This window comes from Morchella importuna (genome assembly GCF_003444635.1).
Source record: "Morchella importuna strain M04M26 chromosome Unknown Morimp01GS025, whole genome shotgun sequence".
Classification (NCBI taxonomy): domain Eukaryota; kingdom Fungi; phylum Ascomycota; class Pezizomycetes; order Pezizales; family Morchellaceae; genus Morchella; species Morchella importuna.
The window spans coordinates 226,685-506,462 of record NW_025763422.1 but is presented as its reverse complement, the minus strand read 5'-3'; the positions used below and the strand labels follow the sequence as shown (position 1 = coordinate 506,462).

Below are 279,778 nucleotides of genomic sequence, written 5' to 3'. Positions count from 1 at the left end.
AGTAGGGTAGCCTGGGAGTCTGCTTGTCTGGCAACAGGCTGTCGAGGATGGTAAGCGTAAGCCGCACCCTGTTGGTGGTCTTTACAGTGGTGACCTTCGAACTCGATTTCCGTAGTATATAGGGTGGTCGCAATCGTAAGTGCCGACCGTTTCTTGATGGGCTGGCCTCGGTTGTAGTGCCGGGCCGATAAAGTTGGGTGAGCGGGGAAGACGACTCGGTTAAAATTGGTTTCCTGGCTAGGGCCGTGAGGCGGGGTAAAGCCCAACGAAGGGACCTCGCGTAAGGTAAGGAATGAATGCTTCGCGACCGTAAAGTGGCTAACATCGTGGGCTATCGTAGGCTTTGTCAATGAGTCTGCGCTGACCTCCAGACTATTGACAGAGTGTCAATACGATGTAGAGAGTGGTAGCCTCCAGGCGCTGGTTGTTTTGGTGTCACGATCGGGGGCGTCCACGGGGTTGAGGAGTTGGTGAGAAGAACGACGCGTCCTCGTAAGAGCCTTCAACTCGGTAGATAGGGGGGGCATCTCGCTCAGAGCCTGAAGCAATTCGAGAATCAGGATGTCGAAACGCGAGAAGGTCCCCCAATACCCTCGAGCAGTGGGGCTCGGTAAGATACAGGATAGATAGATAGATAGATAATTTATATTGCTTTGAATTAAAAGACTTATCCCATGCAGTCACGCTCGGCCAACAAAACAAAAAAACAAAAAAACAAAGGAAAAAGAAAAAGACGAAAGAAAACAAGAGTCGAGCAAGAAAATAGTGAAGGACAAGTACAGAAAAAGAGAAAGAAGAAGAAAAACCTTAATCCTCTGGATCCTCCTTGTCCATCTCATACCAGTCGAGTAGGTTGGTTTTTGCTGCAAATTGTAGAACCAGGTCTGTGTTTAGGTTCGTGAAGAGCCAGTTTTCCCAAGTGGGTGGCCCTGGGATCTTATCCATCAATGGCCTTCGGATTTGTGTCCATCGAGGGCATTCCATCATGGTGTGTTTGGAAGATTGTTCTGAGCCGCACTGACAGGGCTCGGGGTCTGTATATACTGCGTGTCTGTGTAGTCTAGTGACCTGACATCGTATGTGGTGTATCAGTTTTGCCTTGGAGATTGGGAGTTTTACTCGTTTGGGGTTGACTTTGAGGGTTCCTGGTTCGTGATAGTTGGTGATCGGGGTGGAGCTCCATTCCTCCAGCATGCCTTTGGTAATGAGATCGTTTTGTATCCATCTTTCTCTACGGTTTCCTGATTCCTGAAAGGGAAGCATGAGTGTTGCGACTCGGTGGAGTCCTGTACCTTTGGTGTTCTTTGTTTTGCTGGGGAGGAGTTGGGTGAGTTCTTCGTTGAGGGGATGGTCCGCCGGATAACAAAGGATCCGTGTACCGTATTATCGTGTTTTATGGGTGAGGAGGTGTTCCATCGGGGGGAGTGCTGCCTGTTTTAGTAGCTTCACGGTTTTTGTCCAATGGGGCAGGCCAGTTATAACCCTGGCTGCTTCATTGTAGACAGGGTGGAGTGATCTGAGAGCGTGGTCTGCTCCTGTCCACCATTCTTCCGATCCACATAGGATTGTGGGGAGAAGGCCTTGGATGACAAGATAGTGTATGGATTTAACTGTTGATTCAGGGAGGTATGCTATGTTTCTAATTTGCCCTAGTATACGGAGGCCTTTGGCGATGGTTTCTTCGATGTGTGGTCGGAAGGAGAGGTTTGAGTCAAGCCAAATTCCTACGTATTTGAGTCTGTCTTTGGGGTAGATTTCCTCATTTGCGATTGTGACTGGGTGTCTCGGTGTGGGGGTGTTCGATGTTGTAGGTTTGAAGAAAATAAGGTAAGACTTTTGTGGTTCATATTTGATGTTGAGGGGTGTTGCCTTTTTTACCCTTTCAGCCATTCTTTCGTTTAGCCTTTTGGTGGCGAAAGGGGTATTTTTGCAATCTGGACGAGTGCGTCGTCATCAATGTAAGTGGTGTTGAGTTCTTTGTTGGAGTTACTGGGGTCTGTTATGACTCCTGCGTATATCATGAATAGAACTGGGGATAGGGGAGATCCTTGAGGTAGTCCCGAGTCCTATGGTTGTGGAGTTTCTACTTCGTAGTTGAACTGGAATTGGAGTCTTCGGTTGTTGTTGAATTCCTTACACCAGTTAGTTAGGTAAGTCGGGAATTTTTGTTGGATCATGATTTCTGCTAGTACGAGGTGGTCAACGCAGTTGAAGGCTCCTTGTATGTCATTTGTGAGGAGGGCTGATCTGTCTGGGGTGAATCCTGTGGTTCGTTTGATTAGGAGATTCTGTTAGATGGGCGTGATAGTGCGGAGTATAGCATCGATTGCTGAGATTGTTAATCTGCCTCCAAATTAGTCTTTGGTATATGTCTCCAGCATGGATCTGGCTGTGCATAGTCTTGTTGCCACTATTTTTTCCAATACTTTACTGAAGCATCGCAATAGGGAGATTGGTCGGTAGGCTTTGGCCGATGAATAGTCGGATATTCCTGGTTTTGGGATTGGTACACATCTTGACACTTTCCATCGGTCTGGTTGGACTTCATGGCGGAGCATGGCTGAGAACATATCTTGAGATAGTTGGGTGTTTGCTTTGATCGTGGCCTGGATGAATGGGTATGGGATGCCGTCAGGGCTGGTGGCCGAGTGTGTTGGGCATGATTTGATTGCGGATATGATTTCTTCTGGTGTTACTTCCTGGAAAGTTTCGCTAAAGTCAAAGGATGGGGGTCTGATTTGGAGTGGGGGGTTGTTGGGGGACGTCCAATTTGTGGAGAAGAGTTGGGATCTTAGAGCTTGGCACTTCGCCGCAAACGTTTCTTCACCTTGTATGGTTGGGATCGTAACGTCCCTTCTTCTTCCTGTATTGACCAGTTTCCACATGGCGCTTCCTTTGGCCTCCGTGAGTTCTTTCTCCCTTTGCTCCGCTTTGGCTTCGCGGATCAGTGATGTCCATTTCCTGCCCGTTTTCCTGAATGCTTCTCTGTCCTCGTTTTTTTGGGTGTTTCTGGCTTTCCTTTCCATTGTGTTGAGGGTTGTTTTAAGTCTTTTCAGCTCCGGGGTCCACCATTTCTTGGATTTGATGTGTCCTTGGCTCCATGGGGTGACTTCATCTATTAGGTTGTCTATGTATTCGAGTATGAAGTCGACTGATTGCTTTGTATGCTTCTGGCATTCCTACACCTCAGAGGGAAACTGGAGGCCTGAGATGTTTTCTTCCAGTTTTTCCCAGTTCGTTCGGTGCCATAGTCTTCTGGGTATGTGGGGGGGTTTTTCTATCCGTAGTTGTACTATGGCTTTCCCATGTTTGGAGCCTCCGCCATGGCGGTCGATATTTCAGCGTACGTCATGGTACAGGGTTGGTCCTTTGATCAGTGTTAGGTCGATAATGGTTGGTCTATTGCTGTTTCTAGAGAAGTGAGTAAATTCACCCGGTTCGTTGAGCAGGGATAGCTTTTGTCGATCAATCCATCTTTTGAGCTCTTTGGATCCAGATTTGTCTGCTCTGATCATATTGGTGTAGTCGTGGGATCTGTGTCTATAACATAGTTGGTGGTGGCTATTGAAGTCTCCCATGACGAGGCAGTTTTGGATGGTGGTTATCTGGCGGGAGATTTCTGCAAAGGGTCCACTTTGCCTTGGTAAGTATATATTGAGAATTTGTGTTTTTTTGTTCTGGATTTCCACCGTGACGGAGACGATGAAGTTGTTGTATGTGTAATGGTGTTTCGGTTTTAGGTTGGCGTGCTTTCTGATATATGTGGCGGCTTTGGTGCACTTGTTGCTGGCTGTAAATAGATAGAAGAGGGGGGATTCCGGTGGGTGGCCGTGCTTATTATTCCTTGGTTCTTGTAACAAAAGAAAAAGTATGTTGTGGTCCTGTTCTGCTTCCTCCACTACTGACTTTGTTGTGAGCTCGTTTTTCGCACAGTTCAGTTGCTGTACGATAGCCATGGTTCTTTTGATGTGACTCATTGGGTGTTATCCATGACTGCATCTTCTTGTGGGGGGTTTTGGGCCGGGATGACAATGTGTATTGGTAGTGGACTTGGGTTTGTGTCTGATCCGAGTCTGTTTGTGATTCGGACTTTGGTTCGTTCTGGGCAGTTGTTATCTGTTGCTTTGTGGGGGGCCTTGCAGTGATAGCATCGAATTGGTGTATGGATGCATCTGTTGCCTCCTGAGCATTCCGAGCATGTGTGTTCCTTTGTTTGGTGGTCCTTTGCGCAGTGTCCGCATCTCCCGGTTTGGTGGGAGCAACTTTCATGTCGGTGGCCGTATTCCAAGCATTTAGAGCATTGGGTTTCTGGGCTAACTGGGAGGTAGTTGTCAAATTTGCATTGTCGGTCGAATAAGGTGAGATATTTTAGTCCGAGGTTATCCTTTGTGTATTGTCCTGGGAGTGCGATGATCATTGACGAGTGTGTTTTCCCTACTCTGGCCTCGGATCTGCTGAGCCATCTGGGGATTTGTGCCATTTCGAATGTGGTTCCGTAGTTGCTTCTGACTTCTGAGGCCATGACTTGTCCTGCTTCACAGCCGTCTCCGATTGTTGCAGGGATACCGTGTACGATAAATTTAGACCATTTGGAGTTGACCCTAATGTCAACAAAGGGGACGTTGAGCTCTTTCAGGGCTGCTTCTATTTCTTGTTTATATTCGAAGACTTTCGAGGCGGGGGTAGCGAATTTGGTTTCCAGCACGATGTTGTTCTTTGAGGTTTTCCTGGCGGCGATCAGTTGGCAGTCTGGGTTTTCGATCTTTGAGTTGATTCTTGTCCTGATGTCGGAGGGGGTGACCGGTGATTCCTTGTTTGTTTCAATGAAAATCTCCCTGTTGATTTTGGTGACTTCTGGTTTGAATAGTGGATCCGCTTTGGGTTTGGGTTTCCTTCTGTTCGTAACCATGGTGTATTCGGCGTTAACATTTCCTGCTGCAATGGATACATAGGATTTTGGAGCTGGTTGGATTGGTGCCTCTTTACCTTTTCCTTTTGCTTGTTGGGCATGGTTTGGGTTATTGGCGGGTGCGGAGGGTGGGCGGTGGTGGAGGTGGTGGTGGCGGCGGCAACGGCGGCGGCGTCGGCAGCTCTCCCTTCGGTAGCTGTTTGGTTGCTGTGTCTGTTGATGGTGAGGTTGGTGAGCTGGTGTTGGAGGCGATGGAGTTTTTTCAGATGTTTTGTCTTGATTCTTTGTCATTTCAAACATTTGTTTGGCCAAAGTGTCGACGGTGTGTTTCAGGGATTGGTTTTTGAACGGATAGGACTTCGATGGTGGATTTCAGGTGCTTGTTGGTTTGTTCGGTTGTCTGTTTGAGGGGTTCAAGCGCCACGGTGAGGGCATTTCTAATTACCCATGAGATATAATTGAGGTCCATCCTGGCGTGAGTTTCTTCAGGGACGATGCTAGGGTGGATGTAGTCGTATTTTGGTGCGTGGGGTTCGTTGTATTGGGTGTATTCGGCGAAGATAGAAAAGGGTTCGCCGCTGAGTTGGGTTTGTTCAATCGTGGTGGACTGTGTTTGTTGGGTTGATTGGGTGTCAGGGAAGCGAGGGGGTGCTGATGTTCCTGGTGGGGGGGCTCCTGCGAACCAGGAGCTCAAAGAGGCTTGTTGGGACATCACTGATGTTCCGGATCGGATTGGATTGGGAAAGACTTCTGATAGAGTTCTCTTCCTGCCCGCGGTGTTTGATGGGTTGGGTGGATTTGGTAGGGCCAGGTTGGTTGTTGTTTTCCCGCTACGGTCGCGAGACTTAAGCGAGGGTTGAGTGGTGGGGGATTCACAACTCATGGATTAGGGCGTGGATAACTTCGCGTACGAACAGATTTGTGATAAGATACCAATAGATTACGGAGTCTATTGACATACAGGATCGTGTTCGTGTGAAAGTTTTATCGAGAATGCAGGCCAAAAGTTATTATCGTTCGAAAGTTTTGGTGTTGCGAGGGTAGATACAGGATTTGGATTTGGATTTTTATATTGCTTAGAAGCACAAGGCTTATCGCACGCGTACACTACCGCCAAAGACAAAGGAAAAGTACGTACAAACATCGCGCGACATGGTGTAGCTGAACAGAAACTAAGCGACGAACAAAGTAACAACACTACAGTAGAAATGAAATCCCAAGAGCTTCTCCGTCAAACAACATAAAGTCAATCGTCTATATACCCGTTCACCATAAATCAGGATCATTACCAAAGCCATATAGGAAGTACTGCACGAAGGCGAGGCGAAAGGCCGCCGAAGCATCAGGTGCGAAAGCATAGGGAGGGGGGTGTCGATACGGTCCCTGGGAGTCTGCTCGTCAGCAGGGAGTTAAGGTAGGAATGGCACGGAGGCCAAGTATAGATGGGGTGAGCGTGAGCCACTACCTGTTGGTGGTCTTTACAGTGGTGACCTTCGAACTCGATTTCCGTAGTATATAGGGTGGCCGCAATCGTGGGTGCCGACCGTATCTTGATGAAGTGGCCTCAGTTGTAGTACCGGGCCGGTAGGGCTGGGTGAGCGGGGTAGCCGACTCGGTTAAATGAGTTCCCTGCCTCGGGCCGTAAAGCGGGGTAAGGCCCAACGAAGGGACCTCGCGTAAGGTAAGGAACGAATGTTTTGCGACCGTAAGGTCGCTAGCACCGTGGGTTATCGTAGGCTTTGGCAATGAGTCTGCGTTGACCTCCAGACTATTGACAGAGTGCCGATACGACATAGGGAGGGGTAGCCTTGAAGGGCTGGTCGTTTGGGTGTCGCGATCGGGGGCGCCGACGGATTTTGAGGAGGGGTGAGAAGAAGGACGGCTCCTAATGAAAGGCTTCAACTCGGGAGATAGGGGGGACGTTTCGCTCAGGGCCTGAAGCAATTCGAGAGTCAGGATGTCGAAACGGGAGGGGGTCCTGTCACCCGCGCGGTCGGGCGGGAGTAGATACAGGATTGGATTGGATTTTTATATTGCTTTGAAGTACAGGACTTATCGCACGCCGGACCCTCCGCCAAACATAAGAGAGAAACAAAGGAAACGATGAAAGAAATTTAGGAGAAGGTACAGAAAAGAAAGGAGAAAAAACCAAAGAAACCGATCATCATTCCTCCGGGTCCTCCTCGTCCATTTCGTACCAGTCGAGTAGGTTGGTTTTTGTTGCAAACTGTAGAATTAGGTCTACGTTGAGGTTGGTGAATAGCCAGTTTTCCCAAGTGGGCGGCCCCGGGATTTTGTCCATAAGTGGCCTTCGTAGTTGTGTCCATCGTGGGCAGTCGATCATGGTGTGTTTGGAGGATTGTTCCGAGCCGCATTGGCAGGGTTCAGGTTCCGTAAATGCTGCATATCTGTCTATCCTAGTGACTTGACATCGTATGCGGTGGATGAGTTTTGCTTTGGATCGGAGGAGTTTTGCTCGCTTTGGTGGGATTTTTAGGGTTCCTGGTTCGTGGTAGTTGATGAGTGGGATGGAGTTCCATTCTTCTATCATGCGTTTGGTGAGGGTATCGTTTTGTATCCATCTTTCTCTGTGGTTACCTGGTTCCTGAAAGGGTAGCATGAGTGATGCAATCCGATGTAGGCCTGTGCCTTTAATGTTTTTTATTCTGGTGGGGAGGAGTTGGATGAGTCCTTCGTTGAGTGGGTGGTCCGCAGGGTGGCAGAGGATGCGCGTCCCGTATTTCCGCGATTTGTGGTTGAGGAGGTGTTCGAGTGGGGGAAGTGCTGCCTCTTTCAGTAGTTTTTCGGTTTTGGTCCAGCGGGGTAGGCCTGTTATAATCCTGGCGGCTTCGTTGTAGAGGGGGGATAATGATCGGAGGATGTGGTCGGCTCCTGTCCACCATGCCTCCGATCCCCATAGGATGGTGGGGAGGAAGCCTTGAACGATGAGGTGGTGGATGGATTTTGTTGTTGATCCTGGGAGGTAGGCGATGTTTCTGATTCTGCCTAGGGCTATGAGGCCTTTGGCGATGGTTTCTTCGATGTGTGGTCGGAAGGAGAGCGTTGAGTCCAGCCAGACTCCTACGTATTTGAGTCTATCTTTGGGGTGGATTTCTTCTTTTGCGATTTTTACCGAGTTCTTAGGGTCCGGGGTGCTTGATGTTGTTGGTTTGAAGAAGACGAGGTCGGATTTTTGGAGTTCATATTTGATGTTAAGGGGTTCTGCTTTCTTAATTCTTTCTTCCATCCTTTCGTTGAGTCTTTTGGTGATGAAGAGAGGGGACTTCGCGAGTTGGATGAGTGCGTCGTCGTCGATGTAGGTGGTGTTGATTTCTTTGGGAGAGTTGGTGGGGTCTGTTATTACCCCGGCGTATATCATAAATAATACTGGGGATAGGGGGGATCCTTGGGGTAGTCCTGAGGAATATGGTCGTGGTGGTTCCAGTTCGTGGTTGAATTGGAATTGAAGTGTTCGATTGGTGTTGAATTCCTTGCACCAGGTCGTCAGGTATGTTGGAAATCTTTGTTGGGTCATGATCTCGGCGAGTAGGAGGTGGTCGACACAGTTGAAGGCTCCTTGTATGTCGTTTGTGAGGAGTGCTGGTCTGTCTGGGGTAGTTCCTGTAGTTCGCTTGATCAGGAGGTTTTGTTGGATGGGCGTGAGCGTGCGGAGTAAGGCATCGATCGCTGAGATAGTTGGTCTGCCTCCGAATTGGTCTTTACTAAGGGTTTCCAGGATGGTTCCGGCAGTGCATAATCTTGTTGCCACTATCTTTTCCAGTACTTTGCTAAAGCATTGTAGTAGGGAGATGGGTCGGTAGGCTTTGGCCGATGAGTAGTCGGATTTTCCTGGTTTCGGGATTGGTATGCATTTTGCCACTTTCCATCGGTCCGGTTGGACTCCATGTCGGAGCATGGCTGAGAACATGTCCTGGAAGAGTTGGGTGTTTGACTTAATTGTTGCCTGTATGAAAGGATATGGTATGTTGTCAGGGCCAGTGGCCGAATGTGCTGGGCATGATTTGATTGCGGACGTGATTTCTTCTGTTGTTACTTCCTGGAAATCGTCACTAAGGTCAAAGGATGGGGGTCTGATTTGGAGTGGGGGGTTGTTGGGGGACGTCCAATTTGTGGGGAAGAGTTGGGCTCTTAGAGCTTGGCACTTCCCCGCAAACGTTTCTTCACCTTGTATAGTTGGGATTGTAATGTCCCTTCTTTTCCCCGTGTTGATTAGTTTCCAGATGGCACTTCCCTTGGCCTCTGTGAGTTCTTTTTCCCTTTGTTCCGCTTTGGCTTTTCGGATTGCTGCCGTCCATCTTCTACTGGTTTTCCTGAAAGATTCCCTATCTTCGTCCTTTTGGGTGTTTCTGGCTTTCCTTTCTAGTGTGTTGAGGGTTGATTTGATTTCTTTCAGCTCTGGGGTCCACCATTTCTTAGATTTGATGTGTCCTTGGCTCCATGGGGTCACCTGATCTATCAGGTTATCTATATGTTCGAGTATGAAGTCGACCGATTGCTTTGTGTGGTTCTGGCATTCCCATGCTTCGGGGGGGAACTGGAGGCCTGAGATGTTCTCTTCCAGTTTTCCCCAATTCGTTCGGTGCCATAGTCTCCTGGGGGTGTGGGGGGCTTCTCTATTTGTAGTTGTAGGATGGTTTTCCCATGGTCGGATCCGGCTCCATGTCGGTCGATGTTCCACCGGACGTCATGGTCCAGTACTGGTCCTTTGACTAAAGTCAAGTCAATGATGGTCGGTCTGTTGTTGTTTCTGGGGAAATGTGTGAATTCGCCTGGTTCGTTAAGTAGGGATAGCCTTTGTCGATCGATCCATCTCTTTATTTTCCTGGATCCGGGTTTGTCCGTTCTGATTGTGTTGGTGTAGTCGTGGGATCTGTGCCCATACCAGAGTTGGTGGTGGCTGTTGAAGTCTCCCATGACGAGGCAGTTTTGGATGGTGGTTATCTGTCTGGAGATTTCTGCGAAGGGTCCGCTTCGTCCTGGTGAGTATATGTTGAGGATCTGTGTTTTCTGATTCTGGATTTCCACCGTGACGGAGACGATGAAATTACTGTGGGTGTAGTGGTGTTTTGGTTTCAGGTTGGCGTGTTTCCTGATGTATGTGGCGGCTTTAGTGCCCTTGTTGCTGGCTGTGAATAGGTAAAAGAGAGAGGATTCCGGTGGGTGGCCGTCTTTGTTGTTCCATGGTTCTTGTAACAAAAGGAAAAGTATATTGTGGTCCTGTTCTGCTTCCTCCACTACTGACTTTGTTGTAAGCTCGTTTTTCGCACAGTTCAGTTGCTGTGCGATGGCCGTTGTTCTTTTGATGTGACTCATTGGGTGTTATCCATGGCTGCATCTTCTTGGGGGGGGTCTTGGGCCGGGATGACGATGGGTATTGGTAGTGGGCTTGGGTTTGTGTCTGGTCCAAGTTTCTTTATGATGCGGGCTTTGGTACGTTCTGGGCAGTTGGCGTCTGTTGCTTTGTGTGGGGCCTTGCAGTGGTAGCATCGGATGGGTGTATGGATGCATCTGGTACCTCCTGGGCATTCTGAGCATGGGTGTTCCTTTGTTTGGTGGTCCTCTGCACAGTGTCCGCATCTCCCGGTTTGGTGGGAGCATCTTTCGTATCGGTGGCCATATTCTAAGCATTTGGAGCATTGGGTTTCTGGGTTGGCTGGGAGGTAGTTGTCGATTTTGCATTGCCGGTCGAATAGGGTAAGATATCTCAGTCCGAGGTTGTCTTTTGTATATTGTCCTGGGAGTGCGATGATCATTGACGAGTGCGTTTTCCCTGCTCTAGCCTCAGGTCTGCTTAGCCATCTGGGGATTTGTGCCATTTCGAAGGTGGTTCCGTAGTTGCTTCTGACTTCTGTGGCCATGACCTGTCCTGCTTCATAGCCGTCTCCGATTGTTGTTGGGATTCCGTGTACGATAAATTTGGACCATCTGGAGTTGACCCTTATGTCAACGAAGGGGACCTTGAGTTCTCTTAGGGCTGATTCAATTTCTTGTTTGTATTCGAAGACTTTTGAGGCGGGGGTAGCAAATTTGGTTTCTAGCACGATGTTGTTCTTTGAGGTTTTCCTGGCGGCGATAAGCTGGCAGTCTGGGTTTTCGATTTTTGAGTTGATTCTTGTTCTGATGTCGGAGGGGTTGACTGGTGATTCTTTATTTGTTTCGATGACTATTTCCCTGTTGATTTTGGTGACTTCTGGTTTAAATAGTGGGTCCACCTTAGGTTTGGGCTTCCTCCTGTTTGTGACCATGGTGTATTCGGGGTTGGCGTTTCCTGCTGCGATGGATGCGTAGGATTTTGGTGCTTGTGGGATTGGTGTTTCTTTTCCTTTTCCTTTTGGTTGTTGTTGAGCATGGTTCGAGTTATTGATGGGTGCGGGGGGAGGGGCGGGGATGGTGGCAGCGGTGACGGCGGCGGTGGTTGTGGCAGTTCTTCCTTCGGCGGCCATTTGGTTGTTGTGCCTGTTGATGGAGAGATTGGTGAGTTGGTGTTGTAGGCGGTGGAGTTTCTCGATGTTTTGTCCTGGTTCTTTGTCATTTCGAACATTTGTTTGGCCAGGGTGTCGACGGTGTGCTTGAGGGATTCATTTTGGACGGATAGGACTTCGATGGTGGCTTTCAGATTCTTGTTGGTTTGTTCGGTTGCCTTGTTGAGGGGTTCGAGCGCCACGGTGAGGGCATTTCTAATTACCCACGAGATGTAATTGAGATCCATTCTGGCATGGGTTTCTTGGGGGACGATGCTAGGGTGGATGTAGTCATACTTTGGTGCGTATGGTTCATTGTATTGGGTGTATTCGGCGAAGATAGAGAAGGGTTCGCCGCTGGGTTGGGTTTGCTCGATCGTGGTGGACTGTGTTTGTTGGGTGGATTGACTGGATTGGGTGTCGGCAAAGCGTGGGGGGGGCTGGGGTTCCTGGGGGGGGGCTCCTGCAAACCAGGAGCTCAGAGAGGCTTGTTGGACATGATTGATGTTCCGGTTCGAGTTGGGTTTGGGAAGACTTCTGATAGAGTTCTTTTCCTGCCCACGGTGTTTGGTGGGTTGGGTGGTGAGGCCAGGTTGTTGGTTGGTTTCGCTGCGGTCGCGAGACTTAGGCGAGGGCTTGAGGGGTAGAAAGTTCACAACTCAGGGACTAGAGCGTGGATGACTTCGCGTACGAACAGATGTGCGATAAGATACCAATAGATTACGGAGTCTATTGACATACAGGATCGTGTTCGAGTAAAAGTTTTATCGAGAGTGCAGGCCAAAAGTTTTATCGTTTCGAAAGTTTTGGTGTTGCGAGGGTAGATACAGGAATTGGAATTGGATTTTATATTGCTTAGAAGCCAAAGGCTTATCGCACGCCTACACTACCGCCAAAGACAAAGGAAAAGTACGTACAAACATCGCGCGACATGGTGTAGCTGAACAGAAACTAAGCGACGAACAAAGTAACAACGCTACAGTAGAAATAAAATCCCAAGAGCTTCTCCGTCAAACAACATAAAGTCAATCGTCTATATACCCGTTCACCATAAACCAGGATCATTACCGAAGCCATATAGGAAGTACTGCACGAAGGCGAGGCGAGAGACCGCCGAAGCATCAGGTGCGAAAGCATAGGGAGGGGGTGTCGATGGGGTCCCTGGGAGTCTGCTCGTCAGGCAGCAGGGAGTTAAGGTGGGAGGAATGGCACAGAGGCCAAGTGTAGATGGGGTAAGCGTAAGCCGCTACCTGTTGGTGGTCTTTACAGTGGTGACCTTCGAACTCGATTTCCATAGTATATAGGGTGGTCGCAGTCGTGGGTGCCGACCGTGTCTTAATGGGGTGGCCTCGGTTGTGGTACCGGGCCGATGGGGTTGGGTGAGCGGGGAAGCCGACTCGGTTGAATGGGTTGCCTGGCTAGGGCCGTAAAGCGGGGTAAGGCCCAACGAAGGGACCTCGCGTAAGGTAAGGAACGAATGTTTCGCGACCGTAAGGTCGCTAGCACCGTGGGTTATCGTAGGCTTTGGCAATGGGTCTGCGCTGACCTCCAGACTATTGACAGAGTGCCAATACGACGTAGAGAGGGGTAGCCTCGAGGGGCTGGTCGTTTGGGTGTCGCGATCGGGGGCGCCGACGTGTTTGAGGAGGGGTGAAAAGAAGGACGGTTCCTAGTAAAAGGCTTCAACTCGGTAGATAGGGGGACGTCTCGCTCAGGGTCTGAAGCAATTCGAGAATCAGAATGTCGAAACGGGAGGGGGTCCTGTCACCGCGCGGTCGGGCGCGAGTAGATACAGGAGGTTCGTGAAGGAAGAGGAAAGGAAGGAAAACATGAAAAGGCATGAGACAACACCCCTTTATATATCCAGCTCCAGTCGTTGATGTCTCATACTGCGTAATGGAAACCAAAAGAACATAACAGAAACCCCATTACAAATCCTAATTCACTGCACATACCTTCCCTTCACGATCCAATCATCATTCTAACAATAATATTGCCGTTACAGATTACGCCCCCCTCCAAGGCCTACCTCCTGGTAGGCTTAGGTTTTCGTGGATAACGTTCATGGAATTGTCGAACGATGTCGGGTGAATGCTTAAGGTCCGATAACGGTACCAGAGGCGTCGTCATATCCTACATACCGTACCAGATACTCAAACCTTCCATTGCGTTTCCTGGAATCCAAAATGTCCTCGACTTCCCATTCTTCCTCCCCTTCGATCTCACTGGGGTGGTGGTGATAGTTGTTGTCCGGTAATGGATTGCCTGCTTCAGGTGACAATAATGAAACATGGAATACTGGATGGATCTTCATGGAACGGGGAAGTTCGAGCTCATAAGCATAGGGGTTGACGATTCGTTTGATACTGTAAGGACCAATCCGTTTCCAATCGAACTTCTTGTAGGGTCGCTTTGTTAGAAATTGCGTGTCGATAAGAAAACTTTATCTCCTGTACAATAGCGAGGAGCAGGAGAACGATTGAGATTCGCTGATTCCTCTTGTATCCTTTGTGACCGAAACATTTCGCTCTTCAGAAATTCCACCATATCCTTCATTTCTTTTGCTATGCTATTGGCCTGATCTTCCGCTGTCGTTTTGCCATGTTCCAAGGGGCCAAAAGTCATCCGTGGATTTCTTCCCGAATTGGCATAGAAAGGAGAAATCCTGGTTGTTTCCGACACATGATTGTTTGCTGCAAACTCAGCCATTGCCAATAATCGGGTCCAGTCATCTTGTTGATAAGAGACATAACTTCGAAGATACTGTTCCATTACGGCATTGATGCTTTCAGTTTGTCCATCAGTCTGAGGATGGAAGGCGGTGGAGAATCGTGGGGATATTTCCAGGCGTTTGCAAAGTGATTTCCAAAATTCCGCAACGAATTGTGTTCCTCTATCGGACACGACAGTATCAGGTAGTCCATGTAGCTTCCACACATTATCGATATACAACATCGCTACCTTTTGCGAGTCCACCTCTTTAGTCGTTGGTATCAGATGTCGCATTTTGGTTAATCTATCAACAACAACTAGCATCGCATTATATCCCTCACTCTCAGGGAGGTCAGTGACAAAATCCATCGAACATCCATCCATGGTCCATCGGGTATTGGCATTGGGCGAAGTACTCCATAAGGTGAATTGCGTGGTGCCTTGCTACGGACACACACATTGCAATTCCTAACATACTGATCGACATACTTCCGCATTTGTGGCCAATAATATTCCCGGCTTAGGAGTTCCAAAGTCTCGCTCTACCCAGATGACCTGCCGATACTTTATCATGATGTTCTTGTAAGAGCCTCAGCCGGAGGTCATTATCATTTGGTACATAGAGTGCGCCTCGATAAAGTAGCCGACCATTATTGTCTTCCGTAGATTCGGCGAGTGAAATTTTATTGGAGTGACGAACGTCACTCCGAAGCATAGCGAGGATTTCGTTTGGGAAACTATCAACTTGGTAAGCTTTTGAAAATAATGTTGGAATTTACGGTGAACTTTGTTTCTTTCATTTATTTCGTTAATATCTGTCTATCTCCATACATCTCATTACGAGTCATTTGATAAGGAATACAGGGTTTATACCGTTAACTATTTTCTTTTGGGTTTCTATTACGTTTCTACTTTACATATGGGTTGTCATCTCGGGTATTACTTTCCTATGTTGGAACATTGAGTCATATACTTACGTACGTGATCGGATGCTTACGCAACCGACACTTTTCTATCTGTTTCCATACTTCTTGGCAGTTTCTCAGGGTCAAATGGCTTTCCCACCTGTTTAGTTCTCTTTTCTTTCTCGGCCGGAAGGGACACGGTTCTTGTATAAATATCGGGCTGTTCTTCTCTTTCTTCTGACTTTGTCAATCAAGCGATACATATAATATAGACATTAGAACCTAGCTTTCCCGCTTTCGTCTCTCGTCTAAATTCTTTGAATTCTCTCCGACTCGAAATCAGGTTGACGACTTGATAGTTTAACCGCTATTGTGTCCTTCCGCACAACCCCGAGTTGTCTATTTCTTGCAAATAACTCCTCCACAGTGGACATTCCTTCAGCGGATTCATTTGATAAAGAACCCGCGAACAAACTTAGCTTTGCATCCAAATTTTTCCTCTTCAGAACCACTTGGCTCTGATGCATCAACCGTTCATCCCCCTCTTTAGGTAGGTCACCTGACCTTCTAGTTAATGCATCCGGTTTTGCTCCTTGTTTTCCCGGTCGAAATTGTATAACCAAATCGAAACTTGAAAGAAATTCAGACCAACGAGCTTGTCGACGATTTAACAATTTTGTCGTCATGAAATATTCCAGATTTCGGTGATCGCTGAGGACTTCAATAGGGAATTGTGCTCCTTCTAGATGATGTCGCCACTCTTCGAAACATCGTACGATTGCTAGAAGTTCTTTATCGTAGATTTCATAGTTACATTCCGCAGGGGAATGTTTCTTGGAAAAAAAAGCTACCGGATGTAAAACTCCCTCATCATCACGTTGTGATAGAATCCCTGCCGAAACATAGTCGGAAGCATCGGTTTCCACTCCAATCTTTCGAATCGGATCGAAATGAACTAGTATAGGTGCCGTTGTAAACATCTCCTTCAAGGTTTGAAATGCTTTCTCCCTTTCATCCGTCCATTCGAATTTAACATCTTTCTTCGTTAGAGCTGTAAGCGGGGCGACAATCTTTGAATATCCTAAAATAAACCGTCGATAGAAATTTGCAAATCCCAAAAATACTTGAACATCATGAAGATTTGTCGGTGTAGACCATTCTAGAACATCAATGACTTACTTTGGATCCATTCTGTTGCCATTTGGGGTGAGGATTAGGCCGAGATATTTCGTTTCTTGAACCATAAATTCACATTTTTCGGGTTTGAGATGGACATGATTCTCATCAAGTACCTTTACAACCTTTTGAATATGGTCCTTGTGCTCTGCAAGGGATTCGGAATAGATGAGAATGTCGTCTAAATAGGCTGTTACAACTTGATCGAGATAGGGGCGTAGGATGTCATTGATCCAATGTTGAAATGTAGCCGGAGCATTCGCTAATCCAAAAGGCATTACCGTATATTCAATGTGTCCATATCGAGTCCGGAATGCCGTTTTCCATTCGTCCCCTTCCGCTATCCTGATATGATTATATCCCCAACGTAAATACAATTTAGTATAATACTTTGCTTTCGACAATTTGGTCAAGGTTTCCTTCAATAATGGTAAGGGGTATCGGTTCTTAATCGTAATTGCATTGAGGCCCCGATAGTCGACACATAAACGAAGAGTTCCATCAGCTTTCTTGACAAATAGTATAGGTGCTCCCGCTGGTGATTCACTATGGCGGATAATTCCCTTAGGTAGGTTCTCTTGAAGGTAGTCCCAAAGTGCCTTCAACTTGGTTTGGGATAAAGCATATATTGGTCCCCATGGTGGTTGTTTGCCTTCTTCTAATACTATCTTCATATCATGGAACGGTCGATGTGGCGGAAGCGCTGAAGCGTCATATTCTTCAAACATGTGGATATAGCGGTGGAACTCCTTCGGTATTAGCTGTTTAATATCGATAGTAGGTTTTTCGGTCGCTGAGACGGTAACGGTATGAGTTTCAGGTAGGGGAATTGATATACCATGAACCGTAATTGCAGTTCCACTAAGCGAACAATATTGACAGCAGCTTTGAGAGTCAAAGATAAGTAAATTTTCCTTTGGTCGAATCGTAACGTCATGGCGTCGCATCCAAGGTATCCCCATCACAATCGGATAGTGTCCCAACCTTGTCACAAAACATGATGCAGTCTCTCGATGGCCATGAATGTCTAGCGAGACATCAACAATATGAGTAATCTTTCCTGACTTGATGGGTCTGCCGTCTATAACATCTACATGGCGTGGTATTTTGAGTGTGGTCATGGTGAGATTGTTGTGGCGTGCAAAAGATTCATCGATGAAAGCATATCCTGAGGCTCCGGTATCAATAAGGGCGTAGGTGGGTACGAAAGTATTTTTATTCTGTGAAATTGAACAAGTTACTACAAATTGGTTCCCATCCATTTCCTCCTCAGATACCGAAAACCCAGAAATATGCATCCTAGAAAAATCCTTAAATGGTCCCTGGGCTAAGCCACTTAGTGCAGGGACAAATCTTTTGCCGACTAGTTATCGCTTCCGTCAATTTCCTCCACCCTCAACGCCGCTCCCCTCATCACTGGTCTCCTTGGTTGATTTCCAGTTGCCCTTGCTTGAGGACAATCCCTAACCATATGTCCGACTCCTCCACAATAGAAACATCGGCCCTCAGCTAAGCGGGCATTTCTTTCGGTGGGGGTGGGGCGACGACGTCCCCCGGACAGATCCATCGGTACATCACCTCCCGAGCGGAATGAGGGGTGGTTCTCAGGGGCAGGTGCATTGACAGCTGTGGCGGCAGCGCGAGGAATAGGGGCAGGATTCCCTGGTGGGGGGCGAGGGGTCGGAGCAGCAGTAGCATTCCAAGGCTTTTTATTTCCTCGCTTAGCTTCTGCCGCTCGTCGTCGATTATCTAACCGTTGCAAAAGTGTCGCGCAGGCATCTACTGTTGCAGGAGTTTCATGTTGTATCATCGATTCATCGAGTTCCGCATTAATACCCTCCATCAAAGCCTCATGTTGGAATTTACGGTGAACTTTGTTTCTTTCATTTACTTCGTTAATATCTGTCTATCTCCATACATTTCATTACGAGTCATTTGATAAGGAATACAGGGTTTATACCGTTAACTATTTTCTTTTGGGTTCCTATTACGTTTCTACTTTACATATGGGTTGTCATCTCGGGTATTACTTTCCTATGTTGGAACATTGAGTCATATACTTATATACGTGATCGGACGCTTACGGAACCGACACTTTTCTATCTGTTTCCATACTTCTTGGCAGTTTCTCAGGGTCAAATGGCTTTCCCACCTGTTTAGTTCTCTTTTCTTTCTTGGTCGGAAGGAACACGGTTCTTGTATAAATATCGGGCTGTTCTTCTCTTTCTTCTGACTTGGTCAATCAAGCGATACATATAATATAGACATTGGAACCTAGCTTTCCCGCTCTCGTCTCTCGTCTAAATTCTTTGAATTCTCCCCGACTCGAAATTAGGGTGACGACTTAATAGTTTAACCACTATTGTGTCCTTCCGCACAACCCCCGCGTTGTCCATTTCTTGCACCTCAATCCTAGAGACTTCATCCATTCCTGACTCGGCAGCATGCCGTTGGAATTCGGCGAAATAGTCAGCAAAGGTTCGATTTCGCTGGCGGATATTCCTAAGGTTCCTCCTAGCCGTACGCATTCGATCTGGGTCCCCGAAAGCAGTATCCAAGATTTCATAAAACCGTAACATAGAAGGCAAAGCGATGCCTTCTTCTCCGACATATTGTAAGAACTGATTGGCGGCAACGCACTCCAGTCGACTGAACGCATAAGATAACTTGGACTGTAGTGTGGGGAAGCGGTCGGCATTTCCCAATAGCTTGATCCTCATCTGTTGCTTGAATAAGTGTAGTCTTTCTCGATCGCGATCTCCCCTGAACACTTCAGGGTCTGGGAGTTTTTCCGACCGTTGGGTAACCACTGGGACAGGTGGGACCGGAGGTACCGGTGGGGCATTATCATCTCCGATTGATTCTTCATCAGGGGTAACCACTTCGACCGCAACTCGGTGGCCCCTGGCAGCGGCTAGATCTCGCTCAAACATTTCCCTCGCAATTCCAGCCTCCCTCTCCACCTCCTGTAAGTCCGTTGCATACTGAGCAAGGCCATGTTGTGCCCATTGAAGAAGTGCATGGGCTTCTATTCCAACATTGCCATCCACCTCTGGATGTTCTTGAAAGAAGGTCTGAAGGGCATCGCTTAGCTGTTGATAATCAATAGGGAGATGTGCCGCCATGGTTGTAACGGCAATATTGTATCTCGACTAAGACGATAGATTGGGTCGTGGGGAGTGGTTGCGTAATTGAACGAGGATTTGTAATGAGGTTTCTGTTATATTCTTTCGGTTTCCGTTATGCGAAGTATTAGTCATCAACGGACTAGGAGTTGGATATATAAAGGGGCGTTGTCTCGTGTCCTTTCCTGTTTCTCTTCCTTTCCTTTTCTCTTCATGGAACCTTTGTATTTACTCCACGAATACTACGTTTGTCCTACGCCTCCTCATAGGGTTCGACTGGTTTGTCATACCAGGTAGAACCATCCCATAGTCCATAGCCAAGAATACCTATTGCTACGTCTTCGCCTCGGTTGTATTCCTTGGCACTATAGTCCCTACGCCCATAGGCCCCCGTTACAATAAGGTTCCGTCCTCTATTGCCAACCAATACAACACCATAGTCTACAATGTCGGAACACGTCCCTGTTGATTATCAGCAACTAAGCGATGCCCTTCAAACCTTTTTCCAAGAGCACCCCCAGGTCGATAATAATGTCGGAATAGAAGCTTACGCACTTCTTCAACGTGCCCAACACGGCCTTGCTCAATATGCAACGGATTTACAGGAAGTGGAGAGAGAGGCTGGAAATGCAAGGGAGATGTTCGAACGAGACCTCGCTGCTGCTCGAACTCGACGGGTCGCTGTTGAGGTAGTTGCCCCTGATGAAGAACCGATTGGTGGTGATGATGCCCCACCTGCGCCTCCAGTACCACCCGTTGTGGCTACTACCCAACGGTCGGAGAAGCTCCCAGATCCTGAGGTGTTTAGGGGAGATCGCGATCGAGATAGATTACACCTATTCAAACAACAGATGAGGATTAAGTTACTGGGAAATGCCGACCGCTTTCCCACACTACAGTCTAAGCTATCTTATGCATTTAGTCGACTGGAAGGAGTCGCTGCCAACCAGTTTTTACAATACGTCGGCGAAGAAGGCATCGCTTTGCCTTCCATGTTACGGTTTTATGAGATCTTGGATACTGCTTTTGGGGACCCTGATCGAATGCGCACAGCCAGGAGGAATCTTAGGAACATCCGTCAACGAAACCGAACCTTTGCTGATTACTTCGCCGAATTTCAAAGGTATGCTGCCGAATCAGGGATGGATGAAGTCTCTCGGATTGAGGCTCTGATGGAAGGTATTAATGCGGAACTCGATGAATCAATGATACACCATGAAACTCCTGCGACAGTAGATGCATGTGCGACGCTCTTGCAACGATTGGATAACCGCCGTCGGGCGGCAGAAGCTAAGCGAGGAAGTAAAAAGCCTTGGAATACTACTGCAGCTCCGACCCCACGTCCCCCACCAGCGAACCCTGCCCCTACCCCTCGTGCCGTTGCCCCGGTTGTCAATGTACCTAATACTGAGAATCATCCCTCATTTCGCCCGGGAGGTGATGTACCAATGGATCTGTCTGGGGGACGTCGTCGCCCCACCCCCACCGAAAGAAACGCCCGCTTAGCTGAGGGCCGATGTTTCTACTGTGGAGGAGTTGGACACATGGTTAGAGATTGCCCTCAAGCAAGGGCAACTGGAAATCAGCCAAGGAAACCGGTGATGAGGGGAGCGGCATTGAGAGTGGAGGAAAACGATGGGAGTGATAATGAGTCGGCAAAAGATTTGTCCCTGCACTAAGTGGCTTAGCCCAGGGACCATTTAAAGATTTTCCTAGAATGTGTATTTCTGGCTTTTCGGTATCAGAGGAGGAAATGGATGGGAACCAATTTGCAGTAACTTGTTCGATTTCACAGAATAAAAATTCTTTTATACCCACCTACGCCCTTATTGATACCGGAGCATCAGGATATGCTTTTATTGATGAATCTTTTGCACGCCACAATAATCTTACCATGACCCCCCTCAAAATACCTCGCCATGTGTACGTTATAGACGGCAGACCTATCAAGTCAGGGAAGATTACTCACATTGTTGATGTCTCGCTAGACATTCATGGCTATCGAGAGACTGCGTCATGTTTGTGACAAAGTTGGGACACTATCCGATCGTGATGGGGATACCTTGGATGCGACGCCATGATGTTACGATTCGACCGAAGGAAAATTTGCTTATCTTCGACTCTCAAAGCTGCTGTCAACATTGCTCGCTTAGTGGAACTGCAATTACGGTTCATGGTATATCAATTCCCCTACCTGAAACCCATACCGTTACCGTCTCAGCGACCGAGAAACCTACTATCGATATTAAACAACTAATACCGAGGGAGTTCCACCGCTATATCCACATGTTTGAGGAATATGATGCTTCAGCGCTTCCGCCACATCGACCGTTCCATGATATGAAGATAGTATTAGAAGAAGGCAAACAACCACCATGGGGACCAATATATGCTTTATCTCAAACAGAGTTGAAGGCACTTTGGGACTACCTTCAAGAGAACCTACCCAAGGGAATTATCCGCCATAGTGAATCACCAGCGGGAGCACCTATACTATTTGTCAAGAAAGCTGATGGAACTCTTCGTTTATGTGTCGACTATCGGGGCCTCAATGCAATTACGATTAAGAACCGATACCCCTTACCATTATTGAAGGAAACCTTGACCAAATTGTCGAAAGCAAAGTATTATACAAAATTGGATTTACGTTGGGGATACAATCAAATTAGGATAGCGCAGGGAGACGAATGGAAAACGGCATTTCGGACTCGATATGGACACTTTGAATATACGGTAATGCCTTTTGGATTAGCGAATGCTCCGGCTACGTTTCAACACTGGATCAATGACATCCTGCGCCCCTATCTCGATCAATTTGTGACGGCCTATTTAGACGACATTCTTATCTATTCCGAATCCCTTGCAGAACATAAGGACCGTATTCAAAAGGTTTTAAGGGTACTTGATGAGAATCATGTCCACCTCAAACCCGAAAAATGTGAATTTATGGTTCAAGAAACGAAATATCTCGGCTTAATCCTCACCCCAGATGGCAATAGAATGGATCCAAAGAAGGTTATCGATGTTCTAGAATGGTCTACACCGATGAACCTCCATGATGTTCAAGTATTTTTGGGATTCGCAAATTTTTATCGATGGTTTATTCTAGGATATTCAAAAATTGTTGCCCCGCTTACAGCTCTAACAAAGAAAAATGTAAAATTCGAATGGACAGATGAAAGGGAAGAAGCATTTCAGATTTTGAAAAAGATGTTCACAACCACGCCCATACTGGTTCATTTCGATCCGGATCGAAAGATTGTGGTGGAAACCGATGCATCCGACTATGTTTCAGCAGGAATTCTATCACAACGAGATGATGAGGGAGTTTTACATCCGGTGGCTTTCTTTTCCAAGAAACATTCCCCTGCGGAATGTAACTACGAAATCTACGATAAAGAACTTCTAGCAATTGTGCGATGTTTCGAAGAGTGGCGACATCATCTAGAAGGAGCACAATTCCCTATTGAAGTTCTCAGCGATCACTGAAACCTGGAATATTTCATGACGACAAAATTGTTAAATCGTCGGCAAGCTCGTTGGTCTGAATTTCTTTCACGTTTCGATTTCGTCATACAATTTCGACCGGGAAAACAAGGAGCAAAACCAGATGCATTGACTAGAAGGTCAGGTGACCTACCTAAAGAGGGGGATGAACGGTTGACGCATCAGAGCCAAGTGGTTCTGAAGAGAAAAAATTTGGATTGAAAGCTAAGTTTGTTCGCGGGTTCTTTATCAAATGAATCCGCTGAAGGAATGTCCACTGTGGAGGAGTTATTTTCAAAAGCTTACCAAGTTGATAGTTTCCCAAACGAAATCCTCGTGATGCTTCGGAGTGACGTTCGCCGTTCTAATAAAATTTCACTTGCCGAATGTACGGAAGACAATAATGGTCGGCTACTTTATCGAGGCGCACTCTATGTACCAAATGATAATGACCTCCGGCTGAGGCTCCTACAAGAATATCATGATAAACCATCAGCAGGCCATCCGGGTAGAGCAAAGACATTGGAACTCTTAAGTCGAGAGTATTATTGGCCACAAATGCGGAAGTATGTCGATTTATACGTTCGGAATTGCAATCTGTGTACCCGTAGCAAGGCACCACGCAATGCGCCTTATGGAGTACTTCGCCCAATGCCAATACCTGATGGGCCATGGACGGATGTTTCGATGGATTTTGTTACTGACCTCCCTGAGAGTGATGGATATACTGCGATCCTAGTTGTTGTTGATAGACTAACTAAAATGCGACATTTGATACCAACGACTAAAGAGGTGGATTCGAAAGCAGTAGCGAGGCTGTATATCGATAATGTTTGGAAGCTACATGGACTACCTGATACTGTCGTGTCCGATAGAGGAACACAATTTGTTGCAGAATTTTGGAAGTCGCTTTGCAAACGCCTGGAAATATCCCCACGATTCTCCACCGCCTTCCACTCTCAAACTGATGGACAAACTGAAAGGATCAATGCCGTAATGGAACAGTATCTTCGAAGTTATGTTTCTTATCAACAAGATGATTGGGTCCGACTATTGGCAATGACTGAGTTTGCAGCAAATAATCATGTGTCGGAAACACCAAAGGTCTCTCCTTTCTATGCCAATTTGGGAAGAAATCCACGGATGACTTTTGGCCCCTTGGAACATGGCAAAACGACAGCGGAAGATCAGGCCAATAGCATTGCAAAAGAAATGAAGGATATGGTAGAATTCCTGAAGAGCGAAATGTTTCGGTCACAAAAGGTACAAGAGGAATCAGCCAATCTAAACCGTTCTCCCGCCCCTCGTTATCGCATCGGAGATAAAGTTTTCCTATCGACGCGCCATGTTTTGACAAAACGACCCTCCAAGAAACTCGACTGGAAACGGATTCGCCCTTACAGTATCAAACGAATCGTCAATCCCTATGCTTATGAGCTAGAGCTTCCCCGCTCTATGAATATCCATCCAGTATTCCATGTTTCGCTATTGTCACCTGAAGCAGGTAACCCGTTACCTGGACAGAAACAATCACCATCACCTCCGGTTGAGATCGAAGGAGAAGAAGAATGGGAAGTCGAGGATATTTTGGATTCTAGGAAGCGAAGAGGGAAATTTCAGTACTTGGTACAATACAAAGGATACGACGATGCCTCCTGGCAACCGCCATCGGACCTCGAGCATTCACCTGATATTGTTCAACGATTCCATGAACGTTATCCACGAAAGCCTAAGCCTACCAGGAGGTACGCCTTAGAGGGGGGCGTGGTCTGTAAAGGCAATATTGTATCTCGACTAAGACGATAGATTGGGTCGTGTGGAGTGGTTGCGTAATTGAACGAGGATTTGTAATGAGGTTTCTGTTATATTCTTTCGGTTTCCGTTATGCGAAGTATTAGTCATCAACGGACTAGGAGTTGGATATATAAAGGGGCGTTGTCTCGTGTCTTTTCCTGTTTCTCTTCCTTTCCTTTTCTCTTCACGGAACCTTTGTATTTACTCCACGAATACTACGTTTGTCCTACACCTCCTCATAGGGTTCGACTGGTTTGTCATACCAGGTAGAACCATCCCATAGTCCATAGCCAAGAATACCTATTGCTACGTCTTCGCCTCGGTTGTATTCCTTGGCACTATAGTCCCTACGCCCATAGGCCCCCGTTACAATGGTAGACTATGGTGTTGTATTGGTTGGCAATAGAGGACGCAACTTGGTGTAACGGGGTCTATGGACGTAGGGACTATGATGCCAAGGAATACAACCGAGGCGAAGATGTAGCAGTAGGTATTCGAGACTATGGACTATTGAGTGGCTGTGCCTAGTACAACTAACTAGTTGAGCCCTATGAAGAGACGTAGAACAAAGTAGTATTCGTGGAGTAAATACAAGATAGATAGATAGATAGTTTTTTATATTGCTTTGAAGTACAGGACTTATCGCACGCCGGATCCACCGCCATAAACATAGGAAAAACAAAGGAAACAGAAAGAAAGAAAAGAAGACGGAAAGCAACGAAAAATCATAGGAAGGTACAGAAAAGAAAAGAGAAAACAAGGAAATCCTTCATCATTCCTCCGGGTCCTCCTCGTCCATTTCGTACCAGTCGAGTAGGTTGGTTTTTGATGCGAATTGTAGAATCAGGTCTACGTTGAGGTTGGTGAATAACCAATTTTCCCAGGTGTGCGGTCCTGGGATTTTATCCATAAGTGGCCTTCGTATTTGTGCCCATCGCGGGCAGTTGATCATGGTATGTTTGGAGGATTGTTCCGAGCCACATTGGCAGGGTTCGGGTTCCGTGAATGCTGCGTGGCTGTCTATTCTGGTAACTTGGCATCGTATGCGATGTATGAGTTTCGCTTTGGATCGGGGGAGTTTTGCTCGTTTGGGGTGAATCTTAAGGGTTCCTGGCTCGTGGTAATTGGTGCATGGGATGGAGTTCCATTCTTCCAGCATGCGTTTGGTGAGGGTGTCGTTTTGGATCCATCGCTCTCTGCGGTTGCCTGGTTCTTGGAAGGGTAGCATGAGTGATGCGATCCGGTGTAGGCCTGTGCCTTTTATGTTTTTTATTCTGGTGGGGAGGAGCTGTATAAGTCCTTCGTTGAGTGGGTGGTCGGCAGGGTGGCAAAGGATGCGCGTCCCGTATTTTCGTGATTTGTGGTTGAGGAGTTGTTCGAGTGGGGGGAGTGCTGCCTCTTTCAGCAGTCTTTCAGTTTTTGTCCAACGGGGTAGGCCTGTTACTATCCTGGCAGGTTCGTTATAGAGTGGGGATAGTGATCGGAGGATGTGGTCGGCTCCCGTCCACCATGCCTCAGATCCCCATAGGATAGTGGGGAGGAAGCCTTGGACGATGAGGTGGTGGATGGATTTTATTGTTGTTCCGGGGAGGTATGCGATGTTTCTGATTCTGCTTAGGGCTTTAAGGCCTTTGGCGATGGTTTCTTCGATGTGGGGTCGGAAGGAGAGGTTTGAGTCCAACCAGACTCCAACGTATTTGAGTCTATCTTTAGGTTGGATTTCTTCTTTTGCGATTGTTACCGAGTTTCTGGGAGTTGGGGTGCTCGACTTTGTTGGTTTGAAGAAGACCAGGTCGGATATCTGAGGTTCGTATTTGATATTGAGGGGTGCTGCTTTCTTGACCCTTTCCGCCATTCTTTCGTTGAGTCTTTTGGTGATGTAGAGGGGGGACTTTGCGAGTTGTACGAGTGCATCATCGTCGATATAGGTGGTGTTGGTTTCTTTGGGGGAGTTGGTGGGATCTGTTATCACCCCAGCGTATATCATAAATAATACTGGGGATAGGGGGGAGCCTTGGGGTAGTCCTGAGGCATATGGTTGTGGTGGTTCCAGTTCGTGGTTAAATTGGAATTGGAGTGTTCGGTTGGTGTTGAATTCCTTGCACCAGCTGGTTAGGTATATTGGGAATTTTTGTTGGGTCATGATTTCTGCGAGTAGAAGGTGGTTGACGCAGTTGAAGGCTCCCTGTATATCATTTGTAAGGAGGGCTGGTCTGTCTGGGGTGGTTCCTGTGGTTCGTTTGATTAGGAGGTTTTGTTGTATGGGCGTAAGAGTCCGTAGTAGGGCATCGATCGCTGAGATTGTTGGTCTTCCACCAAACTGGTCTTTGCTGAGGGTCTCCAGGATGGATCCGGCGGTGCATAGTCTTGTTGCCACTATCTTTTCCAGTACTTTGCTGAAGCATTGTAATAGGGAGATGGGTCGGTAGGCCTTAGCTGACGAATAGTCGGATTTTCCTGGTTTCAGGATTGGTATGCATTTTGCCGCTTTCCATCGATCCGGCTGGACTCCATGTCGGAGCATGGCCGAGAACATGTCTTGGAAGAGTTGGGTGTTTGCCTTGATTGTTGCCTGTATAAATGGGTATGGGATGTTATCGGGTCCGGTGGCCGAGTGTGTTGGGCATGATCTGTGTAACGGAGCCATTTCAACTGTCTGGTGTATGAGTACACACAGGGCCCGGTTACATGCTGAGAGTTATTGTTAGAAGCCAGTTGCACAGTGACATGCAAGTACCGGCAGTGTGGTTAGCTACCAACTGTCAGAGTAACTACATTCTGAGCGCTAGGAAGAGGATCTACTCATGGGAGCAATGACTGACGAGTCTGTGCCTCGCCAATGATTAGAAGGCTAGCCAGAGTGAAGCTCTGAGTGCTCAGCGATCCTCCACATCCTCTGAGCATTGGAAGTCCGCCAGTGGAAGAGACTATGCCTGGGAAGTCTACAATAAGCGGAAGCTCTACAGCAATGATTAAGCTTACACCTGAGCGGCAGCTCATTCATGCAGGCCCCTAGTTGTGTGGCAACAAAGGCTGCAGGTGTTACAAAGGCTTTGACTAAGGGTGGTTGCCTTCGGAATCGGAAGCACTCGCTGACGCTTAGAGAGAAGCGGGGTAGCGATGGTATTGCTTCCCTTCCACTAGGAGGCAGCACCGGAACTTAGTAAGGAAGTAGGAGCAGAGAATAGAATCCTTTGGAGTATAAGTACTCAGGATCATTCCCGCCCAACTGACCTGATCCTCATCTTCGAGCAGACCATTATCGGTAGCAGAGCCCTTAAAGATTATTGAGTTCTAGCGATAGTATCTTTGAATAAATCTGCACCTGATTTCTATCTTGCACGGCCGCATCTATTCTATTGGATTCTAGCGATACATAGATAGGCTGCCCCCGTTACAATCTGATTGCGGATGTAATTTCTTCTGTTGTTACTTCCTGAAAATCGTCACTAAGGTCAAAAGAGGGGGGTCTGATTTGGAGTGGGGGGTTGTCGGGGAACGTACAATTTGTGGGGAAGAGTTGGGCTCTTAGAGCTTGGCACTTCCCCGCAAACGTTTCTTCACCTTGTATAGTTGGGATTGTCGTGTCCCTTCTTTTCCCCGTGTTGATTAGTTTCCAGATGGCGCTTCCCTTGGCTTCCATAAGTTCTTTTTCCCTTTGTTCCGCCTTGGTTTTCCGGATTGCTGCCGTCCATTTCCTGCTGGTCTTCCTGAAAGATTCCCTGTCTTCGTCCTTTTCGGTGTTTCTGGCTTTCCTTTCTAGTGTGTTGAGGGTTGATTTGAGTTTCTTCAGTTCTGGGGTCCACCATTTCTTAGATTTGAGATGTCCTTGGCTCCACGGGGTGACTTGGTCTATTAGGTTATCTATGTGTTCGAGTATGAAGTCGACCGATTGCTTTGTGTGATTCTGGCTTTCCCATGGTTCGGGGGAAAGTGGAGGCCTGAGATGTTTTCTTCCAATTTGTTCCAATTTGTTCGGTGCCATAGTCTCCTGGGGATGTGGGGGGGCTTCTCTACTCGTAGTTGTAGGATGATCTTCCCGTGGTCGGATCCTGCTCCATGTCGGTCGATGTTCCAGCGGACGTCATTGTCCAGGATTGGTCCTTTGACTAGTGTTAGATCGATGATGGTCGGTCTATTATTATTTCTGGGGAAGTGTGTGAATTCGCCTGGTTCGTTGAGTAGGGATAGCCTTTGTCGATCGATCCATCTTTTTAGTTTCTTGGATCCGGGTTTGTCTGTTCTGATTGTGTTGGTGTAGTCATGGGATCTATGTCCATACCATAGTTGGTGGTGGCTGTTGAAGTCTCCCATGACGAGGCAATTTTGGATGGTGGTTATTTGTCGGGAGACTTCTGCGAAGGGTCCACTCTGCCCTGTTGAGTATATGTTGAGGATTTGTGTTTTTTGGTTTTGGATTTCCACCGTGACGGAGACGATGAAGTGGTTATGGGTGTAATGGTGTTTTGGTTTTAGGTTGGCGTGTTTCCTGATGTATGTAGCGGCTTTAGTGCCTTTATTGCTGGCTGTGAATAGATAAAAGAGAGGGGATTCCGGTGGGTGGCCGTCTTTATTGTTCCATGGTTCTTGTAACAAAAGAAAAAGTATGTTGTGGTCCTGTTCTGCTTCCTCCACTACTGACTTTGTTGTGAGCTCGTTTTTCGCGCAGTTCAGTTGCTGTGCGATAGCCGTTGTCCTTTTGGTGTGACTCATTGGGTGTTATCCATGGCTGCGTCTTCTTGGGGGGGTCTTGGGCCGGGATGACGATGGGTATTGGTAGTGGGCTTGGGTTTGTATCTGGTCCAAGTTTGTTTGTGATTCGGACTTTGGTGCGTTCCGGGCAGTTGGCGTCTGTTGCTTTGTGAGGGGCATTGCAGTGATAGCACCGGATGGGTGTATGGATACATCTAGTACCTCCTGAGCATTCTGAGCATGGGTGTTCTTTTGTTTGGTGGTCCTCTGCACAGTGTCCGCATCTCCCGGTTTGGTGGGAGCATCTTTCGTGTCGGTGGCCGTATTCTAAGCATTTGGAGCATTGGGTTTCTGGGTTGGCTGGGAGGTAGTTGTCGATTTTGCATTGTCGGTCGAATAGGGTGAGGTATCTTAGTCTGAGGTTATTCTTTGTGTATTGTCCTGGGAGTGCGATAATCATTGACGAGTGTGTTTTCCCTGTTCTGGCTTCGGGTCTACTGAGCCATCTGGGGATTTGTGCCATTTCGAATGTGGTTCTATAGTTGCTTCTGACTTCTGAGGCCATGACTTGTCCTGCTTCATAGCCGTCTCCAATTGTTGTTCGGATTCCGTGTACGATAAATTTGGACCATTTGGAGTTGACCCTGATGTCCACAAAGGGGACCTTGAGTTCTCTTAGGGCTGCTTCTATTTCCTGTTTATATTCGAAGACTTTCGAGGCGGGGGTAGCAAATTTGGTCTCCAGCACAATGTTGTTCTTCGAGTTTTTCCTGGCGGCGATCAGCTGGCAGTCTGGGTTTTCGATTTTTGTGTTGATTCTTGTTCTAATGTCGGAGGGGGTGACTGGTGATTCCTTGTTTGTTTCGATGACTATTTCCCTGTTGATTTTGGTAATTTCTGGTTTGAATAGTGGATCCGCTTTGGGCTTGGGCTTCCTCCTGTTCGTGACCATGGTGTATTCGGGGTTGGCGTTTCCTGCTGCGATGGATGCGTAGGATTTTGGTGCTGGTGGGATTGGTGTTTCTCTTCCTTTTCCTTCTGGTTGTTGGGCATGGTTCACATTATTGATGGGTGCGGGGGGAGGGGCGGGGATGGTGGCAGCGGCGACGGCGGCAATTGCGGAAGCTCTTCCTTCGTTGACTGCTTGGTTGCTAGGTCTGTTAACGGAGAGGTTGGTGAGCTGTTGTTGGAGGCGGTGGAGTTTTTCGGAGGTTTTGTCTTGGTTCTTTGTCATTTCAAACATTTGTTTGGCCAGGACGTCGACGGTGTGCTTAAGGGTTTCGTTTTGGGTGGATAGGACTTCGATGGTAGCTTTTAGGTCCTTATTGATCTGCTCGGTTGTTTGGTTGAGGGGTTGGGGCGCCACGGTGAGGGCATTTCTAATAACCCATGAGATATAATTGAGGTCCATTCTGGCATGGGTTTCTTGGGGGACGATGCTAGGGTGGATGTAGTCATATTTTGGTGCGTATGGTTCATTGTATTGGTGTATTCAGCGAAGATAGAGAAGGGTTCGCCGCTGAGTTGAGTTTGTTCGATTGTGGTAGACTGTGTTTGTTGGGTGGGTTGAGTGGATTGGGTGTCGGGGAAGCGTGGGGGGGCTGGAGTTCCTGGGGGGGGGGGCTCCTGCGAACCAGGAGCTCAAGGAGGCTTGTTGGGACATCACTGACGTTCCGGTTCTGGTTGGGTTGGGAAAGACTTCTGATAAAGTTCTCTTTCTTCCCGCGAAGTTTGGTGGGTTTGGTGGGGTTGGTAAGGCCAGGTTGTTGATTTCGCTACGGTCGCGAGGCTTAAGCGAGGGCTGAGGGGTAACAGGTTCACAGCTCAGGGACTAGAGCGTGAATAACTTCTCGTACGAACAGATGTGCGATAAGATACCAATAGATTACGGAGTCTATTGACATACAGGATCGTGTTCGAGTAAAAGTTTTATCGAGAATGCAGGCCAAAAGTTATTCTTGTTCGAAAGTTTTGGTGTTGCGAGGGTAAATACAAGAAGTTGCGTGAAGGGAAGAGGAAAGGAAAGAAAACATGAAAAGGCATGAGACAACACCCCTTTATATATCCAGCCTCCAGTCCGTTGATGACTCATACCTCGCGTAATGGAAACCAAAAGAACATAACAGAAACCCCATTACAAATCCTAATTCACTGCACAATACCTTCCCTTCACGATCCAATCAATCATTCTAACCAACCGGTAATATTGCCGTTACACCTCCTCAGAGGTAAAGGACTGGCTCTCAATGGAGAAGATATTCTCACATTGCCGGATGAAGGTTTCCACATTGTCTGCTTTGCCATTGAACTTGGCCGGAGGGAGTGCCTTGGGTTCTCGGGCCCTGGAGGCAGCGGAGGGGTGTGAGGGGGCCGGAGGTTCATGAATTGTGCCATGGAGGCCAGGAGTTCTTTCTGTTGATTCTCCAACTTCTCCCTGAGGTATCTCCGCCATCCTCTTCTGTCTCCATCCTCTGGCTCCGAGTCTGAACTGTCTGAGTCCCCTCCTGGGTTGGGAGCGCCACTAACCGGGGGGACAATTCCATCTCCTCCACCATTACCCGCTGGTTCTGGGTTCTGGTTTTCTCCACCAGGGTTTCCTTCTGGCTGGAGGTTTCTCCCAGGCGACTCCGGGGGTGGTGAGCCTCTGTGGGATTCTGGGGATAACCCCTGGCGAACCCAGGCTGGAGGAAGCCCAGAGGGACCACTCCTGACCGGTGTCTGGGAGTAGTAGTCATCGTCTCCTATTGGCTGTCGGGGGGGCCTGGCTAGGCCACCTGCCAAAGGGCTTGCTGGGGCTCTTTGAGGAGGGAGAGGTGGGTCTCCAATGGCCGATGGCATCATCAGGGGAAGAGTTCTCTGCCTGCTAGACCTGACCGGAAACGCTGCAAAGGGGTTCACCCTTTGGTGGAAGATTCTCAGGGCTGCTCTGGATGAGGCCCTGGAGTTCTTTGGAGGTGCGGGGTTGGGGACAGGTGCTGGTGTGGGCATTCTGGCGATGGAGAGCCTTCCTTCATTGATGGCTCTCTGAATGTCCTCCAGGAAATTTGGGGGCATCGCCGGGTTTGTCCATTCAATGTCCTCCATCTCTTCCGCTCCTAAGTCATCTCTCTGAGCATAACTCTGGAGTTGTGCCTGAACTGAGGAGACTTGTTGCTGCATGTAGCCAAAGGCATCCCTGAGCAGGACTGCCTCAGCTTCTTGTCTTTCTTGCACCAAGGCTAGCGCATTGCCCGCCTTAATGACTTCCTGTTGCAGGCTGTGCTTAAGATAGCGCTGCAACTCCGCAAAGGAGTCCTGTAAGGTGACTTTATCGGTATCTTGCCAGGTGGGTTCACATCCGGGGATGTAGGACTGGTGCACCGTGCTGGGCTTGTGGATCAACTGTGTCTGACCCTCTTGAAACTCTAAGGCTGCCGGTTGCCCTTCAATTTGAAGAGGCACTTGGGGAGCCGGGAGGGCGGACATGTTGTAAGAGGAAAGAATAATCTGAAGGTGATTTGAGCCTTAAAGATTATCTGTAATGGGGGCAGCCTATCTATGTATCGCTAGAATCCAATAGAATAGATGCGGCCGTGCAAGATAGAAATCAGGTACAGATTTATTCAAAGATACTATCGCTAGAACGCAATAATCTTTAAGGGCTCTGCTACCGATAATAGGAGATGATTCCAATTGTGAAGATGAGGATCCGGACAGTTGGACGGAGGATGATCCTGAGTACTTATACTCCAGAGGGTTCTATCCTCTGCTCCTACTCCCTTACTAAGTTCCGGCGCTGCCTTCTAGCAGAAGGAAACAAATACCATCGCTACCCCGCTTCTCTTTAAGCGTCAGCGAGTGCTTCCAGTTCCGAAGGCAACCACCCTTAGTCAAAGCCTTTGTAACACCTGCAGTCTTGGTTGTCGCACAACCGGGACCTGCATGAATGAGCTACCGCTCAGGCGTAAACTTAATCATTGCTGTAGAGCTCTTCACTTATTGTAGACTTTCCCAGGCATAGTCCCTGCCACTACGGGCGGACTTATCATGCTCGGAGGATGTAGAGGATCGCCAGGCACTCAGTGCTTCACTCTGGTTGGCCTTCTAATTATTGTCGAGGCACAGACTAGTCAGTCATTCCTCCCATGAGTAGATCCTCTTCCTAGCGCTCAGAATGTAGTTACTCTGACAGCTGGTAGCTAACCACACTGCCGGTACTTACATGTCACTGTGCAAACTGGCTTCTAACAATAACTCTCAGCATGTAACCGGGCCCTGTGTGTACTCATACACCAGACAGTTGAAATGGCTCCGTTACACTAACCTAAAACCAAAACACCATTACACACAAAACAAGTTCATCGGCACCATCACGGTGGAAATCCAGAGCCAAAAAAGACTAATCCTCAACATATACTCACCAGGGCGAAGCGGACCCTTCGCAGAAATCTCTCGCCAAATAACCACCATCCAAAACTGCCTTGTCATGGGAGACTTCAATAGCCATCATCAACTATGGTATGGACACATATCCCACGACTACACCAATACAATCAGATCAGACAAATCCGGATCCAAAAAGCTCATAAGATGGATTGACCGACAAAAGCTATCCCTGCTCAAAGAACCGGGCGAATTCATAAACTTCCCCAGAAACAACAACAGACCAACCATCATCGACCTGACACTGATCAAAGGACCAACCCTGGACCATGATGTACGCTGGAACATCGGCCGCCATGGTGCAGGCTCCGATCACGGGAAAGCCTTAGTACAATTACGGATAGAAAAACCCCCCCACATACCCAGAAGACCATGGCACCGAACGAACTGGGAGAAATTGGAAGAGAACATCTCAGGCCTCCACTTTCCCCCTGAGGCGTGGGAATGCCAGAACCATACAAAGCAATCAGTCGACTTCATACTTGAACATATAGACAATCTAATAGATGAAGTCACCCCATGGAGCAAAGGATACATCAAATCTAAGAAATGGTGGACCCCGGAGCTGAAAAAGCTGAAAACAACCCTCAACACAGTGGAAAGGAAAGCCAGAAACACCCAAAAAGACGAGGACAGAGAGGCACTTAGGAAAATGAGCAGGAAAAGGACATCACTGATCCGCAAAGGCAAGGCAGAACAGAGGGAGAAAGAACTCACGGAGGCTAAAGGAAGCGCCATCTGGAAACTGGTCAATGCAGGAAGAAAAAGGGACGTTACGATCCCGACCATACAAGGTGAAGAAACGTTTGCGGGGAAGTGCCAAGCTCTAAGAGCCCAACTCCTCCCCACAAATTGGACGTCCCCCAACAACCCCCCACTCCAAATCAGACCCCCATCCTTTGACCTTAGTGACACTTTCCAGGAAGTAACATCAGAAGAAATCACATCCGCAATCAAGTCATGCCCAACACATTCGGCCACCGGCCCTGACGGCATGCCATACCCATTTATCCAGACCACGATCAAAGCAAACACCCAACTATTTCAAGACATGTTCTCGGCCATGCTCCGACAAGGAGTCCAACCGGATCGATGGAAAGTGGCAAAATGCATACCAATCCCGAAACCAGGAAAATCCGACTATTCATCTGCCAAAGCCTACCGACCCATCTCCCTGTTACAATGCTTTAGCAAAATACTCGAAAAGATAGTGGCAACAAGACTGTGCACAGCCGGATCCATCCTGGAGACACTCACCAAAGACCAATTCGGAGGCAGATCAACAATCTCAGCGATCGATGCCCTACTCCGCACCCTCACTCCTATCCAACAGAACTTCCTGATCAAACGAACCACAGGAACCACCCCAGACAGACCAGCCCTCCTCACAAACGATGTACAAGGAGGCTTCAACTGCGTGGACCACCTCCTACTCGCAGAAATCATGACCCAACAAAAATTCCCGGCCTACCTCACCAACTGGTGCAAGGAATTCAACACCAACCGAACACTCCAATTCCAGTTCAACCACGAACGAGAAACCCACCAACCATACAACTCAGGACTACCACAAGGATCCCCCTTATCTCCAGTCCTATTTATGATATACGCAGGAGTCATAACAGACTCCAGCAACTCCAACAAAGAACTCAACACTACCTATATTGATGACGACGCGCTCGTCCAAATCGCAAATATACCCCTCTACGCCACCAAAAGGCTAAACGAAAGAATGGCTGAAAGGGTAAAGAAGGCAACACCCCTCAACATCAAATATGAACCACAGAAGTCCGATCTCATCTTCTTCAAACCCACAACATCAAACACCTCCACACCAAGACACCCAATCATAATCGCAAATAAGGAAATCTACCCCAAAGACAGACTCAAATACGTCGGAATTTGGCTAGACTCAAACCTTTCCTTCCGACCACACATAGAAGAAACCATCGCCAAAGGCCTCCGGGTGCTAGGGCAAATCAGGAACATAGCATACCTCCCTGAAGCAACAGTTAAATCCATACACCATCTTGTCGTACAAGGCCTTCTCCCCACAATTCTATGGGGATCAGAAGCATGGTGGACAGGAGCAGACCACGCTCTAAGATCACTCCACCCGGTATACAACCAAGCAGCCTGGGTTATAACCGGCCTGCCCCGTTGGACAAAAACCGAGAAGCTGCTAAAAGAGGCAGCACTCCCCCCACTGGAACATCTCCTCACCCATAAAAGACGAAAATACGGTACACGGATCCTTTGCTACCCGGCCGACCATCCCCTCAATGAAGAACTCATCCAACTCCTCCCCAGCAAAAAAAAATCACCAAAGGCACAGGACTCCACCGAGTCGCATCACTCATGCTTCCGTTCCAGGAACCAGGAAACCGTAGAGAACGATGGATACAAACTGACCTCATCACCAAATGCATGCTGGAGGAATGGAACTCCACTCCGATCACCAACTACCACGAACCAGGAACCCTCAAAATCAACCCTAAACGAGCAAAACTCCCAATCTCCAAGGCAAAACTGATAAACTGCATACGATGTCAAGTTACCAGGCTAGACAGACACGCAATATATACGGACCCCGATCCCTGTCAATGTGGCTCAGAACAATCCTCCAAACATACCATGATCGAATGCCCCCGATGGACACAAATCCGAAGGGCACTGATAGACAATATCCCAGGGCCACCGACCTGGGAAAACTGGCTCTTCACGAATCTCAATGTAGATCTTATATTACAATTCGCAGCCAAAACAAACCTACTTGACTGGTACGAGATGGACGAGGAGGATCCGGAGTATTAAGGCTTTTCTTGTTCTCTTTCTATATTCTCGTTTTTCCGTATCACTTTGCTCGACTTTCTTTCCTTCGTCCTTTTCTTTTCTTTTCTTTCCTTTGTTTGTTTTTTTGTTTTTTTGTTTGTTTGCTGGCGGAGCTTGATGGCGTGTGATAAGTCTTGTACTTCAAAGCAATATAAATTGGCTATCTATCTATCCATCTTGTATTTACTCCACGACTACTACTTTTGTTCTACGTCTCGTCATAGGGTTCAACTGGTTGGTCATACCAGGTAGAGCCGCCCCATAGTCCATAGTCTTGAATACCTATTGCTACGTCCTTGCCTCGGTTGTATTCCTTAGCACTATAGTTCTTACGCCCATAGTGTAACGGCATTATTGCATTTCGGCTAAGGTGATAGATTGGATTGGGAAGAGGAGGTATTGCGCGGTTGAACTATGATTTGTAATGGGGTTTCTGTTATATTCTTTCGGTTTCCATTACGCGGGGCATTAGTCATCAATGGACTATGAGTTGGATATATAAGGGGGCGTTGTCTCGTGCCTTTTGATGTTTTCCTTCCTTTCCTCTTCTTCTCACGGAACCTCTTGTACTCACTCCACGAATACTACTTTGTTCTACGCCTCGTCATAGGGCTCAACTAGTTAGTCATACTAGGCAGAGCCACTCCATAGTCCACAGTCTCGAATACCTATTGCTACGTCTTCGCCTCGGTTGTATTCCTTGGCATCATAGTCCCTACGCCCATAGACCCCCGTTACACATAGACCCCCGTTACACTTGGGGAGCCGGGAGGGCAAACATGTTGTAAGAGGAAAGAATAATCTGAAGGTGATTTGAGCACTAAAGATTATCTGTAAAGGAGACAGTCTTTCCACATATTGTTAGAATCCGATAGAAAGAGGTGACCGTGCAAGATAGAAATCAGGTTTAGATTATTCCCAAAGATTGATCGCTAAAACTCAATAATCTTTAAGGGCTCTGCTACTGAGTAGAAACTACTTAATAGCACTGATAAAGAGTGGAGAAATCAGGTAGTTGGGCGGAAAGGATCCTGAGTACTTATACTCCAAAGGATTCCGTTCCCTTCTCCTACCCCCTTACTAAGTTCTGCTGATGCCTTCCAGTGGAAGGGAAGCAATACCACCGCTACCCTGCTTCTTTATAAGCGTTAGCGGGTGCTTCTGGATCCGAAGGCAACCACCTTTAATTAAAGCCTTGGTAACACTTGGAGCCTTGCCTGTCGCACAACCGGGGGCCTGAATGAATGAGCTGTCGCTCAGGTGTAAGCTTAATTGTTGCTGTAGAGCTCTTCGCTTATCGTAGACTTTCCCAGGCATAGTCCCTGCCGAGGCCGGCGGGCTCCTAATGCTCAGAGAATATAGAGGATCGCTGAGCACTCAGAGCTTCACTCTGGCTGGCCTTCTCATCATCAGCGAGACGTAGACTCATCAGTCATTACTCCCGTGAATAGATCCTCTTCCTAGCACTCAGAATGTAGTTACTCTGACAGCTGGTAGCCAACCGCACTGCTGGTACTTGCGTGTTACTGTGCAACTGACTCCTAACAATAACTCTCAGCATGTAACCGAGCCCTATGTGTACTAATACGCCAGATAGTTAAAATGGCTCCGTTACAGGATTTGGGTGTTTGTCAAGCAATGGTTTTGCTCTAGTACCTTGAGTAGCACTCTTACTCCCCAAAGATATACTCGGCTGAAACTGGAGGATTCCGGTGGTTTGGCGCTCCGGGGGTTATTTAGGTGGTCCAAAACGTGTTTTTATAATTAGACCTCTTATTACGACTGGAGCACCACCAGGATTATTTCTCTTACAATAAAGCATATTATCCGTGCATCGGTTGCGGAGCTATCGCACCTCAAAGATTATGTAACGGTGGTGCTATGATGGGGCACGAGCGTGATTTCGATCAGGTAGAAATGGTAAAAAAGGAACGAACATGTTATGATGGGGCTCATTCGATAGAAAGATAGAGTTTGTTTGTTTGATCGTTATATGTAGTCTAGAAACTTAATTACTTTAAGGGTTCTTCTCGCTAGTAAAGATCCGATAATTATGAGAGGCCAACCTAGGGCATTGCGGAGTTCTTTATGGAAGTTCAGTGCCCTTGTTCAGGTTCTTTGTTCTGACGGCAGTCTGCCTGTCAATCTTCGGTGGCACAGCGACTATTTCCTATGAGGGGCGAGAGGAGTTGCTACCACACCTGGGACGAATTTCCACCCGAGTCAAATTGCGCAATCTCTGCCAAGAGCTGCTCAGGGTCCTAAGAGCTAGCGGAAACAACCGATCAGACAGAGATTACTTATTCAAATTATTTAGAATGGATTTGGGTGTTTGTAAAGCGGGGGTTTGCTTCAGTAGCTTGGGTAGTACTCCTACTCCCCAAAGATCCACCGGGCTGAAACAGGAGGGTTCCGGCGGTTCGACGCTCCGGGGGTTATTTTTGGGGGTCTAAAACGTGTTTATTTTGCAGTGTTTCCTCAACTCCGCAATCCGTTCATTCAACCACCCCAAATGGACCGGAGCATCGTCAGGATCCTTTCTGACGTGTTAAAGCATATTTTCCGAGCATCGGTTGCTAAGTTATTGCGCCTCAAAGGTTGATTTCCAAGGTAGGGTAACTTATGTTTGGGGTTACCCTTCCTTATTTGGCATGCTCGTCCTTCTGCTCTAGTTTTGGTCCAGTCGCCTAGCTTGACTTTTAAGACTTCTTGCTCGCCAGGATCACTACCCTTCATACTAATAGTGGTAGGGGTCATCTGCCCTTATCTTCACCTATCGATGAAGAACAAGCGGTGATTACCCTAGGGTCGTATGGCTTGACTGGTAGAACAGGTACTTTTGTAACAGCCCTACTGTGGCTCTGTTACACCTCTCCGCTATAGGGAATGGGCTGATGTATTCAGTCAAGAGAAGATACAGGAGTTGCCTCCGCACTCCCGGAATGATTTGAAGATCAATCTCTTGCCTGGTACCGCTCCTCCATTTGGTCCGCTTTACCCATGTTCCGCTCCAGAGTTGAAGGCCCTAGGGGAGTACCTAGACAAAGAGTTGTCTTTAGGAAAGATCTCCACATCCAGCAGCCCAGCAGCGGTGCCAATATTGTTCACACCTAAGAAGGATGGGACATGGCGGATTTGTGTTGACTACAGAGGTTTGAACAAGGTCACTGTCAAGGACAAGTATCCGCTGCCTATCATGAGCGAGCTCAGGGATAGGTTGTTCAAGGCCAAGATCTTCACAAAGATAGACCTGAAGAATGGCTTCAATTTGATCAGGATAGCAGAAGGTCATGAGTGGAAAACCGCCTTCAGAACCCGCTATGGACTGTATCAATATAATGTGATGCCATTTGGTCTATGCAACGCCCCTTCCGCCTTCCAGGCAATGATCAATGATGTGCTAAAGGAACTACTGGATGAAGGAGTGGTTGTTTACATTGATGACATCCTCATCTACTCAGAGACCGAGGAAGAGCATGAAAGGCTGGTTGAGAAGGTCCTACAGAAGCTCAGAGAAGCAAAACTGTGTGCCTCCATCAGCAAGACATCCTTACATGTCCGAGAAGTAGAATACCTTGGCTATCACATCTCGGAAAAGGGAGTATCTATGTCAGAGGACAAGGTGGAGGCGGTTCAGGAACGGCCAATACCCCGAAATATTAAGGGAGTACAAGGTTTCCTAGGATTTGCAAACTTCTATCGCTGCTTCATTGAAGGCTTCAGTAAAGTTTGCAAACCATTGACCGACCTCTTGCAAAATGACAAGAAATGGTATTGGACCGCAACCTGTGAACAAGCATTTGAGGAACTCAAGAGGCTATTCACAAGCGCTCCAATCCTTCTCCATTTTGACCCTAGCAGAAGAACTGTGGTTGAAACTGATGCCAGTGACTTTGCCAAAGGAGCGGTGCTCTCTCAGTATGGGGAAGATGGGAAACTACACCTGGTAGCTTTCTATTCTAAGAAATTCTCCCCGGCTGAGATCAACTATGACATTCATGATAAGGAAATGGGAGCTATTGTAGTTTCTTTCCGGGAATGGGAGCATATGCTCAAGAGTTGTGAGCATGAGATCACGGTTTTCACAGACCACAAGAACTTAGAGTACTTCAACTCTACCAAAGTTCTCACTAGGCGGCAAGCTAGATGGTCTGAGGACCTAGCAGGCTACAATTTCAAAGTTGTCTACAGACCAGGAGAAAAGAATGGCAAACCTGATGTGCTATCAAGGCGTTGGGACCACCGCCCTGAAGAGGGGAGTGAAACCTTGCGGCCGGAGCCACAGATGTTTTTCAGGCCAGGTAAATTGGTTTTGGATCCTGTTAAGCTAGTGGCTGTCAGGGTGAATCAATTGCAGAATACATTCTTAGAGCGCCTATTTGCGGCAGCTAAAAAGGATGGAATCTGGCAGGAACTGCACCGCTCCCTGGTTGAAAGGAAACCAAACTTGGACCAGAACTTGTCTGTCAAGGACGGCCTCATCTTCTACAAGAATCGATGGTATATCCCCAAGGACAAGAAGCTCCAGACGGATATCCTGACCGATACCCATGACTCTAAAGTGGCAGGCCATTTTGGCCAGTTCAAGACATTAGAGCGGGTAAAAAACAATTTCTTTTGGCCCAACATGAATAAGGATGTTGAGGAATATGTCCGGAGCTGTGACAGCTGCCAGAGGAATAAGACCTCAAGACACAAGAAGTTTGGTATGCTCCAACCACTGGAGATACCTTATCGGCCATGGACCTCCATTTCTATGGACTTCATTGTCGGATTACCAGAGTCAAATGGGTTTACAAAGATCTGGGTAATAGTGGACCGCTTCTCAAAAATGGCACATTACATCCCACTTCCTACACTCAACAAGACGGAAGATTTGGCTAAGTTGTTCTTAAAGGAAGTCTGGAGACTCCATGGATTACCTGATGACATAGTCTCGGACAGAGATAGCAGGTTCATCTCTCACTTTTGGCAATCTCTCATGAGCCTCCTCAATGTGAAGCTGAAGATGTCCACTTCTTTCCACCCCCAAACGGACGGCCAGACAGAAAGAGTTAACCAGACCCTGGAACATTACTTGCGGAGTTATTGTTCCTATCAACAGGATGACTGGGCGGACCTCTTGCCTTTGGCAGAGTATGCATACAACTCGGCGGTCTCTGAGTCTACCAAAGTATTGGCTTTCTATGCCAACTATGGATATGAACCCAGGACCAACTGGCCGGCCCCAAAGGAAGGTGTTGAATGGAACAATCCAGCAAGCCAGGTCATGGCATCTCAATGGGAATCTATCTGGCAGATTATGAATACAAGCTTGGGAAAGGCTAGATTAAGGATGGCCCGGTAGTATGACGCACATGCCCTGGCACCACCTGAAATCAAGCCTGGACATGAAGTCATGCTAGACCGGCGCAATGTGCAAACAAAGCGGCCATTGGGAAAATTGGATCAGAAGAAGATGGGACCCTTCAAGGTCTTAGAAGCTATTTGTACCCATGCCTACAAGCTCTCCCTTCCCCCGCAAATGGGAATCCATCCTGTCTTCCATGTCTCTCTCCTAGAATCCTATAGAGCACCAGTAGACCCTGAGAGAAGAGTTCCCCCACCGGAACGTGAGGTAATTGCAGGAGAACAGAACTGGATCATCCGGGAAGTAGCTGATAGCCGAGTCAATAAGAAGAGGAGAAGGGTGGAATACCTGGTGCTATGGGAAGGTTATGAGAATGAGGACACTACATGGGAACCCTGGGAACATCTCAGAAAGAGTGCTGAAGAAGCCCTCCGGGATTTCCATATGAGGTATCCTAAGAAGCCCAGAGACAAGAGGGCTCAAGGCCAGTAGCATTTCCTTTAGATTCTCGCCCCCCTTCCACACCAAAGGAGTTTCTTTGTCACATAGTACAGTAATAGATACGGATTATAGACCTCGGAGACCAAGATCCTGAAAGAGGAGAGTAGTGTAACGGAGCCATTTCAACTGTCTGGTGTATGAGTACATACAGGGCCCGGTTACATGCTGAGAGTTATTGTTAGAAGCCAGTTTGCACAGTGACATGTAAGTACCGGCAGTGTGGTTAGCTACCAGCTGTCAGAGTAACTATATTCTGAGCGCTAGGAAGAGGATCTACTCATGGGAGCAATGACTGACGAGTCTGTGCCTCGCCAATGATTAGAAGGCCAGCCAGAGTGAAGCACTGAGTGCCCGGCGATCCTCTATATCCTCTGAGCATTGGAAGCCCGCCGGTAATGGAAGGGACTATGCCTTGGAAGTCTACAATAAGCGAAAGCTCTACAGCAATGATTGAGCTTACACCTGAGCGGCAGCTCATTCATGCAGGCCCCCGTTGTGTGGCAACAGAGGCTGCAGGTGTTACAAAGGCTTTGACCAAGGGTGGTTGCCTTCGGATCCGGAAACACTCGCTGACGCTTAGAGAGAAGCGGGGTAGCGATGGTATTGTTTTCCTTCCGCTAGGAGGCAACACCGGAACTTAGTAAGGAAGTAGGAGCAGAGGATAGAACCCTTTGGAGTATAAGTACTCAGGATCATCCTCCGCCCAACTGTCCGGATCCTCATCTTCACAATTGGAATCATCTCCTATTATCGGTAGCAGAGCCCTTAAAGATTATTGCGTTCTAGCGATAGTATCTTTGAATAGATCTGTACCTGATTTCTATCTTGCACGGCCGCATCTATTCTATTGGATTCTAGCGATACATAGATAGGCTGCCCCCGTTACAGAAATGACTTTCCGGTACCAGCAGATCCCGTTATGAAATATTTGAGGGAATATCCACCAGCTTGGTACGTGTCAAATGATTGCACAATCTGATTATATGCTCTATATTGATCGCCATTTAATCGAAATACTAAATCTGATCCTGAAATTGAAGGTGCTAAATTTTGCATCTCACAGAGTCGATTTCGAACAATTTCCCTGATCGAACATTCAGCAATATTTGTGACTGCTTGAACCAGTTCCTCATATATATTTGAAAAGTATAAATGAGAATCCCGCGATGCTTGCATATATGATAACTGTAGCTGACGATATATATCCGGATATATCGTGAGTACATGATTTCGCTATGTTGAGAAACCACTCAAAACCTCCTCGTCAGATCTCCAATGCTGTATTTCAAGCAATTTATTGAAGAAAAAGCTTTCGCCATCTGATAATCTTCGAAAACACGCCAACTGTAACGGGGGCAGCCTTTCTATGTATCGCTAGAATCCAATAGAATAGATGCGGCCGTGCAAGATAGAAATCAGGTGCAGATTTATTCAAAGATACTATCGCTAGAACTCAATAATCTTTAAGGGCTCTGCTACTGGTAATTCAAGGTAAAGTTGAAGATGAGGATCCGGACAGTTGGGCGGGAATGATCCTGAGTACTTATACTCCAAAGGGTTCTATCCTCTGCTCATACTCCCTTACTAAGTTCCGGCGCTGCCTTCTAGCGGAAGAAAACAATACCATCGCTACCCCGCTTCTCTTGAAGCGTCAGCGAGTGCTTCCAGTTCCGAAGGCAACCACCCTTAGTCAAAGCCTTTGTAACATCTGCAGTCTTGGTTGTCGCACAACCGGGACCTGCATGAATGAGCTACCGCTCAGGCGTAAGCTTAATCATTGCTGTAGAGCTCTTCACTTATTGTAGACTTTTCCAGGCATAGTCCCTGCCACTATTGGTGGACTTATCATGCTCGGAGGATGTAGAAGATCGCCGGGCACTCAGTGCTTCACTCTGGCTGGCCTTCTAATCATTGTCGAGGCGCAGACTCGTCAGTCATTGCTCCCATGAGTAAATCCTCTTCCTAGCGCTCAGAATGTAGTTACTCTGACAGCTGGTAGCTAACCATACTGCCGGTACTTGCATGTCACTGTGCAAACTGGCTTCTAACAATAACTCTCAGCATGTAACCGGGCCCTGTATGTACTCATACACCAGACAGTTGAAATGGCTCCGTTACAACATGTCTGTATCAAAACAGCCTATAAAGGAGATAAGATGTTAACTGAGAAAATATTTCGAATAGAGTTTAATAAAAACGGACCTTCTTCCTTTCATATACGTAATTGCCGTATCCATCAAAATTACAATGAGAGGAGTTCGAACGATTACGACATTGAATCTTATATAATGAATGGTATTTGAAATAAGTGAGATATTCAAATTCTTCAGATTGAGGGCGTTTATAATATTTTTCAATCGCATCGGCATAGAATATATCCTCCGAATCTGGATTCGATACCAATAACCAAGATGGCTTTATCACCGCTGCTCTATCGGATGGAATTGAAGTTGGTAGGTATAAAGTTGAACTTGACACCTGAAAAATTGGAAAACTTAATAACAACACCATGTTTTCCATCGAACCCATTCTACAAGCTAGTATATGATCACTGATTTTCTTTGTACTGTTCGGAGTAACAATTGATTTAGGTTCCGATTTCGTAACATATTTGGTGATATATTTTGCTAGCCCGCCGTTGGTGCAATATTGTACATTGCAATGTGCTTTGCATAATAATAACAAACGTGGATTATATGGAACAACACATCGATCAGCCTCTTTTAATCGTCGATACGTGTATCGAATTTCATTTGGCTTCTGAAAAGTATACATCGATATATCGGCTGGAAAACCCTTTCGACAAATTTCATTCATATTGGAATCTCCTTTACCACAGAGGTTGACTGAACAACGATGAATCTGATTCTCTGTAACCAATCGATAAAGCTCCGGTTCTTTCTCTGGATCTGGAATATCCGCTCCTATGAAGTTGTCCTCAATCAATTGTTCTTGATTCTTTTCACACCATAAAAGTGAATGAGTATGTATTGCCCCTCTCAATTGAAATTCATGTCTCTCAACAATTTCCTTTAATTGTCCGAATCCTGAAACTGACACACTGTTGAAATAGGAAGATTTTAGCCAATGCCACCGTTCGTAATAATACTGAACTGCATCCTATGGTCGATTCGATGGAAGTATATCCTGGTTACCCGTTCTCGATAGAATTTTGATATATTCAGGCCAACGTTCAGAAAATGTCGTTGTTACAAAAATAGTTGGAATCCCAAATGTTTGTAGCATACAACGGACATTGCTTTCTGCATTTAAAAAAAATGTATCGCCTGTTCGAATAAATCGTGGAATTGAAGTTGTGAGTTGTTCATTAATAATCATCCATGGTCCATACTGACTTTGTTGAAGTATCTCTGCCGCGGTTTGACGATGATTTCGGTACGTTTCTTTTGATTCTTCATTATTCGGCAATTATTTTGAAAAATACGTATTGCTTCAATTTCCATATAAATCCATGAACTCCAATAATGGTCATCTCTATAATATGGAACCACCAAATTCAATTTGATTTTGGCATCTACAAGCATCGTTTGTTTGAATGGCGCATTGTAGTTTGATTGACGTACGTATTGACCCCTTCCCCATGGATAAAGAACTGGAAAGAGCAACGGTTCAATTATTGGATCTGATCGATTAATTTGAAGTCTTTCATTGCCGATCGCTGTTTCGGTGGGAACTGAACCAACTGGTAAACCAAAATACCTATAATCCTCATTCGTAGTGCTAACTGGATAATCATAAGGATTTAAAACAATATCAGGTCGATTCCACGGCATTTGCTGTTGAGTACTAAAAACATCTCCAGAAAAAACGGTAACTGTTGGAAACACATCGAGTCCTAATTTTCTTCTGACATCATATCTTTGAAATAAAGGATTATGTTCCAACAACCATCGCTTTGCTCGATTTAGTAATTCCATATTATGACCTTCATCAAAACGATTTTTTGAACTCTCGAGATAAGCTCCAATACATCCAGTATATAACGCGATTGCTCTCCGGTTTCGAGTCAAATTCATTTTGCCGGTAAGTGTACGATATGTTGAATACGGATTATGACTTTGATTGTAACTTTGAGTTCGTCCAAGGTTTGTCTGCAAATTGACTGTTGATAAAAATATACGAGATCGTTGTGGTAGTTCAATTAATTCCGCGGCCATTATCCCGAATTAGGTGGAGAACGGGGTTTAACATTACAGGAGTAACATACTGCGATGAACTCGATGCCGTTTCTCTCCTTTACGATAACTTTGTATCCAAAATTGGAAGTTAATGGATACTCCGTACCAACTGATCGTTTAATCCATTTGATACTTCTTTGAAGTAATAGAACCCCACAATACGAACACGGAGTTTCGGGAAATGATTTATCGTATTTCGAACGAAATCGCTCCATCAAATTGCTAAAAAGACGATCAGGAACAAATATTGGGGCGATGATTTCTGAAGATATCGCTTTCGATAAAACAGGTATAGGTTTTTCGTTTGTTCCAAAATTATCTGATTTGAAATTGAACGATTAATTTGGTTTTGATTTCGTATATAAGGATATGTTGAAAAGAGTCCTCGATTCAACTCTAGAAGCTCGTCTGATGGAACAAATAATCCATTTCCATTATTTGAATTGGAAGTTTTATCCTCCGATGTTGGAATTTGAGGAATGTATGTACGAAAACGAATCATCGGTTGGAAACAAGTATCAGGTACAGGAGTCACTGATGATATAAAAATGTCAGTATTTCTGGGCAGTAGTACTTGTTGAGGATTATTCCTAATACTATAAAGAACATAATAGATAAAATAAATCAAATCAACAAATTAAGAAAAAATAAGAAATTGGCAAAATGAAAAAATCGAGATCAGCCACATAAATCAGTCATAAAAATAATTAAAAAAAAAATTAATTTCCGGCTTTTCCTTTCCCTTTACTGCGACTAGGTATTCTTCCCGAGCTTCTATAACGTCCAACAGCTTTTTCCATAGCAACAGGCTGAACAAACTCGGTTCTCTGTTCCTGAAATATTCATCGGGTATTTCAGAAAGTGGAGATACACTTCGAGATTTGATCTTATCAATAATTTGAAATTGATCCCGGTCATTGTCTGTTGGAGACTCAAACGAAGGAGTCTCATCTGGAAGAGATGAAAGATCGATCGTTTCGATATTGCGAGGATTGATTTGAGTACCTAAAGGAGATTCATTGATGAATGAACTTTTTGAAATTGGTTTTCTGAATTTGCTGGAACTTGGAGTATTTGGAGATGTTTCTGCTGGTATTGATGAAAACATTATCAAACAATTGTGTAGGATTTGAATCTACATCGATTGATCGACTTGGATTTGGAATCGAATACCCTTTTGAATTGGAGGAGTAGACGGATCAAACAATTTAGTGTTTTCAGTTCCGGAACAACTCGGTAGAGGTGGTGGGGTTTCCTTTTCAATTTTAATACGAGGCTGCTTCGCTGGACTCTGTGAGGCTGATGAATTGATTGGACCTAAAATTGGTTTCCGTTTTGATTTCGGCGTTTGGAATAGACTCGCTTTCTCATCTTTGGGTATGAGATTATGAACAAAATTGATGAGCAATACATGTCCGTATGCTGATATAAGTTAGAAAATAATCGTGTATAAAACAACAGATAAAGTTTACAAACCTCGATCACCTTCACATTCATATTGATATTTGAATACTATGTCTAAAACCTTACCAGAGTTTAAGTAAGGTGAAAGCTTCGAAAACAATGGTGATTTTGTATCGATTAAAAATGTCAAAAGACACTATATATTGGTTTATATTTTTTGATTAATTTAGAATCCCAAACAAAAACCAAAACCAAAATTGGATTCAATGCTTACAGGTATATCGGTACGTGTTTCAACATCATATTGGTACATCTGTCCATCAAAGTATTTTAATCCATTCGAATCATTGATATGAGTTAGATCTGTCATCATTGTAACAGTTGAAGTCAAATATGGATCATTCGGAATTGTATCATCATTCGATATAGTTTTGAAGAGTTCCAAATTCCGTATCAACGTATACTAAAAAACAAAATTGTCAGATATATGTTTTAATAACATTACACATACCAGAAATTCATTAACTTATGGAATTAATTTGATTGAAAAACCTACCTTCGGTGTTTTCCCAATAGCCAATATAACTGTTCCGTTGAATAGGTAGAATCGATCAGGATATAGGGAGGATTCAAGTGATTGAAAGAACTTGATATCGATATGTCTTCGAGTCCCATCCATATCCTCATGGGAAACAGTTGCACATTTATAACCTCCAACTCCACTTACAGCAATAACGAGGCCAACAAATGTAAAGTATATAGGCATGATTCTTTCAAGATCAATTTAAAAAGAAACAAATTAGATAAACGTTGAAATTCATTGACTTACTGTAATGGCAATACCATATTCCGGCTAAGGTGATAGATTGGGTTGTGAAGAGAAGGAATCGCGCAGTTGGACTATGATTTGTAATGGGTTTTCTGTTATGTTCTTTCGGTTTCCGTTACGCGGGGTATTAGTCATCAACGGACTAGTAGTTGGATATATAATGGGGCGTTGCCTCGTGCCTTTTCATGTTTCCTTTCCTTTCCTTTTCTCTTCACGGAACCTTTGTATTTACTCCACGAATACTACGTTTGTCCTACGTCTCATTATAGGGTTCAACTGGTTTGTCATACCAGGTAGAACAATCCCATAGTCCATAGCCACGAATACCTATTGCTACGTCTTCGCCTCGGTTGTATTCCCTGGCACTATAGTCCCTACGCCCATAGACCCCCGTTACACTAAGGTTCCGTCCTCTATCGCCAACTAATACAACACTATAGTCTACAATGTCGGAACACGTTCCTGTCGATTATCAGCAACTAAGCGACGCCCTTCAAACCTTCTTTCAAGAACACCCACAGGTTGATAACAATGTCGGAATAGAAGCGTATGCCCTTCTCCAACGAGCCCAACATGGTCTGGCTCAGTATGCTACGGATTTACAAGAGGTAGAAAGGGAGGCTGGGAATGCAAGAGAGATGTTTGAGCGAGACCTTGCTGCTGCTCGAACTCAACGGGTCGCTGTGGAAGTGGTTGCCCCTGATGAAGAACCAATTGGTGGTGATGATGCCCCACCTGTGCCTCCAGTACCACTTGTCACAGCTACTACCCAACGGTCGGAAAAGCTCCCAGATCCTGAATTGTTTAGGGGAGATCGCGATCGAGAAAGACTACACCTATTCAAGCAACAGATGAGGATTAAACTGTTGGGAAATGCCGACCGCTTCCCCATACTACAGTCTAAGCTATCCTATGCATTCAGTCGACTGGAGGGTGTCGCCGCCAATCAGTTTTTATAATACGTCGGGGAAGAGGGCATTGCTTTGCCTTCCATGCCACAATTCTATGAAATTCTAGATACTGCATTCGGGGACCCTGATCGAATGCGTACGGCTAGGAGGAATCTTAGGAACATCCGTCAACGAAATCGAACCTTTGCTGATTATTTCGCCGAATTTCAACGGTATGCTGCCGAGTCAGGGATGGATGAAGTTTCTCGGATTGAGGCTTTGAAGGAAGTTATTAATGCGGAACTCGATGAATCAATGATACACCATGAAACTCCTGCGACAGTAGATGCCTGTGCGACACTTTTGCAACGACTGGATAATCGCCGACGAGCGGCAGAAGCTAAGCGAGGAAGTAAAAAACCTTGGAATGCTACTGCTGCTCTGAACCCTCGTCCCCCATCAGTGAATCCTGCTCCTGCTCCCCGTGCTGCTGCCCCAGCTGTCAATGCATCTACCCCTGAGAATCATTCCTCGTTCCGCCCGGGAGGTGATGTACCGATGGATTTGTCTGGGGGTCGTCGTCGCCCCACCTCTACTGAAAGAAACGCCCGCTTAGCTGAGGGCCGATGTTTCTATTGTGGAGGTATTGGACATATGGTTAGGGACTGCCCCCAAGCAAGGGCAATGGGGAATCAGCCAAGGAGACCGATGATGAGAGGAGCAGCATTGAGAGTGGAAGAAAATGATGGAAGCGATAACGAGTCGGCAAAAGATTTGTCCCTGCACTAAGTGGCTTAGCCCAGGGACCATTTAAGAATTTTTCATAAATGCATATTTCTGGTTTTTCGGTATCAGAGGAGGAATTGGATGGGAACCAATTTGTAGTAACTTGTTCAATTTCACAGAATAAAAATACTTTCGTACCCACCTACGCCCTTATTGATACCGGAGCATCAGGATATGCTTTCATCGATGAATCTTTCGTACGCCACAACAATCTCACCACGACCCCACTTAAAATACCGCGCCACGAAGATGTTATAGACGGCAGACCTATCAAGTCAGGAAAGATTACCCATATTGTTGATGTCTCGCTAGACATTCATGGCCATAGAGAGACTGCGTCATGTTTTGTGACAAAGTTGGGACATTATCCGATTGTAATGGGGATACCTTGGATGCGACATCATGACGTTACGATTCGACCAAAGGAAAATTTGCTCATTTTTGACTCTCGAAGCTGTTGTCAACATTGTTCGCTTAGTGGAACTGCCATTACGGTTCATGGTATATCGATTCCCCTACCAGAAACTCATACCGTTACCGTTTCGGCAACTCAAAAACCTACCATCGATATTGAACAACTGATACCGAAAGAGTTCCATCGCTATATCCATATGTTTGAAGAATATGATGCTTCAATCCTCCCACCACATCGACCCTTCCATGATATGAAAATAGTATTAGAAGAAGGCAAACAACCACCATGGGGACCAATATATGCTCTATCCCAAATTGAGTTGAAGTCACTATGGGATTACCTTCAGGAAAATCTACCCAAAGGTATTATCCGCCATAGTGAATCACCAGCGGGAGCGCCTATACTGTTTGTTAAAAAAGCCGATGGAACTCTTCGTTTATGTGTCGACTATAGAGGTCTTAATGCAATCACGATTAAGAATCGTTACCCATTACCATTATTAAAGGAAACTTTGGCCAAATTGTCAAGAGCAAAATACTATACCAAGTTGGATTTACGTTGGGGATATAACCAGATCAGGATAACGGAAGGAGACGAATGGAAAACGGCATTGCGGACTCGATATGGACATTTTGAATATACGGTAATGCCTTTTGGATTAGCAAACGCTCCTGCTACGTTCCAACATTGGATCAATGACATCCTACGTCCCTATCTCGATCAATTCGTAACAGCTTATTTGGACGACATCCTTATCTATTCCGAGTCCCTTACAGAACACAAGGATCATATTCGAAAAGTTCTAAAAGTACTTGATGAGAACCATGTTCATCTCAAACCCGAAAAATGCGAATTTATGGTTCAAGAAACAAAATACCTTGGCCTAATCCTTACCCCGGATGGCAACAGGATGGATCCGAAGAAGGTTATTGATGTTCTAGAATGGTCCACACCGATGAATCTCCATGATGTTCAGGTATTTTTGGGATTTGCAAACTTTTATCGACGATTCATCCTAGGATATTCAAAGATTGTTGCCCCGCTTACAGCCTTAACAAAGAAAAATGTTAAATTCGAATGGACAAATGAAAGGGAGGAAGCATTTCAAACTTTAAAAAAAATGTTTACAACAGCACCTATACTAGTTCATTTTGACCCGGATCGAAAAATTGTGCTGGAAACCGATGCATCCAATTATGTGTCAGCAGGAATTCTCTCACAACGTGATGATGAAGGAATTTTACATCCGGTCGCTTTCTTTTCCAAGAAGCATTCCCCTGCAGAATGTAACTATGAAATTTACGATAAGGAACTTCTAGCAATTGTGCGATGTTTTGAAGAGTGGCGACATCATCTGGAAGGAGCACAATTCCCTATTGAAGTCTTCAGCGATCACCGGAATCTAGAATATTTCATGACGACAAAACTGTTAAACCGCCGACAAGCTCGTTGGTCTGAATTCCTTTCACGTTTCGATTTTATTATACAATTTCGACCGGGAAAACAAGGAGCAAAACCAGATGCATTGACTAGAAGGTCAGGTGACCTACCTAAAGAGGGGGATGAACGGTTGACGCATCAGAGCCAAGTGGTCCTGAAGCGGAAAAATTTGGATACAAAGCTAAGTTTGTTCACGGGTTCTTTATCAAATGAATCCGCTGAAGGAATGTCCACTGTAGAGGAGTTATTTTCAAAAGCTTACTCGGTTGATAGTTTTCCAAATGAAATCCTTGCTATGCTTCGGGGTGACGTTCGCCATTCGAATAAAATTTCACTTGCCGAATGTTCGGAAGACAACAATGGTCGACTACTTTATCGAGGTGCACTCTATGTACTAAATGATAATGACCTCCGGCTGAGGCTCCTAAAAGAATATCATGATAAACCATCGGCAGGCCATCCGGGGAGAGCAAAGACATTGGAACTCTTAAGTCAGGAATATTATTGGCCACAAATGCGAAAGTATGTCAATCGATATGTTAGGAATTGCAATGTGTGTGTCCATAGCAAGGCAACACGTAATGCGCCTTACGGAGTACTTCGTCCAATGCAAATACCCGATGGACCATGGACGGATGTCTCAATGGATTTTGTTACTGACCTTCCTGAGAGTGATGGATATAATGCGATCCTAGTTGTGGTTGATAGATTAACCAAAATGCGACATCTAATACCAACGACTAAAGAGGTAGATTCGAAGGAAGTAGCGAGGCTATATATTGATAATGTTTGGAAGCTACATGGACTACCCGATACCGTCGTATCCGATCGAGGAACACAATTTGTCGCGGAATTTTGGAAGTCGCTCTGTAAATGCCTGGAAATATCTCCACGATTTTCCACTGCATTCCATCCCCAAACTGATGGACAAACCGAAAGGATCAATGCCGTAATGGAACAGTATCTTCGAAGTTACGTCTCTTATCAACAAGATGATTGGGCCCGACTATTGGCAATGGCCGAGTTCGCAACAAATAATCATGCTTCGGAAACAACAAAGGCCTCCCCTTTCTATGCCAACTCGGGAAGAAACCCAAGAATGAGTTTTGGCCCCTTGGAACATGGTAGAACGACGGCGGAAGACCAGGCCAACAGGGTAGCAAGGGAAATGAAGGATATAGTGGAATTTTTGAAGAGCGAAATGTTCCGAGCGCAAAGGATACGGGAGGAATCGGCCAACCTGAATTGTTCTCCCGCCCCTTGTTATAAGATAAGAGATAAAGTTTTCTTATCAACACGCCATATTCTGACAAAGCGATCCTCCAAGAAATTTGATTGGAAACGTATTGGACCTTACAGTATTAAACGAATCATTAACCCCTATGCTTATGAATTAGAACTTCCCCGTTCAATGAAGATCCATCCAGTATTCCACGTTTCGTTATTATCGCCGGAAGCAGGAAATCCGTTACCGGGACAACAGCAGTCACCACCACCTCCGGTTGAGATCGAAGGAGAGGAAGAGTGGGAAGTTGAAGATATTTTGGATTCTAGGAAACGAAGGGGAAGATTTGAGTATCTGGTACGATATGCAGGATATGATGAAGCCTCTTGGCAACCCCTATCGGACCTCGAGCATTCGCCTGATATTGTTCAACGATTCCATGAACGTTATCCACGGAAACCTAAGCCTACCAGGAGGTAGGCCTTAGAGGGGGGCGTAGTCTGTAATGGCAATACCATATTCCGGCTAAGGCGATAGATTGGATCGTGAAGAGGAGGTATTGCGTAGTTGAATTAGGATTTATAATGAGGGTTCTGTTATGTTCTTTCGGTTTCCGTTACGCGGGGTATTAGTCATCAACGGACTAGGAGTTGGATATATAATGGGGCGTTGCCTCGTGCCTTTTCATGTTTCCTTTCCTTTCCTTTTCTCTTCACGGAACCTTTGTATTTACTACACGAATACTACGTTTGTCCTACGTCTCATTATAGGGTTCAACTGGTTTGTCATACCAGGTAGAACCATCCCATAGTCCATAGCCACGAATACCTATTGCTACGTCTTCGCCTCGGTTGTATTCCTTGGCACTATAGTCCCTACGCCCATAGACCCCCGTTACACTTACCTTAACAGTTCGAATAATCGTAGTGAGCAGGCTGACTAGGGGATAGGTACTGTTTTAAACCTTTGAAACTTGAATATAAATAGTTAGGCGACTAACCCACCTTGTACTAAAAATGGTAATACTTTCGATCGTGAGAGTTGCTTCTATGACGTATATCACTGTTGTCAACAGGGTTGTAGATATTTTCAGCTGCTAAGATTCATATTCCAAAATTTCTGGTTTTTGTTTCTATGACGTATATCGCTGTCATCAACAGGGTTGTAGATATTTCAGCTGCTAAATTCATCTCGCAAAATTTCTTGTTTCTTATTTCCTCGTTAAAATATTCCTAAAACTACTATATAATTAATAAAATATCATAACAAACTATTTCAATTCGTTCATTTTAACTGTAAACATCAACTTGCCTGCCTGCCTGTTTGCCTGCCTGCCTGCCCGCTTGCCTGACTGCACGAATGCTTGCCCAAATGCCCAACTGCCTGCCTCCACACCTGCCTAGCTCCACGTCTGGCTGTCTGCCCGTCTGACTACCTGCCCGGCCCGCTGGCTGCCTACCTACCTACCTTCGATCAATTTAGTCGTTGATTTGGTGTCCAATTTGGGCGTCAATTTAGACGTCAATTGGGCGTCGATTTGGGCATCGATTTGGGCATCGATTTGGGCTTCAATTGGGCGTCGATTTGGGCATCGATTTGGGCATCGATTTGGGCGTCAATTGGGTGTCGATTGGGTGTCAATACGGGCGTCAAACTACAAATGTAGGTATATACGTATCCAGGCGACAAGGTAGGTAAAAGGTAAGCGCCGAGGCAGGTAGAAGGTAGGTATCAAGGTAAAAGGTGAAGTAGAAGGTGAGGTAAGCATCGAGGTAGGAGCTGGGGTGTGTGTATGAAGGTGTGGATCCTCAAAATGTGATCCGTCAAATTTGACGTCATTTGCCACTGCCTTACCTAATCGGGAGTAGGTACAAGACATATCCCATTTCAGACCAAATAGATCAGCAAAAAATGACTGGTAATTTCTGATACGATGAAAACACGGGTAGACGAAGTGATACGGAGCGCAGCGAGGCCGAATTAGTGAAATTAGCAACCAGTAACAGCTAATTACATATCAGCGCCTGATTTTTCGCTGATATATTTGTTCTCAAATGATTGAAATCAGTTTTCTTTTAACATTAATAATTCATAATAAAAATGAATAATGTGAATAATTTACGTCATTACAAAAACTCCATGAAACTTATTTCCAAACGGTTGACAAAACATATAGGATTCAGCGAAACTCATTTTAAAAACTCACTATTTGAAAATTTTTGAAGATTTCGATTATAGATTTCCGAATTGTTTTTCCAAGATCTATTTTTCCGACGTTAAAAACAATTAGGTAAGAATCTTAATATAAAAAAATCAGTGCAATCTGATAATTTTAAATTCAAATCCTATTGAATCGTATATGAATATAAATACAAAATATATATAAAAATAATATTATAAATAAAGATCTAAATTAAATATATTTTTAAATAACATTTTTAAATAAGATATTTAAAAAATATATAATAAAAAATAAAAAATAAAAAAAATAGAAAAAACTGTGTAGAATTGCTTTAGGAAATTCTTTCCAAATCAGGTTTAGTGTTGTTACACTTCCACATTTTTTTTCCGGTGCATACATTTATCAGTGTTAATATGTAAAATTTCAAATCAGTGGTTGGCCGTTATTGCAGGGTGCTTAAGCAAACCAGAGCCAATTACAGCCATTTCCCAAAAGACTTGGCACCTCGCCAAAACCTAGCATCACAACCCTCGTTCACTTGCAACTATGGCTCCACCACATATGCTCTCGCCGCGATCAAATGGTAATAGTAAGTCAAGTGTATACATTTATATTTCGACTTTAGTTTTTCTATTATATTTGTTGCCGTTTTGTAATCTGTATCTTGCTATAGGCCGTGAGGGAGTTCGAGGTGCCGGGTCTTTTGGGAAATGGCTGTACATAATGTCAGTGGCGGTGCCTTGAGCATGTGTGGCTTTATGTTATCGTGCAGTTGCAATGCCAGTACTAGGCCACCCCCGCTTTAGCCTACATGTTACCATAAACTACCGCAACACCTAGCTAGGCTACTATTTGCAACATATTATACCCAGCAGTACAGCTATCATCATGTCGTTTGGTGTCGGTATCGGCGATATACTTTTAGTCACCAAAATTGGGTTCACCTTATGGGTAAACCTTAAAGGAGCCCAAGAAGAACGCGAGGACCTAACAGCGAAACTAATGCAATGGAAAGATAAGTTGGAAATCATTGAGCCTATGCTTGCTGACGCGGTGAAGCTAGAACCGCGCACTGTTAAACTTGCCAGGGAACAACTTACAGAGGCTTTAGGAATTCTAGAGAATCTCGAGCACCTAAACCGAAAGCTTGTGAAGGGAAAGATATTACGACAAGCGGCGTGGGAAGTACGGGGAAGGGCAACGTTTCTGGAATATCAAACAAAGCTCGAAAAAAAGCTCGAAATGCTAGATATGCTCTTCCTTAGTGGCTCGATGTATGTAAACCTGAACATAGCTCAATTCCCGGTTATATTCTTACAGCGCTGGTTTCCAGGAAAATGGTCATAGACGGAGTCCAAGAAACCAATATCGTCTTGAAACGAGTCGAAAACGGGATGAGATATCTCGGCTTCTCGACCCCAGATAATGCGCCAATTATATTTATTGACGCGTTAGGCTACGAACGTCCGTTACCATACGACTTGTGCCTAAAATATGAGGTATAAAACTGGTTTTTCCATCAACATTATGCGCATCGTGATATTGCTGATGCCATATTTAAAGGATTTCCGGACTATAGTCTCGATGTGTTTCAAAGAATCTGCGGGAAAGTCCTTTGTTGAACGGGGGGAATACGACATCACCAATGAAGAGAGCGGCGCGCTCCTGAGACCAGAAGATTGGACCGTCATGGCCGGCATGAAGCTTTCAATGGCGATAATCATACGCAAGAATGTAAAGAAAGGAGAAAGAGATCACAGGTGCCCGGCTTGCGGTACACAATACACCGGGCCTGTTGGTACTGGCTACCACCTAGAGCGCGTGAACTGGTAATTTATCGACTGCTAGCCCTGGGACGAGAAAGTTGTGGCTGAATTATACGTCTAAAAGCAAGTATTGTAAACGGTGGTTCCAAATAACCTCACAAATCAAAGTTGTGGAAATTGATACTGTCGATGACACCGAGGAACAAAACGATTTGGGTTCGGATAGTGGCAAGCCTTCAAAGGATGACGACCTGATGCATATACAACGGTTCCATATCCGTGTAAACGAGATTAACAGGTGAAGTGGAGTCGATATTTCTAATTACTTACGGAAACGTTGTAGCACTCTGGCTAAGGCTTAATCAGGCCCAGATCGTGTGTTGACCCCCGTTTACCATTTCAATGATATATGTACTCACCATACGTGCACAGGTTGTGAGTAGACCCCATACCGCTGGGGGGTTCGATGATGTGCTGACCGTATGCAGGGAGTAAGTAGACTCCACACCGCTGAGGACTTCGATGATGTGCTGACCGTATGCAGGGAGTGAGTAGACCACATCACCGCTGAGGACCTTGATAATGTGCTGACAGTATACAGCGAGTAAGTAGACCCCACACCGCTAAGAGCTTCGATGATGGGCTGACAGTATACAGAGAGTGAGTAGACTCCACACATCCCTCAGGACTTTGATGATGTGCTGACAGTATGCAGAGACCAAGAAGTCGGGAATGGTCGGGGTGCTCCGCAAGGTACACCACAGAGTGCCGGTTCTGCATCCCAGGCACATCAGTTGCTCATGGCAAATGGGATTGACCCAAACCGATTGACTCCTCAGCAATTTCAAGCCTTCCAAGGCCAGAACCCAATCACCCAACAAAGATCAATCCAGCTATATGCCCAGAATTTGGCTGCACATGCGGGTAGAGCTGTGACGGCTCTTCGAGTAGACCACATCACCGCTGAGGGCTTCGATGATGTGTTGACCGTACGCAACAGGTGAGTAGACTCCACACTGCCGAAGACTTCGATGATGCGCTGACCGCATCAGCGAGTGAGTAGACCACACGCTGCTGGGGATCTCGACTATGTCCTGACTGTATACAGGGGGTGAGTATCTGAGGTAGGTAATACCCTTCCATCCCTTATACTAAATTGCTAAATGTCACATGACAGGACTAAGCACAACGGTGTGACTAATAATGGTGGATCAAATTGGACTAGTAAGAATTATTTCTTCTGAATTGTCCTCGCCACTGCCGGGTCTTTAACATAATCTGTTCCCAGAATTGGTAGGCTGCATATCGCGCGGTGATGGTTTTGGTATGCGAGGGAGGGTTTGTGGTAGTGAGGATCGGCAGTGCTCTGTTCTTTTTTTCCTATTTCTTATTTTTCTTGTTTATGACTCTCTTTTTGGGAGATGGAATGATCAGTTAGCTGTTATGTTGTGGGATGATGGTACAAATGGATAGGTTGTGTTGTGGGATCGATGCTGGCACGATCGGATGGTGGGATGGTGGGACGGTGGGACGGTGGTACAAACGGATACGGTGTCTTTCAATCAAACTTTCTCTAAGCTCTACACTTGTTTCGTGTCCATGGTATGGACAAACGACGAGGTCTGGAATCGGCCAGCTCGTCGTGATATATCTATCTTTATCACGAGTATACTGTAACGAGTGATACCTTGTGATCCATAGGAACAAAACTGACTTTTCCTAACATGTCCAAACAAGCCTTGGTGTCGTAATGAAGCGAGCCTGTAGGAACTTGGAGTACCAGACTGGAGGAGTAGAGTAGATCTAGAGTACACCGTCACTCTATCCTAGCGTCGAGTGTCCTCGGCTCCATCATCAAGGGTCCACCGGTCTCACGAGACCTGCATTAGCGGATCGACCTTGCATTCGGTAACGTGCAGCCGGGACGGAAAAACCATGGATGTAGGTACAGCGACCGGAATGATCTATGGAAAAACAGGGGGGTGAAATTGTATGGCGAAATATCTGTGCACCATATAACTGTTTTTTCCATAGATCATTCCCATCGCTGTCCCCCCCCCCCCCCCCCCGGTCGGGTCCAAAAAACAGGGATCGAAGTACATGTTCTCTATGTGTATCTTTTATTGTTTGGATTACATGTAGTATATACGTATGTATGCGTTGGTGAGAGGCGCTTGCAAAGAACAGGATTCGAAGTCTACGTGAAATATACCCCCAAGGCCCTCTTCCGGATCTTCCACCCTAGCTACTCGGGCGTAATCTGCTCAACCCCCCTGTTCGCTTGAAGTGTAAGTGGTTTTTAGGTGGTGAATTTGCATTATGAACTTCACTTTCTAGAAGCTATCGAATTCTGTATAATATCGGGAACGAGAGTACGTGTATCTGCATCCAGCGAGGTTTTCATGTGGCGGTCTTGATATGCGCCGTGCATGTCAGTAGCACTCACAAACTCAATGGGCGGTTAAGGGACTGCATATTTGAAGCTCGATATTATATTGAAAGGTATGTACATGATAGTAGTATACCAGGTCTATATAACCTCTTCTTGATCTCGTGTCAGCTCAGTTGAGCTAGATTATCCAGCTGGTATCTAATCCACCTCCCTCCCTGTTAATGCAGGCTAGGTGTTCTTTTAGGGTACGTGCGGTGACTTACGTATACGTCATCTTTGACCTCACCTTATCACGAACAGCCAGCTATATATATGTAGCTACACGTATATACATATTATCTTCATCATCAACCCACGTCCACACCGACGATAGCTCGTGGCGAGATCGCGCCAAACAACTGATATTTCGCTGCACTAGCCGTCACATTCCCGCCTTGGCGGTCTGCTAAACTGAAAACACCAACTTAAATCTTAGAATCTAGATGATTCACTCCTCCCAAACTGCATTCCAGGAATGGTTTCTCTACCTCCAACCTCTTTCAGTCATACAAAACCCAACATAAGAGATTACCTCAGACCAAACCGACTCCCCGGTCAGCTCCCCTCAAGGCGTTCAGCTTCGACATCACACTGGGATACGAACTCGCCTTACGTACTCAGCTCAAAACGCTTCGCCCATGAATAAATTTGGATAGTGGCTCATCATACCGCCGCTCCCGAAAGGATTGAGGATGGTGGAATTTCTGAACCCCGTTAATCAAGGAGCCGAAGCTCATACCGAGAACCTGCCTCCGCGCTGTTGGCTTGGATTGAAGAGGTACTGGCGATGTTCGCAACCACTATCGGAGGGCGGGGTGTAAGTTCGATCACGTACGCTGCACGAAAACCCCTTTTAGAAAACGCTAGATATATATGGGGACATTCTTATATCTTGGACCGATCACTTCATGACCAGTATCTCAAGTCCTTCTCCACCACCAACCACAAACGCTTGAAGTAACTTGCGCAACCGGTCAGACCAACTCCCGGCGTAACTTGACAAAATTGGAGCGGCGGAGAGTAAAGATTCAACTTGTGAATCCGACATCCTACAGTACTTGCTGTTAGCTATCGGTACTTTACAATTTCTCCTCTATTTCCAATGGCCACCATTGCCTAGGCAACAGCAGAGCAAGTGACCAGAAGAACAAATATCGGGAACTCAAGTTAATTCATTTATTCGAAGTTGAAGTTTTGCAGCGGAGATTTGGTTCTCCCTGGTATCATGGACCATTCTTGGGCCTAAAATATCTCACGCCCTCTAGGTGTCCCCCCGGGCAGTACCTAGGCTTAACCCCAGTGTCTACATATTACCCAGATGCGTAACCAATTCTTCTATTTACAGTATACACATGTTCGGTAAGCGTGTTTTTTACCTGTCTGAGGAAACAGTCATCAGCAGCTAATCAATTGGAAATGTCGATCTCCACTGATGTCTACATATATACCTCTGACATGGCATATCTGAACTTTTATAGCGATTGCGAAGGAACCCAAGAGTGTGGTGCACAAGTGAGATTAATTGGTTATAAAAAAGCACGCCAGCGCCGCTTTCAATTGAATCTAGATCTAGACACTTGCCTAACGTGATCTCCTCAATATCTGTCACACCCAAGACAAGCGCCGCCTAAGGCAACCACCGAGATTCCTCGTATCACCCAAGGCAACATCTCACGCCCGGGCGCTGTTCTAATAAGGTGCAGAATCCATTTTGCATACTGCCAGAATGGCAATATGGCGCATCTATCGGGGCCCATCTTTCAACCCTCCACGACACACCTGCTGGGGGGTGCACCGCCACAACCGGACCTCCAAAGCTACGAAAACATATGTCACGATCCCCACCTCATAGCAGTACTATACGCATGAACATGAATGACCTCTACCCAACCAATTCTTGAGCCCATCCTTCTCAAACAGGAATCTACGCCTCAGTCAGAATACACACCGACTACCAAGATCTGGCCTAGCAGATTTGCAAGGTCCACAATTCATTGAAGCACAGTCTCGATGTGCGTCCAGTACGATACTATTAGCATTTTTGTACCCAATACCCGTATTTTTACATATAGATCTAACAGCCAATAATCTATTCCACACGATACGTTGCGGTTCGGCTAGCTACACTATATGCGCTGACGAGTGATATTCTATGATTCAATCTTGATCAGGCAGCCGTTGAAGCAGACCGAGAGCACTCAATAGGCCAGCGCTGAACGGGTGGGATCCGAGTCAAGCACATGAGACAAATTAATCTTTCTTCGATATTTGTACTTATAGGCGGGTTAACCGAGCTTACTGGCTAGCCTTCGATACTCCCCCAATCAAACACAGATAAGCAATCTATATCCCAAATCCACGATAACGGGAGTAAACATTCTAAGAGAAGCAAAATAGCGCTATTCGCTCACTGCTTTCCAGAAATCCCTGTTTCATTCCCAGACGCACTCGGCAGCGCAATCACGTTACGAGGAAAAGATTATCTTTGGAAAAAGAAAACCTTTAAAACGAATTCCGTTGCGGGGAATTGAACCCCGATCTAGTCGGTGAGAGCGACTGATGCTAACCATTACACCACAACGGATTGGTAGAGAATTACTATTTGGCATATATGAATGGATTACTATCCTTGCAAGGATCAAGCTTGGCACCAACCTCAAATCTGAGAATCGAAATGATACACCTGTAATTTAAAAACTTCAGAATACGTGGTCTGTTGGATTTCTATTAGTATATTCTACTTATTCAAATTTATATAGAACAGTGGTGCTCTAAGCCCAGGGGTCTTAGCAGCCTTACCGACATCCCCTAACCCTATATGTATGTTTCATTACAGCAGCTGCAGTACATCTCCATCAAACCCAAAATTCAGTATCACATCACGGGTACTTCACTTAAGTTCAAAATGAATTTATATTAAACATTCTTCCTGAAATTTACAGCTCCCTGTGTCTCAAGAAAGTGTAGTTAAATAAAAGACACCTATTAAGTTCATGATCATCGTGAACAAATATCATCTCTCTCATTCCCCTAAGTGCAACATTCACAATTCTATATCAAGAACTCAGCCTTATCGCTCCTCGCTACCACCTACCCAACCAACCCACCAACCCACCAATCCATCAATCCATCAACCTCTCGCGCATGCACCTCTCCTTATAAAGAACAAAAGGGCAAAGCTCATCCGCACGGAAAGTCCCGCCTGTTACACGCATCTCCGCCCGCAAGCAACCCCGCCTCTACCCACTAGTCCAGCCCGTTGATTCTGCACTTTCGGCAATGGCAGCTGTCGGGATGAGTAATACATGCAGCGGCACGTTCAAATGGGAGTCTATTCCGGAATCATGATCATTGGAGTGTAGCAGTGCTACATGGCCCATATTATGTACATGCACTCAACATACTTGACAGCGCTGGATAGCGAGACCGAGATCTATATGTATAAAGTTATTGCTTCAATCCATGGGGTACGTGGTTGCGACGAGATTGTCCCATCTTGGCCTAGGGCGCCTCACAGGCTTTAGAATGGAAATGATACATATAACCACTTTCTAACACATCACCAAACCCATGGCCAATACAGCCCATGACTCCCCCCGCGCACAGAATAAGGCTACATACACGAGCATCATGTCAGCCCTACCGCCATCCTGCCGCCCCATAGATGATCCTCGGTACGTCTCCGCTCCGCGGACCCATACAACGATTGAGGCCTCCAGTCTCGCAATCTGCACTTTGGAAGACATGTATATGTCAAAGCGGGCTTCTACCTGAGCGCTCAGCTCCTGGCCCTTTTCGGGAAGCTTGTGCCATATGGTATCTCGACGCTTGCTGCTGGCGCCCTCGTGAAGTCTAGATCGGTAAACAAATCACGGGTTCGAAATAATCGCGGATATGGAGCTCCTTCAGTTGTCATACTCGCTGCCGATACGACCTGCCAGCCGCCACCAATAATCTTACGTGTTGTTTCGTTATGTTTTAACTAGGGCGAGAAAGAGATGAATTGGGACACCGCCGTGAAGGGCGGGGGGTGCCTATGGCTTGTATTTTCAAAACGAAATAAAAGCTATTTCTCAGTGCATCAAGTGGCGATATCCGCGATTCACAGCTATGTACTCAGCCATCTTTGTTTGCCACACTTTGTTTGAACGTCTCTGCTCTCCCAGCTCGCAGCTATTTAGGTTGATTCTGATTGGCGCTCCTCACGCCCACACTCGCATTGCTTTTTACGGTGCACTCCCCAATCAACCTCTTGATTGGGCTCGGTAGCGCTAGCGTAACACCCCCGTGCAGCAATAAGATCCCGCCATGCAGCAGATTGGTTCAGGACCCAGCCCCAGGAAACCACTTTTGACAGATGGCTCCATGGCACTTGCTTTACATCAACGTCAAATCAACGGTATCTAAGGGTGATGATCCCTTTTCCGTGATGGGTAATGACATCAATGTTTACATTGATTTCCATCAAGCCCATCTCGTATCTGGTAGATCCTGCGATGCCCCTATCAGACTGGGTATCTGGCCTTCGTTCAGCACATATCGTAGTTAAGTCGACCCTGTTAATTCAACTGAAGTTGACCTGTCAGGTTTCTACACGTGACGCGTGATGTGAGCAGTGTGTGCATCAAGTAGAAACTGCACATCTCGTTACGATTACTGTATCTCACTGGCTCGTGAACATTGCAGGCCGAAGAGCTTTCTTTCGTTCTCAAGGTTCTTGAGGGGCAAAGCGTCGGTACTCATACTCATATATGAGTGTCATGACGAAGTCCGCGCCTCACAATACTTCATTGGTTGCTTGATCCGTTTCTACTAGTGTTCGATACTGCTTTGTAGTGGATCTTTGTCAGTAGTGGTATGGTTTCTTTGGCACTGACGTTGATACAAAGGTTCAAGTACACACTAGCATTATGATGGCTGGGATGATTAGGCATTATACGTTAACACCTTGTCCTTCTAAAAATCAAAGTACCTATCCCAGTATGCCACGATATCAAGTTCTGTGTGCGCCATAGATACGACATAGTGCCGGATTTCTGCCTGTCGAAGTAGGGATGTAGTGCCGTATAATTGTATATTCTTGATACTTGCCCAAAAGAGTGTGGAGATGCTCTTTAGCTAAAGCTCTGATATGAGGAATAACAACCTTTCAGGACGATCTTAGCCTTTGATATGAGCGATATATTCAGTCAATCTGCATTTAGCAGTTCTATGACATCACGAGTTGTTAGATTCATGAAGCTTGCTACGAATGTCTCTGTCTAAATGATGTATGCTTGCTCTCAGCCCTTGATCGACGGAACAGACCTTCCCCCGGCTCCAGATGTCACAACTGGTTCGGGGCACATTATTGACAAGGCTGTCCAAAGTACACTTCTAGCTTTGGGGCTGAGAAGAAGGCATCTGATAGCCTTCAGAGTAGGAGGATTCATCATTGTGGGGAGAAAGATTCTGGAAATTCCGTATCTATAAAGACAGGCCTGTTCCCACCGGCAAGCCCTTTTCTCACAACACCATCTTCACTTCATTTACTCATCTTCCACTACTCAAATATCCTCCTAAAGATCTCAAAGGAAACTCACTCCAACTTTAACCTTCCAAATCCTATTCATCATGCATCCCTTTCCCGAAGCTCAAATGAGCACCGCTTCCGTGGAGGCCATTTCCAAAAACTACATCGTTGTCCTCAAGGAAGACGTTGAGGAAGAGAATTTCGAGACCCATGTCCAGTCAGTGATGTCCCATCACACGGACCGCATGAGTGCCAGCAGCACCGAAGACTCCAGTCTAGACGGATTGCGCGAGAGATGCTGCTTCGGCAGTTTCAAGTCCTACTACGGTGCTTTTCACCCAGACACTCTTGAGCATATCAAGAACAGCCCTGAGGTACGTTTTTACTAATCCCCACACACTATACATTCCCGAATGTTACTTCTAGTTGCACTCCTAACCCGATATGTGTCGATTATAGGTGGACTTTGTCGAACAAGACCAAATTATGCGAGTACAGGAATTTATCACGCAGAACACAGTTCCATCGTGGGGTCTTGCACGCATCTCTCATAGGGCTAAGGGTGACCTATCAAGCTACCACTACCACAAGTCCGCCGGCAAGGACACCACTGTTTACATAATCGACACTGGTATCAATATCAACCACGAAGAGTTTGGCGGTCGGGCTAAATGGGGAACTAATACGGTGGACTCTATTAATGATGATGAAGGTGGACATGGGACACATGTTGCCGGTACTATCGGCGGCACTACTTATGGTCTCGCTAAGAACGCCCAACTTATTGCTGTCAAGGTTCTTGGTGGCAAAGAGGGAACCGGATCCAACTCTGGTGTCATGAAGGGCATTGAATGGGTTACATCCAACGCCAGATCCAAGGGAAAATCATCAAAGTGTGTTGCAAACATGTCTCTTGGTGGTGGATACTCTGCTGCTCTCAACAAGGTCGTCAACGCCGCTGCTGCCTCTGGCATCACCTTCGTTGTTGCCGCGGGAAATGAGGCAGCGGATGCATCGACTACCTCACCAGCCTCCGCCGAGTCTGCCATTACTGTTGGCGCAACCAACATCAAAGACGAGATGACTGAGTATGTAGACCCCTGTCTCACTTTAGAACTGTTGTGACTCAATCTCTAACACAAACTATTTGATAGCTTCTCCAACTTTGGGCCCGCTGTCGATATCTTTGCACCAGGACACGAAATCACTTCGGCGTGGATTGGCTCAAACAACGCTACCAGGACCATCAGTGGTACCTCCATGGCAAGTCCTCATGTAGCTGGCCTGGCTGCCTGTCTTATCGCCGATGAAGGAATTTCGGGCTCAAAAGCGGTTACTGTTAGGATGAAGAACCTTGCAGTCCCTGGTTCCGTGACCAACCTTGCCCCTAACACCACCAGCAGGCTTGCCTACAACAACAGTGGTAAATAGATATAGCAATTCTGCCATAGTCTTTACGGAACTCAAAAGTAGGCCGCAGTGGGATTCTCTTCTCTTTGAGTTCAACGTTTCTTTGAATTTGCGAGGGTGGATCGTTTGATTTTTTCAGTTTTTCAGATTCTCACTAGCTATTTTGTTTTTCCCATTTTATCACAGTGTAACACAAATCAAATTAGCTTACCGTTTTAAGGAATCGAGATTCTCTTTTTAACTTACAAATTTTGATTCCAACTTTGCGATTGAGAGGTAGCTGATCTATAAACCTAACCCTACCCTATACAACAGTAGTATACATCGATGATTAGATTTTAGAACACTGTACGTACGAAAGCGATTGGAGCATTGTCAGAAGGTAACACCTATTTCATAGATGGATCGTTAGATAGAACGTCGTTTGCCATACCAGGTTCTATTCCCAAGAGTACTCCCGTCCTATCCATAAATAAAGGGCGTATTTCAGCCATCCAATCGATCCAAAGCACGGTACGGAGAGAGCACTCATCGTCTACCTAGCACCTCACCCATTTACTGTATCAATCCGCCTTCCCCATTAAACCGTGCGCGCGTGGTGACAAAGACGACAAGCGATGAAGCATGGACTGACTGGTGACGGTAGATGGGCGAGTGTTGAAACTTGATGAAGGTGGTGAAGATGGATCGAAGAAAAGATGAAGGGAGAAGCTTTGAATCCAGCCCAGCGTTGACACTGACATCTGCATACATGTAAGTATATGCAGGTGAGTGTGTGCCTGAGGCTCAAATAAGGTTGTAAGTATTCGAAAGTTCTGCCACACACTATGTCTTTAAATACATAATGTACCTTTTTCGATGACCCTGCATGATAGCAACCATGCATGGCCAGCCCATCCACGGCCACCCCCCAAGGGTATACCTGATATAACGGCACCGAATATTAAAACTTTGTAAAGTACGTGAATCTGGGGATATATAGAAATATCTACAGCTATCATCACGGAATATCAAAGCTATTATTCACGGGGGGTATAGAGAGGTGTCATTAAATCGTTCTATTAACTCATGTGTAGGTTAGTACCCTCAGCGGAATATGGGGTAATCGTTACTTAACTTCGCCAGCGGGGGAGAGGTCTTAGGAACGTACGGGGAGAGATAAATCAACTTGATCAAGGAGATAAATCGAAAAGATCAACAGGCATCCACACACGTATGCATTGAAAAACCACAACTCGCAGCCACGAGTTCAGCCACTAGTGCTAGTTGTTATACCCACCATTGGTACACACAACCCCCACCCCTACCATATATCCCACATAACACAGCCCCCACCACACAGACCACAGCTCCAATATTCTTTTACCCCCAAACAGAAACTAGCAAACCCGAGAAAAAGAGAAAAAAGAGAAAAAAATGAGGAAAGAAAAAGATAATCCCGTTCCAAGGTTAAGAGCAACAAAAAAAGAGGAATCCCGCTCTGCTCCTTTCCATCCAGTCACAGTACAGTATTTCTAGGAGGTGGACCGTTCGAACTACCGACCCCGGCCCCTCTAGGCGACACCAGAGCGGCAGGGCTACGGTGATAGTTGGTATATACATGTATTTTCTTAATCCGGCTATATAGGGGTGATGTGTAACTAGTGTACTACATGCATATATACCCTGACTTGCGTACGAAGCAGCCTGGCCACTTACTTATGTAGGTATTGAATATAGGTCTATCAACCTCCCTCTTTGCTCCTCTCTCCCTTTCCTCTCAGCGCTAATACCCACTACATCAAATGATACGCATATCACGAAACCTATAACTAGTTGGTAAATGGATGTAAATCAAAACAAAAAGAAATGGAAGAACTTGTGCTTGAGGGTTGACCCGCTGTTAGGCAAAATTTCATTCGAGATTATCTCAACTAGTGACGGCCATATACCAGGATTCCAAGCTTCCTTCTACAGGACTACATAAATAATCTCCGGATGGTTCTCCTGCCGTAACCCCGGACTATCACTAACGCTGAGTGCTTAATTCAGTTCGTACTTTGATTTCGATTTCTGTTCCAATTAAAGCTTGTACAGACGTAGATATATATCTCTAACAAAATGCCAACACATACGCTTTACCTCTCAACAACGAATCCACAAACTCCACCACCTCCAAACACTTCTCCTCTTCCAACCTCCCACCTATAACCTGCACCCCCGCCGGCCCCCCATGATACACATCAGGCTCATAATCCTCCCACACGGCCCTATCTATCTCATTAAGTGGCACATATCCCTCTTCCCTGAGATCAACGCTCCTATCCGCCAACGTGACCGGCAGCGTCGCCGCCACATAATCATGGAAGTTCCACACGAAAGTGTACCCCATGTACGGCATCTTTGCACTCGCCCCTCTGCGGACAGCCGCCCACGGTGCCACAGGTGCAATCACGGCGTCGACTCCACTGGCGCGCCAGTGGTCGAGGTGCTCCTTTTGTAGGGTGCTCTGGAGGTGCTGCAGCTCCCACATGGCGCTGGTAGAGATGTCGGTATCGGGGGAGGTAGACACGGCCTTGTAGGGAAGCATTGAGTCGTACCAGGGCTCCTGGGTCGCGTTGATTAGGCCGGGGACATTGTGGCCGCCATCAGCGGTTATGATTCTTCCCACAAGGGTGGTGATTTCGGCGTGTTTGAATGGTTCCCTATAGAGGTGTGAGTTTTCCAATACTGGACGATACTAATATCAGATTAAAACACTACACTCACCAGTCCACAACCTCCACCTCCCCCGAGTCTTCCAGCGCCTTCCTAACAATATCCACCGCCCTCTCCACCGGCGGCTGGCATCTCACAACCCCATCATTCCTCAACACCCCAATCCTCAACTTCCTCCCCACCGGCATCTGCCCCTCCCGCCATGGAATCGGCACACATCCCGGATCATACCTCCACGGCTCCGCGCCCACCACAGCCTTACAATACATCCTCACGCTCTCCAGCTCCGCTGCTATTGGCCCATTCACCATACTGATTGCCCGTTGCCCACTCAAGCCACCCCTCGCCCCCATCACCGGGAACCTCCCAGACGACGGCTTCAGCGAATATAGTCCCCCCCAACTCGCCGGGACCCTGATGCTCCCGCCGAGGTCTGTTCCGACGCCGATCGGGGCGCCGCGCAGCGCACCGAGCACACCCTCGCCTGTTGACGATCCCCCGGGGGAGAGAACCTTGCTGAATGGGCTAAGAGTCTGCCCCCAGAGGCGGTTCTGGCCCTCAATCATCATCATACCGGTAGGCACGTTGGTCTTGACGTGGCCTGGGATTGCGCCGAGGTCGCGGAGGAGCGTGACGAGTATGGACTCGGGGGGTGCGGGGGACTGTGCGGCGGACCACGCAGTGAGGCCCAGAGAGGTGGAGTAGACGGAAGGGTAGATGTTGAAGCAGTCCTTGAGAGAGATGGGGAGACCATAGAGGGGGCCTCGTGGAGCAGTTGGGGTAGTGTCAAGGCTTTTTGCGAGCGCGCGAGCTTCAGGGATAGGGATTTCTGTGAGACAGTTTGTCTATCGCCGCTACTGTCAGCTCTACTACAGAAACACGCCCCAGCTTACTGGTAAAGAAGGGCGGTATACCGCCTGGTGCGCAATCATTGCAGCTTTAATAAACGCCTCTGTCACCTCCTGCACACTCCACTCGCCGGCGCTGGTCTTTGCAACGATGGTTGGCGCGGAGGAGTTTATTATTGTGATCTCAGCGGGGGTGAAGAACTCCTCGGAGCGAGGCAGGTGCGTGATGTTGTGTTGGGAGTTTAGCTGCGAGAGCTGCCCGGAGGTGAGCAGGTATTCAGTTGGTATTTGGGCATCGCGCTCTTTCAGCTTTTGCTGCGATATCTGCTGGTAGGGCGGGACTGTGGCCATTGTAAGGTGGGGTATGGAGTAGCTGTGAGGAGAGTGTGGAGTAGCGGTAGTGGTAACTAGGTATCTTGTCTCTCTACTATCTGGCTATCTAGATACTACAACCAGCAGCATGCTTTATATTTCACCGTATACCACTAACAATTTATTATACCATGCTATTTACCTATCTTTAGAAGAAGACAGACCCACTAACGCAGCTCTTCCCGCCCGCCTCCGTCCGCACACATCTTTACTCTGGCCAGGCAAGAATAATACTCTGCTTCCAATAAGCAATACAAAGCTCTGTGCGAATGATATAAACCCTCTCGGACCCACTAAATACACCATTGGCTGCAGACATCCGAGACATTACCAAGGCATCGGGGATCAGCGAGTCATATGGCTGCCGATCTTGTAAGCAGTTGTAAGAGTAGCTCTGGTCCTTGGAGACAAATGATATAGCACTAATGAGACAATTTTATGGCCGTTTCTAGCCTGGAAGGACGTTGGGCATTTTTCTTTTAATTGGGAATGCTGTATTTTGTTATGGTGTTTACCGGCGAGAAATAAGCAACGTAAAATAAGAATGGTTCACAAGGACCCGAGAAATGTTTGAAGTGGAGACGGTTTGACAAACTGCCCGATACTGACTAAATAGATAGCACATAGCAAAAAAAAAATATCATATTAATCGCAACGACGGCATTCTGTTTTTTCAAGAAACCCCACAAGTATGTAAATCCATCTCCAAATGTAGAGTGGGTCAGGGTTAGGGTTATACCTGACTTATTTAGCCTCTTTCTTTTACCACCTCCATCTAAGTCTACGGCCAGGTCTCGATGGAACCTCTCGCTCTGTAAGCCCCCAGCGAATATCCAAGCACTGCTATGGAGTCTCAAACGCCTTACCGGCTGAACATGCCTATATGTTCCTCCAACCCGACGGTTTGAACGTCCGCAAAATAAGCACACTGTCAGCAGCTTACTGCCCATAGGGATGGTACGAGACGATATCACACTCCATCCCTGTACCAAAAGCACACCACCCTTAGGCCTAATCACTAGGCTACCGCATACACCCACCAGTTACCCAGCAGGATGAGAACAGCGGGAGTGGAGGAGGTAGTGTGAGTGAGTGAATACTGCCGGAGCGGGGTCATCTACGGCAGCATATATGTACATACATGTATCTTCATTTGCGTGGTCAATGATGAGCACCGCGGTACGCGTAGGTAGCACGATCGGTGGGCCGTGGTCGGCCGTGCCGCGTATGCAATTAATAGCCACGCCCTATTAAGTACAATTAATGCTTGTGCTTCTCCTGCTGCCGCATATCATCTCCTATCGGCGGCCATCTCGCTGGGGCCGAGTCTACTGACATTACGGAGCAGAAGTGTCTCATTCCGACGCGTGACACTAGCGGGTGATAGCTCATGACCGTCTACTAAGCACTAGAGTACTTCCCAATGCAGACGAAATAGTAACAACAACCGATTAGTAACCAATTATTTGTTAACCACCTCCCAACCCAGCCGCACCACCGCTCTGCCTGGCTCATACAAGAAGAGGACTCGACTGCCGCTTATTACAGTTACAGAAATCGAGGCAGCAGCAGTCCTATATAAAGGTTGGCATGCTAGGTTTTCCGGTGAGCCGACGCCCTTAATTCCGATCCGACCGACCACTAGGAGAAAAAACCGCTCAACGATATATACCCACAAAACAGATCTAGCACATATATATATACCGAATGCCGTCCACATAAAGAAGTTGACGGACAAGGTCTTTCCCCGCTCGGCAGCGGTGCGTCCGTATGACGGCAAGCGGACGGGGGCAGCACATATCTGCCACTAGTTAGTAGAAGATCGAGGAAGCTGAGGTGGGGAGAGGTTTTCCTCAAATCTTCAAATTTCGATATCTACTGTCGAACTCGATGCTATAACCTCAGCCCGTGTGCTAAGGTTTTTCGATCACTTAGATATAGATCCCAGAATTAAGAACCAAAGTTTCCACTATGCAGTGCGCCGAGTGTCTCGAACTATCTAGCTAGCTGGGAGGAGAACAATGTTGATTTTTGATCCGCGAGACATGCGTCGGTCTGGCCGGCTGTCTATGTATGTACTTTTTTTTTTTTTTTTTTTGTTTAATTCATACTCGCATGCAGCCTTACAGCTTATGTATTGTAGATACCTACTACGTACATAAACGACTAAACCACGAACTATGCAAATGTATTGCTACCCCATACGTACCGATCGCGTGGATTTTGGGGAATGAGTAACTACATGTACTACAGGTTGCATGACGATATATTAGTTCTGACTTGGGTGTACAGCTAGACAACGCTTAGCTAGATCCTATCTGAACTCCTCTCTCTCTCTCTCTCTCTCCCCTATGGGGCTCCCCTCTCTTCCCGCCCGCATCTCCCACCTCTCTCTATACCCCCCTTTCCCACCCTCCCATTCCAATCTCCCACCTCCGCACCGCCTACACGCCCCAACCACCGCACAGTCCATCACTCGTCCCTCCGATCCAAGGTCTTGGCAGGGTCATAGGTTACGTGTACCCCTCTTGGCACCACTCCGCCCTCCAACCCTCGTTTTGTCAATGACACTCGCCCGCTCAGTCACTCGCACTCACTCACTCGCGACCCTCACCCGCCCACTACCAACCGACTCTTAAACGTCCACCATTCACCCCCACCTTCACCATGATCACGTATAGTATATGTGCTACCAATTAACTATAGATCTAGCGCTATATTCAGATTTTTCTATCTACAACACACAACACACAACAAACACACAACCAAAAAATGGGTTCGCTCAAGGACCAGAAAGTAGTAAAAATAAAAATAAAAAGTAAAGTAAACATTAACAAGAACAAAGAACATAAACGCAACAAGAAGATACAAAAAAAAAATGATACGGATACGATACAGAAGATAGTTTTCTACAGCATAGAAAATATGTGCCAAGAGTTGGATATGGCACATACAGCAGAGGAGGAGGAGGAGGAGGATTCTTTTTTTCAAAAAATAGAGCAAGGCAGGTAGGTGCCCCTAGGGGGTATTAGCAACAAAGGAACCAACCCGTCCTGAAAGAACATAATAAACGCACACCACACAAAAAAAAAGGGCTGTGAAAAAAACAAAACACCTCCCTCCCCCTTTCCCCCAGCACTCCACATCATAGGATCCACGGTCTCCCAAAAAGAAACAAAAAGAAAAAAATCCCAATTCCGGACCCACTAATATATAATAAAAAGCGCACGAAACCAAAAAAAAAAAAAAAAAAAAAAAAAAGACAGAAACACCACTATAAGTACAACCACCGTCTGTCTAGTTCTATCCCCTCAGCAGCCAATACGTCAAGCTCAACAACAGTCCCAGCACAATCGCCGTCAATATGCCCGCGCCCGCCTTATCCCCCGTCGTCGACGGGTCCGTCTGCAGCTTACTCTCCAGCGACCCCGTCCCCGTACCCGCCGCCGGATCACCCACACTCGTCCCCCCCGTGGTGTTCGTCACCGGCGGGACCGCCGTCGTGATGAAGTTTGCCTGTAGGATCTCCATGACCGAGAGATGCTCGCCGAGGCCGCCGACAGCAATGCCGTACGGTGAGCTGTCGTATGTCTTCTTGACCCACGCGAGGCCGCACACCTTTCCGTCTGAGCCGCCGTTGCATGTTGCGGCGGCGGCGACGGCGCTGGCTTGCAGGCGCGGCAGGATCCAGGACTGGGTGAAGGGCGCCATCTGGTAGGTGTAGGCCAGGAAGCGGGAGAGGTAGGCCTTGAAGGAGCGCTGGTCGGTGTTGCATGTGGCGGCCTTATCGCTGGGGGCGGGGTCGCAGGCGGACTCGCGCATGATGTAGTCGGAGGTGAAGAAGGGCGATTGGATGGCCTGCATGAGGTTGTTGGTTTCGTTTTCCCATTTTGCGTCACCGTCGGTCTAGATTTATGTTAGCTATAAAAACCAAAAAGAAACACGGGGAAATGAGGGGAAATTACATAGTTGTACATGAAGGCGGCACCAGCGAGGTAGACACCGGCATTGTACGACCACTGATAGACCTCAGTGACCGGGCAGTCGGGCTCCATTCCATCGCCATTCGTGTCCGTCGGGATATGCGACCCATCATAGACCTTGTACTCGCTCGAGATGATTCCCGTCGTCTTTGACCAATCATACACCTTCTCCGCCCACTCCGCATACGTCGCATTCCCCGTATACCTCGCCAGCCGTGCGCCCATCTGGAAAAACAGCCCGTTGGAGATGGCGTTCTTGTAGTCGTACCCAGCGTTCGTGGAAACCACCTGCCACCGCAGCCCACCGCCGCAGTTGAGCTCGTCCCAGCGTGACGCCTGCCTGTTGAACACGGCCATGGCCAGCGTGAGCCATTGCGGCTTGTCCGACGGCGGGTTCGGGAACACGCGCTCGGCCGCCGACAGCACTGCAAGCGCCCAAAAGGCCTGATCGTCGTTACCGAGGGAGAGTGTCTGCGCGGAGGGCTCGTAGTTGTCGTCCTCGCCGACCTGGTTGAGTAGTGCCGTCGTCACGATATCGTTGAACTGGTCGTCGCCCGTGTAGTGCCAATACTCGACCCAAGCCTAGAGCAGAGAACGAAAAAACTAAATTAGCGACATGGCGCAAACAGCAACAGCAGCAGGGAGCTCTCATACCCCCATTGCGGCACCAGCCTCCCACCAGTAGTATCCCTGATTGTTCTTTCCATCGGCCGTCTGGATGAGCCCAAACTCACCGGCCACGAACCAGGTCTCGTTGTCGGGGTACAGTGCGCGGAGCTTCAGGGCGACCTCTTGTGTAGCGGCGAACAGAGAGTCTGCGTGGGGGCCATCCATGTCAGCGTCACTCTACACCACACTCGGCGGGTACAAATAGGGGCGTGTAGCCGCCGCCGCTCAACGCAAAGCAACAGCAACAGCAACACACAACACACCTTGGTTGGTCGGGTCAACATCGATGGCCACAGCAGAGCTCGAGAACAGGGAGGCCGTTAGCAGTGCTGTAGAAGCGAGTGCTCGTGTGAGCGAAGAGAACTTCATGATTGCGAATTCTTGTCGCGAATTCTAGCGAGTGTGGGTGGGGGGTGGTGGGTGGAGTGGGTGTGGCTTCGTTATATTGAATCTGGCGACGGGAGAGACAGGCAGAGGCGTTCTTGATGAGCTACTGCTGCTGCTTCTGGGTGAGTAGGAACGAAAGGAAGGAAAGAAAGTAGGAAAGTAAGAAAGTAAGAAAGAGAGTGAAAGAGTGACTGAGAGTGAGTGAGTGAGAGAGCGAGTGGGCGCAGACGTGCTGATGCGATCTTCGACCAGAGAAGAACTTGGATAGACACCCTGCAGGTTGTTGTTGGAACTTAACGAAGGTGGTGCACCAGGCTGAGTGAGAGAGAGAGAGCAGGTAGGTAAACCTAGAATAGGGCAAAAAAGCAAATCAATGTCAGGTGCTATGTAATGAGAGTAAAGCCGACCACTGCACTTTGGGCAGGCAGGCAGATCTGATTTGATAGGATCGTGGGGTGGGATAGATGAGATAATGATGAAAGGGGATGGAGGGGGGGGGGGGGGTAGTGGAGGGGGGAAGAGGATAGAGAGTGGTCCTCCTTCACTATGATGATGCTGATGATGATGGGACGAAGCAGTAGGGGGAGGGGGTGGTGTAAGGCCTGCAGACTTGACGAGAAACAACCTGCTGCAGGTAAGAAGTTACGAGGACAGATTTGGGGGTGGGGTATGTGTACTTACAGCCTTAACGAAAGGAGCACAGGAAACTTAAAGAGAGTGTATGTATTCCTGTCTCTTTTCTTTCTTTCTTTCCAGTCGAGTCTTTTGTGAGAGGTATTATCAGTCGAGACGGAACAGTGACTTCCCTCCCCCTCGAGAGAGTAAGAGCTGGGGAAAGGGTCCAAGATCCAGGGGCTAACTCCCTGTTCCCTATTCCAGCCAACGTGAAACACACGTATGCCCAGAAACGAGCCTCATCCCCCTACCTGTTTGCGTTTGCGTCTTGACATTGGGGCAGTGCAGTGCAGTCGTGCAGTTGCTGCAGTTGAGTCCCTTCCATCCTTTTGTTCCCTTCCTTACCTTCCCTTCCCCACAGTACGAGAAAACGCCCAGTAAGCCGCGTATGCGATCACCAGTTCTTTATTTACCACGGTGCATCATGTACCAGATCAGAGGGAGAGAGAGAGCGAGCGTCAACTCACATTTCTGTGTTTTTTTTTTCTGCTTGAGCGTTTTCTCCAGTGCACCGCACGAGAGTAGAACTCACCTCCAACTCGCGCGTCTATGCATGTATGCACCCAGCTCATGTCCTATGTGCATCGTGCAGCAGCAGTGCAGCGCCGTTCAACGGTGCGCCCAACCCAACCCATCCAAACGAAGCGCCCACTCACTGCATGTAAGTAATTGCCAAATTTATCCCCCTCCATTCCTCTCTTCCTCTAATTTAACCACTCTATCCCCTCTCAAAGACAAACCCGTTTCCGTGTCTGTGCCTCCACAGCTAGCTACACATCCCTTCCCTCCCCTCTCCCCCGAAATAATTCTCCGACCGCAGGGTTAGGGTTCCTGTGTGCAGCACACCCACAGTGACCCACCCAAGAGTGTTTGTAGCTAGGCACCCTGCAAGTCCTTCTTGGGACTTACGAAGCACCTCTTGGAGACTGACGATTTCCACCCTCTCTTTCCCCCCTCTTCCCCCGCACCGTAAGCCAGAAATACCCGCAAGTTACATGAATGTATGTTAGTATTGTATGTAGGGCCCTTATTTTAGTCCTGTACTCACATGTATGTAGGCGGACGGAGGCCCGAAATTTCAATGACGGAAATAGGAAAGTGCCTATCGATCACGTTTCGGGTGTGAGGGAAGGAATCCATGTTCGAACCCTTCCACTTCACTGCTCGCCCGGACAACCCGTTGATCAGTGATCCTGGGCAATGAGAAACGGGTATGGTGGAGGGATTTGTAACGGTATTGCTATTTCCGTTGTGTGTGTGTGTGTGTGTGAGCTACTATTCTACTATTTGCGTCGAATGCGGGATAGCTGGAATGTATGTGCCAGAAGCGGTAGAGTTCTCTACTATTATCCACTATAATGCTAGCTATTACTACTGTTTCCAAAAGTGATGTCTCTCTGTCTGTCACGCACTCCAAACGTCCCACCGCGAAACACCGACGCATCTGCCGCCGCTCATCAAACACTCCCCCTGCCCAGTCCTTCTACTCCCACTGCCTCTCTGGGAAAATATATCCCCGGCCCCTCACTTATAGCCAGCGGAATCAACCAGCTAGCACCATCCCAGCGCGCGGCTGCGGCGACACTACATCCATACCCTCCGCATCACCGCCACCACCCGACGTCATCCACAACTCACTCGACACTGCAACTCCCCACCACCGAGACCGGCATCGACAGCCCATATCCCACCGCGTGAGTGCCGGGCAAAAGCAGCCAGTCTATAACAACTCCTTCTGCCCCCTTTCACCCGCCCGCATCGTCACAAGCCGTCGCATGCGGTCAGAAGCCCACGGTGATGTAGTGGATCCAGAGGAGCTAGTAGTTAGCCCACATCCCCTCCCCGCCTTCCCCGCCATTTCCACGAATCCCAGACGGTCCAGGCGGCGTCGTAACATCTCCGGCGCTTGTCATTGGCAATACTGTCTGGGGAAATACCGCGCGCGGCCCCCCCCCCCCCCTATATACCCATCTACAGCGCTAAACCCACGACCGCGCCGCAGGAACGACCGGAAAAACTCTCACTTCGACTTCGAGTCGCAAGCGGCGGCTCGGATCGTGGCATCAATCCTACCGCCGCTGCTATAATTACAACCAGAGCAGTTAGCATGGTCCGCCAATATATCACAGGCCGTATGGTACAGGGGCTTGATCAGGCCAGAGTTTTCCATGCTGTGGCTGCGGGGAGTTAAGCACGCGGCGTAGGGTTTTGTGTGGGAGAGAAGTCTTGGTGTGTATTCCGGTGCTGCGGTCTGTGGGGGGAGTGTGGTCTGGAAGGTTGAGAGATAGGGGTGGAGAGGGGAATGTGGGCGATGTGAGGGCTGAAAATTCGGTCTTGGATTGGTGGGGGTTTGGATATTGGTTATGTATGCTCACTGGCCTATGGAGGTGTCCAAAAGGCTCCCTCCCCCCCCCCCCCCCCCCCCAACAAAAAAGGCCAGACATAGCGTCAAGATCGGTGGCAGATTCGACTACAAACTACAAGCAGCCTGATCGAGCAACCAGCTATCTCTGCCAAAAGTAACATATCTTGGAACCACCCTACTTCCTACGCAGAAATGATTCCCCCAGTGACAAAACAGCACAACTAAAAGTCCATACCAGAAGTCCCCAACATTATACATCGCCCCCGCCGAACCAACCGCGCACAGCACCCAGGACCGAGAACACAAACTCTTGCTAAGATCGTAGAACTGGCGTGGTATGCTATGGTATTCCATAAAGAATATCCACAGCGCCAGGCCTCACGCATAACCCCCCACAGGACAAAAAACACCCTACGCCGAGAACACAAAAACACGCACCCGAACCCCCAGGAGTCGATTGGGAATAATCAAAACCACAAGTACATACTCTACGTAAATACCAACCTATTCTATAGCAACACACAACAGCTACCGCAAAAATTTAGAAATAGCTGCCCTCCAGCTTATTCTGCCCCTCCGAATACTTATGCTGCTCCCCATCATTAGTCACCCGAGTGTAAAATCATTGTCAGGCTCACTAGAGGGTTGTTGTCCAATATCCTGCCCCCTTACTAAGCTGCCCCCCAATCATCAAGCCCGGGCAGGCATTTCCAATTTTTTGCGGTAGCTGCCATCACAAGAAGGATCCCACCCACTCCAAAACTCCAAAGCGCACTCACACCCCGATACCGAGCACGTGCCAAGCTCCACAAACCGCACACCGGATCACAAACCATCACTCGCACGCTGCCGGCACACACCGGCCCGGTACCGGTACCGGCACCCTTTAAATTTTCCACCACCACCACCGGGGTCTACGCATATCCACCGCACTCCGGCCAGAACTCAAAACAAAAAAACATATTGATTAGTTAAATAGCATAGCATGTCGATCAACCAGATATTGATATATTTTCCAAAAACACACGTCGTCGTATATAAATTTTTAAACGTAACCCCCAATTGCAATAAAACTGGTATCGATTGGCCATAACAGTGATATGATCCAGATGAGCATGTGGTAGATGATGGTATAGAGCGAATCCGACAAAAAAAAGAAATCTTTAAAAAAAAAAAAAAAAGAGAAAAACCCAGCCAAGAGATAGAGATAGAGAGTGTGTAAGGAAAAGGAAAAAAAAACTACAAATTTAAAGGAAAAAAGCCACACCAAACTCCACCCAACCCCAACCCACCCAGCAGCCCAATGCGAAAAGCCCTCATTTCAATCATTACCCTCTCCCAATCCCACATCCCACCCACCACCCAAATCCAACCCCAACCCCACTACCTTCGCCCCCCCTCTCAACCTCCCTTTCTCTTCCCCGTCTCCTCTAACCCCCTACCAATACCCCTCCTCCTCCCCTCCCCCGCGCCCATCGCCCCCTCGTCCGCATACTCCTTACTCCTGCTCCTCCTCCCCTCGCTCCTGCCCATGATACACGCGCCACACCAATACAGCCCCACCACCAGTATCGCGCCCACGGCGCCCCACGTGAGCCCCAGATACTCCACGCTATACTCGGCCGTCACGCCCACGTCGCGCAGCTCGCGGTTCGCCGTCTCCGTCAGCTTCACGGCCAGCGCGGTGCCGACGGCGGAGGCGATGCCGAGCGCGAGGAAGCCAATCTAGCAACAAAAACATATTAGAACAAAACCTCCGAGAATAATGATGGAGAGGGGGGGTGGAACTCACGGTTGCAAAAATCCAATTACAGCACGCCACGCCCCTGCCACCACCACCACAGCCGATGAGGCCCGCCATGATACATATCGCCGCCGCGCCCGCGCCAATACAGTACGTGACAAACATGACCTTATACGCGATATTGAGCGCCTCTACGGCGGTATTCACGTCCTCCGTCGGGAACCCAATATCATCGAGTGTGATGCCCAAACCGGTGGCATTGAGCTCCTTCTCGAGGATGGTGACGGGGTCGAAAGTGAACATTGGCCGCGAGGTGCAGCGTGTGATTGACGTGGAGTTGGCGGCCTCGCAGTAGCCGATCGGGTGGAAGGTGTAGGCGTTTGCGAGGCCGAGGGCGGTGGCGGCGGAGGAGATGAGGGAGGAGGAGAGTTGGGAGGTGAGGGTGTCGACGCTGGCGATGCCGGTGGTGGGGATTGTGGCGTTGGCGCCGATGTTTGTGGTGTTGAGCTGCGGGGTGTTAGTTTGAGGGGGTAGGAAGGTGTTGAATTAGCTTACTCTAATGATGTAGACATCTGTGAGGAAGTCCTTGTCGCGGCCAGAGAACAGCACGAGACATGTGAGGGCCAGCGCGACCGTCGACAGGACGATCGGGACGATGGCGGAGAAACGCATAGCTGTCTGTTATTGCTGTGAGGTGTCTTCTTCTCACTCTGCGATCAGGATACTCTTTGATGGGATTTAATTAAAACGAACAAACAGATATGGATGGATGGATGGATTGTAGTGAGATGGAACAATAGGATTTAACGATCGAACGAGCAAACAAGTATCAGGTATCAAACCACAGACAGACAGCACATCTATATACCCTCTGTCTGTCTGTCTGTCTGTCTGTCTGTCTGTCTGTCCATCTTCCTCTCCTCCCCACCACCACACCGGCGGTGAAGTGCCTGATGAACCGGTCTGTGGCCAGCTCTCCAGTTACAGGGCCACCCACAGCTACACCGTGCGTCTAGTAAGTAACTACATGTAGGCGATGCACTTCAAATCAGGGAATTAGGAAACCAATTACTCGAGCACCGACCGCCATCTCTCTGATATTATCGAGAGGTTCCAAGATTCCATGACGGAGTGCAACCCACAACCCCTGTCACCTCGGGTGTGTGTGTGTCCCCATTACGTATGCCAGTTACTCCCCCGCGAGTCGTCGTCACGCACGAGATTGCGGAATCTCTCTTAGGTACGGAAAGTGCAGGTACATACGGGATACAATACGATACGATACGAGGCGGTCCGCGGATGGAAGAGAAGATCCTCCCCTCCGCTACTGTCTGCGACCGACCCACGCAATTGATCAGATCGATAAGATAACACCATCCACCAACCAGGTCCATGGCTACTAACAATAGTAGCAACGCAACTCTTCACAACCTCTCACTCGCGCACATGTCCGCATAGGACACGACAGACAGACAGACAGACAGACAGACAGACAGACAGACAGACAGACAGACAGACAGACACAAGACGCGTATCCTCCCTCACCTCACCTCCACCATCACCAAAATCTCCATCAGCACTGCCTTGGGCAAACCAAGGAAAAGAAACCTAGATCAATGTACCCAAGGAAGCATTCGCCTTATCCGGCAGTTTTGCATCGTAGGAAAAGACCCAATTCCAGCCAGTCAACAGAGAGTGAGGCACCCCGCTCCATCAGCACAGAGCTTACACCACGCCCACCCACCCCACTCCAAGGCCAATCTCGCTCGACACACATGTGTACTCTATATACATGCGTGCACGAGCAAAAGCCGCACATGTACTCGCGGTTGAATCTCCGTCGGTAATCTATCTAGCTGGGCAGCTTATACAGGCAGCCAGAGACGACAGCGACGCGCGTATCAAAGTGCAGAAACAACAACAACAACAAAAAAAAAGGCAGACAAGATGAACGGATGGTGGTGGCACCGGATAATATAATATGGCAAGGCAGCGCGATGGTGCTTTGTCAGCGTGTGTAAAGTTAAAGTAGTGCCCAGAGAGGGACCCTGGGAGGGATGGAGATGGAAGGGTGGGTTATGCCGATCGATAAGTGACGGGTATGAGTTTGTGGATTTGTAGGTTTGCGGGTTATGGAAGGCATGTGCTTGGTACATGTAGGTTATAGTGGCTGAGAGTATGGCTCCAGCATGCGCAGATTGTGGCCGGTAGTAAGCCGTAATTGGGGGTCGGGGGGTCTAGAGTTGGTAATCACAATAGACATGGCCAAAAATGAAACAATGGAATTCAACAGCAAACCTGAAACCGCTATGGAATTTAAACTACGAAATTTCGAAACTACATCCCCGGATAAACCAAAAACAATCCCTATCTATACCAATCATCACAACCAGGAGGATATATTCCCCCATATGGAAACGTTTCCAATACAGTGCAATATCACACAGAGCTAGAGAGATGCTATCAAAGTATTTGCGTAAGAGTCTATTAAGCTACGTGTACCAAAAGACAAACACCAGGACCCCCCGTAATTCTAGTATAGCAGACATATGAAAATTTTATACACAAACAGAACATGGCCACATTACCATTACCCCTCATAAGAACCGATGCAAATAAGCCGACCCAGAAGAACCAAGACAAAAGAAACCAAGACAAAAGAAACAACAAAAGAAACAAAAAACCAAAAGAGTGTCAAGCCCAGAGAAATGTCAGGCTCCATCAAATCATCGCGCAGAAAACGAAACACGCAATCCACCTCCCCCAGCAGTTAGCAGTAGCAGCAGCATCAAGCTCACAAAGCATTCCTTAGAAGCCCCATAATCAACATAATCCCCACGCATGAACCCCGGTCGGTATATGTAGCCCAGATATGACCATCCACCACGCTCCCGCAGATCATCCATCCCCCGTTGCCACCGGCGCCCGGGATCTCCCCTGCTGTGCCGCGGACCCCCCAGACCCCGGTAAGCCGTGCGAGTCTATTTCCCAATATTACAATGGCAATGTCAACCACTCGGTCTATCGGTCGGTCCAGTCCATCGCAGTGAAGTCAAGCCTTGGCCATAAGGCCCATGCCGGTACATGCTTGTTCGAGCCCGATTCTCTAGCTATCCAGCTACCGGAGGTATTTCCAAGCCCTATCACACCCCCCATTAACATCCTCTCCCTTCCATACACACCCACTGCAGCAACATAATACATACCAGCTAATCATCTCGCGCACACCACAAAAAGCAGATCTCCCCCCAGGTCGGCTTTCATACATTTCAAATTCAAGGCCACCCCGGGCCATAAAAGACCTCGACGAACCTCGACCCCTCGATCCCCGCGTTCTCGTAGCCCAGCACCTTATAGCTCAGCAGGCGGCTCGCATACAAGCTCTGCCGTATCGCGCGGGCGACCTGGGCCTCGGTCGGCGGCGGGCGGGACTTGAGGTGGTGGTCCCAGGTCTGGAGCTGCGTGATGAAGTCTGGGGTGCTGGTGTATGGCAGGATTGGGAGCGGAATGGGGAGGGAGTGCATAGCTTTCTTTACGTGTTTGTTCGTTTTACTTGTGGTTGTAGGTGTTGTTGTTGTTGTTGTAATGGTAGCGTAGGTAGATATCGTGGACGTTGAGGTTTTTGTCTTTATCGTAGGTATTGAGTATTGCATACTGGTGTTGAGCCGGTGCAGTACAGGGGGGGCGAGGAGGGCAGCCAGATATATGTCCAACGCCCCCAGCCAGTCCCGAGGAACCACAGTGGCAATCACACTCCTCACTGGGACGCCCGCGGAAGGAAACCGTAGCCTCCAGAGCCTTCACGTTTGAGAAGGGGAAAAAAAAAAAGAAGTGTTCACAAAGCAAGCAAGCAAAAAAAAAAATCCAATTGCCCAGCTGCAGGACGAATCATGCCGTCATAGGGTCCCAGGGCCAAAAATATCTTGATTTCATCCGCTCCCAGGTCCGCACTACTATTCAACTGGCTGAGACGAGGCTCAGCCACTGCCAGCCTACCACCACACACCCACTTGACAAACCTAGCAACAAACACCAATTAAGAATCCTACCCTCTACTATTTAAGGAGAGCGGATATGACTGTTAATTCATGCCTTCTTAACCGCCTTCCGTCACCAGACCAACCAAGGAGTGGCATGTTCATGACACAGCACCGCCACACTTGGCGCCACACTGTTAATTTAACCGCGTGAACGGCACAGTAATAACCGTCGAGTGATAGGCTGTGTGTCAGACCGCCGCCGTTAACTGCGAGGGCCAGGCCGGGGGGTCCTTTGCTGACATTCTTGTGCTGTTACTATTTATAGGTTCCCCGGCCCCGGCTCCATCCACGACACTGCACACCCCCCCACCGGCCTGGGACCGAATGGCATGTAGGGTACATAGGTATACAGACCAAGATGTGCATGTATGATCGACCGGTGATCTTGGCGGGGGTGTGAAGGGTCGTAAGGTGAAACGTGCGGGAGGGTAACGTGCTGGGTGGTGATTGGGGTTGTTGTGGTGGATTGTGAAGCAGGCCGCGGAGATCGGGGGTGGATGGTTTCTGAGTGCGATCTATATCTAGGGGGTTGACTTACTTGCTAGCTGGTTGCCCTGCATATTATATGTGGTGGTGGTTGGCTACATAACTCAGGTACTGGATCGGTAGGTGGGTGTGATCCCTATTTACCATCAAAGTGCAGGACGTTAGCACTAGTTGTTCGGCCCGGGTGAGAAAACTCGCTGTTCCTGACTCTGGGGACTTGCCTTGGAGGGCTAGCTAATGATAAAGAGTAGGTACAACCCACTTGAAAGACTCAGGTCGGTGTCAGTTCGAAGTGAGACTGTACTGTGTCAATGAGCAGCAGCGGTGGGAGTGTCCGTGATGATGGACGCTGACATTAATGAGATGGAATCCAGAACAGCATGAAGAATGGAGGTTAAGGCTCTCTGGCCCAAGTTCTGCAGCACGGTGGATGGATTAATTTAGTTTATCCGCTTATCAGTTACAAGTTGGGCTATATAGCCCGTGCGTGTGTGTGTGCTCTAGATCGACCTCATGTGGGACTGGAGGAGGGCGCGCATTGTGGGCCAATCGTGACTACATGCACTATCACATTTGAATATTCACTTTCTGCTCTACTTGCTATACATGGATATATAGTTTCTCCAGATCCTGAGTTCAAACATTAACTAAACGTGCGTAAAACACAATCATGATACACGGTGCAAGTGCAGGTGCGAAGTATCTACTGGGGGTGCCCACATACACACAGGATCAATTGATCGCAGTCACTGAGTAAGCACAGTACAATTGGTCATATATGACATCATATATAGGGCCGATAAGCACTTCTATCCCACTATATTTGGTACAAGTATTAATACACAGACAATTGGGAGAAGTTATAGGCGCGATTAAACCTCAAACCCCCTCCTCCTTTTCTCTCCCCACATTTAAAAAAAATGCGTTCGAATTATATCTACCAATCTTTATTTAAGCTAGCTAGGCGGTTCCGCAATTAAAAAGGTTATTCTTACTACGCCTATAGCATGAAGGAACGACGCGGGGTACTAAAGCACAATAAAGCAAATGGCCCGATAGTTGAGAATTTAAAGGTCGCGTGGATTGCAATTGACACTTACCGCATGCACACCTTCCGCGGAGGTCGGTCGTTGGTTCTACTCGGGATCTCTTATATTAAGAATTTAGTCAGATACGCGCGTGGAGATAAGGATCTTTCTTTTTATATGAGAAACCTTCCCCGACTTCGGGCGTCTATCAGTGATAATACCCCCATTTATTTTCTTATCTTTAGATTGCAAGCGGCGGTTGGAGGGGATCGAATTTTCGGGTAGCCAGATAGATATTGCCACAGCCTTATGAACTTAAGATTGTAGCTAATGGGTTAAAAACAGCCATAGCCTTTCAAACTTAAGGCCACCTACAGTTAATGAGTTGATAACGGCGGTGGTATACCCAGGGTTAGGGTTACAATATATGTGGCCAAATAATAATTACGAACAGCTATGTATACGCACAGGTGTGCAAAAGCGCCCAGAGCTAGAAAATATCTCGATACCCTACTTCGCTGGCTGAAATTCTTTCACATGTCGGCGTCCTTTGAACCGAGTGATAATCCATGAATGCACTGCCACCCCAGCTGAACGTGGCGGGCAGTGTGGTCCACGACGAGTGACCTTATGTCTTTGCCTTGAGTATGTGACTTCCGTGGTATATAAGGCCAGTAGTCTCCGTAAGACAAGGTTTGTCGAGGCCGTTATGTGCCATTTTTCTCGGGGCGCTTCCGGGACGCTCAAGATTGGTCATATTTCAACTGCGAAAGTCTCGGTCTCAACACAAAAGCCTCCGTTCCAAAAAATCGAAATAGGGAAACCGGCGACAGAGCCTTGTTCACAATTGAAAAGAACAAATCCAACTGAGAGCCAGGAGGCTCGAGGAGAGGATTGGAGGGTTACTGCTAAGGGATGCCAAACTGAAAGTAACACTCTGGAGTTTTAAAGGCTGAGCTAAGGGGAAACTACAAACCTATAGCAATCAAAACATGGTCTGTAAAGTCGAGAATTGTTTTTGGACGCTACCTAGATCAGCCAGTAACTACGTCTAACTTAGTCAAGAAAAGAGCTGAAAGATTTTGCGCCCTGCAGTGAAAACAACTCGGAAAAAAAAGTAAAAATAGCTTCAGAGAAAATATCAAGACTTTCGCGGTTAACTGTATATATACTGGTAAAGTTAATAATGTCAGTAGAATCCTACCATCAAAATATCTTCTATACTAGGATTACAAACGTAGCCGTCAACTCTGCAGACAGTTACAAAATCCATCATTATCCTCGAGTTACCTCGAGATCAAATCCCTCACATGCACACCCCGGCGCAAGGTCGAATAAGGATAAGTGTCAGTAAGCCTCGCAGATACCACGAGATCTCTCCTCGAGTATACATGTACTTATTAATCACACTGGTGGTTGCACAACTGTCCAGGTGAACGTCAAGCATCTAGCTAGCTGGGACTGCAGCCGGTTTCTGGTTATTCATACATATATAAATGCTGCGAACAACAACTTCCTCAAATATTGTGGTTCCACGAGGATGGATCTCTGACACAGCATGCTTCTGGGGTCTGACCAGGAGGGTGCATCAGCAATGGTATTTTATGACTACAGCTTTTGCATGTGGCAGTGGTATATATCGACAGCAGCTATGGAGATCATGCCAGTTCATTAGTTTTGGAGGTCATGGGACGTAATACCGGCGTCTGTCTTAGTACATTAGTTTACAAATACAAGTACCCTCAATATCTGTATACAGGATGGAAGAGAAGTTCGTTGACGTCACTCGATCGCGAGGGTGGTTGAACAAATGCGAGTGATATGTTGTGAGGCTACCCCTATTCTACCTTCTTGTTTAATTCATTAATTGCATGCAACCTTACAGTTATGGAAATATCACACTTTCCTAGACTACCCTGCGCATGCTACCTCCGTCGATACTACCCTTATTGTTTTGAAGGAATTATTCCGTATAGAGTTTCTACATAGAGAAGAAAGATAGAGACCGTGCAGCTGAAGGTACTAAACGTCATTGATATGATGATATGGTTCTTTATTAAATAGACAGCCAGCTATCATTACATGTAGCTACCAATCATTACCCCAACCGTTTTGTTTTCCATACCCATGATCCAACCACATCTAATAAACATAACCATACCAGAAACCCCGTAACCCCAATCTATATAACACACATACATTTCATAAGTAACTCAAAAGAAATGAACCAAAATTTATACAACTCCAAAAAACCCATAACCCCATAACTTTATACAATCCTTCTATCCACCTTCATCTCCACAGTCGTCGTTTTCGAAATCCCATCCAAGCCCCTCACTAAGTCTTCCTCACTACTGTCCCCTCTAACTCTCCTCCACCAGCCCCCACTCTTCCTCTCAGGTCCTGTTACCCAAGATCGTACCGCAAACCCCATATTCACATTATCAGGGTCATACGCCACACTCAGAAAATCGAATTCCGGTGGCGAAGGTGTATTTCTTTCCCTAGCACTGGTGTTATGTCCGAAGTTCCCTATGCTACCAGTTCTTGCATGAGTCGGTAATAGGGATTCCGGCTTTGCCCCCTCAATGAACGATGTCGTTGACTCGCAGGCCGAGCCGGGATTGTTTGTATCTGTGCACTTTCGAGCGGGCTTCACACTTCCGCGGAATCTGCGCGGGAGGTTAGTGGGGTGGGCTTGCAGAGGATGGGTCTGGAGAAGATGGGAGGGGCTTGTACTTGGCGATTATGGCGGTGAGAGCCGGGAGGGACGCGGTGATGATGCCGAGGGATTGCTCGAGCACGTCACAGATCGCGACGGGAATTACGTGCCCTAGAGTGATATTAGCTCTATGTAAAGGATGACAACGTCAATCAATGTGTAAACTTACATGATACATCGACGGTTGTTAGGAGTCGCGGAAGGTATGCCAAACGAAGGACAGCAGTCACGCACGCCCTATTATATCATTAGCCCATAAGCACAATTTCAAGTTAGGGTGAGAGCTCACATAATGCCCAAGCCAAATACCACCCCCAGCCCAAGCTTCTGTCGAACTGGGATCTTCAAGTCCCACAGCATTATCATCGGTAAAAGTAGTACCAACACATCCGTGAATACACTGACCGCCCTCAAACTCAAAAAGATCGTCATTGTCTTTATAAAATCCGGACACTTTGTTGCACGTAACGAAACATACCACCATGCGTATACGGGGGAGCAGATGAAGATGAGACCGCCTGTAGAGCCGACGGTATATATTACTTGGAAGACGATGAGGATGATGACGAGGCGCTGTAGTAGCCGGTTGGGCCCGAAGAGGCGTCGGTAGAAGAGGAGTAGTGAAAGCTTAATAAAAAAAACTCCAATGTTGTAGAGAATAGGCATAATGTATGTTTCCTGATACATATTAGTATTTTGGCGGTTCTAAGCAAAGTTTTAATATCTTCATGGCGTACCTTGAGTAGATTGCAGATCGTCTCGGAATCAAGGTCATATATGTGACGCCCGAACCCACCAGTCTTTACAGAGAAACAGTAAAGTGAACAAGATCCAACGAATGATAACTACCCAAATATTAATCAGCGTCATATCTCTCTCAGTCCTGCTCACTTGACATCATAAACCTACCACTGCAAGTCCAATAGCAACATCATCCGCCCCTAGCCCGCCTGCGATAAATACTCTCGCATAGTACCTTAACCCCACAACCACAAATACAACCGATACCATCACAATATTCAGCACAAAAAGGGTATTTCCCTTATCTGGCATGACATAGTTTGGATCAGTGAACCGAGGGGGAATAAAATCTTGGTTGAAGCCCTTGAGGTTGTTCTCGGCAGCAAGGTGTTTGATGGATTTGAGATTCATCCAGTCCTCTGCGGTTATTGAGGGGAGAATCTGGGTATTGTTTGTCGACATAGTTGCTAGTTGAAGGAGTTCGAATCTAACTCGAAACACTTTTGTAAAGCTGAAGGGCGGTGCAAGACAAGATATAGGGTGAATTATTTGGGTTTGTTATTGTATCCGGGTTATAGGCCCAATCGATATGGGCATGTGTTATTGAAGGAATGCCTTTGTCTGTCTCATAATCCTCAAATGTATGTAATATCCATCTGGAGAATATATCCCTCTTATTCAACCCGAAGTGCAACTTTAAAACTCCCCCAGTGGTGTTTTGGAAAAGCCTATATACCATTGTTATGAAGATTGTCATATATATATAAGGTTTCAGATCATCCCTCCCTTACTTGAAAAGGATCTGAGCCGCTTGCGTGCGGTTGTGGCATTTAGAGTTGAGCAAGGAGTGGCCGGAGGTGGGTTGCAGAATTGGGTATCCGCGCCTCCTGAGCCATGAAAGTAATATGGCTCGGAGGCACGCTGCAAACATCGACTGCTCCGCACTCGACTTTTGTTTATGGACAATGGACTGTGGTGGTGGTGATGGTGGGTTGCTACCTTCCCAATGTAGTGACATGGCATGTGGAACTGGAACATTTGTGGCTGTACATGGTTTCAGTGCATAAGTGGTAGAATAGTACATATCCGCTCTAGGCACTCCAAATGATGAATCACCTAGTATAGATAGATTAATACAAAGATGTCTACGCCTTAATTATGTGCCCTATCTTGTAGTCGATGAGATCAGTACTATTTCTTGGACAAGATCAACTGTACTACCAACAAGTAAATAACAGGCCGACACAAATACTTACTCATATGCGCTCACCACGCTTCTTTTCTTTTAACAAAGTTCCGACCGATCGCGAGTAGAGTTAACCTCAATATAAAACGTGCTATTCCACCAGATCTGGCACTCACTTTAAATTTCGATACCCACCAGAAGTGTTCTGTGTGCCGGTCCTGGGCCCTCGCAGGTACCCATCAATGAATCGTGTCGGGAAGCCACCGATGAACTTTAGAGCCTCTCGTTCTCGTTCTCGTAGAGTGTGGCATGGTGTTCTTGTAACTAACTACATGTAAGTATTGCTTACCAAGAACCCGGTTATGCAAATATATATGCTACTATATATAGCCCGTCACATACATCCTTGTTCTGCACCTCTGACATCTTACGTGAGCCTCCTCACTCCTCCGCCACAATGGAAGCTCTTCTGGAATAAACCAGTTCACTGGGGTTTCGCTACCAGATAACTATGTGCTAGCCGAGGGGTAGTCGTGCATGATCAGAGGATTTTTGATTAAATGTATGTGCACTGAGTAACCATAATCCGGACGATCTCGAGGTTAAAATAGAGCATTAATGAAATGATAAGAGAGTATTGAGGGGATAGTATGATGTCATGTCATGCTCTCGCTCGCTGGGTTGAGTTTTACTAGCTCCAAAAGTAAAGCTCGAAATATCATTGACCATATGCAAGTCAACCAGGATTACTAACCAGAGCCATTTTGAGGTCCTATACACAGCATAAGAACCCTGACCTTAGATAGTCCCATCTTCCCGTCACCAAATATGAACAACATAATATATCCATCTTATCATGTGCTGTATATAATTTTCTAAATCCGGGGCCGGGTCAGTTATCGTATGCCAATGAGACATCACCACCCACTCTGATTCGTGTCCCGAGATATGCCTACCCAAGCCAAGTTACTCGGCTTCAAGACGGACGGCAGGGACCCTGCAGTGAGACTGGGCAACGGAGGAAGCTCAGAAATTAATATGCCATTGAATTCTACGTCTCAGAATAGATATAATCAAAATTATGACTTCTTCATTTTACATCTCTTTATGCATATATCGAGCCTCTCGGTAGATTTTTGATTTCGAAAATACAACTAGATTGCGCGGCAGATCCTTTGGTTTTCGTGGTCTGTCTATCGCTTTATATGCACCAACCGACACGGATACAGTGTGTACATGTATTCCATGCGAAACAACTCCAATCAATGTTCCTCACGAGAAGCAACGCTTTGTGGCTCCGACGCTGACCTAGAAAAATCTGTTTGGGACCGATTCGATTAAGCTTGACATGGCATATTAACAGAAGCCTAATCAGTATATACTAATTATTTACTACTTTCAGTTGGCCGATTGAGAGATATATTTTGTGCACAGTCACTCACTCGATGCGGTCTCGAACCTGAGAAGATATGTTAGATCAATGACTGATCACTTCTCGAGCGGCGTTGCGGATAACTATGGGCCTACCAGCGACCCGCATTGTGTCCGGGTCAAAGTGCAATGCCCTAGCTAGGGCTGGAATTCATTGAAACCACTGGCCGTACCGTGTACTATCAAGAGATAATTCTTTAAAAGAGATAGAAGAGTTCCAAAAAGTTTTAGTATTCTGGCATGAGGTTGTTGTTATCCAAAGCTGGTATGATGTCAAAGTCCACCGGTATCTCGGCAAACATAAAGTTCCGGTGCCACGTGGTGCACGGTCCTCGGAATGCATGTCATCAGCTTACCTACGGGAATAACTTTATACCCAATCGACAGCATAAGTACAGCAACGTCGTATCAACATCAAACACCACGGCTTCACTCTCTACGTCTTCACCCTGCATGAGCTTTCAGAGCTACTGGACCTACTTCCCACAAGTTAACAATGAGCGCTCACTCTTCATCGCTATCTAGGGAGATGAATGTATTCTCCAATATTTGTGAGTTGCATTCTTCTACATCCGTGAGTTTGGTATCTTGTCAATTGACTTGAGTCCTTCGGAGAGACGTTTCTTTAACCAACTAGTATATTCCGCAGCTAGATTGAGGAAACAGGCCCCGTGAGGCGAGTAAACCCGAGCCATATCATTTATCCCCCCCCCAGCGGCCACGTAGATCACTCTATGCACTAGCTAGCTGCAAAACTATCATGATTATTCAAAATTTGTGTGGTGAGATTTTTGAGTCTGAATCTTTATCATTGCTTTTTGAGAGTGAGATTCACAGAAGAATTTCATGTCCTGCAGATATACTAGCTCCTTTTCCGTGGAGGCTAAGATGCTAGCTCGGCCAATAAATTCCCGAAAGGTTATTCATTATTCACCCAAATATCTCGTGGCGTTTAAACTCCCAAAAGAGATTTCGACACGCTGTGGGGTACGGCAATTGAAAGGCCTTACACATACGATGTTCTATTTGTAAATCTCTCCCACGACCGAGACTCTTAGCCTTTAGTTTATTGTGTTCGACATTATGAATATAGTTTGTCGGTGATGGATTATGTATATCAACCAATCAATCTCTAGGGGAATTTTTTGATATGCCGTAAAAAAGAAATATTACAAATGACTTGAGAAAATAATTAGCAAAACGAATGACTACTCTATCAGGACCCTGAATTTTGCGAGGACAAATGAGGGGCTCCGGAATTCGATGTGCTGCAAGGTTTACAATAGAGGGATAACGCTCGGTAAGTCTAGAGCCATGTTTCTTTTTTTCGGGGAGGGGTTATTTCTTTTCTTTTGTGGGGGGAGATGCTGTTTTTTTAATAGTCACACAAGACGTTGATGTTGCTTTTTCAGGCTGATAGGACAGGAGAATAGGAGTAATTCACCCAAGATAGTAACTTGAACGTTTTATGGAGTCATTGGGGTTAACACGACGCTCTATGCTCGGGTGACTACGAGCACGCAACCGAGATATTTCTTTTTTACTTCCTTTCCCAGTCTCCTCTTCCAGTCTACCGCGCAGAACTGGAATCTCTAGTAAATATTTTCTCAAATTACACAGTTCATTAATGTAGGTTTGGTAAGCCAATGATTTCATGGCTATTAATATGAAACGATGAGCTAACATATCAATGTTAGCGGTTTGTCTAGGTCGATAGCTCCAATGCCGCCACTATCCCATTTGATATCGAGTGATAAATAATGATGCAGAGGACGGATCACCACAACAACCACTTTGTCCGTACGAAGACGTTGAAATAAGAATTACGGTTCAGACCAGCGTCTTGGTTCGTCTCCTCCGTGGGTGATATCTGAGAGCGGTGGCGGCATCTTGATCTGATCATCAGGGTCAAAGCCAAAACCTCCCTCCAGTGATACGGTGGGATTTGAAACATCTTTACCAGGTTTATAATTCGTTGCACCTAACGACGAGCATTGTCTGGTCGACAATTTGTCTACATATGTGTGGAGCATCTCGAAACCTGTGGTTATCGTGACCAACTCCTAGTATGAGGTGGGATGGGATGGTCACCTGCATCTGTATGTATGAGGTACATGTGTACCTACATATACCATCGAGTCTGGATGTCCTTTAGACTCTGTTGACATGAGTTCGGTGCGCCCCAGTCCTGCACGTATAATTGCGTTCAAAAGAACTGACGTTTTATTCTTCTCCAGCTAAACGCTTTTGACGCGTCGTAAATTCTGTGCGTAACTTATATCGACGCACTCCAGGAGTACCGGCCATGCCTTGGCGTACAAGCTCAGATCATGGGATGGCTCAACCCAACTTCCTCAAGGATTAGGGGGTCCCCTAATCCACCCCCTTCCTGATCCACCTTATGGACACCCCCGAACCGAGACCTCTCCCCCCATCCCCCTTCCCCTTCCCCCTTGCCCCCCAACGAACGGCCCGAATTCACTACCCTTTCATTTACTCATTTAAACCTCGATACGGCCACCTGCGTTGGCGGCATTTCAACTTTTTCCCTAGCTTGCTGTGCGGCGCGCGGGAACCTACATAAAAATCCACTTTGGAGAAAAAAGTCCCTTCCCTCTTCCCCTTCCCCCCGACTGAATCGAAACCGCCACATACATATCCTCATTTCCAATGCCTGCCAAGAGCCGAACGAGTAAGAACGCGGCCCAGAACCGCCCGCCGCTGTCTGTCGTGAACCCCGACCCGACTAACTGCTCAGCTCAACGCCTATCATTTGAAATAATCCCCGCTAGTTCGTCCCTATTTTTGTAGCTCGCGATGAACCGACAAGCCAATTTTTCTGCCCCTTTCACAAGCATGATCGCCTCCTCTTCTTTTCCCTTTTCCGTTTTTGGAATTTGGACGTTTTTGCAACAATTGGAGTTTGAGCTAGGTACATAGCTGAGGGGGAGCTCGTGAGTATGGAGAAAAGCAAGATACCGCAGAGAAGGGAAGTGGGAGAAAAAATTACTACAGCGCGGGATATGATCAACGCGGCCACAAATTGGTTCGAGCGTACCTACCTACCCCATATGTGCGTATGTAATGTATGATATGAATTGAATTTCACATTGCACTGGGCTCGGTTAGGTACTAGTTCGTGTAGGAAATAGGTATGGCATCACACGATGACCTTGGGGTAATTTTCTGTTGAGGGTCAAGGTTGGTGTTGATATCTCCATCACAACATATGAAAAGGAAAGAAAAAAAAAGTAAAAAAAACCATTTCGCCCACAAACCTATTGCTGACCCTAACCTTATCAAGAAGATGTGAGAATGTCTCCGCCCTCCCTGCTCATGCTAAATAAGCCTACCCCTCTTTTTCCACGTGAAACTATCATTTAGCTACATGTAAGTCGTATGTAGGACTTGGGAGAGCTTCTTCTGCAGATTCCCTAAAACCTGGATTTCTTTCTTCTGCCTGCTTTTCCCAGATGGCGTTCCCTCGCCAAAAAAGAAAAAAAAAGAAAAGAGGACAGAAAAAACCAAAAAGAAAAACCAGGAAACGAGTTCGACACTTTTCCCTAATATGTGTAAACGCCTGTGATTTTATTTCCTAATAAATAACCAGAGTACATGAACTCGCGGAGATCTCAAGACGAAATCAAAAACCCCGCCATATGTACTTATACATGTGCATACATGTATGTAAGATACTGTACATGAAGAATAAACGCACCAATAAACAATACGGTCGGTAGAGTTAGATGAAGCTGTGAAAAGAAAAAAAAATAATAGGGATAAAAAAATCAACTCCGTCCGTAAGATACATGTATGCCATCCAGAAAGCCCCGCCTTCTCTCTCATGCATTCATTCATTCTTCTTCTCCTTCTGAAGCTCCAAAAAAGAAAGTGCTTCCGGAAACAAAACGAAATGGAAACGGAAAAGGCAAAGAAAAACGTTTGGTTCCAAGAAAAAAAGCTTTACTCGTAGTGGCCCCGCTAGCTATAGAAACAGGTCGAGATTATCCCCACTGCCTAACCCCGACAATCGTATTTTTTTCGCCTCCTCCTGCCCTGACATGCATGCCCCTGGAGAAAAAAAAAACCCCCACCCCGCACAACACCCCTTTTGGGATAACAAAACATAAAAAATAATAAACTTTTGACTTTTGATGAAAAAAATCAGACAAGTGCCCCACAATTGATATTACTCCAAGACAAAGGAAAGAAAAAAATAACAACTAATAACGGACAATATTAACGCCACATATTTTTCCCCAATTGAAGATTTAACAAAAGAGATCGATAAAGGATTTCAAAGTAAAATCCCTTATGAAAAAGCATCAACAGGAAATAGTTGGAATTGGAAGAAAGTAATAGTAAAGAAACAAAACTTGACCGCCATGCCGTGCCTATGCTGTGCCGCTCCATATGTAGAGAAGGAAATTTTGGAAAAGGAAAAATTAACAGAAAAAACCAAACTTTTTTTTTTATCGGACGATGATCCGGAGAGGCTTGAATTTTGCACCGACGGCTCGGCACTCACCACAGCTTCCCCGTTTGCCCGCACTGTACGCGCAATCGGCGCAGAAGCCTGCCATACACTCGGTGCACGCAAAGGAGTTCCCAATTGGGGAGGGATTCTCGCAGGTAGCGCAAATGAGGCATCGACTGGATGGCGAGAATATTGACTGGCGCGATGAAGGGGATGCGGTAAGGATCGGCGCGTGGGAAGAAGATGCTGTTGTGGGAGGAGACGGGGGTGTCTGCTGGTCGAAGGTTAGAGGAGATGAGAAGCAGCTAGGCATAGGAGGGAGGCGAACAGGTGCATCGTTGTTGTCGTGGATGTGGTGGTAGTGTGCGTATTCTCCCACCTCGACCACGGCGCGAGTGGTGGCGGCCTCGATCAGTTCGTCCCAGCGTGATGCACCGAGTGAAGATTGTCGACTTCCATACATGGAGCTCTCAGTGCTATCACCATATGGGTGAGCCTGGCGTTTTCGTTTTGATGATCCAGAACGATGCTCTTGGTTGATAAAGTTGAAGTCCTTGAGGTGAGGTGAGCTTATCCCACGCATCCCACGGTGGAAGATGGCATGTTGAACACGTCCTCGTCGTTCATCATCTTCAGTCTCCTGAAAAGTCCACAAATGACGTATATCAGCAAAATTCTATATTTGGTACAATAAATTGGCTTTTTTTGGAAGCTTTGTGGGAGAAGAGCTATCAAACCACACCGCTAACAGAGGTACTGAAATCATTGAGCTCGGATGGAGGCTGTTTCCGGCAGAAATGCCCCTCTGGTGCGAGTCCGCGGAGGAAAACAACTCTCACAACCCATTGATAGCCCCGGATGGGGTATAAGCTTTGGGGGGGCGAACAAAAAAATATGAATGACGAAGATTCGGGCAACTCACTGTTCCACTCCGTTCTTCGTGGCTATCAATTCCCATTTCCTCATCATCCATAAAGGAATCTTCATCCTCATCGTGCTCAAAATCCGACATTGCTGCAGGGAATTTTGATTGAAAGTTTGCTGGGTTTGATAATGAGATTGAGTGTAAAGTTTCTGATTCGTTTGCCGATGAAGGTGGTGACATGCCGTCGACGTATTGGTCATCTTCGAGTTTGGGCATAGCTGTAATGTCGTCATTAGTAACCAAAACAAAATGATTGATAATCCATGATTGGAGCGACAACAACGGATTCAACTACCACGAACCATTGCAGGATTCTTTCCAGCAGAGGGGAATCAACTCACACTTTGAAGATTTTCGGTATCCAGTGTTGATGGCGGATGGGATTGGCTTCCTTACAAGAGGGAATGCGCCTGATGGGATTCCTCCTCTGGATAGGCTGACCATCTTTGCGAAGGTCTCAGCGCTAGCTGGTAGCTTTGGGATCCAATTGTCTGGATGAGCTCGACGAATGTGCTCACATATTGAGCGGTAGGCAAAGTTCTAAAATATATCGCGCCCCAACAAGACCCAGTAGGTCTCTCGAGAGCAAACAATTAACACTCCAATTCCTCTTTCGCTTTGCGATTTTTATTTCTAAAAAAAAATTGCCATCCTCCCCCTTCGAAGCTCTCTTTTTGTCCAGAGGTCCCCTTCAGGTGAATTTAGGCTGCTGCTGATTGGGAAAAATTGTTCAAGACTCACACCGATGCACTTTTTCCTGCACACTGATCCATCTGCATTCTGAAGAGGACACACAACCTCGCTGCTGCCCTGTCCACCCAAGATTCCTCCACCGGTTCCAGAGACCTTTTTAGCGACAGTACTAGGGTTCTTCGAGTTCAATGTTGTTTTCGCCATTACGGGCATGTTGGGCAATATTATAAGAGTGTTATTGAATTATTGAAGGTTTGTGGTATAGGTGTAATTTTTTTTTTCCTTTCGCTGTGGAGGAAATTATGTGTGGGACCCTTGAAGTTGTGTTCAATTGAGGATTGATCGATTGATTATGGGTGTTTTGAAGGTGGGTGTGAGGGCGAAGATATGAGGTAGAGGTAGGTGTGTGAGAGGTAATGTGAGGTGAGGTGAACTTTGTAGGTGTGTGTGGGCACCGGTGGGGGGGGTGGGTGGGAGAGCTGGGAAGAAAAAAGAGACGCAGAGAAAAGAAATCGGAATCGGGAGTGGTAGAAAAAAGTTTAGGAAAGAAAAAAGTTCCAGGAAATCGGCACCAGAGAGGAGTAAACAGGCCGAAAATGGATGATAGCTTCCCTCCAGCAGCTAGCTCTTTCACATTCACCTACAAATGATTGGTGGAAGCTCCGGGCGCTCGAAGTGACGAGCTGTGCGTGGTGGGTGCCTTGGCAGCGGGGGGGTGGGAGAAGAGGAGGATGGAGATGGGATATGGAAGGGGGGGTGCCGGGATCGCTAAGCTGAGTGGAGTTAGAAGGAGCTAAATACTGCGGTGGGCGAAATGTAATCGGCAGTTGACCATGCAAGAAGGTTGTTTGTGGGCTTGCAAGAGGCGGGAGACTGGGGAGAGACTGGGGGAGGGGAGAAGGAAGGGGAGAGAGAAGAGGAGAAGGCAGAAAATTTTCTCAGCCCGAGTGAGAGAACATAGACTCGTAAAGAGAGCTCCAGGAAACCGAGAGAGAGCTCACTGGGCCATGGGTGGCTCCAGAACGGGGGGGAGGGGATAGGGATGGAGAGCTGTCCCCGAGGCACTTTGGGTTGCACATAACTCGTACCAAGACCCAAAAGAGACATCTTGTCATTATTATTATTTGTAGAGCATGCCAGAGTTCCTACATCATGTATCTAGCTGAGAAGCTGTAGTAAACAAAGAGATAGGTGGTAGTACATGTAGCTATCAACCAACCTTACAACTGCGTGACGAGCACACCTACTACATAAGGTAGCAACGGTACGAATCATAGCATAGAGTAGTACTCTACCTCGGGGGGTCCTACATTTAGGTATAAGGCATGTTGTAGGCATGTTGTTGTAGGTACTTTACTGTGCCTGCCAGTTGGTTGTTGATTAAAGCTGTCTCCTTAACGCTTAACGCTGACTGAACCGAACTCCACGGAAGATTTCTCAACCGAATCCTTCTCTACAAGTCGTCTATTTGCTCTCTTCCCCCCACACGGTAGCCAGGTACCGTAGGCACACACACACATACACCTACACACCGCATGATGTCGTCTACCGTGATGGTCTTGCTCCATCATCCATGGCCACAAAAATAGGTCCTGATACAAGTAGAGTGATACTGTGCACATAATACATTCAACAGACACACACACAACGATAAAGCTCTTTTCATGTCATTTTTCTTCTTCCTCGTTCTCATCTCTCTGCCCCTACTCTGTCCCCCGTCCACCCGTTCATCCATCCCCATCCCCCATCTCTTTATCCCCATCTAAACACCATATCGCGCACAAGGTTTACAATTTCTTTTTTTTTTTCCTTTCTCTTTCCCTTATTTAAATTTTAAAGTACATCTCTTCAGCCACTTCTAGGCATCTTGTCTCCTTCCCATCTTAATGTTACTCGCTTCCTCTTGCATCTACCAAGGTTTGCCTGCCTGCTTGCCTGCCCATCGGCATCCTCCTTCCACTCCGCTTGTCAAATAATGGAAAAGAAAATTTTCTTTTCTTTTTCCTTTTTTTTTTTTCTCTTTTCCGCCGTTGAAATGACACACGCGCTGCACTGCAAGGTCAAAGCTCCTGTCGCCCGATAAGGAGCTAAGCAGGAGCTACGGGCGCGCTCACCACACCTTCCTCGGGTAAGCTGCCCTTCGGCCTGACGCAATTGTTTACTTACATGAATGGTGCATGCACGTATGTACCGGGTGTTCACCTTTAGTCTCAAGAACTCTGATTTATTGGGTGAAAAATTCAGGGATGTGGGTGACATCAACCAATCATTACGAACCAAACCGGCCTTAGCGCCAAAAATTTGTATGGGGGAAAAAAGTCTCAAGAACTTTCAGTTGCCCTCCATTAAAAAATCTAAATATTTTTTTAAAAATACAAAAAAATAACTGCATAACAGCGCTTGCTCCCAGCTCCCCCTACATAATTTTTCGAGCCCTAGGCCCCTGTGGGGGAGCGTTTTTTGATAGAGCTGGGTGCAAACAACAGTCAAATCGGGGTCATGGAGGTCGCGTTGCAAAAGATGGGGGGTAGCCGATTCAAGTACTTTTTCTGGCGCCAAGTCCGATTTTTGGCGCCAAGCCTGGCTCCGACCAATCGCACCCGCAAAAAGATGTTCTCGAGACTAACCCATAACCCCCGGTACAGCTCTGTCGAAGCTCTCCATGATCAGCAACTGTACTGAAACATACCTTGCACATATGTAGTGTCCTGTAGGTACAATGTACCTACTCTAATTACGCAACTGCGCCGTCCGTGAGCGAGTGAAGTTAATTGTTCAATTGCATGGAATGCTGTTGAAAAAGGTACATCATGTAGGTACTCGTTGTAGTAAGTGGATAGGCGAGTATGTTGAGTGTTGGGGTGAGAGAAGTAAGAGAAACGGTATGATACCATGTGCCAAAGTACCTACATGTATCTACAAGCGGATTGATGAAACGGTACACCTCCCACGGAATATTTCTCTCTCATCTCCTCCTCCCTTCCCTTTCCCCCCTTCCCTTACCCTCCCCGCCGCCGCCGAGGTATCCACAAAAACGGAGCTTCCTCCATCCATCCATATCCATCACACCGATTGTCGTTGCCTGTTCCTTCCCTCCCCCTACCAACCTCTCCCCATCTCTCACCCCCCTCTTGACCGCTCCTAATGCTTTCTACCATCTGCTTTTGATACTGGGGGTACTCTACTTTACATGAAGGGGTTCCCTTCAATTCAAATTCAACATAGCCTGTTTGTTTCCCGCACGTGCCATCGGTAGGCCCCTGGCCTGGCCGCTTCGAGCTCCTGCTCTTGGTAACAGCCATGAGCGACTTCCCTGGTTCGATTCAAAAACTAACCTCTTTATTTATGCCTGCTATTCCCCACCAGTGTCACAGCAGCTTCGCGTAACTCGAAAAAAAAATCTCTTGATAAGAAACTACTATTTGCCAAAATTTGCTTTAGAAACAAAAGGCTGAGATTAGTTGATTTAGATGGTGTTGATTCAAAACCGCTTGTCCCTTGTCTTAACCTTTGTCTGCCTGCCCCTGTGCCAAGAAAATTGAATCTTCCCGAGCCCGCGCGAACTACAAACTCTGCGGGTTGAAGTTTAAGGGTCCTACTGCTCCGGGAAAACGGGTATACGGTGCCTTACCCCAGCAACAGGACAGACCGCACTCAATTTGGGTGGGGGAATTAATAGAGGATCATATTATAAGATAACTGACCAGATCTAGATTGAAAATACTCGCTTGTGACTGCGATATGTACGACATGCATATCTATCGTCGTCAGTTTTACTCTACACGCTTACCAGCGTAAGAACCAGAAAATGCAGTTGCTCAGGGCAAGGATAATTTGTATGGAGTGGCGTCGTTCTCTCATACAAATAACCCCTGTTTCCGTTACTTGCATTTTCTGGTTCTTTTGAGGGTAAGCTGTACTTTGACCCCCATAACATGGGCAAAGCCAATTGAAGGAAATTGCAGGTTTATAAGGCGTATTTGGTAAGTAATAATAGATTGATGCGGCTACGGAATAACTGTACCTACAGTGCTGTCCTGTCCAGCGAATAACCTAGCTCGTGTGTGACTTCACTGGTTCTCACTCGTTCACGTCCAATCGTCAAGTTCTAGCCTGTAAGCTAGAAGGTCTAGAAATTCTACTAATCTAGTCGGCGTGGCTATGAGAGTGGATCCAGCGCTAGAATTTACGCCGGAGTTGGGAGTGAATTCCGGTTCACGGAGAGGCAAGAGGGAGAAAACAGCCTTCTCTGCTAGGAAACACGGCTAACAAATGTTCTCGGCCCGACACCTTAGTGAAATTCTAGCGAGCCATCTAGATTCTTACGAGTTTCTAAGGATGCAAGGTGCCTGGTGCTGCTCGAAGGAGGGCGTTGAATAAACTGTTTTTAGAGGATACCGATAGCAAACAAAACCAATGACATACAGAACCTACGATGAGGAACGGTGTTCGTCCGAGCGTATGTACGCGATCCCCCGCTGCGACAGGAACCCCGCAGACCAATCCCGGTACAAAAAAAAAAAAAAAAAAAAGAAAGACAGAGCACAACCACAACCTCCACAACCACCTCAATTCGTTTGCCAAATCAGATATCACAACCAGCGGCTCGGAAGGCTTCACCAATCCGGCTCCTTCTAAAAAAAAATCACCCCTCTTCTATATGAACCCGAGAAAATTTAGGTTTACATACCCCTCCATTTTTGTCTGCGAATTCGTCATTGAGTTTTCTGCTCGTGGAGATTTCTTGCCAAGACGTGACCAGGGAGATGGAGATCATGATTTCATGGAGCTGGGTATCTGCCGGTTGAATAGGTCTCCCAGGGAACTGGTGCAGTGCATAGCAGTTGACGTTTTGCTGGGCCAATGGCTACATAAGAATAACAGCATTGGAAATATCTATCGTAATCAAGGCCTCTTGATCCCCATTGGAAATCGATGATCCTACTACGCAACAATGTTACTATTATGACATTTGTCGAAAGAAGCAAGATGTAGAGTGGTGGTGGTGGTGGAGAGCGTACAAAGGTGTCGATCCTTTAGACCTTGCAGCTCCTGAGAAGCTTGTGCCCTTGGCATATGTACTCAATGCCAGAAAACTCTTCAAGTAAAATGTTCATCTAAAGTAATGTACTTGGGTTTATTTACCACCGCGGTTCGAGCGCTTCTACGGAAACCGGTATTAATCCGGTTGTGGTCGGCTATCATGTAATACCCACCCCCCCGGTACCGACCGGGTACTTCTGGGTTCACCTCTTCACCGCACATTGGGACTTTCGATTATGTTAAACTATATTATTTCCATCGCACCTGCTAGGTTCCTCCTGTTAACCCCTCCGGACTGCGGTCGAGTGATGTGACGTGATCTTGCAGCGGGGACAGAGGCGGAGAACCTGAGGAGAGTGCGTCGGAAAGTTTCGATCACAAGCAGCTATCAAAACATGCTTCTAGCGCATCTGTTAGCTGCAGGGCTGAGGCAATGCGTGTGACAACGCAACGCAGCGATTACCTTTCACAAACCACAGAGATTGGTGCTCTACAGGTGGAAAGTGTCGAATGATCACACCGCCGCTGGGGGCGATAAGATAGACCGCCTTGTGCTACCGGTGACACGACCGGCGTTGAGTTCTTCGAATGCCTTTTTTTTCTTTTTCCTTTTTCTGGTCCCACTTTTTCTTTTCTTTTCCCCCTTGAATTGACGTCAGTTGATTATAAGCTTTCCGTTCATTTGGCATGGCGGCTTTCTGTGCGAGCGAACGTGCAGAATCGGGGTTTACTAAAAACGTGGGCGCGAATAATATGGTCTGATGTATAATTCACATTCAGTTACCAGTTATAATTGATCTAGAAGCATGGGGAGAACTTCAGGTAAGGTTGGATTCACGCAGCTACGCAGATGGGCTACTGAGAATGTCGAGAAACCGACAGCTTGGCGGGACGAACCTCATGGCCGAACATGACCAGAGGCTCTTCCGGAGACACCACTATTTGGGACATCACATGGCAGGGAAACTAGGGCTTTTGAGTACTAGCATCCCTGAAAGTCCTCTAGTATCGCGCGCTCCGAAGTCGCCGAGTGATGCCAGATGATTCCAACCTGGTGAACTACTTCGTGTCGTGGACACTTCACATACCACTGATCAAAACTACAAAAAAATACGGAAAAATTTCCGGATCACCGTCTATCCGCGGCCGACCAAAGACCATCAGGACCAATACCTGCCTACATAAACACTCAGTTATTTATGCAGGTAGCCGCATGTGTGCCACGTCCGATTACGCAAATTTTTTATCTCCTCCGGTAGGTTTCGGAGAAGTGGTATATTATTGACTCAGTGGGTGGGTTTACAACGTTACAATCCAACCTAACCCTTATAGCCTGTTGCGGTTATAAGCGATCTCGAAATATCACTCGATCGAGATCCAGGGAGTCATGAGGATGCTTACTTACTCATTACTCCGCAAGTTTCCCACCTCATACACCGTTCCTAACCATTCCATGAATATCATGTAAAAACAATGATTGGACGGGGATGTGAATTGTGAGAAGGCTTCGGATTAGAGTATTTCCTCATGACCGCAAAGAGTTGCCTAGTCTGTTTTATTAACTTTACTTATGATTAGAAATCAAAAATGACTAATTCCTACTGACTCGAATGATCTGACGATAGCAATGTACTCCACTTGACAACAGATTTAAAACCAAATGCGTTTACACAGCGGATATAGCTGCCCTGCGAATGGCTGGGCAAACTCAATTTTTCGACTAATTCACCACATGATCGTATCCGCCGTTGGGGCCCGTTTCGATTGTATCCGTCGTTTCGTTTATCTTTCTGCCTACTTTACCTGAGCTATCCTGAAGCACATACCGAAACAGTAACTATATGCCCGTTTCAGTTTGCCGGCACCTGGATGTTCCTTCTTATCCTTGGCGGGGTCTGTTATTGGCCTAAATATCGCCATTATATGCGAGCCCTTTTCTGTTGACATACAGATAACCTGAATTATGCAAGTTGCAAATCGATAGGGTCCGAGCCGGAGATCTACCTCTGCAGAAACCGGGAATCACGAACGAGGCCGCAGCGCACGCAGTGGACTTCGAAGGTGGAGCCGTTTTTGCGGGGAGATGGCGGTGATGTTAGGCCGGCCAATAGCGCGCAGACCTTCTGCCAAGAGGATCGACAGGTGAGGATTCTCGTGGTGGTTGTGCGGGCCAATGAAGAGCTAGGGATTGTCAAGTCCGGGGAGCTCGAGTGCATACATACCCTTTGGACGGAGGAGTCCGTTAACCGGACCGCTGGGTCCGTAGAGTAATATATCACAGATATAATATTTTTAAGATCCTACTTTGAGTACCTGATAGATGATGTGAAGTAAACTGTCTGAAGATTTGCGCCTGGTTGGCCCCCACCGAAACACCGAGTGATTTCTCATGACTCAACCACGTGTCAAAAATGGCATTCGCAAGAAAATATGTAGCTCTAGAAATTCTGCGCCGCCAGAGCTCGGCCCCTTTTTCACTTGGGGCAATACCTCCTCTCTGGGAAAATAGAGGCAACTACAGGTGATTTTCGCCCCCGTGGATAAGCCCACACCCCACTGGGCACAAAGGGGCCTCTTTATCTTGGAATAAGATGTCGGATTAATTGCCCCCCCCCCCCCCCCCACACACACACACACACGCATACACGCACTAAAAAAAAAAAAAAAAAAAAGGTAAACCGGTGGAGGGGAACGGACTTAAACAGCTTTGAGAAGCGGTCAAGGCCAATTTCTTTTACTAATATTCAAGGCACCGATTAAAAAGACTAATTAATTGGGAATGTTTAGAGACCAAAATGTGAAAGTCAACCATAAGTGACAATAGACCCTTTGCGCTGGATGCATCCAGCTTCCTTGTCTCTTGGCGTTATATGGATTTTCGTTGATTTTCGAAGATAAGAAATAGAGCCAGATGTTGCTTGCCACCGATCAGCATTATCCACCTTTTGGTGAGAGGAAATTCAACCCCAAAGTAAATAATTTTCTTCTACCACCAACACCTTAGCTAAATCATTGAGAATTTGATAGAAGGTGTAGTTACATCTGAATTTTATCATGAAAGAATCCTCTTAGAAAAAGGTCATCATTTGGTCATTCTACAAAGAATAGAAGGAGTGGAAGTCTAATTAGGCGATTTACCAACTCTCTGGGAGTCAAATGCAAGGCTGGATCTATAGTTCCTTGGCTAATTAATGCTAAGTCTGTCAAAAAAGACTCCGGATCTATCAGCGCAAAGGGTCTAATAAAGGGAAGGTTTCAAGACCCCAGCGGCAGCTGTGATGCTGTCTTGAACTAAACATGTTTCGGGCTCTGGGTTCGGTCGATCTTCTCGAAATAAGACTTTGAGCGGTGCCACGCCCTTCGTAGATCCTCTTTAGCGATCACATTAGGTGTTTTGAGATATCTGGGACCTATCTCATCGTAATCTCTTCATATTGCCGATGTTCTCTTGGTTCGATCTTGGTCGGAGTTTATCTGGGTATCCCTCGCATAGTACTAGATGAAGTTTTGGTTGTGGCTCTGAATCACCAATGGTGTCATACCCTATGAGAACTACGTGTCATTAAGATATTCTTTCTTATGGTATTCGCAACTGAAAAGGGCAAGAACGGCGGACAGTACTAGATTTCTGTCCGGCCACGTGTTGCTACCACAATCCCAAAATGAGGTCTCATGAAAACGAGAACAACTATGTACAATCAATTTCGTCACCTATAACGGAATGCTTAATTATAACTAGAAAAGCTTGATAGTGATAATTTACATGTGATTTCTCCTAAATGGGCGGACCACGAGCTCTTTGGTGGTAAATCATTCCTTTTATTGGATTGATTTATTACCATAATACTACCGCTATAACTCGAAGAGTTGGCTGTGCATATGAGATCGAAATTGCTATTAACGGACTTGATCTACACTCTTCAACCAATCGTTGTAGAAGATAGCCAATTTTCGAGTTTTTGCGGTATCAACGAAAATAGTCTACGTGTTTACAATACTGAAACCTCCGGCCTCAAATTCTCAAACGTCAAGTTCGCGATCCGGGGGTCCGGCTGTTCCCGGTCTGTCCTAGCGCAAGCGTAAGTTTTTTATATTAGCTCAGGTATGGCAAAAAGTAATGAAAATCATCAAGCGCCGTTGGTGCAGGGGTAGCATAGTTGCCTTCCATTGTTATCCTTATCGGGAAGCAGAGTAAGCAACTGGGAAGGGTTCGAGTCCCTTACGGCGCATATCTTTTTCACTTCCCCTTAGGTGTTTTTTTTTTAGGGTTTTAAAAGTTCACTCGACTTTTAAACTTTTGTCGACAAAGAATACTGAGATCCTCCAATAAACTAGGATTATATATATTAGAAAACATATTGAACACATATCATCTATATCTTACAATCCCGCTGATTCCAGGCCTGCCGTATCCAGTCTTGTATTTTTTCTCTTTCTTGATTCCCTTTAAAGTAAAAAGACAAGTAAGCTTAATTAACGCAAAGAGTTGAATAGGTAGATATACTTTTTATTGACCTGTTCTGGTTTGTTGATAGACACCATAGTAAGTGTCCGACATTCTACCGTTTATTAAGATCTAGCAAGGGCATATTGCAATGGCCAGTAGCACGTATAGGAATACCGACAATGTGTAAAAGACGTACTGCGTTCTATCGAATACACTACTCGGGTATAAACTGTGGTGGTTTATAGTTGAGCGTACGCTTTTGAAAATTGTGTCGCGCTCTTTGGAGACAGATCGGAGCAGGGGGTGTGCAAGGCGCCTAAACATCATACCCAACTCTATTGAACGATTGCATCTTAAGTTTCAACATGCATGGGTGCGGTTTATAAAATCTTCAATACCAATGGTGGGGGGGGGGGGGGGGGGCAACCAGCATATACGACATCGCTCTTTAGCTAGGGCGGCACAAGACACAAATCATCACCGAATTAAGGTTAGCAGTGCAAGCTAACAGCTGGTTTATTATATGTCTCTTTAAATAGCGGTCCAATAAAAAGCTTCACCTGTTGAGATTACCAGGTGCGAGTGTCCCTGGGATCCGGCGCATGCAGTATTCTACATAGCTATCCGTCACGTCAGAGAGTGGTCATAGTTCTTAAAATCTGCGGAAAAACAACGTAGTATATGTCAAGATAGAGTCAGACATATCTAGCTCCTTGGTATAAATCTCTGAGCATATAAACGCTCTTACATTTCCCTCGGCGACGATGATCATGCAAGCAAATCAAAACCACGATTCGCCAACAAAACCGAGTGATATTACGTGATCCACCACCACTTTGTAATATTCTCATTCGATTGAGGAGATCAATTTCGGCGATATTTCTACGGAACTACCACTACGGTTATGGATGTGTGTATGTATGATTATATGTAGTCCCATAAGTACTATACTAGCCCATAGGTTTTGCAACGGAATTACGGCACTATACTTCTAGGATGAGTATCGGTTCTTGTCGATATTTGGGATTTGTAGCTAGTTGGAGATCGAGACCTCATTTCTAATGGAATGAGATGAAGACGTATGCAAGTTAAATGAGCGGCTTCATTGATATTCACAGTACGTATTGGCCTTCACCAAACCATCCCCCCAAAAAAGAAAAGAAAGGAAACCAGAACCCCCACCAAAAATTGCCCGCACGGGGGGTTCTCAACAAATATTAAATGTCTCAACCAACTCACAGCCATACGATCCAGCGAAAATAATACTCGTATCTTCACCAAAAATCATGAGCTTGGCGTATTTTTGTATGGTATGCAATATTAGTCGCGTCCACAAACGTCCGAAAAATACGAGTAGATACTTACATGTACAGCGCCAGACAGTCAAAATCAACCCTCATGTTCTTTTCAAGCCAGAAACTAGTCCTAATCGGGTAATAATGATCATCTAATTATCCCAATATGGTAAAAACTATCCCCAATTAATGTGGCCGCCTTGGCATAAAGCTATTAAAGTTATTATTTCACACCTATGTTTTTTTCGGGCAGATTGCACCAAATGTTTGAGAGGTCATAGTGCAGCCAGTTCTTAATTATTTTAAATCCCCTTTTATGGGGATGTTTACAACCATGATTAGACCCATTTTACAAAAGAACATTATTTCTGGACAAGTGTTGCGTTGTTGAAAGTCGATGGGGTGAAGGGGAGTCGGTGGTTGCTCTGGCCGGCTGTCTGACACCGTACCTAAGGGGTACAGTTGAGACCCTAACCCTGATGTTCACCAATCACGATCATTTACATCTATTAATAACCCTGCGGAACTACCCACTTCTTGTACGACCCTGACCCCGTACCACCACGCCGCGGTATCCACAGCTGCAGCTGTACGACGGTGACACAGCCTCCCCCTCGAATGGGGTTTCCTTTCATGGTGCGTTGGATGTATGTCGGCTTCTCGCTGAGGATGAGGAGATTGTTGTTTGCACTTTTGCGCTGGGTGGATTCGTGATACCGGCAATATGCAACAGAGAGCATAAGGGAAAGGGCGAAAACAGAGGTGCAACTAAGCCTTGCCGAGGACTCGGTTAATGTTCCTTAACGGCGGTGCTAGCATTCGCTCAGTCAGTCAATCAACAATCCCACACCCCCACCTCCCACTCCTCAAAGCAGGACACATGAAATCTCGAAACAACCCATAAACGCCGTGGCTGTCAGTCCGGCTTCCACCAAGGCGGAGAGTGTAGGGGATGGAGGATCACCAGGTTGCGGCTGAAATGCCTGTACCACCATGTACCTCTCAAGTATGTACCTAACAGATAGCTTCTAAGCCCCGCATTATTGTGAGCTGGGCTGATGCGAATTATTGTTGTTCTGACCGGTGGGTCTTTCTTTCTTTTTTCTTTCTTTCTCCTTCTTCCTTCTCCTCATTTTCGGCTTTGGAGCTCTTCCGTCTCGTCGTTTGTGAGAGATCTTGCACCTCTATCGTGTTCGTGTTGTGGAAGTGTGGTTTTCGTTCTCACAGTCGGAACCTGGGCGGTCGCGTACTTATCATATCAACCTACTAGTTCTCAGCTTATCACATCTGTGCCTAGGTCGAATACAGTCAGTAATACACGGAATACCCATTCTATCTCTTGGGGGAGGGCCGATATCGAACATCTGTCTCCACTATACTACCTCTTTCTCTAGCTTTCAACTCCAACTTTTTGTCGCAAGATGATCTTCACCGATCCGCAGTATCCCGCTGCGGTAGTGGACCCAGTGTATCAAGCAAACCAGGCGAACCAGCAGCAGCAGCAACAGCCAGGATTCTCAAGTACACCACGCCCATATGGAGGACAATCTGAGATACCGCAGCCACCGGTGGTACCCCAGGGATGGCTGGCATACTGGGATCAGGGACAGCAGAAGTACTATTTCCATAATACAGAAACGGGAGTGGTGTCGTGGGACCATCGTGAGTGGTGATTTCTCTGTCTCTCTGTCTCTATTTTCATATTTTTTTATCCGGATGAGGTTGTTGAGGGGTGAATAGCTGCATATACGATAGAGTTGTGTTTGAAGTAATTTGAAGACCTATATTTCTTACTATGATTCTTTCTTGAGCCCTCTAACTAGTATTCGAATTAATGAGCATATCTGATATCCCATGATTGTAATTGTCACAGCCCAGCCAAACCAAGCGCTCCCAACGCCCCCAGCAAGCTCAATTGGCATGTACTCCCAACAGCAGCAACAGCAGCCAGTATATGGCCAGCGCGGAATCATAGCACCCGCAATGAGCCCACAGAACCAATATCAGCAACCACAGCAACAGCACCAGCACCAGCAGCAGCAGCAGCAGCAGCAGCCCCAAAACCAGAACCAGCAACAATGGTCCCAACAACATCAGAGACAAATGAGCCAAACTCCCGTCCCCCAACACCAGTATGCGCAACAACAGCAGCCCACATACGATCCCATTCACACTCCCGTCTCACCTCTCAGCACGCATCGCAGACCCATAAGTCTCCGTTCCGCAACAGCCACACCGCACCCGTTCGGATTCGCTGAAGTCGCCGGAAGCGAGGTCCCACCGCAGGCTGCTGCTACCCCACAGCAACAACCAAAGTTCGAAACCGGGCTAATGCTTACCTCCGAGCGCGAAGATGAGCCCCCAAAGCTCTCAGCAACATTCACAGGCTTCGCAGACGAAGACAGGATGTTTACAGACATCACCGTCTCCAGCGGCATAAGCGCACCCCCCGTATCTCAACCCCACGAGACGCCGAATGCCCGAGTGCCTACCATGTCACCGCCTCCGCAATTGATGGCAACCTCACAGGTCCAGAATGTACAGCATCCTATGCCGCAGGTGCCACCAGGGCCGAAGAATGTGCCATTTTTGCAGCATACTAGGAGCCCGAGCCAGTCGTCGGTGATGTCGGCGGCTTCGATGACGCAGACACCGCTGGAGTATGGCGGTATGAGGTCTGCTACGCCGGGTGCTGGGTATCAAGCTCAGTCTGCTAGTTATGGCAATCTGAACGTTATCAAGCCGAGGAAGGCTGTTCCACAGAGTGCGGGCCCTACTTATCTTAGCCAGACTCCACATACGGGGAATATGAATGTACAGCAGCAGCACCATTCGGTCCAACAGCAGCATCCGGTTCAGCAGCAGCACCCGGTTCAGCAGCAGTACCAGGTGCAGCAGCACCAAACACAGCAACAGCCTGTCCCGCAGTATCAGAATCAGCAACAACAGGCACCACAGCAACAGGTGTATCAGCAGCAGGTACCTCAACAACAAGTACCTCAGCAGCAAGCACAGCAACAAAATACCCTCCAAAACAGGCAATCTATGCCCGTATTCACGAGTCAGCAGACAACCACTCCACTCCCAAGATCATCCACTCACATTCAATACCGGCCATTAACCCTCGAATCCACAATTAATCCCCATAAAACAGTGACAACAACTAGATCAACTCATTCAACCTCGATTCTGCGACCTCGAAAAGCACCAAAGCAAGACACAGTTTCTGCTGGTGCTATGAAAGCTGCAGAGGGTTTCAGTACTATGGCGAAGGCTAGCGCTATGGCTGCTAGGAAGGCCTTCGAGGAGAAAGGCAGCTTCCTTATTCCAAAGAAGAAGCCTGTTCCGACCAAAGTCCAGCAGCAACCTCGGCCTCAACCTCAATCTCAACCTCAACCTCAACTTCAGCCACAGCCACAATTCCAGTATGAAACTCAGCAGGCTCCAGTTCAGCAAGCTCCAATTCAGCAAGCTCAACAAGCCCCAGCGCAGCTGCAGTCTTCCGGGGTGATGGGTAGCGGTACAAGGGGCATGATCCGAGGTAGAGGTCCCACGGTGGTGGCTGCAAGAGGTCGCGGCATTGCCACTAGAGGAGCAATTACTGTGACTACAAGAGGCGGCAGCACAGTTGGTAGAGCGGGCAGCGGTATGGTAGCAGCAAGGGGCGGCGCCACAGCCACAGCAAGAGGTGGTATAGTCGTTGGAAGAGGGGGTACTAGGGGAGTTGCGTCCAGAGGAAGAGGCGCTGCTGATGGCGGACAAGCGAGAGGTGGCTTGAGCGCACCAATGACAGCAGGTGTTATGGGGGCTGCCCGAGTTATAGCTAGTATGGACCCCAGCGGCGTTAGTACAGGGATCTTAATGGTCGCAGGTCCAACCGCAGGAAAAATGCTTAGAGGTGGTAGTCTAGGAGGACCAGCCCGAGGAAGGGGTGGGCCGGTCCGAGGGACAGCTATAGGGAGGGGAAGAGGTAGAGGCGCCCCAGTAGTGGGTGAGAGAGGAATCTCAACCTCCATCAGTGGAGAAAACCCATTACCACAACAGCCAATGATTAATTCGCAAGATTATCAACCACAACAGGGATTGAACACACATGATTATCAGCACCCACAACCGGCATTTAATGCCCAACAAGACCACACAGAGAATATGTACGCTGATTTCGGTGGTGTTCCTCCAGAAAACCAGGGTCCAAGTACTCATCAGCAGCAAACGGAAAACCAGTATGCTGATTTTGGTGGCGTTCCGCCTCCAGTAAATCAGGGTGAGGGTGCATACCAGCAGCAGATGGAAGGCTTGCACGCCGATTTCGGTGGGGCCCCACCGCCGGCACAGACTACGATGGTTGTAGGAAGGGGTAGAGCAACGATAAGAGGTGGAATGAGTTTAGGTGCCGGGAGGGGAGTAGTAGCGGGAAGAGGAAGAGGCACAGCACATGATTCTGCAGGTCCAATGCCTACTGGTAGTAGTGTAGTTCATACTCCTATTGGGCATGGACCAAGCCCTGTGCATCCAGCTGGCAGTGGAGCAACTCATGCTACCCCGATGGGACGTGGAACAGGGCAAAGTCCTACTCCCTATGCACAACCTCTTAATGCACATGGTCCAAGCCCCGTTCAAGCAGCTGGACGTGGAAAACCTCCGGCACCACAAGGACAAACTCCAATGCCTTCTATGGGGCGTGGAACTGGACAGTATCCATCACCAACACCTACACCTGGCGCAAGTCCACTCAATCAGGCTGGAACGACACAGGCCTCAGAGCACGGCCCAGCAGGACGCGGGAATGGTAAACCTCCCATGACACAAAGCTTAGGTCTTCAATCTGCTGGGCGTGGGGTAGGTCCTATGCAACCACTTGGTCGTGGAGCTGGAACCTCACCTATAGGTCGTGGGTCTAGCCTACCTAGCATGCCTAGTATGCCTAATCTTCCTACTGGGCTACTTAATTCCTCTCCCATGGGACCGGGAGCTGGCCGTGGAGTGCCATTGCAAACCCAACAGACTGGGCCACAGCAGCAAGTTCTGCCACAGAATCAAGGGCTTGCACAGCAGCAGACGCTCTTGCAGAACCAACAGCTCACACAGCAGCAGCAGATTCAACAGCAGCAAATTCAGCAGCAGCAACAGCAACTCGCGCAGCAACAGATGCAACAGCAAATGCAGCAGCAGAGTATCCAGCAGCAGCAACAGTTCCTGCAACAGCAACAATCTCAGATGCGCCGCCAGAATATGATGCAGAGTGCTGGTCTTGCTGCCCAACGGATAATGATGGGTCGGGGTCAGCAAAACCAGCAGAACCAGCAACAGAACCAGCAACAACAACAGCAGCAAAGTATGATGCAGCAGAGTATGATGCAAAGTGCGCAGAGGATGATGATGCAGCAGAATCAGCAAGAAAGGCAGCAGCAGCAACAGGAGCAACAGCAACAACAGCAGCAGCAACAGCAAGAACAACAGCAGCAGCAGCAGCAGGAGGAGGAACAAGCGCAGCAGGGACAGGGACAGGACCCACAACAAGGACAAGACCCACAACAAGGACAGGATCCACAGCAAGATCCACAACAGCAAGATCCGCAGCAGGACCCGCAGCAAGACCCCCAACAAGATCCGCCGCAGGATGAAGCCCAGGACCCCCAGCAAGGTCAGGAGGGAGAAATGGCACAAAATGATGGCACGTATGCCGAGGAAGGTGCGGGAGCAGATCCGTACGCAGCAGAGCAAGAGCCTGCCGCAGAAGAAGAGGCCGTCATGCAAGAGGAGGTTGTCGTAGAAACTACCTACACCGAAGTAACCTACACAGAAACGGCCTATGCCGACCAGGGCACTGCTCAAGACCAGACTTACGCCGAAGACTCTGCGACATATCAAGATCCTACTGCAGCGGATGGCCAGTATTATGAAGACCCAGCAGCTGCCGGAACAACAGATGCGGGATACCAAGACCCAGCAGCAGAGGGTCAGTACTACGAAGATCCTGCGGCTACTGAAGCAACTGGTGCGGGTTATGAAGACCAAGGTGCATACCAGGAGACGGCCGCGTACGAAGATACTACAACATATCAGGAAACAACAGTCTACGAGGATACTACAGTATATGAAGACCCATCAACATGTCAGAACAATGCTACATATGAGGAAACCGCAACATACCAGGACACTACAGTATACGAGGATCCAAATGCTGGTTATGAAGACCCTAACGCTGGCTACCAAGATCCCAACGCTGGCTACGAGGATCCTAATGCTGGCTATGAGGACCCTAATGCTGGTTATGAGGATCCAAACGCTGGTTATGAGAACTCTGCTGCGTATGAAGATCCGAATGCAGGTGCGGGCACAGAATATGCCGCGTACGAGGATCCGAATGCTGGAGCCGATTACACTACAGCTTACGAGGATCCGAATGCCTTATATGCTCAAGAGGGATATGCGGGTGGAGAGGAATGTGGCGTTGAGGGTGGACACGTAGAGGAAGGGTATGCTGGCGAAGAGTATGCTGGAGAAGAGTATGCTGGAGAAGAGTACGCTGGTGGCGAAGAGTATGCTGCTGGTGACTATGGTGCAGACCAGGGCTATGCAGAGGAAGGATATACCGGTGAGGAATACGTTGCTGATGGTACTGGTGGTGAGTGCGGAGGTGAAGAATATGCTGCTGATACTGGAGGCTATGAAGAGTACGGCGCTGATACAGGCGGATATGAGGACTATGGTGGTGACTGTGGGGGTGGAGAGGATCTAATGGGCGGGGCTGACGCTGGAGGTATACTTGAGTCTCTAGGCGGATTATTTGGTTAGGGTGCTTCTGACACGAGTAAGCGTATTATGAAGAGCCCACATATATGGCGGACGCTGATTACAGTGCGGATATGATGGCATCGATTTAAACTATTATTTGTTTTCAATTGGGGGATGGTTTATGGAGCATGGACTTTATCATTTATTAGTTATATATATAATTAGCGAATAGCATCTTTCATTACGTATACAATTAGTCATTTATATCATAATAGCCAAATAGATTGTTTTGGAATCCCGCCTTTAACTTATGATTCGGAAGTCATTCTTTGTAACTAAGATATCTATCATATGATGTAGTTTGGACCTTATATTGTGAAAGAGGACGGGTTCTTCTAAAAGAACCCGAAGTTTTAATCTGTGTGATCTTGGATCGTAGAAGAGTGTCATTTCTTATCATGTGTTACTCTACATCAAGTGTACCAGAAAGTGAGAGGGTCGTGGTGGTACACGTCATCAATACGATCTATTGAGCGTGAGAAAGAGCTGCTCTGACTAAGGTATATAGAGTCATATACGCAACTGGGAGGGAGTTTTTAGTCTCTTAGACTACATGATCTATGATGAGCTCGATCCCACCCCCAAGCTTCTTGGGTGGTATTTGGTTGCACAAAATACTAGCTAGACTGCCCGGTACGACGAGGTCACGTTTGGGATAGACTTAAAGATAAAAGTAGAAACTCGAGATTTCAATGCCCGGCGATTAATCAATCTTAAGGGATTATCTGAACTAATAAGAGAATCATGGAACATCACTCGGGGTTTGTGTAACCCCCACCTGGTGACCGTTCAAACTATCGACTTTAACTACCTAGATAGTTGAAGAATGGCGGAGAATTTTAACGAGCAGTGGTTTCCTCCAAAAATGCGCATGTGCAGCTTGGAGAACAGCTGCAGGCATGTGCACAAGGCAAAGCGCAAAAATTTACACTCAGTGAAATAGGCCCCCCGCCCAAAAAAAGATACAAGGATAATTTAAAGTTTGTAGTCTCTGTGGTAGGAAGAACAATCTCCTGTGTAACAGCAGATGTGTTGTGGCTTTAAGGGAAAGTGTAGAAACAAATTTAAAAAAATGTGTCTTCTTACACCACGCACTATAGGCCCCAACTAGAATAGGTTGAATGACAATGAATTTAGCGCCCAGATATCAATTCAGGCCTTAAGCTCTTACTTACATTGAACTCAGTTGGAGGCTGCCAAAGTGAGTGTTGATACGTTTCCCACAAACAGCCCAAAGAGGTACCCACGAAATCACCAAGAGCTGGTAAACCAAAAGAAAAAAACCGTTGGTCCCATACTATGACATCTAACGGCCAAGGAAAACCTAGATGTATAAATAGTCGTTCTCCTTTCTTCTCTTTCCCCATTCCTAGACAATTTTTTTCCCTTTTACGCAGCCGCTCCACTACTAAGAACCTTTCACTCAATCAAAAAAGTTTCACAAGGACACTCTCCGTCAAACAAATCTCAAAATGTTCTTCAACTGCATCACCATCTTCGCTGCTCTTCTCATCCTCCTCGCCCCATTCACCCAAGCAGGTGTCGCCGACTGCCGCATGATGACTCCTGGCGAAAACCCCAACCTCGTTGACTCTCACGACCTGTTGGCAAAGTTTATTGCTGTCTGCCATCTCAGCCCTCCAAGACTCCCTGCCATGGCCACCGAATGTCATAAACTCAACTACAAGACTTCCGAAATTCGCATCTGCCCTCCCAAGAACTTGGACCGTCGCATTTGGTCCACTCCCGTCACCCACAACTGCGACGATCTCTTCGCCAACATTGGATCCATCATGGAGCAGTGCCACACAGTCGTCTCGACCGGTGGAAGAATGAACCTCGGCAACGCCCAGTATGGATATATCATCATTACTAGGCCCGGTGGACCGAACTGAGGTAGCAAGGACTCTTGAGTCTAGTGCTGATATCTCTGCGAACGGTATGTTTCCCCCTTCCTACTTTTCCCCTTCGACTTTGATAGTTGGCGGTTCCTGACATCTGCTGTAGAGATTTTCAAAGCTGGGCTCGACTCCCTGGGGCGTGCGATCGTTGGTACTATTTACGGCATCTGGTATTTCTTTTGTGCTGGTGTTCAACGGTGTCTTTGGTTCTCTTTTCTAATTTTCTTTCCCCTTAATTTTTCTTCCGTAATTCCCTCTTTTGTCTTGATCTTCAATCTTTCAAGATCAAAATAAAAAATTAGTATCTTGCTAGTCCAACAAGTCTTCAACTGTAATCGTGACAAAGTGACAAAACGCGTAATAAATCCAGCTTTTAGACCAGCAAGAGTAGCGGTCGTTTTCAGCAAAATGTGCGGCAAGTAACACCCAGAGCTCTAATAGCAACATCATCGTTGTCTTGAGGAGTATTGAGTTTAAGAAGTAAGGGACGGCAATCATCTAGGTGCTCTTCCCACTGGTTAATGTTTCCTCTTCGTGAGGAGGAGGGCCAACTGATAAGTATTTGTTTTTCTTCCTTTCTTCCTTTTTTCCTTCTTTTCTGGCCCTTCATGCTCAGACTCGTGGTATGATCCTTGGAATATTTCCCCACTCCTTAATGGCTACCATGCTTGCCTCTAGTACCCCTGGAAAACGTCAGAACGCCAACAACTATCAGCTTCAGGCTTCAACTTCGGTGTTGTACAGAGCCTTCCCCAGGCTCGGTTTGTCGAACGGCTGCTAAATAATCCATGGCCGCCGCTTGGAAAAGAATCTGGTACGGGTCTGATGATCGAGATGAAACCGCTCATCAAGCAAGCCACTCCGGTGGCTCACTAACATCGCCAAAAACTGTTCTCATCAGCAGCATTAGCTGTCCGGTTTTCTTCAATCATCATTATTAGTAAGTATAGCGGCTAAGACCGCGATATAGGGGACAGCATAACAGTATGATCTGAGCATCCGACCAGAGTTTGAGGTAGGTAGTGGGCGAGACCTGTGGCCCGTAAATTAACTTATTTATCTAGCATGCTATTCTAACAAACATTCTAGGACCCATCCCTCGGTACTTCTTATAGCTAAGAAAGGGGGCTTTCCGCATTATAGTGACGCCCATCCCCGATACTACCGCCGCGACACGTACGAAGGAGGGGCCCCCCGCACTAAAGCCCGCCACGTCAAGTCAATTTCTATTCGATCACTGTTCTAGTGCCAGAACTATCCGAATGTAGCAGTTCATGACTACATAGACGAATACACCCTCTTCACATCCTCCACTTCACAGAGCTAAAAGGATTGCTGCTTGGGAACCTTTTGAAAAGAGCGCCATTTTCGGGGGGATTACATTGGCGGGGTAGAGCCAGCGTACGTTCTCGGGAATTCTCAGCATTGTGTTTACTTTCTAACCTGACTGATATTAGGTTCAGCCCTTCCAGCTCGAATACAGGTATTTACACCGGCGTAATGGCAATTAATTGCGCAAATCTCGAAAGCCACATGCACCAGCTTCAACCCAGAAATATTATAAGTGGTTTGTGAGCGCCTTCCGCGAAGTTTCTGTGCAGCTTTGACACTGCAAGGGCCCTTGCTTTAAGCATCATGTACTGGTTAAGACTCTAATTCGCACGTTTTATAGTTGGAGATTAAAGGTATACCCCGGGACTGGTGCCGCCTTGCATATATATCGGATGATTAATCGCTCTGTATGTAATGCATATCACACCCCTTGATTGATTCTCTAAAAGCTACATGTACTTGCTCGTCCGAGAGGTTTATTTTATATCAACTTCTGAACGCTACCCTGGAATAAACTTCGCAGCATTTCCGGATTAGAGTGGGACCGCATACAAGAAAAAATTCTGAAAATGAAGAGCATTCATTACTTGGCCTACTTCGAATGCTGTCTTGGGGTAAGTAAGTAAATTCACACAAAATAAGGCCACATTTCCAGAGAAGAAAAAGACCGATACATAAACCACGTCCCAAAAAGCCAAAAGGTTTTACGCATAGTCAGGATTTTTCGACCCTTTTGATACCGCCGTATATACCTAGACTCAAACCTAGCTATAGTCTGCTTTTTACCGGGAAGATAATACGGATCTCAAAAAACCCATGGCCAAAGTTCCGCTATTGGCCTCAATCAAATGCGCGCCGTGGCCGGCTGGAGGTAAAACAATTTCCAATCTTCTAAGTCACTACATAGTAGTCTCTTCCCCCAAAAAGCAGAAGCTGTAACAAAGTCTAAAACCAGATCGATTATGGACCAGCATACGCTCGGCTAACTACCCTTCCTTGCAATACGAAATCATTGATTATCACTCGGCCAAAGGGGCTTGTGCTTTGGTTAAAGTGAGCTATAAAACGAAGCTTAGATCGAGGGTTTCACGTATATGTATTAAACTTATTTATACGACTTCAGGTTTTGGAAAAAGGAAAGCCTAGAAGGCTTCCTTGCGAAGTTCACTCCGGTGACTTGATCATGATCAGCGCAGGGAATTATTAGAAATCATTTAACGTCAGTATAGACACTGTAAAGCTGATAAATTTAGATATTATACTTTTCATCAATACCTAATTAAAAAAGGTAAATATCTCACATATATAATCAGGCTTAAATTAAAAAGATTAAATTGAATAGCAGCACCCCCGTTAATTTCGATCGGGGGGACCTCCGAATTATAAGCCCAGCACGCTTCCACTGCGCCATGATGCTATAAAAGCCTATACATTTTTTTCTTTTTTCTTTTTTTCCAGTTGAATAACATGCAGCAAGTTAGAGTACGGGTACCAACGTTGAATGTAGCAAAACTGCATTAGTATTGACCATATGGCCTTTCATAATATACGCACATATAAGTACATATAGTTCTGAACCCCGAATGAAAGAAATTGAGGTAGTTTGGCACGAGTCTAGTGAGAAATATATATGCGAGGAGGTAGTTTTTAGCATTGAACTATTTGGTGCGTCTTTTCCAAAGATAAAAACCGGCGCCAAGCCGCCCTCAGTTTTCTCTGAAAGGTCAGATTAAGATTTCCGGTATGAGTGGCAGGTAGATCATATCATCTCAACCCTGCCCTTTATCAATCCTGCCGTCCACAGGGAAGACGGCCTGGCCCTTGCAGGCCTTATCATGATAAGAGTCACGTGTGTAGTCTCAAAAGATACATACGTCATTTTCAAAGTCTTCACCCTACCACACATCAACTTCACTCCCTACCTTCCCTACATATGTAAGTGCATTTCTGCTCTTATCTTCAGAATTCAGCCAAAGTTTCCCTATGGTCATTGGACCATCAACCCAAGTACTCGAACCCTCCTCTCTCGTCGTTATGCTGCTCTTAGACATAACCCCGCTCTATCGCTGCTGTAAAACCACCCAACAACTATTATTCCTTCATTATACTCTTCTTCTACATGCCTTTTCCTGGTCAAATTCGCTAATGAGCTGTCCTTACCAGTGCCATTTTGAGCCTCCAGCAGTTTATTGGTTGCTCTGTATTTGCAACTGAAACAGCTGCTGCTTTGTTTCATTCATTTGATTGGATCTACAGCAGATGTGTGGCCGTGCAAAAAGACTACGTCTTCATTAATTTTGAGGCTCTATCTTACGACAGCACTATTCGGCTAAGCTCGGCTGGTGGCATGTCAGTCTTAAAAACGCGGGACAGTGTGGACTACAAGCATCAGCTTTTAGAGCATTCCTAGTAGGTTCTCTCTACCCACCCAGTGATATCAAATCATGAGACTGACTTTGAAAATCAAGGGCCAGTAAGTTCTTGCCCGCACTCGTAAAGGATGGACATACAAATCATCAAATATCACTCGGCGTTTAATAAAGATAAGTTGTACAATAGTTATACACTGGACTACCCGTAATCGACAGGCCAATGGCCTATCTACAGGTATCTATACTCTCAAGGAGCTTCTCCATACTGGAGTATTGATTGTATGGGCCTGCTATGTTGGGCCAAGGTTGTCCCTTGCATACGCTCGAGCTCAGTCATTTGGATTGGTACATGGTCCCACCTCCCCAAATCAAATAAAACCGGACGATTGCTGGCGTGGTGCCAAACAAAGAACACCGGACCAAAGCCATTTCTGGAAGGGAAATCTTAGTCCTACCGACATTCGCAGCTGTGGAAGAAAATAGACTGGTATCTTGTACACCTCTCCTCGCCGTGTATCGCATTCAGTCGAAATTAAGCGGAGCCTGTAGTGAATGGTCATCAACTTTCTTGAGGGCCCATTACGACTGGAGAGTATCATGAAGTGTCTGTTCCATTTGAGAGACTTTCAGAATCTGAAAAACTTGAATTAGGTATACACTCCTGCGATAGGAAAGCAATCGACTGATATCAAGCTTCTGCTTCCTCATTTAGCTTTTATATGTATAACGCGCCATTTTATAGCTGGTCCGATGCCTAATCCGGAAGTACCACATCGGCTAGCAACATGCTCTGCTCTTCACATGATATGAAATACACACACTACTCTACCTACCTGAGGTTCATCAGTCCATAGACAAAAAATACGGATTTAATATTCCGTGTATATATGAAAATCCAAAAATGACGTTGCCTCAAATCAAGGTTCCACAGTCGATAGAGAACTTCTAACGGGAAAAAAACGGTATGCAACGCTCGATCGTACACGCCGGATTCGGAACAAATCTGGAATCCTGTATCCCAACGGCACCTCTGCCATATGGTGGGAAATCATGTCCACAAATGATTGCACCCCACAGGTTTACGCATGTGTGTAGCCTAACGGCTGGGCATCGTCTGATCAGCACGAATGATGTGGCGCCGGGTGGCTGAGAGCCTGAGACCTATCAGCAATGGAAAAAAATATGTTCACTAAAGTGGATGCATATCAGCGACGATATATATGTATGGCATGTATAGTTCCCAGGCCTCCAAGGCTCGTCACCTAACCAGCAGAGTAATTTTTTCACGTCTCCCAGGCAACATCAGCCAGGTTTGATAGGGCGAAATCAGATAAAAAGATAACATGTACTTCCAATCTCATCACGGACTCTCACTCGAGAAGCCCAGACGCGGCCCGGCAGGGGAATTTAAGGATTGGTAAGGGCCGCCACCGTGACCTGTGCGGCTGATTATCCTACCTGACTCCCAGATATCTGTACCGGCTGAGACTCACCACATGCCGGCACGAGTACATAAGCGGGAACAATGGAGTTGCACGAGCAAAAACGAGGGAGGTGTGCATTCCTACATGTGCTGGAGGAGCACAACAGGCTGTTAAACGGTAATCGACTATCTGATGAGATTACACTCTAGGCTTTCTGAATAATGATTTGGTGGAGCAATGAGCGAGGCATTTTGATTTTGAAAAGTAAGTCAGATTACATGGCAAGCGATATTTAGTCTTCTTTGCAATGGCCTAGAACGCTGAATTGAAGGATCGCGCTTTTGCTGAGCAAGGTTCCGCGGACTTGAATTATGTATAAACCTGCTCAATTTTACAGGACAAGACAACTTACCGTTCGTCAAGTCTACAGATTACTTTCGGGTACCAAGGATAGAGGAGTACGTATTACTTACTCGATCATATTTGCAATACATTACTTGCATGATGCATGCACCCTGCAGAATACAAGTCCATTAGGAGAGTTTTCGTTTCCTTGTCCCTGTTGGAATGCTTACAGCAAGAACCGGTAAGCCCAGTATGGTCAGTATCCTCCCGCCATAGGCCAGGCTGCACGATTCGTCGGTATGCGTGTACCCAGAGTATTAAGACTTTGAAGATACCAGGTGGGGAATTACATTCATTATGTAGTAGGTATTGTAGGGTACATAGATCCGCAGTAACTAACCTCTTCGCGTAGATTCGCTTAGACGAGGACCTTATTTCAATATTCGTCGAAAAACCAATGCCCAAACAAGACCCACCAGTGTTAGTCAAAGTGTTCGGGTCCGTGTCTTCATAAAGTCTCACTCGCCGCAGGTACGCGCTCACGATATCATTTTAATCCGTAAAGGCTAATTTCGGCTAGAGGTAGAAGTCTTACAGACATTAACTTCGTAGCCTAGCCTAGATATGTAGTTTTCCTGTCATGACTCAAAGCAGATTGATTCTTCCTTTTATGGTGTGAGTCGGCATGCCCAACTACGAAAGATTCCGTAAACATGGCGTCTCGTGTTATCAGTGACAGGTCCACGGTGACAGTTGTCAACATAAACCAGGGAGTGACGGCTGTTCCTGGCCTGTTCCTGTTCGTTCGTTGCCCATGTTTCTTTTTCACCCTGGCCTGGCGCGCGAGAAAAGAAAAAAGGGGCGATCTCAATCTAAATCGAGGTGCTAGCCTAACCTAACCTGGACGGAGACAGTTTATGTTTGTCACTCAAGACATGTAAAGTTGTTATCGTTGGTGAGTGATGGATGAATATTGTTTCTTGGGCACATAACTCTAGGGGTACATAAAGATACGTCCGACACCGGGGCATAATGGACTAGAGTAGATGCACTGTCATGCATGTCACGCCTCGAAATCACATCTCACTCAACAAAGATGCCCATGGATCTGTTGGTTCGATTCGCGGTATGCTCCATGCATCGAGTTGGGAGACGAGCCTTGAGAAGAAGAAGGAAGAGGAAGGAGGAAGCAAGAGGAGGAGAAGAAGAAGAAGAAGGGGATGGGTGGATGATGAGAGGGGGGTACTTCCGTTGTGTTGTCAATGATTCAGTTGGCCCGTGTGTGATTGATGTGGGTGGGGGCTTTTGTTCTCCCTTTAACATTTGGGTGGATCGCCAAGAAGAGGGAGAATCTGGCCAGGGTCTGTTTTGGGGAAAGGGGCTGTGATGTCACGATAACTGGGGTAGGCAGGGTACCTCTAGTTTGTAGAGAGCATGGTTTAGAGTACTAGTACCTGAGTTACGGAATCACGGCGCGACGAGTAACAAAAGTTTTGTGGTTTTGGTGGTCTCCTGGAAGAGAGAAACAAAGTTCATGCAGGACGATGGTGTACCTAAACCTAGCACACAAAAGAGGTCTCAGTAGCATACAGATAGGCATTGAGCTCTGTTTATCTACTCTGGATGTGGAGAAGTTATGAAGGACCCTGATACGCGACTTCAAGCGAGTTCTGTTTTGATTCTGTCGGATCTATTTATCTATCTCATCATACTTCCTCCTTTCGGCTCCCTCGTGGTACTGTAGTGGTCGGTTGTATCTTCCACCCGAATACCGACCATAGAGAAGAGAGGAAAAAACCCTGGTCGGCGGGTATCTTATCACATCCCTAATTTAGATGGACTGCAGAGGTTCAGCCGTGTTTGAAGATCCTAATCTGGGGGTTAATCAATTCGCCTCTTCGGCAGCGAACGAATGTGGCCTCGGCACTCCACGTCACGATGGGGCTGTCTTGGATTTCAGCCTCTTTTTTTGTTTTTGGTAGAGAGAGAACGACTGATCTGGACGAGAGAACAGAGGGTTTGTCTCTCGTATGCAGAAAGGGTAGCTTACCTAGCAGGAATGGAAGGAAAGAACCGTGGAAAGCTCAAAGCCCGAGCTCTACCAGTACCAGCCAGCCAGTGCCGTATTCGGCCCATTTCCATTTGGAAGTGGTAAGTTAGTTTTTTTTGTGCACTTTTTTGTATTGCGCGTTCAATAGACACGACCCCAGACCCGATCGTTTTGTATCGCTACTACTGGCTTGCTGTCTGTAACTGCCCACTTTCTCTCTGCCTTCATACTGCTACATACTGCCCACACACCTCCCTACTGTCGTTCTCACACTCTTTTCAAAAGTTACAGCATTGAAGCCCGTTCATAAACCTCGAGCGTTTTGTTTTGTTTCCTGCTACCGCATCTAGGATATCTCACCCGGCCAGCCTCTCGCTTTAATTTTAGCTACAGACAAGCTCCCTAGCAATCTGCACCGCCGCCTTTCGTTCCACCGCCCCCCTCCTCATCGCTCCTTCAATCTTCCTCCAATATTTGTTTTATTGTCTTTCTATACCGAATACAGAAAAACCCAAGAATCGGACTTTAATTTGATCGGAAAACGTGGGAAAATTAAAGGTCTTCCGGCTGTTTGCGTACCGTACTGGCATACCTTACCAACCCAACTACATACATACAAATCTACCTGCCTAATCTACCGGCGCCCTACTACTTACTATTTTCTATACCTACGTGAAGAACAAGAGGAGGAAGAGTTCGAAGAATTGATACCCAAGAGAGACGAAAGACAAAAAGTAACAAAAAAAAAAAAAGATACAATTCACGATACCCATTTGTTTTTTGTTTTCATTTCTCGTTGTAGAGTGAATGAGGTTTTGTGTTGCAATTGATGCCGTCATTCTTCTCCTCGCCCGCGAGGGCAGCACCACCGGTTCTAGTCGACTTCGGAAAACTACAAACACCATCACCAGTGCTCGTGCCAGTACTAATGATGGGCTCGCCACTACCCCCGCAACACCGACAGCAGCAGCTCCAGCAATGCAGAAGCATCGGTCTATCTTGAAGAAGTCCAAAACAGTGGCTGCAGCAGAAGGATCGTCACAGCCGGCAGAACCCCGGAGGAGTTTCGTCTCTTTTACTAGGTCCTCAAGAGCCTCAACCATCAGTGTAGCTAGTACAGCTACCATCACTGCTAAAGATAAGAATAAGAATAGTGCAGACTCAAACACGAAACTCCAGCGATCAGAGTCATGGAAGCGCCGCTTCGGGCTCAACAACATCCTGACGCGCGGGGGTTCATCGACTGGCGGTGGAAAAAATAGAACTAGCACAACCACCAGCACCACGGCCACCACCACAGGCACCACTTTGTCCTCCGCCTCCGGTAGCACTACTGGAACAACTTCCACTACTACCACGCAGGGGAACGTTTCGATTGGCGATGAGAGCCGGCACCAATCGGCTGGGGTTGGCGGGTCTGTTGGCGTTCCAGTGGCCCAGGGACAGATCCACCACCTGCACCCCTCGAGTAATCGCTCGTCTTCTTCTTCAGCCCGCGCTGCCGTCACACAAACCTCTTCTTCTTTATCTGTTGTGGAGAGATTGTCGAAACCACGTCAGAGTCAGACGACTACTAGTATATTGAAGAGGACCCCTTCCCCTTCTTCTCTTGCTGTTGCCTCTCCTACTGCCTCCTCCCGTACTACCGCCGCTTCTTCATCCTCGTCGAGACTGCCGTTCGGAAGTGCAAGAAGGTCCACCACGACTGCGACAAATAATAATAATAGTAATAAAAAAAGCCCGTCAAGACTTGTCGTGCACGGTAAAGGCGCACTACTACCGCCTGTTGTTGCTGCACCGCCATTGGAATTCTCGTTGCCTTTGTTGGATACGGGGGTTATAGATCTTGCTCCTACTCCGACTACCACAGTTCAGGATATCACAGTTCAGGATAATCTAATTCGTCGGGATACTGCAATTCGTCGGGATACTGCAATTCGTCGGGATACTGCAATTCGTCGTGATACTACCACCGTTCAAGATACTACACTTCAAGATACTCTAACTCGTCGGGATACTGCAATTCGTCGGGATACCACAGTTCTGAATACTGCTCAGAAAGAAATAGTTCAGAACACAACGGTCCAGAATCCTACAGTCCAGACGCAGCAGAAAGTAGAAGAAGAAGAAGAGGAGAAAAAGAAGAAAAATAGCACGTCATCGGAACCACTGCCCGCTGCAACATATCCAAGTGAAGAAGAAGAAATGCCAACAGCCACCACTACTGTTACCCGCCACCACGACCATGATGACAAGAACAATGCCGCCCATTATCCCCGACACGCTCACCGTTGACACGCAGCACCCCGCCATGGCAACCGCAAGTGCAAAATTCACTTCCAGGACTTCGTCACTCCCGCAGTCTGCACCAACCACCAGACCCTCCCACATTGACCTCAACAAACCCGCCACGGAACTTAGCACCCAGCTATCATACTACATCACGCCCACCAGCACCCCCACCCCGGAAACAACCATAGCGGTAGCATCAGTCCCGCCCTCCGTGATGCGTCCGGGCCCCTCAACGCCCCCTCTCACCGAAGACTCCACCTCCTCCAAGTCTTCGACAAAGCTCTCCATCCGCACCAATACCGAGCCTTACAGCCGCGGCCCCCCAACCCCCGCATCATCATCCGCCTCATCTACCAATGTCCTCCCCGCCGGTAAACGTGTCAACTTTGTCGACCCCGCCTCCAGCACACTTGCACCACCCCGCCAACGCCCCACCAGCTTCCAGCGCCCACCACAACGCCCGCCAAGCCCAATTCACATGCCACCTCCGGATCTGTCGAAACACACATGGGCACCACTACATACGACACAGCTCGACTGCGCGGTGGACCACACGTGGGCCCCATTTAGGAACAAGCAGCATAGTATCCTATGTGCCGTGTGCCGTGCCATGGAGTTCGAAGGCCGTGGGGTCCCCGTGAAGAGGAGCTATTACTGCACATGGTGTGCAGTAAGGCTATGTGGTGGGTGCAAGGACGGGCTGGAAAACTGTGAGGGTGGATTAAGGGATCTATGGGAGAAGATGGATGAGACCCGAGTAGAGAATATGATCGCCGTGAAGGAGGGACGGGGTATGGAGAGTAGGGCGGTAGTCAAGGTAGAGAAGGAAAAGGAGACGGCGGCAGAGGTACCACCAGAGCCAAAAAGGCTCACAGCTGGTGACCGAAGGAGTACCGCTCCCCCGCAGGTGCAGGGGCAACGAAGACTAGCCATTGAGGCCGCACCGCCACCACCACCGCCACCACCAACTGTACAGCGAACATCCTCGATGCCGCCCCCGCAGCGGGTAAATACGAAATCCCCGCGCCCAACACAATCCCCGCAACCGCAGGCTCGCCCGCAGCAAGCCAGACCGCGACAAGCAAGTAGCAATGTCGTCCCCCCACCACGTCAACAATCGCGGACACCACAGCCGCGACCACAGTCACGGACGCCACCACCGCGTCAACAGTCAAGAACACCACCATCACAATCACGGACACCGCAGTCCCGGTCATCACCGCAATTGGTGTCTACAAATACCACAAAACCACAACTCTCAGAGACAAGAGAGCGTTACCGAATCACCCCTGTCGAAAGCGAGAGCAAGCCCGCAACGGTTGTGCTCGTGGAAAAGCAAAAGGCACCGAGTATAGCGGCGGCCAGCTTAAAGGAAAAGAAGAAGGGCTGGTTCAGGGGCTTTGGTAAAAAGTAGGAGGAAACCTAAATGGCGGACCTTTCCATTCATTTTCTTTCAATTATTTCTCATTATCATTGGGCGGGGATTTTTCTGAAAAAGAAGATCTGATGCCGGGGCTGGCCGTTTTAATCTTTTCTTTTCTGTTTCCATTGTTTTTTCAAATTTTCGGCCGGTTGTGGGTATTCTTTTTCACGGCCCTGGGGATATCGAATTGTTTGGGAGGTTCATTATAGGGGGGTGGACTTTTTTTTTTGTTTCCCTTTCCTTTGTTTACGGCGATATTTTCCCCATTGTGGGTTTCTCTTAACGCGTCTATGTGGAAAACTTGGCGACACGGCACAACTGAGGGTTGGGGATGACAACAACAAAACTGTTTCATCGTCAACTCACTCAGTACTCACTCTCATTCATTCGATCACAAAAACGATCCTTTTAATACTTTTTTCCTTTGTCATCAACGCCAACATCATCGTCATAGCGGCCTATCGCCGACGGCATGTTTCACTATCTAACACTTTCAGTCCCAGGTTCCGCCAGTTCAGCTCAGCTAGGCGCTTTTTTTTATTTATCCCTTTTGGATCTGGCGTATACATATATATATGCATACATATACTCTCCCTTTACGAGTACATAATGTGTGATGAATTTTTTCTTTCACAAAACCCGGCTTTTTAACTATTTTTTCCCTTTGTATCAATTACATTACATATATAAGCTAGATATTTTTCCATTTTTCTCTATTTATCTCTTTCTCTCCGTGTCTTTTCTACTTCACCGGCTGCATGGCTGTGGGTGTTATATTTAGAAATTTTTTATTTCAATGGGGACCGGTGGTACATATGCACGTGTAAGGTAGCAAATCGAATAAAGTGTAATGCCATGCATGAAACCTCGCGAATAAGAAGATGCAATGCGTGCTGCCGGTTCTCGCCCCAATGAGAAATTTTGTCGAGTGATGGCCCACATCCTGCACGAGCGCAAACACCGGTCGGGCGGAGAGCGTGGGGGGGGGGGGGTGTAAGAGTGAGAATGTATGATCCATCATGAGCCCTCACTCGCGGCTGTGCTGTGGGGGGCGCGGTTATCACTGGCTGGCTGGGTGGAAAACAAGTGTAGGAAAGAGAAAAAAAAAATTTGTTGGGATGTTATCTGCGATAGCGATACAGCTGAAGGTGAATATTGTACACTTGATGATCAATAGGACGTTCGATCGAAGGATTTTCTTTCTTCCGATTGTGAGTCGAGTCGGTAAGAGCGGTGGTTGTCGTGGTTGGTTGGGAGTAAAACACTGGTTGACGGCTGAAAGATTTTTGTACGGATGGGTATAAGCTTCGGACTTTTTCACCGCTCGCCCATAGTTGCCTTGAAATCGATAAGAGAAGAGCCATGTATCTAGCTGCTGGCCCCTACTAAGATGCTTGTTTCTGCGCACACCTTCTAAGCTGTGGCCATCTTGGTATTTGAATGGTCGCCTATCTGATCCACTCCATTCATTGCCTTGAAAATTTGTGGCCTTAGTTGTTGTGTGCTTTCGCTCCGTTCCGCCCGAATCGGAGAAATCTTGACATCATGCAGAATCAACCACCCACGTAACTATGCCTGGCTCCTGCTCTACTCACTCCTCCTAGCTATTCTACTAGTAGCGAGAACCACAATCAATCACGGCAATCAATCAACCGTTCTTCGCCGAAAAAGCCGCCCGGATTTCGATGGTCTCAAGCACGGACCAAGTCTGTCTGCATGTCTCAAACCGGTAGCCGGGGAGGTTCGGTGCCGGCAGTGATACTTGTTCAAGTAGGTCTATTCCAAACAATTATCCGGTACGTACTCTACTTATCTCTGTCTCCGAGATTCTTCTTCTTCTTTGTAATATGTAGACTAGGTACTAGGTAGAGGATGTATGTATGTAGTCAAACTTTGGATCTTACCAGATCTCTTTCTTTTCTTTTCTTTTCTTTTGGTACGTCCCCGGATCAATTTTTTCCGAGACAGGACAGGGTGAGGCTCGTCGATGATATGTGGATAGGCAATCTAGAGTAGCACAGTTTCGCGTCTTCAGCCCTGATCCAGTGAGGGAGGAGCCCCCACATTGGTAACATGTGTGTGGATATGTCGGTAGCTAAGTAATCAGCAATGGAACACTTATCTGTCCCCTTTGAGTGTATTTGTGTGTTCACTCAGCCTTACTTGGGAACCACCCTAGGGTCTAGAAGCACAGAAAACAAATGGGATACTGTGCAGGCCGGCAATTTTTCTGCACCTGAATGTAATGTGTTGATGGGTTCTTGATTCGATATCTGGATTTGAGTTTTGCCATACCAGCTGTCACTCTTGACCAGATAGGCCAGGTTTGTAAGTGCAGAAAAAAAGAGATGAGGCTCTGCTGGGGTGGCGGAATCCGGAGGTAAAGATAAAACACGTAGGATGCGGGTGGAAGCAGAAAAGACGAAGATGGAGCCAATTGTGTTGAAGAGATCGACACATGGTTTGTGTTTCGCAATGTGCTTTCTTGGCTTGCATCGAGCTAGTTGAGGTTCGCATTAGTTTCGTTGGTCATGAATTATCACGCAAGTTCTAGAGTGAAGGCGGTGTTTACAGCTGTGTTATCCATCGATATCGTGGTCCGCCGAATGCCCATGTTTGGCGTCAATCGTGTCCCATTCGATCGTTATCGTAGTCAATTCGGTTTCAAGATATGATTTGCCCATGGTGCAATCTTGAGTGATAGGTGAGATCTTTCGCTTCTGCAGGATAATCTTTGGATCGGTAATGCGGCACGCGCAGGAAGAAGTAAAGTGAGAGCAGTGGGGGAGTGCACTTCTTAGATATATCGATACTCGGGATTGGCGACACTGGAGCTGTGATTATTGGTTAGCGTGTGGATGCTATCCCAGAGAGGATGATGATGTGATGTATCAGAGTGCTTGTGGCTTTGTTCAAGATATGGTTATCAGACTCAGATATATAGACTGATAAGCCGGTACATCCGTGAGGTCTGTCTTGAACATGTTTGCGATGTATCTTTTTGTCGTGTTGCAGTCACGTGCTAGGAGTAACCTCGAGTGCGTCACTATGGAGCACTCGGGAAATTGCAGGAGTATGAATTATCGATGTCCCATTTACTTTGCGCCCCGCCCTCAGCATCGTTCACTCCGGGGTACCGGGTGGTTTCGAGAATGTATTTCACTTTAGATCGATCTTGGGAGTATCATTTATCGATTGTTAGTTTGACAAGCTTACATATATCTGGGCCAGAAACTCGGCCCTTTTGTGATCATCCAACTTGAGGGTCAAGACATCAATAGAGTATTTGCAAAGAATAATAATACATGTAGTCGTATGAGTACAATCTATGTGGCTGTCAGCCCTTATAAAAGAATTGGTTTATAAGAGATAAGATGCCGTGCCTCAGAATACACGAAAGAAGCGGAAACGCAGGGGTGGTCTAGCTGCTTGAACACATGTATTAATGTAATCTGCTTTATCCACGAGAACATGAATTGATCAGGATGTATTAATTGAACTTAATACAATGTATTTACGTACAACATTTCTGGATTCAAAAGATAATCCTAACACATCTATCTATATTTTTGACGGCATTTGATGTCGAATGGATTCCTGTACTTGTTTCTAGGGATACATGTAACACTGGTGGGTGGACATACCGGTACTAATTATCAAGTAACTGTTGACGCCAAGAATACATTGGCAGGGTTAACCCCTACGTCGGCGAATCATTTAGTTTTACAGGGTTTGCTTAAATAGACCTGTCCTGGGTTGCCCTCTTGTTTCTTTTCTTACTTCCTCCTATCATACTGCCTCTCTCTTATCGATCTCTTCTCTGCTATTGAAAACTAGACCATACCTCTTGGTGTGGCTTAGAATTCGATACCAGAAGAGGTGATGGATGAAGGTGAAGCCATCGTTCCGCCTCTCTCTTATCAATCCCTTTTCTGCTATTGAAAACTGGACCATATTTCTCGATGTGGTCCAGTGATCAATACAAGAAGAGGAGATGGGTGAAGATGAAGGCATCGTCCCAATTTTCTCTTATCGATCCCTTTTCTGATATTGAACCCTGAACCATATTTGTTCGTATGTGGTTCAGGAATCAATATTAGCAGAGAAGATGGATGAAGATGAAATCAGAATCCCACCTTTCTTATCGGTCTCTTTTTTGATGTTGAGCCCAGACCTTATCTTTTTTTTATATAGTCAAGGATTCGATACCAGAAAAGAAGATGGATGAAGATAAGGTGTGATTTATTGGGGGTTCGCTATTTCTCTATTGATCTTTTTTATAGTAGCTCCAATCATTTTATATGGCCTGTCTTCTGTTATTATGTAAGCCCCGCGTCTCACTTCATGTATATATTGTTGGATCTCTGATACTAGAAGAGAAGATAGACGGTCTAGATCTGAACGTGCCAATCTGAAACAACAAACAGAACTCGGGTTACGGCTGGTATTTATAGCTAGCGGGCCCTCGTCACAAGGATGTAGTCAGTATCATTGGCTTTTAAAATTAACTGATTTACATATGGTCCCAGTTTTAATTGGTTCTATTATTTAGTACGATTTCTTTTCTGGTGTGGCTGAATTACCTAAATATATGGGGCGACCAGAGGATTGCAAGATAAATTGTCAATCTTTTAGACTATCAATATAATCTGCTAAACCTTTCCAGAAGCCTTTAAACTCATATAAACCGGACTAGCAGCTCTGTAAATCTGAGATAGGTCTCGACTAGATCGGCAGGACCATCACTGTGCATATACAAGTAGCAGCACCTTCTGTAACCTTTCTTCTAGCCTCTCAATAAAGCGACTCACCGTCGAAAGATAAGTAGAGCTTCATGTTCGTCTGCATGGTATAGATGTTTACCGGCCTTTGTTTCCAAAAATAAGTAAAATTCTTCCTTAGGTTAAGCTTGCATAGTGTGGCGCATGCCGCTTAGATACATATAATTGGTACGAAAGAACTCAGCAGTGGAAACTTGCTGGGCGTGGAGACGGCCGGGAATACGTGGCCAAAACAGACAAGTCCTAGTATAGACTTCACTTCTTCTTTTCATCGTAGAACATCATCATCATCATCAACATCAACATCACCAACACCACCACTACCATCATCATCATCATCATTACCATCATCATCCTCACTCGAAGGAAATATTTTTAGCAGCTCAAGGGATTCAAGTTTGCATCTATCAGTTCCTTTAGAAGGAGTAATACGTCAAGACAAAACCTCAGTTCACAACAACGCAATCCCCAACGCCGCTGCATCCTGAAACCCAACGCCCTCTGCAAACGTTGCCGCCCCCGAGCTGCCCATACAATCCATCACCAGATAGTCGAACTCCTCCCACGACGTCAGGTCGGCCATCATACTGTTCGGACTCGTCTCCTCAATCTCCTCCGTCCAAACCGCGCCCTCATACCCGCCCATCATCCCAAACGTATCGACTGCCTGCTGCTGCCGCTGCCCTCTCGTCTGTTCCGTTGCTTCTAGTTTTAGCTCTTCAAGCACGATGCGGTACCGCTGTGCGAGAGAGTTATCTTTGGCGGCGGTCATGAGCTGCTCTTGACACTTCTCGGCCGCTTCGAAGTACTTTTCCCACACTAGCGGGCTGTCGAGCTTGCGCTGGATCGTATACACATAGAGTATTACAACCGCACAGAAGGCTACATATTGTGTGAACTATTCCCTGCACATCAGTATCACTATTCCAAAAAGTGGAGAGACCATGATCTAATTACCCAGAAAGCAGAAAACACCTGCTGCCCAGCACTATAGTCGTCTACAATCTTAGCAATGATCATGGCTGCATCTAGACACTGGCGGACATTCCCCTCGTACTCTCCAGCCTCATGGCCTTTCCGCCACTTGAGACTTGCAAAACTGCTCAGTAGGAATGGCCGATTAATCAATATAACCGTGTGTGCATAGGCCAGACTCAGCATGCGGCTCTGGCGCTGCAAGATTGGGATCAGGAGCGAAGGCTCCACTTTATCCGGGTCGAGGAATGCTGGAAGGCTTGCCCGCCACGCCTGTAGCTGCGTGGTATAGTGCGTCGCGATCGTGACTCTTCGTGCCATTGGCGTGCGGTGGATGCTGTACAGCTCCTTGAGGAGGCCCGAGAGGATGCGACCGAGTCTGTGAGCGGAGGGTTTGAGAAATACGGTACTACTAACTATACACATGCATGCATGGATGGGTGATGATTAGGTTCAATGGGAGTCGTACTTAGCGTGCAGGACCGGTGCCGTCATTATGCACTGTGACCTTCCACTCAGGCCCGCTATGCCATCGCGCTGCAAGTCTTCATCGTTGACCTCGGAGGGAAGCTCTTGGTCGACGTCGTCGTCGTGGAAGATACTAGGGCGGCCAAGAACCGCGGAGAGGTATTTGTCCATGTTGTAGGCGCACCAGAAGACACGCTTGCGGCACTCTTGCTCGATGTGGTCGATTGGTGTAGTAGCGGAGATGAGAGCCTTTCGGGGCTTGCGGTGGAGCCCGAGGGCGTGGATGAGGTGGGCGATGGTGCCAAAGAGGGAGCGGCAGTGGTTGAGACGGGAGCAGGCCAGGAGGTAGAAGCACTGGCAGAGACGGGCCTGCACGTTTGTGAGGCGTATTGGGCCCGTGTCTGCTGAGAGATGCCTCTCAGCTGCGTGGAAGTATCGGGCGCTGATAGTGTGATGTTAGTTGATATTAGATGGTATGGAAATTATAGACTCACCCGCCATCACTCGATTTCTGGCTCTTAGTCAACACCGAGTATTTTTTCGCCTGCGCCCAGATCAACAACAATATTGCCGTTTTCTCCCTCTCGCAACCACCTTCCTCAAAGTTCTCATAGAACTCGTCCAGCCAGGCCTCGACTGTTGGTCTGTGCAGAAATCGGTACGTAGGCATCGCATAGTTAAAATACACCTCCAGCAGCTCCACAGCATCCTGTTTGGGCGGCAAGATAAACGATGCTGCGTCATGGCTACTGGGTAACCCATCACCACTAGGGAAGATTGCCGAGTTTGAGGCTGGCGAGTTTATCAGGTGGAGGCGCTTCTGGACGCGGAGGAGGAACGACACGCCGGACGAGGAGCCCACATATTGGCCTTGGCGGTCCGTGTGGAAGGGCTCCGGAGAGTTGCGGGATGAGTAGCTCTCAGGGCGGAGTGAGGAGGGGTGTAAGTGCGGCGTAGAGGTACGACCATGATTTGCCGCTGGCGTGGATATCTGCGAGTGGGGGTTCGTGATAGAGTTTGAGGCGGCGGCGGTGGTGACCCCGGCGGAGGAGGAGGGCATCATGGTATCCGCCATCTGCAATGGGCTGTGGTGGTGGTGTGTTTTAACTCTGGCAGCGGAAATGATAGTAGTAGCAGCAGTAGAACTACTACCAATACTGCTACTATCCATGCTACTACCACCAATACTTCTAGTGCCGTCGACGGCGCTAGTGCTGCTGCTACTATTGCTACTATTGAACCCTGTTACAGATCCTCCCCCTCGACCTAAGGTGTCGCCTTTCCACGTCTTTGAGCGCGGCTTGCCTCGATTGTATTCGGCGTTGTATAGACACTCGAGGCTCCACTCGACACAGCGTACGCAGGGCTGTGTCCCGCTGCATCTTATCTTCTTCCTAATGTCCCAGCACGCGTTAGTCCCGTTCTATCCAGTTTTTTTCCTCATGGCTACTCTGATAATCGAACATCAATCGCGCCATGCATGATGCAATGATCGGGCCCGTTCTGGGGTTAGAGGGGGGGGGGGGGGGTAAACTTTTTACAAGCGTCACAGGCCCGGCTCACGCGTTGGCGCTCTTTTGTTATCCGTGGAGTTTGCCGTGACATTTCTTTTTTATTTATTTGAGAGATGATCTGATAGGGGGGGACAAAAAAGGCTTGAGTGTGGTGAGTGTTTGGTTGTGGACCTACGGGACGGGAATGGCCTGCTTATGGGCGGAAATGTAGCGCGGATATGGGTGGTCTTGGCGTGGGGTATAGCCGGGTCATTGGGTGTCACTCATGCAGTGATATGCAGGGGTCGGGTGCACGGCACCGCGGTGCGACTGGAAGATCTGGGGATAGATGGGCCTGGGGGTTTGCGATGCGGAGAGAGCTTGTGGAGGGGGGGGGATGGCTATCGATGTGGGGTCAGTACTCAGGTGCTGTTTGCCTATGATCAATTGGGGTCAATGATTGGAATGCGGGTTTTATTTGAAGACTAACTACAATCTAGCTGACTACATCATGTACGTATTAACGATAGCTCGAGTCTCGGGGTTCGGGGTAATTGGACGAGTAAAGAGGCTAGTAGTACCACGGTCACACATCTGGCCTTAACTGCTAGCTTGTACTAAATGATATTCCTAGATGTGTTCTTGGGATCGACGATTAGTATACGTAAAGCTAGTTGGATATTAACAGAACTATAATCAGTCACATACAGATAGTTGGGTTTTGTTCTTCGAGTTTTTGCAAAGGCTGTAATAGCTCTGATATTTATCAACCGCATCTTGGGAAATGATTGACCAGCTTGCTAATACCGTATAGATTTGTGGCATGCATGATATCAATGAAAATAAATTTACAGACCACCAAAGCCCAGATGGAATTATACAGATGATCTACCTCCGCCCTTGAGCTCAATACACCATGATATATATACAAATCTACTCTACTTCCCCCCCTTCTCCGCCTTCAACTTTTTCTGCCCCTCCGCCCATTCCCTCGCCACCCGCTTCGCCTCCTCCGCACTCTTCTCCCCAAACACATCAATCCCCCACCTCAGCGGATAGTTCATCCTACCCTTCCTCTCCAGCGCCGCGATCTTCTCAAACGCCTCCTCCGGGACAACAAACTCCTCGAAATTGGAGGCGATTCTCGCCGGCGTCACGCTCTTTGGCAGCACGACGGTCCCGCGCTGCACAGCCCAGTTGATGAGCACCTGCGCGGGCTGCCTGCCGAGCTGGGAGGCGATCTCGACGACGAGCGGGTCGTCGACGACGCGCGGGAGGTTGTAGATGTTGTTGCCGAGCGGGCTGTAGGCGGTGATGAGGATGTTTTGGGACTTGCACCATGTGAGGAGCGGGGGCTGCTGCAGGTAGGGGTGGGCTTCGATCTGGTTTATGGCTGGGGGATCTTGGCGCTGTTGGGGTTTATTTGTGTCAGCTCTGTCTCTCTCTTTCTCTCTCTCGTATAGCCTTGGAGCTAGACTTCGTAGCTTCTAATTTGTATAGCGGGCAGCTAGACTTACAACGCCAGAATCTCCTCGATCCTCTCCCTCGTAAAGTTACTCACGCCAATACTGCGCACCTTCCCGGCCTCGACGAGGCGCTCGAGCGCCTGCCATGTCTCCTTGATGGGCACGTTGTCGAGCGCGATCAGGTTCGTGTCGGGCTCGGTGGGGAAGATGTCGGGCGAGGCGACGAAGCCGACGGGCCAGTGGATCAGGTACAGGTCTACGTAGGTGAGCTGCAGGTCGGAGAGGGACTTGGAGAGCGCCTTTTCGACGTCGGCGGCGCGGTGCGCGTTGTTCCAGAGTTTGGAGGTTATCTAGGGTGGGAGTGTTAGTGCTGTGGGGGTGGTGGGAGGAGGGGAGGGAAGGAGAGGGGGAGAGGGGGAGGTACGAATATTTCTTCCCGTGGGACGCCGGAGGCCTTGATGCCGGCGCCGACTTCGGCTTCGTTGCCGTAGACGGAGGCGGCGTCGATGTGGCGGTAGCCGGTCTTGAGCGCGGTTTCGACGGCGGTTTTGACTTCGTTGGGGGCGGATTGCTGGGAGTTGGGTGTTAGTAGTTTTGTTCGTGGGGGGGAGTAAATGGGGATGCATGGGGAGCGGGGGGGGATTAGGGGGTGGAAATACCCAGGTTCCTAGACCGATGGCGGGGATCTTGTACCCCGAGTTGAGGGTGAAAGTGCGGCCGAGTGACATCGTTGGTGGTGTTTCTGCTGGTTGTGGTTGTGGTTGTAGTTGTTGTAGTGGTGGGTAATGATTGAAGTGTGGGTTTTTTTTTAGTGGTTGGGTTGTCACTGGCCTGGCTGGCTGGCTAGTGGGAGAAATAGTAGCAGAGTCAAAATAGTAGTAAATTATCGAGGTAGAAACAGGGCAAATATATCACATCTTCCCTCGCTCTCTCCCTCCCTCTACCCCCCCCCCCATATGCACCCCAATATAACCAACTACCCCACACGCGATAACCCCCCCCCCATTAACCAAAGCCGAGGTGCTTAAGGCAGCTTGCTCGATCCCCCGGCCATGGCCTATCAATCTCAATCCACACAAAAAAAAGGAATACCCGCCCGGGTACATAATCCTTACCCGGATACTCCCACCACGCATCCGGGCCGCCCCCTGGTCCGCTACCGCATTCGTGTATGATTGTCGCGGAAAAGCTCCAGCACCGGGGTGGTTTTCCGGAAATGCTATGTATGCATGATCGATATCCGGTACCGGTTGAATTCCGGGTTTGGGGTCTGGGGGGGGGGGGGGGCTTATCGGGCAGTAGCTAGTTGGTTAGTTGGTTAGTTGGTTGGAGTATCGGGGTTGGGGTAGTGGGGATAGGAGGAGGAGGAGGGGAAGGGGAATGGGGGGAGGGAGAGTAGCTAGGCTGGTAGGTGTATTTATTAATTTACTGCATTGCCGCGGAGTTTCGTTGTTGGTTTTCTTTTTTGTCTTCATCTTGAGCTCTTCATCTCTCCATCTCATCTTATACTCATCTCATACTCATCTCATCTCACCTACATCGATACTTTTTTATTATTATTCTGCAGCATTGAAGCTGCCTTGCCTCCTACATACATAGCTATAAGCCAACCACCTCCATCTTCAACACCCACAATGAGCTCCGCAGCACTAACGCTCCCCGCCGCCCACGCCCACGACAAGCCCATCTACGCCTCCTCCACCACCACCACCGCCCCAGAGGAGAGCAAAGACAGCGATGTGCTCTACACAATCAACGACCTCCTCGTGCACCGCGCCCGCACCGCGCCGGACGTGCCGCTGGTCGCGTATCCGGCATCGGAGAGCGGGCTGACGGATTATGTACAGTACACGGCGCGCATGCTGGACGGCTTTGCGGAGGGCGCGGCGAGGGCGTATCTGCGCCTGGGACTGGTTCCTGGTGTATGTTTGCTCTACTACTCTATGTTGTGTTTTGCTTTGTATCTAGCTCTAGCTGGTATATATATGGATGTTAATATATATGTGATATGCAGGACCCCTTCGACGCGGGCGAACGAACCGTAGTGGCCCTCCTGGCACCGTCAAACATCGACTACATCGCCACCCTCTTCGCTCTCCAGCGCCTCGGCTTTTCCGTCCTCCTCCTCTCCAACCGCCTCTCCGCACACGCCATCGCCGCCCTCCTCACAAGCACAAACTGCACAACCATCATCACCACGCCGCCCTTCGCCCCGCTGCTCACCGCCGTACAAGCAGCCAAGCCCGCCCTGCGCACCTTCACAATCATCCCAAAGCACACCTACGCCGCGAAGCAGCCGCAGCCCCGCCTGACCGTCCACCGCTCTACACCAACTGAAGCAGCAAAGGTCGCCTTCATCGTGCACTCCTCGGGCTCCACGGGCCTACCAAAACCAATCTTCCAGACCCACGCCGCCTGCCTGTTCAACTACTCGTCCTCCTTCCCGCTGCGCGGCTTCATCACGCTGCCGCTCTACCACAACCACGGCATCTCCTCATTCATGCGCGCCGTCTTCTCACGAAACGTCATCGCCTTCTTTAACCCCAACCTGCCGCTTACGGGCGCGAACCTGGCCACCGCGATGGAGCACACACGCCCGCAGATCTTCTACGGCGTGCCCTACGCGCTCAAGGTGCTCGCCGAGACGCCCCGCGGCGTGGCGGTGCTGCGCGCGTGTCGGCTTGTGCTCTTTGGCGGCAGCAGCTGCCCGGATGAGCTGGGTGATCGGCTGGTTGCGGCGGGCGTCAACCTGGTGGGCCATTATGGCGCGACCGAGACAGGGCAGCTGATGACGTCGTTTCGGCCGGCGGGCGACGATGCGTGGAACTATGTGCGTGTGCCGAAGGCGCTGGAGCCGTATCTGCTGATGGACCGCGTGGCGGGGAGCGATGCGTATGAGGTTGTGGTGCGCGACGGGTGGAAGGCGAAGGTGTGCAGTAATGCGGACGAGCCGCCGAATAGCTTCCGCACGAGGGATCTGTTTGTGAAGCATGCGACGATCGAGGGCGCGTGGAAGTATCTAGGCCGCATTGATGACCGCGTGACGCTGGTGAATGGGGAGAAGGTGCTGCCGATCCCGATTGAGGGGAGGGTGAGGGAGCATCCGCTCGTGAGGGAGTGTGTGGTCTTTGGCATTGGGAAGAGCGTGCCGGGGATCTTGCTGATACCGAGTGAGCATGCTGTGGGTATGAGTGATGATGAGATCCGTGATAGTGTGTGGCCGGCGGTCGAGGATGCAAACACGCGTGCAGAGTCGTTCTCGCAGATTTCGAAAGAGATGGTTGGCGTTGTGGCCCGCGGCGTCGATTACCCCAGCACCGACAAGGGCACCGTCATCCGCGCCGCGTTCTATAAGCAGTTCGAACCCGAGATCTCAGCCATCTACGCCGCATTCGAGAACACCGCCGAGGGCACACTCGTGCTCGACATTCCGGGACTCGAGGCATTCCTGCTCTCGCTGTTCAAAGAGACGGGTGTGGAGCTCGAGTCAACAACGTCGGACTTCTTCTTGGCGGGCGTAGACAGCCTGCGTGCCATCAGCGTGTGGAACAAGCTCAAGAAGACGCTGAGCTTCAACGGCAACAGCGGCAAGCTCTCGCAGATTGTGGTGTTCGAGCAGCCGAACGTGCAGTGTCTGGCGCGGTACCTGTATGCGCTGCGGACAGGCAGCGAGATCGACGTTGTCGATGACATCGAGGTCATGCAGCGCCTGGTGGAGAAATACTCGGTCTTTGACCCGCACGTGCCCGGGAACGCCGTTGTGGACGGGGAGACAGTGGTATGTGGAAAACCTGCATTTTCGATCATTACCTGTCATTCGATCATTGACACTGAACTGGTTACTAACGGATGTGGATTTCGGGGGGGATAGATTTTAACGGGGACAACGGGCTCGCTCGGCGCACATGTCCTGGCGCAGATTCTGCCACTCGAGAATGTAAAGCGCGTCTACTGCCTTGTCCGCGCCCCGTCGCCAGCGGAGGCACTCGCCCGTGTGCACGCCTCCCTCGCTCAACGCAGCCTGCAGCCCCCGCCCGCGCAGCTCTCAAAAGTCACCGCCCTCCCCAGCGACTTTAGCCGCGCCGACCTCGGCCTCGACGCAGCGACACTCACGCAGCTCCGCAACACGCTCACGGCCGTGGTCCACAGCGCCTGGGCCGTGAATTTCAACATGGGCGTCGCCTCGTTCGAGACGCACCACATCGCCGGCGCCCACAACTTCCTCCAGCTATGTCTGTCGGTGCGCACGCCGCGGCCGGCGCGCTTCTTCTTCTGCAGCTCGATCTCGGCGGCGGCGGGGACGCCGCTGCCGGCGAGGATTGGGGAGACGCAGGTGCCGGAGCTGGCGCATGCGCAGGGGATGGGGTATGCGAGGTCGAAGCTGGTGACGGAGAGGATTGTGGGTGCGGCGGCGGGTGGGGTCGGGGTGCATGCGAGGGTGTTGAGGATTGGGCAGATTGTGGGGGATAGTAGGGTGGGGGTGTGGAGTGGGACGGAGGCGATTCCGTTGATGATTAGGAGTGCGGTTACGTTGGGCGTGTTGCCGGATCTGGATGAGGTTTGTTTGGCCCTTTGCAATTTTTTTTTTGGTGGTTTAGGCTTTTCATTTTTGATGTATGGTGTGCTAACTGTGGTGGTGATAGACCCCATCGTGGATGCCCGTAGATACAGTCGCCCAAGCGATCCTCGAGCTCTCCGGCCTCTCCTGCCCCCTCCCACAAGACACACCCACCACCGTCTACCACGTGCTCAACCCGCGCGTCTTCTCCTGGACGCACGACCTTCTCCCGGCGCTCCGAGCCGCCGGCCTCGACTTCGACGTCGTCCGCAGCGCGAGTGGGTGCAGCGGCTGCGTGACGGCGACCAGGACCCTGTGAGGAACCCGACGGTGAAGCTGACGAGGTTCTTTGAGGATAAGTATGACAACGACCTGCCGGGGCGGAAGGGGCTGGAGTTTGAGACGGAGGTGACGAGGAGGTGGAGTCCTGCTGTGGCGGGGGCGGTGGATGTGGTTGGGGTGGGTTGGTGGGGAGGTTTGTGGAGAGGTGGATGGAGGGGGGGTGGTAGGTGGAGGGGGTGTTTTTGGACGTCTTTTTTTATTATTATTATGTAGTGTAGATTATTGATAGGGGGAATTATATGAATTTTTTGTTGGATTCGATTGTGATGTATTGTGGCTGTTTTCTCTCTTGTGTATTCTGACTACAAGAAAAATGTAAGCGTTCATTTCTTCTGCTGTTCTTGGTAAGGGATTGTAAACCCCCGGTAGTCATACATTACTTTCCCTATCTATCCATATCAGCGGCATGATACCACACAGACCATCCATCATGCTGTGGGCGGGGGTATTCCTCACTATGTAGGCTCGCTCCCTCGTGTTCATGTACCGGACCATGGCCACCAACCATCGCCTGTGACCGCTCCTCGCATCCACATATTAACCCCCTTCGATGACCCGACGCAAACGAGGCTCTTGAGGCTCTAAACGAATATGTAGTTCGAGTGATGGTGGTGGCAGTGGTGAAGATGACAGTGGTGTTGATGTGAATGATGGTGGTAGAATCTACCTCACCGCAGCTTACCCGCCCCCGGCCACACGCCCCCACTACGCTTCCTCAACTCTGCTACACCAATTAGTCATAAAAGCACGTCCATGTAAGCAGCACCCTGGACGAGGTTTATATGGTCTTTAATTGTGCCTGGGATTTTTAGCTGATAAGTTTACGCATGCCTACAGTATCAGTAATGGGGGTAAATCTGATACCGCATCAGTGAGAATGTGCCGTTTTGTCTCCGTATTTCAACAAAGTATACGGCAGTGGTACGGCAGTGGTACGGCATTGCCAATGACTGCGGTAGTCGTTTTATCCATGTTTCTGTCACTGTAGTTTATGCCTAGCTAGTAGAGGGTACGATAATTGGTCCCGAGGGTTTTCTTATAAACACGACAAATTACTGCCAGCCTCAACATCATCAACTATCCAAACGCGCACACCGCTCCAGGGTACTCCTGGGTCCGTGCACTGTTCTTCCTGGGGCACCCCGTTATGGCCATAAACATCATCACGGTACGGGAAGAGGGATATCAAGGTCAATGATCGCAGTACCGCAGCTCCGCTCAATGATCATAATCCAGGCAAACCAGCTCTCTCGCGGAACGCGGGAGGTAGCAAAATTAATCTGGCATCTGTAATTCATATTAACCCGCTACCATAAAAAGAACCACAAAAAAAAAAAAAGTACAAAACCGAAAACAAGCCCATCCAAGTCCCCAAGAAACCACTACAGTTTCGCCCCCGCCCTCTCCTCCTTCACTCTCTCCTCTTCACTCATCTCAATACACCTACCCCACAAGTCAGCTCCCAACTCACAACATGTACACTCCAAAAACTGGAATATGCAACTCACCTCCAAGCGCACGCCGCAAACGCCGGCACCCTACTGCCATACCCCTCCGCCTTCGCACTGCTCGCCTGCCCCCTCGCAACCCGCGCCCCAATCCCCTGCATGATAATAGCGTTCCTGACGAAGCCGAATGCGTCGCCCCACAGCATCTCGCTCCGCTTGACTTTCCATCCCGAGGCCTCCGCGTACCAGGAGATTGCCTCTTCGCGCGTCGGCAGCCCGGGGGTGGCGTCGGGGAGGAAGCAGCGGATGTCGCCGTTCATGACGCTGACGCCTGCGGCGGTGGGGAGGAGGAGCTGCCAGGGGAGGAGAAGGTTTGCTAGAGCGGTGTTAGTGGTGGGGGCAATTGAAGGAAGAGCGGGGAAAGAACGCACCGAGGTCGCTGAGTGGGTGTCCGATTGTTGAGAGCTCCCAGTCGAGGATACCGATCACATAGGGCTCTGTCGGGTGGAAGACGAGATTATCAATCTTGTAATCTCCATGGATCACAGCACTCCGGTCTTTCGGCTGCGTTGTGCTAAAGAACTTCATCTATATCCCCCAACCATCAGCCTGCCCATCCCTAAAACAACAACCACGATTCAGGGAGAAAGAGACAAACCATCTCCTCAAACCTCGGCACCTTCCCCACCTCCTTCCCCGTCTTGACATCCCTCGTCGCCGCCTGCGCCGCCTCAATGGTCGACAGCGTCTTGATCTGCCTCCCATAGAACCCATTCGGCCGCCCAAAGCTGCGCAGCCCCTCATTCGCTGCGGGGTCGACCGCGTGTAGCTTCGCCAGTGTCGTGATTGCGCTCTTCCACATTGCTGCCCTTGCCTCTGTGGCTACGCCGGGCAGCGACGGGTCATCGAAGATCCGCCCGTTGAGGTACTCCATTATCTTCACCCCATGTCAGCCATCTGTCCATCCCGTGCGTCAATTGTAGATAGGCAGGTAGGTGGGTAGGTGGGCCACACACGTAGAAAGCACTCCCCAGCACCCCCGCGTCCTCGCACAGACAGTACACTTTTGGCGCTGGGACATCGCCGCCCGCCGTTGAGAGCGCCTTCAGCACCTTGTACTCGCGCTCGACCTGGTGTGCCGTCTTGCTGAGGAGCTGGCCGGGCGGCTTCTTGCGGAGCACGTATTGGGCGCCGGTGGGCGTGGAGGTGAGGAGGTATGTTGGGTTTGACTGGCCGTAGCCGAACTGCTGTGCACTGAGGGGGGTCTTGATGTGGGGTGCGTGGGTGTTGAGGTAGGACTCGAGGGAGCGGAGGTCGATGGGGTGACGGATGGGGCCGGCCATTGTGGGCTGATTTGTGGGGTGGAGCTGGGGTGGGGGGAGGGGGGAGGGGGAGTGGTGATGGGAGGTTTTTTGGTGTTTTGTAGATGCTCGTGTGGAGAGCTCATGTGTAGAGATCATGTGTAGAGATGAAGCTGTGGGAGGTGCCGAGGTTGCGGCTGAACAACCAACTACCGAGGTATGGAGCAGGATCTGCACCGGGATATGAATGGTGGGGAAGGAGAAACAGAGAAACACGGTGAGCACATGGGGCCGAGATAGTCAAGTCGTAGTTGTTTGTGGTTAGGTGCCAGTGATACCTGCCTGCATCCATGTCCTCGGGCTTAGAGGCCTGGCTCCTGACTGGTTGAAATATTAGTAGTAATGCCAAACATAGTAGTGATACCAAACATGGTAGCGATTTCAAAGGCCTCTTTTGGGATCTGGTAACCAACACTAAATGCAGCTAGAATCAGCGTCCGAGTGAGAACCCATGCAGCGCGACATGATGCTGTCAGTCATCCACTGCTGTATTGCATTCATCTTTTCTTCGATGGAGTCGAACTAACTTCTAGTATCCTAAAACGTCCTAATCGATAAGTACACAGGCTCTTTGACCATGTCCCGTTGTGGCTACATCTTGTGGTAGGATGAGCCGATGGTCTTGCGTTGAACTTAAGCTTGCGAATTCAGTGCTTGGTGATAATAAACAGAATTCAGGTACAGCGCAAGAGCTCGGTTTCAAACAGGGATCAAAAGGATCACAACACGCATAACATTTAAATAAAACGTCGATCGTAGATTTCAAGAGTATGAAGTAAGGATGGGATCCTGTTATCTCTGTCTCCGAGTACGTGGACTTATTCGTATGCCTATAATCGAGACAGCCTTACATCTATATACTACATGTAGCTTTCCTGGCATAAGTAAATGAAATTAGCGTGTGCTCCTTTAATTTTCTCCTTCCTTGAATCATATTCCAGATGGGCCTCGATCTCTTCTGGTTTCTTTCTTCTTCACTCTTGACGAAAACGGGAACCGACACCAACGACCAATCATGTAGTCCGCCAGGTGTAGATTCAAGATGATGTGTGCTGCGCAAAAAGATATTCAAACGGCACAGATACGAACACAGCCGCAGTAAATATTTACAAGAAAAGATTCGGAGCCAACTAAGCGAGATATTATAGGACTTCGTTTAATAGCTTGTGAACATGGATGACAGCACTGGTCGTAGCCTGGGATCATGTATGTATCCGACCTCGATTCTTCCATGACAGAGAGCCTTCCATCACCTAACCTTCTACAACTTCATCATCACCGACATTGTACCCAAATACTATCTTCGCTGCCCAACCCATGCAGGTACCGGTACTCTTTTCAATTAAGGACCCATAGACTAACTACTAAAAGTAACGGCAGGGCCCGGCGCAAACACGCGGCCTAGTGTTCCAACCAACCTTCCCCTCCTCCTTCTCCTCCTCACTACCAGTGCTTTCTTCAGCGTCATCGGCCGCATCAACAGCACCCCCAGCCCTGTTGGCGCTTTCTGCCTCGTCCTCATTGGCGTACTCCCAATATGGATCCTCGTCGATATCCCACCTGCGCCTAAAGCCCTCGCCACTGCGGGTCGCGAAGCTATCGCCCGCTGCAAATGAAGATAGTTCAGGCGGCGCGGCCGAATGTTGGTAGCGTGGAAGGAGGCCTAGGGCAGCCGGGAAACGTCCCTCTGCCCGGAGCACTCCGAAGGCTACTCTCGGCTGGTTTTGACCAAGGCCAGCCAGAGCCCCGTTCTCACCAACAGCGATCTCGCGCTGCGGGGCCGGCTGTCTCCAGCGAGGAGGATCAATCACCATGGAAGTGGAGCGGGTTCTAATGATAGGATCCCTCTGAAGACCTGGAGGCGCCGGGGCAGGCTCTCCGCAGTGGGTAGGATCAATCACCAATTGCAAAGAAGGAGAATTGGATCTAATGATAGGACCCCTCTGAAGACCAGGAGGTGCCGGGGCAGGCCTAGGATTTTCGAGCCATCCCTTCAGGAAGGGTTGCTGCACATAAGCTTTTGGATCGATTAGCTTTGTTTCTTTCCGCCAATTAATGTTGGAATATTTAATATTTTTATAGACTCACCTCCATAGACTTTACGAGCCGGGACTTCTTGAACCAAGGGTTCCTGTGGAGCCGCAGAGGCTCTTAGAAAAGCTATTTTCAAGTTTTTCTTTGATTAGTTCTCTGTCATTGACACTTTGGTGGTGATCAAGGATTTTGGAGTGATTTTTTCTTACGTTGATCAACATTTTTCTGACTGCGTTCACCAACACCCCCTTGGTTCTCAAGTAGGTCATCACCGTTACAAAAACCTGCAGCAGCTTGAGTAGCAGCAAGTTTAATCTCCTGGAGGAGCTTGAGGAATTCTTCAAACACCTGGGGTTCGATATCATTTTGGGGTTGAACGTTGCGAAGCAAGTGGAGTGCTTCTTCCCCGTGGTACATCAGGGTTCTGAAGGCTCTGCGATCTCCCATCGTGAATGGAAGTTGGTGGATTGAAAGGGGGATGTTGTGATGTGAAAAGTTTTGTGAGTTGCACTGGTTTGCAGTGATGGGATTGGAGAAAAATGGGTTTTCTCGGATCCTGGTGATGTAGTGGAGGGAAAGAAGAAGCGGATTTGTGCGTGAAGGAGGAGGGGGAGATTGGTATGTGACGAGGGGGAAAAAGATTTATACGTGATCGGGGAGGGGAGAAGATTGAGAAGTGATGGAGGAAGGCAGAGGAGGGAATTTCCTATGTGACCAAGGAGGGGGAAGATTGGTACGTGACAGAGGAAGGGAGAAGAAGAAACGTCCTACGTGGTAGGAAGTTGGGGGGAGAAAATTGTTATGTGGTGGTTTGGTTTATTGCGGTGAAATGTTTCTCGGCCTACAGAACCACTGCCCACTGCCCACTGCCCAGTGTGGGAAATCTTGGCCGCACAATAGGGCTACACGCCTCTACAGCGTGCAGAGGGAGCAAGAAAATTTTTGCAGGCCGAGCAGCAGGAATTGCTCGTTCACTGTCACAGAAATTTACAAAAAAGCACTTCTTGGTAACCCCAAAAACCTCATTTTTTGATTTTTGATAGGAGGAAAAACAGCGGGAGGGCGGGGTAGAAGAAGGCGAGGAATTTGCCTGCGTGCCCTTCCCTCTAATAAAATACTCCGTCATGCTCCCTTGGTGGAGTAAAGATTTTCAAATATCAATTATCATGGGGAGTCTCAGTTTTGCCAAGAGCGAGTGCTTTTTAGTGACGGATTCTGCGAGTGCTATTTAGTGACGTTCCCACCCTACGCTTAAAAGCGAATTTTTTTCGTGTGCCAAGACGTACACTTGCGACTGCTGGTTAGGGCGCAACCGTGTGCTTCATGATCGAGCATGCGTTTTTTTTTTTTTTTTGGGGGGGGGGGGCAACAAATAAATTGAAATGTTTATTGATTGATTATGCTCATTACGGTTGGGATATTTATGTTTATTAAGGGGGGCAGAGTATTGGGGGGAAGCTGTTGGAGGAATCACAGCATGATGTTTCGTTATAGTCTGTATTTTGGGTGCTGGCTTCACTCAAGATGCGCATGCCGGACAGCGGGGGGAAACGTACGCACAAAGAGATGACGAGCTTTTTATTTTATTTGGAAGATATTCAGGCTACAATACACACACGGGGGGGTCGAGTTAAGCAGGAGACCAAGCTGCGGATTGAGGAAAAAGCTTAAGCCCTGCCCATGGGTAGGTGACTGGGCGTGGTCTGGGCCGGAGGGGAGCACATTGTGGGAAGGACACGTCTCTTCGAACAAATAACCCATCGCGGGATTGATGTGCGTAAAACCAAGGCCGATAATAGCAGTCACTAACCTGTACTTACGCACAAATTATCTGAAATCCTTTTCTTTATAAAAGCCTCTCTTCTCCTCTTTTTCTTCTTTCTTCCCGTTCTCAAGCATCTCACCTCTCTCTTCTCACTCTGTCTCTCCACCCTTGCCTCTACTATTCGCTCTTGCTGCTCTTCTCTTGTAGCTCCTTCCTTGCCTTTTCAGCTCCTTCCTTTTTTTTAAGGGATCTCGAGTTGTAGGATTGGTAGGCGCTGACAAGAAAGGGCGCGCGATGTGAAGTAGTTTGGGGTTTGGGGGTTGGGAATAATCGTGCCCTCTCGTACTAGACCGTTCCGTGTGTTCCTTCTTTTTGTCCCCCCCCCCCTCTATCGTCGTGCTTGCGCACAGACGGTGAGAAACGGAAACAAACTGAGGGAAGGCAGTTGGGGCGGTCTGGTACGGTTTGATTCACGAGTCTTTTGGTCATCACTTCCGTCCCCTTTTATTGTTCTTCTTCTTTTTCGGACCTTTGAAACAGCGGCCATGAAAGACTAAGAACAAGAAAAGGATATACGGAGTGGGGTGGTCGAAAGTGCGTGGGAATAGTCGTGCCCTCTCTCTCATGGACCGTTGCTTGCGTTCCTTCTTGTATTACTTTCTTGTCGGCTTTAGGTGTTTTACAAGCACAAACGCCGTCAAGAAGTCAATACAAGAAGAAGGAAGGCAGTGGGGCTGGCTATGGGATAGAGAGGGTATGATTTAGTTTTGGTTCAGTCCCTTGGTCGTCACTTCCGCCCCCTTTTGTTGTTTTCGTTGTTGATGATCCTTATCGCGGGATCGTGAACATTAGAAACAATAAAAGGATATGCGGAGTGGGATGAACGAGGACATGTATCATAGTGGGGTGCTACTTTGGGTGCAAATTTTTTTTTTTCACGCACATGAACAGTGATTAATTGGGACGCTTCTGGCTTTTGGGACATTGAGAGCTCGAGGGGATGTGCGCATCAAGAGGATCAATTGCTAGCTAGCTACGGGGGTAACGAATTAGAATTAGATAGAGAGGGGTATTAATATCATAGGCTTTTTAATCACTTTTTTACCTGCTGTGTAGACGTCCTCTTTTTTTTTTTTTTTTTTTTGTGTGTGTGTGTGTGCTTCTTCCCCGGTGATACCCAAAACTCGATCTTGTTCTGCTGGGAAACATGTAGCTGGCCGTCAATCATAGTAAATCACTCGCTTTATGCGCTTTTCTTGGCAACGGATATTGTTTACGCGGGCAACCGACGAGATACAAGTAGGTGGTGGGTGAAGGAATATTGATATGTAGAAGGAGACAGAGCTGCTTTAGAGCTGGAATATGGTAGTCATTAGGGTGCTCTAAATGGGGGGATCTTGGTGAGGTTTTTGTGGAGTTTTCATGCCGCAACATTGGGGTTTCATCACCTGGTTGCCCATACGTACCTACAAGCTACGTGCCGGGGATAATTGGTTAATTAATTCGTTAACTATGCAAAAAAGACACCAACAATAAAGAATTCAGTACCAGTTACATAACTTCTACATATATACCTACAAATTAATGGTCTGCATCGATCTAGATCTTCATCAGTACAGCCCGATTGTGCTATCCTGTGGACTTGACTAGCTTAGGGAACACATCTCGCCTGTCGACGTCCCACGAGCAGAAATTGGACGCTAAAGATTCCCAGCAGGGGTACAGCCCTTTTTTTTTTTTTTTTTTACAGGTCTCCAAGTCTGCGCCCCGCATTGATAATTACCCCCACCATGGTCAAAGTCTACATACATGAAGAGTAGACTTTTGTGTGCCAAGCCTGAGGTTACGGCACGGCCCGCATCCTCCATTGCTACATTAATATTCCCTACATCCTCAACACCTAGCTTCAACGTCTTCTACATACCGCAAAATTTGAGAAATTCCGTTGCGCTGCAGTAGGGGTATTCTACACCAAAACTTGCATTTTGGCGCCCAAAGTCTGCCTATGGTTGGCATACCTATATCTCCGCGGTGCCTCAACGAATTTTCTCAGATTTCTAGTTTTGTGGGTGGGTGCTGCATGGTGGAAGTGCTGCTGACTTGACAATTGATAGTTATGGAATACTAGACGACTTCCCGTGAGCGAAAGAGCTCGTTTTATTGCCGAATGGAGTCTAGCAAATAGAACGGGAGATCTGTTTGTTTATTATAGATCACCCCCTCCGAGGGGTCTATTCGATAGATATACTTCTACCCGTTGAGAGAGAGGGGATACCTTGCTAGCACGAAAAAAAGTACCAAAAGATGGCTTCACGACGCCTGTTTTGTATTAGGAACCGATTATCTTTAGGAATCCACAATGTGAGGTAGAAATATCATAGAAACAAGGGCTGACTCGGCTAATAGGACACTTCCCATACTTTTACAACAAGCTTACCATACACTGTATAGCAATCAAGGGAACCCGGTCTATTCGAAAATCATCTTCTATTGCAATATACTATTGAAATAGACTCATTTTATTGCAATATACTATTGAAATAGAATCATTTTATTGCTTACGGGAAGGCTTCTACTACCTGGATGCAATATCCATCAGTACATATCAAATCCGGTACCATTGTCATTACAGACCGCATCATGGGACTAACGAGACAAAAGCTCTTCTGAAGTTAATACCCCGAGGCCCTCAAGAAAGTGTAACACTCTGCGATGTATTATTATTCTTTGAAAAACTTGGGAGTCAATATATAGCCAGAATCCTTCGGAATAACTGATCCGTACTTGGAAGCGACCGGCCACGTGGGCCATACAGGCCCGATTATACGATTGATTGGCCAGTCAATCAGTGTATAATACAGCACTAGAATAGCCATATAATCTCTCGGGAGGTGCCATTGGAGGGGTTGAAAGTACTATGAACCTCTCTCGGCCGAGTTTACATTGATTTGATATTGGTATAGGTACGTAGGTGTGTGCGTACTACTGCGATCGATTCGCAACCTTTTTAGGCACGTAGAGATTATAGTCACTGATCATTATATAGGTACTAGTGGTTGGTTCTCTATAATTTTATGTTTTTGGACAACAATATTATGTAGATGGTCTGCCGAGAAAGTCAATCATGGACCCAAAATGATAGTGTAGAGGCAGCGGCCTCTCGCGTCGGGGGCGCTACTGCGGGTCTAGTTATTGTTTTTATTCAGCTTCGGCTCTACTAATTTTCCTGTCAAGGAATAACATTATTCACGGTTTTAGGCATATTGTTGGGGAGTACTTACCTACCAGCACAAGAACCAGAAAATGCTGTTGCCAAAGTCAAGGAGTATAGCGGAATTCTAGAACGTTACCATTCCATATAAATAATCCTTGACTTTGTCACTCGTATTTTCTGGTTCTTATGCTGGTAGGCGAGTACTGCGATGGGTGCGGGGGGTTTTCTGTCCTATCCGCCCGTGTTCGAGGTGTTTAAGTTTTGACCGTTATGCATCTATCCTACGGTTATCTCTTGCCGAATAAGAAGACCTAGCGATCAAATAATAGCCTGATAGAACGACGACCATCGGAGAGAAGTCCGCAGCACACTATTTGGTATTCTACTGGCATTTCAACTCGGTTATGGCACTATCCAAATATTAGCGAGGAAGATAAAGTATTAAACTGGAAAAGGAGCTCTTCATAAATATTCTACGGAGCTTACCGGCACTATTTACTAATCTATGCGTGTGCGGGAAACCCGAAAAGGTGAGCTGCATACACACAAACTGTCAAATTGTATTGGCTCTTTTCAAGGACGACAACGAAAATCCAGAAAGTAATCTATTCCGATAGATAAACGAATTTATGGGTTGGGTAGGGATAATGGTACCAGGCAGTGCAAAAGCATGTGCTACACGTGCTACACGTGCTACATATTGTGTTGCGAAAGAAGGTGTGCGGGGAAATCAGAGGCAAAGAATAACAGTAATCAATCCATTATCCTAAGTATTTCGATAATCACAAATTCTCACTCGGTGGTCTGGTCAAGATTGCGCAGGTTTTCACTTTACGACACTTTTACTCTCATACTATGGCACGAGCTAATAGTACCTACTGTGGTAGTCCCGCCAGCTGTTACCAAATCTCCACTTGTCATATCCATCAAGGCACGTACTACGCGCGGGCAACATTTTAGAATTCTTTTTAGCCCCACCCTTCTTATTTCCCCATTCCTCCCGTCTTTCATCCGTCCTTCCTTTTCCAAGCCGTCAGATTCACTCATCTAGGAAGACAAAACCATAAACTAGGGACGTTCACCGATCGCTCAATACAGATAAAAACTTGAGCACACGAACGCACAGGCTTCTAGAATCACGAGATAGGTGAGTGGGTTTCAGTGAGTTACCCTGGGTAGACAAGCTTACTACATGGTATATCCACGATCATCATCAGCCATCCATCGTCAATTTTGAAACTGTGACTCTCTTATGTGGAAACCCTTGCAGTAACCTTGGATTTACTTGTCCCTGAATGTAGTTGGAGTCCGGAAACCTAGGACGTACGCACGGAGGTGTCTCGGGATTGCACGTTTGCTTGGTCCGGGGGCCACCAATTGTGAGGTGAATGTGCCATGGACGTTTGGAATCCATATTTGGTACACCCCATTAAGGCGCATTGTCTACAAGACAAATATCATGTCATTATTCCAAATAGGAGGAAGGCTCGGAGACATTTGGGCTTGGGATACCAACAAATGCATGTCATACTGGCCATCACCTTTAATTCTCTAATTCCGAGTCTAAAAGCTTCGACCGTCCATTTTTATTTCAAAACCAGAGACGACGTCGACGTAATCTTTGTTTGTAGGACAAGCATAAATCTAAAACACGATGGCTTCGCTCGGGAGCTGAAATAAAACCTAAGATTTTAGGCAAGTCTTGGCGCGGGTGCTAGAGACAAGCACTACCTTGTAACTTCGGTTTCGAGCATTGACGGACATCACAATGACAGTTTCCTTGGAGAGATCTGTTGATCCGACTTGTATGTGCGTGCTAATGGCATTAACATGGCATTAAAATGGCTTTCGCCTGTTGATTATGGAGCTACAAATGATTGGCATAAGCTGTCTTTGATAGACCTCACTAGCTCACTCTAGCCCAGGCTTACTTTAAGCACTAAGATCCTTGAATTGCATGCAGGATTGAAAGACGTACGTATGTATTATGCCCCCAAAATATACTCATATATAATGGGTGATGTTAAATAACTCACGATCTTTAGTTCCATAAGCGGCGCTTCAAAGAGGATAATTTGATACTCCGACGTTGATAACAAATTCTTGTTAACTGAACATACCTTTCTGTCTCATTCTCTGGTTATGAGGTAACGATAACAATCACCAAGCGTATTGTAAGTCATTCAAAGAATAAGGTGATGCATATGAGTCAAAAGGAATGTTACTAGACTTAGCGAGAAGATGGCTAACTCCACGGAAGGCGGTGGGGTCACATATACAGTAACACATTCGCAAGCTCTACTTGAACCTTACATGACCACGAGAAAAAACCTAAGACACATACAAAACCACCGAGAGACAATGATAGAGGTTCAGGATTTGACTACTTGTTATTCTAGGCCGGGAAGGAACCATGGAAAGTTAGGATGGTCTACCCATCAACCAACCCCCCGAAGTGTATTTAAAGGCTGAAAAGAACTCGAAGCTGGATTATCTAAGACAGCACCAATGGTATTTTCTCTGGCCACTAGAAATAATGCTTATTCGGCCCGATTTCTTGGCCCATGAGAAGATCTAGAGTTTCGATCTTTTGCACCCCTGGAGTCAAGATTTCCGAGACAAGAGTGCACTGCTGCAGAAGATGCCGCCTTACCCTTTATGGAATAATTAGTAGTGGTTAGTGAGTTCATTAGGTCGTGTAACGTGGTGGTCTCTCAGTTGGGTCGGCTCAGGAGTCGTCGCTTCCCGCGATGCCGGGATGTCGCGTGGGTATGGCGAAGCTTCCTTGGGGATGATGAGCAATCGTTGAGGCATCAATTAAATGAGGCATCAATTAAAATGTGACATTTTTTTCAGCTCCACATTTTGCGTACTGACAGAGAACTCTTGTGGACCTCAATTTGACAACGCTCACTTACCTACCTGGGTAGTAAGAATGGTACGATAATGGAGAAGTCTTATCGCTAAAGGTCCCCTATTACCAATTTTCTCCCCTTTTTTCTCTGTCCTGCAGTTGGTCAGTTGGCCAGTGCTCTTTCGGTATTAACTCAGGCTCTTCAAGTGTATGGGTATATCATAAGATGACTATTACGCAGAGCAATACCATTACTCTAGATTAGAGAGCCAGTTATTAGATGGGATGGTTTCATGAGATTATCCAAGGATAAAGCCTGCATTAATGCAGAGTTTTAGGTAGCAGAAACAACGACAGTGCCACAGCCGAGGTATCATATTGCTGTTTTTTGTTTTTTGTTTTTTTGTTCCCCGCGTATTCAAACTGTATGTATGCACAATGGAGTTGAGGGAAGAGACATCTCGGCTCCCTAAAATAAGCCAAGATCTAACACAGGAAGATTTGCCGAAAATACATGTGCTTTAAAACGCATGCAAGGGACAATTGGTATGTGTTAACTTCAAAAGCCTCCTACGGTAGAGGTAGTAAGATAATGAAGAAGAAAGCGATCTGATCGCCACCCATCACTCTAAGGTAGAGCAGCTAGAGTGAGAACGTGCACAAATATGTAGATATGGCGGGAAAAAAATATAGAAAAATGATAATGCAGATGATTTTAATTATGTCCGAACATGCAGGTTAGGTGGTATTAGAGAGTATTCTAGACTGCCATTGTATGTACGAGGAAAGTAGCTATGCAGGTTCTCTAGCTTCTCAATTCAAGACATTCCTCTTCTGTTTCCTTGCAGTACCGGGTAATATTTGTTAATGTTTCCCCGGAAACTTTACCCATACGCCACTCTAGGGCGCTCGTAATCGTTCCCACGGGATGGGATAGATAGCTGGTCATGGATGGAGGATCGAGGGATAGTTGGGTGAAAGAGCTAGAGATGACACACCTACCCACCTCTGGCGTAACGTAAGAATCTTCCCATGAGCGGGAGGGGTGCTGTCTGGAGGATGGGAGGGGATCAGGCACATCATTCCTAAAGTACCTGTACGTACTTTACACAATTTTCTGTAGAATTTCCACCTCCCCCCCCCCCCCTCCTCGCATCCCTCCCATCCATTCACCCATCCATCCCCACTTCGTATCAAGATATTGAGCTAGCTAGTTAGCTGGCATGGCAGCTAATAAACTAAGTATACATAAGCTGCTGTCCATATATGTAGCTCCATGGAGCCCACCACCCACTACTTCTTACTACTACTGCCACTACGGACCCAACCCATAAATATCTATTATTCCACCGGCATCCGCCCCTCCCACCCCCAGGCTTTGAGATGGGCTTTCGCACATCCTTAGACTCTTCTACCGCCTCGTACTAAATCTGCCAGTGTTTCGTCGCTCTTTTACTACTTCGAGGGGGACGCCCGCGATCGGCAGTGCAACTTGCTTTTGTACTACTACTAGTACTACTTGTATAACGCTAGGTTATAATTATTATAACGCTTATAATTATTATAACGCTTATATTTTATAACTAATAGGGTCATTGGTATCGATATCGATATATCAAAAGGAAGAAGGAAGAAGAAGGGAAGAGGAGAGGAGAGAGATAGTGGTTATCTATGGCAACGACGACGCCTACCCCAAACTATGTCAACCCGGAAACAAGAGTGCCCGAGCTGCTGGGTGTGCAGATTGGGCTGACGGTGCTGGCGTTCCTAATTGTGTCGGCGAGGGTTTATACTAGGACGAAGATTATGAGGTTCTGGGGGACGGATGATTTGGCGATTTCGGTGGCTATGGTGAGTTGGATCCTTTTTTATACATAAGTTCTTTTTTTTGCATGGTGGATTACAAAATATTTTGCTGGAGAGAGACTAATTTTGGTCTGTGATATAGTTGTTTGCGGTGATTGAGACTACATTAGGGTGTATGGGTATGTGATAATATCTTTACTCAGTGCGGTGGATTGAAGGCATGAGTGGGCATAAAGCTAAGAAATGATTGTTTTGCAGCTACACGATACGGCACAGGACTTCATCTGTGGGATGTTCCGCCGAACCTATCATTGGCACCCTCCCTCAAGGTACACATCGCATATACCCGAACCCGCTCTCAATCATACCCACATCCTCCCGGAACTATCTCCAGAGATTTTTTTTTTTTAACAAGAATACTAACAATGCGCTCCAACACCCGCAGATGTCATTCGTCGTGCAAATCCTCTACATGCCCATCCTGCTCATGACCAGACTTTCCATCCTCCTCTTCTACCGCCGCCTCTCGCCCAACGCGCAATACATGCGCACCGTCAAAATCGTCATCGGGCTCTCAATTGCCTTCGGCATCGCCGTGACGCTCAGCGACATCTTCCAGTGCGCACCGGTCGCTTTTGTCTACGACACCTCGATCCCTGGTGGGAAGTGTATTGACCAGATGACCTTCTTTAAGAGCACGGCCATCATCAATATCGTGAATGACTTTATTGTGTTTGTGCTGCCGCTGCCGACGCTGTGGAAGCTGAAGCTGCCGACGGCGCAGAAATTGGCGTTGGGGTTCATTTTGGGCCTGGGGGCGTTGTGAGTATTGTCCTTTGCCATTGCGGCGCGGTTGATTGATTGTCGGAGATTGGGGGATTTAGGAATAGGATTGCTAATGTGGAGATATTGGTGATTGCAGTGTCTGTATTGCGAGTTGTATCCGTCTCAGTCTTTTGTTCCGTCTTTCTCAACAAGTGGATGTGACATGTAAGCCAATGCCCCTCCAATTAATCCGCAATGCATATGCATATATCGCAAATTATAATTATCCCCATATAAATTTCCTGCGTGCAATTACTAATACTCATCCCTCCCCAGGGCACGGCGTCGATCTCTCAAATTGGTCCTGCATCGAATACAACATCGGGATAATCTGCGCGTCGCTCCCGGCACTCAAGCCCCTGATGGGCCGAGTGCTGCCCTCGGTGTTCGGCCGCTCAAGGACGGGGAGCAGCGGCATAAGCGGCCTCAGCGGCCCCGCAAAGAAATCAGGTAATATGTATGCGCTGGGGTCACTTAGCGGCGGAGGAGCGAGTGCGGAACCAGAATATAGCCATAGGGTTGCAATAACGTGCCGCAAGTCCGATGAAGAGAACCTTCACCACCATGGCAGCCATACGACGAAGGACAATGAGAGTGAGGAGCACATCATCAATTACGGCCCGAATGGGATCACGAAGACTATGGATATCACGGTAGATGTCGAGGAGCGCGGGGAGAGTGTTTCGACGATACAGAGTGGGCGCCGGATATAGCTTGCCGCGGCCAACGTTGCTTAATATTGCGTTGTTTGGAAAAGAAAAAGTACTTGGGAATTGGTTTCTGTTCCCGCAACCCTTGAGCAAGAAGCTCCTTATGATAGGAAACCTCCCCTTTAGGTCTGAAGGAAGATATATTGGGTGATCCTTTTTTCTTGTAGATATGAATAATTTACTTTGTTGACAATTATCTTCGGGGTAGACCATGCTTGACGCAGTAGGTCGCCCTATTATGTATGCAAAACAAATATATGTGTAATTGGCTCCGATGGGCCATCCTACATACGCCTAGTAAGTAGAATACCTACTAACTGAAAGCTCACTGTTTAATGGATAACTCCCGAGTTGACATGATGAACAGCTAGTGACAGCCTCAGCCGACAATGACTTCATGAATTAAATAGCGTGAGGTTGATGGAATTGTCAATAGAAACTTCTATGATGACCTGACTTCAATTAGGGCTCTTCCGTGGTTCGACTATTCTACTTTCGTCAAGAATCCTTTTAAGGATCCGGCCGTCGGTAAAGCATACCAGAAGAATGCATTAATACCAAGAGCCAGCTGTAGTGGGGCGTACACGCAGATAAGACCTGGCTGCTAATGAGGAGAATCAGTGGTGCCAAAAGGACCCATATATTAATTTCGATGTCCACCGCACCCAAAAATCCTGCATTTGCCATCCTTGATATATAGCAGAGGAATGCTAAGGTGGAAATAATGGCTTATTGTTTGTGTTTTCCGAGACATCTCTGTGCGTTTTTTTTTTCTCGCCTGTTTTTCCCGGGAAATATTTATAAGAGTGTGGTCATAACAAGCACGTACCTCCTGCCCAGGACAAGTACTTGTCATTGCGCACCTATAAGATCTCTTGTAAGAAAATCTAGCTTAAAGCACACCAACACCCACACACGCCATGTCTTATATATCCAGAACATCTATGAAGTAGGTATGTCCATACCTACACCTACATGGCTAAGATTGAGGCACCGGGATTGTTGTTTTCTGCTGCCTAGAAATGAGCCCACCTCCTCTCAAGTAGTGTAGTAAAATAGAGGCTTTCAGTTGATCCCTGTTATCCATTTCCAAAATGAAAAGGAAACTCCTGCAGCCAAGGGCCTGTCTTGAGCGCGTTAAACTATTGATAAAAAGGGCATCCTACAGGTGCAGACCGAGAAATACTTGAGGACGGAATATTTAGTATTGAGTATTTACCAGAAAGTGACATGTCAGCTGCAGAAGCAGACGCAACTTTAGCTGCATGAGTTTCCCTTTCACTTTGAAAATGAAAATTCAGGTCAACTGAAAGCCTCTAATGCCTTTGAAAGAAGACGTTTCGGATCCACCGAAAATGCCACAGCCTACAGAGCTAAAGACTAGCACTGCTATCGCTTCCATGCATATAAACGACCTGAGACATGTGCACCCCGCAGGGTCCGAGAGCGGGCTCAGCATCCTTATTAGAAACTCCATTTTAAGCTTAGTGGGGTCAGGGTGGTTCGGGGTATCCTAGCAATTCTGCTAGGCCTTAATAATTCTGTTTTTGTATTTAGCTTAGTACATGTAGCTTGGCACTCTATCATATCAGGGGAGAAAGGTGAGCCAGGGTAAGTAATAATTTGTGCAGAGAAATAATAAATTGGGACAAAATCGAAGACTTACTATCGACTTACTACTGGTTTACTACTCGTAGTTTTTTGGCGTTTCCGGACGCAACTGCTATTGCATGCCATACAAAAGATAGCCTTGGCGAGTTTTTTCTGTGTATGCAATAGTAGTTGCGTCCGGAAACGTCAAACAACTACGAGTAGAGGTTTGTACCCTTACCAAGCTGTCATTTGCCCCACCTTCTCGGAACTCGGAACTTTTCATTATCTACTCGCAATTTCATAGCGTTTCCGGACGCAACTGCTATTGCATACACAGAAAAAAATCGCCAAGGCTATCTTTTGTATGGCATGCAATAGTGGTCGCGTCCGGAAACGTCAAAAAACTACGAGTACCTGCCATCTCTGCAGAGTTATGCACGATGCGATGTCTTCTCAGAGTAGAACATGAGAGCGCCACCAACGACAAGCCATACAAAAGTTGTACCCAGGGCCCGAGCCCAAGCCATCGGGACAAATAACACCGTTCTCCTACGTATACATTTACTGGAGTTAAGAATTTTTTTGAGAGGTGTCGGTCGGCCCCTATTGTATGTGCCGGTACTCCCTCCCCTGCCCACAGATGAATCTGAAAAGTAAAATGAAGTCTGCTCGGAAGGAATGCTCCGACGTGTGAAATCCTGGTAACGTTTCCTGTAGTGTAGGCGCAAGTCAAATATTAAGGTACATCTAAAAGAGGGACTCTGCAGGCAGGCAGGGTGTGGCTACCGCGCATATGATTGACTTGATAGATAATCGGTTTTGACAGGGGTGGATTCCTTAGTAAATATATGTACCCACTCACTCTAGAGTACGTACTTTGTAGTAAAGTGCCCAGATACCTCACATACTCGCCGTGATAAAATGGTTATATGAATCGTACATACCAACCTCCAGTTTTCTCAGTCATGTTCATTGGGAACATGCAGATATGCGCGCATTCGATCGAGATCTTCTAGGACCAGGGCCTAGGAAGATACCGTCGTTCTCATATGCAACAACAGCGTGACAGCTTCCAAATAACGGGTTCCGGGACATCTAAATCTTTCCGTACCATTATTGCAGAAAGCCCTTTTCCGGGTAGAGCATTAGGATTAGGAACATTACGCATGCTAGAACGCCACAAATGATTGAATAATTGGGGTCGTACCACATTCTAACGCTTATGGCGTCTAGCAGAAGCCCCGTTTACGATAGTTGCCAGCAATGAAGCCATCGCTGCCCCTGTTAATCGAAATTAAAAGTACATTTCCGCATTAGCAGATGTAATTATTACAAGGGGGAACCATACCATCTACTCGTTACCGGTGTAGTAGCAACTAGATTCACAACAAGGGGGGGAGTACACACATTAGTAGGTATGGGGTGGATACCACTCACTGCTACTCTTAGACTACAGTACCACTCATACTCTACCTGAGCTTCTCGTAGCGAGTAGTACCGAGGATGATGCCTTGCACTAAAAGGAAATAGCTAGGGAGTAGTTAGGGCATCAAAGGAATCCGGCAGCAGATGCGTCGCGAGATTCGAAGATGGCTTTCGTTATCCCTGCTCACCCGCTCCCTCCCCACGTGGAAAACGCGCGTGGCCGGCCTTGTAGAACCAGTATATATTCTTTGAGATCTTCCACACAGATGGGAGCTCTCCATCCACTGCAAACCGGTTCAATCACTTGCAACGGTCATTAATCTAGTTCCTACCCTCTTTCTCTCGTTATTTAGCCCCCACAATGGTTTTCATTCGTGTCAGCACACCGCTGCTCTTCGGTGCTATTGCTGCCTTTTTTGATATAACCTCTGCTGCAGCGGTTCATAAACCCCGTACAGCATCTTCATGCAAAATTTCACCAACAGATGCAGCGTGGCCTTCAGAATCTGATTGGGCGGCCCTGAATACCACTGTTTCGGGTCGCTTGATCAAGGTTGTGCCATTGGCGTCCGTATGTTACGAGTCAGAACTCGACTATGATGCGGAGAAATGCACATATGTTACTGATAATTGGATGTCCGCTTCTCTGCATGTTTCTGGTAAGAGAATAATTCCCAATTGAGCGAATGTTACTATTAGTTGGAGAGGTTTATTGATATTTGATCTTAGACCCGGCTTCAATTATGGCACCACTCTTTTCAAATAACACTTGTCTGCCAACATCAGACCCTACTGCTAGCTGTACTCAGGGTTTCTACCCATCATACTCTATTAATGTAAGCAAATTCAAAATAAAGACATTTCTTCTTCCTCTCTTGATATTTATTAACTCACCCATTTAGGTAACCGATTACACCCATGTTCAAGCTGGTATCAACTTTGCCCGCAAAAATAACATCAGACTCGTAGTCAAGAACACCGGTCACGATTTCTTGGGCAAGAGTACCGCACGCGGAGCTCTTTCTCTCTGGACCCACAACCTCAAAGATGTAACATTCTACGATTCATACTCCGAGCCCCTTCTCGGGTATAAGGGAACCGCAGCCAAGGTCGGTGCCGGTATCGAAGTCCAGGAAGCCTATGCCAAGGCCAACGCCGAGGGCGTTATGTTTGTCGGTGGTGAGCAGAAGACTGTTGGTTTCATTGGCGGATACATCCAAGGTGGTGGTCACTCCCCTCTCTCCTCCAAGTACGGTATGGCCGCAGACCAGGTCCTTGCTATGGAAGTCGTCACTGCAGACGGTGTTTACCGGAAGGTTGGACCTCTTACAAACCCTGATCTATTCTGGGCTCTCCGCGGTGGCGGTGGTGGAACCTTCGCCGTTGTCATTAGCATGACCGTCAGGACATGGAAGGACATTCCGGTGACCACTCTGCCATTGACTTTCAACTCTTCCAACTACGAAAACTTCTGGAAGGCTATGACTGCGTTCCATGAAGTTCTTCCAAACATGGCTGATAAGGGAATCTACACCTACTACATGACCTCAAACACTTCCCTCAGCTGTATCCCCATCTTCGCCCCTGATATGACTGTTAGCCAGGTCAATGGCCTTCTCTCAAGCTTTTACAAAACTCTTGACACCCTCGGAGTGACTTACAACGCGACCGCCACCCAGTACAAGGGCTTCTACGATGCTTGGTACTACTCATTCGGACCTGAGCCTGCTGGTCTTCAGTCCGGGACTATCTCTCGTCTGGTTCCCCGAAAAGTCCTCGAGAAGAACACCGAGGGCGTTATGTCATACCTCCAAGACCTGACCAACACTGGACTCACTGCTGTCGGATTCAGTATTCAGCCCGAGTACAAGGCAGGTGCTTTGATGTCTCTTAACGCTGTCAACCCTGCATGGAGGCAGAACGGACTCCACGTCATCTCTGGATACATTGTTCCGGCAGGCTCCACACCGGCAGAGGTTGAGGCTCTCCGTGATTACTGGGTTACCGAGCATCTTTCAAAGATCCAGGAGATTACCCCCGGCGCCGGTGCCTACCTCTCTGAGGCGGCTTATAATGAGCCCAACTTCCAGCAGTCGTTCTATGGATCCCACTACCCTGGGCTTTATGTTGTCAAGAAGCTCCGTGATCCCAACTCGGTACTCTATGCGCACACTGGTGTTGGTAGTGAGGACTGGGTGGAGACCGACGGAATTCTGTGTGAGGCTTAGAAGGTTACTGTTAGTTTTTGGACAATTAGACATGCAATTATATACCGTACCCATAGTGTTAGTAATATTTAATAGTGGTTTGAAACAAAAAGAGGTGAAGCCTTGCTTTCCGTTCCGAGTGATATTCTATGCAAATATTGGTTGAGCCACACCTCACACGTTGAGATGATCGTATGGCCTGAGCGCACGTGCATTCAGAAAACCCTAAAGCAAATCTGAGACATATTTAACCTCCATGCAGATGATGGCATTCGCCCCCGAATCCTTAAATCATCCATGTTGGTCTCATATGATCCCAACGCTCCAATGGGCTGTTTGCCTTGCCCATATTGCGGCTCTTGATCCGAATTTATTGAATTTTCTTTTTGAAGCACGACAGAGCTCTTCGCTTCTGTAGATAAGGTGAGTAGTATGTAAAAGAGCACTTATCCACTGGCAGTGTGGGCAGATTGTAAATCTGTATTCCCTGCGGGCCTACATTCCACTTGGATAGAAGTCCAACTTTCAAATTCTCCGGTATCGTTTCAGTCGTGAATTCGTTTCCCCACCGAGGTATATCTTGAGGACACGGAGAAGCAATTATTTAAACCCCACCATGGCTGGCTCCAATTCCCATGAGCCCAACCATATAACTTGGTCTTCGGCTACATTATCCTACCTGAACCACCGCCATGGCCAGCACAAGCATGAGCTTCAATTTCAATATTCACCGCTTTTCAGCACACTGAACTCCTCCTCCAAAGCCGCACATTTAAGCCTTGTTGTAGCCTCTAGTTCCGCGGATCATCTGTTCATCATTACCTAATAGAGAAACGCTCGTGCTAATAGACGGAGTGCGGAGGCTTTGCTCACCGCCAAGGTGGGATCATCCCCGCCAAGCGTACATCTCAACCTATCTTTCACGTGATGCGGGCGGAGCAAGCCCCAACCTACCTGTAATATAAACGCGGTGATGTCCTGCGGGTGGCCAGAATCCTAAAGGTTGCATCGTCATTGCTCGAGCTTCAACAGATCATTCCCACGACAGTTGTTCAACTATCCACCACAGTACACTCAAACCCCAACATCGAGAATGAGTGATATCCCGCGACACACAAGGTTGGACCCGTTGTCTCCAGCCGGCCGTGGCAACAGCGAAGCGGAGGCGCCACCATCATACGAGGAAGTTGCAGCGGGGGCCAGTATGGCAGGACAGCAGGCCCCCGCTCCTAGGCAGCAGCAGCAAGAAGAAGAAGCTCCCAGTATGCGAAAACCACAACCCCCAAGCTCCCCGTCCTCTTCAAGCCCAGTACCAGAATCGCACCGCCAGTACCATCAGCACTATTCGTCCCTTTTTGAAACTCCAGCTTCCCCGGCTAGTAGTAACTCTCAACACTACTCATCCCTTCTCCCGCCCGTAACATCCCCTGCCGAGGTCTCGCCGGGAATTCCCCCGAATTATGATATCGTGACGTCGAGTATCCCCGATCGGTTTGGTCGTCGCCGGGCGCCGGAGGTCTTGCCGGAGGGGGAGAGGGAGATTGATAAAGAGAGGGCGAGGATCCAGGCCGAGAAGGGGCGGAAGAGATGGGGGAGAACTAAGAGCCCGCCGAAGCAAGAGGGAGTCCCGCTAGAGGAGGTGTGTGATCGATTTGGGAATAGAAAGAGGGACCTCAAACCGCCGAGTACAAGAGATATGATACTGAATCCACCCAGTATCAGGAAGGCGCTTAGTAACGTGAGGATGTAAGTTACATATATCTGTTGCCCCGTGTCCGGCCGTGCGCATGTGTTGACCTTGCAAAATAGCTCGTATTAAGGATCGGGAAACATGCTGGAGACCCGCGGGGGGGGGGGGGGGGGGGGCGGTTGACCTCGAGAGTGCCCCTATGAATAATGCATTATAAGGTTTTGGGGGAGTAAATGCTTGTATTTTTTTTCCCTTTATTTTAGGTGTTTTGCCCCCAGTCCCATTCACTCGTTCTTGTCCTCAAATTGTTTGTCAAATTTCGTATGCGACTGTGTGCAAGGGATTCATAAGCTTTAGTGATAGGTAGATTGGAGGCTCGTACCTACAGTCAATGATGTAACGAATATATATTGCATAACAACTGGATCTCAGATAAATTAAAACGAAGGATACATACCTCGAGCTTATCTGTGATAACTGATTTGAGATATGTTTAGCAATAACTATAAGCTATGAGTCAATTCACTACCCTTACGATTACCGTAACGCTATTCGACAGACAGTAAAGGACATTGTCACCATCTCTCTTTATCAAGCCAGGGAAAAGGTAGCCAAACCCAATAAACATCTAATTTAATTTCATATCCTGAACATGTAAAGGGTAACACATCTTCTACACAGGATGAGTGGTTGCTTCGACAGCTAGCAGCGGCTCAGTAGCGTACTTGTGTTTAGATAGGGAAGATCCACTCATCGGTGAAGTGGCAAAGTGTGTATAGTAGTACACGAGAGAAGAGGAGGAGTGTTAGAGCTGATGCTTGTGACAGCGCCAAGACCAGATTTACCAAAGGCTTCGCGCGACATGGGCCTAAGCTTACGTATTATGTACATGTATATTTAGGCACGATCGAGCCCTAATTCTTTCTCTGAGCCGTTCCCCTCATGATCAAGCTACATATCAGCTCCAAGATTTGAATACAGCATTTCGACCCTGAAAGATGATGGACCAACCCGAGTGAGAGCATGTGAGCCAAGCCCCACCGGAACTTCTTGATCTTCGCACTAATATTGTGGTGATGAGGTCTACAGCGCTCTACTTTATTTTATGACTACAAGAGATGATTTGGCTATAGAGCTGGCAGAATCGTGGCAATAGGACATGTGAGCTATGTCTCCAATACATGTGCCTTTATAGTGAAGGATAAGGTCTTAAGAAGCGACCACGAAGAAGCCTCCTTTTCATCTCGATCATCAATGCAATGAAATCAGTTATCAATAATTCACATACTTCAAGCCTACAAAATACTTCCTTCAGGAATAGTGATGACTGGACCGGTTGTATGGTCCACTACGCGGAATGCTTAACTCCGAAATCTTAACCCTGGACTGTCTAGATGTGTTATGGATTCTATGCCGAGCCGTCGTGGTCTGTACCCTAAAACCGACAGAGCATTGCTATAATTTATCATCAACCTCCCCTACTGCTGGGGTTCAATCAGATACTGCGTCGCGGACCACCTTTCATTTCCTACGCAGCGGACCACAAAACAAGCGTGGAATAGTTCGCAGCCCGCTCCGCAGCGATGGAGATGAAATTGGACTGACTATGATAGCTACACTGGAGCGTGGACAGCACGAAAGAGCCGCACTATAGTACTAGAGGACTAGGTTTACCGCGAAATATCAAAAGTTAGGGATGCTGGCGAGTGACGCATGCTTGGTAGTCGGTCACCAATGGTGTGTGTAGCTGGGGCCACGGTCTTGCTCATTTGCTTCTTTATTCGTGGGGCCAGACAGGATCCCAGGATTGGACGTCATCTCTTTTCTAATCCAACCACACACAGCCAAACAAAGAGGGATATATGTACCTTTCTAGCTGCGGTTACACATGTGGTACTCTAACCGGGCCATCACAGCTCTAGGTACACCTATCACTATTCTCCGGATAAACCTCGGAGAATCCAATCAATAACTAGTGTGTCTTCTCATGGTCACCCAGACACCCAAGTTGTTGTTTTGGGTGCGGTCCAAATATTAGTAACACCAGAATCCCCCGCCAAGTAACTCACCGCAGCGCTATCCCCAAACCAGTCTCTCTACTAATTAATAAACAACACCCCGAACGCCGACCTCCCACCAAACGTTACACCTATCTGTCTATATGTAGGCAAACATTCTACAGAACGCACCTCCCTGTACTGCACTCATCCTCTACCCGCGTTCCAAAACGCGGGGAAGCCTGCATACATATATATCCGCCCCCCCACAGCCGGTCATCTAGCCGCAGAGCATCTCGTATCCGTGCCGGGGCCGGCGCCTACGCCGGAAAAGCAGCCCACCCCCTCCCAAATGAAAAGAATGGCATTAAATACATGTGTAAATATGTACTTGCATACCCATATACCAGCAAAATCAAATCAACATTGAGCCCCCAGCTCTGCAAGTAGTATCCAGCAATATACACACACGCACGAAATGCCCAAAATCACCACCATTGAGTACTTCCGTGTACCGCCGCGCTGGCTTTACGTCAAGATCACAGCCGAAAATGGCGGCTACGGCTGGGGCGAGGCGTCGCTGGAGGGCCATACGGAGGCTGTTGAAGGTGCGCTGGAAGAGCTGCGAGAGCGCCTTGTAGGGTGTGAAGCAAAGTGTGTATTACATAACTTCTCTCCCCTTCTTCTTCTTCTTCGGAGTTTAGAGAGTAAGTGCTAATATTGGGAATAGCGAGATTGAGAAGATATGGCAGAGTGTTTGGAGACTTGGGTTCTACCGTGGGGGGCCCGTATTCCAGTCTGCGCTGTCGGGGATTGATATTGCGCTCTGGGACTTGAAAGGTAAACCTCTCGCCGTCAGACCCCGCGCATCCACTTTATGGATGATACTGACCTACTCTACGTCCAGCACGCGGTCTCAACGTTCCCATCTACGAACTCCTCGGCGGCAAAGTCCGTGAGAAGATCAAAGTCTACGCCTGGATTGGCGGCGACAAACCATCTGATGTCAAACTCCAAGCGTAAGCCCAATCATTGACCTAAATCCACCTACGTAATACTAACACCCCTCCGCAGCGAAGCACGCATGTCCCAAGGTTTCCGCGCTATCAAAATGAATGCCACCGGCGACGTCGCCTGGCTCGACTCCCCCACCGCCCTCGACTCCTGCGTCGACCGCCTCCAAACCGTCAAATCCCTCGGCCTCGACGCAGGCATCGACTTCCACGGCCGCCTGCACAAGCCCATGGCCAAGCAGCTTGTCAAGCTCCTCGAGCCCCACCGCCCCCTCTTCATCGAAGAACCACTACTATCCGAGCACCCCGAGGGGATCCGAGAGCTGGCGGGTCTCACAACAACTCCCATCGCACTGGGCGAACGCCTGTACAGTCGATGGGACGTGAAGCCATTCTTGGGCTGCGTAGATATCCTACAGCCCGACATCTGCCATGTCGGCGGCATCTCCGAGATACGGCGGATTGCGGCCATGGCGGAGGCTTTCGATGTGGCTTTGGCGCCGCACTGCCCGCTGGGGTCCATAGCGCTCGCAGCGTGTCTACAGGTTGCGGCCGCGACGCAGAACCACGTGATTCAGGAGATGTCATTGGGGATCCACTATAACACCGAGGCGGGGAAGGAGGATATCGGTACGTATGTGACGAATAAGGAGGCGTTTGAGGTGACGGACGGGTTTGTGAAAGTGTGTGCGGGGCCGGGGTTGGGTATTGAGGTGGATGAAGAGGCGGTGAGGAGATTGAGTGGGAGGGGGAGGCCGTGGAGGAGTGGGGCGTTTGTGGGCGAGGATGGGAGTGTGAGGGAGTGGTAGGGTGTTTTTCTGGTTACATAGAGATGTAGATAGAGGGTGGGGAATTTGATAGTGAATACGTTTAAATATTTTGAAAATAAAATTAGTTTGGTGATCGTAAATGTCTTTCTTTTATTTAAATGATGTACAGAGACTACAAATCGAGATGATATGCTCATAATTACAGAGTCAAACACATAAATATGTTCATCAAGTGATCAATATATCTATCTCAACATCAATTTCATGCAAGGAGGACGGATTATTATCATTACCTCCAACTGCAAGCCAATGCATAACACTCCTTAATAATACTAGATACTTACCAAGCATCAGCAAGGTGTTCATCCCATCAATTGTCATAACCATCAATCATATATTACGTAGTATCGCACCAACCAATCACCGCACTCAATCCCCACCATAGACGCCGGCCATGTGAGTCCTCCACACCCTAAATACCGGCAATACAGCGGGTATACAACTATGCAGTGGGTGAGTGATGGGTGCACTTATGTACCTACAGCAGCATACATACCCGGGCCCAGAACCGGCCCGGAAAACTTTCAGCTCTATTTTATACCCGGCGGCTACACACGCATCATCACTCAAAAAAAACAAAAACAGAAAAGTGCATATATGATATTTAAGATGTATCCGCAGGCAGACAATTACCTATCACCCACTAAATATCGATCTATCTTCTCTACCTATCTACCTAAGTACGCACCAGCCAACCCCCTCCCAATCACCACATCTCACTCGCCCCTCATCTCCCCCCACCACACACACGCAACAATGCCCTCCATCCCCACCCCCGGTGTCTGGGTCCCCGTCCCCACCTTCTTCACCCCCGCTGGCGCCCTCGACACCGCCACTCAAGCCGCCCACTCACTGCACCTTGCACGCAACGGCATCGCGGGCATCGTGCTGCTGGGCTCCACGGGCGAGGCCGTGCACCTGTCGCGCGCCGAGCGCAGCGAGATGATAAGCGCCGTGCGTGCAGCGCTAAATAAGAATGGATTCGAGGGATACCCGTTGATGGCGGGGACGATGGCGGGGACAGTGGACGAGACCGTGGAGCTGCTGGTGGAGGCGGGAGAGGCGGGGGCTCAGTTTGGGCTCGTGCTGGCGCCCGGGTATTTTGCGGGGCAGGTGAGTCAGGCGAATGTCGAGGCGTGGTATAGTGCTGTTGCGGATGCGTCGCCGTTGCCGATATTGATGTAAGTTGTATTCCTGGTTGCTTATGTTGAATATGTGGGCTAATTGTGCATGTGTGTGTAGATACCATTACCCCGGAGTATCAAATAACATCCAGATCTCCATGGAGACGTTCGAGCGCCTCTCGCAGCACCCCAACATCGTCGGCGCCAAGTTCTCACACGGCAACATCTCGCACCATGCACAGGTTGCGCTTTCACCCGAGATTGCTCATAAGACGTTCCGGCTATATAGTGGGCAGGGGCAGCAGCTCCTACCCGTTGTCATGGTTGGCGGCGCAGGCGTGATTGATGGTCTTGCAGCGACATTTCCAAAGACCGTCGTCAGGCTGTATCAGCTGGCGACTACGCTCCCAATGACAGATGAGGCATTGGTAGAGGCGAGGCAACTCCAGTGGTTGGTGAGTAAGGCGAGTGAGCTTGTGTGCGTCAAGTGGGCCGTGGTGGGCATCAAGGAGTGTGTGGCCAGGGTGCTGGGGATGGGAAACCTGGAGGGTGGGAGGCTACCAATCAAGGGCTGTGTGAAGGATATTGGTGGTGATTGGGCGGCAGTAGAACAGACGATTGAGGAGTTGGTGAGCGTGGAGAAGTCGTTGTGATGTGGTGCGGCCATGGTTTATAAAACAAACATGTAACTATATCAATTATTCCAAAATGTGAATAGCAAGAGATTCCTGGACACAACGTTGCGTGCCATGTCTTTGATATCTACATCTCTCAAACAAGTTAGTAGTTGTTGTGCATATAAGGGAACAAAAGGAAAGGAAAAAAAAAAAAAAAAAAACCTACTCCCGATTGGGCATAAGTTCAGTCACCAACCCGCACTCGGCGTGCTAGCGCCAAGTCCATCACGAAGCACGAATGATTAATCCATTCGTGATCTATCCTCCAATAATAACCCCAAGATAGTGCAATTATTAATCCCGAATCCACTATTCTATAATCGTAATGGTTGTTTCCAAATTTAGAGTGATTGAAACCCGAAAACCCCTCATGCTCGAACAATCACTCCACCTCTGCCACTTTTGATGTTGAAATAAGGTTATGATCCAAGCCGCCAGGACTAGGAGTAATCTATACCCCAATTCTCTAGAGACTATCATTGGCGCAGTCAATGTTGCGGCTCAGTATGTTGCCAGTTTAACGGCCCGTGGTGTCTCCAAGATGCACGGTCTCCCAAAAATCCATCGGCATCTCCCTCCGGTGAGTGGTAGATCTCATTCGTGCCATCCTAGACAGTCCACGCTGTAATGACAGTGGACAGACAACTCATGCAGTCTGCAGTTATTCCGAAACTCCCGAAATGCTATTGAGGCCTAAAGTAATCAGATCTGGCCTGACAGCGATCAAATCAAGATAGATTAGCCAGTTTCATGCTTCATATTGAAATCTCAGACTAAGATATAGTGGCTCTTTACGCAATCTCCTTGTGCTTGGACCGGTCTTCCTATCTCCCTTAGGTTTAGTAATGTCTAGAAATGATTACTTGTCCATATATAATGTCTTTCTTATCAACAAGTAATCCGCAACTTTAAGTGAATGAAGATCCAAGGTTGATCTGCATCTATGGCAAGGACGGCATCGCGACTTGTAATGACCGTTCCCACAGAACTCGGTGCTTCTGGAGATAACCAGACGCCCGTGATATTGCTCAGGGTACGCCCAAATCTATACTTGGATCGGAAACACCCTGTTACGTACATGCACATGTGTAGCCTAGACAGTATCCGGACCGGCTACTTAACTTCTTTGCCCCAGAGGTGATAGCCGGATCGGAAAAGGCTTTCGGATACAAACAGATCTGGGTGTTGTGTTGCACGCACGCATGCATGTCAATGGCACAACCGTACCCCACACAAAGCTAACACAACACACCCCAGGTTCTGTTCGCTTAAGCTCAGGGGGCAAAGAAGCTTGGTATGTTGATAAAGTTCCCCGTCGAGTCCACATATTTCTTCCCACTCTATCAGCTCAGCGATATATCAGCGCCGAGAGATCGAGTTCGTTTTAAATAGATCGATACAGACACCCAAGAAAGAGCCAAGATGGAACCGCAGCAAGTCGCTGTTGCAAGAACATCTATCGAGAAGGAGACTGGAAGTATGGAGCAGATGGAGAAGGTTCCACCAGTGGAGAGGGACTACTCGGGCGCCCCGATTATGAAAACGGATCCGGCAGAGATTGCCTTGGTGAAGAAATTGGATTTGACCATTTTGGTGAGTGTTGTGAATCGTCGTGACCTGGAGCTCAGCTAACGAGAAATGACTGGATAGCCGATTTTGTGGTTGATGTATTTCTTGGTAAGTGGATTCCTGAAACATCCTAGTGTGAAAAAGAAATGCTAATAGGATTTTATTGTTAGAATTTCTTGGTATGGTTTCTTACTTGCTGCCATTGCGTTATTCTTGATAGCTAATAATTTCCCAGGACCGAAACGCAATTGTCAACGGCAAGCTAGACGGCCTCGCTGAAGACTTGAAAATGAAGGGTAGCGAATACCAAACATGTATTTCTATTCTCTTCGTTGGGTACATCTTCTTTTCTCCGGTAATAGCTGGTACCTTAACTAACAGCGGGAAAATAGTTATCTCGCCGGCCAAGTCCCTTCGAACATGATTCTTACTCGTGTTCGCCCATCACTCTATATGGGAGGTGAGTCTCGAGCCAAATCCCATAGACAATTAGAAATATATTGATAAATTTATCAGGCTTCATGGCAGTTTGGGCGATCATTTCTGGCCTGACTGGTCTTGTCAAGAACTACCATGGAATGCTGATCCTTCGATTCTTTCTGGGTGTTGCTGAAGCTCCTGTGAGTCTGCGTATCAGAAGTGTCAGTCCCTCAAGCTAACATAATGATAGTACTATCCCGGGGCATTGTATGTTCTTACCAGCTTTTACACCCGTAAGGAAGTTGCCGCAAGAATGGCAATCTTCTACACCGGAAACATCGGCTCCAACGCCTTCGCAGGTCTGATTGCAGCTGGAATCTTCTCCGGCATGGACGGAAAGAATGGTCTTGAAGGATGGAGATGGTAAATCCCCAGCTCAGTGTCCAAAACAATCATCATTTTTAACCAAATCAACCAGGTTATTCATCATCACCGGTGCCATCACTTTCGGTATCGCACTTGTATCGATGTACCTTCTTCCAGACACACCTCTCACCACGCGTTGGCTCAGCCCCGCCGAACGGCAGCTCGCCCATGATCGCATCATCCGTGACACAACTGAAGAGTCTGGCAGCTCCAGCACCTGGGAAGGGTTTAAGCAGGCCGTGTTCGACTACCGCACATGGATTTTCTGCCTCATGTACAACTTCCATCTGACTGCCAACGGGTTTAAAAATTTCTTCCCTAGTGTCGTCAAAACCTTAGGCTTCAACACGACAATTACTCTTGTCCTCACATGCCCCCCGTATCTTGTTGCCTGCTTCACTAATATCCTGGTCTGCTGGAGTTCCGGAAGGTACAACGAACGTACCTGGCATATCACTATCTCGAAGGTGATTGCTATTATTGGTTTCATCTTGAGTATGAGCACGACCAACGTCGCTGCTAGATATGTAGCAATGATGATCTTCACAGCGGCTACGTATGGTGTCAACAATATCTGCATGTCGTGGTGCGGGCAGGTACTGGGACAGACACCGGAGAAGAAGGCCGTCACGATCGCAATTGTGAATACACTAGGAAATGTCAGCTTTGTGTATAGCCCATATTTATGGCCAGATAGTGGGGCGCCGAGGTACATAATGGCGATGTCATCGAGTGCGTCGTTTTCGGCTGGGGTCGTGGTGTGTGCGTGGATTTTGAGGGCAGTCTTGATGAGAGAGAACAAGAGAATTAGAGAGAGTTCAGATGAGGGTGTGATGCTGTACGCCTATTAGATCTATGGTTTAATATCGTGGGGTTGAGAATTGTAGTTTGTGGATGCGGATGTGGTGGATGTGGGTGTGGGTGTAGTGGTGGTGGTGGTGGTGGAGGCTGCGAGGGGGTTTGAGGCTTTGTGTTGATGAAATTGATGAACTGGTGTGGATCTATGATTTTGTTTATGTATGTCAATTGCCAAAAGTTATAACATCTAAAGCTTTGCGAATGCGAGGAAACCCTTATTTCTCAAGTATACCATGTACCCTGTGAACAACTATACACATAGTGCCACTATTTCATCTTGCAAAGTTGACATTGGAAATGAGATGGCCCCCCACGTACACCCCACCCAACAGGACACTACCCAAAAATTGACGAGACAGCCTCTTTTTTCGCTACCAGAATCTGAAATTATGGAGAAGCGAGCCAATTAACCAGCGAAAACCGACTCAAAGCACTGTGGTTCCTCGGTTGAAGGGCGCTCAAGCATGGCAGTCGGTAAGCCTAACTCCAGATAGCCGTATATTTCATTTCAAATGCTGTTTTCCCCTGCCACCAAGAGACAAGATACCGATTGAGACGATCGAAATAATTACCTGTATCCTCTGATATTGACGTCGATGTGCCATAGTCCGTATATTTATTTAGCGACAGGTGTACCAGTTGCTCTCCAGAAAGTGTTGGTAGAACAGTCGAGGACCATCTCCAACGAGAAAGAGTGTGAATGTGATTCGCCATTCGGGGTCTTTCGTCACTTCTCCATCATGATCATGCAACGTCACTCGAATGGGTATAAATCTTGGCATGGCCAGGTGTGTTAGTACCAACCCCTGCTTGTGTGATGTGGGTACGTTTTGTAGGTGCTGTGGACAATGATTTCTAGCATTAGGGCTCGGATAACATTGCGAAAGTAGCAGTAGAGTACCAGCTCCATGCCTTAAAACTATATCGTCTCACCAATAGAATTAATCATCTTCTCTTCTTAGGGCAGCATACTACATCTAATCCTTCAACTCAGCCTTGGAGATATGAGGTACATTGGGTCGGAACGCCTCTCACTAACATATACCCTGAGGTTCCTGCCAGCCGGAACGCTCTCCGCTATCTTTAATGTTTCATGATCATGTCTGGGCATTGCAATTGCATTAAGCGTCTAAGGCTCAAAATCTTCCAACAGTTCGAATCCCGGCTCGTCTTGAGCCGGCTACGATGTGACCCGCGAGCTAGCCCATGGTGCTCGTTACTTGAATATCCCAATCTGACTGTAAAACCTGGACAGTGGCTAACATGTTTTCCCTCAGTTTGTCGGTTCGTGTGACGAAAGGCTGCCCCAATAATAGCTTAGCCAACACATCAGGCAGGATCTTGAGTAAGATGAGTTAGCTTCTCAGGCCGCGTATGGATCTTTACTCCTCATCATTTCCTGGTACATCTCGGGGCCCCGGACCAATTCAGTCCTCCGATCCCGAGAATCTCTGAATGCTGATCAGCCGGAGGACTCATGCTCAGTGGACGCGCGTCTCTTACATGATTATATCGATCTCCCAATTCCTGCGCACACGAAACCAGAGAAAAGCAATAGAGATCGTTAAGCAAGATTGGTTAGGCGGCTGGTATATATACTTCAAGGATATACGGCTTTGATATTGCTTGGTCGTGTGGCTGGTGTTCAACCTGTCATATCCTGTCAGATCACCCTGCAACCGGCCGAGAACACTTTTAGGTACATACATATGTACGTTCAGATTCGTGAATAAAGGAAAAGAAAAATGATTTTCGTGATTTACTCTACTCCGGGCTGCTCAGTACTTGCGCCAACAGGAGTTTGCTGATCCTGGTACACGGTAGGTAGGAATGTGGTCGCCGAATAGTAGTAGCGAACAGCACCAAGCTTTATACAGACCGTGTGCCTCTAGGCGACCTATCAAATACTCAGCTGACCCTATGATAAATAACCAATCTCAATGAAACTCTTTGATAGGCTATCGAAATAACAAACGTTACTCCACCTCCTATATTCCAGGACCTCAATTCGCAATCTATGAAGATCACAAATTTTAGATTTTTCGTCTCCATCACAGTCTTATTATAAATATAAGTTGACAGCCACAGATGAGACTTTGTGGGCATGTACCAATCTTTCTGTGTGGTCAGTGGTCACCCACCCCACTCTTCGGCCCGAGATTTCAAATTCAAGAGCTCTTTGCCTAAGTAGGCACATATATAAAGTACCTGGTCGTGTGGCTGCAGATGTGGATACGTGCAATAAGCCCTTATCCTCTGCTTTTTTTTTTTTTTTTTTTTGTGCCCCCGATCTCCACTGTAACTAGCTAGTACTCAAGGAAACGATGCAGGGACAACAAAGCTTCTTACCAAACTCTTGCACTCAAGTACTCGTAATCTTTCCAATTACCGATGATACGTACAGTCGCACCTTATTATATCGTAAGCGTATTCGATGAGCACAGCCCTTCACAAGACAGCAAATAGAGTTTGGTAAAGGAAAGAAGCATAACATAGCCCGCAAATCTGTAAGAAACGGTAAGAGATCCAGCATGTCAAGATACGATATAGAGAGGCGCGACTGCACTTGAATCTGCAGTCCAGTGAGTAAAGCACTAGTAAGGCATACTTGGCTATGGTAAGGCCGCAATCCTAGCACTTGTTAATTTTTTCCGAACAAGAACGCCTTAAGTGCAGGGGTACTTGTCTCTTTATACAAAAAGAATTTTGGGATATTGGAGGCCATATGGCCGGCCATAGAGTAGATAAAGGATCATGATTCCGAACTCGAACAGAATGGCGTTGACAAGGAGAGACCTGCACCGCTAACAAATGCTTATTTTAGTCTAAAAAAGTGATCGTGAAGTACCCAACCCAGGGTCCTGCTTTAGGACCAACCAGCGCCTGATATCCTAGATGTCTCAGAGTCTGAGCCTAAAGACCAGTCGACTACATATGCTGGGCCATTGCGGCTACTCTACAATCTAGAGAGAGGGGTTTTGCAGGAAGTCGATCGGCGAATTGGATATACTCGTTTTGCATGGTGGACTCTCATGGATTATGTTTGCGAGTTTGAAAATGCGTGCGGCACATGCATATGTGCTATGGCGATCATGCTCGGCTTTAATGGTAATCGTGTGTGATAGTGAAAAAGTAGGACCCCGGAATACCATTACTTGATCAGTCAAATGGACCATTCGCATGCTCAAAAAAAAAAAAAAAATGCCCTTTCGGGAGAGTTTGAATGGGGACACTACCGAATTGAGCTAAATCTTAATACGACGTCCTCTCTTTTAAAGCGCGTCCAGCCCTGGGCCGGCAATAGCGGGGGAAAGATACCTGATAAGCCCATAAATGATCCGTCACTTTTTCTTCTTTTGATCGGTCGATTAAGCACTCATTGCTGTCCAGTCGGTTAATCTGCGCATGATTGATACTGTTGGACGACGCGCGCGCAGTCTTACTTTTTTAATTGTTTGGGTTAGGCTGCTTGATGCTGTGATATGTCTGCTTGGCGTCTATTCGATAACTCCATGTAAAAACCCTGTTCCATTTAGTCGCTAGTCTGGTTACGGAAAGTGTAGGGTTGGATTCGTTGCAACGAGCACTGAAAGAAAGTAGAAACCTCACCAAACGACCTCAGGATAGATCTATCCTTTGCAACTGCGACGACGAGAACAAATAGGGTAGAACGGCATCTATCGCTTACGCTTACGGGAAGTCCCTATTCAAGTGAGTGGTAACAGAGATTCACAAGTACAGCTATGCTCAAGTTCAGGACCAGGGTAGGGCCCTTCAATATATAGAAAGATAATGTTGTTGACTTATCATAAGGAACCCAATCGATCAATCCGGCAATTCAAAACTAGTCTCAGTTGCCCTGCATCTCAGGCAGCCGTCTAGGGTACTTTGTTCAGCTTCGTTCCCAAAGCAGATAAACAGGGGGGCTATTTCGATCCATAGTTTATCTACTAATTGGTCAGCTTCGCGATACCTTTCAAATCCATCTGTCACCAAAAGAAAAGTGAGCTGGAACACGGGAACCAGGAGGAGAAGAGGGCATATTTTCTACCCTATCCAAAGAGCACTGACGGCGGATGTACCGATTGGACAGTGAATAGCCGCACTGTGCAGGATGGAGGTCATGTCATATGTGAGAGTGCTGGCCCTTAAGAACTGGAGGTTCCTGCAAAAGTATGAGATTCGAGGGACGTCAGCAACTATGTACATGAGATTGAGAAACTGAGGTACGTTCATCAAAATGTCACTCATTCTCCTCGATGAAGCTAACAAACATCTTGTTCTTGATGCAGCTAGCGTGTGTCAAAGTTCGAGTTATAGATTTCTTCAGTTGATTCAGAGATTTTGGTTAACGCTTAATTTGAGGCTCTGGTGGTATGATAATATAATCAACATCTCGGTGAAAAAGTTAAGGTTTTAAAGTTGTGTACAGGATATACCTTGCGAAACCTTGCAACCCAAGGCCATCGCCTCGATAACATTAAGGTTTGAAAGTTTCTTAAACGATTTCTGGGGGATTCATGGACCTGACATTAAGTTTTCTAGATGTTACAACATGCTGTGCCCGGGGGGCTATCTACCTTCATATACTTTGCGCTCTCGGCAATCCCGGTACTCTCTATACCTTTGGCAAAGAATCCCTTCCCAAAGTCCGATTATCCGATTATCACGAGCGACGCCTTAAGCGAGGGCTTCATCACGAGTGATATTTCACTTCCCTTCGAGAGTCCTGCAGTGGCAAGCGACTTTTTGAATGAGAACACTACTACGAGTGAGATTGCATTCACCGACAGCGCTCCGATAACGAGTGTCTTCATTGATATCTCAAGCAAGGATTACACTGCACCTACGAGCATAGATATCCCTGCGGTGATCACGGGATCAATTTCGGGTGAGGAGTCTGCATCAGCTTATATCGTGTCCTCGTACATCAGCAGTTTATCTGCCCAAATCGATACACCACCCCCAGTTGTCTCATTTCCGAAAAATTCTAAGGGGATCTACGACATCACGAGTAAATATTATGACTATGTACCGGTTGAGAGCTATAGCGAGGACTGCACCACTACATCAACTATAGTCCCCGATAGCACTACTAAAACCTACGAGACCACGTCTACGGATAACACCATAGTGACTGATACCTATAAGGTCACACGCACAGATGTTCATAACAGCTATGTGACAGACACCGATACTGTTTCTGTAACGGATGTCACAACTATTACTGCTATTGATAACATTGTTGTCACACGTACAACAGTAGTTACAGAGACTGATAGTGTCACTGTCACAGTGACAAACAGCATTACGGACATCTTTAGGGTCTACGTAACCTATAGCACTATGGTCACATATAGTACAATGATCACGGACAGCACCACAATCACCGATGGCACCACAATCACAGATAGTACTACAATCACAGACGGTACCACAATTATAGACAGTATCACGCTCACCGATGGCACCACAATCACAGACAGCACCATGATAACACACGGCACCACCATTACTGACAGCACCCTGATTATCGACGGCACCACAATCACCGATAGCACAATGATCACGGATAGCTTCACAGTCACAGACAGCATCACCCTCACTGATAGCACAGTGATCACGAACATCATAATAATTTCGGATAGCACAATGGTCACAGATAGCACAATGGTCACAGATAGTACCACGGTCACGGATAGTATAACGCTCACAGATAGTGTAACGCTCACTGACAGCGTAACGCTTACGGATAGCGTAACACTTACAGATAGCGTAACACTTACAGATAGCGTAACGTTCACAGACAGCATAACGTTCACAGACAGCATAACGCTCACAGACAGCGTAACGCTCACAGATAGCGTAACGCTCACAGACAGTGTAACGCTCACAGACAGTGTAACAGTCACAGACAGTACAATAGTCACCGAGAGTACGATGGTGACAGATAGCACCGTTGTCACTGATAATGCGTTCATTACATACAGTACAATGATCACGGATAGCACGATGATAACCGATAGCACCATCCTCACCGATAGTACAATGGTCACTGAGAGCACGATGGTCACTGAGAGCACGATGGTCACTAAGAGCACAATGGTCACTGAGAGCACAATGGTCACCGAGAGCACAATGGTCACAGACAGTACGATGGTTACCGATAGCACGATGGTTACCGATAGCACGATGGTTACCGATAGCACGATGGTTACCGATAGCACAATGGTCACAGACAGTACCATTATCACTGATAGCACAGTGCTCTTACAAAGTATGGTAACCACCGAAGCCACCACTATCACAGCGACAGACAGCATTACAGCTACGGATAGTGTAACAGAAACAGAGAGTACAATGGAAACATATACAACAATTGTTACAGAAACAATCACCAATAGCGTCCCAATCTTGAGCGTTACTGTAACAGAAAGCGCGACAATCACAAGTTTTGTAACACTTACTGAGAGCACCTCAGTTCCAGCAAGTACACTCACGAATAGTATCATTGCTTTTATAACCGTTACACCAACCACTGAACCAAGTCGTTCTTTGGACGCCAACCCAAGCAACGGCGGAACAGATCCCGGTAGCTCACCTCCTGGTACTGACGCCGCTGAATGTCCATCGCCTTCACCTACAGTTCCAGCTGAATTCAATGGTGGATTCATGCCAGAACCTCGGGGGCGTGGTACTGTCGGTGTGATATTGAGCTCCGTTGCGACCACTCTCCTCTGTCTATGGATTTCAGTACATCCCAACATTCTCGCCAACTCGAACCCTGTTGCTCAAACAAAGTATAACCTATCCTGGATGGCGCTTTCTCTGCTTTTCCCTGAGATTATGATGCTGTGTTCTTTTGGCCAGTGGCGCAAAGCGAGAAGGCTTCAGGCCATGTGGGTTGAGAGATTTCCAGTAACAAAAGAGTGTCCGGATTCTCTCGGGATGGAAGGTGCATTTTTTGTGTTGGCGGGAGGCTTCCTTGTGAAGGAAGGGGAGGGTTATAAGACCGTCTTGACACCTCTAGGCTTCGAGCATTATGTCCGTTCTGGACAGATTGACGCAAAATCTTTCGACAGACGACAAATCACCGATAAAGGGAAGGCAAGCTCCATGGCTAAGGCCTTGGTCCTCTGCCAGGCTACATGGTTTCTTTACCAGTGTATTAGGCGTGGGTCTGAGGGGCTGCCAATCACTATCCTCGAGGTCCATATCATAACGCAAGTCTTGTTTATGTTCGTACTTTACTTCTTCTGGTGGCAGAAACCTCTTAGTGTGGCCGAGCCTTTGCCGATCATTATATATCCGCTGCCGGGGGATCAAGCATCTCTAGGCAGTAACAGCGAGCCGAGGGCAATTGCTATGGGCCCACCAGATTCGCCTCATGATAATGATAGAAATGCGCTTGTTCCGGAGGATCAGCCTATCGAGGAAGCACCGGAACTCGAAGAAACCAGACAATACAATTCTTTCTCAAGATCTTACCAGATGACTGAACGAGCCCGCTCAGGAATTCCAAACTTGGTACTCAAAGTTGTATACGATGTCAGCGAATATATCGTTATCCGCGACAAAAACCGCGGTTTTCTCTACAAAGGCAAGTACAATGAGAAAGGCAAAGGCAGAGCCGCAGCCACCGGTGGTGTTATGGGGGGGCAGGAAGGCGGTCGTGAGGGCGAGGGTGCAGGTGCAGGCGAGCATGCGGGTGCGGGTGAGGGTGAATCGCGTGCAGGTACCCCTGGAAACAATGGCGGCGAAAATACAGAAGGAATGGACGATGACAACTTGGGCAAGAGCGCGCGGGACATGTTTATTATCGGAATCTTCCTGGCCTCCAACGGCGCGATGCACATCCCAGCATGGGACATCCGTTTCCCCACCGAAATCGAAGCCTGGCTATGGCGCGCCGCATGTATCACCATCATTGTCACCGCCGTCATCTTTACTTGTATGGTAGCCGCCACAAACTACGACAAGCGGTTCCTTCGTGCAATGTGGGAGACACGGTTCTACGACCAGAGCGTGTTTCGTAGAATGTTTCTCCGAATCCACGCCGGGAGAGGTGACATCGCCCGGGAATGGCAGCAGAAGAAGATTGCGGAGAATCACGGGCCAGTGAAAAGAATATTGAGTTGGCCGTTGTACTTGTTGGAGAGGATGCTGTTTGAGATCTTCTGGATCTTGATCTTTGTCTATCTGCTGTGCACAGTGTTCTTGTTGGTGGAAGCATTTATAAGTATGAGACATGTGCCGAGGAAGACGTATGTGACGACAAGAGATACGGATGGCGGGTACTGGCCACATTTTGTTTAAGTTTTTGTTTTGTTTTTGCGTGCGGGGGGTTGATGCGATCCCCTCCCTTTTTATTTTACGACTTTCCTTGCGTTTTGGGGATATATAATGTTGGTATGAATGGGTTACGAGAATATGGGGGGGGGGGGATTATATGATGCTATGTATGGAGTTTTCGATATACGATTTTGGTTACGATCACGGTTTATTGGCTTGCATGGGTGGGATGGTGGAAATGATGTCTTTCCTTTTTTATTTTCATTCTACGTTTACGTCTTTTACCATAATTTTAATTATTCTCCAATTATTACCATGAGATTATGTATGTATATATCTCAGATATCAAACTGATGTCTTTTACATTCCCTGCATCGTAATACCATATTGAGTTGCGAAATGTGGTGAAATCGATCATTGACGTTGGTGATCGTTAATGATCTCAAACCGGTCCGGTCCGATTTCAAACCGGTCCAGGCTTCCACTCATACAACCTCATCTGCGAAACCGTACTTTCGTAGCTATTACCATATATATTTGATATTTTCTAGAGTACATAGTAGCCAGGCAACTAGCTAATCATTTTTCCTTTTTACAAATCATCTTACAAAACACTTTCCCCCCCAAAAAAGAGGAACATTTTACTCATACACGGTTGCTTCCATCAAAACTTTTTGCTTCCCTTTCCTGAAGGGCTCAAGAAACCCACAGTAGATATTTAACGGGAGTTGGCCCAGTCGACGACGAGCTCTTGGTAGTTGTCGTCGGTGGTGAAGATGGTGTACTAGTTACGGCGCCCAATTAGCCATGCTCACAATCTCCTGGGAAACGAAATAAGAAATGACTTACAGTATCATCGTGCGTCTGCCCGCTCGACAAGGTCAGTCCAAATTGCCAGAACATGTCCGAGACACCGCTGGACTTCATAGTCGCATGCCACTGGTTGATGTATGTAGTCCTGGTTGATCCGTCAACTGGCACACCGTACTCCTCAATCACACATGCCTTTCCAGCCGATGCACAGGCTGTGCCATGGTCAGAGATCCACTGGTTGCCCCAGTCGTAGGTCTGTCCCCAGGATGTGGTGTACAGATGCACAGTGCCGTAGTCAAGGGTAGAGATCTTCAAGTTCGCCTCGAAGTCGATACCCTCGCCGCCCTGGTAGGGGTATGAGGCACCGTTGGTACGGGCGAAAAAGCCCTCGTCACCGAGAGAGACGTAGTGAGAGGAGTCGAGCGACTTGATGTAGGCGGACATTGTGGTAGCCCATGTAGTGATGACGGAGGTGGCACACCCATTGCAGCGGGGCTCGTTGGCAAGCTGCCAGGAGAAGATGGCGGAGGAGGACTTGTAACGGTTGACGATGGTCGAGACGTAATTCTTATACGCAGTCTGAATGGCGCTGTTGGTGTAGAAGGCGGAGTGGCCAGAGCCGCTGGCGAGAGCGTTGACGTAGACGTCCATGCCACCGTAGTCGCCCCAGTTGTTGACTGGCCTGGATGTTAGAATTTTTCTGAAGTAGAGTGAAAGGGAGAAAGCATACCCAATGGCAAGACCAACTTGATGCCATACTTCTCGGCGGCCTTTACAACAGCGTCGAGACGGGCCAACCCGTTGCTCCCAGTGTTGATAGTGGCAGTGCTACCACTCCAGCATTGGAAATAGATTCCAGAGCATGAAGTAGAGTCCTGGAAAGCCCATGTGCGGAGATGGGTCAAGCCAGCGGCCTTGATTGCTGCGAAGGTGGTATCAACATCGGCGTCGCTGCTGAGGAAGGGGAGCCAGTATGCATTGGTTCCCGAGAAAGCACTAGATATTGTTAGTATTTAGGGTATCAAACTGAATTTAACGGAGTATTACATGAAGGTAGCACGCTTCTCGATGTCAGCGGAGGCAGCGGGTGAGGCAGTTGGTGCGGCGAGTGCGCCAGTGAGAAGGAGCGAGCTGAGGACGGCGAGGAACTTCATGATGAAGGAGTGTAAAGAATGAATATGATGATGTTGATGAGCTTCAATTCTCGGAGGAGAAGATACGGCATTTATAGTCCCCTCCTCCCCTCAATTGCTGTCGTAATTCATGAAACATCAAACTCTCAAAGAGAATTCTCCTGTGGGGAATTGGAATTAGTCTATTCTGCCTTTTTGATAGACAGTCCAGGGATTTTGTTGATCATATACTTCATCTGTAATAATCTTTACTCTATGATCCACCAAGATCCTGAACTCCTTGAAGATATTCCGGAATCACGACTCGCCATTCCGAAAAACCCAGGAAGAGAGACGAATCAGCAAGGCATAAACCTCTGATCTTACCATCTCGGGGTGTCTGAAGCCTGTCAAGCAAGCCTAGCGGGATGAATAGATGGATGTGCTTCATCCCTGCAACGGGCTACGCCGTCCAGTCTTCTTCTCCTCGTTCTCGAACATCCTCTTAATTCTCCCTCCGATACATGGTGGCGGAGAAATAAATCCACGGTATTATTGATCTTAACAGGCATCCCCTAAGTTTCTCAAGTTCCTGAATCCTGGGGTAATTAACGAATAGAACAGGAAAAGAAGACGGTTCCTGGGATATCATTGGCCTTGATTTACCAATTAATCTACTTCTGAGATGTAGTTGAAGGATGTGGTGGACCAGTGGTGGGCTCCGCTGCTCCGGCGGGAAGACTGCCGCAAAGCAGGGTTCCGGGTTGCATGCCGAGAGCTTAGCACTAAATTCGGTACATTCAGCCTTTTTATTGTGTCAGGTTAACGTCCATAGCCTAATATTTGTGCAACGTTTATTATTGCGGAGGTGATGATTGCAATGGGGATAGTGAGTACGGAGATATTAGTCGATTAAATGAGCAAGTATATATAAATATATATACTCTAGTGATGCTTTTCAGTAAGATTTTCTGTAGATCAGCATCCTCACCCCTATTAATTGCGCGCGGAGTGATATTTCTTCATACCACAAGGCGCCGTATTTGGCTTGAACATTTTGGAAGTGATTTTGGTGGTAAGATATCGAGAGTATTTTATCTATAACAGTACTATCATCGACTCTAGTGCACGAGGTACAAATTCGGTGATCATAGAGAAAAGCATAACAGTTTAACTTTTACTTGACTGGTCTAACGACCGGCAAACGATCCGGTCACGGAGATCTGTGGGCTGCAAACAAGCTTAAATGCGCCATGACTGTCTGCAGGTAAATAAAAATGCGGGGTTAGGTAGCCCTAGCATATTTGCCCCTTACATATATTGACGACACCTAATGATCCCTGCAGCTGTTGCAGTTGCAAGAGAAAACAATTTGTAGCGTTAATTTTGCCGAAAAGGGACTTCGGAGACATGCGAGGATTTCTAACGATAGTACCATGGATAGCTTCCAATATAGTGATAAACAGCTATGAAACTGGGCCATCTACACCGAACCAAAGAATTAGATATCCGAGCGGCAACCCGAGCCACAATGCTCGTGCTCTATCACACCCGATGATGTATGGTATTATGACCTCACTGAAGCACTGCTATCATCATACGCCCAGGTAGGACTCAGACCATTGCCAAAACCCACCTCGTATATTCCTTGTGCTGTCTATCGCAACGGCACTCGAAACACCAAGTATATATTCAGGGATTGCGACGTGATTGTAGGCATTGATATTGTTTATCCCGTCGTTCCTATTGCTCTTACATACACGAATATTATCGGCCGGCTTTTCCTTGACTTTGACCATCGATTAGTATATCTTATCAAAGCCCTAGGATGAGATTCTTCCAAATATATGTGAATTCATGCCACAATGTCGTGATGAGGTGTCTATATCAGGGCCTTCTTTGTGGGCTTTTAAGAGCACAGAAATATCCATGACATCGTCAGCCCCTTCATCAAGCTCAGACGTATCCGATCCTCCCTCGGCAAGCGAGCCTATATATAACTTAGGATATGTTTTTCCAAGTGCTATAAGCAAACGGGACCATGTTTTGGTTCAAGTAGATTGAAAAGGTTTCCGCGTACGTCCGTGTCCATTTATATAATGAGATGACTTGTCGAGAATATCCGTAAACTTTTTGCTAGCCTAGATAGCTAGCCCCATATCCTCTAAAAGCCCTGGCGGATTCAAGGAACGTCTAGGAAGTCCATATATGTCGATCTAGGCTTGCTGATGGGCCGCACAGGCCAAAAATGACACCACTAAACTCATTTGGCTGCCGCTATTCTCTAAAAAAAATGGCCCCATCAATTTTCATCAGATGTTCTCTTCTGAGTTTTCTTCTCAAGACCCTTTATAGCTAATCGGAACTTAGTGAACAAAAAGATACTTCAGTGGTAAAGGAGCTTATGTTCCCTGGACTGTGCTGGTAAAACCGGTGCTATTTGACTCTCAACCCATACATTGAACAGAAATCCCGTCCACATCAATCAAAACTGACTTCCACATGTTCAACAGTCCCAACTTTGAACAGAGGATTAAATTCTCCGCTTCTTATCTAGATTTAACGTCCTATTCTTTCCCAGCAATTCTAGAAACACAGTCAATCATGTGGCTCACCCTCGGAAAGTTCCTCGCCAGAAAATAACCCAGGAGGATCTGCGTAACGGAAGCTGTTTCCGGGGTTGCTAAACACTCACAATATAGGGGAGCCATTAGTTTGGATCCAACAAGGTATGTTAGTTACCACGTAGCTCTTGATAAAGACATTAATCACTCCCTTATCTCGTTCTGTTTGGCCCTTTCTGAGGAGGGGGGGGGGGGTTTCCTCCTCGGTCCATGGCGTGATGAGATTCGCGATCCATTCCAAGTCCTCTCCATATCCGCCCATCATACTAGCCAACTTCTCTTGTTACTAGATATCCTATTCCGTCAGCATCACTACATTTTGAAGTATTCGGTGACAACGTTACTGGTAGGGTAACATCCTGAGTTTCTGGGCCACCCCATGACACCGGGTTTATTGATTGATAAAGTCTGCTCAAAATCTACTTGTGCTGATGTCAAACTTTCCCTTCTAACCCGCAAAAGCGGGATAACCTCATAGAGACACGTCTGTATATGTAAATAGTTAAGCACGATAGACGTTGAAGGTGATTAGATCTGTTGATAAAGGACCGTGATGAGGATGAGAACGGGTATGAAATGATGGAGGAAGGACGGAGGAAGAATGGAGCAAGAACTGTGGGCTGGGGTTGTATGTTATGTGTTAGTGGCCGTGGAGGAACGGAAATTAAACAACACAATACTCTTAGCCATTTTTTGTCCTCACCTCACAACACATGACTCTTTTTTGTTTTGTTTTTTTACTTCAAAAAACCTTTTCCTTGAGAAGGGCACAACACATGCACATCGTCCAATAGGGTAGAAGTATATCAACTTTATTTTTTCTTTTACATGCATGATTCTGTCTTTCACTTCTTCGGGACGTTGGAGACATCTTGTCACAAGGCTGTCTATATAGGGGAGGACCAAATAAGGTTCCTATCTACGCTATTTAACTCAATTCTCCAGGCCGAGTTTTTTCGGACTTCTATTCTATGATTCCATTATTCCCCGCCCAAGTCTCTAAAGATGAGTTGTGAGCTAAGACCAATGATCACTCTGGAAACATATAGTAGACCGCCTATATATGCTTTCGCCGCCCATAGTTTTACGGGCAGCATAGAGTACATGTGTAGCTATATAGACGATCCACCAGCGGAAAGATTAGCCTACGAAGGAAGAAAGGAATTATGCAGCGGGAATATTAATGTTTAGAGACTAGACGCGTAACTCCATTTGCGAGCCCTGTAGTTTTGTATGGTCAGCTGAGTACACCGCACTCACCCACTCACTCACCCACACCCGCACCCGCCCACCCACGTAATCCCCCTGCATACACTGACTGAACAAGACCCCTACCCTATCGTCGCTGCAAACCCCCCCTTTACGTGCAGAACAACCTCTCTCAATTAATCTCGCGGTCATGAATTGTCACTCACCTTGGTTAGCAGGAGGAGGGGGGGGAGGGGATCGTTGCAGTGAAATCAGCACAATTACGCCCAGAACGCCCAGAACGAGACTAAGGGTCTGGGAATAGAATAGAATTCTACTTCCAAACCATTTTTCAAAAAGCACAGACAAAAAAGCATCAAGAAAAGGAAAAGGCTAGCTAAGTAGACAAAAGACAAGCCTCGTGAACCACTCATCCAGCGCCGAATGACATGACTTGATTCACGAGGCTTCTCAACAGATTTTGCAATATAAAACAGCGCAAGCAAGGAAAAAACAGAGAAAGAACAAAAGCCATTCCAGCAGCAATAGATAGATGAAGATCCTGGTAGTCGAAGGATACGAAATCCACCACGTCGAGATACCCATGGCCATAACAACTTACAACCCATCTCAGTTCATTTCAAAGCGAAAATTAATTAGAACAGATACCCTACCCCGTTCGTTTGTTCAAGAAACCACCACACTACCCCACTATCATAGCGTTAACTCTCCTGGCCTGTGCCTTCTTCTCCTTTCTCGGAAGCGGCCCGATCGGCGCTCTCAAGATAATCAGTGCCTCCCTGCTTGCCAGGTGTTTCGCTTCCAACTTTGTTGTCGCTACGGCGGTGGCAATATCTCTCCCATCCAAGCTCACAGTTACAGTCCACTGGATATTCATTCCTTGGTATCCATTATCCTTGAACATAAAACTCGGCTGCGACAACCTGCTCTTAGCCGCAAATTCCATCAACCGCGAAGTGTACATGCTGATATTCTGACGTCTCAGTTTTGCCTCAATGGACGAAGGCTTTGGCGGTTCAGTGGATGTTGGGGTGGCCACGGCCGTGCCAAGAAGGCCTGGGGTATTGACGGTGAATGTGGGCTTTTTAAGCGTGATGAGGGCGTTGGAAGTACTGGTCGAGGAGATGTGCTCCTGGTAGAGGGCATGGTATTTCTCCGCATATGGGGCAACGACCTGCGAGTACCAGATGTAGAGGTCGTGATACCGCTGGGTCCCGAGTTCACGATGGATCCCACCGATATAGGCTGTGAAGAGTTTGCCAAGGATCCCGTCGGAATCAGAGGTGTAATTTAAAGCTGTGAGACGACTGTGGAGGCTGAGGACTCTTGATAGGTGTGCGTAGAACGATGTGGTAGTTAGGGCTGCAGTCATGTCCTACATGTAGTTGCTGTTTATTAGTCGTGTTCAAAGCCTAGCTCCCAGACGAAATGTGTTTCGATTCACAACCTAAAAGCACAAGAATTGTTTCTCACCTCTAAACCACCAGCGCCCAGTTCAGGAAATAAGCTCATCACTAGCATGCCCGTCAACCCTTTCAACACGCTGGCTCCCAGCCATCTCAGCACCTCATTGTCTTTCCTCTCTGATCCGGAGGCATCGTTGACGCCCAACCACTGCACCTGCGACAATGAGTACACAACCTGCTCCAGAGCCTTGTCCTGGAAGTTATAGAGCAACGGTGTCTCTTGATAAGGTGGGAGGACTGGAATTCCGTAGATGGAGAACCAAGGTGTTGCCATGATTGAGTAACGATTTATCTTGTGATGAAAAGTTTCAAATCTTGTAGGAGTGGATGAAGAAGATCGAGAAAGGTGGGGATAGATAGGATATGAGTGAGACTTGACCTCGACTTATCTCTTCGCGCTTGGGCCAAGTAAGGACCCGTGTTTGGCAGAGTTTTTTAAACTTCTCCACACCAACAAGGGTTAACTGCCTGAATGCAAATGCAGAGATAGCCGTAGCGAGGAGGTCAAAGATTTCCCACAAAGCAGCTGCTTAAAAATGTTCAACTTATCTCTAGCAAAAACGGCAGTTCCTTTGAGAGCTGGTTGTGCGCGCGAGAAGTGTGTATTTATCTGTCCTCTGGTCGCGCGGTATGTATGGACAGAGTTTGCTTCGCTTAAACCCTCGCTCGCTCTAAATAATCCTCAGGGATTCTTGCATTGACAGGGTCCCAGAATCCGTGGTGGGGAAATTGTGCTCTCGGAGTAAGTGATGAAAAGAGTTGAACACTTTACGTGACAGAAGGAGAGCACTCCTCAAACGAGATCCCCCCACTTTATATATATGTCTTTTGGTATGCTTATTTTCCTCTTCAGCCTACCAGGGTTGTTTGCGTCACTCGCAGCAGCTGGAATGCGGTGTGTGTGCTAAGCGAGGGTGGGATAAACAGAACAAAGGGGAGGTGTGAATTTTACTTGTGATCGACTCCATCATGACCATGAACCGGAGAGATCATAATCTGATAGATGCTCTCCACTCAGTTATCGATCGACCATCTGCGTACGATGCACCACTCTTGCGTATATCTGAGATTGACCATACCCCACCAGGGCACCCCCACCCACTCACCAAGCTGATACAGCTGGCCAGGCTAGTATTACCGGAATAAACGAAGCATAGCACAATTTTCTTCAAACTAATTATACAGTGGAACCATCTTCTCTCGCCTCGCCCAACCCCCTCCCACAAAAAAATAGAGTTCTAGGGCAATCCCAAACGTAACATGAAAAGGAAGCAGGAGGTGGCGAATCGAAGGACATGTGAACGCCAAGACCTCCACACCGAGTGATTCCGTATGAACATCCTGAGTCCAAATCTTGGTTTTTCGTCGACACTTATGAAAAAGGGAAATCATCTAATAAGTAACTATCAATGAGCTATCTGGCTGGCTGCGGTACGATAAACCGTCCAGGACACAGCTTATGCCCATACGTGATCTGATCAATTGACTTTCAAGAAGGACACCACATCGCCATTCATATTGGCGCTCAATATCTCCAATAAACTCCCCAGCACCCACAAGTTCACAACCAAAACCTTCGACCTACTCCAACCCCAGCCCACCCCAGACAGACACTTAGTCATCCACCCACAACCATGGTGGCTTGCCTACATCCCATCTCGCCCGACGAGATAAAAAACAAAAATGTAAACGGCCAACAAAGGCCGCCATATCCGATTGTGAGTAGCAGGAATCGAACTTGCGTCACCTCGGGCTTGACCCTTGAAAGGGGACCACAACGAGGAATACTAACCACTATACTATACTCACTTGCTTGGCTAGCGTTCTTAGCGTCATCTCGAACGGCACGGGAGGTAGTGTGAGTCATGGGGAGTTACTCGCTGACTTGGTTTTTGAGTTGCCGTTTGGAGTTCCTGAAGGACTGGCTCTGATACGGTCGCGGATTATATTGGGGTTGGCGGGTTGGTACTCTGTAGGTGTACACAGTAGAATAAGTGATCGTGGATACATGTGGCTATATAGAGTATACGGGCTATGTAGATAAGGGAAGTCTCCCGGGCAACGCACACCATTCTTTGTCCTGTCCCTGTATACGTAAATATGTTCCCAATCAATAGTTGATATCGGGCTTTCGAACGTGAATCTTAGCACGAGTGATATCCTGTGATGAATTCTAACCGCAAAGGTATTCGTCACAAGATATATAGAATCTAGGTACGGTAGGTAGTAGCCAATGCGCAAAGGAGCATTACATCGACCGACTAGAGACGTGGAAAATCAGACACATATGTCCCGCATCTTGGAACTAAGAAATTCACAAGACCAGAGTTATGTCGGCTCCGTAAATTAAAGAAGCCAGTGGTGGGTGGAAGTCCGCATTCCTGAGGCAGTGGCTAAAAGCTATGCGGGTAGGTCCTGCAGTATGGAGTCGCACACTTGTGTTGTGTATTTCTTGAGGGGTGTCTCGTAGCCATTGTCGGATCCCTCCTTGATTTTTCTTCTCTCTTTTTTTCCTCCTCTGGGGGTTCCGCTACCGCAGATACACAGGAAAAGTGGTGTCAATGATACCCCACTACCCACCTGCCGAGTAAACGTACGTTTAATATCACCCCGATTACCGTCCTCAATCTCCTAGCGACAAGTATGTAAAGATAGGCACCGCGAATAGTCGGTCTTCGTGATCCTGTTTTTCAGAAGGAGACTCGATGATATTTATGAGTCCGAACAGTGCGGTAACCCCAGAGAGCGGTTCTAAACTTACAAACCATACATAAGGCATATGTTGTTTTGGTCTGGTTTGGTCCTGGTTTATGTGGCGTAGTAATGATCCATGAGCTAGAAATTGTCAGTGTTATTAATATATTAATCAACTAAGTAGAACTGGGTTCTACTAATAATCCAACTACATGCAGCCAGGACTACTAATCTCTTGTCCCCTTCCAGTAACCCAACTGCAGGGATCAAACCAACGTCACTCGACAGCTCTCCATACCTTCTACCACCCCTCCCCTCTACAGCTAGATATCTCAAACATCCACAACCCAAACCGCCAGGGCAGCCCATCACCATAATGCCCCTCGCCGCCGTCGGCCAATTCTGCGCCACCTCCTCCCTCTCCGCCAACCTCGCCGCCTGCACGCACCTCCTCCGTCTCGCCCGCGACCGCGGCGCATCAGCTCTCTTTCTTCCCGAAGCTTCCGACTACATCGCGACCTCTCCCTCCGAATCACTATCCCTCTGTCAGCCCGTCACCACCTCCCCCTTCGTCCTCGGCCTGCAAGCCGAAGCCAAGAAGCTCGCTCTCCCCATCAACGTCGGTATCCATGAGCCCTGCCCCACAAGCGCAGAGAAGATCCGCAACATGAGCGTCTGGATCGACGCCAACGGCAACATCACGCAGCGCTACCAGAAGGTGCACACGTTTGACGTCTTCATCGCCGGTGGCCCGCAAATGCAGGAGAGCAAGACCACAGAGCCCGGCAGCGCCTTGATGCCGCCGTTCCAGACTCCGGTGGGGAAGGTGGGGTTACTGGTGTGCTTTGACCTACGGTTCCCTGAGCCTTCGCTGGCGCTGCGGAGAAATGGGGCTGAGGTGGTGACGTATCCGTCCGCGTTCACGGTGCCGACGGGGCAGGCGCATTGGGAGGTGTTGTTGCGCGCACGGGCGATAGAGACGCAGGCGTATGTTGTTGCGGCGGCGCAGATTGGGCGGCATAGTGAAGGGAGGGCGAGTTATGGGCAGTCGATGATTGTGGATCCGTGGGGGAGGATTGTGGCGCAGTGCCGGAAGGTTGAGGTGGGGGAGGAGCCGAGAACGGCGGGGGAGGTGGAGCCGGAGATTTGTGTGGCGGAGGTGGATCTGGGGATGTTGGAGAAGATGAGGAAGGAGGTCCCGTTGAAGAGGAGGTTCGACGTGTATCCAGAGGTTTGAGTAGAGGATGCTAGCTTTGATGTAAATATGTCGAGTAATTTTCGTGACTGATTGATCTTTATGACCAGTGAATTTTGGTGAGGTGCATGTATATACGAGTTTGAATGAACTACATGCATGAGCTTCATGATCGAGTGAGCTTTATGATCGAGTGATTTGTGATGATTCCGTACGTATTCGACTACTATCTCGAATTCCCATCCCCAGGTTGGCATCCTCAGAAGTGCCATCCACAAATTGAACCACAAGCCGTTTGACTACCAGGGTTCCTGCCATCTTGGAAGTGTTGCGGGGCGGACGCTTTGGTTAACCCAGAATATGGGAGGATGTGAGCTGAGTTATTTTATAGGTTGCTTTATTAAGACACGCACGATTAGCAGACTTCTAAAATTCTCCAATCGAGTAATAAAGAAGTACACATCAGGGTTGCAGCAGTGGTAGAAAAGAAGTGAAGGAGAATTAAAGCCCACAAAACTAACAAAAAAAGAATGTCCAGTAGTCAAACTTAAGAAGGGTAGTCTGGAAGATTAATCAGACCGGGCCTACAGGGCGAACCTGTTGTCGACAAATTAAACTGTCCGGAGATGTAGTCATTATAAACGGGGCCCATCAAATTAGCAGCCTATCAAAGAAAGTAAAAAGACTTTGACAATTGTGTATACCTTGTCGCTTCTCAAGAGTGTAGGAGGTATCTCGACTCAAGTAATATATCTCTGGTTCTGTTAGGAGGCTGGAGGAAATTTCCCGAGATGCATGGCTTTCCATTAGCGTCATATATCCTGATACCACATCTTCGCTACGACTCCCTTAACCTCTATTGTACATATGGTTGTAGCACGTACTACTACATGTAGCTCCCTACAAGGAGCTGCAGAACAGAATGTTTATTACCAAGGTTCAGCTCCACGTACTAACTGTTAAAAAAAAAAAACCTCCCTGGCTGAGTACCACCTAAAAAGAAAAATGAAAGTTAACACCAAAATACCCCGTTCCAGCTGTATTTCACCGGCCCCCGTCTGCAGAGATGGTGAGAAAACATCCACAGAATTCATGCGTTTTCTCGTCCTTGTTTCTATAAATCGATAATGTAGCACGTTCACCCGCGGAAATATCGAGTTTAGATTCAAGGACAGAGACTATAAATGCCTCTTCCCCAAGAGCTTCCGTAGTGTGCTGCCAATATCACTTAATACTAAGCCCTATGTCTATATTACAACCCACAGAATATATTCCATACCCCACGAAGCAACTTAGTGCCTCCAATAAATCTAATAATCATTAGCCATAATTATAAAGTTGACAGTGAATCACAGATAAAGTGAAATACAGTTGCAATTGTGAAGGCCATCTAGAATCTTCTTAGATGTTTATTGTTGAAGTGAGAATACAGCTGTTGACTGTTGGACCCAAGCTATTCTCCTATATATCGCACATAGTCTTTTTGATCATTGCGATATCAAAAGAGTTCAACCCCGAACTATCCACAGGTTCTAATATAATCATAATTCAGATATAAAGGAATTTTCATTGTGATACAAAATATGGCAACGCCATGACCGGCTAGTCAATCATTGATGCTAGGCCTAAACGATAGAGTCACTTATGGAGTTGGTAAAGACCTAGTGGACGAAATAGAAAGACTTAGCAAACTAGGTAGGGCTACTCCACAAGCTGGACAGAGCGACTCGGCAAAATAAGCAGTATGGGGACGTGAACCTGCGAGCTTCTATTTTCTTCCCCCCACACTTCTTCCTCCTCCTACGTTAAATCTTTAGCTCGTCCATTCATATTCACCCTCCTCCCAACCAAGATCATCGATGGCCGCCAATGAAATAAGAAGACAAAGCAAGCTCTCCGCGAGAACCACGCCCACCTCTCAAAAATAGTCTCAAAATACTTTCAGCGACTTCCTGACAACTCACCAGCCATTCTGGGCCCTCAAGCTTCTGGGAACTATACTGCACATGCTGCTTGGTTGGCTGAATACCTGGATAATGGCATTGGCGAGATGTTCTGGGGAGAAGGGAAGTGCGGACTTCACATTCTCAATGACAGAGAAATGTGGGTTTCCGTTCCATCACTGAAGCTTTTGAGCAGATAGTAGCAGAGATTAATGCGGACTTTTATATAGGATTCTGCAGTTCTTCAAGGGTTTTGTAACTGCGAAGGCGACCCTTGAGCGGACAAACAGGATTAGCAAAAATAAGCGTAGAAAGACGAAGGAGGCCGAAAAGCCACCTCGTGTGTGGGTCCAATGCTACGATTCTTCGCCAAGTGCCACGGAAGGGGTTCTAGGCGTTAATCATATCCAAAGCCCCGCGAAGGAGATTCATAAAGATATTGGGACCAACAACACCGGTAGTCCCCAGGGTCAAGGCCCAGCGGCCCAAGATATCTCCTCTTCTAAACCTTTCCAAGGCATCGAATTCAATGCAGTCAATCGCTGCCATGACTTTCGGCTACTTGTTGAGCATAAAATACCTGTTAATTCCTTTTGCCGACACCATTTTTTCGCCCCGCTGAAACAACAGATTTTCAAGACTCAGTTACTCAGGTTTTTTGAACTTGATCAGCCCACCATCAGCAGCCCCTCAGCCAAAAACACAGTTCCTCCTCTATCGTACCTCTCGAGCCATCCACCCATATGTTTACCGCCCTTTTCCGACTAGATGGTGGTGGCGTGTGTGCGAAATTCCCAGGACCCCTCACACTCTCTTTCGACGAGTTCCTCGGCCTTAGCTGCGACGCATGCGATCTCACCAGATACCGGATCGACGACAACGACCAGATAAAGATCGGTATCTCTGCTTGGAACATTGGCAAGATGGTCGTGTTCAGCGGCCCGTACAGAGAGATGATTTGGCTGACCTTGATGGAGTTGGTCGCGCTGATTCCGCAGTCGAAAGTGATGGTGTATTTTCGCGACACTGTCTTGCTCTAGAGGAAAGAGGTACCCGAGCACGTCAGCCAAGGACAACAGCGTATGTTGTCTATACTAGGTGCTATGCACAGAGTATTTTGACGTTGGGGCAACTCAGTGCTACGGATGCTGGGAGTTGAGTTAGAAAGAATATACGAAACTAATATAAGGATGGCTAAGATGAAGAAGCTGTATTCTGGAACCTTCGCTCTTTTTATTCTTTGCTGACTGTGAGTAGGGTGTTTAGGGTACAAATTAACCTAGCGGAGTGGTGATTGTTCAAGCAAGCAAAAGTATCTGGGGTTCCGTTTCTGCTTAGTCCTGTCATGAAATGTAGTGCATGTAAATTTGTTCATACATTTCTTTCTAGTCATAATTCTGCTCATTTTCTCGTTCTTTTAGTTCATGACAACTTTAATGTTAAAAATTGCCTTGTATCTTTTGCGCACGAAAGACTTTCTACAACGTTTATTGCGGTAAATGTAGCCTGAATATTCACAGAATATCACTCGGCCGCTTTACCACGCGTAGCTACATACGTGCTCTCTGCATACTACCTACATGTAAGTATGTATGTATGTATATAGAGTCTATTATAGAGCCCATTACAAGCCCAAACTAGACTAGATAGACCTAGGAACGAAATCTCACTTCGACTCAGACCTTTCACCACTACTGCTTTGGTACAATTATTTTTTGGATCTGACAATAGTTACTCTTTATTCTTTTGTCTTTCAATACGACACTACAATTTTTTCCTCCACCCATCGTACACCCAAAATACTCTCCTCCGCCACACTACTACTCCTCCAACTCTCCTGCAAAAGCGACTGCACTCAGTCCCGCCGATCCCAGGGCCATATAAATCCACGCGGCCGTCGCATTAATCCAATCACCCCCCTTTCTCTTCGCATCAGGATTGATCGAGAAATCGATTCCCCTGACACCAACCCAGGTGCCGACACTTACAGCCATCATGATGACATCCCACCCAACCGAAGACACCGCTGGGTGCTCATACAACGCCGAAAGTGTACCAACGACAACATCCTTGACCGTCATGCCGTGAGCAGTGACCTGTGAGATAGCGTTCGCGTGGCAAGCAACAGATATCAGCGAGCAAAGGCGGTACTGTGGCTTCCAGAAGCTCTTCCATCGGTTTGCGGGGATGTGGATTGCGAGTTCGCCGCTTGATGCAAGGCGTTCAAAGACAATTGGGATTGCGAGGAGAAGAACATGCGGGACGAGGAGGAAGGGGAGGAATGCGCTGGAGTCGAAGGTTTTGGGAGTCATGTAGGCACAGAGGTATGAGAGACCCAAGGGGACTGTGACAGTGAAGTACAGCCAGTTGGGGAGTCTCTTGGCCTTGACGGTCGAGGGGTCGAGCTTGGGTGCCTCGACGGGGGCAGAAGGAGAGGGCTCATTGAGGAGGATAGTAAGGAAGAAAAGGTTTGACGCGAATGAGACTGAAACAACTTGGCCAATGAGCATAAATGACCAGAGGTTCTTAATACCCCGACGAGAGCCTAGAGAAAGTTGTAAGTTTTGATTTCTTTTTTACGAAGAGAGGAGAAGGCTACGGACCTTCAGCAGCCAAGAATACACTCCACGCAGCGGTTGCGAGGAAAATCTGCTGGCTCCACCACCACCTTTGAGGGCTCTCTACTACTGCACCCCACGCATCTTGGAATAGCTTCACATCGCTCAACCACTCGCCCAACTGGAGCTCACCATCATCGCTGGGCATGAACACCTGCGACGCCTGCCAGTCTCCGTAGGACTTCATAAAGAAGGACACCATATAATACCACGTCGACCCCAAGGACGCAACGGCGAGTGACGTGAACACATAGGACCCCGAGACCTTCGAGAAGTTTCGGAAATTCAGTCGTGAGAGAATGAGGGAAAGGAGGCCGAGACAGAGGGCGAAATACGAGCCAAATATGGCGATGGAACGAGAGTTTGAATCTATCATAGAGTCTGCCATGTTTGTGACCCTCTTTGTTGTCGGTGGTGAGTTGAGGCAAAGAGTTGTGTCCGTCCTTTGGATGGCGGTCGTTGTTATGGTACGTGGATGCCAGGTGGAGACTGTGATGGCAAGACTTGTATCCTGCACTTGGCGTTGTATTTATCGTAAACCCTTGCAGATCTGCGATAATGTGATCACGCGTCAACGCGACTGAAAGTACTAATACTGTGAAATGTTTGAATCGTCTAGATATTTGATACCATGATAGAAATGGTTATGAAATCTATAATTAATGTCAAACGGTTTGTTCCATCTACAGCCACTCCTTCGGGGTCAAAAGCTGGCGCCTTAATACACCGACGGGCTCGAAGATAAGGCATGCACGAAAACAGTCACCCAACAAGCCATTCATTGATATCCTTCTGGGCTAATATTGTTAGGCCGGCCTCTTAACAATTTACGCCAAGCCCTTTGCTTCCACTAGATTACAGGGATCAATCACCACTCAGACAACGCCAACGAGGAAATCTTTTTGCTGCACGAGGGGAATTTGGATAAAGTCCCAGATGGCATGCAACCTGCATGTATGTGTAAAAACCTGTTTATCGTCAACCGCGATGATCTAGAGTGCTCTACTCTACCCGGGTTTATTAAGACGCCGCTGTGCAGTAGGTACTCACTTAGGACTCCCGTGAGGAATATCACTGTCTCACTAGCAAAGCCGCGAAGAAAGACGCATAGATGAATGTAGCCGACATCACAACCTTGGCGATTTGCGTAGGTAAATATCTCGGCCCAGTAAACCCGCCCCGAAGGCACTAAGCCTGCATCACCGATCACTCGGAGTGGTCGCCAAGGAGAAACAGTGGTAACCTTGTTAGGTTCAGTGGCGTTTTCGAACGAGTGATCGTCTGTGAAAAGGGTTTGCCGCAAAGTTTAATTATGTGCACTGCGTTGCTGTCTTTTCGCATCCTTTGTCAATACATGTATCTGACAACTCTCATGTTCTACAATGTACGTATTCTTATCAACGGGCTTTGTTCTCTTGCACAATTACTACTTTGCTTGCTTGATTGACTACAAATTGTAAAGGTGAATGGTCCGGTGCACTGTACTTGTACGGGTATGGGTACTAAGGTGTGATTGCTGTCACAATGTGGTGAGCTGTCGATTCTTCATTACTTGTGTACTTGTGTACAAAGTAGGCAATCTATTTTTCTCGGCCATAGATACATGTAGGAGAAAAAAGTGTTTTGTCACGCCAGCAAAAAGAGTTCACAGCCTAGTGCTGCTACATCTCCTACTCTACGTCCGGAGGGGGGGTCGAACGATCGTAGCTTTTTGTATAGGGCAAGACCCTATACCGCTAGACCATCCAACCACCCCTATGCTGACTATGATTTCGTTGGTGCTTTTGGCTGTGTGTGGACGAGTCGGCTCTCACTTTCCGCTAGCTTGGTAATGTTGCATGGGGATGGCTCTGAGATGGGGCACTACTCTAAATTTCGTGCGTGGTTAAGTAGGGAATACTCTTAATTGTCGTTAGAGAGACTCTGTACTTAAGCTGAGAAGAGAGGACTACTCTCTCTTCTCTAATCATCATCAATACAGGTAACTAAGAATCAACCTCCCGAGTTACTTCATCAATTCTAATCTCTCGGAGTTTTATAGTCCATAACGTTAACCACCACATTGGAGCGGTACTTTAACTATGAGGCTGGAGGAGGGTTACAGGTGGGGCTCCCTCATACTATCAATAGATCATCTAATAAGTGTTATCTTCTACAGTTATAGTCTCCTCGTGTTGTTCATTAAGAGACACACTCTTCTCATCAGTCTTATGCACTTGTTCAAAATGTAGCTTTTACTGGAACCAGGACCGGCTTGAGCAACTACAAGCACTCATTTAACATCATAGCAGTATCACAAACGTCACAATGGAAAAAAGCCCGGAGCACAATTTTCGAGAAAAGATCTCAATTTTCGCTAGCCAGTAAAGCCAACCTGTTATACATGAACCAAGGAAAATATACAACCATAACCGAGAGGCCCAGCCAATCTTCCACTGCACTTTTATAAAGAAAGAAAGAAAGAAAAGAAAAGAAAAAAAGCTCATTCCACAAACAAATGCCCTCCGCCCGCTAAAAAGAACGATTCTATTTATGCGTACAGATCTGCAAAAGAGCCGTTAGAAATATGATGGCGGACATATTTAGGATTGAATTACTTACCATTGAGATAAGATATCACGGGCTCTTTAGGCAGTACCAGAGGGAGCAGCACCGGAAGGCATAGCGCCTGAAGGAGCAGCGCCGGTTGGCATGGCACCAGAGGGGAACGCATCACCGCCTGATGGGAAGGCACCGCCTGATGGGAAAGCGCCACCTGAAGGAGCGGCACCAGAGGGCATAGCACCAGAGGGCATTCCACTATGGTGGCCGTGACCGTGGTGCCCACCAAAGCCAGCACCACCAGTAGGGGCCGCAGAGCCAGAGGCAGGGAAGACTCCAGTGGGGAAAGCAGTTAAGAAGCCGCTTGGGAAGGCCGTGGGGAAGCCACTAGGAAGCTCTGTCGGGAACGCAGCACCAGTCCCAGAGACAGCGGCGATTCCAGCAGCGACACCGGTACCAGTGGGCGCGGCACCGGCTCCACCAGTAGGCATGGCACCGTCGGAGGGGAAGACACCTGATGGTCTTGGGCCACCGCCCATACCGCCCGAAGGAGCAGCACCGGATGGCATAGCACCGGAGGGCATGGCACCTGATGGTCGCGGGCCACCGCCCATACCGCCTCCCATTCCGCCGGATGGAGCAGCTCCTGATGGGAAGCTGCCAGTGGGGGCAACGCCGGAAGGCATTCCTGAGAAGGTGCCAGTGGGGGCTTCCTCCTGAGGAAGGGGAGCGGCGCCAGTAAGGGCAGCGAGAACAGCAGTGGCGATGGCGAGGTTAAGGAACTGCATTTTTAATGTGGTGGTTTTGATTTTGAAGACTTTGAATGTGTTGAATGAGTTGAGTGAATGGACGTGAACTAGCACAGTCTCTATGAGGAGGTTAGTATTGAAAATCCCCAATGAATTAATAGAAGATGCGTGTATTCAAGTACTTACTAGAATGAGTGTATTAAAGAGAAGAGAAAGAGTGCTGAAGATGCAGTGGAAGAATGAATTGATTGAGAGCTGGCTGATGAACCGAAGATGGGGGACGAAAGGACAGTTTATATGCCTTTCAACATTCAGTGAATATCACTACAATCCAGCATCTCGAGAAGTCCCTTTGAGTATCAATTTCCGCAATGGGCCATGGGCAATAACCGGGAAATTCCTACCGCCCTCCAACTATAATCCCTGCCAGGACGCGTATATGTTGACAAGCTTTCGCTATATAGTAGCGACTCTTGGGGCCCGGGAGCACTGAAGTTGGAATGACCAGGGAGGGAATATAGTATTGGAGCCTGGGACCACTTCTGCGTGATTGTTGGTATGTAGGTACACGCACTTACATCAAGGGGTTAATTGATGGGAGGCGTGAAAGTACATGAGACACTCTCGACCACATTCATTAGATGGGTTTCCATGGATATTCTCTATTGTAGCCTACAGATTGATAATTGACCCATGTCCAGATCCTCTCCCTCCGCATTTTAAAAGGCCGTTACGCGTCGCCCTCGCTACCTCTAGTGCCGTTTCAACTCCACCCCTTTCAAATATTTATCGGAGAGAAAGTCGCACGTTTCAAAACCACAGGATCTCTGCTATCTGTGAAACGCTCGCTCGCGCGCGTGGTACTCAGCGTGGACATGATCCCACCTCACCATCTCATCATATGGTCGTCGTCGTCGGTACTTGTTTTCCCATGATGTTCGGCAGACTCGGCAGTCGACAAGGATGCGGTATGCTCATGAAACATCACTCGCCACAACCCAACCACCCACCGCGTCTTCTCGAAGTTTTCATATCGATTGATTGATTGATTGCTGGGCACAGGCGCCCTTCCACTTAGAGTACTAAAGTGATCCGCACGGAAAACTTTCGTTCTTTTCGCTAGGCCCGAGGCTTGAGTTTCAGCTAGCATTTCCCACGGAGGGTTCCACTCCCTGTCTGGCTAGGCGGTGGTATTACTGCTTTTGGCTCTTGCGGTACTTTAGATGTACATACTCCACTTTTGAGTGTACTCTAGGTACTGACTGCACTTTGAACTGCGAGAATATATTGCGATGCTGCAAAGGATAGGGGAATACCTATCACGAGTTGGGTTGTTGGCTAGCAGGTCGATCTGGGTGCTGGAAGTATTTACCAAGGTAACAAAACATTAACTCACAACTAAATACTGCTAAGTGCACACATCTCAAAAAGTTACATGGATATCGAAATTGGGACGAACCAGCGGCTCGACCTGCAGTAAATAACCGCGCGGTCACCCCCACTTTTGTCAAGTATTTGCAAAACCCGATCACACTGGCCATGGCTGAGTGAAAGAAAAAAAAATCAAGAAATGATTACCAGGTCAGGTCAGGGCATGGTAGATTGTTGCTACATTGACGTGGTCATAGCGACATGAGTAATCGTCAGATCCTGTCAAGTTTATGGCCGGGGTTCTGGTTGCATCGAATATCACTCGAATTAGTTAAATTTCGTGAAACTGTGGCCTACGAACACAACTACTCTAGATTGTTTGGGCTTCGACCGTTCATTGCACTAGTGTGAACAGATCACATATGTGCGTACAAAGACTTTGTATGTAACTGCCGGTTGTTTCGAGACCGCATATATTGATGCAGGAAGGAGCTGTTTCACGGATGGGTTCTAGCAGCATACCTAGTTTATCTGGGGAGCTTTTATCCAAGAGCTCAAGCTACTTCACATACATCCATTTTTTTTTTGGACAGAAAGAGCCTACAAACACGCAGGCGAAAGTACTCCTGCTACGTATGAGTTTTTTTATGAGTCTACAGTTACATATAAGCTTCATTATTACGGCTTAGTTTATTTTTTTCCAACGCGTAAAGTCATAAAATTTATGCGCATCCCGACCGGCCACACTTTGTGTTTAGGAAGAGGGAATGCCTTTGCATTTCAAGATCCCTATTGATAATAAATTGCGGTCAGTAAAGGGCTTCTCACAACCAGCAGGATTCACACCCCGGGGATAGTCGGTGTTCGGGGGTTCGGGGGTAGCGAAGTATCAAGCAAGGACGGGGGTCCATAAAAATATATCGGCCCGGGCCGGCGTGCGCTCCGACAGCCATCCATACCATACCGGCACCCCGCCAGCTTCCCAGCTAGCCCATCGGCGTTTTGTTTGTTTGTTTTGTTTCAAGGGCAGCTGGACAGAACAAGTAAGAAAGCGTACTCACCACTCGTGGTCAACCCGGTAATATACAGGTCTCCCAGCTCGCTCGCCCCTCTCGCCACCTCATCGTCCTCTTCAATCTCCGCCTCCTCATCCAAGGGCTGGATCTTCTTCTCCCTCAGGATCGCCGTCGAGCTGGCATTGATCCACCTTCCCTGGATGTCCACAAACATCTCGTCCACGACGGGCGTACTCGTGTACCCGCCCTTCTCTCCGAAGAATGCGCTTCCCAGCTGCTTCGTGCTGATCCTCCCCACGATGGATCCGGGCGCCGGGGCACTGCGATCAGCAACATGCCCATACATCTTGCGCGGGTCCGTGTATCCCGCAATGATGATATCCTCGCCCGACGAGCTCAGCGTCGGATTGTCGCCCATAAAGTTGAGCGGGATCCGCTGTAGCTCCTTCAGCACACCGGGCTGCGAGGCGTCCTGATCCGTGACCACAATCTCGCCGCTCAGATGCGGTGAGATGTACACCCTGCCGCCCACCTTGTTGTCGCCCGTGATGCCGTTCCCGCCGCCGAGGCCCGTCATGACGAGCTTCCACCCCGTCTCGGCAGAATAGTAGTGCGCGCTGCCCCACGGTCTGCGCGTGTAGTCGCCAATGAAGCGCATCAGCCCCGTGCTATACCGGTTCTCGTCGGTGATGTAAAACGCATTGATGTCGTCCAGATGCTTGATCGCATAGATATCATTCGGATGCTTCAGATCACCCTCGGCCGTCGGGATGCTCGCCACGTGCTCTAGCACGTCCGTCGCCGGGTCGTGCATAAACTTCTCGACCACCGTGCCATTGAACCGGTGGTTCACCACATACAGGCTCATGCGCCCGCCCTCCAGCCCATAGTTCACATCCATGCCATGGAAGCCCTATCGCCGCCGCCCTCCCCGCCCGGCATCCCCCGCAGCTCAAGCTCAACAACTTCATCCGTGTCCAGGTCCCAGCGGAAGATCTTATCGCCCGACCGGCTCTTCCCCTCTGCGGCGTCGGCTTCCCGCGACTGCGATAGCACGCGTGGGCGGTTGGCATAGGAGGTGAGGCAGCTGGTGAAGATGACGGTGCGGGTGGGGGACAGCTCGACGAGCTGCATGGACTCGCAGCCGTGGAACTTGTCGGTATGTTGTAGCATGCAGAGGGGGTCGAGGAGGGAGGCGTAGGAGGGGGAGAGGTAGTGGGCGTTGTTGCGGCGCCCGCCGACGAGGGTGTAGGTGCGTGAGAGGTTGGGGACGGCGACTTGGAGGAGGCCTGGTTCAAAGTGTTGTTAGTAAAAAAAATTGTAGACGTTTGGAAGCTCCAATTGAGGGTGCAATTGGGGGGGAGAGACTGACCGATTGTCACCGCGAGGGCGGGGAGTATGAATTTCGCCATTTTTTCTTTTTCTTTTTGGCGAGCGTAGAGGGGGAATTGCGGTGGAGGTGAGGTTTGGAGCTCTTGGGAGCTAACTAGAGAGTAAAGACACTTGGCCTCGGCATATCGTGATCGCATGATTTGGGGTAACACAGACCTAGTTTTGGGGGTGTATTAATAGTAACAGACCATGGTAACCTGGGGTAAAAGTAGGAGGTGAGTTAACCGGCTACATGCTGAGTGGTGGTAGATAGCGGGTATGGAGTAGACTAGAGTGTGGGTTCAATATTGGCGGGTGTTTGGGTTGTTTGGGTATGTAGGTGGTAGAGCATGGTAGGGTGGTAAAGCGTTTGTGGAATGTTGTGGTTGCTCATTTACGCCCTTTATCTTTATCGATATCATGGTTAATACTCGCGTCTAGGATAAAGAACCAGAACATGCAAATGCCTAGTTTGTATGGCAGCTCAGCGCCGCTCCATACAAATAATCCCTGCTTTCTCACTTGCATGTTCTGGTTCTTTTTCCCTGACGCGAGTACCAATATTTAGTACACTGCTTCATAAGGAAGCTATGAAAACTATGAGAATATGGAGATAGACAATTGGATTATAGGTAAATTCATATATATGTAGCTATCTGAATAGAACGACTCTTAAATTTACGGAAACCTGGTAGGTATGGAAGACGACGGACTGGGGTTTTCAACTTTACCACCCATGGGTCATGATTCATTACCTGAGTGAAGCTGAGATATTCTTCATATCATGCAGCGGCCCAAAAGCCATATGCGGGTGGTAAGACATACAGCTAAACTCGTAACAACAAGTTGGTTTTTGTTTTCTATGCAGTGCATTTCCCAATCTCTACCTCATCTAGGTGCTCAATCCCCGGGTACCCGCGGATACATACATCTACTTACTTGTCAATGATTGATTGCTTGATTCTACTTCTTCATTACATAAGGCCACACACTATGTACATCGCTAGTCAATGATGGAACGGACCAGAAACCTCATGAACGTTACTATTGCCCTACCATACATCACATACCCAAACCCAAGATACACCGCCACTTCCCCAATATCGCTTTTCTACACAAATACACACATAACCGCACAAACGATCATTGACCCTAGCCTTCATATCATCTTGTTTTTCAACTTGTTTGATATTCAATTCATATTCCCAGCCCAGTACCAAGAAACACAGAACAGAAACAGAAAGAAAAAAGTCCGCCGCCCACACCACGAAGAGAGATCTAATCATACAACTCGAATTGAATCACACCACCACCACACACACCACTCACTCATCACACACATGTCCGCGTCCGCATCCGCGGCATCCCCCCAAAAAGCAGAGTTAAAAAAAAAAAATTTTGTGATAAGTATTGAAAAATCCCGCCGCCTCCAAACCACACCAAGAAGAGAGAACATATGTATAGGTTAATGGAGTACATGCATTTATATGTGACCTCGAGACTGCAAGTCTCAGTCTCATGAACGTAGTTATAGTAGAGAAATGCCTCCCCCCCCGTTTGATAACCGTATCCCAACCCTCGAGAGAAAAAAGAAAAAGAAAAAAAGGTAAATGAAAAATTGTTTTCATCTCCTCGCCTTTGCTTGGATCCTCCATTCCTTCCCTCCACTGCCTGCCCCGTTTGCATTGAGAAAAGAAAAAAACAATTGAGAAAAGAAAAATGAAAAAAGAATGAAAAAGTGTCAACATAAGGAAGAGAAATCAAGAGAAAGAAAAAAACAACCTCGGCCAAATTGTGCCCAGATTTTTGAATCAACGACATTCCCTCCCCCTCCCCTCTTCCTTGTCGACTTTCATTCTCAGTTGCGCGTGTGGAGTGGTGATGATAACTTGGTGGTGCCCTTAGCCGGTGTGTGTGGTAATTAAAATGGCCTTGGGATATTAGGGTCGAACGCGTCTTGTGGGATGTTTCCGGCTGCCTGATCAATTTCAAACCCTCTGTTAGTCGGTCTATTCATGAATATTGGGGAGAATAAAATAAGAAAGGACATACATTAGCCTGCACAAACGCTGTCCACCCTTCCTCCAGATTCCACCCAGTCTCGGTGAGACAAAGCTCAGCCCACTCCATCTTCAGCCCGGATCGTCTCGCAAACTCAAAACATTTCGCCATGTTTTGTTGCTGTTCCGTCTGTGCTACCGCTGCCTGCCCCTGCGGCATGTTTGGATCTTGAACCATACCTACAGGCGCAGCAGCCATTGGCATCCCGACCGGCGCGGCCATTGGTATTCCGACAGGCGCAGCCATTGGTGCCTGCACCGGTACCGGTGCTTCGGGTTCTTCTTTCCAGGATTCGAAACCACCATATGATCTGACAACAAGAATATCGTTTCCAACCTTTACAGCCCCATTCGCGTCTGGTCTTAAGATGAAAGTTCTATCGAAACTCCTCTTCATGAATTTATCGCCATTTGACTCTTCGAACTCGCCATGAACGCAGCACATAATGCCTCCAACCATTATCCCGCCAGCGCCCAATACTTCGATTGGCCATACGTCGAAGCTCCACAGCTCTTCGTTTCCAAGATTATGGCGGAATGATGGTATTTCACCCCAGATGTGTCCAATTGCATCCGGGCCGGTGAAAACACGTGCGCTCATAAAGCCAGAAGAGTGGTTTCGCTTGAGGTTGCGAGAGATAGGAATCCAAGGGTCCCACCATTGACGTGTGTTCTGCTGGGCTTCAACACGGGGGGCGGAGGTGTTGACAGACATTGAGAAGGTGGATGCCGAGTCGTAGAATTGTGATAGGACTGCATTCTTATCGTTGTCATAAGTTGCAAAGAATCTGCGGTTCGTGGTGGGTTAGTCTCTAGCGACGTGGAGTGCATATCTAAGGTATACATACGTTGAGAGGAATCCCATGGCGACACCATGGTCATCTTGGATAAACTTTCCCTTGGTCCTTAATGGCATTACCGGCCTTCCCCCCTCATCCACTGCTCCAGACATGCCGCTGGCCCCTGGACCTGCGCCCCGACGAGCTTCGTCGCCGATTTTGATCGCTGGCCGGTCTAAGGGAACATTGTCCAACATGACAAGGGCGGGGAACCTCCTCATAGCCTCTTGCTTATAATCCGGCTGCCTAGTCAATGGGTTGCCCATCAACACCAGCTGCTCCAAATTCTTAAATCTGTTCCTCCAACTGTCCAAAGCTTGCCAACCCTCGATCAAGTTCCCCTGTAGGCTCAAGTTCTTCAAGTCCGGGAAGGTGACGCTCAAGGTAGTGACAGCGCGGAGATCTTTCAGTGAGTTATAGGCAAGTGATACGCTGTGGACAGTATCCCGCTTCTGCTGCGCAGTCTGGAAACGCTTGTCTGCGATCTGCATAAGTGCGGGGAACATCTTGCTGGTCGTTGAACTAAGCTCAAAAAATCCATTCTGTTTTAGAAGCGGGTCTTCGCCAAGTTTACTAAGATCCAAAATCTTGGCTTCGATGTTATATCGGTTCGCAAGCACCTGCTCGAGGGTTTTGATGGTGTCGACTGTGTCCCTGCTCTTAGGTGCAGCCTGGGAAATGATCGCGTTACTTCGAGACTCAATCGATGAGGTGATGTTGTTGAGGTTAGGCGCAGTGAGTCGCAAATGTGAAGATGCGAATTGCACATTATCCCACTCGAGAATGCCTCCGATTTTGCTGAGAGGGACATATAAAATGATAGTATTCCCTTGTTTTGATGTCTACATGGTGCGAGAAAAGTATCGCCTTAGCATATGGTTCTTCCTAAGAATCTGCATGATATGAAAACGAAGGGGCATTTGGAAAGCTTGGGAAATGATCATTTTGGCACTTCTCTGCTTTCCATTTTGTTTCGAGGTTATTTTCGCACGAGTTTCTCTTTTTGGACGTTTTCTTGGACGTTTTTGGGTTTGAGCTTTTTTTCGAAGTGGGGTAATTTGTATTCGAAATTGTATGCCCACGATGAGCCACGCAATGCGAGGTACTTTGGTAATATCGATAAAAATCTCCAGAAGTCCACAGGCCATGCACCCAATTTTCGACAACTCTTCTCATGCTTCCAAAGAGAAGCAAGCGTCGTAGCAGTACAAAAAAACACCACCTCATTGATGGCGGAAGAAGAAACAATATATCCACAAATTGATGTAGCAGAGATAATGACAAAAGGCGAATGAAGAAAAGGAAATTTTTTTGGATTATCAGTCTCACCTTTTTAAAAGTCATTTTAGTTTTTCGTTCAAGGAAGCTTATGCACTCATCGGCACCTCCCTTACTTTCCCTCCACCCTTCAACTCTGACCTCAACCGTAGGACCTTCGTTAACGTGAGGCCCTCCCGGTCTCCTACCAGGTGGTTGGTACGTGGGCCTTGGTGCTCTTGTCCCGACCGGGTCCCTTCTTGGATTACCCCTCATGGCCCCACTACCACCACCACCTCTGGGTCGGTCCGCCGCTGGGCCTCTTGGTGGGCCAGATCCTGGAACTCCACCTCGGCTGAAAGCTCCCCTTCCACGACCTCCCCCACGCCCTCCTCGCGCACCTCCTGCCGGGGAATCCATGTCTAGATCTCCATCGCGATCAACTCTAACACGACCGGTGGAGCGTTTTGTGATACCGCCCCGCGAAGGCCCGCCACCCCGAGGCCGGAAAGCGGTGGAATTCATGTTCCCAGCGCAACAGATCAAGTACTGAGGAGGTAGCGAGAAGTCTGGTGGGTATTTCTTAACTTTTGATTGTGGAGTTTAGCTTGAATGATGTAGCTTGTTGACTGTGCTGCGTGGTTATGGATAAAAGAGAATTTCCTAAAATTAGCAAAACTCAAAGAATGTAGCACCAAGGTTGGTCGAAACACGGCATGAAAGAAAGGGAAAAATCAACAACGCCCGCCGATGCCAAGGGGTTTGGATGAGCTGGCGATGAGTCGCTGAGAAGCATCTCCCCCGTGGAGAAACCCCATCGAGCCCGATTATGCAAGCTCGAGAGCATCCCAAGGAAGACAGGCCCTTCTTTGGCATATTCGAAGCAGTTTGGTGGTGCTGGTACATACCTTATTTTTTTTTTGTGGGAAATTTGTGTACGCGTTGAAGGGAAGTGGTGTTTAACCGCCCCAGTCCTAGACCCGAGATCGACAGTTGGAAGCTGAAGAGTTGATGTCGATACTACGGACCGTATGATCGTTTCGGACGGGAACAAAAAGGTGAGGGGGAGTTGTAGTTAGTTGTATCTAAAAGGTTAAAGAGTATGTGTGGGGGGAAAGTAAGAGAGTCAGACGCAAAGAGAAAGGAAGTGGCGATGGAGTCACGCATGCCAAGGATCTACTCACATCATAATTCCGGACCATACCTGATCAGGTCACATAAAAGTACCCCATTTAGTAATCGTTCAAAGGCTGACCTGACACAGCCACAGATTCCCCCTTTGAGGCTTTTTACTAGCCATTTGCCCATGCACGGTGCAGGCATCAATGGTAAAAGTAATGGACTCTCATTCAGGCACAGACAGACACACGCAGCTGTTCCTTACTTTAGAAATCCGTTCGTTACAACAACGGTGGCCTCTTCTCTCGCCATATGCAGATTGGCCCTGACGCTCATTCAGTACCATACCGTAGAACCCACATATCACTCTCCCCACCCCCAGGCCAGACCAGACTATTACCTATCACCTAACACACAAGCCTGCCCCCCCCCCCCTTACCCTCTACAGCATAATTCTATTCTGTTGGCGACGTTCATTCTTTCCTCTTCTTGCCCCGATTGCATCTTCTTAAACTCCCACCTAAGCTTCATTCAATATCTAGCAACGTATTACAGTGAAAAAAAACGGAAAAAAGAAACCACATTAATTCTTAAAAATACTCCATAATATAAATCATGGGACGAGGATCGCGGCTGACCCGTCTGGACGCATTCACCAAAACGGTTGAGGATGCGCGTGTCCGTACAACTTCTGGAGGTATCGTTACGATCGTCAGTGTCTTTATTGTGTTTGTGCTTGTTGTGGGGGAATTCAATGATTACCGGAGAATCATTGTAAGGCCCGAGCTGGTTGTGGATAAGACGAGAGGGGAGGTTTGTTTCTTCCCCACCATTTGTTTCTGCATGTAGCCTACGAGGGGGCGACGTTACCTTTATGAGGAGGAAGGAAGAGGAGGCAGTTGCGCGCAAGACTTCATTCACTGACATTTCATGCTCTGTCTAGCAACTTCCAATTAACCTCAACATCACCTTTCCCCACGTACCATGTGAGCTCCTCACTCTCGATGTCATGGACGTCTCGGGCGAACAGCAATCCTCAATCACCCACGGTATTTCGCTAACCCGCCTCACGCCCTACCCCGAGTCCCGCCCTGTCTCCACCAGCTCTCTCAACCTCCACGACGACAGCGCTTCTCATCTTGACCCCTCATACTGCGGTAACTGCTACGGTGCCCCCGCCCCAGAGGGCAAAAACGGCTGCTGCAACACCTGTGAGGACGTCCGTGAATCGTATGCCAACATTGGCTGGGCCTTCGGCAAAGGCGAGGGCGTCGAGCAGTGCGAGCGCGAACACTATGCAGAGCGTCTCGATAGCATGCGCGAAGAGGGATGCAACATTGCTGGACACCTGAGCGTAAACAAGGTCATTGGAAACTTCCACATTGCCCCTGGAAAGTCCTTCTCGACTGCCCAAATGCATGTGCACGATCTTAACCAGTACTTCGCATCCTCCAAAGCGCACACGTTCAGCCACGTCATCCACTCTTTGTCTTTCGGCCCTGAGCTCCCAAGCACGGTCAAGCACCAGCACAACCCGCTCGATGGAACTAGCCAGAGCACTGCCGAGCGCTCATTCAACTTCATGTACTTCATCAAGGTCGTTTCCACATCCTATCTCCCTCTCGGCGTCACTGAAACCACCGAAGGAGCTGGAACCGGCGCGGTCGAGACCCATCAATACTCAGTCACTAGCCACAAGCGTAGTCTTGCGGGTGGACAGGACGCCGAGCATGCTAGTACCGTCCATGCAAAGGGTGGAATTCCCGGGGTCTTCTTCTCATATGTAAATATACCCTCCCTTTCTATTACACTCTAGACCGAGCAAGTAACTAACGCAACAAACAGGACATCTCACCAATGAAGGTCATCAACCGCGAAGCCCGCGCCAAGAGCTTCGCAGGCTTCTTGACAGGTGTGTGCGCAGTTATTGGTGGAACTCTGACTGTTGCTGCTGCAATTGACCGTGGTGTCTACGAGGGTGCATTGAGGGTCAAGAAATTGCACCAGGGATAAATCGATGCCGGCGTACGGGTTAGGTTAGGTTAGGTTAAGGTTAAAAAATGAAGCTATTGGTTTGTTGTATTTGTACAAAATTTCGGTTGTGATCTCCTTTATTTTTGTGTTCGTTTTTCTGAATTTTTTTCATTTCCTTTTCATGTCTTTTGTTACTGGCTGGCCGAGAAAGAGGTGGATGGGATCGATGGGAAAGGGAGAAGATGAGGCGCGCAGTCAAATGATACCATTCGTTTTTATTGCAATGTGGGAATTGAAACGTTTATTTACTCTAACTACATGGCTAGTTGTTTATAAAAAAAAATCTATAAATCCTTTAGATGACGTTGTGGTGGATGTTTCGAGGAGATGAGCTTGGCTGGCTGAGGCGCGAGGCGTGCGCATGATGAGATGAGGATGGGGATGGGCGTCGAGTGATGGCTTGTGCACAGGCGTAATTGGTTAGCCTCTCAACCAGACAACTGCCCGTAACACAACGACCACCCCCCAAACCAAGTGCCAGGTACATATCACGAACGGAGTCTCAGCAAAAATCAACTATTCATTCTCATGAACCTGGTTGTTGGTATTTAAGTTAGGATACATAGCAAATACAAAATTGCAAAGCATCTAGCTACATGTAGATAAACCATTTTGTGAACACCCCCTTCCCCTCCCCCGTCCCGCCCCCCGAAACTTTTTGATATTGGCTAACAAATCAAAGAATTTACAAGAACAATAAGACCACACACAACCGCCTATGTCCTAGCTACACACAGTCCTGTTTCCTCAAAAAAAAAAAAAGAATAAAAAAAAGAAAAAAGGGAGATGAGACCTCATAGTAGTAGTAGTAAGAAAAAAAAAACTACAAGTGAAAACAGACAAAGATATCATAAAAACCGAACCCCGCAAGTTTTTCTTTTTAATTCCCTAACCCCCCCCCCCCCGGCCGGGCCAAAAGCCGACCTACAAATTTATTTTAAGTTTTCTACAATGGCTTTCCTCCAATCCATTCACTCCACCTCCTGACCTCACCAGGAACCTCTCCAGTCAATGGCAGCTTCTCTTTCATGCAACGAGCAAACAAAAGAGCAGTCTATTATCGAAATCGTTAGTATTGCTCAAGAATTGGTATAGGGATATGGCATACCTTAGGTTCCATAAACAAAGGCACGTTGAAGTCAACAGCATTCCTCCTCATTACGTAGTCCTCGTCCAACAAAGTCTTGGCCCGGTCGTTGGCAAGGTTGAAGACACCGGAAATGTCGTACTTCTGGAATACCTCCCTCAACTTCCTCTTATCGGTCTTGGGGAACTCAATGAGATCGACCTTGATGCCCTCGGCACTATGCTCAAGGTGCTTCTTGATCTCCTTGGAGACAGCGTACAGTTTGTATCCCATAGGAGCCAGGAGGGAGACGATCTTGGCCAACTCAGGCTTCTCGGGGTTACCACCGAAGAGGAGACCACTGCCAGGCTGAGGAACAGTGAAGTTCATGGAAGACTGCATGGAAGCCCAGTATGACTCGATGAGGTCCTTTCCGAAACAAGCAAGTTCACCAGTTGAAGCCATCTCGACACCAAGGAAGGGGTCTGCACCAGCAAGACGGGTCCATGAGAACTGAGGAACCTTGGTAGCGGTGTAATCACGTTTGATGGCCATAAGATCAGTGGGCTCAGGAACGTCCTTTCCGATAAGTGCCTTGGTGGCAACATCGATGAAGTTGGTTCCAAGGACCTTGGAGACGAAGGGGAACGAACGGGAAGCACGAAGGTTGCACTCAATAACCTTAAGTGCGACCTTGTCACCCTCCTGGGCCTTGATAATCTGCATGTTGAAGGGTCCGTTGATACTCCATGCCTTGGCAACCTTCTCGGCGATCTCCTTAACACGGTCCATAACTTCCTTCTCGAGAGTAACTGGAGGAAGGACGAGGGTGGCATCACCGGAGTGGACACCAGCAGGCTCGACGTGCTCAGAGACGGCGTGGATAATCAATTTTCCGCCAGATGCAACAGCGTCAACATCAATCTCCATGGCACCCTCGATAAACTTGGTAATGACAACTGGGTGGTCTGGGCTGACGTTGGCGGCATTGAGAAGCTTCTGCTCGAGCTCTTCCTCGGTGCGGATGACACTCATGGCCGCACCAGAAAGGACGTAACTGGGCCTGACAAGGACGGGGTATCCAACGCTGTCAGCGAACTCACGAGCAGCGTCAACGTTAGTCAATTCCTTCCATGCTGGCTGGTCAACACCAATGCTGTCAAGGATCTGAGAGAACTTGTGACGGTCCTCAGCCTTATCAATGTCCTCTGGGTTAGTCCCGAGAACCTTGGCATTGTTGTTCTGGAGCTTGAGCGCAATGTTTTGAGGAAGCTGACCGCCGACAGAAACAACAACACCAGCAGCCTGCTCGAGCTCGTAAATGTCCATAACTCTCTCGTAACTCAACTCCTCGAAGTAGAGTTTATCAGCAGTGTCGAAATCGGTGGAGTATGTCTCAGGGTTATAGTTGATCATGATGGTTTTCTTGCCCATCTCGCGGAGGGCAACAGTGCAAGACACGGCACACCAATCGAACTCTACGGAAGAACCAATTCTGTACACACCAGACCCCAAAATAACAATACCATGCTCATCGAACTTAACATCGTGAGAAGAGGCGTTGTAGGTAGTATAGAGATAATTGGTGTCAGCTGGGAACTCAGCGGCAAGGGTGTCGATCTTCTTCACGAAAGGAGTGATTCCGAATCTCTTCCTGCGAGATCTGACCTCATCCTCCGTAGAGCCAACACACTTAGCAATCTGCTTGTCTGAGAATCCCATCTTCTTGGCTGAGCTCATAAGATCTCTCGTGATGCCAAACAACGATCCAACTTGCTCGAGTTCCTTGTACTTCTCCACGATGTTCTCGAGCTTGTACAAGAACCACTTATCGATCTTAGTCATCTCATGGAGCTTGTCCACGGAGTAGCCCTCGTGAAGCATGGCTTGACCAACGGCAAGCCATCTACGATCAGTTGGGTTGCGGAGTGTGTCATCAAGGTCCTCGAACTCTGCTCCCTGGAAACCAAGGTACTGGGGGTCAACCTGGCGGATAGCCTTCTGGATGGATTCCTCAAAGGTACGTCCAATAGCCATAACCTCACCGACAGACTTCATAGAAGAACCAATGTCCCTCTTTACGTGGGCAAACTTGCTCAGATCCCATCGAGGAATCTTTGTGACAACGTAGTCGAGAGAAGGCTCGAAGTTGGCGGTGGTAGTCTTTGTCACAGCATTTGGCAACTCCGGAAGGGTGTGTCCAAGAGCGATCTTAGCAGCGGTGTAGGCAAGAGGGTAACCAGTAGCCTTGGAAGCCAAAGCAGATGATCGGGAGAGACGAGCGTTGACCTCAATAACCCTGTAATCCAGACCATCGGGCTGAAGAGCGTACTGAACGTTACACTCTCCAACGACACCCAAATGCCTGACAATCTTGATAGCAGCAGAACGCAACATGTGGTACTCCTCATCACTCAATGTCTGAGAAGGCGCGACGACAATGGAGTCACCAGTGTGGATACCAAGAGGATCAAAGTTCTCCATATTGCACACAGTGATACAGTTGTTGGATGCATCACGGACGACTTCGTACTCAACTTCCTTCCAGCCCTTAAGGGACTTTTCAACAAGGATCTGGGGGGAAAGAGAGAGTGAACGGGCAGAAAGGTCGTGGAGCTCTTCCTTGTTGTTGGCAAAACCAGAACCAAGACCTCCGAGAGCGTACGCAGAACGGACAATGATGGGGTATCCAATTTGTTCAGCAGCCTCCAAAGCGGCATCGACGCTTTCTACCGCAATAGATTCGGCAATGGGAATATCGATTTCTGTGGTTGGTGTCAGAAGTAAATATCACTTTTCGCCTGTCAACTCTGAGGGTTTACGGTACCATTCAAAGCCTTGGAAAACAGGTCTCGATCCTCACTAGTCTCCAAAGTCTTAATTGGAGTTCCCAAAACCTTGACACCCATGCGCTCAAAGACACCCATCTTCTCCATCTTGACACCAACATTAAGCGCAGTCTGACCACCGAAAGTGAGAAGGATACCATCGGGCCTTTCCCGCTCAATGACGTCGGAGATATATTCGGGGGTGACGGGAAGATAGTAGACTTCATCGGCAAGAATATGCGATGTCTGGATGGTTGCAATATTAGGGTTAATAAGGATAGACTTCTTTCCCGCCTCTTTCAAAGCCTTAAGTGCTTGAGAACCTATACAAAGGAAAAAGAAAATTCATATCAGCAATTGGATCCCGTGACTCATCTCCAAAAATCCGAATTGGACCCTAAAAATAAATTCTCGTATAAAAGAAGCCACCTACCAGAGTAATCGAATTCTCCGGCCTGTCCAATACTCAAACCACCACTTCCAATAACGAGAACCTTAGTAACATCTACTAGGTTGTTACTTCCAGCAATTGCTCCTGAAGCAAGGTATGCCTGGGCCGAGGGGGCCTGTTGCGACTCCCGCAACTTTATCGATGAAGAAAAAGTACGGGCTTGTTGAATGGACTTCCATCCCTGGCTACTTTTCAAAGCACTTTGGGGAGAGGAAACCGGTGTAGATAGAAGCCTCGATACTGAGGAAATTGAACGAGAGGGTTTCGCACACGACGTTACGCCCTGACGCAAAGAGCGCAGGGCAATGCGGTGGGCCAGAGCCATTGCAGCAGGAGTAGAGTGTTCAGAGGAGGGGCAATTAATGAATAAAGAAGATATCACCTACTAATGGTGGAAGCAATTGCTCTGAGACGACAGTGGTATGTGAGATTTGTGGGTGGCAGGAGGAGAAGCGGGAGGAGAACGAAAGCTGGTGACTCTATTTGAGGAGAGACCCTGCAACAATTTTTTTTTCTCTTTCCTTTCCGTGCCAATCTGGGCCCCACCAACACTCGTCGTCGCAACAGTCAAAGCAACAAAGCAACGGGGGGACAAGCGAAATAGTGGAGGGAAAACGTCTAATCTAATCTAAATCAGACGTAGCGTATAGCGGATCTTCAGCCGCTTCGTGAAAAAGTCCACGGTGACACCTCTAGTCTATGGAGATAAGGAATAACGAGTGTCAAGAGTCGCCATGTCTTCCCAATTCTTTAGCAATTGTAGAGCACGTGCGCTTCTTGGTACAGAGCCATCAAGCATAGCCCTTTTGCATAGCCTTCTTACGCTACAGTAGTAAAGTCTTGTCAATTTTCGGAATCTCCATAGCAAAAGACGAAGAATTGACATCAAAGGGCTATTCCTAGTAGCCTTCCTGCATCTTGAGGTCACGCTACATGGAGGAGCTCCGGGGAAGTCTCTTTGATCGGTGAGATGAAGGGATACAATTTCCTTGATCGTACAGTATGTGGTGTAAACAACCGATTGTTGTTTGTGCGATGCCCGTTGACGTTATCAGATGCTCGCCAAGTTAAGCTTTTCTTATCAATGATCTGCAAGACCGCAACCGAGATACCCAAATTGCAAGCTTTAAACATCGTACCTGCTTCGTCAACACGCAATTTTGGCATAAACTGAGTACAGAAGACGCTTATGTGCTCGAAGAAACACTTGTTAGAAACCAGGGTATTAGTTTCAAGAACAGGACAAGTAGGTGAATTGGGTCATATATTATCACTCGGTATTTATTTGGCTTCCGGGCCTGATCGATCGATTGATTGACTTGATTGATTACTTCATTTAACTGTATCCTGATTGATCGTTTGATCATTCGTGGATTCCATGTCTGAAGGCTACTACATATTCCTATCCCTTCACAAAAATCAACATCCGCGGCTGTACTAAATATATCTTGTCCACCAAAACCAGAAGGTCGAAATTCCAAGACAGAAAATCTCCAGGACTACAGATCGCCTATTCTTTTTTCTTCTGGCCGGAAATAAAAGCCTGGTGGCCGCTGTGAGAACCACCCATAAAACTAGATAAATCTCCGGATAACTGATTTATTAAAACCCCAAAACTAATTGGTGTGCCTAACAAACCGTTGCCTCGTCTAAATCAATGACCGGAAAGACATCTTAACTTCGACCTATGCCATAGATACATGCTTAATTCTTAGTATATATATTTGGCCATTATATATATGGGACTACAGCTTAGTTTTTATCAAGTACTTGGGACATCGATTCTATTCCGCATTATTTCTTCGGGCACTGGATAGAATATAATATATCCCTTGAGCCAGACCGAGTTGGTTTGGAGCAGACCTTGTACTGTCCGCCAATTGGTAGGGCTTGGTTATTCAAAAGCTTTCTGGAGTAAAGAAACAAGTCTCACTACCATGTTCCTATTGAAGCGAAATAAGTGAAACATACTATCCTAACTAGCTAGTAGCTAAAGCATAATAGTATCATTGATAGTGTATAGGCCACGTCCAACTAACTGGGCACTTCTTATAAGGATAATCATATAAGGTCACTTTTATGGACGCGAAAATGTCGCATTTTCATATGCTTATAGCGATATTTTACCGTTCTAGTCCCGAGTATATATACCCTTATATGGTGATTTAACTTTACTAATTAACCCCTGCTGATTAAGAGGCACACTCCTCATAAAGGTACTTCCAGTTCCCGGTCCTGAGTATACCCTCATATGGAGATTCATCTATACTGATACGTACTGCTGGACTAGTGTCACCCACTAGTCCTACCCCTAGCCGCCCTCAAGTATTACTTCCCACGCTTGCAAATCATCGGCGAGCGGTCTAGCGGGCAATACACTGAGACTGCTCGTCAGGTTAGACACCGCGTGTTTGATCCCTAGGACCTGGGTTCAAATCGGGGGTGGGAGTAGTGCAGTACGGGGCACAGTACTTTTTGTTGAAATTGGTGCATGTACTAAATGTACAGCGGTGGGTAATAAGTGATCAGACAGAACGCCACCAAAATACGCGTTTGCAGGCAAAATTGTGGCTAGGCCGTCCGATGACTTAATACCCACCGCTGTACATAAAACAATGCATATTTTCAATCCTTCATGTTTTTATATATAGCAAGATCCATTTATTTGTGAACCCGATTAAGATGCCCCTCACTGATCAGCTTCTCTCTGTTCGTAGATCTACACATGTATCTACATTCAATACGTATTCGCTGTGATATTTTATAACTTGAACTCTTATTCGAAACTTAGCGGCCTAATGGGCCTACGCTGCATTTGTCTCCTTCTGATCAAATTACATGTAATTAATCACACGGCTTCGATGAATGTACTTGAATTACAAACTCTAATACATCTTGCTCTCCATTAATACCGAGTGATAATGTATGATGCCATTAGCAGCTCAGCTCCGGTTACACAATCCTAAAGTTGCCTAGCGCCTCTCTCCATGTGTCCTACCAAACCAGAGCTTAAAGAAGCAACGGTTTTCACAACGAAGCTCTCCTCCCCTAAAATACCTCACCATCCATCACTCATTGTCACTATCTCTACCTCTATCACCATAAAGTCTATAACACTATCTACGCTCATTTGCAATACAAATATTATATTCCTCACTACTATGCTTCCCGCACGAGCACCTCTCACCCGCGCCGCCTCCTCATCTTCGGCGACCTCGCACCAATCCGGCACCATCAAGGAGCACTGGAATGATCTCCCCTCGCATATGGTGACACCACCTTCGCGCTCCCTCACCTCCACGCCTCTCTCCGTTCCTCCAGGTAATGAGGAGGATGACGAAGAGGAATTCCCAGCTTTGCTAGAAGCATTGTTTGTGAGCACGCCGACAACGCTGCCCGAGCGTGAGAGAAAGCTATTGCATGAAAAAGTGGTTAAGAGTCTATCTACGATCACGGCCCTACAGAAAAGAGAGGTGGCGCAGATAATAAAGAGGCTGGTGATTGAGAGGTCTCTGGGGAAAAAAGAGGCGAAAGAGGCAGTGGTTGCGTTTATTATGAGGGAAAGGGGTGTGGTGGGGTGGGCTGGAGGTGTCCGGAGGGGAGTCGAGAGTGTAATCCTCGACACAGAAGCATAGAGATTGATTCTTTATCATGTATTTTCTTCATTTTTACACATAGAGTACACCTAACTATAGAATTTCATTTTCGTCATTAGAGATCACGAGGTCTGTTGAGCGAAACATCTAGAAATACCCCTCTTGCCTGACGTCTGTAATTGTTGAAAAAAGACCAATATCAATCATTTCTCTGCCTGGCAGCGAACTAGCTTCCCGCGTTTTAACACCGCTCGCGCTCGTCGCAGTGACTGCGTGAATCATTCCCCGCTTTTTAATATCAGGGACTAATCCGGCCGATTGTGGGGTTCAGATCTGGTTAATATTCACGATCGCAGGGTTGTTATTACTAGCGCTATCTAGATATGTCAGATGTCAGTACGCCTAGAGTTGTTGTGCAACTCATTTTCCGGCGTGCCACGGCTGCGCCCCACTGAAATATTCCGAATATGTGATATGGTTTGGTGTGGTGCCGAGCTGAGAGCTATGCGGAGTAAAGATATTCCTATATAAATGTTAATTTGTCGACTATTTCCCCGCTTTGGATTCAGTTGTGGTTAGCGCTGAGCAATTACATATCTTGATTGTAATCACAATAATATGAGACGCTAGATCATCTAGATGTAGCTTTTGGTGATTGTTTGACACAGCACTACTTTGAATCAAGTGTAGTGATACGGATTTTTCTCCTGTTGCAGATGTAGTGTATGTATGGTTCGAACAGATAGGCGTGCCGAGTACAATAAGGGCGCATAAGGCGAAATTATGGATGACCACGCGCGTACGGACGCACGGAGTGAAAGTAAATTTGTGCTGAACATTACTATATAATACACAACTGTACATTTAATACCTGCAGATGCCCAGTTCGTATTAATATCATGGGATCTGTGATTCAAACCTCGCGTGCTCAGTGGAGGAAGCATTAAGACGACCCCGATGGTTCTGGGAAATGCTACCAACGGTTTTAGAACCATGGGGAATTCCACGCTGCTTTCCGGATCGTTTTTGGAAGGTCGACTGTAAAGGTCTGTGACAGGTGTTGGAAGACTTTGTATGGATGACCACGTTTGGTTCTACGAAACATGGTACATAGCTATAGGCCTCTCCAGTTAGCCTATCATGAGAGTAGGAGGAATAGATACTTGTAGATAATCAGATGGGGAGTATGAAATGACAAGTTAAGAAAAATGTATAAAAACTATTCGTAAGAGAAGATCAAAGTTGAGCACGATAGCTGAACCCATGGACTGGATAGAGAACGATGATAGATACAAAGAATGACTTCAGGTTGAGCGAGTGTAATTGATAGAGTTCGAAGCTGAAAGTCTTAGGGATGTAGATAGTTGGTGCTTAGGAAGAGTTCGAGAGAACGCGCGATGTTGACGTGAATGCCCGACGTGATCAAAAGGAGAAACTTTATGCATCACACCACATCCCCACCTTAGATTAGCTCTAACCTTCCCTCTTTCTCTGTAAAACTTAAGAGCAGCACAGAAGGGAATCCTAACATGAAATGGGACTCACCAAGGTAAGAGGCGGCAACCCCTATGAAAGAAAGTTTCATCCGAGTGACAGTTCATGATCAAACTCAACATCACGTATCGTTCATATCCAAATCCCACGCCTATCGCGTGCCGCCCTCCCTCATATTCTCACAGAAATCTCTTCCTTAACCTCGCTTTCCGATCTATCAGGTTGGTGGTGGCAAATCCTCCCCTCATCCTCCTCGCACTCATCACGTCGTTGCGTAAATGAGAGAACTTCCCCCACGCCCATCTCACCGCGTTATAATGAAAAAAAAAGAAGAAAAAGACGCCTCCTTAAAGCTGGGTCTAGTGGCGTCGAGAGAAGGTTGATATATACCGGGGTTTGTATTGTTAAAAGTAATAAACTGGGCCAAAGACGACAGAAACCATATCGATCACGCAATTTTCAATGATATTGCGGATTGGTTATTAGAGCATATACCAGCAAGAAACAAGGATTGTGCATATGGGACATAACCCAATTTGCTGGTAAACGAGGACATACTCTAAGCACATGCCTGTAAAGGAATATGGGATGATTTTCCTTGTGGGTGTGATAGATATTTGGGATTTCGAGATCAGCAATGCATGTATACAGAGTACGTGCTATACTCTATCTTTGCCACCTACACATAGAAATAACTCTGCATATCCAATGGAATATTTCCATCGATGTAGCCATGTCTACTAAGTCTAGGCTTTCCATGATTTCAAATTCCCAAGACCCAAGCTCACGGAAAACCCCATCCTTGTCTTTTTGCGTGGTGTTTGATTTGGGTCTCGCCAATCTGGCCGATGAGCTTTCTCTCCATGCAGGATAAAAATGGTTCCAGGAATATAATCTTCAGCCTCGAGTCCTAGTAGACCTCCCCCACCCCATTATTACCTCCTGCTATATGCAGTACTCTCCCTTGTAATTTGTAACGTAACTAGAACACCCCGAAATCGTCCTAAGAAATCGGTTTAGTCGCCGTCTATACGTGTAAACAGGACGGAAGTCACGAGGAGTACAATCTAATATGTATTAAAATGTTGTGTATGTAGTCCTCCCGAAACGACCGCCTCCAACTTGGTGTGCCTATCTTTGACAGATTAATATTCATACAAAGGCTCAGCTATATGCTCGTATCCTGCCGCACTGGTTCCACCAAACTGTGCATTCAAAGGTTTGATAGACATACAGGAGATAAGCGGTATTCAAGATCGTGGGGGTATAGTGGTTCTCAAATTGGTTCATCCACTCCTTTTATTTGATATCCATGTGAGAGGTCAATACCTATGCGGGCCGAGCTGAAGTCTCTATTTCTGCTAGGAAATTCGGAGAAAGCCTTCTAATGACGATCATCGAACTAGCGCTGTAAATGTATACGTGGATGCAAGCTGCGTTTGGTTCTTGAGTTTCCGTGTTTTTGTGTCTCCACACATGTGTCCTCAGGCACGCACGATAGCTGTTTTTTTTCAGAAAGCTTCGGGATCAACACCAACAGCGCACACGACACAAATGCGCGGTCATATCACAACATACGGATCGATATTTTCGCTGTAAAACTTCTTAATAGAACCGATAGCTATCTGCTTGAGCGGGGTGATGAAGGATCCTTTGGAAAAAACAAACCTTCGTGCCTTACAGAGTTGAGAGTTGTGGTGCAATATTGTGGAGTATTGATGGTGCAATATTTAAACAAATACTAGGTTGAGCACGCCATTTCACTTTGAACTATGATAGGCCTATCTTCTATTTCAAACCCCTTTCAACTGGCTGGTAACTAGATGAAGCTCAGGTATCTAGTACTGGGTAGCAGAGGATATTCCCTTGCCCCTTGGCACTCGATTATCTGTAACGTTAAGATATGTAGCTCCCTCCTCTGCAGGAGTTAATGCGGCGTTGTCACACACCCGCTATGGCCGAAATCTGGTACTGGGGTTGACTGTACGTCCGCGTGAACAGAGCAAAACTAGCGAGACTTCCCCGCTGTTATTGAAGAGAGACAGAGACCAACCAAGTGTATCGAAAAAAATAAACGTGCCCATTCTACTCGACAACGACGGCTCGCCGCTAGAAGATCACAGGAACAATGACATCGACAACTGCATCAGAGAGAGATCAGAGAGAGATCAGAGAGAGATCAGAGGACCTTCGAGTTACCACCAACCAAGTCACCAAACCTTGAAAAAGCTTACCTCGTCTCCAAAGTACCGAAGTTAAGGATCACCAATCGGATAGCTTGAAAACCAAGCGAAAAAGCAAAGGATTTGCTGAAAATGTTTCTCGGTTGCCTCTAGAAACCTCGCACACCCCACCCATTTACTTTTTCTAAGTGGAATCAATGCGTTGTGCCCGTTTTGGCGAAGTTCAGTTGGTAATTAATTAGAATTGAACGAGTGATGCCGCGTTAAGCCCCTCACCGCCCACCATGCTCAAGAATACGCAGTGGGAGGGGTAGTGTGTAGTGCCCAGCATTGTAACTGTGCCGTGGTTGTTGTGTTGCGACATGGAGCTCCGCAATGTCGCCTTCAGGCTGAGCTGTGATTGGATGATTTCGACGACAGGGCTCGAGTTGGACCCTTCCAAGTTCCAAACCTCCCCCACTAACCCACAGTGACGGTTTCTGCTCTTGCCCTCCAACAGATTAGATTCCCGGTTCCGAAAGAAAAAAGAGAACCATGTCAGTCCGGAATGAAAACTTAGTTAGCATGAAAATGTAGGTACATGCCCTCTACGTATGTGGAAGTATGGGGCTAAATAAGAAGGGGCGCACAAGACGGTCCGTTTCCAAGATCTACCCATCAGCAAGCACATCATAAAAGCAGTAATAGTAACACTAGACCTGCAGGAAAAAAGAGCGGAACAAAGGTGTTAAATCCCAAGAATCCTGGTGGCAACACTGCACGGGATAATTCTGCCATATCACGAATTACGAGTTCTATCCATTACACTCTAGCCACTACCAACCTCCACACCCGTCAATATTAGAGTGGTGATTACAAAATTACAAATTCAGAGGACATCCGTCCTTAGTTCATCCCAATACATTTTCCTTCCCCACTTCCATCCTTAAGCCTTTAACAACAACCCACCCTCTTCCCCTTTTTTATTCTTTCCACTCTCTACCTATTCTGTTCATTAGTCGTTACTGTTAATATTCAACAAAGGGTTGAATATCTGCAACATCACGGATAATGACAGACTCGCCCATGTCGTCAAAAATCGGCCATGGCCTCGCAAAGGTCCTAGGAATTGATCTCACCCCAGCTGTCCTTGCGAGAAATCCTCCCTTGGATATTCCAAAAGAGTCAACCTCTGAGGGTGGATCTATCCGGTCAACGTCCTCGGATGCATACATTGAGGAGGAACCTACAATAGTTGAGTGGATTGGGGAGTTCAAGCCAACTGCCCCAGGAGCCGCAGAATATGTCATGAGCCTGTTCCCTTTCATTAGTTGGATTCACAGGTATAACAGGAAATGGCTTTATGGTGATCTGGTCGCTGGTATTACTGTTGGATGTGTCGTCATTCCTCAAGGAAGTAAGTATCTTCCTATGTGCCTCTTTTCCAAAAACAATCCCGGACTAGTCCATACATATATGAAAAAGTGTACTAATCAATATTGATTATTAAATAGTGGCATATGCAAAGCTTGCAAATCTCCCTGTTGAATTCGGTCTTTATTCGTCGTTTGTCGGTGTGATGATCTATTGGTTCTTTGCAACCTCTAAGGATATCACCATTGGCCCCGTTGCTGTTATGTCAACCCTTGTCGGTAATATTGTCGCAAACTCACCTGACCTCCCCGCACAAGCTGTCGCCTCTGGGCTGGCACTTGTAGCTGGAGGTATTGTTACTGCGCTAGGACTGCTACGCCTCGGTTTTGTGGTTGAATATATCCCACTCACTGCCATTGCCGCGTTCATGACCGGATCTGCTATTAGTATTGCTGCAGGCCAGGTTTCCAATTTGATGGGCATGTCGGGTTTCAATACTCGTGGCCCTACATATCTTGTTATCATCAACAGTTTGAAGCATCTCCCAAGCACAAAGATAGATGCTGCTATGGGCTTGTCGGCGTTATTTCTCCTATATCTTTTGAGATGGGTCACCACCGGGTTTTTGACCAAGAGATACCCGCGTCAACAGAAGACTTGGTTCTTCCTGGCTACTCTGAGGACTGCTTTCGTTATCTTGCTCTATACCATGATCTCGTGGTTGGTGAATCGAAACAGGAAGTCCCACCCTCGTTTCAAAATTCTCCAGAAGGTCCCCAGCGGGTTCCAGCATATGGGTGTTCCAGTTGTCAACGCTGAGATCTTTGCATCATTCCGTGCAGAACTCCCAGCCACGGTCATTGTCATGTTGATTGAGCATATCGCTATCTCAAAGTCTTTTGGTAGGATCAACAACTACACAATCAACCCCTCACAGGAAATGATCGCAATTGGTATCACAAATATCTTTGGCCCCTTCTTCGGTGGATATCCCGCAACTGGTTCATTCTCCCGTACTGCCATCAAGTCCAAGGCTGGAGTCCGAACCCCCTTCGCCGGAGTTGTCACTGGAATTGTCGTCCTCCTAGCCATCTATCTCCTCACCAGTGTCTTCTACTATATCCCCAACTCATCCCTCTCGGCCGTCATCATCCACGCTGTTGGCGATCTCATTACCCCGCCGAACACAGTCTATAAGTTTTGGCTTGTTTCTCCCCTGGAAGTGATTATCTTTTTCGCTGGAGTCATCGTCACAATCTTCACCACCATCGAAAATGGAATCTACGTTACCGTTGCCGTATCTGCTGCCGTCCTGTTATTCCGCATCGCAAAGGCCAAGGGCCACTTTTTGGGCCGTGTCAAAATTCACTCGGTTCTCGGAGATCACCTCCTCGGTGGGGGCAACGACGAAAGCCCCCGCCAAAGCAGGGATTCACCCCGCGGGGCCTCATTCCCCCTGGAGACCAAGCGCAGCCCCGCCAAAAAGTCCCTCGGGAGAAGCTTGGACCTCACAAGTTCTAGGAATGTCTTCCTTCCATTCGACCACAAGGACGGTTCAAACCCCGGTATTGAGGTTGTCAGTCCGTATCCAGGTGTTTTCATTTACCGCTTCTCGGAAGGTATGTTTTTTTTGGTCCTTTTCCATGTTGTGCGCGCGCTAACATATAACTTAGGATTTGTTTACTCAAATGCCGCACACTACACCGAGTACCTCGTTGCGCACATCTTCCAGACGACCCGCCCCACCAACCCCGCGCTCATGCCCGAACCCGGTGACCGCCCATGGAACGACCCCGGCCCCAAGATGGGAACCGCCGCTGCCGCAGACACCCGCCCCACGCTCAAGGCTATCATCCTCGACTTTTCGTCAGTCAACAACGTCGACATCACCTCCGTGCAGAATCTCATTGACGTGCGCAATCAACTCGACCGTTATGCATCCCCGGAGAAGGTGGAATGGCATTTTGCGGCCGTCAATAACAGATGGACAAGGCGTGCGCTTGCTGCTGCTGGATTTGGGTTCCCGACGGAGGAGTTCAAGGCTGGGAAGAAGGGATGGACACCAGTGTTCAGCGTTGCCGAGTCGGTGGAGATCCAGGCGGAGGAGATCGATGAGAAGGCAGGCTTTGATGAGGAGGCTGGGAAACCGTTGACTTCCGAGTCTACGAGGAGTAGTGATGAGGTGGCGCCAGTGTCGCTGGGAGTGTTGGCAGCGGGTGGACCAAAGAGAAAGGTGCTGGGAAGTGTGAAGAGGCCGTTCTTTCATCCAGATATCGATGGGGCGTTGCAAAGTGCGATCAGGAGTATTGAGAGTTAGAGTGGGGATGGAGTTTTTTTTGGATACATAAATTTTTTATTCTTTATTTGGATATTGATATTTTTTGGTTATAAAGTATTTTTTTAGGAATTTCTTTTCACTTATTATTTTTCTTCTTTTTTCTCTGTCGTATTTTGACGATATGATTGATGCTGGCGGGGCGATACGGGCTTTGGACGGGGCTGTTCTCTCTCCTGACGGGTTTCCTTTATGTCTGTGATCTATCTGTCTTCTCTAGCGATCGATGTCATTATTGACACCTGATTTACGGTTTATATTTTTTATTTTCCCGTTGGATCTGGATCTTATGTTAATAGGAGCGCGGCGGACGAGTTGGGGGGGGGGGGGTGGAAAAAATGAATTTATTTGAGAATGATATATACTCAGACATAAAAGCAAAAAGGCGCGAGGGAAGATACGTTGACATATGCTCAATATTCCGTGCAAATGGCAGTCCGTGGAAGTGACGACGACGATGATGATGAGAAGTGGACGTGAAGTGTGCAATTTATTTTACTCTATGCAGTAATTGAGCATGTATGTATATACATGTAGGCAGGCAGGCAGGTAGAGTAGGCGCACATATGTATATGTAGGAGAGGAAAAAACAAGGAGATCAGCTGGGCTGGGCTGGGCTGGGGCCATGGGCGAACCATGTACGATCTATCTGATGAACGGGCATCGATTGGGCCGTTGCACGACCGCCAAAATTCACACTGGAGAGTAATGATTGGGCGGACGGCAAGCCAGATTCTGGGTACTTTTGGTATGGAAAGCGGTGGAAGTTGCCTATGGGGGGGGGGGGGCATCAAGGCAACACTGATATCTACAACTATTAGATATGTGGCAAGAGGTGAGGTGTAGATAGGGTGCCGAGTGATACTGCATGAGGGTGAGGGTGGGTGGGTGGGGGGGGGGAGGGGAGTAGAAGAAACACGCGCGTCTGTGCCTCGCATCACCGGGTTGGTTCTGCTTGCTAGAAACCCTTGAAACCTAGATCATCAACTCACTCACCGAACCTCTTCTCTGTCCCAGAATCGCTTCAAAACTGTCGCCTCTGTCGACATCTTATATGTAGACAGAAAAAAAACCCTTCAGCTATTCTCATCGTTACTTATCGCAATCACCCCACAATAACCCACCCACCTTACAACCCCCCCCCCCTCCCCCCCGCCTCCCCCGCATAACCCACAATGCCCCTCCTCTACCTCCCCAATGAACTCCTCCTCCTCGTCGCCTCGACCCTCCCAAACTCCGCTATCGCCTCGCTCCTCTTGACAAACCGCCGCCTGAACTCCCTCCTGACCCCTCTCCTGCACGCGCACTTCATCCCGCCCGAAGATGGCCTTCTCTTCTATGCCATGCGACACAACAACACCCCCCTCGCAACACTCCTCCTCACAAACAGCTTTGCCTCCCCCACCGCTACAGACCCCGACAACGGCCGCACCCCACTCCATTGGGCCGCCATGCACGGCCACGACCTTATCGCGCACCTAGTGCTCGCCAACGGCGCAGACGTCTCCGCGGTCGATTTCGACCGCAAGACAGCGCTGCAGCTGGCCGCGGTGGGTGGTCACGTGTCCATGGTTGGACTGCTGCTGGAGGCGGGCGCAGACCCTGAGGGCGTCAGCGCGGGCGGGCAGACTGCTGTGCACTCGGCTGCGCGGAATGGGCATGTCGGGGTGTTGCGGTTCCTGTTGGAGCGGGGGTGCGGCGTGAGCGTGAAGGACAAGGACGGGAAGACGGCGATGCATTGGGCGGCGATGTGTGGCTGTGAGGATGCGGTTTTGGTGCTGCTGGAGAGGGGCGCAGAGGTGGGTGGGAGGGATAAAAATGGGAGGACGCCGCTGCACTGGAGTGCTATTGGTGGGAGGGAGGCGGTGGTGAGGTTGCTGGTGGAGAAGGGCGCGGGCGTCCATGAGAGGGATGAGGGTGGGCGTACGCCGCTGTTCCTGGCGGCCGCACATGGCCATGAGTCGACGGTGACGGTATTGTTGGAAAAGGGTGCGGGCATTGATGTGAGGGATCGGGAAAGAAAGACTCCACTTCATGCATGTGCGGCCTCCGGAAGGCTGGCAGTCGTAAAGCTTTTGTTGGCAAAGGGCGCGGATCCCTCATGTCGTGACTCTGTAAAGAGAACACCACTACATTGGGCTGGATACTCAAATAATCCGGTGCCAATGATCCAATTGCTTCTTAGAGAGGGTGCACAGGTCTCTGTCAAGGATGACAAGGGACACACCCCGCTGCATATCTCTGCCCGGCACATGAATGTCCGTACTGCTGCTATCCTGATCGAAGGCGGCGCAGATGTCAATTCGTATGACAATGATGCACAAACCCCGCTCCATGAAGCTGCTTCTCAACTCTATGGACAGGATACAGTTGCCCTCCTCCTTACCAAGGGTGCCGATGTCGAGGCTGTCACAAAGGACGGAAAGACAGCCCTTCATCTAGCAGTAATTCACGGCCATGATACATCTGCAAGGCTCATCCTATCTCATGGGACTAACGTTGACCATCCCGATAAGTCCGGCAGGACACCCCTCCACTATTCAGTCATATACGTAAAACTCCTGAACTCTTATATTAGCTGCCCATAATACTGACTTTTCAAAAGGGAAAACAGCCACTGCACCTGGTAAATTATACACCTCCCACCAAAATCACACTCTTCAATCTTCTCCTCTCCCACAAAGCAAAGATCAACTGCACCGACCGCACAGGCATCACCCCGCTCCATCTCGCCGCCAAAAGCGGAAACCCTGCCCTTATTTCCGCCCTTCTTTCGAACGGCGCCGATGTCAACGCCCGCACTTGGTCCAACCATATAACCCCCGGCCGCACTCCGCTCCACGAAGCCGGAGAGCCACCCCAGACCCTCAAGCTCCTCATTAGCCACGGCGCGGACGTAAATGCGGTCGACTCGAAAAAGCAGAATCCGCTGCATGTGCTTTTGGGAAAGGGGTGGAGCGTAACACGGGAAGTAGTAGAGATACTGCTGGATGCGGGGTGCGATATTTATGCGAAAGACGAAGAGGGGAAGACCGCCATGCGGCTTGCTTATGTGGCTGGAGCGGATGATGTCGTCGCCTTGTTGGCGGAGAGAGGCGCGGAGAGATGCCCAGAGATTGTGACGGACAGCTTTGACCTGGAGATACAGCCAGTTGAGGGTGAACTTGAAATTGTGGGACACTTGGACAGTGATGAGGATGATGACTTGGATGACGATGATGATGACTTGGATGACGATGACGATGATGACAGCGAGAGTGAAGAAGGAGTGATTGTGGACGACGTGGGTGAGGAGAAGGAGATGCTGAAGAGGGTCCAGGAGGTAGGAGACTGGTATGATATTGTTGGCGAATCCGGAGTAACGGCGTAACCGGGGGTCTTCTTTTTAATTTTCTCTCTCTCTCTTTTTTATTTTTTTGGTTATATTCGGTTTGTACTGGTTTTCATTTTTTGGGCGGGCGGGGGGGGGGCGTATATATCCTGTGTTGTGTAATTTTTTGGCCAAGTACGTGTAAGTAGCTTGATGCAGATTGAAACGAGTTGATCTCTGTCGCCTTGTATCCCTGCTGGCGTGAGATTTGTTGGGTCATGGGTGATCACTCGGTGTGATGGCCCGATCTAGATCCGTGTCTAATCGTTCTATGCAATGCAGGCTGTGTGCCATTGAAGGTTAGAGTAGGCTAGAAGCTTTCGCTCCTTGTGGGGAAATCATCACTACATGTAGGTATTCCGTGATGTTTTGCTATCAGATATGTCGGAGAGACTATCACATGAGAGGCCGAGGTCACAATCTGTTCCTGTTATCGTGGATTTCGGTCGGTGTAGGTTCAGGGAGATAGGGTTGTGGTGAGCAAGGAGGGTTGGGACATGTGTGCCAGCAGAGCACGTACGCAGTGAAGTGTTTGGTGAGAAGAAGGGTGCGCGTGTACCAGTACTTGTACGGGCCACCTGTTAGATGTCTACAAGTTGATCAGCTATTAGTGGGGGTATGGGAGAGGAAGATGCAGCCAGTCTATGGCTTGTGATGCAATATTAGCTACACCGGTACCGTGAACGTACGTGAAATCGTAGCGGCTACGCTAACTAAGGGCATCACGAGAAACATTGCGATATTGTGTAGTTGCTAGATGACGGACACATAATGAAAGTCAAGCAAATTCATTATACAGCTATACGTGCTATCAAGGACGGGCATGGTATTCTACATAGCATTATACTTCAGGATGATGGTAACAGTTTTCAAGAACGGTGGACGGTGTATCTTTTGTGACAAAAAAACTTGTGACTAGAGTATACATAGTTATGAATTACGTGTACTTAGGTTTTTTGAGAAACGCATTAGATGAATAGAACACAAAGAAGTTTTTATGGGACTTTACGTGGATTCTGTAACACTATTCAACTACCAGTACTGCCTGCTGTCCTACTATTATGATTGGATGCCCTTTTTGACGTTTTCATTCGCCTATTTTACCGAGACATGGCACTTACAAATTCGGCACGCTAACAAACCACGGACCACCACATTCAAGTGCGCAAGCTGGAGGGAGTATAAAACCCCAACATCTACCCTCCGCTACCGTACCACCACCAACACTCAACACTACAATATACTCAACTCACAAGTATAGAATCTTTTCAACAACCTCCTGAGTCAGTTGATTTAAGGTTTTATACTTGACTTAGAAGTAATCAAAAAGGACAACGCAAGCTGGTAATGGATATTAATACTCATCTTTTTACACTACCAATTGTTTATCACTACTAATTCGAGATAGATAAACATAAATCTCTTTTTCGTCTACTCATTAAACCGGAACACTTTTTACTGGCCACCAAGATTACTATTATTGTTATTGAACATCAACAAATACCACCAGTACAATGTCACTGATCAACCTCCCCATACCGCTCCGAAACCTCCTCGCAAAAAACACACCCCCCAACATCCTCCAAAACCTCGACCGCATCAATCTCTCCGCACTCCTCCCCTACCTCGCCGCCGCCATCCGCGTCGACAACCCAACCCTCACCCCCTTCCTCTACGCCTGCAAACACGGCCACGCAGACCTCGTCAAACTCCTCATGCTGCACGGCCTCTCCGCCACCACCCCCAACGCAAAAGAGCAAAACAAAACCGCCCTCCACTACGCCTCCGAGCACGGCCACGACCGCACAGTCAGCATCCTCCTCAACCGCGGGATCCCCGCCGACGCTGCCACGACCCACGGATGGAGCGCGCTCCACTACGCGGCCCAGGGCGGGCACGTCAACGTTGTGAAGATGCTGGTGGAGCAGGGTGGCGCGGATATCGACAGGAAGACGCGGTTCATTGCGCTGACGCCGCTGCACGTTGCGGTTGCGGAGGGGCGGTTTGGGGTGGTGCCGGTGCTGGTACAGATGGGTGCGGATGTGAATGCGCGGGATGTCAATAGAGCGACGGCGCTGCATTTTGTGGCGTTGGGGCAGGAGGCGAGGGGGAAGGCCTTTGATGGCGTGCCTGGGCTGACGAAAAATGTGAAGATGTCGTTGGCGCAGAGGGTGGTGGTTTTTAAGTTTTTGGTGCAGGCGGGCGCGGATATGGAGTTGGGGGATAACTATGGGAAGGTTGTTAGGCAGTATATATCGGCGGGGGAGATCAAGGTGTTTGAGGAGAAGATCCCGGCGTTCAAAACGGGTTATAAGCTTACGGAGGGGAGGAAGAGGGAGAATGAAAGAAAGCTGAGGGCAGTCAGGGCTCAGCAGGAGGAAATTCGTGTGCAGCAGGAGGAGGTCCTGAGAAAGTTTCTCGGAAGCTTGAAGTGGACTATTGAGGTTCAGGAAAATTCCCAAGATGAAGGTTACGAGGATGAGGGGCACTCGGATTCGGAGCGCTCGGCTGGGGAACGCTCGGATGAGAGTGAAGAAGAGTCTGTGACAGACTCCGAAGACGAGGAGAGATCGACAGACTCGGAACACCTCGACGACCGCGGCTATGAAGAAGAGGAGGAATGCTTCCGGCAGTTATACAAAGAATCAAGGGCTCAGCTGGAACATCGTGAAGAGGCAGCAAAGGCCGGCCCAAGCCTCCTCAAACGCAGCTGCACCTACCCGTTCTCCCTGGTCTGGGTGTCGATTCTCCTCTTGATGGTCGCTATTTACCTCACGATTGTGTGGCCAGACAATGAGAGGTCGTTCTACTACTAATATCATGTGGTGCACTTGTGTTGTTTTTATATAAGTTGCAATGGCCATATGGTCAGTACTAGCTAGTTGGGCTATTTAATCATTGCGTCTGTTGAGACTAGACATTGAGCTGCAGGATCAGCTAGCTGGTGTTAAATTTACTTCTCTTCCTATAATATGAACACTGTTTTTTGCTGTAGCTGATATTTAATAAGTCAATCGATCATAAAAATATTTTCTCCCGGGTTGGGCCGGCGGGTGATACTTTGTGATTCACAAGCCAAACTAAGGCAAGCAACCTCAATTTCAAACGTTACCCGGCCCATGTGCTAGTAGCGAGCGAGAATCTATGATTGTAAATCGCGAGAAAGGCGCTAATAGAAAAATATGGCGGGGCGAGTTAGACACGAGCATATCCTGCAGCGGACCCGAACCATGGCCACCATCTATGTCATCTACAGATGTGCCCAAATCAAAGGGCTGCGCATCGAATCCGACTAATTAAAGCCTCGCAATTAAATGTATATATAAAACCTAAAGCACTAGCTACAGCCTAGGTACGGATATTCCTTCAGAAGAAATTTAGGCACAAGACAAACATGAGGCTAATCACTCAGATACAATTGTCACAGCTCTACATGTACTTGCACTTTTAAGTCACCACTGCATATATATCACTCACACATATATTAATACCACTGCACAGTACAGGGCTCTGGCATTAAGTGAGTGAGCTAAATGGGGTGTTGATTGGTGAGGATATATCTGTTCACTCACTAAATCCCAGAGCCTTGTACGGTGAGGTGGGCACTTCTACAACAAGGCAACACTCGATCACGTCTTCAACTTATTTACTTACAGCTTACCTCTGAGATTGTGCGGCACTAGTTTATGGGTTTCTTGCAGCAAGACATCTCTATCACGCAAGATCTGTTCACGCTCTCACCGTCTTCTCCTCCTATCTACCTATTGGTTCCTACCAGTCTCCTGGTTCCCTCTCTCTCTTCCCTTCGACCATACACTGTTTATATACATTTTTTTATCATCTACATGGCCGCCCTGCCGCTCCGCCGCTCCGCCGCGCCCCTAACTCACGCGTGGCACCCATATTGACAGCAGGAATGGCTCAGTCCATTGAAGGCTATGGCTGGGAATGGGACTGGGCTCAACTGGAAATTCTGTGTCGACTGAGTCGGTCAGGACTGAACATCAGCGCGGGACTGTTGAATACTGCACCTTCGGGAGCTATTGATAGGGAAGGCCCCCCCCAAAAAAAACAAGGTAGGCGCGGTTATCTTTTTCAATGAGTTAGGCCTGAAACGGCAGGCTGACCGAACTAAGTCCAATCTACAGGTTTCTTCAGTCGAGTGAGGCCTGCTAGGGCGGGCTCAGTCAACAGCTTCGACGAAGTTGGGCGGGAAAATTGATGAGGAATGGAACTCAGCTCTGTGGCCACGTGGGAGGCGAGTTGGATGGGAAAACTAAGTCGGATTGCATGGGCAACTCAGTCGGGCGGTGTAATTCATCTCAGTCGAAACTGAGTAGCTCAGTTAGCATTCTGACTTGGGCTTAATGAGTCGATCGATGTGCATAATGTCGTCTGCTTGTTCAATAGGGATCCCGGGAAGTAAGGGGAATCTGTAGAGCAACCTAGACCTGCCGAAGATCTTGAAAGAAATCAGTCGAAAGAGATTGAAATGCGGATAATAGGTGTTATCAAGGTACACTCCCAATAAATTACTTGACTTGAGGGTGGATTTTGCCTACAGGAAGGCTGAGTCTGAGTTAGGTACGTCCTATTGCATATCGCCAGTTTGAATGATTGGAACTATAAAAGAGATAGCAAAGCATTCCTCGACTTCTGAAATAGCAAACTCAATTTAGTCCATAGGCCAACTGAGTCGGACGAGCCCAAGCCTACCTTGAGTTCAGTCTATCTTAACTCAGTTCGATGGGCCAGTTAGCCTACAGCTCTGAGGCTGGACAGAATAAAACCAGCTCAGTCTACAGATAAGCTCTCTAGCTTTTATCAGTCTTAACAAGACCGATGATATGACGGCTGGCGCCATAGCGGGTAGGAATTGCATCTGCTCAGTTTAGGACCCAGCCCGCACGGAAATTAAACCAGCCAACGGAAGGCCAGAAGTAAATTGAGCGCTCCAGAAGCAGGAACCCAACAGAACAACCAATTGAGGCTTGGTATACAGGCTAGCTCAGTTGGAATGAAATCTCGACTGAGCTCAGTTGAACTAGCTAACGATTTGATTGAGTTCTCATATTAAGTGACCTCGGCCTTCAGGGCGGGAAGCCAATTGAAGAAACAGTGTATGTAATTGGTTGAAAGGCCGAGATAATGGTGGCTGATGCTACGGACAAATATATGGTGGAGAGAATGGACTGAGCCCGATCTGCATGTCGATTCAACCCGACGGGACTTGGGTTACAGATCAACTCAGTTGGGCGATGCGGTCTATTTAATCCTTCCTGCACTTGAATCAGTCGGAAGGGCTAGGCCAATCCAAGCATTTTACTTTTATCTCTTTCGGGATTCAATATTATATAATTATGACCTCGGGGTTTCTAGTACCTATAAGCCGACTCAGTCATATGACCAAGTTAGTACAGTGCTGCATCAAATATCAGTCGTACGGGGAGCCAAGTCTACAGAACTCAGTCGGACAAGGTCTGCTCAGTCAGACGGGTCAAGCCGGCCCAATAAGATATAGTTGTACAAAAACTCAACTCAGTCGGGGCCAAGCCGGCTCAGTCCAAGAGGGTGAGTCGATCTGCCGAGGGATTGGCCATGCAATGTGGAGGGGGGGTTAGGGTCAATATCTACCTATTGTATTCTTTCCTCCACCTTCTGCACGTGTGTATTTAAGATTCCTACTTTTTTTTAATTCCGGGGGCTGGAGGTCGTAGGATCTAGGGATTCCAGCAGATGATAAGATAGTCTTATTAATTTATATTCCCCACAAGCACTCCAAAACAGTTAAGCTCTGACTCACTAAGCAATCAGGTAATTTAGAGCGATTGGATAGAGGAGTTAGCAAATAAGTTGTCAGGTGCCGTAGACATTAGCTAAAGCCAGAGGGTCAAGTTTTGGAAATGATCAACAATCAATTAATTGAACCACGCGCACTACATGTACGCACTACACGTAGTGATCTCTCTTGATGGATCCATATTTTCTACCAAACGGTCATGGACAAGATAAAAAAAAAAAAAAAAAAAAAGTAGAATTAAATCCATCATCAAAATTCTAACCTAAAACTCAATCACTCATTTACATAACATCGCTCCGTCTCCTGCACTGCGCCCTCTCCAGCCAGCAGCAGCACACGTCTCCAAGATGATAAAGCAAAACAAAAAAAGAAAAAGACATGGATTATTATATATACGCAACGCATCGTTTTTTTTTGTTGACAAAAAAAAAATAAAGAATAATCCTACCCTCCATTGCCTTCGCTCCTACGTACCACGTACCATACTCATAAAAAATGATAACTCGAAAAAAAAGAGGATGACTGGAAAAAAAGAGGGGAATGAGGGAGAAAGAAAAAGCGATTGAACTCACTTTACTCGATGCTGGTTCGAGAGGATAGAAACTACACGATGAAGATGAAGAAACAGAACACGGACACGAACAATCGATAACGAAAGAAAGGATAAAAGTTCATGGGTAAAAGACTAACACATGAGACTAGCAAAGGCAGAAAGAAAGGAAATATGGTAGGGCTATCATTCCTCATATGAAGGACGAAATCAAATGAAGCAGCGCACACCACAACACAGATACAGACAATGCACGCTTGAGCTTAAACCCGATACCCCCGAAAACTAAACAGACAGATGCAGATAGGCAGAATACTTTTCTCGCAAACTGCCCTGTGCTAAACTCACTCACGTATTGATATTGAAACAATAAGAATTAAGAAAAATCAATTCCCATGCCCTTATTGATTCCGGTTTTTTTTTTCGGCTCCTTTTTTAGTTTGATGCCTCAACGGCCTCCTTCTCAGGTACCTCCTTGGCTGTCTCCTCCTTCTCAGCGTCAGCAGCCTTGACGTCGCTGTCCTTCATTTCGACATCCTCTTTCTTGCTGGTAGCTGGATCCTCGTCGTTCTTGTCATCTGCTTTCTCCTCGGACTTCTCCTCTTCCTTGTCTTGGTCCGCCTCATCGGCCTTGACGCCGTTCTTCTTTTCAGCAGCTTTTTTGATATCCTTCTCCTTGCCGACAGCCAAGGTCTTCTCGGTGGCTGGCGTGGCTCCATCAGCGGCAAGAACGACGTTCATCTTTTGGAGAAGATCGGCGGAGCGTTTCTTGAAGTTATATTTATCATCCAGAGGAACCGACGGCAATTTGAAAATTCCCTTGAGAACCTTGTTGATTTTGGTCGACTATAGGCCGGTTTAGAATAAACCCATGTAAAATAATCAATTAGGACTAGAATGTGGCATACCTTGATGACTTCAGCATCGATTCCTTTATTCTGAAGCTCTTCTAAGAGGTCAAATTTGCTAGCCATATCGGGCATGTCCTGTATTCCCATGCCCACGTTAGAAATCACAAAAATTACACGAATCAGAAGAGAACACATGTAGAAATTTACCTTTTCCGATGGAGGTGTATCCTTAGTCAGAAAGCCCCGCTGTAGCCGTCCTCGAAGCTGCTTGACCTGCTTCATCTGGAATTCAGCGGAGTCTTTCTCCTCCTCCTTAGTAACCTCAGAAGAAGCCTCTTCCCGCTCAGAATCTGACTCATCGACCTTTTCCGCGCTCTTGGCCTTGCTGCTTCTTGCAGGTGTCTTCTTTTTGGCGCTTTTAGGGGCTGGGGCAGCCTTTTCCTTTTTGGCTGTGCTAGCCTTGGGCTTGGCTGCCGCTTTGGCCGTTGTGCCATTGGCTGGAGTCTTAGGAGTTTTGGCGGTTTTGGTTTTTGGCGTTTTGGCCTTAGAAGCAGCCTTCTTAGGGGTTTTGGCAGGTTTCTCTGAAGTCTCGGGATCCTCATCCGATGTTGACAGCTTTCGCTTCTTCGCCTTCTTCGATTTCTTGTCCGCTTCTGACTCTGGCTCATCAACTTCCATTGATTCGGCTTCTTCCTCAGCCGCATCTTCCTCGGCTGCGTCTTCCTCGGCTGTATCAACATCCATAACCTCGCTGGCCTGAAGTTTCTTAACCTGCTCGAGGCCAAATCCTTCTTGTGCTACTTGGTAGGCATCTAAAAGTCCCTTGCTCTTGATATTTGTTGGAGGTGTAGCAAGAATCTCCGCAGTGAGCGGATCCAAGTTGGCAATGTTCATCCATGAGCTGTAGGGGGAAAGTCAGTTTTTTGCGTAAAAAATACAAAATTTCGCCAAAGTCCGAGAAAAAAACACGAAAAGGAAATGAGGAAAGTGAGGATTTTTGTGCAACCAGCGGGGTTGCGGGAAAAAAAGTAAACAACGTATGATCCAACCACCACAAAGGGGGTGGCGAATCGTAGAGAATCGCGCAGTTTCATGAAAACACGAAGGAAAGGGGCACACTCACTATTCGTTGGTTCCCATGTACATAACAGGCCAATGCCTTTTGACCTCTGCAGGCTCGGCAGATGATCCCTTTGTCCGAGGATTCTTGTTGCTAGGCCTGGTCTTGAGCAGGGCTTCCGGGAGAAGCTCCTCCGAAAGAATGACAGCCGGCCATGGCGGGAAAGTCCTCATTTTGGCCAAAACCTGCATTCCAGGCTCGTAGTTAACATCAGCGTTCTTCACCTTTGCAGGTGTGCCGTTGCTCTTCAGGTTGGCAAGGGACTTTTTCTTCGCGGCAGATTTGGGAGTTGATTTCGCGGTTGTAGCGGGTGACTTCTTCTTCGATTTTTTGACATCCGTCGAGCCATCAAGAGCAGAAACATCCTCTGTATCGGCCTCGGGTTCGGTTGCCGCCGCATTCTCCTTCTCTTCATCCTTTTCATCACTATCGTTCTTTGAGGGCTCGCCGGCGGCTTTATCGCCCTCGTCAGCGGCCGCGTTCGTTGTGTCGTCATTCGTCTTGGCTTCCTTCTCACCTTCCTTCTCCTTTTCACCTACTCCAACGTCCGCGACAACCGCGTCAGCAGTATCTGACTTGTCGGCGACAGCGGCGCTCTTGGTCGCGTCATTCTGGATTTCGCTGTTCTCAGCAGATGCGGTGGCTTCCTCCGCAGTGGGACGGGGAGATGGCGCGTCAGCGGCCATTATTGACAATCGAATTTAATTTTTTTTTGTAAGGAGAGGGGCGGGTCTGTGGTGATATGACGCGTTGGGGTCGAATATTTTGTAGCAGAAGGTTAATGCTGTTGAGCGAAAATTGGGTGGGAGGATGGAGGGATGATGGGGGAGTGTGAGAATATTTGAAGGGAGAAGAGGATGTCTCACGGGAAAGGATGGAGGGATGGGAAGAAAGAGGACTGAGAGTGTGTTGCTGGGAGAAGGGAAGAGAGAAGGGCAGTGGTCAGGGAAATTGCCTAGGAAATTTACTTGTCGCGAGGCCAATTGATTTGGCTGTGGCTTGGGGCTGCTGTTGCGTCCGCCAAGATTAACAGTCCCACCGAATAAGATGGAAGACTTACGCCGCACGGCGCTAGCCACTCCCGAAGTAGATTGTGATGGACCTCGCGTCACGCGAACTGACGTTGCTCAACTCAACTGATCATAATGGCAAAAACCTTGTCGATGAGTAGAAATGTTCAATTATATGCGATTTCTTTCACCTACGAGGGCGGGTAAATTTATATACAAAACCTTCAGCCATTCATTCATCCATAAACCAGTTAAACGGCTGGAATTATGTGTTCGTCGTTCGTTACGTACAATATCGTAGTCTTCCCGAATCTTATTAAATCATGAACTCCTCATCACAGCCAACATTAATGTACATGCAAAACATTATCTTGTGCTGGGAAGAAATAGCAAAGGACAAAAGAAACCTCTTTGACAAAAGGAATAACCGAAAGAAATTCGAAAAGAAAGGAAAAATCACCTCAGCCCCCACCATCAGCTCAGCCCAATGCAAAAAAATACACATATTAAGCCTTCCTCCACCAATCCTCTTCATCATCTCCTTTATCGATGACAATCTGGGCTCCATCGAGATCTGCCTCTCTTGCAGGCTTATGAACCCTCAAGAAATAAAATGCCCAATCCTCGATTACCAAGAGATTCAAGAGAATGCCATTGATATGCCATCCGATCAGCGCCACGAAGAATCCAGCCACGGCATCGAGGATGTAGTGATTCGCCGTTGCCAAAATAGCCACGAGGATGATTGTTGGGTATGCCATTCCTGCGACAACTAGCATGATCCGTCTTCTCAACTTGTTGACATGGAGCGAAGAAGTTGGTGGCATTGTCGCAATTGTAAGCCCAATTACGAACGAATATCCAAAATGAAGCGAAGGCATCGCAGCTACAGAGAATTTGTTAATAAATGTCTGACATCATGACAAATCACGGAGAAAATCGAGTTTTCTCTCCCCGGTAATCCTCGAAAAGACGTTGTATGTCTCAGACTAAAGGGATAAGACAATCCTCCGAGCTTCTGATTGCCAAAGTGGCTTTCCTAAGCTTCTTGTCCTACATTCCCTCTAATCCGAGACCCGGCCTATTCTAAAAGGGAAGCTCCAACTGCGAGGAATTCTCAAAGAGGGGAACATAACGCCTCAGGCGTAGTGAGGGTTCTTTATGCAAATCGAAGGAGAAAAAAAAGTGGAAAAAGAACCTACCAAGTTGATTGCAGAATTTATTCGTAGTCCACACACTCGCCACCTTCCCCGCGTGTACAGTATCCACAAACGAGAACCCATCCTCTTCTGGGAGCAACCTAGGTGGCATACATGGCCATGCCGTAAAGACCACAAATGCCATCAAGTTACACACCGCCAATGTTCTCCTTCTTGCCTCAAACAGTGAAGTGGGCGCATAGTGGTACAGCCATGCCAGGAACGTAATTGTCCCCGGAATATGGATAAATGAGTAGATCATGTTGATAGTCTTCAACATTGTTGGCCTGGGAAGGAAGTACGCCTGAATGGCCGGCTCCAAGAAGATGTTGAGGCGCTGCTCGAGGCGAATGAGTGATAACGCATGCTCACGGGCAGCTACGACAGTGTCGGTCTGTAGAGTAACGGCGCTGAAGGCGCGGGCGAGTTGATAGGTCTGTGCTTCTTGTTAGATAAGATCACAAATCATCACCCGCTCTTAAATATATGGTTGTACTCACCCAGTAAACTAGTAGCCAGTACCAAACCTCAACCAGAAATGGAAACTTTCTTAATATTCTCGAAACAAAGCTGTTTTTCCAGCGTATGGTGTTCCTGCTGCGAACTTTCTTTCCCAGAAATTTGCGCTCTCTCCATTGCGCCTCGACTACTGGTCCGGATAGTAGTCCCTCTGACGAGGAAGTGGAACTTGGTGACCATGATCCATCTCTCTGATCACGAACAATTGTTGAGCGGCGGCGGTTAAATATGACTCCAGCAGTTAGAATGCTGAATACTATCACCGGTTCAAGGAAGGCGTCCATCTTCAATGATCACCGTCCTATATCTATTTAGAGATATGAAGAAATATTTGCATAAAAAAGAGGCAAAGATGTTGATTGAATCACAGGGTCCTCTCAAGTCTCTGGTGCCTCTGGTGACGTGATTGGTACTAAGCCCTAGATTTGTATATATAGACCGCAGACCCTATTTTCTGCGAGAGATGGTGACAAGAGAGAAATGAAAGGCGCCGAGAGGAAGAGGGAAAGGAAGGACAAAGGGAAAGAAATGGAGGCACACAAATATGAACAGAGGCGATCATGTGTTAATCTAACCATTTACCAACAAACATCCTTTACACCTCGGAAGCCCAACCAAGAACCGGCACAATATCACTAATAGAAATATCAGCACTGTCTTAACAGCAGATCTTGTGAGTAACAACGGTCTATTTTACCTAGTCAACCCGAATACTCTAACGGCGGATATGTAACAGAACAGAGTACCGGGATTTCCGGACATCTCCACCCTAGATCCCTCACTAAATTCACCAGTTGTAGTCGAGCACGCGAGCACATTCCTGAGTGTTTTCAGAAAGAAAAAAAATCCATGCCGTCAGTCACATCGCTGGGGAGCAAAAGTATTCGGAAGTCCTTGGTTCCGAACATGGATGTTCTGCTGCCAAGAACAAAGAACACATGTTGTGGTTGGTGACTCAATGGTGAGTTTGTTAACTAAAAGTCTGGTGGTGCATGAAATTTCGAAATGTTGTCCGGACTTTCTGTCCGTCCGGGTTCCGTGTGAATTTTGCATCATCAATTGGAGAGCCCGTAGTACATACCAGACTGATGCCTGCAGACACACTTCACCTGCTTGTATAACTCTGACTGTATGGGTGAGGGGTAGACTGACAGACACATAACCCTAACTTTGATTACTACAGTTGACCTCCCAATTGCGAATTGCCCGGATGTTAAAGTAGCCGGTTTTTGATAGGAACACGACTGAGCAGTTCACCCGGGGTACCTTCACTCACCAAGGTCTCTCTCTACCTGAGAGGAGCGTTTAACTACATGTACTTACACACCTGAAACACGTGCACTCCTCCAGGAACATATTTCTTTAACAGCAAGTGTTACGCATCCGGAGATTCGTTTTTAGTTATCTCCGGCGCAAAGCGGAGGGGAAAATCTGTCAAAACCCACAATGACGTAAGTTCACTCGTATTATGAGGCTCCAGCTAACGCTGACAAATGGGAGATGCATGAGACATGCATGAACTCAACCTCAACGTCCAAAGGCTTCCAACAGGCAACTGCAAAAAACAAAAGCAGAAAGTGCGAGGATGCCGACTGCTGCCAAGGAAATCGACGAGATCGAGTGATTACTGATGGCGCGCCGACGTCGATGATAGGCTATCCTTGGGAGGACCCCACTGTGGGACCGGTCAAACAAATAACCCCCTTGCGAACCCTGCATGATCATGATGGTGATGGTGGTTTATCTCTCATTCGCTGCTTGAACTTCTACAGGCGCTCAAGAAACGAAGGAATGCGACTCTTCTCTGTGGTTGGCGAGCTCTCCCACGGAGTGACGTAATGTCCCGCTACGAACCCGCTTCTTTCTTTAGCGCGATGAGGCTCTAAACTGTATTAGCTGCATTGAGTAAGGCAAAGCCCCCATCTCGAAGTTCAATTTTCAGCCGCCGTTGAGAGCTTGGGGATTGACATATCCGCGATGGGTGTGCCTTTAGAGATAGATAGCGGGGTCAAGCTTTTGCACTATCAGTTTCATAAGGCTTTTGACTCAGAACCGTTGAACGAATGATACTGCAGTGTATGAAGTCCCGAATACAACACAATTTCCAATGGTACCAGACCATCAGTACTCCATGGCAAGTAATAATTCTACAGTAACTCCACACAGGCATCTGGACATTGGGGTTGTAATACATACATAATTGGTTCTTATCGAGAGCAGGCAACTCTGGGCAGGTCGTTAAGAACTGTCTATATATTCACCTACCCTTTGCTCCTTCCTACTCTACTCTATATCACTAGAGCTCACCATTATGATCTGGACTGGACTCTGCGCTTTTTTATTTAGGAAATATTCTTTCTGGCCACTCAGAGAATTTTCCGGGACGCCGAGACTTTCTGGTAACGCCTTGGCCGGAGCTACAGAGTAAGGGATTCGTCCAGCACTAAAATCCTCATAATTATCATTACCGCCCCTCCACCTATCCATAATCACCATACGAATATTCGGAAAAGTTTATATCGAAGTCATGCTAAGTTAATCGTGAAAGTTATATATAGATGATTCAGGTCCAGGAAAAAATGTTTTCATTTGGCAGACATTTATAAAAGGACCTCGAATATACTAGCAAAGACGCAAAATCATCGGGTCACGTGTAGGCTGTTTTTCTAGCATCATGGCGGGAGGACCAAGGTTGAAGAGCCACGGGATCTGGAGACCATGCGTCTTTGCTAGTATATTTTTTTACCAAGAATCGGACGATATTATATCATAAGGCCTTACGACTATGACCACGGTACACAACTATAAGAGGACAATTTGAACTCATTGGTACTATCAGCATTAGTAACACATATGTCAAGTCTCTTAACCGCATAACCCGTCGATGAAGACCTTTTTCTGACGGAGACTAAAGGTCATGGAAAATCTGGAAAAGATATCAAAATATAGGGGCTATTCGTCTTTTCCCTGGGTTTAGTGGCCATTAAGATGTCACTATATCTATTAGGCCCTTCGGCCCTGGCCACCAAGATACCAATGACTTGATTAACTGATATCTCATAAGATTTTACAGTCGTCACTTGTGGCAACATTCCTGTCGCCAAATGAGTGTGTTTTCTTCCATCCTTAAGAAGTGACCAGTCAATTTGTTCACTAAGGTGATACGACAGTTACTTGAAGTGCATTATGCATGAAGCATTGTCGCTATAATGATATGATCTATTAGGACGCTGATCTCTCTTGGCTTTATTGGTGGCAAATTATAATAACTACATGCGTTAATCCGCTAGGATCACACTATTAGGATCCAACAAAATTCATATGTAGGCATCCTTATTGAGACATTCAACTATATACTCTATATAAGGTAGTTTCTACACTAGTTAGACCTGGCGCATTCAGCTCACTTGTCCAAACCTGGCGGGTCCCTCCAGTTGTTCCCCAATACTACACATATCTACTCCCCCATAACCCCGTCCTATATCTTCCTTCCCACGAAAATAATAAATTAACCATCACAATTGGTTTTTTTATGAAAGTTATAAGGGTGCCGTGGTACCACCTCAACCACTACTCCCACCCCTGCTTTGAAGCCAGGATCTTCTGTTGCTGGGATTCCAATAAATGGAGTTGAACCTGACGGGTAGCCAGCATATGTCTGCAGGTCGGGAATGATACTCGAAGGAGCCCGTACTAACAGCTAAACACCATGCAACAACCTACTTGAGCCAGGTTTGAGAGCTATCTGATAGGTCCGTCGACTTATTTTAACCATTAGAGTCTGCGCACTGTAGGAATACACTGATATATATAAATTTGTCATATTTATATCCCCATTATAGCAAGATTCGACAATGTGGGGTGATTTTCGGTTCTTATCTGGCCATGCCAAGCACCATACGTCACTGAACAATGGGCGAGTGAGATATGATGATCCTTAAAGTGGATATCATAGTTGGTCACTCGGATTTTTTAAAGGAAGTCTAAATAGGGTAACTTTGATGGCAAGGCGCAATAGAAACATACCAGTTGGTCAAACAAGGGAGGTGGTATGGTGGGGAAAATCTAGAGATAATACAAATTCTCATAGTAGTTTGTCCGATTGATCCATGATCACGGGGAGAAGGTTAATCGTGAAACGGTGATATAAAGGGCAATTTAGCGTGAAGAGTTGCGGAAAAACCTCGAAGAGAGATCTAAGGGATGTGGGAAGATGTCCTGTCAATGGGGTCATGCAAGGATGCATGCATGCTGATATGTTGTCCTTTTTTTTTTTCCCTTCCCATCGTCATGATTTTTATGCTGCTAGAGTTCTGTGTACTCAGATCAATGGAAACCCAGGCTTGTTCTCGTGCCGTGTTTCCTTTTAGAACACTGACCAACAATTGAATCAGTGAGAAATGAAGTTTTGAGTTCAGATGCAGCACAGGGTTTGACAGTGGTAAAAACGAAATTAAGTATCCAGGATCCCTTGGTCCAAGCTCTTTTTACCTCCCTGCTACATATAAATCTAACTAGAGAAAAGAGTAAAATTTAAACATGACATTTCGACCGATAGTGCATCGGCCTACAAACGGCGAGTGAGATACCATGATCATAAATAATTGAATGCAACCATTCTTGTAGTTCTTACTTTCACAGCAGAATCGGGGTTCGTCCATTCTAAGCGCTGGCTTCATTCCAAGATGGCTTAATAGCAATATCTCGGACCAACTTGAGATATACCTCTGAAAACTGTCCTTTCTCCATTACTTTTTGGCCATAATAAAGTGTCTTTTTTTGAGGACTCTAGTTCCTGTAGGGCCGCTGTTCTTTACTGTAGCCGGTATCATCACTAGAAGTTGCGATTCACACATATAACGCACACACACATTGCAGACTCATCCTTGCTAGTGTCTCTTTAGTCGTTGCATTCATCCACGCGTCTTTTGTTTGGCTTTGTCATAGGAGCCAGAAATCAACCAGGCCTTTGAGTTTCTTACAATCACCACCTGAAGTGAGGCGGACGGTTGCATTCCCTCCTGGTAGCTCGAGGAGTTTGAAGGATTCAAGCAGACGCCAGATGCTAAACGTTGTTGGTTTAGCTAATTAGAGCCACCTTGAGTTATGAAAACAATCAGCCACATTCTCTCTACTAAGCCTTCGAGAGCCAGATTTACATACCAATATCCACAGCTGGACACATTCAGCACAGATCTATAAATAGCGCATTATCTAATACGTCACGTGATACCAAGCTCCCCCATCGCAAACGCGGCCATGAGGCTATGTCTCTCTTTCTGCCGGAAACAAAGCTCTCCACAACCGCCAATCCCATCCCAAAGCCCACAACACCACAATACTTGTACCTGCCTACCTATCTACAATTCCGCATTACCACCATACCCCCACAACAGCTCCCATTGCATCGCAATAATACCCCATTCAACGACCCCATTCACCCATCTCTCCAGCTATCTAGCTCACACCACCACCGCTGCGCGGGGAAAATAAAAAAAGACAGATTCACATCATACCTTTTTCTCCCATACCACATAGCTTCCAGACCGCCCGCCCAAAATGACACAATACTTCCTCGATCTCGTATATTCCATGACAACGTGCATGTCATGCTTCCCATCGTCACCAAACCTAACCATAAACCACCGCTCTTTCAAGATCCTTCGGCTACTCGGCGAGGGCGGGTTCTCGTATGTCTACCTCGTGCAAGACACCTCCGGCGCTCTCTACGCCCTCAAGAAGATCCGCTGTAACCCTCCCCCCACGCCCCCCCCCCCCCTCGCCCCTCAAAGCTAACACCCCATAGGCCCGTTCGGCCAGGAGTCCGTCCAGCGCGCAATGAAGGAGGTCGAAGCCTACAAGCTCTTCTCGCACCCAAACATAATCAAGTCGATCGACTACACCATCACGACCGACTCTGGCCGCAGCGGGACCACGATGATTGGGCGCGACAGCGAGGACGACGGCACGCAGAAGACGGTGTATATCCTGCTGCCGTACTTTCGGAGGGGGAACCTGCAAGATGCGATTAATGCGAACTTGATCAACCATACGGTCTTCCCCGAGGGGAAGCTGATGAGGCTGTTTTTGGGCGTGTGTAAGGGCCTGCAGGCGCTGCATCAGCATAGGCTTAAGGAGCCTGGCGCGAGGGTTGGCGGCGGGGTTGAGGGCGCGGAGGAGGAGGGGGCGCAGCCGTTGATGTCGAGTGAGGTGCGGAGCCAGAGGGAGGGTGGGCAGGAGGGTGATATTAGGGCGTATGCACATCGTGATATCAAGCCTGGTTAGTGATAGAATATTCCCCCCCAATTGCTACCACCGCTAATAAGACAACAGGCAACGTGATGATTGATGATGACGGCTTAACCCCAATCCTCATGGATTTCGGCTCCCTGACCCCCTCTCCAACACCAATTACCTCCCGCACCCTCGCCCTCTCCGTCCAAGATTCGGCCGCCGAGAACTCTACAATGCCCTACCGTGCCCCTGAGCTCTTTGACGTCAAGACCGGCTCCGTCCTCGACGACAAGGTCGACATCTGGTCAATGGGGTGCACCCTGTACTGCGCCCTATACGGCCACTCCCCATTCGAGCTAGCCACGGAGGAGTCTGGCGGGAGTCTCGCGCTCGCAGTCTGCTCGGGGAGCTACACGTTCCCGGAGGAAGGTCGTCTCGGCGGTAGGAAGCCGGGGCAGAAGAAGGTCAGCGAGAGCGTGAAGGACGTGGTCAGGATGTGCTTGAAGGTGGAGCCGAGTGAGAGGCCGGGTATCTCGGAGCTGATCCAGATTGTGGAGAAGGTCATTTCGGAGTTGGGCGAGGATGAGGAGGAGTAATTGATGTTTTGGGACCGGGGCGGGGGCGGGGGCAGGGGAGGGAGGGGGGAGGGGTACAATAGTTAATATAACCTTTTTGTGTTATTACTTTTTTTCTGTTTTTTTTCTTTTCCTATTTTTTGTTTTTCTTTTATGTTGTTGGCTGTTGTTTCGTGCTTTGTATAGCTGTTGCGGTGGTTGGTGGTTAGCGATACCGTCTGTTATCAAAAAAGGGAGGGAATTGAAAAGGATTTACTCAACTGCGCTGCTAGCTGTGGGATTTTGTGTCGTAGGAGGGACGGGCGGGAAGATTTGGGAGTGAATGCTGGCTTGGCGGTGTATCTTTAGCTTTCCTTAGCTTGTGGAATCTTACCGCCCGAGTACCTGTACCGTAAGCTCTTGCGGGAGGACGAATAAAAAGGATTCTTGCGCCGATGCAGCATCACAGTTTGACATTATGTGAATCATAAGCCCTCACTCGCCCCATCTATCCGCCCATAGACAAATGTATGTAGTGGGTGCGATGACGCTAGCAATCGGGGAGAGCGGGCGCGAGTGAGAATCCGTGAAGAACCGACCTAAAAAGCACGGTAGCTATAGGTCCGTAGTGGAGCATATTGCAATCCCGCGCGTCCGTGGGGTAGGAAGGAGGGAGACTATACTGTTGACATATAGTTGAAGAGGAGCGTATTGCGGGGAAGATATACACCGACTGGTCTCTGGATATAGCGTATTTGGGGTGGGGGGGATTGGCCATCTATGGCTATAGTACTAGGGTTGGCGCCGCACCAAGGGCGGTATGGTAGCTGGTAAAGAATCCGAGGTCGCTCCGTCACGTAGGTGTCAGTCAGAGGAACAAGGCGTGTGGACCATGGCGCGATGGGGGGTAGGCCGGACTGGGCGGGGCCGGGTGGGGGTGACGGTGCCTTAGCTTTTGAATCCCTCGTATGGGGTATACCGCACGCTCGCAAACGAGTCTGCTTGTCTTGACAATGTGTTTATTTGCATCGTTTTTGGTTACTATAAAAGGGGCCTGTTCCTTTTGCGCTTGTACTCTTGTAAATAGTTAATTATGTGGTGTGATTCGGGTTATTATTAATCTTTTATGAATCTGCACGCTCTCTGGGTGACACGCACTAACTACGAACACACCGCCTTAACGTCACCCAGAGAGCCACTCCGAGTAGCTACCAGATGCAGCTGTATAGATGGTGCAGCACCAACCAGTCAGTCGATCAATAGTACAGCACCGAAGGCGCATACAATCGAGTGAGATCTCGTGACCGTGGATAGACTTGCGTACTGGTTTTAATGTCCGCGTTGTGCCTACAGAGCCAATTACAAAAAACTAAGGAAGCGTATATCTACACTAGGAGCGGTGAGGCTTAAGTCTTTGAGGTTGGCTGGGGGAATGTTTTGAGGATGTGGAGTCATGGGTTCTCACTCGGCTCAGGATGGGGAGTCTTGTTTTGCGATGAGCAGGTTGGTACTTGTGGGTACATGTATCTACAAGTGAGTGTCTGCTATTAAAGGTCGGGTAGTCCCTAGATCCTTTAATCGGTGCATCACTATTAATGGGTCTACAGGTTAGGGCTAGATATTTCTTGAACTACGCAGTATCAACCCCAGACAAAACACTTTTATTCAACTATTCTACAACCGCTCCTGCTCCACCGGCCTCCTCGCCACAAACCTCAACCTCACATAATTCACCGCCATTGCACCCTCCTCCCTCCGTCCCACCCCCTCCAACACCTGCACAACCTCCCTCACCACCCCCTCCCTCTCCCCCTCCCCCACAGCCTTCAAAAAGCTGTCACCAAACAACCTAACCCACCCCTCCACGCCCCCGCCCTCCACCTCCGTCAGCACCGTCTGCCGCAACTCCGTCTCCACAACCTCAACGTCAAACCCCGCCCCACCCAACAACACCCGCACCCCCTCCTCCGTCGGAAAGTACCACGGAGACGCCGCAACCGCTGCACTAATATCAACACCGCGGTGCACCAGCGCGCTGATCAGTGCCGTATGCACCTCCGCCACGTTCCCATGCGCGCCGAATTCCGCAACAAACACACCCCCGGGCTGCAACAGCTCGAAGGCGCCGCGGATCACATCCGCCCGTGTCTCCGGGTCCCGGAGGATCCAGTGCAGCGCGGCGTTGGAGAAGATCTTTGTGTAGCGGTGCTCGTGGCGCTGCGCGAAGGCTTTGAGGTAGCGGCAGTCGAGGTGCTCGTAGGCCGTGTTGGGGGTCGAGTACTGCTGCTGCGCGGTGGCGAGCATGGACGGGGAGGCGTCGAGGCCGAGGATGTGTTTGCATTTTTGGGAGAGCTGGGCGGTGAGGACGCCGTCGCCGCAGCCGAGGTCGAGGATTGTGTTGGTGGCGTGCGGGGCGAGGAGGGTGGTGAGGCGGGTGGTGAGGAGGGGGACGAAGGGCGCGGTGAGGGTGTAGCTGGTGGAGGACCAGTGGTCGGTTTCTGGTGCGGAGGGGGAGGCCATTGTTGCGATGTGTATGTGTGTGTGTGTGGAGAGAGAGAAAGAGAGAGATGAGTCCTTTGTCTGCCTGCGCAATTGCTTGTTTGCCTGCTCGTCTGTTCTGCTCAATGGGCACGATATTTATACTTTCTTTCTCCCTCGCAAAGACCTAGCGTAGAATTACAATTGACTCATAGCTGTCTCTTTGTCGGAGAGCTTCAGTGGGGATTCATGCACTTCATGCAATTCGTGCAATTCGTGCAATTTCACCGTCCCTGTCGTCGGGGCGCTGCAGTGGGGATGAAGGCCAGCTCCCATGTTTTTGTGTGTAAACGAGACTCTTAATTAGCTGGCTAGTTAGTTAGTTGCGCTCAGAGTCAGAGTCAGAGTCTGTCAATAGGAGTTTCGGCGTGGGACTGTGGGGGAGGATGCGTGGGGTCTATTTTGAGACACAGCTCTAGATCTAGCTGTAAGGGTCGTGAGCAGAGCTAGAAAACCGAAAGTGAAAGCGAAAGCGAAAGCGAAGAACTTCACAGCTTATAAAGCTCCATCAATCGCGACCCCGAATCTGCAACCAATTCACCCAGCGACATCGCAGTCGTCGTGAATCTTATATGTACATGTAGTCGCAGTTCGCGGCGTTGTGTGGTGGTGATGGTGACACCACCGCTCCCTCCCCACCCGGAGTTCCACCGCGGGGGTAAAATCAGCTCTGCTCTGCAATGTTAACACCCTCCCCCTATTCCTAACCGCAGTTAATTAACCTCTCCCCGGCCCTCCCTCACTCTGCAGCCAAGAAAAGCACTGATGGGTTCAAAAGGCACCTTTCAGCACCAGACAGGCATCTGGATACCCCCGTGACGCAGCGGTTAGCGTGTCGTTCTTATACAAAGTAACATCTCCGTATGGGGTAACTTGTATGCAGCTATGCGAAAGTCGTGAGTTCGAATCTCACCTGGGGTAAATTTCTTTTAGGGGGGCTGCGAAAGCGCGGCGTTGTTGTGCAAGGTTTCTTGGCGCATTGCTGTGTTTGGGTTTGGACCCGGACCGGGTCAAGAAACCTGTCTGCTAGCGTAACTGGTTTATAGCCAGCCTTTTGTCTCGTAACTGACATAACCTATCTGATCACAATTAATTGACACGACTAGCCTGAAAGCGTGTGTGTGGGAAGAAATAAGGAGGGCAAAAGCGTAATATCAAATTCAGACTCAATGTAACTAACGCCTTTTCGGTCCCCGCACTGCTGCGCGGTGTAGGTACTTGTGTAATATTACTCGTGGGGAGTTCGATCATGCGCGATTGAATTTTGCAAAACCACCCCTCCTCACCCGCATCAGATTTTTCAACCAACCAACCAACAACTATCTTAAACCATAGTATATCCAATAAATAAAATCATAGATCTGTAGAGGACCATTAGTTTAGTATCTATATGAAATTTAAGAAATTAACTATGGTTATAGTTGTTGTCAAAATAACTTTTTATGTGAGTCTATAAATCTGTTGTGAATGATACTTTTAAGTGAGGCTGCACATATAAAAGAGGGGCTTAGAGTCATGGTAAATGAATGATATAAGAGGGGGTAGTTTTAGAGGAGCGGTACGCATGTGTAGTAAAGACTTCCCACGATATATGCGCACTCTCACATAATTGATATCCAGCGGTGCTAAAAGAAATATATGTGTGTGTATTACATATATTATGATACGAATATTCGATCAGTTCAAAGAAATTCTAAGGTATTTACACGAAAGAAAAGGCTTTATGCGATGGTATATATATTTCTAGATCTCCATGTCCTCTTTGCAATCAACCAGCTACACAAGGGGTTTGTTAATACTAAAACATATCTGATAAATTATAAACATACATGTATTCCTTCAGTTGAATAGGCTAACAAAAATCGGTGACCCAAGGGGAAAAGAAGCCTATATGAATACTCGATTTACAGATGCAGAAAGGGCCTATATATCCATGTATGTATATATATCACTATACTGCCTCCGAGACACCATCGGTAAGTTTGTATTTTTCTTCCAGCAGGTTGCCTCCGCCACGGATACTCGTGCTTGGGTTTTCTCCTGGAGAGGCCGATGATTGGGTAGACTTTTTCACCGGACGATCGACAACACTCCAGAAGAATTCCGGTAGGCGCCAGGCTCTTCCGATAAAATCCGGTTCTTTGTCTACGGATGTTGGTATGGGAGGTTTAAAGTCAGCAAGCTGATAGCCCGGCCGTGGTCTCTGAGGTGGGTCAATCAAGCTAGCTGGCGAATTCTGCTCTATGGGACGTAAGGGATACACAAAGTAGCCAACAAAACGTGTGCTATTGATGAGTACTGTAATGAGTTCTTCGGTATCTTTAAATATTTTATTACCGCGCTCTAGAAGAGGGTGTCGTAGCTTCTCTCGCTCCTCCGGCGTATCCGTGTATTGAATATTCGGGGGCCTAATTTGAGTGACTCAGATTGCTGCCAGCTAAACATTGGCTCTTCCCTCCTGTGCTGTATGCCATCCTCAGTCTTTTCGTACCATCTGTGCCCCATCCAAGCCTCCCAGTCAAAGTACTGCATGTAGCGCTCCTCCATGTAGAACTCCCCATGCATATTCCAGAGAATTATCGCAAGCTTGTCCAATTTTAACATATCTCTCATCACGTCCTTATTGGCACTGATCGCTGCTCCATGTAGTGCATGTCCATAGCACCCGGAAAGGTCGTTCACATCCGTCTCTGGGAGTTCGAGGAGCCGCCTAACCACCCCTGCATGCCCGCCAAAGGCCGCTGCCTGTAAAGGAGTACCAAAAATCCCAACTCCGGTTATAAATTTCGCCCCATTATTCAGAAGTAGTTGCGTTGCATCCTCATGGCCGAAAGACGCCGCAACATGCAGCGGAGTCCCATACAAGCCCGCAATGACATTCACATCTTCCCCAAGTTTAATAAGATTTTGCATAATTTCTATATAGTTGTAGTAGGTAGCGGTATGGAGGGGAGTCGCTTCTCTGAGTTTGTAGTCGACGTTTGGTCGGTAGAAACATTGATCCCTAGCATCTGCACCGTTTTTGAGCAGTAGGGATACAACACTTTCGCTGCCGCCTTCATAAATAGCATGTATAGCTGCCTGAAGCGGACTATCGTAGATCTCGTCATTTGTCCCGCTCAGTATTGCGCGATTCACTACATCATGCTCCGAAACTTCTCGAATACTTATGCCTCGGGCGTTGAGATCGATGCCGTGATCGATGAGAGATTGTAAAGTCTCTAAATTTTCGGGTTTGGCTTTGATAACTGATAAAAGTGGATTCCCCTGCGCATAATTGAAGTGGGTGCCTTTCTCGGCGAGGAGTTTGATCATCTTGTTCTGTCCCTTTTCGGCAGCAGCTGTAAGGATCCTTATACGGGTGTAAGGTACGACCGCATTGACATCCGCACCCCACTCAATAAGATGTCTAGCTGCCTTTTCATAGCCTATTGCCACTGCGGTTGCAAGGGAATATGCTAGTATTTCTTCCCGATATCTATCCCTATCACTATTTAGACTATACTGGGCAGCATAGGCAGACATAAAATAATCAAGGTCGGAAAGTGGTGCCTCCAAAAAGAACTCTATGTCTGAAAGCAATCCAGACCTCATTGCAATAGTCAATGGGAAGCAGGCAACGTCGGGATACCCTTTTATCCATTCCCTCTCATCGAAGCGGACATTCCTCGCCGAGAACCACTCTGAGAATGCGCGACTCTCAGGCCAGCCAAAAGCTTCCATCTGTCGATCTCCTTCCACGTCGGCCGAAGAAGCGTGTATCTCCCAGTTATCCGTCGCGTATTTGAGGAATGGTATTTCTTTGTGCCCTATACTGAAGTATGATCTTTCGCGCTTGTCTGGAAAGTCGGGGCTAGTCGCAGCAGCAATGCATACGCTGGCAAGATTCCTATGTGCCTTTTTAGGATCTATCCATGTCTCGGAGGATACTCTCCTCTCCAAAAGAAATTCCTTCACGGATTGATGCATAAAACGAACAACATGGTTTTCAGAACCATCCTTTCCCGCATCCTTCTGGTTTTGCGTCGTACCGGAATTTGATAATATATTCCACTTCAGGGCGCTGAAAGATTCCCAGCCGGACGTAGGCTCTGTAGACTCTGTAGGCGCTTCGGGTAACCCGACCTCTAATAGACCGCCGCTGAGCCTGTTTATCCGTGCTTCCATTTCAGATAACGAAGGAAGGTATGAGGCCTCATCCAGTGAAGCCAGCGAGGTAAAACCGGGAGAGAGGCCGACGGCAAGTGCAAAACGGAACTCGTCTAACTTCAGAGGTCGTTCTGCAAACAATACCCATTCGAGCATTCTCCGGGTTTCATCGAATTCCACTATTGGGGCCAATTCCAACTTCTGCAATATACTGTCGTACATATCTTGCATAGGTTTTGGCATACGAAGAAGAAAATCTTCCAACTCAGAGATGGGAATATCGGGCGGCTGTTCCTTCAAGATCGGAATAATATGCTCTGCCCAAAGAAAAACTCCGTGTGCATGGAGAGTGGCTGATTTTACCAGTGCGTCCAACTCCTTAAGCGAAAAACTGCGGCTCAAGCTTTTCAATCTGAAGCTAAGATAGCTTTCTATATCTTTGTTGTTTTCCGCTTCTAGCTTGAGTTGAGGAGAGCCGACCAGATAGTTGCAAAACTCTGGGTGCATTCGCGTTGTGATGATTATCTGAAGGGATTCGAGACGGCCCATATCGCCAGTTATGAAATCGAGGAGGGGTATTTTATAATGGTCATGACATTCATCCAAAGCATCTATTCCTTGTTAATTGGATCGTAGCCCGTATGGAAAACGGGCTTGAGCTTACCTATGATGATGCGAGTCGAGCTAAAACGAGAATCCCCAAGCATTGAGATTAGAAGACTTCTGAGTTCCTCAATATGCCATACAACTGGTGCCTTTGCTGCTCTTTTCATTTGATATTTGGGAAGAATATATTCCAACAATTCCGGTACCTGCTGCAAGAGTTGAAATAGAAGAGAACGAAGACAGCCCTCATCCGATATATTGAAATCGTTATGTATACTCTGATTGCTGAAGAAGAAGGTTAATATTGCTTGGCCGGGTTTCCGATTATCCTGTGATCTTTTCAGGAGCCCGAAAAGAAACTTTGATAGTGTTGATTTCCCAGAGCCGGGCTTTCCTAAAATCCACAGGATCCTCGATTTGCGCTGTAGCCACTCAGAGATAACTGGATTGGATGCTACCCAACCAAGTGTTTCTTTGTAGGCTGGTTCTATTGCAGCTTGGCGGTTCCCTGACCCTTCCCAATCGAGAGACCGTAAACAGACTTCGCTCTCATCAACCGGAGTAACCGTTGCTGCATTGAATCATCAATTAGAATCATGGATGCATCTCTCAAATTGTCTCAGAGTAAGATAATGAGACTGACCTTTTTCTATCTTTTCCACCATGCCTCGGATTTCATGAACCAAAAGCTTGTAATTTTCGTCTTGCGGTGAGTGAAACTTGTTCATTCCGACATGATCGGCCTCTAAAGCAATATTTGGAATGCCGGCAGAAGTACTAGAATGATGATCCACCGCCTTATACAAAATCAGAACTCACTCGTAGCTAGTCCCAGGCTCATTTAATCATTAAGGAGGGGGCTTACGATGAGTAGGGGGAATCTCCCGATCGCTGTCATCTTAACCTCAAAGAAATTGACAATGTCTCGCCCTCTATAGGCTCTGTGAAATTCATCGTCCAACGTCCTAAGGGACCGTTCTCCGGGCTTTAGTGCTTCCAGCAGTTCTGTACTTGATCCTAACCAGTATGTGGCGTAAGACATCAATTTTCCCACAAGGCTAAGACGGGAACCATCATGGGGTACCCCTAAAAATATTGCACCGATCATGGATTTATTGATGGATTTATAGCGACGGTCCTCACTCCTTAGCCCGGCGGTGACGAGCGCCTAGTCGCGCGAAACGTTAGACGGTGACCTATACTAAACAAAGGTTCCGGGGCCTAGATGGGGGGTGTTATTCTAGCGAAGGATTCTATTTCATCATAGATTTACCATATTTCCCACATCATTGGGAGGGTAATGGAATGTTTAACAAGACACCACTAGGGGAAATAAAAGTACTTTTTTGATTATTATCCCACCAAAGCTGTGCCCAATAAATATTATAGGACGTTCCCCTTCCTATCAATAAGGACAATATTTAGTGCATGTCTAGCTGAGAGGAACAGACAGTGAGACGTGGGAATAAGCAAACTAACCTCCGGCGATTGTCGCTGGGTATTCAGCGACGCAAGCAGTTGCGACCCGCAGATCTCTACAGACTTTGCTGGCGCATTCATATTCCACGCCGAGTTATGGTTGAAGGCCATAATTCGCGCCTTCGGGAACGAGCTGGGCAGGAAATCTTTCAACCACATAGCCCCAGTTCCCTCGTGCTGCCAAGCCCAGTCAGGATTCGAACCGAGACCGTGTACAGCAACGATACTTTTTAAAAGTCAGCGATAGTTAGCATATATACGGAGAATTGTTGGGTTAATTGGGTAGTAATCATACTCTACGATAGCGCTTCCCTCATCTTCACTCGGAATATAGTGGATAACAGTTCCTAGCGCTGTTTTGGGTGGTGGTTTCGACGTGCTCCATAGAATCTGAAGTGGCGAAAGAGCAATTGCTAGAAGATGGAAGAGCAGATAAAAAGAGATCCTCCAAACTGAAAGAGAAAGTGAAGATCAAATTCATTTAGTACGATCCCCAAGGATCCTGTCACAATCAAAACGCCGCCTAAGAACGCCGGCTGTGAGCGAAAACCAAAAGATAAAATGATTCCGAGACCTAAAAGGATTATATTCCACATATTATTATCGTAGCGCGATTTCTGAAGAGAACATAAAATATCCGTCAGGTATTATAGAGTGATATGAGGGGGGGAAATTCAAATTTGAATGGTGGAGAGGGGTAAAGGTTAAGTAGGGGTGCGTCACTGATCCTTCAGTCGAGGACAGCTAAGTATGAATCTCACAGACCAATTGGTGAATTGTTTCAGATGCTGCATATTGTTGCGTCGACGCGACAATTTGAGCTGTGCTACATGTATATAAGCGCCCTTGTATAAGCTAGCCGAATACTAGAGAAAAGATATGAAGTAGGTACTCTAGGGTCAGATGTAGCATTATGGTACCGTTAAGTCTCGAAATCAGAGTCCGTTTAAAGCAAAAGTACATACCTACAAAAGTAGCCCTGTTTGAAATGATTAGCCGAAAATTCCAGTTCGGTTAAACCCGATAAGATAAGATAAGATCGGATCCAATTGAATTCGTACCTTCATGCTGATGGATTACAGCGCTAAGACAGGTCATAAGAACTCTCTAAGAGTGTGTGGCTGATAGCTTCAACGGGATGTTGTGCATTAGATAATCTAGTATGGTGCCATGATACCCACTGGACGGCTAATATTATTCAATGATATACTAAATTAACTACCTTACGTATCTACGAAACGATTGATAGAAGGGAAGGAAATTTCTCATTGCGGCATCATTTACACAACAAGCTTAACAAAAGGTGGAAGTGTTAGATCTAGCGCACAAATATCGGCAGATTATTGATTAGAGAATTCATTATTTAAGATATATGATCGATGGCTGATAACGAATCCAGCTCAGAAGTTAATAGGCAATATTTAGCGCAATATTTCTCGAGTGATAATGTGTGATCGAGTGATCCTTTGTGATGTGATGGCCATGCAACCAACCCATACATGTACTTGGGCGTTCGATAGAAGGTCACGGATGGTGTTTCTGGCGAGACAAGACGAGCCCAAATATAACTAGATCTTGTCCTGTTTGTAACGTTAAAACTGGCGCAACCCAACGAAACCGAATAAAATTCTGAGTGTCAGAACAGTTTGCCGTACTGCGACTTTTAACATGCAGATGACAGCATAATGAACTATGGGGGAAATAAGTGCATTATTAATAAGGGCCGCCATCTATAGACGGGGGTGCTTGCCACTCAGAGACGTCGATGGATAAGCGACAAAGAATCTGCACCAAGTACATACCTGCATCAGCGCTTATGTTGTGAAGTTCTCCGCATGCCCAAGTGTAGAGGGTCTGGGGGCTTGCAAAAGGTGTGGGGGTGGGGATGGAGTGGTGGGTCATGGTGAATCACTCGGCTGGGCTGAACTGGAACATGGGATTAAATGTTACGGAAAAGGTCTAAAATGACACAGTTTTCGGTAGACGTGCTCTACAATAACACATGAATGCAAGATGACACAGTTCGGTATAATCCAAAACGAATACATCAACTAGTATACGTATTGGCTGAGCAATGATAATATCGAAGGGTCGGGTTCAAGTTCGATCTTCATCTTGGCACACTGCCAAGCTAGCTCAAGTATCACCTCGGGCACAGCATCCACTATGGGCGGGTGGTCTAGTGGATAGACTGCTCGTCGACACCGAGAGTACCCAGGATACCACCAATCACATAAGGTCCTGGGTTCAAACCAGGGGTGGGAGTAGCAGTCGCAAATGTCTTAATAAGTCGCTGCAGTACCTTTTGTAGTTTTGTACCTTTTGTAGTTTTATAGAACGTTTTGTTCTTTTTTTCTTCTCCTTTTTTACTTGCAGTGACAGCGAACTATGTCTTTTTGCATCATGTTATTTCGGAGCACGTAAGTATACCGAAAACTGTGTCATTTTAGGCCTTTTCCGTAAATGCTAATATGCACCCGCTTTGTGGACTAGGGTAAGTTTTTGATGCTACTAATGACTTTGAATTCCCGACTACCGATAACTCCTCTAAAAAGCTCCCAATCCGCTCAATTATTATTAACACATCAAGAAATAACAGCCACTATCGTACATACACGCTCCATTTCCAAATTAATTAATCATGTACCTGACCATGACTAGCCATGCAGGTCTTCCTCAACGCCCGGACACCCCTCCATCGCCTCATCCTCATACCTACACTTACACCAAAAGCAATACCTATACTCCCTCCTCAGATACTCACACAACCCCACCACCCTCTCCCCCACCGCACGTGCCTCCTCCCTCTCCAACTCCTCATCCACCTCCTCCCCCTCCTCCCACCATCCTCCTCCACCACCGCCCCTGCCCCACCCCCAGCCGCCGCAACCCCGGCACCGTGATGCCCAGCGCCGCTTTATCAACCTCATCCAGCTCACAGTCCCTCGCACACCCCGGCAGCCGCGGCGTATCCAGGCTCTGCAGAAGATCATACCGCATCCTCTTCTCACGCTCAGCCTCCTCGCGCCGCTTCACGAGGCCGCGCCACAGCACGGGGATGCTCCGTAACGGCACTGTACGCTCCCCCACGGCGCCCCCAGACCGCTCACACGAGAACTGCTCGGCCAGCTTCTGCGCGGCCACCATCTGCGCCTCGCGCCGGCGCTCTTCCTGCTCCGAGGCGACGCGCGCGCGGTAGTCTTCTGGCGAGAGCTGCGCCGCCGCCGCGGTGGTGGAGGAGGAGGAGGCGGCAGAGGCGAGTTTTGCGCGCTGCGCAGAGGCGTGCCCGATGCCGGTGCGGTCTTCTTTCAGCGTCACTGGTATGGGCTCTAACCTCGCTGCTGTGGTGGTGGTGGTGGTGGTGGTGGGGGCGCCGAGGGCGGTCCCGGGCGTGAAGCCCATTTTGCGCATCATGAGGAGGCCCTTGTTGGGTGTTTGGGTGTCGAGGAGGGACTTTGCGAGGGCTGCTTCGCGGTTGGATTTTTCGAGCGCGGCGAGCTCGGCTTTGGATTTGGGGCGGGCGCGGGTTTCGGCCTGCGTGGGGGGTTAGTAGGGAGAAGGGAGGAAGGGGGAAGGGGGAGGGGGGGGGGGGGGGAGGGGGGGGGAGTGGTACTTCGAGTTGCAGGCGCTTCTTGCGCTGCGAGAATGTTTCGGGCGCGCTGGGCTCGGCGATGGTCATGTTCATGTAGTCGTCTTCATCATCGTCGTCATTGGCGGCGGCGGCCTGCGGTGGAGGTGGTGGTGGGGGTATGGAGGAGGTGGTGGTTTGGGGAGGCTTCTGCTGGAAGGGGCGCTTCTTGCTGGTGGGGGGGCTGCTGGTGTCGGAGTCGGAGTCGGGGTCGAGGGGGTTTGGGGGCGGGCGCTTGCGGGTGGACATTGTGTGGTGGTGGAGTGGTGGTGGAGTGGTGGTGGAGTGGTGGATTGAACGGTCGAGGGTGGTTGTGGTGCGTGGTGGGCGTGCCAAGGATGAGGCTTATGCCTGGAATTTGTGTGATGTCAATACGATATCTCTATGCTTTGCTCTAATAGTACTGCGTGTGTTAATTGTACTTTGAATGTGGTGTTGGGTGTAAAGGATCGGAAGGAGGCCTTTTTTCTCGCGCCGTTTTGATCGTGAGGCTCGTGTGTTTGGTGATCATGATGTGCGCCGCGCCGCGTGAAGCAGCTGCAGGGGTTGCACGTGATTGGTTGCTCGAGTGATGTTCTGTGATTGGATCGCACCCACGTGGTAACCCCATATCAAATAGCAAACAGGGTCCCAGAATATGTAGTACTTTGTGGACAGATAATAGATATCGTAACATTCCCACTACATCTAGTCGCTATAGAAGCTCAAAATTGATAATTATAGTAAACTGTGTAAGGACTTGAGTTACATCGCATCTTTATCACCGAACCCCACGAGTCAATTTGGTAGGTAAGCCGTAGAGAGAATGTATTGTTATAACCCAAGAGATATAGATCCATACCCAGAAATAGATGCACCGGCCCATGAAGAAGGAAAAAGAAGATAGCAACGAAATATGAATGAATCAAAGGAGGAGGAGATCCAAAAAGAAGGGGGTTCGGGGAGAAGGAAAAATTTAAAGAAAGGAAGAAACCTAAAAAGAAATCCGAAACGAAGAAAAAGAAGAAAAAAAAAAAGGAAGAAAAAAAGATACTCGCATCCTTCCAAAATCCTATAGCGCTACACTAACCTCTACCGATAATGAAAAAAAAAAAAAAAAAAAAAAAAAAAAACAGACAAGAACCATAATCCCCACCACCCCGCACAGAAAACCGCCCCCCCATATATATATATTCGTTCACCACCAACCCATATCCATAACGCTGTCTATCGAGGGAAGTACATTGCTCGACTGACCATCGGGGCTTGGTCTGTTTTCGAGCAACGTGCGCCGTTTGCGAGCTTCCGACTGCTCTGATTCTTCTGGGTGTTCCCGCTTTCTGGTGGGATTATGCTGTGTATTTTGAACAAGTATTTCGGCTAGTTTTAGAGGTGTTCTTTGGCACCCGTCCTCCGCGGAGACATCTGTACCACGATCGATGAGCAGTCGGGATATTTCTAGGTGGCTCCACTCCAGTGCCTTATATAGTGGTGTTTTTTGATAACTGTCCTCCGCGGAGACATCTGCACCACGATCGATGAGCAGTCGGGCTATTTCTAGGTGTCCACCCTCCGCTGCCCCATGTAGCGGTGTTCTTTGGTCCCAGTCCTTCGCGGAGACATCTGCACCACGATCGATGAGCAGTCGGGCTATTTCTAGGTCCCCCTCCGCTGCCAGATGCAGCGGTGTTGTTTGATGCCAGTCCTTCGCGGAGACATCTGCACCACGATCGATGAGCAGTCGGGCTATTTCTAGGTCCCCCTCCGCTGCCAGATGCAGCGGTGTTTCCTGGTCCCCGTCCTTTGCGGAGACATCTGCACCACGATCGATGAGCAGTCGGGCTATTTCTAGGTGTCCCCCCTCCGCTGCCTTATGTAGCGGTGTTTTCTGGTCCTCGTCCTCCGCGGAGACATCTGCACCATGATCGATGAGCAGTCGGGCTATTTCTAGGTGTCCCCCCTCCGCTGCCTTATGTAGCGGTGTTTTCTGGTCCCAGTCCTCCGCGGAGACATCTGCACCATGATCGATGAGCAGTCGGGCCACTCTAACGTGTGCTTCATTCGCTGCAAAATGCAGTGCGGTATATCCATCGTATCTTCTCATGACATCATCCTCTTGTTCGAGGGCAATTCGAAGCGCCGAGAAATGTCCTATTATGGATAACAACTGCAATTGCGATTGCTTAGGCACGGGTCCGTTGAAGTGCCAACCATACACTTCTATCGTGCGGTCCCGGAGATAAACACTTCTTGTCAGCGAATAAAGCTCAACCCTATGCTGGTCTTCGAAGAGTTTAAGGATGAGTTCAGTTGTCCAGTTTTCATCACATTGCCTTAGATGAAACGGTAGCTGCGTGACTATATATCCTAAGAAGGGGAAATCATCTTCAGGCCATTGGAAGATAGTCTCTGAACTGGAGATCTCATCTTCCCTGTCGACTGCAGCCCTAGAACCGTAGGGTATATATTTCCAGTAATTAATTTTAGCCTTACGACCAAATATATCATATTCAGGCCAGCTGTTAGCTTTACCACCGAATATATCGAGCATGAGAAATGATATAGAAGATGTGACAATATATAGATTGGCCTCCTCAGGAATCAGAAGGACTCTCAATAGATATTCCTGAACAGTGTAATGCGCAAGACGCACTATCCCGCTTTTCTCATCAATTACCACTAGCCCAGCGCAAGCGTCAAGAAGAGTCTTTTTGCTTGGTAAATCATCTTCTTCAAGCTCACGGATATCGGGTTCCATAGATACCGCAATCTGAATCTCGTCGACGGTAAGAGTTCTCTGAGCCTTCACGAGCCAGGTAAAGATACTTTTTGCCAGCTCAAAATCTGCGGGCTGAGAACGGATCGATTCTATAGCTCTATCATAGGTGGGATCCAAGGGATTGTTTTTTGATCTCGAGCCATCGAGTGTAAGCCTTTCAAGCTCAGCCATGAGTTTTCTGGGTGTTGTCTGTTGACAGATGAGATTAATATGGAAGTGTACTAGTAGAAACCTGAGTTTAGTTGGCGTTAGCATATGAACCTGTTAATTGATCAAGGCCTTTTTCTCTACTTACATCCCATTTGCTGCCTTTGTAAGTTCTGAAATAATCGTGTTCAGGCGATCGCCTTTACTAGTAAGACTCTTTGCCCGGGGGTTTTCGTTGATTTTCTGCTGAATATAGAGCTTTATATCTTCGTCATTGGCTCGGAGCTCGACCTTTGCTGACTTCTCAAACGAGGCCTGGATATCTTCGGGGTGTTGTCGGCTCGTTAGGAAGATCCTTATGTTCGGATTCTCTCCGACCATGCGGTGAAACAATGGTAAGAGAGTTCTCCGTTGGTCGGTTTGATCGCATTCATCCAAAGCATCGAAAACGAAGAAGACTCGCCCAAAGGATTTCAAAGTTGAGACCAAGGCGGAATATAATTCCTCTTCAGTAGGCTGTTTAGTTTCTTTTGTGAGCCGGGTATGAAGGTCAATGATGTAGCTGGGAAGTGGTGATGTCCGACAGGCAAGCTGCTTGACCAAGCTGGCAAGTATCTGAAGGGGCTTCTGTTGTTTTTGCTCCTTGTAGTTGAAATAGATATAAGATACCACATAATTGTTTTTCCGTGCCTCGATTTGGAGGTGACTGATAACCGCAGAACTAAAATCCTGATTAGACAAAGGAGGTTGGGTAAGGGTTTTCATGTAAAACTACCTCAAAAAAGTCTTGCCAGCGCCAGCTATATAATTATTTTTAATTAATACAAACACCTCTACTATAGGTGGGGACTATATGGTACTTACGAATGCCGTAGCCCCATAGTATCGGTGAATTTTGGTTATTACTGACAAATTCACAAAACTCGGGAGATTTTAAAAGCCATTCTCCGGTTCTTTCCCGCCGCCTTCTGCTGATATCGAGGTGCCTTGTTTCAAAAGACTCTGGGTATAACCAGTTCAATACCTTTAAACGAGCTTCCGCTAAAGGCCGGTTAGTGAAATCAGTAGATCTAGGCGGTTCTGCCATCTTACCGTCTTGGGTAGACTGAAGGGCCTGAATAGCTACATTGGTACCCCCCACATCAGACTTGATTTCCTGAACCGTAGTAGCTGTGTTCTTAACGTCCTCCTTAATTTCCTGCACTGCGGGAGCTGTGCCTTTAACACACGTATTAATATATTCAACTGCCTTCTTAATATCAATAAAATAAACTTCTATCGCTTTTGATAATGATCTTAATATCAAAATGTCAGCATAACACTCAAGACTCATTCTAATAACCAGACTAGCTTACAATTGATCTACATTCATAGCAAAAATAAAAACCGTCTTATGTCGCTCAACACTTGAGAGTGTCTGCGTGATATCCTTATCCTTGAGAGGCCAGCCAAGCTTCGCAGTAAGCTTTGAAGAGTCGATTGCACTGAATTTGCGATGGAGTGCATTCATCTCCTCGGTGAATACTTCGATCGGCCCACCATTTCCTGCAAGCTTCTGTAGAGCTGGAGACGAAGGATTTGCGTCTAAATAATCCTTTAGGTTGTCAAGAACCCCTACGAGGGCGTGTAACTCGCTGGCTAGGTTTTTGATATCTCTTGGTGCTTTTTGGAAGTTGCTGATATAATTATAGGTTATAGAGAGCAGTTTGCTGGATAACTGAGTGATGGCAATGATACTTGCTGCAAGACCAACCGCTTCCATGATGGGAATTTTTCTGGAATCCGCCACCGATGGCAGGAATAGCAAAGGTTGTTGAAAGTCGTGGATATGAATAGAGGTAAAGAGGATTGAAGTCAAACAAGGGCTGCCTACTGAGCATGTAGGTACTCGACTTTCAGCCTTGTCTATTCCATGCGTTGTCCGTCTAGGCACTGATGTGTATGGTGGACACCACTTGCCAGTGATGCAACCACAGCATTGTAAAACATTGTGATTGGTACATATATGCATGTCAACATAAAGTACATACATACATTAGAAAGAGACCTACACAGTCAGCCATAATTCAATAGCCATGAAAAGCCAATGCAAAAGGAGTGGTGTTTTACATTATGTGTTGAGACTTGATCTTTTAAGACGATCAGAAGAATGTAGTAGGGTACATGTAGTACCATTTCCAGGTTTTGTCGAGTCGACTATATGTATGTAGTTTTAGGTCCACTTGGGTTACTAGCAAAACTTATCAGTACCATCGGGTCAATTGGAATATGTACTTTATGCCTTCTGATATGATGCATATATTATATAACTCAACTTTAACTTCAAAATAAAAAATAAAAATGAGTTATTTAATCAATCTTCAAACCTTCTACTCCCATTTCTACCTTGGCCCTTTCGGATATCTCCTTAACCTTTGCGTTGTCACCTAACTTGTCTCTCAAAAGCGACGTCAATCCCTCCAAGAGCCCTTCTGGATCCTTCACGCTCCTCCACAACCCTGCCGTCTTCCTATCACCTCTCCTCCTATGCCTCAAAAAGTACCTTGCCTGCGATCTCAATCTCTCCACCCAGCCATCGATCATCTCTGGATGGATTCTTGGCATCTCCTCGCGATCCGGATCCCAATAACCAGTCCGCATGGTCCCAAATACAATCTCCCTTACTACTGTATCGTCTACCTTCATGTCCCACAATTTTATCCCAACATGTAGAGCTATGAGGGCGCCAGGAAAGTCTCTAGAAAGCATGAACGATTTCATGACTGTGTGCCACATGTTTTTCATTTTTTCATTTTCTTCATCTCCCTTGATCTGCTTTCTACTAAGACGTTTGACCATATCCGCAAAAAGCGCCCGTGGGGGCAATAGCTCATCGAATCTTCGGTGCTTCTGGGTATAACGCTTCCATGTAGTCATCCACATGATATTCCATGTTTCCATATCTGGTTTTACATCTGCCGAAGATAAAATCATCAGGTATATCCGCATAAGACGCGGGATATCATGGACACGGAGAAGCGAGTAGAGTAAGTGATTGAAAATGTAGGAATTTGGTGATATTTGGCAGGATGACATTGTAGAGGTGTAGGCGACGACTTTTTCCATGCGGTTGCGACGGGAGTAGTAATTGATAAGGAGGGAGAAGGTTTGTATAGTTGCTGGGGGTGTTGTGCTGGGAGTAAGGGTACCCTTCGTGGGGATACTTATCGCGGGGTCAATTTCAATTGTGGAAGCTGCTTTACTAGTCCAATCTTTCCACTCCTTCTTCTCTTTATCCATCTCTAGCTGATGAAATCGAGACTTGATCATTTCTTCTGCTATCTGCTCTGCCATCTCAACGTTTTTTTCATCCAGAAACCCTTGAAGAATGCAGTTGTAATGTATCGAATCCGGTAGGAAATCTCTCTCGATCATTACCTCGCGGACTAAGTACCACGCAAGATCTGTCCTACCCATACGTATGGAGTTCTTAAGCCAGCTTCCATAAAAATATTTGTCCTGGATCTTTGGCGGAAGATCCCGGAGCGACTCAAGTGAGAGGTTCGTCAACTTTTTTGGAGAATTTATCGTTTCCTGCGCCCCGACCACTGCGCTCGATAAGTTTTCGTAGATATCTGTCTGCATTCTTTCGAATGCCTTGGGCACTGAAAAAATCATATGTTTATAAACATCCAGACCATACCTCTGTTGGCCGCTGTCAAGGAATGACATGCAAATAGTATCGTATTGCGATATTGTGAGCTTAGTGTTGGTGCGTTTCATCCATCCCCGCATCTCCTTATATGTCTCCCAGGCCCTTTTTGGGTGATATAGATGATTAAAGGACATGATGACTGGTATGAACGATTTAGGCTCAGCTTGGCCAAGGGCTGTGATCATCTGACCAAGCCAATATTTTGCTACATAGGGCTCCTGGTTGAGCGAGAACATTCGAATGCCAAGGTTCCAGTGTTTAGCAGACCCTCTCCACCTCTTGGTCCCATGCGTCCATCTTGTGAGTGCCTCTTTGCTAGCTCCGTTCCAATACAAACCGCCAATATAGGCGATATTTTGATCCTCGTTCAATTCAATCCCCGCAGAAACCATCATATCTCCGATTAATTTACTCCGAAATGTAGGAATCTGGCTGGTTTCTAACGCCCACAAGAGCGACCACGCATGCGGAGTAAGGAGCTGCAACACCTTCGGATTCGGTCTGAATCTTTCGAGCCAATAGAAAATCTCCTTCATGACGCTTACAGGCGAATGCGCAAGGAAATTGAGCGCATTTGTCAGTTTCCGAAGGTAATGCAGCTCTACTTTTGTCAAGCTGACCGCTGGCGAAACTGATTTGTTCAACCCAGTTGCAGCATCTAGAATTGGTGTTTCAGACAGTGACTCGAGTGGTTGCTTTAAAAGCTCCGGAGGCTTGATTGTCTGGCGGAAAACCCTGATTCTCGGTTCATTGTCGTCAATGACATCCGCAGCCTCCATTGCCTCCATTGAATCCCATTCTTTCTTGTCTCCTTCCAGAACAGTAGTTCTGGTGCCCTCATTTGCGCGGGTTCTTGGTGTGGGGAGTTCGGTAATTGCAGTACGCTGGTTACGGAGGGACTTGAGGGTATCAAACAAACGGCGAAGATCTGTTTGGTTTGTCCGCACGCCTTTGCGTAGCATAACTATCGTCGTGTGGCGGCGTGGTTGGGGTGTATGTAGGTGAACTTTTTTTTTAATGCAGGCGAAAAGAGGCTCATCTAGTAGTGAGGTCATAGGTTTGTTACCCGGATAGAGTAAGACGTTAGAGTGTCTCCGCATAAGATCTCACTCGGCGAGTGTCTTGATGCCTAGTAATGCTTAGTCATGCAGCATATAAATTGTCCGAATCCAGTCTACATAAATGTCTGTGGGAATAAATCTATTGTACACGTATGTACACTCCAAAGCTTTCTTCACTACATGTAGTCTCGTGCCAATCAATTATAACCAGCAGCTTACTGCTCGCTACATGTGTATACAAGTAGGCCGGGGCAATAACTTCTCGACGCTAGTTGGACCCTCCCGGGTCGGGGGTTTTGTTATGTCGGGCATGTTTGAGCTGTGATTTGGTAAAGATAAGCTTTGGTTTTGCATGTAAACCGGGTTCCGATGGCTCTTTGACCTCCCATGCACGTCGGAGGGATACATGTAATGTACGTAATGCACACCCTCCTACGGAGGGCTGGGTACGAGCCTAGAGTACATGTAGTAACAGCGTAATAGAAGATCACATCCGCACCAGCGCATTATATGTATACATTGTTACTATACTACATGTAGTGTGCGTTCAATGAGCACCTCCGGCAAAGATAGCAAAAATCACCCCTCTCCCTGCGATCAGATGTCGAAGTCTACCTCTCAGCCTAGCCCTCTAGTACCACCAGTAGCCATGTCTTCTCCCTCCCTCTCTCTCTGGTCTAGAAAACTGGCTCTCCAATCCGAAGAACTCAATACACTTCTCCAAACCTCAACAACTAAGCTTCAAAGTCACCAACAAGAGCTCAATACCCTTCTAAATACTTGCAAAGCAGAAATCACCCATTCTCAAAAGCAGATCGAACTTACCTTTTCAAAGCGGGATGATGAAGGTATGTTGTACTAATCCAAATTTAATGTTAGCTCCAAGAGCTCTAACACATATTTTATCAAAGTCGATGCACAGCTTACAGTCCTCCGCCGCCTTACTCAAACCACTACCGATCTACTCCATACGTTCGAGGCAAAACTCACACTTCTTGAAACGCTTCACACGATTCATCAAAAGCTACACTCCCATGACTTGATTTTTCGTGACCTCGAACAGGGGCAGAAGCGTCTTGCAATCAAGCAGGAGAGAATGGCCGATGAGCAGGGCCTACAAACCAATATGTTGAAAGATATTTTGCATATCCTGGGGAAGATTAAAACTGAAAAGCGGGTGGGGTTGGAAGCAGAAAGGGAGATACAAAGCTCCTTTGAGGTAGTGAATGATATAAAAGCAGTCCCTGTTGCTGGCTCTAAACGGCAACGCCGATTACTTTCTGATGAGGAAATTCGCGATGATGAGGGCGGTGGTGATGGACTGGAGGATCATCGATTTATCAATAGACAGTATTCTATAGAGCTCCTGTCGATTCAGGAAATGAAGGATACGACAAGAGACTCCCGGGTGCTTGCAGTTGAAGAGAATGGGAAGGCCAGTACTGGAGGCGGTATTGGAGTAGGGTTGGGAGCAACTATGGTCGAAAGACCAATGAAAAGAAAGTTACTTAGTACCATGGATGTGGATCAATTTTCCGGTGACGAATTGTGATCGATGCTGGGTAAACAATAGTTGGGCCCGGGCCTATTAATTGAAGGTATGATCTGGCTACAATATATTATTGAGTTGGTAAAAAGTGTTGAAGAAAAGTCAACGTGTTACTTGATACAGAAAGTTTACAGGTTCAGAACAAGTCAACAGAATTGCTTGGCTTTGACACGTTACGGTGCTTAATCTGGTCAAACAATGAATGTACTTTAGCTGGTGCATCCGTACCTACATTTAAACACACATACATACATGTAGCTATAATTGTGCATGCTCTTAAGTTCTATACATGTACTTTTCCGAGTCCCAGAATTGGTTTAGATTTAGCGAGATTAGAGCAATCTATCTATTTCGGGGTGGGGATTCCTTGATGTTCCTTAAATACAGTACCTGTATATATGTATGCACTTATTCGTAGAAACCCCTGCCCTGTGACCCGCGCCCCGAATCGTGTTTTCTCGTGTGACTGAGACATTCACATGCAGGAACAAGAACAATAAACCATCGTGTACTCGCGACTAGGATAAAGAACCAGAACATGCAAATGCCTAGTTTGTATGGCAGCTCAGCGCCACTCCACACAAATAATCCTTGCTTTCTCACTTGCATGTTCTGGTTCTTTTTCCTGACGCGAGTATGTGCCATATGTACATGTACGTATCTGCGGAACCTCTTCACGCTAGATCCGAGTACCGGGCCGCACCTCCTGAAAGGCTTAAAAGTTGAGACTTTGCACAAACACATCCAGAGTCTTTTTTAGTGGCTCGGCGGGGTCTTGATACCCTGTCGTTGCATCCAGCATCCAGCTCGTAGGTCAAATCCTCGAAGTTGACCTCCGCCACCTCGAATGCTCATAGCTCCATCAATATTACTCCTAAACCGGTGATTCTAAATTATTTAGAAAGCCAGCCTCTTTTAGGCCATTAGAGCTTCAAAATCATATCCAAAAATTTAAAGCATGACCGAGAAAATGGCTATTGTTTGACGGTCTGTTTAATGTTGCTGTCAGTCTGTGGCAACCGACTGTAGACATCCAAGTCTCAAGTAGGTAGTTACACAGTGTTCGTCAACTGTTCTCTCCTCGCCTAGGATAGATTTCAAGCCCTCTCTATTGCGCAACACGGGATAGGCGACAACATCCTAGGTATATCGTATACGTACATGTATCGTGGCATTGTCTTGACCCTGTACTGGTACACAAAACTGCATTAAACAGAGAACAGCATGGACAATGATGTGCAGCTAATTTGGGAAAATGTGATAAGCTCTAGTTATGTGAAGATTACGGCCCGTAAGTAGAGTATCTTCCCAAGGCTTTGAGTTCTTCAACGCTAGTTCCGGCAGCTCTTCCCCCTCCTCTTCCCCCTCCTCTTCCTCCATCCCCCCTCCATCCCCCCTCCTCCCGACACATTTATCCTTTGTGTGTTTGTGATTCTAGTCCCCCCTCTCCTTTTAATTACCCACTAGGCGGGGGGTAATGGAAATAATTAAATAAAACATCCTCGTTTCTTTCCTTCTTCTCTTCTCTCACTCGCTCACTGCTGCGCTGCTGTTTGTTTTCACGGCCTTTTACTCCCTTGCATGATCCAACTTGGTTGATGATCATCGTTCCTTTTTGATCTGTGCAGTTTCGCATTTGAGAGATCTTTCCCGCCTATCCCGGCAACCTGGTATGTACGTTACCCAACATCTCTCGTCCTGCCTTGCCCCCCTTCATAATACCCATTTATCTTACCCTAGCCCCCATTCTCATATATCTTTCTCTATCCTAGCTTTGAGCTGCGTAACCTCCGCCGTTTGTGCGGCTCAAATGTCTATGAGCTGGGATTGGGATGGATGATATTTTAGACAAGTAGTAACGTGTCTCGTCCTTCCTCCTTCTTTTTCAGCGTCTCGTCCTTACAACAAAGACAAAAAAATACACACTATACGATGGCGCCTGGAAAACGTGCATCTCATTCTCAGCTCACTCCGCACTCGAAGCGGCAGTGCGCGGAAGACGAAGACTCGATACACACCATCCACCGCCGCTTTCGTGACACAGAGATCTGGAAGGAGGCTCCTGTCCTCAAAGGCACAACCAAATTCGAGCCACTACCAGACACAAAGAACATCCTAATCACCGGCGGTGCAGGATTCATGTTTGCCTCCCTTTATCTTTTCATGCGACGATACCAAAGCTAATCCCTGTATAGCGCCTGTTGGCTTGTACGTCATCTAACACTAACCTACCCAGATGCGTACAATATAGTCAGTTTCGACAAACTCGACTATTGCGCTTCTCTGAACAATACACGATCTCTCTCGTCCTCGCCAAATTTCACATTCGTTCACGGCGATATAACTTCTCCTACCCAAGTTCAAGACGTTTTGCGCAAATACAAGATAGACACAATATTCCATTTCGCGGCGCTATCACATGTTGACTTGAGCTTCGGAAACAGCTATGAGTTCACAAACACTAACGTATACGGCACCCACGTATTACTCGAGTGTGCGAAGAACCACGGCATGCTCAAGAGGTTTGTCCATGTGAGCACCGACGAAGTATATGGCGAGGTAGGGGCCGACGAAGATGATCTCGTTGAGGGAAGTATACTTGCGCCTACGAATCCTTATGCTGCCAGTAAAGCAGCGGCAGAGATGTTGGTGCACAGCTACTGGAAGAGCTTTAAACTCCCAATCATTGTTGTCCGCTCCAATAATATATATGGGCCTCACCAATACCCCGAAAGTACATCATTCTTACCTATAAACTCTCGGATGAAAACTAATAAAGACAGAAATCATTCCTAAATTCGCTCTTCTCCTCCACCGCCAAAGCAAGCTTATCCTCCACGGCGACGGTCTCCACACCCGTCGATACCTATACGCTGCCGATGCCGCTGACGCCTTTGATACCATCCTTCACCGTGGTACAATAGGTGCAATCTATAACGTCGGCTCTACAGATGAGATATCCAATATCGATCTCTGTAAACTCCTCATTACATATTTCGGAAATAATCCAAATGACCCTCGGTTTCGCATTGAGGATTGGGTAGATTATACAAAGGATCGTCCATTCAATGATCGCCGGTATGCCGTTGATGTAACAAAACTGAAGGGGTTGGGGTGGGAGCAAAAAACGGAATTTGAAGAGGGTCTGAAGGCTACTATAGAGTGGTATAAAAGTTTTGGGGATAGGTGGTGGGGTGATGTTAGCACGGTTCTGGGAGGGCCTTTCCCAGTGGTCAAAAACGGGAATATTGTGCCCGAAAGTGGTTTGGATGAAATTAATGAAAAAATAGGGTCTTCCTTAGAGAATGCGGAAGTTACTAAAAAGGGATTGGAAGATACGGATAAAAAGGTAGCGGTGAACATTGAAAGGGCAGGAAAACCAGAATCAAAGACAAGGTCTACCGGAGAGAGGCCCAAGCCCAGCAAGGCGAGGAATAATTACATGGTGCAGAAAAGCGGTTCCAAGGATATCAAGAGAGGGAGCGAAGATAGGAAGCATATCGAGGAATCGCATTATTCGACTAACGTCCCCGATTACAAGGAGGCAAACGGCGTTGGAAAGAGAAACGGTATCAGTGTTCACGCATGTTAAATACTTACACCTAGTTACTGCGATTATGGGTTGTTTATTAGGAGTTTTTGTTTTTCTTGCGGATAAAGATCGTGGGTAGGAACGGTTTGTCTTTTGTTACACTTGTAGCCTTTTCCTTTATTTTATTTTTCTCGTATTCCCTCTTGCGATCGATCGATTTTGTTTGACCGGTATCGGGAATGGGCGATTCTGTCCACCCATTCCACCAATTACCTCCGTTAGTATGATATACCATTAGTACCGTTGTGCGGTGTACTAGAGTACCTACTCCTGAGAAAGCGTTTCTTTGTACGTCTTTATTTTCTGTTTTTGGGTTTGGTTGGTCTTGGGTTATTTTCCTCCGTTAAGTATACGGTTATGATCTATGTAGCTACTCCTTGGCTAGAAGTGGAAAAGAAGTCTTTAGAAGCCTTCCCTTTCTTCTTTGCCGCCGCCGTTCGTTACCCCTGTCCTCGTTCTGGAATTCAGCCTGATTTGATCTACATAGCATAAAGGGATCTTCGATCATTTCATGCAAGGAGTTTGCCGGGGATTATTCCGGTGCTCCGTGATGTGTGACGTTATAAGACTGGGGTTAAATTGGACCCGTGCTTCCACTCGCCACGAGAGTATGTTTCTGCGTGACAACAGGAGGTCTGTGGCGCGGTCGGTTGTCACAGCAAGTACGTACTAGCACACGAGTCTCGAGGTATCTATATGTTACAGTACTTTTGAGGGCTTGGGTACGTCCTTAGGTACATGATTGATGTAGAGTATCTTGAATACCCTGCACGCTCTGATCATGCCGCATGTGGTATCTGCTGTTATTACGATCTACTGTTATAAAATCGCTTAATTACCGTGACTACACACGTACAACTAGCCGTATCATATCCGCTAGTCTATCAAAGCTGACCCCCCCCAAAATTTACAGAGGGCCGGAATCTGGGCGCGGGACCAATTGATAAGTACTTGACAAGAAGATCTATCATCATGAGCCAACTTTAAATTTTGGCATCAATGTTAGGGGTGTTAAAACCGTTTAGTAAAAGGGTCTTTGATCTAATAGTACATACAAGTATGCATCAATGTCATTAATATTCATACGGTCGTAGAGACCGTGATATTCATTACGCTTCCGTATGAAGTATATGATTGCTTCAAAGCTTAAGAGTCTCATTTTAAGGTGAGGATGAATTGTGTCATGGGCGGTCTAAAATTCCAATGCGAGCGCGCGCCTGGGCCGGGACCAGAATACAGAAGGGCGAATATTCACGGACCTTTGATGTGAAAATTGTGGTGAACGGTAGCCATCTCTTTACTAATATTGTTATAGTTATTTGCTAATGACAAGGAGAATAGATTAATAGTTCGAACTCTGGATCGGGGTATAATATATACTTCATACTTCGTATAGCTTAATTACAGCTGGTACACGGCACTAAGCCTTATCTAAAGAAGTAAATTTCATGGTATAATATATATCAAAAACCCCACAGAAAGAAATGTTCAAATATGTAAAGGTTTTCAAATTCGTTGCATATGTCGTCCCGGGTATAAAGAACTACATGTATACTAATATCATGCCCTGTACAGAAATGAGCTATCCATTTACGATAGAAACCGCTCATTAGCATAGATAATGTTTTGTGGATGGCTATCGAAGAATAATGTTCTTTGGGTTGATGAATGGCCATGGGTCTGCTGTTCAATTTTAGTAACGAGTGGTGATTATTTACAGGAAGTAATTTTACAAACACCAGGAAATCCAACCTCCAAGAATATGAGGAGAAGAGATTATCTAAGATAAAGACCACATCTATCTGCAGTTTCCAATCAGGGTTAACTATATGTTATATAAGACAAACATAGATCTCAATATTAGGAGGTAAGGAATATGTATATGTACGCAACGAACGAACTGCAGGTCTTTACTGGTACACACACATATATGTACATAGTATTAAAAGCCGCATCTATTCATTCACAAATTTATCGGGTGTAATATGTCTCAAATCGTGTAGTAGCGACAGGAATTGCCGAGTCCCTTCATGACATGGAAGATTGGCGTACATATATATGCCGGACGGGAATAAACAGCAAGTGGCAGTATAAGAACAGCGGCAGGTACGGTATGCACTTCCTTCCGTAAATCGAGATAAAGAAGAACTACCGGCAGTTTTCTCATTTCTACAATTTCATTTCCTAAACTGAAAATATTCCTAACCTAGGAGAAAAATAAAAACAAAGCATCCAGTCGTATAACATCATGACAAACACGGAAACACAAAAACAAAATATTGAGGCCAATTTAGTAACGGTCAATCCAGTGAACAGAAAGCAAGAGCTACCCAACCTCAAGCGTCGCCAAAATTCCTAACACCCCACCAAGAATCGATATCCCGGTCAACACTAATCAATGGCGCCCCAAACCTCTCATAATCCTCATCCCCGATAGCACCCCCCTCCGCCCACCTCTTATAAACCTCATCCTCCGTTCCTACTGCCGCAGAAACGAAACGGATCACCGTCTCGATCCATCCCACGATCACCTCACTTCTCACTGTCCCGACTGCCTGCCGAAACTCCACAGTGCCAAACTTCTCAAGAGAACGCAAGTTATACTTGTAATACTTTGGCAAATCCCTCATTCCAACACAGCTATTCATCAACATGACAAGTCCCGCCGCATTCTGCTGCTTATCAATAGCGTCGAGTCTCTTGGTGTCTGAGAGAAGCTTTAGCCTGAAGCTTGCGCAGCATCGACGAAGAAGATTTGGGTTAGCGTTATCAGGAGGATTGCGGCAGTTGGGGTGTAGAGTGTCCATGTGGTCCTCGAAGATTATGATCGCTTTGCAGATACGTTTGAGGTCTCGAAGGCAGTATGTGTTTCCGTCTCCGACACCAATGTGGACCTGAAGTGCAGTAGTGTGATTGAATTCGATTGAGGCGTCCATTGGAAGGGTGGAAGTGATTGTGGTGCACATTTTTGGGATGATACTATGGTATGAGAATTGGGACCCATCACCTGTCATGACGGGGGTTGCAACTTCAACCCTTCTAGCTCTAGGAAACCTCGGCCCAGGAATGATAGAGAAGTCATCTTTGATCTGGAAGGGCTCTTCGCTGCGGGGGAATGATTTGTTAGGGAAGAGTTCAGAAGTCAAGGGTATAAAGGCTTCCTCGAAGAGCTTAAAGTGGTCTTTGCAGTCTGGTAGGTTCGTAATTATCATTTCAAGTTCTACGCCAATAGAAGCAGTCGAGCTAGTAAAGTCGACAACCCTGGGTGTAGGCTTCGAGACGATCCCACCGTTAATTTGATGAGCCATGGTTTACGATCGATATGTATTGTGTATTCAGATGGAAATAATAGAGAATAATTTGCAAAGAATTCCAGGGGCCAATTCGTATCTTTATAGATTTGCTTTACCCCCAAATAATGTATGAAACCTATTGAGGTTCAAACGCTGGTGTTGGTAAATAACCCTTCTACATCCGTAGTATATTCAAATGGAGCAAACTGTATGCAATGTCGTGAGCCATCCAAGGTGATCAATCACCACATTCATGGAACAATATCATGGGCTATTTATATTTAAGAGTCAATGATATTTGATGTTTTCTCTCGGTGATGTTGAATTGTAGAAGGTTTGATTTTATTGCCTTTCTCGTGAACGAGTGATTTTCTATGATGGATAACAACTTTAAAGGGGACTTACCTTACACTTGAAATACAGTTTCACACAAAGTGAGCCCAGTCTCAAAAAGACCATTATAAAACAGCTTCAAATTACATTGAAAGAGCTGTCAGAACTAGCCTAGACCCTGCATGTGTTGCTGTCAGACTTTGTCCCATTCGCCCACAAGAAACAGGTCTTTGGGTACCTGGGCTGGCATGACTTTGATGGATTCGATTGGTATATTGTTACTACTAGTAAGTCTGCGTTACAACAAATTAAGAGGATTCTAGGAATTCTTACTAACCGTAATATATCTATGGGATACCGCATATACCTTGATTATAAATATGGAGTCTAGACCCTTACAATTAAAGTCTGTGATTATTCTTATTTGAGAAGTGGATTGATGGTTACCAGCTCAGTTGATATTGAGACCGCAATTGTCCGCTGGTATTATTATCATCTAACGGTTTGAAAGAGATATATTTGCAGGAGACTACTCCTGTGTTTGGAAGATAGTTATAGCTGCCATACACAAATATCCTCCATTAGTATACTATAACTTGTTTTCCAAATTTTTTTCCTTAGTTTTTTTTTCTTTTTTCCTTTCTTTTTTTGCCACCCAAAGTAATCATGGATTGAAATGATCAAAAACGCATATATTGCATAGTGTCACGGACAACCACTGTGCTGTGACTCCATATTTCCTCGTTGTCCAAATATTAATGATATTACAGCATTCCATTCTTGCAGATAGATGCAAGTCTACCTCGTGAGGTGACGCAAATCTAACAGCTTTCGAGGCAATAGTCGAGCCGGTAAATTATAACATTAAAACGTCATTGTGCACTATCGCACGCTGGGACCCGGTGGTAAGAAGAAATCTAGCCGGGAGGAGGGTCACCACTATATTAGTATGTACGTATATGTAGAATGTACAATTGGGGTGCTGATATCGGAGATGTAACATTCAGTTTGAGACATGTCTCTGTCGGGATGTTAGCAGCTCTACAAATAGCTACATGAATGCAATATATATGTTATCGATATATCAACAATCATGGAATTCAGTTCCGTAAAACAGGTT

General features: G+C 47.4%; 56 protein-coding genes across 56 annotated transcripts; 25 read left to right on the top strand and 31 right to left on the bottom strand.

The window, feature by feature from the left end:
- Positions 1-13,486: 13,486 nt before the first annotated feature.
- Positions 13,487-14,397, bottom strand: LAJ45_07735 (uncharacterized protein; the record flags this gene model as incomplete). The annotated part of the gene is made up of 2 exons (XM_046117290.1): positions 13,487-13,757; positions 13,907-14,397. 2 exons carry the CDS (start codon positions 14,395-14,397, stop codon positions 13,487-13,489), a joined length of 762 nt encoding a protein of 253 aa, XP_045969586.1.
- Positions 14,398-17,547: 3,150 nt separating this feature from the next.
- On the bottom strand, positions 17,548-18,027 carry LAJ45_07734 (uncharacterized protein; the record flags this gene model as incomplete). The annotated part of the gene is made up of 1 exon (XM_046117289.1): positions 17,548-18,027. The coding sequence occupies one exon, from the start codon at positions 18,025-18,027 to the stop codon at positions 17,548-17,550; it is 480 nt and encodes a 159-aa protein (XP_045969585.1).
- A 457-nt stretch (positions 18,028-18,484) lies between these two features.
- Positions 18,485-19,309, bottom strand: LAJ45_07733 (uncharacterized protein; the record flags this gene model as incomplete). Its single annotated transcript, XM_046117288.1, has 1 exon — positions 18,485-19,309. The coding sequence occupies one exon, from the start codon at positions 19,307-19,309 to the stop codon at positions 18,485-18,487; it is 825 nt and encodes a 274-aa protein (XP_045969584.1).
- A 37,335-nt stretch (positions 19,310-56,644) lies between these two features.
- LAJ45_07732 (uncharacterized protein) lies at positions 56,645-59,099 on the top strand (the record flags this gene model as incomplete). The annotated part of the gene is made up of 17 exons (XM_046117287.1): positions 56,645-57,030; positions 57,090-57,255; positions 57,320-57,585; positions 57,647-57,820; positions 57,889-57,897; positions 57,955-57,957; positions 58,011-58,013; positions 58,067-58,069; positions 58,124-58,126; positions 58,180-58,182; positions 58,238-58,275; positions 58,362-58,446; positions 58,531-58,577; positions 58,631-58,646; positions 58,700-58,746; positions 58,811-58,846; positions 58,996-59,099. The coding sequence occupies 17 exons, from the start codon at positions 56,645-56,647 to the stop codon at positions 59,097-59,099; spliced, it is 1,389 nt and encodes a 462-aa protein (XP_045969583.1).
- Positions 59,100-65,566: 6,467 nt separating this feature from the next.
- LAJ45_07731 (uncharacterized protein) lies at positions 65,567-66,896 on the top strand (the record flags this gene model as incomplete). The annotated part of the gene is made up of 3 exons (XM_046117286.1): positions 65,567-65,839; positions 65,925-66,553; positions 66,620-66,896. 3 exons carry the CDS (start codon positions 65,567-65,569, stop codon positions 66,894-66,896), a joined length of 1,179 nt encoding a protein of 392 aa, XP_045969582.1.
- Positions 66,897-68,967: 2,071 nt separating this feature from the next.
- On the bottom strand, positions 68,968-70,771 carry LAJ45_07730 (uncharacterized protein; the record flags this gene model as incomplete). The annotated part of the gene is made up of 3 exons (XM_046117285.1): positions 68,968-69,559; positions 69,624-70,417; positions 70,487-70,771. 3 exons carry the CDS (start codon positions 70,769-70,771, stop codon positions 68,968-68,970), a joined length of 1,671 nt encoding a protein of 556 aa, XP_045969581.1.
- A 3,324-nt stretch (positions 70,772-74,095) lies between these two features.
- LAJ45_07729 (uncharacterized protein) lies at positions 74,096-75,813 on the bottom strand (the record flags this gene model as incomplete). The annotated part of the gene is made up of 4 exons (XM_046117284.1): positions 74,096-74,698; positions 74,758-75,357; positions 75,430-75,590; positions 75,708-75,813. The coding sequence occupies 4 exons, from the start codon at positions 75,811-75,813 to the stop codon at positions 74,096-74,098; spliced, it is 1,470 nt and encodes a 489-aa protein (XP_045969580.1).
- Positions 75,814-80,272: 4,459 nt separating this feature from the next.
- LAJ45_07728 (uncharacterized protein) lies at positions 80,273-81,287 on the bottom strand (the record flags this gene model as incomplete). Its single annotated transcript, XM_046117283.1, has 3 exons — positions 80,273-80,596; positions 80,664-81,122; positions 81,171-81,287. 3 exons carry the CDS (start codon positions 81,285-81,287, stop codon positions 80,273-80,275), a joined length of 900 nt encoding a protein of 299 aa, XP_045969579.1.
- Positions 81,288-83,733: 2,446 nt separating this feature from the next.
- Positions 83,734-84,139, bottom strand: LAJ45_07727 (uncharacterized protein; the record flags this gene model as incomplete). The annotated part of the gene is made up of 3 exons (XM_046117282.1): positions 83,734-83,755; positions 83,822-83,824; positions 83,928-84,139. 3 exons carry the CDS (start codon positions 84,137-84,139, stop codon positions 83,734-83,736), a joined length of 237 nt encoding a protein of 78 aa, XP_045969578.1.
- A 4,299-nt stretch (positions 84,140-88,438) lies between these two features.
- LAJ45_07726 (uncharacterized protein) lies at positions 88,439-90,094 on the bottom strand (the record flags this gene model as incomplete). Its single annotated transcript, XM_046117281.1, has 6 exons — positions 88,439-88,841; positions 88,909-89,002; positions 89,061-89,128; positions 89,181-89,569; positions 89,629-89,736; positions 89,801-90,094. 6 exons carry the CDS (start codon positions 90,092-90,094, stop codon positions 88,439-88,441), a joined length of 1,356 nt encoding a protein of 451 aa, XP_045969577.1.
- A 25-nt stretch (positions 90,095-90,119) lies between these two features.
- Positions 90,120-90,650, bottom strand: LAJ45_07725 (uncharacterized protein; the record flags this gene model as incomplete). Its single annotated transcript, XM_046117280.1, has 2 exons — positions 90,120-90,360; positions 90,424-90,650. 2 exons carry the CDS (start codon positions 90,648-90,650, stop codon positions 90,120-90,122), a joined length of 468 nt encoding a protein of 155 aa, XP_045969576.1.
- A 6,071-nt stretch (positions 90,651-96,721) lies between these two features.
- Positions 96,722-98,557, bottom strand: LAJ45_07724 (uncharacterized protein; the record flags this gene model as incomplete). The annotated part of the gene is made up of 5 exons (XM_046117279.1): positions 96,722-97,000; positions 97,055-97,366; positions 97,649-97,869; positions 97,993-98,191; positions 98,393-98,557. 5 exons carry the CDS (start codon positions 98,555-98,557, stop codon positions 96,722-96,724), a joined length of 1,176 nt encoding a protein of 391 aa, XP_045969575.1.
- Positions 98,558-110,550: 11,993 nt separating this feature from the next.
- On the top strand, positions 110,551-116,016 carry LAJ45_07723 (uncharacterized protein; the record flags this gene model as incomplete). The annotated part of the gene is made up of 4 exons (XM_046117278.1): positions 110,551-110,791; positions 111,003-115,727; positions 115,806-115,892; positions 115,961-116,016. 4 exons carry the CDS (start codon positions 110,551-110,553, stop codon positions 116,014-116,016), a joined length of 5,109 nt encoding a protein of 1,702 aa, XP_045969574.1.
- A 1,383-nt stretch (positions 116,017-117,399) lies between these two features.
- On the top strand, positions 117,400-117,822 carry LAJ45_07722 (uncharacterized protein; the record flags this gene model as incomplete). The annotated part of the gene is made up of 1 exon (XM_046117277.1): positions 117,400-117,822. The coding sequence occupies one exon, from the start codon at positions 117,400-117,402 to the stop codon at positions 117,820-117,822; it is 423 nt and encodes a 140-aa protein (XP_045969573.1).
- A 5,355-nt stretch (positions 117,823-123,177) lies between these two features.
- LAJ45_07720 (uncharacterized protein) lies at positions 123,178-123,887 on the top strand (the record flags this gene model as incomplete). Its single annotated transcript, XM_046117276.1, has 6 exons — positions 123,178-123,220; positions 123,310-123,329; positions 123,380-123,414; positions 123,548-123,639; positions 123,714-123,832; positions 123,882-123,887. 6 exons carry the CDS (start codon positions 123,178-123,180, stop codon positions 123,885-123,887), a joined length of 315 nt encoding a protein of 104 aa, XP_045969572.1.
- A 2,271-nt stretch (positions 123,888-126,158) lies between these two features.
- On the top strand, positions 126,159-127,646 carry LAJ45_07719 (uncharacterized protein; the record flags this gene model as incomplete). Its single annotated transcript, XM_046117275.1, has 1 exon — positions 126,159-127,646. The coding sequence occupies one exon, from the start codon at positions 126,159-126,161 to the stop codon at positions 127,644-127,646; it is 1,488 nt and encodes a 495-aa protein (XP_045969571.1).
- A 16-nt stretch (positions 127,647-127,662) lies between these two features.
- On the top strand, positions 127,663-129,057 carry LAJ45_07718 (uncharacterized protein; the record flags this gene model as incomplete). Its single annotated transcript, XM_046117274.1, has 1 exon — positions 127,663-129,057. One exon carries the CDS (start codon positions 127,663-127,665, stop codon positions 129,055-129,057), a length of 1,395 nt encoding a protein of 464 aa, XP_045969570.1.
- Positions 129,058-134,115: 5,058 nt separating this feature from the next.
- Positions 134,116-136,895, bottom strand: LAJ45_07717 (uncharacterized protein; the record flags this gene model as incomplete). Its single annotated transcript, XM_046117273.1, has 6 exons — positions 134,116-134,251; positions 134,309-134,745; positions 134,805-135,201; positions 135,292-135,732; positions 135,785-136,684; positions 136,825-136,895. The coding sequence occupies 6 exons, from the start codon at positions 136,893-136,895 to the stop codon at positions 134,116-134,118; spliced, it is 2,382 nt and encodes a 793-aa protein (XP_045969569.1).
- Positions 136,896-137,721: 826 nt separating this feature from the next.
- LAJ45_07716 (uncharacterized protein) lies at positions 137,722-138,977 on the bottom strand (the record flags this gene model as incomplete). The annotated part of the gene is made up of 4 exons (XM_046117272.1): positions 137,722-138,192; positions 138,345-138,599; positions 138,674-138,820; positions 138,909-138,977. The coding sequence occupies 4 exons, from the start codon at positions 138,975-138,977 to the stop codon at positions 137,722-137,724; spliced, it is 942 nt and encodes a 313-aa protein (XP_045969568.1).
- Positions 138,978-139,883: 906 nt separating this feature from the next.
- On the top strand, positions 139,884-143,126 carry LAJ45_07715 (uncharacterized protein; the record flags this gene model as incomplete). Its single annotated transcript, XM_046117271.1, has 4 exons — positions 139,884-140,171; positions 140,264-142,027; positions 142,121-142,807; positions 142,893-143,126. The coding sequence occupies 4 exons, from the start codon at positions 139,884-139,886 to the stop codon at positions 143,124-143,126; spliced, it is 2,973 nt and encodes a 990-aa protein (XP_045969567.1).
- Positions 143,127-144,531: 1,405 nt separating this feature from the next.
- Positions 144,532-145,940, bottom strand: LAJ45_07714 (uncharacterized protein; the record flags this gene model as incomplete). The annotated part of the gene is made up of 5 exons (XM_046117270.1): positions 144,532-144,592; positions 144,658-144,973; positions 145,029-145,185; positions 145,256-145,534; positions 145,614-145,940. 5 exons carry the CDS (start codon positions 145,938-145,940, stop codon positions 144,532-144,534), a joined length of 1,140 nt encoding a protein of 379 aa, XP_045969566.1.
- A 1,382-nt stretch (positions 145,941-147,322) lies between these two features.
- LAJ45_07713 (uncharacterized protein) lies at positions 147,323-148,439 on the bottom strand (the record flags this gene model as incomplete). The annotated part of the gene is made up of 3 exons (XM_046117269.1): positions 147,323-147,975; positions 148,047-148,118; positions 148,202-148,439. 3 exons carry the CDS (start codon positions 148,437-148,439, stop codon positions 147,323-147,325), a joined length of 963 nt encoding a protein of 320 aa, XP_045969565.1.
- Positions 148,440-157,496: 9,057 nt separating this feature from the next.
- LAJ45_07712 (uncharacterized protein) lies at positions 157,497-159,169 on the top strand (the record flags this gene model as incomplete). Its single annotated transcript, XM_046117268.1, has 6 exons — positions 157,497-157,676; positions 157,774-157,810; positions 157,890-157,960; positions 158,077-158,453; positions 158,554-158,621; positions 158,733-159,169. The coding sequence occupies 6 exons, from the start codon at positions 157,497-157,499 to the stop codon at positions 159,167-159,169; spliced, it is 1,170 nt and encodes a 389-aa protein (XP_045969564.1).
- Positions 159,170-162,545: 3,376 nt separating this feature from the next.
- On the top strand, positions 162,546-164,412 carry LAJ45_07711 (uncharacterized protein; the record flags this gene model as incomplete). The annotated part of the gene is made up of 3 exons (XM_046117267.1): positions 162,546-162,843; positions 162,914-163,020; positions 163,087-164,412. 3 exons carry the CDS (start codon positions 162,546-162,548, stop codon positions 164,410-164,412), a joined length of 1,731 nt encoding a protein of 576 aa, XP_045969563.1.
- A 1,072-nt stretch (positions 164,413-165,484) lies between these two features.
- LAJ45_07710 (uncharacterized protein) lies at positions 165,485-166,210 on the top strand (the record flags this gene model as incomplete). Its single annotated transcript, XM_046117266.1, has 2 exons — positions 165,485-166,137; positions 166,201-166,210. The coding sequence occupies 2 exons, from the start codon at positions 165,485-165,487 to the stop codon at positions 166,208-166,210; spliced, it is 663 nt and encodes a 220-aa protein (XP_045969562.1).
- A 2,346-nt stretch (positions 166,211-168,556) lies between these two features.
- On the top strand, positions 168,557-169,900 carry LAJ45_07709 (uncharacterized protein; the record flags this gene model as incomplete). The annotated part of the gene is made up of 4 exons (XM_046117265.1): positions 168,557-168,732; positions 168,809-168,918; positions 168,986-169,097; positions 169,153-169,900. The coding sequence occupies 4 exons, from the start codon at positions 168,557-168,559 to the stop codon at positions 169,898-169,900; spliced, it is 1,146 nt and encodes a 381-aa protein (XP_045969561.1).
- Positions 169,901-170,530: 630 nt separating this feature from the next.
- Positions 170,531-171,698, top strand: LAJ45_07708 (uncharacterized protein; the record flags this gene model as incomplete). The annotated part of the gene is made up of 2 exons (XM_046117264.1): positions 170,678-171,102; positions 171,164-171,698. 2 exons carry the CDS (start codon positions 170,678-170,680, stop codon positions 171,696-171,698), a joined length of 960 nt encoding a protein of 319 aa, XP_045969560.1.
- Positions 171,699-173,144: 1,446 nt separating this feature from the next.
- On the top strand, positions 173,145-174,988 carry LAJ45_07707 (uncharacterized protein; the record flags this gene model as incomplete). Its single annotated transcript, XM_046117263.1, has 8 exons — positions 173,145-173,315; positions 173,373-173,399; positions 173,462-173,470; positions 173,527-173,627; positions 173,684-173,751; positions 173,808-173,911; positions 173,962-174,134; positions 174,190-174,988. 8 exons carry the CDS (start codon positions 173,145-173,147, stop codon positions 174,986-174,988), a joined length of 1,452 nt encoding a protein of 483 aa, XP_045969559.1.
- Positions 174,989-176,124: 1,136 nt separating this feature from the next.
- Positions 176,125-177,192, bottom strand: LAJ45_07706 (uncharacterized protein; the record flags this gene model as incomplete). The annotated part of the gene is made up of 7 exons (XM_046117262.1): positions 176,125-176,175; positions 176,259-176,311; positions 176,382-176,446; positions 176,499-176,645; positions 176,703-176,769; positions 176,904-176,913; positions 177,106-177,192. 7 exons carry the CDS (start codon positions 177,190-177,192, stop codon positions 176,125-176,127), a joined length of 480 nt encoding a protein of 159 aa, XP_045969558.1.
- A 2,043-nt stretch (positions 177,193-179,235) lies between these two features.
- LAJ45_07705 (uncharacterized protein) lies at positions 179,236-183,311 on the top strand (the record flags this gene model as incomplete). Its single annotated transcript, XM_046117261.1, has 4 exons — positions 179,236-179,302; positions 179,361-179,369; positions 179,428-179,480; positions 179,541-183,311. 4 exons carry the CDS (start codon positions 179,236-179,238, stop codon positions 183,309-183,311), a joined length of 3,900 nt encoding a protein of 1,299 aa, XP_045969557.1.
- A 694-nt stretch (positions 183,312-184,005) lies between these two features.
- Positions 184,006-185,254, bottom strand: LAJ45_07704 (uncharacterized protein; the record flags this gene model as incomplete). Its single annotated transcript, XM_046117260.1, has 4 exons — positions 184,006-184,071; positions 184,137-184,777; positions 184,831-185,096; positions 185,148-185,254. 4 exons carry the CDS (start codon positions 185,252-185,254, stop codon positions 184,006-184,008), a joined length of 1,080 nt encoding a protein of 359 aa, XP_045969556.1.
- Positions 185,255-189,016: 3,762 nt separating this feature from the next.
- Positions 189,017-190,785, bottom strand: LAJ45_07703 (uncharacterized protein; the record flags this gene model as incomplete). The annotated part of the gene is made up of 6 exons (XM_046117259.1): positions 189,017-189,057; positions 189,252-189,339; positions 189,551-189,641; positions 189,699-189,727; positions 189,899-190,420; positions 190,519-190,785. 6 exons carry the CDS (start codon positions 190,783-190,785, stop codon positions 189,017-189,019), a joined length of 1,038 nt encoding a protein of 345 aa, XP_045969555.1.
- A 2,796-nt stretch (positions 190,786-193,581) lies between these two features.
- LAJ45_07702 (uncharacterized protein) lies at positions 193,582-194,442 on the top strand (the record flags this gene model as incomplete). The annotated part of the gene is made up of 1 exon (XM_046117258.1): positions 193,582-194,442. One exon carries the CDS (start codon positions 193,582-193,584, stop codon positions 194,440-194,442), a length of 861 nt encoding a protein of 286 aa, XP_045969554.1.
- A 2,644-nt stretch (positions 194,443-197,086) lies between these two features.
- On the top strand, positions 197,087-197,383 carry LAJ45_07701 (uncharacterized protein; the record flags this gene model as incomplete). The annotated part of the gene is made up of 1 exon (XM_046117257.1): positions 197,087-197,383. One exon carries the CDS (start codon positions 197,087-197,089, stop codon positions 197,381-197,383), a length of 297 nt encoding a protein of 98 aa, XP_045969553.1.
- Positions 197,384-198,163: 780 nt separating this feature from the next.
- LAJ45_07700 (uncharacterized protein) lies at positions 198,164-199,349 on the bottom strand (the record flags this gene model as incomplete). The annotated part of the gene is made up of 2 exons (XM_046117256.1): positions 198,164-198,888; positions 198,947-199,349. 2 exons carry the CDS (start codon positions 199,347-199,349, stop codon positions 198,164-198,166), a joined length of 1,128 nt encoding a protein of 375 aa, XP_045969552.1.
- Positions 199,350-201,588: 2,239 nt separating this feature from the next.
- On the bottom strand, positions 201,589-202,290 carry LAJ45_07699 (uncharacterized protein; the record flags this gene model as incomplete). Its single annotated transcript, XM_046117255.1, has 1 exon — positions 201,589-202,290. One exon carries the CDS (start codon positions 202,288-202,290, stop codon positions 201,589-201,591), a length of 702 nt encoding a protein of 233 aa, XP_045969551.1.
- Positions 202,291-204,376: 2,086 nt separating this feature from the next.
- On the bottom strand, positions 204,377-206,050 carry LAJ45_07698 (uncharacterized protein; the record flags this gene model as incomplete). Its single annotated transcript, XM_046117254.1, has 4 exons — positions 204,377-204,411; positions 204,684-205,551; positions 205,605-205,927; positions 206,011-206,050. The coding sequence occupies 4 exons, from the start codon at positions 206,048-206,050 to the stop codon at positions 204,377-204,379; spliced, it is 1,266 nt and encodes a 421-aa protein (XP_045969550.1).
- A 1,880-nt stretch (positions 206,051-207,930) lies between these two features.
- Positions 207,931-210,690, bottom strand: LAJ45_07697 (uncharacterized protein; the record flags this gene model as incomplete). Its single annotated transcript, XM_046117253.1, has 4 exons — positions 207,931-207,987; positions 208,062-208,857; positions 208,918-209,750; positions 210,238-210,690. The coding sequence occupies 4 exons, from the start codon at positions 210,688-210,690 to the stop codon at positions 207,931-207,933; spliced, it is 2,139 nt and encodes a 712-aa protein (XP_045969549.1).
- A 1,209-nt stretch (positions 210,691-211,899) lies between these two features.
- LAJ45_07696 (uncharacterized protein) lies at positions 211,900-213,297 on the top strand (the record flags this gene model as incomplete). The annotated part of the gene is made up of 3 exons (XM_046117252.1): positions 211,900-212,097; positions 212,228-213,067; positions 213,130-213,297. 3 exons carry the CDS (start codon positions 211,900-211,902, stop codon positions 213,295-213,297), a joined length of 1,206 nt encoding a protein of 401 aa, XP_045969548.1.
- A 967-nt stretch (positions 213,298-214,264) lies between these two features.
- LAJ45_07695 (uncharacterized protein) lies at positions 214,265-217,988 on the bottom strand (the record flags this gene model as incomplete). Its single annotated transcript, XM_046117251.1, has 4 exons — positions 214,265-214,372; positions 214,427-217,149; positions 217,212-217,535; positions 217,646-217,988. 4 exons carry the CDS (start codon positions 217,986-217,988, stop codon positions 214,265-214,267), a joined length of 3,498 nt encoding a protein of 1,165 aa, XP_045969547.1.
- Positions 217,989-220,824: 2,836 nt separating this feature from the next.
- Positions 220,825-221,298, top strand: LAJ45_07694 (uncharacterized protein; the record flags this gene model as incomplete). The annotated part of the gene is made up of 1 exon (XM_046117250.1): positions 220,825-221,298. The coding sequence occupies one exon, from the start codon at positions 220,825-220,827 to the stop codon at positions 221,296-221,298; it is 474 nt and encodes a 157-aa protein (XP_045969546.1).
- A 4,688-nt stretch (positions 221,299-225,986) lies between these two features.
- LAJ45_07693 (uncharacterized protein) lies at positions 225,987-228,606 on the top strand (the record flags this gene model as incomplete). Its single annotated transcript, XM_046117249.1, has 3 exons — positions 225,987-226,332; positions 226,430-227,908; positions 227,963-228,606. 3 exons carry the CDS (start codon positions 225,987-225,989, stop codon positions 228,604-228,606), a joined length of 2,469 nt encoding a protein of 822 aa, XP_045969545.1.
- A 1,193-nt stretch (positions 228,607-229,799) lies between these two features.
- Positions 229,800-231,994, top strand: LAJ45_07692 (uncharacterized protein; the record flags this gene model as incomplete). Its single annotated transcript, XM_046117248.1, has 2 exons — positions 229,800-231,176; positions 231,230-231,994. The coding sequence occupies 2 exons, from the start codon at positions 229,800-229,802 to the stop codon at positions 231,992-231,994; spliced, it is 2,142 nt and encodes a 713-aa protein (XP_045969544.1).
- A 1,514-nt stretch (positions 231,995-233,508) lies between these two features.
- Positions 233,509-234,810, top strand: LAJ45_07691 (uncharacterized protein; the record flags this gene model as incomplete). Its single annotated transcript, XM_046117247.1, has 1 exon — positions 233,509-234,810. One exon carries the CDS (start codon positions 233,509-233,511, stop codon positions 234,808-234,810), a length of 1,302 nt encoding a protein of 433 aa, XP_045969543.1.
- Positions 234,811-238,779: 3,969 nt separating this feature from the next.
- On the bottom strand, positions 238,780-241,001 carry LAJ45_07690 (uncharacterized protein; the record flags this gene model as incomplete). The annotated part of the gene is made up of 5 exons (XM_046117246.1): positions 238,780-239,190; positions 239,253-239,330; positions 239,403-240,096; positions 240,319-240,769; positions 240,833-241,001. 5 exons carry the CDS (start codon positions 240,999-241,001, stop codon positions 238,780-238,782), a joined length of 1,803 nt encoding a protein of 600 aa, XP_045969542.1.
- Positions 241,002-241,831: 830 nt separating this feature from the next.
- On the bottom strand, positions 241,832-243,327 carry LAJ45_07689 (uncharacterized protein; the record flags this gene model as incomplete). Its single annotated transcript, XM_046117245.1, has 3 exons — positions 241,832-242,211; positions 242,528-242,960; positions 243,025-243,327. The coding sequence occupies 3 exons, from the start codon at positions 243,325-243,327 to the stop codon at positions 241,832-241,834; spliced, it is 1,116 nt and encodes a 371-aa protein (XP_045969541.1).
- Positions 243,328-248,602: 5,275 nt separating this feature from the next.
- Positions 248,603-249,873, top strand: LAJ45_07688 (uncharacterized protein; the record flags this gene model as incomplete). Its single annotated transcript, XM_046117244.1, has 3 exons — positions 248,603-248,792; positions 248,850-249,323; positions 249,377-249,873. The coding sequence occupies 3 exons, from the start codon at positions 248,603-248,605 to the stop codon at positions 249,871-249,873; spliced, it is 1,161 nt and encodes a 386-aa protein (XP_045969540.1).
- Positions 249,874-251,505: 1,632 nt separating this feature from the next.
- LAJ45_07687 (uncharacterized protein) lies at positions 251,506-252,351 on the bottom strand (the record flags this gene model as incomplete). The annotated part of the gene is made up of 1 exon (XM_046117243.1): positions 251,506-252,351. One exon carries the CDS (start codon positions 252,349-252,351, stop codon positions 251,506-251,508), a length of 846 nt encoding a protein of 281 aa, XP_045969539.1.
- A 1,969-nt stretch (positions 252,352-254,320) lies between these two features.
- Positions 254,321-259,397, bottom strand: LAJ45_07686 (uncharacterized protein; the record flags this gene model as incomplete). The annotated part of the gene is made up of 9 exons (XM_046117242.1): positions 254,321-254,777; positions 254,861-257,129; positions 257,183-257,695; positions 257,768-257,921; positions 257,990-258,292; positions 258,467-258,526; positions 258,604-258,829; positions 258,899-258,993; positions 259,365-259,397. The coding sequence occupies 9 exons, from the start codon at positions 259,395-259,397 to the stop codon at positions 254,321-254,323; spliced, it is 4,110 nt and encodes a 1,369-aa protein (XP_045969538.1).
- A 2,023-nt stretch (positions 259,398-261,420) lies between these two features.
- On the bottom strand, positions 261,421-262,480 carry LAJ45_07685 (uncharacterized protein; the record flags this gene model as incomplete). The annotated part of the gene is made up of 2 exons (XM_046117241.1): positions 261,421-262,137; positions 262,217-262,480. The coding sequence occupies 2 exons, from the start codon at positions 262,478-262,480 to the stop codon at positions 261,421-261,423; spliced, it is 981 nt and encodes a 326-aa protein (XP_045969537.1).
- Positions 262,481-263,408: 928 nt separating this feature from the next.
- LAJ45_07684 (uncharacterized protein) lies at positions 263,409-266,898 on the bottom strand (the record flags this gene model as incomplete). The annotated part of the gene is made up of 7 exons (XM_046117240.1): positions 263,409-265,221; positions 265,285-265,309; positions 265,844-265,857; positions 265,912-265,936; positions 266,001-266,177; positions 266,229-266,431; positions 266,492-266,898. The coding sequence occupies 7 exons, from the start codon at positions 266,896-266,898 to the stop codon at positions 263,409-263,411; spliced, it is 2,664 nt and encodes an 887-aa protein (XP_045969536.1).
- A 587-nt stretch (positions 266,899-267,485) lies between these two features.
- Positions 267,486-268,469, bottom strand: LAJ45_07683 (uncharacterized protein; the record flags this gene model as incomplete). The annotated part of the gene is made up of 1 exon (XM_046117239.1): positions 267,486-268,469. The coding sequence occupies one exon, from the start codon at positions 268,467-268,469 to the stop codon at positions 267,486-267,488; it is 984 nt and encodes a 327-aa protein (XP_045969535.1).
- A 196-nt stretch (positions 268,470-268,665) lies between these two features.
- Positions 268,666-269,792, bottom strand: LAJ45_07682 (uncharacterized protein; the record flags this gene model as incomplete). Its single annotated transcript, XM_046117238.1, has 2 exons — positions 268,666-268,723; positions 268,819-269,792. The coding sequence occupies 2 exons, from the start codon at positions 269,790-269,792 to the stop codon at positions 268,666-268,668; spliced, it is 1,032 nt and encodes a 343-aa protein (XP_045969534.1).
- Positions 269,793-270,441: 649 nt separating this feature from the next.
- Positions 270,442-271,443, top strand: LAJ45_07681 (uncharacterized protein; the record flags this gene model as incomplete). The annotated part of the gene is made up of 2 exons (XM_046117237.1): positions 270,442-270,739; positions 270,803-271,443. The coding sequence occupies 2 exons, from the start codon at positions 270,442-270,444 to the stop codon at positions 271,441-271,443; spliced, it is 939 nt and encodes a 312-aa protein (XP_045969533.1).
- A 955-nt stretch (positions 271,444-272,398) lies between these two features.
- LAJ45_07680 (uncharacterized protein) lies at positions 272,399-275,032 on the top strand (the record flags this gene model as incomplete). Its single annotated transcript, XM_046117236.1, has 5 exons — positions 272,665-272,731; positions 273,069-273,114; positions 273,330-273,581; positions 273,636-274,174; positions 274,224-275,032. 5 exons carry the CDS (start codon positions 272,665-272,667, stop codon positions 275,030-275,032), a joined length of 1,713 nt encoding a protein of 570 aa, XP_045969532.1.
- A 2,336-nt stretch (positions 275,033-277,368) lies between these two features.
- On the bottom strand, positions 277,369-278,340 carry LAJ45_07679 (uncharacterized protein; the record flags this gene model as incomplete). Its single annotated transcript, XM_046117235.1, has 1 exon — positions 277,369-278,340. One exon carries the CDS (start codon positions 278,338-278,340, stop codon positions 277,369-277,371), a length of 972 nt encoding a protein of 323 aa, XP_045969531.1.
- Positions 278,341-279,778: the final 1,438 nt, after the last annotated feature.